General features: G+C 44.6%; 2 protein-coding genes and 1 pseudogene across 4 annotated transcripts; 2 read left to right on the plus strand and 1 right to left on the minus strand.

Annotated features, from left to right (window-relative positions):
- Positions 1-10,404: 10,404 nt before the first annotated feature.
- Positions 10,405-14,166, minus strand: LOC114498648 (T-cell ecto-ADP-ribosyltransferase 2-like). Its single transcript, XM_028514720.2, has 3 exons — positions 13,861-14,166; positions 12,751-13,459; positions 10,405-10,534 (listed from the first exon to the last, which is right to left on the minus strand). Exons 1-3 carry the CDS (start codon positions 13,921-13,923, stop codon positions 10,458-10,460), a joined length of 849 nt encoding a protein of 282 aa, XP_028370521.1. The 5' UTR covers positions 13,924-14,166; the 3' UTR covers positions 10,405-10,457.
- A 48,148-nt stretch (positions 14,167-62,314) lies between these two features.
- On the plus strand, positions 62,315-198,689 carry CLPB (caseinolytic mitochondrial matrix peptidase chaperone subunit B). 3 transcript variants are annotated; one of them, XM_036028858.1, is made up of 17 exons: positions 62,317-62,807; positions 66,522-66,573; positions 89,788-89,874; positions 109,819-109,922; positions 132,056-132,184; positions 159,637-159,734; positions 171,051-171,165; positions 181,013-181,090; positions 182,266-182,321; positions 187,172-187,216; positions 187,588-187,749; positions 192,777-192,933; positions 193,718-193,791; positions 193,940-194,059; positions 194,248-194,352; positions 194,987-195,217; positions 197,303-198,689. In XM_036028858.1, the coding sequence occupies exons 1-17, from the start codon at positions 62,405-62,407 to the stop codon at positions 197,306-197,308; spliced, it is 2,022 nt and encodes a 673-aa protein (XP_035884751.1). In that variant the 5' UTR covers positions 62,317-62,404; the 3' UTR covers positions 197,309-198,689. The 3 variants fall into 3 exon arrangements, with proteins under 3 accessions (XP_028371337.1, XP_035884752.1, XP_035884751.1); XM_028515536.2 differs by having other exon boundaries at positions 62,315-62,807; positions 194,987-197,441; XM_036028859.1 differs by lacking the exons at positions 132,056-132,184; positions 197,303-198,689 and having other exon boundaries at positions 62,316-62,807; positions 194,987-196,813.
- LOC118501271 lies at positions 112,880-116,435 on the plus strand (annotated as a pseudogene).
- Positions 198,690-212,774: the final 14,085 nt, after the last annotated feature.

Raw genomic sequence — 212,774 nt, forward strand, 5'->3', positions numbered from 1 at the left:
AAATGGAAGAGCAAAGCATGAGAAGGGGCTTATTTTTGAAGACATCCTTCAGTTCTCCACCACCCTGGACTGCCTATTTCTAGACTTCATGTTTCCTGAGACAAGTAGTGCTTTTACTGATCACCACGTAATCAGTTTTTCAGTTGTTTGCTGCTTCACGCATTTTTAATGGATGGAGATAGTAAAAGCATGACCAAAAGTTGATGGTGGTTGGTGGTGTAAGGATTCTGAACACTCTTTATAATAAAAAGTTTAAAAGAACTATGAAAGTAAAAAGTACACATACATCATTGTTGCGAATATGATTTCCCAAAAGTTTTGCAAGACATCTGGGCTTTGGAAGTTGTTGATGTGTCTTGTGATGGAACATCTTAACCTCTGAAAACTCTGTGGTTTTGACTGGTTATTTTACCTAATGTTTTACACTCATGATGACATGTAAATGGATGTTTTGGTTTTTAGGGATGTCCAAATATGTGCAAATTTTCTTATTTTCACCAGAATGGCATCATTGGCATGGAAATGCCCTCAAAATACATGAGAGAAATCAAGCTGTTACTGTAAGGTTTTCTTAGACCCCGCCGAGGAAATAAGCAGCCAATTAGCCATGGAAACAGGCAGGTGAGCTTTATTGTGGAAGTTTGTGCTCCCGGGCGACGTTTTCCCCGCCTGGAGAAGGGGCTAAGAAAAGACCGCGTGGGAGAAGGGAAAGGCTGGGAGTTTTATATGGCTGGACTTCCCGCGGGAGCCAAGGATTGGGTCTTGGTGAACAAAGAAGCAACTTAGCATTGGTGGCTCCTGGTCTGATGTCAGTCACCTCTTCTGGGTCAGAGTTCAGTTGCCATATTACTTGTAGTCCAAACGGTGGCCATATTTGTAGTCCAAAATGTTAATTGTAACTAGATGCCCACTTGTCCTACCCTGCCCATCCTGACAGTTACTGCACAGGTGCCTGGGCCTGAGCGGGTCTGCCCAGGGCCAGCTGTGGTGTGTGGGCTCTTGACTACTTGTAGGGAAGATTTCATAACACCAGTTCAGGTAACTAGGAGGGTATGTTTATTAAAGCTGGAGACAGTAAAACAAGGAAGGGCTTAGCACAGAAGAAGCGACAGAAGAGCCTTGGCTGGGCTGCTTTAACTCACTAGGAAGTCTGAGAAAGGGGACCCTTGGGGACATGTTCAAGGGGTTAGCCTGGGACAAGCTGCCAGGTGGCTCTTCGAGTTTAGGGTGTGGGGGAAGAAAAGAGTGGAAGGGGAGGGGAAAGGGAAGGGGAAAGGAGAGGAAGAGCAGGGGCACGCTCCTGGGGGAGAGAGAGAGAGTACGCACTAGGTCCTCCATCATAAGGGCTTTTAAGGGTGGAGATTTTAGGGGAGATCCCAAGAGAGGACCCCCACAGAATGCACCAGCTTTCCAAGTGTGTCCTTTCAGGGTCCTGGCTCCACTGACTGTGGGCACCAGAGCAGGGCATCATTAGTCAGTATAGCTGGTCTTGATGTCAGCCATGGCATTGCTTGTCTGGTGTTGCTGCTTTTATGGGCCTGCAGCTAAAACACACCCGAAGGCTAGATGTATCTGATGCAAGTCAGAACCTCACTGTCCTTAGGGGCTTAGTGCTTAAGGGCTATTGTCTGGCTCCCTTGTTCGTTCCCCCTCTAAGGGGGTCTAATGTGCCTGACATGCTGGGAGAAAGGTCAGGGAAGGGTCCAAAGTGCCTGACCCAAACAGCAAAATGGAAGGTCAGGGGGCTTGGTGGAGCAGATTAGGCTTTGAAATCAGCTTCTGTTTGTGATTTGGAATTGGGGGAGGAAGGGGAAAAAAGGAAGTTGCACTCTTCTTCTTCTTCTTTTTAAGGATTTTATTTATGTATTTTTAGAGAGAGGGAAAGGGAGAGAGATAGAGAGGAAGAGACATCAATGTGTGGTTGCCTCTCGAGAGCCCCCTACTGGAGACCTGGCCCACAACCCAGGCATGTGCCCTGACTGGGAATCAAACTGGTGACCCTTTGGTTCACAGGTTGGCATTCAATCCACTGAGCCACACCAGGCAGAGCAAGTTACACTCTTCTAATCTCGCCTGTGTTCATCCTTTGTCAGATGGACTTCTGCTGCATTTATTCCCCAGATGTTTTGCAACAATATGCCTTTGTTAACCAGGAGTTTTATAGACAAAAGGTCTCAAATAAAGTCATACAAAGGAATGTTTTATTTTCATCAAATTGGTTCTTTTTTTCTTTTTTAAAATATATTTTATTGATTATGCTATTACAGTTGTCCATTTTCTCCCCTTCACTCCCCTCTGCCCTGCACACCCCCTCCCACCCACATTCCCCAACTTTATTTCATGTCCATGGGTCATACATATAAGTTCTTTGGCTTCTGCATTTCCTATATTATTCTTACCCTCCCCCTGTCTATTTTCTACCTACCATCTGTGCTACTTATTCTCTGTACCTTTTCCCCCACTCTCCCCCTCCCATTCCCCTGTTGCTAACCCTCCATGTGATCTCCATTTCTGTGGTTCTGTTCCTGTTCTAGTTGTTTTCTTAGTTTGATTTTGTTTTTGTTTTAGGTGTGGTTGTTCATAATTGTGAGTTTGCTGCCATTTTACTGTTCATTTTTTTAATCCTCTTACATAAATCCTTTTCAACATTTCATACAACAAGGGCTTGGTGATGATGAACTCCTTTAACTTGACCTTATCTGGGAAGCACTTTATCTGCCCTTCCATTCTAAAAGAGAGCTTTGCTGGATAGAGCAATCTTGTATGTAGGTCCTTGCTTTTCATCACTTGGAGTACTTTTTTAAAAATATATTTTATTGATTATGCTATTACAGTTGTCCCATTTCCCCCCTTCTCTCCCCTCCACCCTGTACCCCCTCTCCCACCCACGTTCCCCCCTTTAGTTCATGTCCGTGTGTCATACTTATGAGTTCTTTAGCTTCTACATTTCCCATACTATTCTTGCCCTCCCCCTATCTATTTTCAACCTACATTCTATGCTACTTATTCTCTATACCTTTTCCCCCTCTCTCCTCCTCCCACCCACCTGCTGCTAACCCTCCATGTGCCCTCCATTTCTGTGGTTCTGTTCCTGTTCTAGTTGTTTACTTAGTTCCTTTTGGTTTTGCTTTAGGTGTGGTTGTTAATAATTGTGAGTTTGCTGTCCTTTTACTATACATGTCTTTTCTTTATCTTCTTTTCTTAGATAAGTCCCTTTAGCATTTCATAAAATAAGGGCTTAGTGATGATGAACTCCTTTAACTTGACCTTATCTGAAAAGCACTTTATCTTCCCTTCCATTCTAAATGAGAGCTTTGCTGGATAGAGCAATCTGGGATGTAGATCCTTGTCTTTCATGACTTGGAATATTTCTTTCCAGCCCCTTCTTGCCTGTAAGGTCTCTTTGGAGAAATCAGCTGACAGTCTGATGGGAGCTCCTTTGTAGGTGACTGTCCCCTTATCTCTTGCTGCTTCTAGGATTCTCTCCTTCATTTTTACCTTGGCTAATGTAATTATGATGTGCCTTGGTGTGTTTCTTCTCGGGTCCAACTTCTTTGGGGCTCTCTGAGCTTCTTGGATTTCTTGGAAGACTGTTCCCTTTGCCAGATGGGGGAAGTTCTCCTTTATTATTTGTTCAAATACGTGCTCAATTTGTTGCTTTTCCCCTTCCCATTCTGGTACCCCTATAATTCGGATGTTGAAACGTTTAAAGGTGTCCTGGATGCTCTTAAGCTTTTCCTCATTTTTTTGAATTCTTATTTCATCATGCTTTTCTACTTGGTTGATTCTATCTTTCTTCTGGTCCACTGTATTGTTTTGAGACTCAGATTCCTTCCTTTCACTATTGGCTCTCCTCCGTATATCTTCCTGCATCTCTTTTATGGTAACCTGCATTTTTTTTCATCTAAATTGCGCCCCAAATCAACCAGTTCTGTGAGCTTTCTGATCACCAGTGTTTTGAACAGTGCATCTGATAGATTGGCTATTTCTTGGTCGCTCAAAAGGATGAGTTCTGGGGGATTGATCTGTTCTGTTGGAAACGTATCTTTCCCTGTCTCTCCTTTTTTTTTTCCCGGTCTGGTCACTCTTGTTACAGTGGGGGGCAGAGCCTTAGGTGTTCACCGGGGCTGGGCACCCCAGTCGCTAGAGTGTGACGTTATATGTGGGGGCGGGGGCGGGAGCGGGGATGGGAGGGAACAATGGAGGTAGTTCCGTTCTCCTGGGCTCGGACCCTTCTCTGGGATCCTGGGCTGCGAGCTCTGCCCTGGTCCACAATCGCTGCCTCACTGGGTCCGCCAGCTGCAGCTTGCATTCTCAGGGATCACCGCTGCGTTCTTGTGCCCCGGAGGGCTGTCCCGCCGATTTCGCGCCAAATTTTCCCCGACCTCCACGCACTGCCAACCCTCGCCAGCCCTGTGCCCGCCCGGCTCCTCTTCTCCTAACAGTCTGGATGTACGGGTCTACTTCAACTTCTTGGCTGTCCGACTTCCATTCAGATAAATCCTCTGTCAGTTCTAGGTGTTATTCTGTCTGTAAATTAATGTTGTAAATTATTGTTGTTCTAATCTTGGTTGTGGGAGGAGGTACGGTGCGTCCACCTATTCCTCCATCTTGCCAGAAGTCCTCTCAGATTGGTTCTTTAAAAAAAATATTTTGTACTGGTTGATGTAGCTCAGTGGATGGAGCATGGGCTGCAAACCAAAGGGCCACCGACCGGTTTGATTCCCAGTCAGGGCACATGCCTGGTTGTGGGCCAGGTTGTCAGTGGCAGAGGTGGGGGATGGGCATGTGAGAGGCAACCGCACATTGATATGTCTCTCCCTCTATTTACTTTTTAAAAGATTTTATTTATTTATTTTAGAGAGACAGGAAGAGAGGGAGAGAAACATCAGTCAGTTAGTTGCCTCTTAAACACACCCCCATTGGGGACCAAACCTACAACCCACACATGTGTCCTGCCCTGCCCAGCCAACTGAGCCACATCAGTCAGGGCTCATCAATGTGATGGGGGATTCAAATGTTGGGAAAATTTTGGTTTCAAGTAATAGCTAATAAGTTTTGCAATCAGTGTATGTGAAAAGCTATTGTTTCAGGAACAGAATGTATGACCTACCCTCAGTCCAGGAGACCACAAGCAGTTCCACCTTTGTGCCTCAGGAGGACTGCAAGGAGGACTGCTAGCAATTCAACATGGTGTCTGAGCCATGGTGCTCCTGGGTGAGATGCCCACTGCCCAACACACAGGCAGACACCACCACCTAGGGCACAGATAGAGACCACTGCCCAAGACACAGATAAAGACCACTGCCCAGGACACAAATGAATGAATGCTGCAGCTTTTATCTGATTAACTTTTCCCTGGATTCCAACCCCCTCACCTACACTTTTCTTCTACTTATAAAAAGGGTTGGTTTAAAATGGAATTTAAGATGGGCTATTAGGGTACAAACTTACCATCTTCTCGGATCCTTGACCTTCTGGATAAAGCTCCATAAAGATTCGATCCCTGTCTCTGCTGATTGGGTCTGGTAGGTGACAGGCAGCACAAATGCTGGCTTTTCCATTTACAAAAGTGGTTCTTTCCTCCTGAAGGTGATCGACAATCATGAACTTTATTGACCCCTATGTTAAGCAGGATAGACAGCAAACCAAGGCAGAAAGCAGGAGGGAGACATGTCTCACTCATTAATTCAGCAGTCCTGAGCAGCCTGGTCCAGTACGATTGAGACAGAACAGTGAGAAGGTAAGAAAATGTCTTGGCAAGGGTACTAGGGAAACTGAGTCAGGTAGTTGAACACAATGGCCAAGCAATTTACAACTAGGTGCAAACAGTCACCAGAGTGGAATGCAGCAAGTGCCTGGTGGGGGTGGGAGGGAGCAAAACTTGGAAGACAAGGGCCTCGCTCCCAGGGTAACATCTTCTACTCTGGTCTTTCCTCCCTGGAGATAGCTTCTAGGCTTCAGTTGTGTTCCAGCTCCAGGTCTAGAAAAGCAGCAAAACCAGGTGGGCAACGCCAGAACCAACTGCAATGACTAGAGACACCCTGCCCTGCCACTGACCAATCAGTGGAGACTGTATCAGGTGTGGAATGAGGTCCAGAACCTGGAGTGCAGCCTGAGAAACCCTCAAACCCCCACTACCCTGGCAGTGGGAAGGGGAAGCCAAGCAGGGCCATTGAGGGTTACTTTGCATATCTAAAGAACTTGGCCAGTGTTTAAGTAATGCTAACACTCAGAGCCAGGGAGATCCACCCAAGTCCAATCTGTGATGCTGCCAGGAGGCAGTCCCCTGGCTACAGTGCCTCCAGTGAGAGCAGGAAGCTGGTTCCCCTACATCACGGGGCCAAGCTTGCCCAAACTAAGAATGGCAACTGAGAAAGGCAGAAGTGACCAGAGTACTGGCAGGTGTAACCCTTTGTGGGAGGAGTCGGAAATGGGGTTATGGAGGTGGAGTAGGGCGAGGATTTAAACTCAAGCGTGGGGCAACCATGTTCTGAGCTACCTGTGTATCTTAACCATGCGATTGAGAAGAAGGCTCTTTTGACCTTGTGGCTGGGGAGTGGTCTTGGCCACATAGTTTGAAAAGATGCAGAAGGCCCCCCACCAGCCTACCGTGAGAAGGGCCCATGTGGTTTGGGGATAAGAGCAGGAGCCTATCCAAGCACAGACAAGTGGGAGAAGCCTAATGGGAATCTGCCTCACTGAGCTGCAGACTTCTATCTCCTTCCTGAGAGACGGTACTTCTGACTGCCTAGTTTGGCAAGGGGAGGCAGAACTGTGTGTGTTTAGAGGTTTTTAATTTTAAGGGATTTGGAACCAAAAAAAGAATTTTGCCATTATTATGAACATGTATATCTTTTGAATAAATAGTTCCTATCCTCCTCAGAAGACTCTGGCATTGGGAGTCATGTGTTTTGTTTTGTTTTGTTTTGGGGTTTGTTTGTTTGTTTTTTTTTTTGGCAGTGGGCAAAACCCCCAGGGTTTCTGTTATAAGACCATGACCCTTAAAGGGCACATCTGGATCACTCATGAATATTCTACTACACTCTCCCTGAGACCTCCCCTGAGGTTCCCACCTGCAAGAGAGAGATAAAAGCCTCAAGAAAAAGGACACAGTGTGAGACACGCTCGATCTCCCTCTGGGGAGCAGACCACGCCATTCCCTTTCCCTTCTTCTTCTCTCACTTCTTTTCCCACAGGCAGGTGTCTCCTGAACTCCAAGGCAATGTGCAGCTGGAAGCTTGTCCCAGGCTAATCCTCTGACCTTTCACAAGGTCCCCTTTTCTCTGACTTCCCAGTGAGCTAAGGTGGCCCAGCCTAGGCTCTCTTGTTGCTTCTTCTCTGCTAGGACTTTCCTTCTTTCATTGTCCCCAGTTTTAATAAATGTATCCTCCTAGTCACCTGGACTCGTGTTGTGAAATCTTCCCTACACATAGTCAGGAGCCCACACACTACAACTGGCTCTAGGCAGACCCACTCAGGGACTGGCCCCTGTCTGATAACAAGATGGCCAGGTGTTCTGAAAGATCACAAGTAAATCCATGATAGCTCAGGAAGAAGAAGCCCTTGAAATTCTGTAAGTATGCTTTCCACTATCTGAGAAACAAAGCCTAAAACTGTATATAAACCCCAAGGTCTGGAGAGGGGTGGAGGAGGGGAAAACCTAGAAGCTGGCTATAAGCATAAACCCCTAAAATCTCAATAGTTGGGGCACTCAGACTAGCTGGGTGCCTGCTTGCAACTTAGTGTTCAAGTATATTTCTTGTTTTTCTTTCTTTTTTAAAAAATTTATTTTTAAAGAGAGGAGAAGGGAGGGAGAAAGAGAGGGAAACATCAATGTATAGTCGCCTCTTGCACGCCCCCGACTGGGGACCCGGCCCACAACCCAAGCATGTGCCCCAACTGAGAACCAAACCAACAACCCTTTGGTTGGCAGGCCAGCACTCAATCCACTGAACCACACCAGCCAGGGCTCGAGTATATTTCTGAAGTAACCTTGCTATCTTGTTTCTGCTATACGTGTTGCTCCTGCCTGCATTCATCTCTTGCGAGTGAGACAAGAACTGGGGTGGGGGGAGTCCCCTAATCCAGGTCCCCCAAGTAACACCTGTATGCCAGATTATAACTGGCAAATTAGTTAACATTTGTTGTAGCCAATTATGTGCAGAATGATGGACTCTACCCTGTCAGGAGTGTCAGTTTCTGTAACAGGGTGCAGCCAAGAAGGGAGCCCCAAATAGGGATTTGTAGTGGGGTCCAAAAGTGCTTGGAGATAATTGGCCCCGCACCACAGGGCCACACCTGCCTGGAATGCTGAAAGAGCTATGGACAATTGTGGGAGGAGCCAGAAATGAGGCTGCAGAGGAAGATTGGCACTGGGATTTAAACCCAGGCATGACAGCCATTTGGGGTCTTTTTGAGGCCATGCGTCTTTTTGAGGACCACATGGCTTTGGAAGTGCTCCCTTTTTGCCACATGGATGGTGCTGGGAGCCTGAATCACGGACTTCTACTTCTTTCCTGAGATACGGTACCCCAGACCAGGCAGAGGGAGAAGGAAGGACTGTGTGTGTTTCTGGGTATCCTAAAGAACTTTAGTCTGTATAACTTTTAAATAATAATTCCTTTCCTTTTCACCAGTCTCTGGTATTGAGAGATGTCTTTCCTTTGGCAGCCGGCAAAGCAAACCTAGAATGGGCGAGGAACCCCCAGAGAAAAAGGGGGGTTTTCTGTATCGTTCAGCCCCACCCCACCCCGGGTCTGTTCTGTAATAGTTTTACTGCCAACACTTCACCGCCCCCTTCCCTGTGGTATATTCCCCTCCCTTGCTTCTTCCTTTTTTTTTTTTTACCCCAGTGTGTGGTTGTCTCTCATGCGCTCCCTACTGGAGACCTGGCTGGCAACCCAGGCATGTGCCCAGACAGGGAATTGAATCAGCAACCCTTTGGTTCACAGGCTGGCACTCAGTCCACTGAGCCACATCAGCCAGAGCATCCTTGCTTCTTCTGTTTTTCCTTGACAGTGAATTACAAAACTTCAGTGCCTTAACTGTAAAATTGGAAAATAATAGAACTTACCTCTAAGGTTAATATGAGGACTAAATGACTAAACATGTGAAGTGCTTAGAATAATGAGTGCCTGATACACAGTATGGACAGGATACTAACCCTGACAAGCTCAGGGGAGGCCTGTGTGGCAGCCTTACAAGCTCAGAGACCTAAAGTGACCACATAGGATGGTCTGAATTTAAAACTTTCTAACTAAAACAGGTCAAAGCAGGTAGTCAAGTGTGAGGGTGGTATTTTTCCCCTAACAAAGCTCAATCTTCACCTTACCTGAACCTGTCTGTTGTCTTTTTGTACCTACAGTAGCATACCTGATAACATAACTGTGGAATCGCACAGCAGTTTCTTCTTTTTCCGGACCCCTCAGGGCACAACCACAGCACCAGAGCAGAGACCACAGACCCCTCAATGTTACAGTATCATGTCAGGTGTGAACTGTTAACTGTCCCGTGCCTGCCTATGGAATAGAAGTATGTGTCTATTCCTTTTACTTTGCATCCAGTCCCAGAGGTTTCCCCACTCTGCTTTCTCCCACCTCCCTAATCTACCATCAGTGGATTTCATGTGACCCCGTACGATTTCCCCTCTGATTCTGATGTATAAAGTAAGTGGTAAAACCACCACTTTCCACAGCATTTTCTCAATTGCTGGAGACTTTGCTTCCCAACACTGTCATCAGTTTGGCTCAAATAAACTCATAAAATTCTTACAAGTTTGGACGTTTCTTGCATTGACAACAGTAAGCATCCAATACATTAGAGCTATACTGTTATTACTGTGTCAAAAAAATTTTCTTTATAGTTTATGCCTTTTGGTCAAATTCATAAATACTTCCCCAATCAAGAGGAAGCTATTATTAAAGTGAATTAACAGGGCTTAGTGGGGTGGTGTAGGGAGAAGGATTTCTCTATATAACACCTCATGGCCCTTGTATTTCTGGCTCAGCCAATCAGGGGGCCATGAGGACATTTGTGAGCAGTATAAGACATGGACTTCCTCCACAGTGAAATGTCAGCATCACACCTAAGTCCTTGGGGGAATTTCTTGGGCAAATAATGCAACCTGTAGAAATATCTAGTCACAGAAGAGCATGGTGTGATTATAAATGGTTTATTTCTTTAGATTATAACATCCATCACAATGAAATTGCATTCTAAAGACCGTCACTGCTTATAATGCATAAAAGCTTTGCTTTTTAATCACACAGAAGTATCAAGAAAACAGGGACTTATCTCAAGTAGTAAATTTAGGTCAGAAAGCACCCTTTCATGGTCAGACCCAGTAGATCTGTTAGGCGTCTTGGGAGACACGATCAGTAGTGTAAGCCATACCCCATCCAGCATCCCTCCCTCTCTGGGGCCCCACTCAGAACCAGGCCCCAGGCAGGGGAGAGTTACAGCTCAGCAGGGAGGAGCAGCAGGCCTAGGAGACTGAGCAGCAGCAGACCGAATGCTGGACTTTCTTTCATTCCTGCAGTGGAAGGAAGAGAAGGAAAGGTTTCTTTGGGGTTTTTAAGACTTTAAAACATTTCAAGCTTTACCCAGGGACCAAAACACCAAGAGGGTGGGCTCTAGGGGTTCCTTGGACACGGCCAGCAATTAGACTCCTTTGCCTTACAGAGAGAGAGTGGACTGTGAGGACACATCCTGTTGGGTCTCTGATTTTAAGGTCACCTTGAGTGGACTGAGCTCCCAGGCCTATGGCCTCCTGAGCCCCTTCCATTGACACTCCCCATGCCCCTGTGCTCCCAGCTACAGGTGCCTCAATAAGACAGGCTTCTCCACCTGGGGCCTCAGCTCCCTGGCTACTGTGCTCTTTGTCCACCTAGGACTATGTTTCTGGGTCTGGACCTCACAGGCGTTCATCTTTGCAGCCACACACATACTCTGTTCTCCACCAGCCAGTGTTAACTGCAGTCGTCTCTCTGGGTGGCATCTTGTTCCTCCCTTGGGGTTCTCAGCTCGGCCTGCCTGAGGTGGGCAGCAGCTGTCCTCTGCTGCATTGTTCACCTGGCTACCCTGTTTTTACTAGGCTTGATCCAAATTCAAAATTTCTGTATGTAAAAGCTCAGAGTTCCTGAGAATCACTGGCTGTGGCCCTACTTCTGCCCCAAATATTTCTCTTGTTTCCAGCACCCTTTCAGAGCATAAAGGCTAATTTGGTTGAAGCTGGCTGGACACTCAGTTCCTCTGCCGCTCAGATCCACTTCTGGCTGGGCCCTGGCATCTCAACAAAACTTAACCTCAGCTACAAATGCAGGAGCCCTGATTCAAGCCAGGCATTAATGACAGGGTCTGGGTGCAGAGGGCACAGGAAGACAAAGTGTCTGGCATTAAAGAGATCACCAGAGTATAGACAAACTATTATCATAGAGAGGGTGAGGGTATGTCTTATACTAGATTCTCTATGGGAGAAAAAAGATGGTATTTGCTCAGCAATGTCTATGTGCCAGGCAACAAAAAAAGAACTTTTGGAATTCTCTCGGACATAATACTGAAATAATGTTATTTGTATCCTTATTTTACAAATGAGGCAATTGAGACACAGATTACTCAGGTAAATTTTCCAAATTCTCAGAACTAGTGGTAGGTGAGCCTGGATTAACACTGAGGTCGTCTGACCCAGAACTGGTGGCATGAAGTGTAGTGTTATATTGAATTTTGCCAAAAGTATCAAAGAAGGCTTATGATTAGAAGTGATATTGAGCTGGGTCTTGAAAGATAATTACTTTACCAAATTGATAGTGTCTTAGATTGAATGAAATAGAGCACACAGACAGAGCCTCAGGCCTGAAGGAATGATAGATGTAAATGCACCGAAACCTGAGAGCCAGGACACCTTGGGAAAGGTGAGTAAAGTGGAGGCAGCTCCTGATGGCACTTTCTCACCCACCACAGGGATGGACAGGTCATAGCCTTTCTCCATTGCTATTTCCAGCCATTACTGATATGCCTTCACTGAGGTGTGTGTTCTCTGCTTTTACCATCTCTAGCCTTCATCAGTCTAGGCATCATCCCCGTGCATGTGTTTAATGGGATCCATTTGTACAAAGCCTTTCAGCTCTTTGATCTCCTCAGCTCCAACCCTATTCACCTGCTCTGCAATCTAGCCAATGGCTTCAGTGGAAATGCCCTTCAACCATTTCAGATCCTGTAAACTACCCACACTGGAAACCTCAAGGTCCACCATCTGATTTTCTAGCCACAGTCCCATTGCCCCTGCTTTCCCTCTGTTTCTCCTAGAACAAACACCTCATAGAGAAAGACAGTGCCCTGACCTTTCTTGATCACCATTGTGACCTGCCCAGTTCAGGTGCCCTCACCTCCTGGCAGGATTCCTGCAATGGCCACACTGTTCTGCCTGGACCAGGTCTCCCAACTTCCCTAAACCTTCCCTATAGCTCCGCACATATCAGTAGCTTCCTTAATTCATTTTGTCTGGTGCCCACCTGTTCCTTCTGACGTTTTTACACAGCAGGGAATTTGAGAGCATGGCTGCACTAGAAACTACCTGAGCTTCTCTTTGTTCCAGGATATCAGCCCTATGGTTTTAGGAACCTAATGCTCTTCAGCAGTTAATTGAAGGCCCCATTGTTCTCTGCCCTGTGGCTTCTGGTAGCACAGTGCCCCCTCTTCTATTTCACAAAGGCCCCACCACTCCCACCTGGAAGAGAGTCCCAGACTCACCTGAGCTGTAGGTGCAATTGTAGTTGCTTGCATTTTTCTGGGGGTTGTCAAGTGAAACTTCCTCATATGTTTCATTTATTTTATTTACGGAGACTCGCTCAAATACCTCATAGCCTGGAATTAGCACTTCATTTTCACTTGGCTGGAAAGCAAAGGCTTTAATAGGCACACCCAAGCAGGTCCGGATTGTGAACAGTGTCCCTTTCCCATTTTCAATGTACCCTTTAGCTACATTTATGTCTGTAGATGATGAGGCAAATTGGCCAAAACGTACTTTTCCTTCATTGTATTGACACTTTATTTTAATACCTCTATAAACTGTACGGCAATCGTTTGTCTTCAGAAGCTGAAGAGCTCTTGTCAAATAATAGTGGAATGCTTTAAACTGAAAGTTTTTGGGGTATTGACGGAATTCTCTCACAGCTTTGTTAAAGTCTGTTGCAATTTTCCCAGTATAGGCCACTAGAGCTGTTCCCTCGAAATCACTGAGTTGTTTTGAAGGGTCTGCATGCAACTTTATTTCCTTCCATCTTCTCTGTGCACCTTCCCACTCTTCTTTAAATTCTTTATTCACTTCCAGTTCTTTTTCTAACAGCTGGGGTGCTTTTTTATCCATTAGTTCAGTACACCCCTTATACTGATCATCAAATGCATTGTAAGCCATGTCTAGTTTACAAGAATTACTTCGCCCTGACAGGCCGGCCATCACCTGCAAAGAAGAGAGAGTGTCCCTTGACCCATTCACATGTCCTGGATGCTGCCCAGAGCCCGCACTATGGACTTCCTGCTCAGTGTGAGATTTGACATGTTCCTGTCACAGGACTCATATATGATACACACATTAGACAGTCTTATTATACTATGAACAGTGTAAAAACTAGGTTTTTAAACATATACTAGGTTTAAAAACATAGTATACTAGTGTATACTATGAGAAAACTAGGCTTTGTAACTCTGATTTGTTTCCTGGTATTTAAAAAAATCTTTTCACTTATATTGTCTCTAACCGGCTTTAGTCTCAGACTCCAGTGTGGGAACTCTACAGTTTCAAAGGTGTGAGGGGAAACCAAGATCAACAGGATGTGGGTGGGAGAGTGTGATATACATTACCCATTGTGGTAACCACTGGCTTAAGATTAAAAACCAAGCTGCTGTGGCTAGAAGAGAGGTCATCTCCAAGTTCAAAAGTAACTGCAAACAAATATAAGATAATGAAAGTGAGGTGTGAACATCAGTCTCACTGTGTGTGTGCTGGTAACTTCAAACCCAGAGGTGCAGGCTCCTATGACACTGCTTTCTGCACAGCCACCCAGGATTTCTGTCTGGACCCTACACGCTGACCGCTGGCCTTCAGCAGGGAGCTGGTAAGACAATGACTAATACAGGTCAGAGGCAGAGGTACAGGACACTCAAATGGCCAGTGAGAAAAACAGATCACATTTTGTCAAATTCTTCACAGCCCCTGACATTTTATTCCCCCTTAGAGAAATACAATCAGTCCTTTCACAAATGCTGTTGTTGTTGTTGTTTTCCAAAAAAGTTCTTCTCAAAGTTTTGTTAACCTGGATCTCAAACTGAAGTCAATCCTTCCGAACACCTCTCAACACTGTCAATTTTCACTATGACCAGGGAGAGCTACAATGCCCAGGAGCTTTCGGGGTTTCTTGTTTGGAAGAAGATGTAGAAGTTGGAGTGGGGAGGTGGCCTGAAGATCTAGGCTTGAGGAACCACAGGAAGGGAGAGCGCCCTTTTCCACAGGGACCTTGTGCGGCACAGGCACCAATGGTACTGCCTCCGGATCTAGGGTTATAAATTGCACAATCTACAATTAAGTTCTTAAATTTAAGAAGGATGAAGAGGTGGCATTTCTGTCCCTCAATATGTTTTCCTTTTTGCCATGTCTGACTGCACCTCCCTACCTGGAATATTTCTGACACCGAACTGACTTTGTGGCTTTGGCTCTTGACATAACCCCCACTACAGCGATCACCCCAGGCTTCAGATCCTCTCCCAGTCCCATCCAAACACCAGCCTCTTCTCGGAGCCCTTCCTGGTCCATGCATTCAGAGACCCTTCCCCTTCAGAGATCAGAACTGAGTTATCAGGTACCTGATTTCCTGCAGATCCTTTGTGATTCCGTCCTGGTCCGTCTCTGACAAAAGTGCCTAAGAGGCAGTGCTCTGGCCTTTTTATTTTGGGGAGAGATGTACTTTCAGTTTCAGATCAGATTTGAAAAAAATGGAGGGTAGTTTTTAAACTTCCCCCACAAAAACCTGTCCTTGGATGTTTATAGCAGCTTTATTTATAATAGACATAACTTTATTTATAATTCATTTATAATAGATATAACAACAAAGATGTCCTTCAATAGGTAAATGAAGGAATATATCCAGGGAATGAAATATATTATTCAGCACTAAAAAAAAGAAAAGAAAAGCGCTATCGAGTCATGAAAGATGTGGAGGAAGTTTAAAAGCCTATGACTGATGAAAGAAGCCAATGTGAAGAGTGCTGTATGATATTCTGGAAAAGAAAAAGTGTGAGGACAGTAAAGAGATGAGTGTTTGTTAGAGGTAGGGGTTGTGGGAGGAGAGTTGAATAGGCAGGACACAGAGGATTTTTAGGACAATGAAACAATTTTCTGTGATACTAAATGAAGAATGCATGTCATTATACATTTGTCCAAACCCTTAAAATGTGCAACACCAAGAGAAAACCCGAATGTAAACTATGGACTTTGGGTGATAATGCTGTGCCAATGTAGGTACATCAGTTGTAACCAATGTTCTGCTCTAGTGGGGAATGTTGATAACGGGAACAGCTGTGCAGGTGTGCAGACAGGGAGTATATGGCAATCTCTGTATTTTCTTCTTAATTTTGCTGGGAATTGAAAAAAGCTCTATAAAATGAAAGACTTTTAAAAATTCTTTGTTTCAAGTGAGACAGACTCTTGTTCAAATTCATAGTTTGAATCAGAAATACATCAGAGTCACAAGTATAAATTATTATTTTATGAATGGATGAGGAAGAGGAAAGGTCTATCCTTCTTCTATGAATTAACAAAGATCCCAGAGAGACACTGATATCCAATTCAACACGAGGCACATAAATTTAACAAGCAACTGCAAGGCTTGTCCTCAGTGGACTTGCACTGCTCTGGCACTACCAGCTGTTCACAGTGGCCGGCCGTCCTGACTGGCCAGTGCACATGCCTTATGAGATACTGATCATTTAAATAACACTCATGAATACATGCAATTATGATCAGAACTTTCTAAGATTAATAATCGTGTTTCACAGGAATTATTGTCATTCTCTGAAATCCATATGTCATCTTTTCTTTAAGATTTTATTTTTTTTTTAAGAGAGAGGGGAAAGGAGGGAGAAATAGGGAGAGAAACATTGATATGAGAGACACATTGGTTGTCTGCATTTCACACAGCCCCAACCAGAAGGGTTCTGTCCTTCAACCCAGGTGTATACCCTGACTGGGAATTGAACCTGAGACCTTTTGGTTCACAGGCTGGTGCTCAACCCACTGAAACCATACCAGCCAGGGCTGAAATCTGTATGTCTTTGAAAAACTCATTTGTTAAACAGTATACAGAAGAGAATGATTTTAGTTAAATAACAAAAAAAAAAAAACAAGTCTCTTCACAGTATAAGAGAGTAAGCAGAGAGTTTTATGAATGGTTTCAGTTAAATATGGAAAGGCAAGTCTCTTCACAGGATAAGACAGGAAGACACATAATTTTGTGAATGCTCCCAGCCTTTTCAAAACCGACTTCATGACACAGAACAACATCTGCTTTTCTGCAGCTATAGGGAAGAAGGAACATTTTTCTCCTTACTTTTCTGAGGTTTGTTTCAGTAGTAATTATCACTAGAAAAGCCAGCCTTTTCAAGAACTGAGTATTAGAATTGCAACTTAGCTCCCAAAGTAAAGGACAGACCCAAGAACACTGAAACTTATAGTATAGAAAAGGAAAAGACAAAGGAGACTTTTTAATTCTTGCAATGTTAGGCATGTAATCTTTTGTTTCTACAGTATTGATAAACAGGTTGCTTCTGATTCTTCTCTTATAGAAAACATCTCAATGAAAATACTTGTATATTTGCATTTATGAGAACTTTTTCCTACAGAATGAGTTTATAGGAGTATCAAAGATAGGTCAAGTTATTTTGTACTGAAAATGTTGGTGTATAATACTACGTTGCCTTCCACAAAAGTTGTTCCAATCTGTCTACTTCAGTGTATGTTTCCTTACATTTGGCCGGTACTGAGTACTGCGAAAATTATTAAATTTAGAACATCTGGGTTGAAGGGAAGTGTCATTGTTGTTTTATTTTGTTCCTATTTGCTAATTGGTCGTTAGACTTCAGGCATGTCAGGATCCAGGAACACAAACATCACCCTCAGTGTGTTCTTTCTCTCTCTTGGTTTTGTGTCGTTTTGCATATGGGTTTTGCTTTTTCCTGCCACAAAAGGGCTTTTTCCCAATGATCTTAGCACATGAGCAGTGGCAGCTCCAGATAACACTGACACTGCTTGGTGTCCCAACCTTAACCCTAACCCGAAACCTTAACCCTGGACAGTAGATGGTAATTCTAATCTGAAGGAAGAAATGAGGAGTACTAAAAATGGTAAACATGTAAGTTAACATGTAAATACATTTTCTCATTTTTTAGCATTTCTACAAGTTACAAGATTGTATAAAGCAGTAATTACAACACTGTACTGCTGGGTGTTAATGGAGGTGATGGATATCAATTCTGGCTCAGGGACCAGCTGCGTCAGCAGGAATTGACACTCTTTCACTAATAGCAGCTGCAAAAACCTCTGATGGACTAGTCTTCACAGAGATGATCCAAAGTGCTGTAACAATGGTGTTCAAAGAAACTACTTCTTGTAGCCTCTGATTCCTAGTCCTAACTCAGCTGTGTGGATCTCAACTTCTCTTTTCTAGAGAGAGCTAGAGGAGAAAGATCGGGTCAAAGGGTGACTTCTCCACATGGGATAGTCACATTGGGCCCACACATGACCAGGGCTCAGGTATTTTGGAAGATCCTTTGCATCACCCTTCACTCCCACTGCTCTTGTCCTTTACAGAAGAATCTGTCTCTAGTCTTAGTCCCTCAAAGCTATTCAATCAGAAGAGAGTGCCTCATTAGTCTTTGGCTTATTTTCCTGAAAACTTAGTCTTAGAGATAAGGGTTTATCATTAGCTTAACATACATAATCACAGATAAAAGCTTAGAAAATGCTCTCTACCTTAAGGAATTCATTGGTTTGCCTGGGAGGGGCCCTCTTTAGTGTTTTGCTTGTCACCTGGTTGATGTTCAATATGTATTTGTTTCATCAGTGACTATTGGTCTGGAGATGCCTAAATGACCCCTCTTAATGGTCAGGATTCATTCTAGAGGCTGGAGTTGGACTTATGCAGATGACCTTAAGTAAACTGTAGAGAAATTGAGCGATAGTCAGAGTCTCTTGCCAAAGATTTGGAAGAGAGAAAAGACAGTTACTGGAAACCTCTCATACTTATTCTCTCTAACCTTGGCTCTGAAATGATTAAAAAAAAAAAAAAAAGAAACTACACAAAGTGTTTATAGAGTGTTATTCATAACAGTGAAAAAATCAGGAGCAGCATGAATGTCTAAAGCCAGAGGAATAGTTAGTGGTAAAATGATGACTATGCAAAATAATAATAATAATAATATACTTGGAGAAAAATGAAGAGTATAAGGAAGCATGAGGAAATAAAAATAGTTTCTAGTTTAGGTTGCTTGGCCTCAAGGGTGAAGTTAAATTATTTTCTTCTTTATGATGTTATAAAAACTACCAAGAGCTTAGCCTTTATCTCTTTCCTAAACTTGTACAAAGTTTGTGACAGCCAGCCAGCAAACCTTAACTACATCCCTGGCTGGGTGGCTCGGTTGAAAGGAGCATTGTCCTGTGCAAGAGGTTTCGGGGTCTATTCTTGGGCAGGGCATGTACCTAGGTTTCAGGTTTGATCCTGTGTTGGGTCTCGTACAGGAGGCAACTGCTCAGTGTCTCTCACATTGATGTCTCTCTCTCTCTCTCTCTTCCTCTCTCTCTAAAAGCAATAAATCAATAAACATATCCTCCATGAAGATTAAAGAAAAAATTCTTAATTTCAGAATAGCAGCCAACACAAGCAGGGTGTTTGGGCTCCTTTGAAGTTTGGCTGCATGTGGGTGGAACAACATTTCTTCTGACCTCTTCCTCTCCTTTTCCAACTTCATTCTTAGCATGAAGTGAAATTACAGTTAATGTTTCTACGCCACAAACAGGAATATTATCTTGTTCTCCATCCAGAGTGTGCTCTGGTCAAACTTTGGGCAGCCAACAGGAGCATTCCCTCCATGCTCTGACTAATGGGCATGCTCATGCTCGATGTGCATTTAAAAAGAAGTTCCAATGTCATAACGAGATGCTTACTTGAAAGTGAAGAGAGTAGGATATACATTTTTGTGTACCAAACTGTGGGGGGGGGGGGGGCTCTGCCTGCAGCGCTCCCTGGCTGCCACGGATAAGAATAAGTCTACCAAGACATGATCTGCTTGGGGAGAAAAGGTGACCAATCTCTCAAAGAAGGTCCAAGAGCCTTTTCCTCAATGGGCTTTTATTGGGTTCATTTTGCACAGGAATACAGGTAAAAGTCATCAACCACTGTCAGGCAATAAGGATCAAACAATAGATAACATTTAAAGAACTATGAGAACTTATTCTGAGTGAGGATCTATTAGCTAAAGGGCTACAAAACTCTGGGAAACAAACTGATTTCCTGCTCGGACCTTTATCATTTAATTGAGAGCATTCTAAACAAAGCAGGTTTCACAGGATTTTACACACTCTTTCTTATGCCTGATTCCCCAGGGAACCTGCCCTTTCCAGCACAGGGCTGCACCACCCTCTGTCATTGTTTCAGGCTTAAGTCAGGTGGGGGAAGTAAGGCAGCCAAGAGATTAGGAGGCCTTTCAAAGACTGAATGAGGACTCAGGCTACGTCAAAGCTGAGGAGCCGAGGTCCATCACCCCCTTTTGCTATAGCCCCCCAAGTCCTTCCCTGGTGGCCCCTATGATCATGCCTGTCTTAGGTTGTTCTCCCTTGAGGAATTTTACCCATCATTGGCTAACTGACCAAGCATTGGGGGCCAGAGAGGGTGAAGTAAAAGGGGCAGAGGCGGTGCCCCTACCAGGGAGATAAACTTTGTCTCCTTAGTGACTTGTGTCCCCAAGGTCGCTCACTCAGCCTTAGCCATGGGGGTTTACAGCTTCTGAAACCAGGCAGAGCAGTTCCCAACACCAAACTGCTTGATAATAATAATAGTTAGTAGCACCTGTCACTTACCTGGTGCCCTTCTAATTGCTTTACATGTATCACCTCATCTGATCCTCACACCCCTTAAAGGGTAGGGGCAGTTTTTGCTCCCATTTTCACATGCTAAAACAGAGGAACTGAGAAGGTAAGGGGATGGGGGCTTGTCCATTGTCACACAATCAATACATGGATGTGGGGGCCAGAGTTTAAACCCAGGTTGTCTGGTTCCAGAATCCATACTTGTAACCAAAAACACTTAGGATGAGGCCCATGAAAATTCTGTGGTTACCTCTGTGAGTTAAGGTTTTGTTTTTTATCCTTGTGTTACAACCCTCAGTCTTCTGGCCATTAGTGCCAAGTTCTTTTCCCAAGTTCTAGGCCTTTTCATTCCAACAGACATTGTCCCCTGACTCACTGCTCTACTAACTGCTATGCCGTCTTTAACTCTTACCTAAATGTCCCTTCCCCTGAAGGCACCCTTGGGTTCTTACACAAAACTGGCTTCTTCAGTAATGTCACAACTCCCTGTCTGTGACTCCCTGTCTGCTTTCTTCTAGCATTGTACACCACTGCACTTAATCATTTCTAGAATAAGTGGTTTCAGCACCTGTCTTCCTGATACCCCTTCCTCCTCTGCCATAGGCTCCATGAGAGCAGGTCTGGGTCTGTCTTTTTCACCTGAAGATGCCCAGACAGTGCTTGGCCCACAGGAGATGCATGAAAGGGTCTTATTGTATAGCAGACTGGCAAAGCAGAGAGGTTGGAGGAGGCACAGCCTGGGGGTCCCTCTCTGTGTGTTCTACCATGGATGCAGTGAAGGTGCTGGAATCAGACAGATAGCCCCGAATTAAAATAATTAAGGGAGGGAAGTTAAGATGTGATGCACAGCATGTAACGCAGTGGGATAGAGAGATTAAGATGGGCATCTTGGTGTCAAAAAAACTCAGTTTGTCTTGAGAAATCCTGGATCTACCTCTTGCCAACTATATGACCTTGGGCAAATCACTTAACTTCTTGATGTCTTATGAACATCTGTATATAGAACTTACATCTCTGTCTCCAGAAAGTTGTGTAGATGTAGTGACAGTACATGTGATGCCAATAGCACAGTGCTTTGTACACACAAATGCTTAATAAAATGCTGCTGTGTTGGTTCTCTAGGCAAGACACTGTCATATGTCATTGCATATAACCCTTTCCATGTCACCAGGAGAGAATTATCACTGTACCTCATTTTTTGGATAAGGCAGCCCTGCTGAATGCCTATCCACCAGCTTTCCCCCCTTTTCCTCACTGTAAGAATATAGGTTTTATTTGGGTATTCACCATTCCATATTCAGGAAAGTGGTCCTTCTCTCTTGATTCAGGGTATAAATTCCACACTAGCAATGCTGAGTCCCAGAAAACCTGTCAGTCCTGGGAAGACTGGGATGGTTGGTCATGCTAATAGTCACTGACACCTGGGGAGAAGACTCACACAGGGCTGTCAAGTGGAGATGGGGGTGCACCTGGTAAAATTTTTCCTTGCTAAGGATAAATGGTAAGACATACATACACAAGAGGACATGCCTTTCTTTGCTGGACATCTTTGCCTCTGTGGTGGGCCTGGACCAGCTGCAGCCATCCAGTGCCCCTGAGAGGAGAGGACAACATGCTGAATGAAGATGGCAGGGTGGACACATGAAGGAGACCTGGGTCCCTGAGGACATGGGGATCCCAGAAGTACTCAGCTCAGGAGTCCTTGTGTGTTGCCAGTAATATCTACAGCTTTCTGGTGGCTGCAGCCAGAAGCATCCTGATGCAAAATGGTCCCCAGCTGGAAAGAGGCAGAGCTGGGTGTGAGCCAACTGCATCTGCTGTTCATATCTTCACACTGAAACTAGGACGGAGGTAAGTTTAAGCTTTGGGAACAATTCCATTGGTGTCAGACAGTATTTCTGAAAGTGTGCCTCTTCCATCAGGTGCTCTCTGCTCAAGGATTCCCAGGTATAATGGGCTCAGGAAACCAGCCATGCTCTCCTCTTACCTGTGCATGGCAATGGGGTGTGGGGGGTCCTGCACTAAGGAAATCTGTTTATCTTGGGTTAACTCAGAGATTCTGAAAGTTATTTCAGTGTGGAACCTTTAGTTTCCTTTTGTTTTTGTGAAGCCCTGAAGATGTCTCCCAGGTGTCCCACAGCACACAGTTTGGGAAGTGGTGAGGCAACAGTCGAAGAGGTGGTATGGAGCCTGAGCTGTCAGCACTGGGCTCAGGACAGGAGACCACTTGCCTTGGCCTGTGTATTGTCTGATGTGATGACTGACAGGGCCCCCTTTCCCTCCTCAGAGCATCCCTGTTTGGGATGATCTACTGTGTGATCACTCAGCTCAAGTCAAGGAAGAGGAGGGCTTCAGAGGAAAGAAGGAAATGAGGGACCCTTTAGAGTGAGGGAACAGTGCTTCACCCTGGAAATGAGCAGAATGGTGTGGCCAGAGCATGTGTGCTGGGGTGAGGGTAGCTAGTGTGAAGTGGAAAGGGGGTGGGGGTGGGGATACAGGGATATCAACCTGGGAAGGCAGAAAAGAATGGCAGAAGCTTACAGGCTGCAGGCATGGCCTGGGCGCCAAGGCCACACCCAGCCCCCACAGCAGGTGTCCTCTGAGGTCACTGCTCCTAGGTACTCCAGGCAGCAGGGTTGCCTGTTGGGTTGCTTGCAGCAAGAGTTGGATGTGCAGCCCCTCTGGGGAGGCAGAGGCCTAGAACAAGGGAGGGAGCTGCCCAGTTCTGAGTTTGCTCATCCTGCCTCCTGCATCCCTGTGTTTTTCTTTCTTTGTCATCTGTCTTCCTCATTGGAACAGAAGTTTTTTGAGGCCAGCTACTGAATGTGTTCTGCCCACAGTTGTATCCAAAGTTCTTCCTCATCGACTGTAAAGGCTCAATAAATACAGGTTGAATGAATGAACCTGAGAGGGAGAGAAACATTTTTCTAAACCCCCAGTATGGAGGACCAGAATGGCATCTGATAGTGAGTTCCTGTGAGTGGGAGCTGGTGCTTGGCAGCAGGTGACCTTCTTCAGCTCACTCCCCTCTCAGGACAGGTCTGCATGGGCTCATCAAAGTCCCTTTTCTCTTCTGAGGCCCTGCTCAGGCCCCTCACCTACCAGGAAAGCTTCCCCACAGAGTCACTTCCCCTTGGGGGGCCTCCTCTCCTCTGAGCTGTATGAAATGCAGCTCTCCACCACACACTGTGCAGCGTGGCATTCCATCAGACCACTTCCCACTGCTGGGTGACCACTTTAAGAACAGAGGCTACATTTCTGTTTCCAATATTCCCCCAGCTCCAAAACCAAGAGGTGAGTTTAAAAAGAAAATTCATATCTATTCATAAAATGATGGGCTTATCTCTAATGCTGGTCCTATCACCACCTTGACTTAGAGACGTGTTTTGGAAGCCAGTTCCTGCTGCTCTGCTTGGTCAGCGTCAGCCAGGGCTGCTTTATGCACTGTGACAGCACACCTGACGAGTAGTGTCTCAAACAGTCAGGTCACATAATTAACCTCAGATAAGAAGAGGTCAGGAGGCACTTAGCCCACACTTGGGGCTGTGCTTCTCAGGTGCCATCAGAGGTTCAGAGTCATGGTGGCTCTCTGCTTAGTCACACTATCGTGCTGGCCTGTTGCCTCAGGTACAATCTAGCTGATGAAGTTTCAGGCTTCACATCTGTGTTTCAGGCAGGAACATGGAAGGAATGTGTGTTCTTTGAATCAGAAAAGCAAAACATTCCTAGAAACCTGTAGCAGACTTCTGCCTCACATTACTCGCCACACTAAATATAAGGAAGCCTGAGAAGACAACTCTTTAGCTTTTCTAAAAAGTTATTGGGAAAAGACCATCTATGCTTAAAGGAACAAATGCAAAATGTTTTTAAAATTTTTTTAATTGATTTAGGGACAGAGAGAGGAAGGGTGGGGGGGAATGGAGAGAGAGAGAAATTGATTTGTTGTTTACTTGTTTGTGCATTCATTGGTTGCTCCTTATATATGCCCTGAGCAAAGAATGAACCTGCACACTTGGTGTAGCAAGACAACGCTCTACCCAACTGATCAGCTCAGCCTAATATGGTTTGAGAATGAGTATTGCATTCACCCATCAACAGTGATCGCTATGCATTCTATCAAAGAAGAGAGAAAAATTAATCATACCTGTCATTTAAACTGGCGATTCTGAAATCTTCCCATCCCAAGCTGGACCCTGTTCAGGATTATTTGTTTCCAGGGAGAGACCCTGAGTTCTTGACCACATGCAAGCACACATGCCTACAGACAAAAAGGCACATAAAGGCTGCACCAGGGCCACACACTCATGGGGAGGCTGTGAAGGGCTGACAGAGATAAAATGGTCATCTCAATGATATGTGCCATGAACTGTGTACAGAGAGTTATGGGGGGAAGAAAGTATAACTTCTGGTTAGAGGTGGTCAGGGAAGGCTCCCCAGAAGCAGTGCCATGTGAAGTTGAAATGGCAGTTCAATAGATGAAGAAGGGGTGGAAAAGAGCATTGCAGACAGAGGAAAATGCATGGGCAATGGCATGGTGAGAAGATGAGAGTGTAGCATGTTTGAGAGCATCCGAAAGTCCCCTTTTGCTGGCATCTAGGCTGCCAGAAGGAGAGATGAAGGGCATGATGTGTGCTGCCAAAGGCTCAGGTCTCAGGGCGTGATGTGGTGCCTGGGTGGGTGGCAGTGCCATTTTCTGAGGTAGAATCATTGGACTGAGTGTGGTAATGATGACTCTGGGGGCCTGGTGCTGTACTTATTCTATGTGATTTGCCAGGACAGTCTCATTGATTCCTTTGACTTCAGTTGCCATCATATGATTTCCAAATCCACATGCCCTGTTCAGAGCTCTCTTCTCCATTCCTACCCTGCAAATCTGGTGTAGCTTTTACTACATGACAACCATGCCCAAAATCAAATAGCTTGAAACTAGAGCCACTGTTCAGCTCCTGAATCACTGATGGTTGTTTGTTTGGGCTCTGAAATTACTGTCTCCCTTGAAGACTTAGAGGATACAACAAGGCTGATGGCTCTCATTATATCCCTCACTTAGTTTTCTTATATTATTGTCCAAACAAACTGTTTGGATCACTTTGGACCATGTGGTTATCACGTGGTCCAAGTGGTAGCCTCAATGCAGCTCATCTGCTGGATGTAGTGTCTTTGTTGGGATAGATCAGCACAGCCTCTGGCACTCGACTTTAACTCTGTCAGTGTGTTCTTTCCAATCCCCATTAGTAAGGAGAACCAGAAGCAGTTTACACATATATGGAAAGAGTACTATTTATTCACAATTGTGCCCCAAGGCTCTGATATCTGTTTTGTTCTGTCACTATTTAGTCTACCAAGACCTTGGTCATCTTGACTTTCTGTAGGACTTTACTCTGGTTCACTACACTGATGACATCATGCTAATTTGAACTGGTAAACAGGCATATGTTATTAACCTGATTGTCTGAGTAAGACACATATGTGCCAGAGGATAGGAGATAAACTCTACAAAGAATCAAGAGCCTGCTCATTGGGTGAAGGCTTTAGAGGGTCTAGGTATAAGGCATGCTAGGACATCCATTCTGAAGTAAAGAACAAATTATCATTCTTTATACTCCTTATTGATAAGTAACATATACAGGTTTGATGGGTCCTTTGAGTATTGAAGGCAGGATCTGTTTGGTACTGGCAGGTAGTGAGTGTTAAATAAATACTGTTACATAAAGAAATATCCTGGATGCTCAAGGGAAGGCAGAGAATTGGAAGCAGAGGGAAGATCATTGGCAAAAGGGCAAAGGACCCTTCCTCCTGACTAATAGGACCCTAATCTAGTTCAAATGCCTGCAACTCCCTGGCTACTGTGCTCTTTGTCCACCTAAGACTATGTTTCTGGGTCTGGATCTCATGGACATTCAGCCTTTGCAGCAACACATATACTCTGTTCTCCACCAGCCAGTGTTATCTGCCGTCCTGTCTCTGGGTAGCATCTGATTCCTCCCTTGGGGTTCTCAGCTCAGCCTGCCTGAGGTAGGGGGCAGCAGCTTTCCTCTGCTGCATTGTTCACCTGGCTATCCTGTTTTTACTAGGCTTGATCCAAATTCAAAATTTCTGCATGCAAGAGCTCAGAGTTCCCCAGTAATCACTGGCTGTGGTCCCATTTCTACTCCAAACATTTCTCTTGTTTCCAGCACCCTTTCAGAGCATAAAGACTAATTTGGTTGAAGCTGGCTGCACACTCAGTTCCTCTGCCGCTCAGATCCACTTCTGGCTGGACCCTGGCATCTCAAGAAAACTTAACTTACTTCAGCCACCAATACGGGAGCCCTGATTCAAGCCAGGCATTAATGACAGGGTCTGAGTGTAGAGGGCACAAGAAGACAAAGTGTTTGGCATTAAAGAGATCACCAGAGCATAAACAAATTATTATCGCAGAGATGGTGAGGGTATGACTGAGATATATACAAGGTTCTCCATGGGAAATGAACAAGGAAAGAAAACAAAACACAACATGGTCTATGTGTCAGGCAATAAGTTAAAACATTCTTTAATTCTTACAGACATACTACTGAAGTACTGCTACAATATTTTTATCCTCATTTTACAAATGAGGCAATTGAGACACAGATTACTAAGGTAACTTGACCAAATTCTCAGATAACCACTATTAGATAACCACTGAGGTCGTCTGACCCAAAACTGGTGGCATGAAGCTAGTATAATATCTAATTTTGCCTGGAAGTATCAAAGAAGGCTTATAAGTAATATTGAGCTGGGTCTTGAAAGATAATTACTTTACCAAATTGATAGTGTCTTAGATTGAATGAAATATGGCATGTAGACAGAGACTCAGGCCTGAAGGAATGATAGGTGTAAATGCACAGAAACCTGAGAGCCAGGACACCTTGGGAAAGGTGAGTAAAGTGGAGGCAGCTCCTGATGGCACTTTCTCACCCACCACAGGACTGGACAGGTCATAGCCTTTCTCCATTGCTATTTCTAGCCATTACTGATATGCCTTCACTGAGGTGTGTGTTCTCTGCTTTTACCATCTCTAGCCTTCATCAGTCTAGGCATCATCCCCGTGCGAGTGTCTAATGGGACCCGTTTGTGCAAAGCCTTTCAGCTCTTTGATCTCCTCAGCTCCAACCCTATTCACCTGCTCTGCAATCTAGCCAATGGCTTCAGTGGAAATGCCCTTCAACCATTTCAGATCCTGTAAACTACCCACACTGAAAACCTCAAGGTCCACCATCTGATTTTCTAGCCACAGTCCCATTGCCTCTGCTTTCCCTCTCTTTCTCCCAGAACAAACACCTCATAGAGAAAGACAGTGCCCTGACCTTCCTTGATCACCATGGTGACCTGCCCAGTTCAGGTGCCCTCACCTCCTGGCAGGATTCCTGCAGTGGCCACACTGTTCTGCCTGGACCAGGTCTCCCAGTTCCCCTAAACCTCTCCTGACACATCAGCAGTTTTCATAATTCATATTTCCTGGTTCTCACCTGTTTTTTATGGCCTTTCAGTAGTTCAGGAAATTTGAAAGCATGGCTGCACTAGAAACTGCATGAGCTTCTCTTTATTCCAGAATATCAGCCCTATCTTTTAAGGAATCTAATGCTCTTCAGCAGTTAATTGAAGGCCCCATTGTTCTCTGCCCTGTGGCTTCTGGTAGCAGAGTGCCCCCTCTTCTATTTCACAAAGGCCCCACCACTCCCACCTGGAAGAGAGTCCCAGACTCACCTGAACTATTGAAACTTCTGTCTTTATTCTTGAATTGTTAGTGGAAATATGGAAGCAATTAAAGTTACTCTTAAATTTTCAGGGACTTTCAGACTTCTGGTCAAGATGGTGGCATAGGCAGACATAGCTCGCCTCTTTGTACAACCACATCAAAATTACAATGAAAATATAGAATGACCATCATTCAGAAATGTCAGATATGAGTTGAATGGAAGTCTGACAACTATGGAACTAAAGAAAGCAAATCCATCTAGAAGGGTAGAAGGGGCGCAGATACGGAATTAGCTGGCCTCTCACCATCATGCAGTAGATGAAAATTTGGAAGGAATATCTCAGGAACATGGAGTCCCAACCCTACACCAGACCCCCAGCCCAGGGGTCTAATGCCAGAAAGATAAGACCCCACAATTTCTGGCTGCAAAAACCAGTGTTGATTGAGTCGGTGGAAGCAACTGCTAGAGCCCCAACCAGTTTCTCTTAAAGAAGGCACACTCAGACTCCCTTCTCCTCAGCTCCAGCACTGGGTGGAAGACACCAGTGGCATACAGGGAGGAACCGAAGAGTCTGGCATCAAGGAGGGAGCTGGGGGACAAGTTTTTCCCAGATAGAAAGGCGGTCAAAGGCCATGTCCCTTTTCTAAACCTTCCCCACACAGAACCAGTGAGTAAGTACATTCTGTGAGACTCCATAAACCTGGCTAACACTGTTTGACCTTCCTTGGAGATCTCTAGAATCTCTGCCCCATATAACTCACAGACCCACCCAGGCTGCTTATTCATAGGAATGGCTGGTATTTACTCATGCTTCACAAGTTCTTAAATTCTCTCAAACAAGCAATAGCTGGCCTCAGTGAGCCCAGGCCCAGCACTAATAGCAGCCAGCCTAAATTCACAGTCTGGCTTCATTTGGATATCTCTAAGCCCAGCACAAGAAGCAGTCATCTCAGATTGCTTTATAGTTCAGGCACGGTGGCCTCAGGCAAAACACAGGTGAGGGCTGACCTTGGCCAGCACCACCCAGATAACCCTAGGGCCAGGACACCAAGTGGACAGCTATAGACTATATAGGAATACCACCACCCTGCCCCTGCACAACTGATCCTCCATGGGGATTGGAGGTTGGTGGTAAGTGTTCATAGCCAATCCTTGCAGCTGACTAGCCTAGGTAAAACTCTCCCATTTATGTGCCAACAGCAACAAAGACTCAACAACAAGACGAGAGGTAAGTGAAAGAAGTTAGTTCCTTACAGGGATATTCCCAAAAGACTGTCAGATGATTTTGCAAAAAAAAACTTTGCAGGCTAGAAGGAATTGGCAAGAAATATTCTAAGTCATGAAGAACGGGGACCTACAGTCAAGATTGCTCTACCCAGCAAAACTATCATTTAGAATTGAAGGGCAGATAAAGAGCTTCACAGACAAGGAAAACACTAAAGGAGTTCATCATCATCAAACCATTATTATATGAAATGTTATGGAGATTTATTTAAGAAAAAGAAGAATATGAGAACTATGAAGAATGAAATGGCAAAAAGTACATATCTATCAACAATTGAATCTTAAAAAAAAGCTAAGCAAACAAGAACACAGAATCATGGATTGGAGAGCATTTGATAGTATCCCAATGGGAAGGGGATGAGGAGGAATGAGTGAATGATTTAGGGATTAAGAAGTGCAAAGAGGCGTTACAGAACAGCCACGGGGATGTAAAGTACAGCATAAGAAATGGAGCAGCTAAAGAATTTATGTGCATGACCCGGGGACAATGAACAATGATGGGAGGATTACCTGAGGGAGTAGAGGGTGCTGGATGGAGCATACAAAGGAGGTAAAATTAGAACACCTCTAATAACATAGTCAATAAAATATGATTTAAAAAAAGAATATAAAAATGAATAAGTAAAATATTTTTTAAAAATGTTTGTGGCCTTCAAGTGAAATTTCATTGTTTGTTTTATTTATGTTTGTTATGGTAACTTGCTCAAATACATCATAGTCTGGAAATAGCACTTCCTCTTCAGGTAGATTGAAAGAGAATGGTTTAATACAAACACCCAAGCAGGTTTCGATGGTAAACAGTGTCCCCCTCCCATCTTTAATATATTTTTAGCTTTACTTACAAATATGATGATGAAAATTGGTCAAAACCTACTTTTCCTTTCCCACAGTAATACAACTTTGTCTTACATCCTCTTTAAATTGTAGAACACTTCCCTGCAGTGAAAAGCTGAAGAGCTCTTGCAAAATAATAATGGAAGGCTTTAAATGGAAAGTTATGTGAATTTTGACGAAATGTTCTTACAGCTTTGTTAAATTTTGTTGCAATATCCCCAGCATAGGCCACTAAATCTATTCCATGGAAATCATTGAGTTGTTTTGAAAATCTATTTCATTCTTTATTTCCTTCCATTTTATCAGCGCCTTTTTCTATTCATCTTTTAAAAAAAATTTATTCACTTTCAGCCCCAGCTGGTGTGGCTCGGGGGTCTGACAGCCGCCTGTGAACTGCGCCAGTTGCAGCATTCCCAGGCAGGGCACATGCCTGAGTTGCAGGCCAGGTCCCCAGCATGGGGTATGCTAGAGGCAACCACACATTGATGTTTCTCTCCCACTCTTCCTCCCTTCCCATCTCTAGAAATAAATAAATTAAATATTTACACATTTTTAATTAACTTTTAGTACTTTTTCTAACAGCTGGGGCACTTTTTAAGATCATTTTTCATTAGTACAGCCCTCATACTGTTCATCAGATGCTATGGAAGCCATGTCCAGGTCATGTGAATTATCTGGCTGTGCCAGGCCAGTCACCTATAAAGAAGAGGTAGTGACCCCTGACCCATTTGCATGTAATGAATGCTGCCCAGAGCCCACAGGGTGGACATTTTGCTGAGCATGAGATTTGACATGTTCCTATCATAAGATGCACATATGATACATGCATGAAAACAATCTTATTATACTATGAGTAGTGTAAAAAGAAAAAATCTAGTCTTTGTAACTCTAAATATCTGTTTCCCAATATTTAAAAAAATCTTTTCAGGTACATGGTCTCTAACTGGCTTTAGCATCAGACTCAAGTGTGGGAACTCTACAGTTTCAAAGACGTGAGGGGAAACCAAAGTCAGCAGGATGTGGTGGGAGAGGTTATATGCATTACATGTTGTGTTAGTCATTATGTTAGGATCAAAAGGCAAACTGCTGTGGCTAGAAGAGAGGTCATCTCAAAGCTCAAAAGTAATGGCAAACAAATATGAGATAATGAAAGTGAGGTGTGAACATCAGTCTCACTGCGAGTGCGCTGATGACCTCAAATGCAGAGGTCCAGACTCCTATTACACTGCTTTCTGAACAGCCACCCAGGATTTCTGTCTGGGCCCTGCGTGCAGGGAGGAGGGAACCTGACCTCTGGCCTTCACTAGGGAGCTGGTAAAGAAACAACTGATACTGGTTGAGTTGCGTGTCACTCAGATGGCCAGTGAGAAAACAGATCACATTTTGGCAAACTCTTCACAGTCCCTGACATTTTACTTCCCCTTAGAGAAATACCATGAGTCTTTTCACAAATGCTTAAAAAAATTCTTCTCAAATTTTTGTTTACCCAGATTTCAAACTTAAGTCCAATCTTCTGAATATCTCTCAACATTGCCAACTTTCACCATTATCATGGAGAACTAATATGCATGGAAGCTTTGGGGGTAACTTGGTTGGAAGGAGACATAGAGGTTGAGCCATACCAGTCAGGGCAGATAACATGATCTCATACTGCAACTCAGAGATCCTTTGGATTTCTATGTAGGGGGGAAACATTAAAGCAGTAACTTGTGAACCAAGGAAAGGACTCCACTTATGTCTCCTAATATTTGTCATAACAATGGAAGCAGTCAGACCCCTACGTTTATGTTTTATATCGGCTCTACATGAAGAAAAAGCAAAATCAGGAAGTAGGTGGGGACTATTGTTCAGCAGGAAGCAGCAGCTCCGGGAGCGTGAACCAGGAGGACAGGACCTTCTTGTGTGCCTGCCAAGGGAAGACATTTTTCAGAACATGGGCCTCTTAGACCTTTCCAGCAACACACTCCAATCAATAATTTCAGGCAGAGGCGCTCTTGGGTCCTGTCCTCTGGACTCCCAGCTGGAAATCTCTCTTAATCACCAGGAATTCCTACAACATCCATGAAGATCTCAAGGATGTTGACCTTCAGTCCTTTTCCTCTCTGTTGGAAACTCTATCCCGAGAGTCTCAGATAGTTGCACTGGCAAGCCTGATAGGTGACTTAGTCCCTCCTGCTTCAAGGTTTTGGCTCTTCAGTCTTCAAGTCCTCAGTTCTGAGTACTTGACCCCCTGGGGGATGCAGCTCCCTGTGAGAGAGACCTTTCCTGTGGGGCCTGGAGCGCCTCTGGCCATCATGGGGGTCCCTCTGGGCTCGTCTCTCTCCACCTCTGAACGTATCTCTGGCTCTGACCTCATGGAATTCCTATTATTTGGAATAAATTCTTTCTCTGACTACAGTTGTTGTGAAATATTTGTCCTACCCACGTGTTAATTGTTTTTCTGACTCTTGATGAATCTAGCCTCTTTACCAATATCTGGTGGTAACCATTACATTCAAATGTTGGGTAGCATCTTTGCTTTGCTGACTTATTTACTTGTTTCTGTTAAGGCCTGGTATGAATTTTTAAAATTTTTTTTAAAACTCCTTGTACCCTGACTGGTGTGGCTAAGTGTGTTGGGTATTGTCCTGCAAACTGAAAGGTCGCTGGTTGGATTCACAGTCAGGACACATGCCTGGGCTGTTGTTTGGGTCCCTTGTTCAGGGCATGCAAAATGCAACCGATCGATGTTTCTCTCACACATCAATGTTTCTCTTCCTCTCCTCTCTCTCCCTTCCTTGGAAATAATTAAGTAAATAAATAAATAAATCATAATAAATAAATAAATATAATCTTTGAAAACTCCTTGAAAAAGCTTAAAGACCCCCTAGAACTGAAAACAGTTCTGAAAGTTCTCTGAGGTTTTTGTTTTCCGTCTTTAGAATACTTCTAGTTTTTAGAGATTGCAGAGCACACTTCCATGGAAATATCCTAGAATCTAATCAGATTTTTAAATTACTCCACCTTTGAGATCTTGAGGTCCATGCTCTTGTTTCGTGACCCTACTCGCCTTTTGCCCTTCTTTCAGGTTCTTCCTCCCGGAACAACTCAGAGAGAACACCAGTCCCTGATCTCCTTTGATCACCATGACTACCACCTCAGTCCACGCACCTGAATATCTGCCCAGATTAGTGCAGTGGCCACACCATTCTGCCTGAAACCAGTTCACCTGACTCCCCTCTTTCCATTGTCACACATTCTGGTATTTTCCCAAACTCATTTTCCTGGTGTCCCAGCAGGTCTTTCTGATATTTCTGCACAGCCAGGGGGTTGGGAGCTTGGCTGGAGTAGAAACTGCCTGAGCTGCTCTCTATTCCAGGATATCAGCCCTGTCCTTTTAGAAATCTAACACTCTCCAGCAGTCAGCTGGAGGCCCTGTTGTTCTCTGCTCTGTGGTTTCTGGTTGCAGAGCACTGGCTCCTGTATTTCATGATGGTCCGACCTCCACTCTCAACACAGTCCCAGACTCACCTGAGCCACTGGAGAAGCAGTTGAAATTACTGTCATATAAAAATAATATTCAAGGTTAATTTTTTAATTACATTTTTAAAGTTAATATTTAATAAATTTTTCTTTATCTTTTAAAAAAAATGTTGACACTCCAAAACCTATAGCGTGAAATTCACACTTCATCTTTACATGGATGAAAAGCATATTCTTTAGCAGAAATCCTTAAGGTTCTGAGATCAAAGAGTACATTCTTTCCACTAAAATAAGGTGGGTCTGCAGCTATTTGTTCAGAACAGGTTGTGAGGCAAATTGCCTATTGTAACGAATGTTCAGGCATCTGGTGTGAGAGCCTCTACAAATTGTGTGACACATTCCCTGGGTTGAGAAGCTGAAGAGACTTGTCCAGTGATAATGGAAGGCTTCGAGCTGAAAGTTGAGTGAACCTAGATGGAATTCTCCTAGCTCTGTTGAATTCTGCTGCAGCGTGCCCAGTGTAGGCCACTAGGGCTGCTCCGTGGAAATCACTGAATTGCTCATTCTGTTCTGTTTTTCCTTCCATTTTCCCTCTGCCCTTTTACATTCAGATTAAAAGTTTTCTTTGGCTTCCAGTTCTTCTTTAAATGGCTGGGGTGCCTTTTCCTCCATCTCTTCTGTGCAGCCCACACACTAGTCATCAAGTGTGGTGTCAGCATGTCTACACTCAGAGCTCACAGCATGGGCTTCTCCTCAGAGTGAAATTTCATGCTTTCCTGCCACAGAGTTCATGTGTGAAACATGTATAACAAATCCACGCTAATTCCCTATGAAGAACTACAATGTATGGCTTTTATTTAGCTTTATGTGCTTAAAACAATTCTTCCTATTTAGGACCCATAATCTCTAGTAGACCCTAGTCAGGACTCTCCTCCGAGGTCTTGTTCCAGGAGGATGCAGGGAGCTGTCTGGGGGATGCTGAGAGCTATGGATCTTCTCTGGAGAAAATCCCCACAGACATAAAATACACATTCAATTTTCAGTGCCCCAGAATTTCAGTTATCCTATTTATAAACCCATAGTCAAGGACCCATGCAGTTCTGGACTGATTAAATTTATGAAAAATATCTATAGAAAGTATCCTTCTGAAAATATATTGGTTAGGAATGAGTATAGAAAAAAGAAACCACAAGGCCATTCATATCAGTGTCCATCCAGATATCATGCATGGGAGAGAGGACTCTGGACCAAAAAATCATCAAGTGTTCTGGTCCTGGGAGCAGGATGAGAGTGTCATTCTAACTTAGTGTGAAGCTATTAACCTCTCAAAGTATCGGATTCCCTTTGTTTCAACGTCATGCGTCATGCGTGCCAGACAACCATCTGATTGTAACTTGACTCCTTGGGTAGCCAGCCTATGCCGCAAAAGTGCTCTGACCAGAGAATACAAATACCCATTCCCCTGTGCAGAAACAGTTCCAGTTGAATCAACAAACCTAGTTATCTTGTTTTATAAAGTAAAGCATTCTCTGGGAAACGGATTAAAAAGATTCCACACGGAAAAGATGATTCTAAGTTTCTGAACTTTTGTAACAGAGGGAAATACCTCTACAAAACATCGACCCAGGTTTCTAAACCTGCAAGGCAGAGGGAATGTGATAGATTTGCCAAATTTCTAATTTCAATCTCCCAAATGTGTTGTCTCTGGACAAAGAGTCACTGACTTCATTAATTTTATTCTGGGTCTAAATGAGAAGAGTCAGATATGGAATTTTGAGACTTGTGCACAGCAAAGGGAGTTAGGCTATTATATACCTTTAGGAGGTACAGAAACCAGCTACAGTTATGCAGTTTCTAATGACAAGCAATTATTATGCAATTATAATTTGAGTTTTCCTACTATAGAAAATAATATCAAAAAATTTGAAGACCCAATGTTTTTAAAGAAACTTTTCATATGACCTCACAAAGCTGTAAAATATTGAACAGGATGGCTATAAATAAAAATCTGTCATGAGGGCAATAGTTTTAGGACTACTAATCTCAACCTTCATGGGTCTCTAACAAGGTCCTGAGAATAGCTTCATCACTGTGAATTTCATCTGTCTTACACCTTAATGATGCTCCTCTCTCTACAGTTTCTTTTTAGAAGCAATCAGCACGTAAGAAGGCTGAAATCTCTGACTTCAGCACAATTTTATAAGCCTGAACTCAATGACAAATGCATTGGTTTCTATTTGTAGAAACCTAGGAACTAATACATCAAAGGTGAAAATAGTAAATTGTAAAGAAAATACTCAGATATCACCCAGCACATGAATGGTCTCCTAGGTCGAGTCTAAACTCTCTGTCTGGTATCTAGGTCCTTAAACAAGTTGTCCTCTCCTCTGCTTTTGTATCCACTTTCCTCTCAATCCCAGACCAGAACATACCTGCCAAGCAAAGTGTCCTAGTGTGGGTTTCCTCAAAAGCTGACTGCAACATTCCAATGCAGGTAGTTCATTTGGGAGATGCAGGCGCCCCCTGCAGGGGGGGTTATGGAAGTGACATGGGGATGGGAAGGCAGCCAGAAAATGGTATGTTACTAAGCCAACTGCCACAGAGACCAACAGGAAAAGGTGCAAAGCATACCTCCGAGTCATTTCACCAGAGAGACAGAGGAGCTGGGGTGCTTTATTCCAGGCCTCAGTAGTCATGGGCTGAGGGCTGATCCAGGATGTGTTCATCCCCAAGCACTTCCAGCTGCTGAGTTTAGTGAATGAGACAGCTTTCCCTGGCTCTGGAACAGCCCTCAGGTACAGAGATGGTTGTCTGAGGAAGATATAGGCAGGGCATTGACAGTGTCTGTTTACAATGTGCTAAATAACATCGTGTACAGTGAACTTTTAAATAAATTCAGAACCAGAGTCAGCTTGAAATAGAACTGAATGGTGTATCAACTCTAATGATTGCTCCTTCCCCTTCGCCAAACACTCCACAGCAGGTTTCCCCTATTTCTCAGCCCCTTAGACCTCGTCTCCATGCAGCTGAGAGTACTTAATGCTACCTACGTCGTGAGTAGCCTACAGTGACCTGAGCAAAGGTATTCAAACAGTTCTAGCCCAAAACTTGTCGACACAGCAAACATCTGTCAAGCACCCCATGTGACAGGGAATGGCAGTATAATATACATCAGCAGTTCTCTGTGGCAGCTATCCCCTTCACTCAGGGTAAGAACATTTTTTCATAAATTCTGCCTGCCTGAGAGCTTGCACTTAAAAAGATGAAGCCATTCCTGGCTGGTGTGGCTCAGTGGACTGAGCACAGCCCTGAGAAACTGAAATGTTGCCACTTTGATTCCCAATCAGGGCGCATGCCTGAGTTGCGGGCCAGGTCCCTGGATTGGAGGTGTGTGGGAAGGAACCAATCCATGTATCTTGAGTACACTGATATTTCTCTTCCTCTCTTTCTCCCCCCTTGCCCTCTCTCTAAAGGTAAATAAATAAAATCTTTAAAATATAATTAAAAAAATAAAAAGGCAAAGGCAGTTTCATCCTATGTAAGGAAATTGTTTTTTCAGATAGTTTTCCTCTTCCTTAATATAGAAGCAGTGTCCAGAAACTAAAGGATGATGACTCTTCAATTATGAAAAGTTGTATCTGTCAACATGATACAGTCAGAAGTATATATTAATTTACTAAATTTGTGCCCCTAAGCATAATTCAATCATTCAGACAAAAGAATATCAGGCCACAACTAAATCTTATGAGAAATAAACCAATGAATAATAAGTTCCCCTTTTCTGATGTGAAATCTTTGGATAAAAGAGTCCAAGTAGATTCAACTGGGATGTTCAAGGGTGTTGGGGCAGATCCTGACCGGTGTAGCACAGTTGGTTGTGTATCATCCCGCACAGCGAAAGGTCACCGGTTTGATTCCCAGTCAGGGCATATGCCTGGGTTGTGGGTTCGGTTCTTGGACAGGGAGCTTATAGGAGGCAACCAGTTGATGTTTCCCCTTCTCTTTCTCCCTCCCTTCCTCTTTCTCTAAAAATAAATACATAAAATCTCTATTTGTTTTTAAGAAATAAAAGAGTGTTAGGGTGGGATGCAAAAGTGGCATGGAGTGGGTCAGAGAGGATCCTGTGAAATATCCGAGCCCTGGTCATTCTTGGACCAACGTGACTTGTATTGCATCCACCCCATCAGGAAGACACTTTCATCTCCACCACCTCCTGGGGGTTTCCCCAGGACTCGGGAAACAGAGACCTGCAGAGCTGAGCCATGGCCCAGAGTAGCCTTGACCAGCATGTCCACGGTGAGTCACATCCACTTTGAAGAGAAGCATGCACAGGGTTTCCCTCTAAGAAGCCAGGTGGTACTGAAGCATTGGGTCCTTTTACATTTTTCTCTTGCATAAAACAAAAATATTCTTACCTGACATAGACTCTATATATTTGCTTTTGATTTTTTAATTTTCTGATTGAACAGAATGTATTATGGAAACAGTATAGAAGATACTTTATTTAAAAAATCCTCAATTGAGGATATGCTTATTGAATTGAGAGAGAGAGAGAAACATCAGTGTTAGAGAGAAACATCAATTGGTTTCCTCCCATACACGCCCTGAAAAGGGGTTGAGTGTATAACCTAAGTAAGTATCCTGACCAGTAATCAAAACCACAGCCTTTTGGTATACACAACGATGCTACAACCAACAGAGCCACACAGCCAGGGTGAGAAGATAGATACTTCTGACTGCAACAACATAAAAATAAAAGTACAGATGATAGAAACAGAGATGGAAGGTAGAAGCAAAGTAAAATGAAGAACAGGGGCACCAATTTTAAAATTTATTTTTAATTATATGTTATTGATTATGCTATTACAATTGTCACAATTTTACCCACTTTGCCCCCTCCACCCAGTATTCCCCACTACCTCAGGCAATCCCCACAACTTTGTTCATGTCAATGGGTCATGTATATTAATTCTTTGGCTATTCCATCCCCTATACTGTACTTTACATCCCCATGGCTCTTCTGTAACCATGCATTTGTATTTCTTAATCCCCTCACCTCTTCACACATTCCCCCACACCCTCCTCCCATCTGGCAACCATCAAAATGCTCCTCATATCCATGATTCTGTCCCTGTTCTTCTTGTTTGTTTAGTTTGTTTTTTATATTCAGTTGTTGATAGATATGTATATTTTGCCATTTTATTGTTCATTGTTTTTATCTTCCTCTTTTTCTTAAGTCCCTTTAACATTGCATATAAATGGTTTGGTAATGATGAACTCCTTTAGTTGTTTTTTGTATGGGAAGTTCTTCATCTGTCCTTCAATTTTAAATGATAGCTTTGCTGGATAGAATAATCTTGGCTGTAGGTCCCCACTTTTCAAGACTTTGAATATTTCTTACCAATCCGTTCTAGCCTGCAAAGTCTCTTTTGAGAAATCAGCTGACAGTCTTATGGGAACTCCCCCATAGGTAACTAACTGCTTTTCTCTTTCTGCTTTAAGATTTTCTGTTTAGCTTTAACCTTTGGCATTTTAATTGTGATGTGTCCTGGGGCGGGCCTGTTTGCATCCATCTTGTTTGGGACTCTCTGTACTTCCTGGAATTGAATGTTTATTTCTTTCATCAAATTAGGGAAGTTTTCTTTCATTATTTTTTCAAATAGATTTCCCATTTCTTCCTTTCTCTTCTCCTTCTGGCACCCCATGTGATATGAATATTGGTACACTTGAAGTTGTCCCAGAGGCTCTTTACACTATCCTCATTTTTTTTCTTTTTCCTTCTTGTTCTGATTGGTTGTTTTTTGCTTTGTTATGTTCCAAATCACTGGTTTGATTCTCAGCTTCATCCACTCTACTGTTGTTCCCCTGTAAATTGTTCTTTACTTTAATTAGTGTATGCTTCATTTCTGCCTGGATCTTTTTTACACTGGTGAGGTATTCACTAAGTTCACTGAGCATCCCTATAACCAGTGTTTTGAACTCTGCATCTGATAAATTGCTTATCTCCATTTTATTTAGTTCTTTTTCTGGATTTTGATCTGTCCTTTCATCTGGACCATGTTTCCTTATCTTCTCAATTTGGTGGCCTCCCTGTGTTTGTTTTGATGTATTAGATAGAGCTACTAAAACTTTGTGTCTTGGTAGTGTGTCTAATGTAGTAGGTGTCCTCTAGGTGTCAGTGGCACAACCTCCCTTTCACCCAAGCTGGGTACTAGAGTTGCGCCCACTATGTGTGCTGAGTACAGCCTCTTATAATTGAGCCTTGATTGCTCTTGGCAGTTCAATGGGAAGGATTTACCCAGACCAGTCAGCTGTAAGAATTGGCTGTGACCACTGACCACTAACTTCCATCCTCCATGGAGGATCAGCAGTGCAGGGGCAAGGTGATGGTGCTCCTACGTGGTCTGTGGCTGTGCACTGGATATGCAGGCTCTGGGGTTCCTGGATGGTATATACCAAGGTCAGTCACCACCTGTGTTCTTCCTGAGGCTACCCAGCATGAGCTACTAAGCAATCTGAGATGGCTGCTACTTGTGCTGGGTTGGGAGATTTCCAGGTGAAGCCAAGCTGTTATCCAAGACTGGCTGCTACTAGTGCTGGGCCTGGGACCACTTAGCAAGAGTTATGGGGGCTGGGGATCAGTGAGGGCAGCTGTTGCTTGCTTAAAATAATTTAGGATGTTGTGAAGCATGAGCTAAGACCAGCTGTTCCTATGGAAAAGTCACTGTTAACAAAGTGGGTAGGTCTGGAAGTTGGGCGATGTGGGATCTCAGGGGATCTCCAGGGTGGGCAAACAGTGTTAGCCAGGTTGATGGGGTCTCATATACAGCACCTGCCTGCTGGCCCTGTGACTCTATGGCAGAAGAGTTCAGAAAAGAGACAATGGCCTCTGCCCACCTTTTTGTCTGGGAGAAAGCTGTCCTCCAGCACTCACCTTGATGCCAGACACTTCAGCTCTTCTCTATATGCTGCCAGTACCTTTCAAGCTGTTGTCCTGGTGCTGGAGCTCGGAGGGAGCAAGTCTGAGTAAATATGTGAGTGTGGAACCTTTAAGAAGAAATGTTTGGGACTCCAGTACTTTCTTCTACCAACCCAATCCCCTCTAGTTTTTATAGAAGCAAGGAGTTATGGGAAATTATTTTTCTGACACTGGAACTCTGGGATGGGAGGCTTGCTGTGGGGCTGGGACACTTCAATCCCAAGATATCCCTCTGATTTTTTATCCACCACATGTGGGAGTGGTACCAGCCAGCTTTGTGTCTCCATGTCTGCTTATTTCCACCCCTCTGCTCCTCCTACCAGTCTGGGTGGATGTGGATTCTTCAGTTCCATAGTTGTCAGACTTCCATTCAACTTGATTTCTGATGGTTCTGAATGATGGTTGTTCTATGCAGGTGTGGGCCACATGTGGCTCAGGATGGCTATGAATGCAGCACAACACAAAATCATAAATTTACTTAAAATATTATGAGATTTTTTTGTGATTATATGTTGCAGTGTATTTAAAGTGTGGCCCAAGACAACTCTTCTTTTTCCAGTGTGGCCCAGAGATGCCCAAAGGTTGGACACCCATGTTACTTGTCATTTTGATGTGGTTGTGCAGGAGGATAAACTGTGTTTTCCTATGCCTCCATCTTCAGGACACCAATTTCTTTAAAATCTGGGGTCAAGGGACACAATACAGGGGATAAAATGAGACATGAAGGTATGAGTTAACACTTGAAGTTACAAATATAATAAATAAAGAAGCCAAAAACAATGTTATAAGCACACTGAGAGGATTAGAAAGAGATGTAAAATATGTATTTTAAGACCTGTGAGCAAATGTAGATCAGTTCTAAGACTACTGACAACAACAAAAATCTTTTAGGCACCGAGGAAAAGGGAAAATATAAAGGGGAAAGAAAATAGATTTAAACTGTAGGTCTCAGGTGGAAAAAAGTAAAGGAGAAGTTTAAATGAAACCTGGAGAAATATGTCTCCATTCTACCTTTGTGAAGTGTTGGGTACTCCCTTCGAAGTGGATGTTACTCTAGAAAGACTGGGGTTACTTTTTCTTTGCGAATGATTGGCATGTGAGTGATGCTTATGAGTCAGGTCACCTGGACATGCATACTTTGAGCCCATGGATGCTTCAGCTGGGGGTTAAAAGAGAAAATATTTAAAAATTGGGACTTATAAATTGGAGGGATAAAACTATAATGAAATCATTGGATTTGGTTTGACAATTTTGCACATCACTGTTTGTGGGACAATGGGAAAATTATCAGCTGAAAAGAGGGAGAAGTTGACTAATAATATCTAATATTAGAGAAAAGTAACAAGAGCACTGGTAAAAGTTGAAGTTATTGGAAACATGATGTGATATACTTAAATGCCTTACAAAATAGGGGTGTAGAAAGCCAATAGGAAAAGAAAACTCTTCCTGTGACATCAGTGTGTCCTGAGAACATTCTAGCATCACTTGCCTTGCTCTGGCCAAGGAGGGGCACCAGCTAGTGTGCACCCCCTACTCCCATATTTTTGACTCTAATACTTTTCTCCTGAAAGAAGAACTAAGATTCTGGGAAAGAAACTAATTGCATCTCTTGAAGTAAGAAGCATTTCAGACTGAGCCTGGAAAATCTTGTCATTTATTCAAGAAAGCAAGAATGTGTTCAGAGATACCTGGGCAGAACTGACAAGGTCAGAAAGGTCAGACTAAAAACAGGGCTGTGAGTGGCCAAAGAGTGACCTACGTGAACCTGAGAGAGGGAAGCAATGACCCCAGTGAGTTAGAACTAGTCATTTCTTAAAAGAACTGTGAGCTCTTTTATTAATCCTAAGTAATTAGAGGGAAGATTTCACAAGAGAACTAAAAGTTGGCGGTAAAGGTACACACTATGGCCTTGGTTCTGCTCCCGAGGGAGGAGTTTGTGGCATTAGCAGGTTCTAGGCCATTGGAGCTCCAGACGGGATGATTGACACGTTTGCAACAACAGTGTGGGGAAGAAGATCGGCATGAAGTGCGACACCAATGACACCACTGGCGACCTTCTAAGAAGCTGATCACAGCACAAACTGGTACCTGTTGAAACAAGATCATAGTAAAGAAGTGGTACACAATGTTTAAGGACCAGATTTCCCTGGGAGCTATGAAATCCATGATGGAATGAACCTAACTTTATTACCAGTAGAGTAGAATTCCTTCCTCCTTCCCTGCCCTCCCCTCCCCTTTTCTCCCACCTTCACCCAAAACACTGGTATAAATGCTTGTTTGCAAAAAGTCATGTAACTAAAAACTTACAAGCAGCAAAAACAAAACAAAAAAGTGCACTCTAGTTTGTAATATTACTGCTTTAAAGTTTTACATATTGCCCTGACTGGTTTGTCTCAGCAGATTGGGTATCATCCTGCAAACCCAAAGGTTGCCAGTTCTATTCCCAGTCAGGGCACACACCTGGGTTGTGGGCCAGGTTCTCAGTTGGTGGCACGTGTGAGAGGCAACTGATTGATGTTTCTCTCATACATTCATGTTTCTCTCCCTCTATTGTCCCCTCCTTCCCCTCTCTCTAAAAATAAATAAGATAAAGTTTTACATATTGATCAGCCCAAACTATGTGAGTCAAGCACTGGTATTTTAATAAACCCCAAAATATAAGCTATAAGAGTAGGCTGGGGGGGAAAGGAGTCCTAGAAAGACACAGGGTTAAACATGGGAAATATTTATAAAAGGTAGGTGGATGCTTTTGGAAGGTGGAAATTATTTGTAGAAAGTGAGGATAATTTTGTAGAAGATGAGGGAAGTGCTGTGGAAGATGGAAAACTGTTAAGTGAAAGGTGGAAAAACAGTAGGTGGGCACTACTGAGCAGACAGGAAATCTATATGAGAAGAAGGGGAGGATCCAAGGTTAATAAATAGAAATAAAACACGCAATGTCAGTAAACTCAGGTTATTGTGTACTTATCACCAAGTCTTTCTGAAGAGTGAAAAGGAGAAGTTTGTACACTGCTTGGAAAATGTGGGAACCAGCCTGAACTAGCTGTGTCAGGCTGAACAAGCTCAAAAAAAGTACAAAGTCAGTTAAAGTAAAAGGAGTCAGGGTAACAGAAAAAGAGAACAGTAGGTTATGAGGGACATGTCAGGAAATTAAAAATAGACTCCTTTCAGAAGGAGATAAAGAATCAAAGAGTTATATAAAATAGGTGCAGGGATGAAAATTAAAAGGATATGAAGGTTTGCTTAAGTTTAATGTTGTCTTAGAAATAAGTAGACATACACCAAATGCTAGCAAAGAAAACAGCCCCTTGTCTGAATGCAGAACCAAAGAACAGATAAATCCAGCCCTGGCTGGTATGGCTCAGTGGACTGAGCTGTGGCCAGCGAACTGAAAGATCACCGGTTTGATTCCCAGTCAGGGCACATGCCTGGGTTGTAGGCCAGGTCCCCAACTGGTGGCAGGTGAGAGGCAACTGACTGATGTATTTATAGCACAATGATGTTTCCCTCTCTCTCTTTCTCCCTCACTTCTCCTCTCTTTAAAAATAAATAAATAAGATCTTCAAAAAATTATGAAAGAAACAAAACACAAAACAAACCCAGACAGGTCAGCCTAACATCAGCAGCTGGAAGATCTCACCAGAAGAGAACATCCACTGCTCTTGTCATTGTGACCAGCAGGCGGCTGGTACCCCCACTCAGCTGGGGTAAGAGGACGCTCCTGCTCTCCTAAAGGCCTCCCTGTCCACAGAGAGAGGGGCTTGTGCTTTCAGAGCAGCACTGCAAGCCTCCTTCTGCAGGGCAGGGCTGAGTGGAAGCCCAGATGTGCAAACCCTGGATGGAAGCTCACACTGCTCCTCTCCTGAACACTTGCAGCTGCTCCCTAACTCTCTGCCTTGGGCCTATCAGGAGGAGTCTCCCTGGGCCCTTTAACCCTGTGAATGTAGTAGTTACCTCATTCCCTGGCTCTAATCCCAGTCAGCAGTAATTCACCTTCTCTGACCCCATCTGCCATAACTCCTCATCTCCTGAAACCTTCCCACTGTGCCCTGGAATTCAAGGTCATTCTCTACAGTATTCTGCATCCTCACCCTTTCCCACAAATCTTCTCTTCTTCTTCTTGCTCTCATTGGAACTCTGGTCTGAGATACTGCTTTCTTTGCAGTCCTCTCAAGAGATAGTTGCTTCTTCTCCTGCAGCCCTTGCATCACTGGGCACAGGGGAGAGTTCCATGTTCTCCTTGTTCCTCACTGCTTATCCCAAATGCTCTCGCTTCCATTACATGAAGACAGTATACTGTCTTCCTGCAAACCCACAACCCCTCTGGTAACTTAGGAGTGGCATTTCTTCACCCCACCCCCATGCTTTGAAGATTTTAGCATCTGGATCACTCTCCCCAACACTTTAACATCATTTCTAGGGATTTCCTTATCCACACTGATGACTACTCCAGTGCTCTGGGCTCTAAGTTCCTTGATATTCTCTTCTCAATGAACTTGCTGTCCATTCTCTCTAAGCCATGCCCTTCCATGGTTATATCTGAGACCTTGCCATCACAATAACTTCAATCCCACCACAGTTTCCATTTCTAATATTCCATTCTCTACCACACCTCTTTCCTCACCCAGAATTCCTAGAATGCAGAGCCAGCCTGGGGCAAAGCCTATGTGCCGATGCTTTCCTGGGAAGAAAGCAAGCATGAGGGAAAAGGGGTAGTCAGACAGGGAAGTCAGGGGGACACCTACAAGGTGGTGCTTTACTGAGCTGGCACCATCCTCACAGGAATATTCGATGGAGTTGCTCAGGGGACACCTGCAGAGAAGCCATGTGGAACTTGCACATCTAAAAACACTCCACTGGGGGGAGGAGAAGAAAGCCACTTATCTCTGGGGACCTTTGTCCTGTCTCTCATTGGCCCAAATCCTCTCCATTGGACAGCAATGCCTTACAACCTGCAGTCTGGGTAACTGATGACTCTGGGAAGCCACCGGGGAAGCCAGAACCCCCTGGGTCCAGTCAGGCCAGACCTGGCACTGGAGCTGCTGTGGCTCCTGTGCCAGTGGATGTGATAGAAGCCATGCTGATGCCTGGTCCTGAACCCCGAGCGCAGGCTCAGGTGCTCAGAGCTGGGAGATGTGGTGACCAGGGCTATGACCACCGGAGTGAAATGTTCTGTTCCTGGAGCCAGTCCAGCCAGGAAACAGGGCAAGGAGCTTAGGTCCCTGGGAGAGGACTGGGCAGGTCAGGCTGAGCATATCTGGGGTAAAATTAACTAGATATTGTACAAACATTATACCACTTGGATCTGTTCATACCTATTTACATCTGGATCTTGTGTGAGAAAAAAATATTCTCACTTATTCCTCAAGAGGGGAAGTTTACATCCAATCCTTCAGGCTTTGAGCTAATTCCATATTTTTACAATGGGGCTATAAAATCAAGTTACATCCTCTCATTACAGCTTTGCCCAGAGTCATAATTGATCTTCCTCATCTCTCTGCTCTACGAACCACTCTAGGTTCCCCTCTCCCTCAGTCAGCACTTTGGCTCATCTGGGTTGCTTGCCTGGTGGGGTTCTCCAGACCCTCAGCCCCCTTGCCTTGGTCTTGTCAGGCCATGGCTGCTGCAGTTACCCATTCAAAGTTATCACCGGGCAGAGCAGCACCAAGAGGTGCCCCAGCGAATCCCCTGAATTCCAGGCACACTCTTTATCCATTATGAAATAGCAACCCTTGCTGTTCATGTGAATCAGGGTCTACTACCCTGCCAGGACTGGAACATTTTTTTGTCTGCTGGTCTACTGGCATGAGGATCCCAGAGTGGCCAAACCAAGGTCACAGCCTCCAGGTCCCTAGAGGAAACACACCCTCGCACACACATGTACACCCCCACCCATGTGTGCACATACGAATAGGAACTTGTCAAGGCCTAAGATTATGGGACAGGAAACATGGATGCTGCACTAGGGTCATCGGGAGTAATGGTGATCAGAGAATCCTATTTCTACCACCTTATGGTTGCCCAGATCTATGTACACTAGCTATGGAGGAAACAAAACCATCCTATCCCCCAGTGTTGTGATAGTTAATGCATTCCTGAGGGAATTGCAGTTAGCCTCACCTATGGAGCTTGAAAGATGGGGAACCCTTATTCCTACTACAACCCCATTTAATTTTGTCCTTTTGGCAGATGCAAAAGCTTAATGGGTTTTGGAGAATCACTCTGGATTATTAGAAATATAATCAGGTACTGAATTCAATTACAGCTGCAACCTGGATGTGGTGTGGTTATTGGAGCAAATCAATATGGCTCCTGGCATCTGGAAAATGTCTTCTTTTCAGCACCAAAGCAATCTTTGTGTGGCATGGCAGCTGTATTATGTCACTATTTTTCCTCAGGGCCATGTCAACCTCCTTCCCTGGCATAGTACAGCCATAGAGGGTCTTGGCCATTTTGATAGCCCACAGAACATCGTGCTGGACCATTACACTGATGACATTATGCCAGTGGGACCTCCTGAGCAGGAAGGAGCAAGCAGCCTAGATACCTTGGCAAACACATGCATTCCAGGGGTTGGGACATAAGCCCTGTGAACATTCAGAGACCTGATACACAGATGAAGTTTCTAGGGCTCCAATAGCCTAAGGCATATTGAAATATAGCTTTAAAAGTGAGAGGCAGGTTGCTTCACCTTGCAATGAACATCATGAATATAAGAGGAACAGACGTTGGTAGGCCTGTTTGGATTTTAACATATACTACATTGGAACATGTTGATGAAACCCATTTACCAAATGGTTCCAAGGCTGTGGTTTTGAGTGGGACCCAAAGTTAGGAAAAGCTGTGCAGTGGGTCAAAGTTAGTCAAGTGGCCGTGCCGCTTAGGTCTTGAGATTCAGCAGACTCAACGGTAAGAGGAGTGTCCACAGCAAAAGGGATTTTTTTGGAAGCCTCTGTCACAAACCCCAATAGGAGAATAGTAGTGCAGACCCCTAGGGGTTCAAAGTAAAACTATGACCCTTTCTGCAGGCCAGTCTCCATCTGAAAAGCAAATCTTTGCCACTGGTTTCTGGTAGAACTTAAATATCAAAAAAACAACATATTAAGTGATAATGTAAGCAAGTTCCTGCCTGAGGTGGGATGACCTCAGAGCATTACCTTAAAAGTCCACCTTGTCATCACAAGAGGACTTTGCAGTCACGAAGAACTGCCAACCCCATGACAGCTAAAATCAGAGTTCAATTAAGGAGATGTGACACTGGGCACCATAGGCTCTGGCACCCTCAGTCCTCACACCAAGGAGATCCCCTTGCATCCCACATTAAATTTGCCCTGTTAAAGACAGTAGCCAGTGCAACCTCTATAAACATTTAATAGACCAGGATTATTAAAAAAAAAAAAAAAGCTACAATTCCAACTGTTTCCAGTAGTCCTAAAATGGTAATCAGTATTGTCTTTCTTCTCCATCCACCCCACCCCCGCCCGCATTCTAGAACTTCACCTAATCTAGTTTGCCTGCCTGGTAGGATAACCCAGACCTTCATTCCTCAGGGGTGTGAGCTCTTGGTTGCCTTGCCCTTGTCAGGTGCTGGCTTCTGGAATTGCTCATTCACCAGGCATGGAAGCATCAGGAGACAGCATTAAATCTCAGTATCCCAGATAGTCTCACTGTCCTCATTTTGTGGCAGCTACTCTAGCTCACTAGGATAATTAGGGCCAGTCACTCCTGCCAGTATAGTAGTTTTCAGAGCCATTATTAACATTCGTATAAAGGGCATGTTTTATGTGTATGGGAATGTAACTTTTCATTCTTTTTTTAAAAAGATTTGAATTAATTAATTTTTAGAGAGAGGGAAAGGTAGGAAGTGAGGTTGAGAAACATCAGTGTGCAAGAGAATTATCAATTGGTTGCCTCTCGCGTGCCCCCAACCAGGGACCTGGCCCGCAACCCAGGCATGTGTCCTGACTGGGAACTGAACCTCTAACCTTTCGGTTTGTGGGACTACACCCAATCCACTGAGCCATGATGGTCAGGGCTAACTTTTCATTCTTTTAGCAGTGGAACTGTTAAGTCTTAAATGTATAAGAAACTGCTAAACTGTCTTCCAAAGTATCTGTACCACAGCAAATAAAACATAGTCAATCATATTGTAAAGACTATGTATGGTGTAAGATGAATACTAGACTTATTGGGGTGATCACTTAGTGAGGTATATAAATGTCTAACCACTCTGTTGTACACCTGAAACTAATAGAGTGTTGAATGTCAACTGTAATTAGAAAATAAAATTTTAAAATAGCAGCATTACCGTAAAAGTCCACAAGATGTCAGTGTTTCCATGTGAGAAAAAATAATACAGTGGTTTGAGATTAAAAAAACTCCCACTCTCTGATGCCAAAAATCAGTTTAAAGTGAATTTATAAATTATTGAGATTGGTTGATTTAATTGAATAGGCAGTATATGCACATTATACAAAATTCAAAATTGTGTAGGTTAAAAGAAAAACTTTACCTTCTCCCAACTTCTTTCCTTCATCTCCCAGTCCCATTCTGTCCACCCCAAGGGCAACTATTTTATTATCCTTTCAGAGATATCTGAGGTACACATAGCCACAAAAATATAAATGTGTATATGTCTTTAAATAGCACCAGTGACTACACATAATGCAATGCAAGTGTTCTGTGCTTTGATATTTTTCTACCTGAAATACCTCAAAGTGAGCCCTTCAGTGGCTTGTCTGCTCATTCTCTTTTTTTCTTTTTCTTTTCTTTTTTCTAATTTTATTTTAATCATTGTTCAAGTACAGTTTTCTGTCCTTTACCTCCCATCCCAGCCCTCCCACCCCTCCCTCACCACCTCCCTCCCATTACCACCCCACCCCTAGTTTTTGTCCATGTGTCCTTTATATTTGTTCCTGTAAACCCTTCCCATTCTCCCCTGAAATTCCCTTCCCTCTCCCCTCTGGTCACTGCCAGCCTGTTCTCTATTTCAGTGTCTTTGGCTATATTTTGCTTGTTTGTTTGTTTTGTGGTTTAGGTTCCTGTTAAAGGTGAGATCATATGGTATTTGTCTTTCACTACCAGGCTTATTTCACTTAGCATAATGCTTTCCAGTTTCATCCATGCTGTTGCAAAGGGTAGGAGCTCCTTCTTTCTTTTTGCTGCACAGAATTCCATTGTGTAAATGTGCCACAGTTTTTGAGCCATTCATTACTACTGATGGACACCTGGGTTGCTTTCAGCACTTGGCTATTGTAAATTGTGCTGCTATGAACATTGCGGTGCATAGGTTCTTTTGGATTGGTGTTTCAGGGTTCTTAGGATATAGTCCCAGCAGTGGAATTGCTGGGTCAAAAGGTAGATCCATTTTTAGATTTCTGAGAAAATTCCATACTGTTTTCCATAGTGGTTGTACCAGTCTGCAGTCCCACCAACAGTGCACTAGGGTCCCCTTTTCTCCACAACCTCTCCAACACTTGTTGTTTGTTGCTTTGTTTATCATGGCCATTCTGACTGGTATGAAGCAGTATCTCATTGTGGTTTTAATTTGCATCTCTCTGATACCTAGTGATACTGAGCATCTTTTCATGTGTCTCTGGATCCTCTGTATGTCCTCCTTGGAGAAGTGTCTGTTCAAGTACTTTGCCCATTTTTTAATTGGGTTGCTTGTCTTCTTAGAGTGGAGTCGTGTAAGTTATTTATATATTTTGGAGATTAAACCCTTGTCTGAGGTATCATTGGAAAATATGTTTTCCCATACAGTTGGTTCTCTTTTTATTTTAATACTGTTTTCTTTAGCTGTGCAGAAGCTTTTTATTTTGACAAGGTCCCATTTGTTTATTCTTTCCTTTATGTCCCTTGCTCTAGGGAACACGTCAGTAAAAATGTTGCTGCGTGAAATACCTGAGTTTTCCTGCCTATGTTCTCCTCTAGGACTTTAATGGTGTCACAGTTTATATTTAAATCTTTTATCGACCTTGAATTTATTTTTGTGTATGGCATAAGTTGGTGCTCAAGTTTCACTTTTTTGCATGTAGCTGTCCAGTTCTCCCACCACCACTTGTTGAAGAGGCTATTTTTACTTCATTTTATGTTGCTGCACCCTTTGTCAAATATTAATTGACTGTAGAGACTTGGGTTTATTTCTGGACTCTCTGTTCTGTTCCATTGGTCCATGTCCCTGTTTTTATGCCAATACCAGGCTGTTTGGATTACAGTGGCCTTGTAATACAATTTAGTATCAGGTATTGTGATCCCTCCTACTTTACTCTTCTTTCTCAAAATTGCAGCAGCTATTTGGGGTCATTTATGGTTCCATATAAATTTTTGAAGTGTTTGTTCTATGTCTGTGAAATATGCCATTGGTACTTTAATAGGTATTGCATTGAATGTGTAAATTGCTTTAGTAGTATGGACATTTTAATGATGTTAATTCTTCCAATCCATGAACATAGTATATGTTTTCATTTGTTTGTGTCTTCCTTGATTTCTTTCTTCAGTGTTATGTAGCTTTCTGCATACAGGTCTTTTACCTCCTTGGTTAGATTTATTCCTAGGTATTTTATTTTTCTTTTTGCTATATCGAATGAGATTTTTTTTCTTGATTTCTGCTTCTGCTGTTTCATTGTTGGTATACAAAAATGCCTTTGATTTCTGGATATTGACTTTGTATCCCACTGTTTTGCCAAATTCATTTATTAGGTCAATCAATTTTTTTGGCTGAGTCTATAGGATTTTCTATGTACACTATCATGTCATCTGCAAACAGTGACAGTTTTGTTTCCTCCTTTCTGATTTGGATGCCTTTTATTTCCTTTTCTTGTCTGATCACTGTGGCTAAAACTTCCAATACTATATTGAATAGAAGTGGTGAGAGTGGACAGCCTTCTCTTGTTCCTGATCTTAGTGGAAAAGATTTTAGTTTTTGCCCATTGAGTATGATGTTGGCTATAGGTCTCTCATATATGGCCTTTATTATGTTGAGGAATGCTCCCTCTATCCCACTTTGCTGAGTATTTTTATCTAAATGGGTGCTGTACTTTATCAAATGCTTTTTCTGTATCTATTGATATGATTATGTGATTTTTGTCTTTGATTTTGTTTATGTGATGTATTACATTTACTGATTTGTGAATATTGTACCATCCTTGCATCCCTGGGATGAATCCCATTTGGTCATGGTGTATGATCTTTTTAATGTATTGGTGGATGTGGTTTGCCAATATTTTGTTGAGGATTTTAGCATCTATGTTCATCAGTGATATTGGCCTGAAGTTTTCTTTCTTTGTTGTGTCTTTGTCTGGTTTTGGGATTAGGATGATGCTGGCCTCATAAAAAGAGTTTGGGAGTCTTCCATCATTTTGGATTTTTTGGAATAGTCTGTAAAGGATAGGGGTTAGCTCTTCCTTAAATGCTTTGTAGAATTCTCCTGTGAAACCATCTGGTCCAGGGCTTTTGTGTGTTGGGAGTTTTTTGATTACTGCTTCAATTTCATTTGTTGTTATTGATTTGTTCAGGCTTTCTGCTTCTTCATCATTGAGTTTTGGAAGATTATATTTTTCTAGAAATTTGTCCATTTCACCTAGGTTTTCAAATTTCTTGGCATACAGTTCTTGGTAGTAATTTCTTACAATCCTTTGTATTTCTGTGGTATCAGTTATCCTCTCTCCTCTTTCATTTCTGATTGTGTTTATTTGGGTCTTCTCTCTTTTTTTCTTGATGAGTCTGCTTAAAGGCTTGTCGATTTTGTTTATCTTTTCAAAGAACCATCTCCTGGATTCATTGATCCTTAGAATTGTGCTTTTAGTCTCTATGTCATTTAATTCTGCTCAGATCTTGGTTATTTCCTTTCTTCTGCTTGCTCTGGGCTGTCTTTGTTGTTGTTCTTTGAGTTCTTGTAGACGTAGGGTTAGGTTGTTTGAAATGTTTCTAACTTTTTTAGGTGGGCCTGTATCGCTATGAACTTCCCTCTCAGGATGGCCTCCGCTGTGTCCCACAAGTTTTGGGTTGTTGTGAGTTCATTTTCATTTGTTTCCAGAAAGCTTTTGATTTCTTCCCTAATTTCATTCTTGACCCATTCATTGTTTAATAGCATGCTATTTAATCTCCATTGTTTTGAGTATTTTGAGTTTTTTTCCTTGGGGTTGGTTTCTAGTTTCAGTCCCTTGTGATCCGAGAAAATGCTTGGTATGATTCCAATTTTCTTGAATTTGTTGAGGCTTGTTTTGTGTCCTATCATGTGGTCTGTCTTTGAAAATGTTCCATGTACATTTGAAAAGAATGTGGATTTAGCTTCTTTGAGATGGAGGGCTCTGTAAATATCAGTTAAATCCATTTCATCTAGGGTATTGTTCAATGCCACAATATTTTTGTTGATATTTTGTTCGGAAGATCTGTCCATTTTTGACAGTGGGGCGTTAAAATCCCCCACTATAATTGTGTTGCTGTCAATATCTTTCCTGAAGTCCTCTAAGATTTTCTTTATGTATTTGGGTGCTCCTATGTTGGGTGCATATATACTTACAATGTTTATGTCTTCTTGGTGGATTCTTCCCTTGAGTATTATGAAGTGACCTTTTGGGTCTCTCTTTATGGCCCTTTTTTGGAAATTTATTTTGTCTGATATGAGTATTGCTACCCTGGCTTTTTTTTTCCTGTCCATTTGCTTGAAAATTTTGTTTCCAGCCCTTCACTTTCAGTCTGTGTAGGTCTTTCATCCTGAGGTGGGTCTCTTGTAGGCAGCATATGTATGCTTTCTTATCCATTCAGCTATTCTATGTCTTTTGATTGGAGCATTTAATCCATTTATGTTTAAGGTTATTGCTGATAGGTACTTATTCATTGCCATTTACATATCTCTCTCTCTCTCTCTCTCTCTCTCTCTCTCTCTCTCTCTCTCTTCCTTCCTTTCCTTAAAGCAGTCCCTTTAGCATCTGTTGCAGAGCTGGTTTGGTGGAGGTGTATTCTTTTAGACTTCTTTTGTCTGGGAAGCTTCTTATTTGGTCTCCTATCTTGATTGAGAGCCTTGCTGGGTAAAGTAGCCTTGGTTGCAGACCTCTGGTTCTCATTACTTGGAATATTTCTTGCCATTCTCTTCTGGCTTGGAGCATAGCCTTATTGGGGCTCCCTTGTATGTTACTTCCTGTTTCTCCCTTGCTGCCTTTAAAATTCTCTCTTTGTCTTGAAATTTTGCCATTTGAATTATGATGTGTCTTGAGGTTGGCCTCTTTGGGTTCCTCTTGATTGGGACTCTCTGTGTTTCCTGGATTTGTGTGACTTTTTCTCTCATCAAATTAGGAAAGTTTTCCATCATTACTTTTTCAAATATGTTTTCTATCCCTTGCTCTTCTTCTTCTTCTGGTATCCCTATTATACAGATGTTATTATGTTTCATATTGTCTTGCATTTCTCTTAATCCCTCTTTATTCTTTCTGAGTCTCTTTTCCTTTTCCTGCTCTTTCTGGGTGTTTTTTTCTACTTTGTCCTACAATTCACTGATCTGATCTTCTGCTTCATCAATCCTGCTTTTCATTCCTTCTACTGTGTCCTTCAGTTCAGAAATTGTATTCTTCATTTACTCTTGGCCCTTGTTGATAGTTTCTATTTTCTTTTTCATGTTGATATAGTTTGCAGTGAGTTCGTTGTAGCTTCCCTGTAATTTCTGGTAGCTCATTGTGAGCTCGTTGAGCTTCCTGATAATCATTTCTTTGAACTCAATATATGATAGTTGAGTTGCCTCTATTTCATTTAGCATTCTTTCTGAGGCTTCCTCCTTTCCCTTCATTTGGGGATTGTTTCTTTGTCTTCTCATTGTTGGTGAGACTCTTCTTGTTAGCCTCTGGTTCTTAAATTGATCTGTTCTGGTTCCTTGGGTTTATGGTGTGAACTTCTGTGGTAGAATACCTGTGAAATTCAGTGGTGCAGTCTCCTTCGGGTATCCTGGTGTTCACAGCTTCCCCCTGCTCTTTTTTTGTGTGTGTGACCAGTTGGAGGGGTAAGGCAAAATGTTTTAAGACAGTGAGAGTATTCTATGATATTTACAGTAACAGCCAGTAGAGAAGAGACAGGAGATCCTTTGGCTACATATAGTGTTAACCATGATCTTCCAACCCACTAGCCACTTTTTAGAAAGGATGGAAAGAAGATAAGACTCTTATTGGGGAGGAAAGGATTGTGAGTTGGATCTAGAAAGCAGTGAGGTTGTGAGAGATCAGATTATGAGGTAGGGTGAGAGTAAAGAATAGTAAATAGGTGTAGTGTGTGAGAGAATAGAGTTAGCCACTACAGTAATAGAGTTCGGGAAATTGTGAAGTGGGCTAAAATCTGGGAGGGGTGTTGTGTAGTATTTATAATTGTATGAAATAACTATTATTTACAGTAGTAACAGAGCAACAATCATATGACAGAATCTATGAGATCTAGATAGCAAGAATAGGGAGTATAGAACCTTGAGTAGTGTACTAATGGAACACAAATGAAGGACAGTAAATTAGCAATACAGTATGAATGAGATAACAGGGGAAACCTGTCAAAAGATACAATATAAGCAGCCAAGCAAAGAAGACTATACAGAAAGAAGAGGAATACCAAAATACTATTAAAATAAAAAATGTAAGAATAATGAAAATAATTATAATACAAAATGCAATATCTTGCCAGTTCAAAAGAAACAAAGAGGAAAAAAAGCAGAAGATGAAAGGAAGAAGAGATAAATTTGGAAAGAAAGGAAGAAGGAATAACACTAGAAAGAAAGAGAAGCATAAGGAATTGAGAGGTATAAAAATAATAATAATTAAAAAATTAAAAGTTACTTAAAAAAAAGACAAAATAACAAAAAAACCTCTTGTTGGTTTTCAACTGGCCAAACTGTTTTTTCTGGTCTTGCTGGCTTCAGCAGGCTGATTGGTGATTGGTGTCTCTTTTCTCCCTTTCTGGTCAGCACTCAGTCATTATCTAATGTACTCTCCCCAGGGCTAGCCACACGTTCTCCCCAGGGCCAGTCTGGTGCCTCTCTGCAGGGCCCTGGGTGTCGGATCTGGGTCCTCCTAAGCTCGCTCTCCGAGCTCAAGGCCATTGGCTCCCTGGATCCTACGGAGTGCACTTGCCTTCCCCGTGTTCAGGGCTGTGTACTCTGGAGATCCTGTGGAGCACCTGTGCCTTTTCTGGGTTCACATGTGTGGGCTCAAGGATCCTGAGGGGTGCACTCTTCCCCTGAGTTCACAGCTGTGGGCACCGGAAATCCTGCAGAGTGCCCTCGCCTGTTCCTTGTTCACAGCTGTGGGCTCCGGGTCTTCCACAAAATCACACTCTCTCAGGGCTGCAGGTATGGGCGCGCTCCTCCACCAGGCCACCCTTTGTTCACACAGGCTCTGGTGCACACTCTTCCCAGGGCTATGCGTGGGTGCTCACAGCCGCTGTGTGATTGCCACTCAGTCCTTGCTCCCCTCTCTATGCCTTCAAGCAACCAGGCCTCCCCTGGTGCTGCTCAATGCTTGTTTGGCCAGGGAGGGAGCAGTTGACCCAGCGCCAGAGCGGGGGGCCTGGGGCTACAACCTGCTCCCAGTGCTGATCCCTGGGCCCTTATTATCCTGAAGCACTCTCCTTACTGTCTGGTTTTTCAATGTCCGCTACAATTTTTTATCTCCAATTTTCACGTATGTTGTGATATTGTTGGCTGTTTGCTCTGTTCCTCTGCTGATCAGCTAGGTTTTTCTCCCGTGTGTAATGGAAGTGGAATCTGCTCCCTCGCCACCATCTTCTCTCCTTGTTCATTCTCTTAACAGTGGCTTTTGAGGAGCAAAAGTCCTTAGTTTTGATGAAGTACAATTTATCTCTCTTTTTTTAATGGATTATGTTTCTGGTGTTGTATTTTTGCCTTATAAATGTCACAAAAATTTTCTCCTAGGATTTTAGGTTTTACATTTAGGTCTATAATCCATTTTGAGATCATTTTTGTATATTGTGCAAGATATGGATCATTACAGTTTTAACTTGTGCATTTCTTTTTTTATTGGTTGATTTGAGATAGAGACAGAAAGAGAGAGAAACATTGATTTGGTGTTTCACCCATTTATGCATTCATTGGTTGCTTCTTGTATGTGCCCTGACTGAGATCGAACCTGAAACCTTGGAGTATCAGAACAATGCTCTAACCAAAAGAACTACCCAGCCAGGGCCTCTTCAGGTCTTATCATAGGAGTTGTTGAGCATATATGCCTATGTTACATTTTTTTTTCTTGTGAGCTCTTTGGCCAAGTCCTTTGCTCAGGGCTGCTAAGTTTGGACATGCAGTTTCTGAAAGTAGAAGCTGAAATCTGGCCGCAGAGGGCTCTCCTAGCCATGCATACTTCATGGGGTCCCTTTTTTCTGATCCATACCTTGGGAGCCCCATTCTGCGCTGTGCACAGAGGCATTGCCTTCATCCATTTATTTTCTGCATTGTAGGTGTTTTTCATATTTTACAGGCATTCTCTGTAATATTGCCTTTCACCACTGTGGTTCAAATCTATTTTTTCCCAGATGGTCAATTGTATTTTTAATTGTTTATGGTATTTTCCCATCAGAATTGTTTTATGTAGAGCCAAATACATTAGTCTTTTCTTTTGTGGGCTCTGAGTTTTGTGTTATACCTAGAAAGTTTCCCTACTCCACTTATTCTTAAGAATTTTTTTTCTAGCATTTTTCTGGTCTCTTTTTTTTCACATTTAAATCTTTTGATTTAGTAAGAATTTATTATGGTTGGAGGGGTAAGATATAAATCCAATTTCTTTTTTTCTCCTGGCCACCTAGTTGTCCCAACACCATTTACTAACTAATTCATCTTTTCCTCACTTATGTGATAAATGGCAGATTTATCATAAATGAAATTCTTACTCTTAGTGTGAAAAGTATCTATGTTACTCTGCCCAGAGGCAACATGCTATACTTTGATTCAATGGGAAGAAACAGATGACAAGAAAAGAAGTTGATATAAGAGGTTTATTTAGCAAAATATTTTCTGAGCATAGTTTGGATTAGAGCATAAGACTTCTACATTGATACTGTGGTACAAAAAATATTTGTTACAATAGCAATAACCTCGATCATCAGGAAAAGATTAAACTATATTCACTATGTTCTATTTGTTATACAGAAAAGTGTGCAATGTGTTTGCACACATAGACATAACACACACACACATTTCCTTCCTCAGAAAACAAACTGTTAATAGGTAATAGTTTGAGTTCTGAATCCAACAAAATTGGAATATTAATAGTATGTAACTCATGGGTGTGGGGGAGCTTTTCCCCCAGTCCCCCCGCCCCATTGGGTTCAATTTTCACAGGAATAGCTAGGTGAGGCTCATCAATCATTGTCAGGCAGTAAAGATCAAACAATAGAAAACATTCAAAGAATTATGAGGGTTTATTCTGAGTCAGGGTCAGTTAGCTAAAGGGCTATAAAACTTTGGAGAACAAACACATTTTATGCTTGGACCCTTATCAGTAAACTGAGGACATTCTTAGCAAAGCAGATTTCACGGGATTTTTATGCATTCTTTCATAGGCCTGATCGCCCCTGGCGCCCTTTCCAGCACAGGGCTGCACCCACCTCCCAAATGTTTCAGGTTTAAGTCAGGCAGCTAAGAAATTAGGAGACTTCTGGAAGGCAGAATGAGGACTCAGGCTATGTCAAAGCTGAGGGGTGAGGGTCCATCACCCCCTTTTGCTATAGCCCCCCAAGTCCTTCTCTGGCGGCCCCTATGATCATGCCTGCCTTCGGTCGTCCCTTTCTTGAGGAATCTTACCCATCATTGGCTAGCCAATCATGCATTGGGGGCCAAACAGGGTGAAGTAAAAGGGGTAGAGGCGGTACCCCTGCCAGGAGATAAGCTTTGTCTCCTTAGTGGCTTATGGTCCCAAGGCCACTCACTCAGCCTTAGCCATGGGGGGTTAGAGCTTCTGAAACCAGGTGGGTGGTTCCCAAAGCATGGATTATTGTAGGGATTAAGTGAGCTTGTTCATATAAAGTGATTAAGAATTAATACTCAATGCTACTAGTTAGAAGTTAGCTACTAACTTCTTCTGTTTGAATAACTTGCTTAGATAAGTTCCCCCAACATTTCTCAGATGTGTTTACATGCTAGAATTGCTATCTTTAGTGGCTAGAGACATCATGAAAAAATACCCAGGAAACCTGAGGGAAACTTCTCTGAGCATCTCTGTAAATAATAGGTGCAGGTAGGTTATGTGACACAGTGGCTGAAACATAAAATTTAGCTGTTAGTATTAATAACAAATCCATTCATCTGTGTGGGAAAGTGGGTGTGGAGATAGTAGTATGGAAATATGCAGTCAGATCCACAGCAAGTGAACTCTGTCTTCAAACTCTATGCATTAACCCCTAGGTACAGTGCTAAATATATTAAAAAAGATCTTTGACTCATGAGGGTTAATCAGAATGGATCAAGGGATTCATGATGTCTGCATCTCTTAATACTGGTAACATTTACCTTGATCACTTGGTTAAGTTGGTGTGCACCTGGTTTCTCCACTGTAAAGTGTTTTAGTTGATAAGTATCTTTCAGGAGATGCCTTGAGACTGTACAAATCCTATTCCTCCTCACATTTTACCCACATTTACCATATGTTAGTATCATCTGTGGATCTTGTCTGAAATATTTATTGCTGTGGTACTTGCCTAATGGTGATCTCTATTTCCCTCTTCCTTGTACACTTATTAATTTAATTTCCGCTGTCAGAAAGAGTTATCTCGCCCTGGCTGGCGTAGCTGAGTGGATTGAGCACGGGCTGGGAACCAAAGTGTCCCAGGTTCGATTCCCAGCCAGGGTACATTCCTGGGTTGCAGGCCATAACCCCCAGCAGCCGCACATTGATGTTTCTCTCTCTCTCTCTCTCTCTCTCCCCCTCCCTTCGCTCTCTAAAAAAAATAAATAAAATCTTAAAAAAAAAAGAAAGAGCTATCTCTTTCTCTACTCCTCCCTTATTTATTTATTTATTTAACTATTTATATTAGTAAGACCTCATGGGTATTTGTTTTACTCTGTGGGTAAAAACCACATACCATCATTTTTTTTTTTTGCTTAATTGTTCCTGTGTTGGCATGAGAAACTCCTTCAAATTGGCACCTGTGTTCTTTGACAAGATAGACAATCTATGGACTATCCTAACCCATATGTATGCTTACATATCTATATTTGTGTATTGATCTATCCATACATGTATTTGAAAATCATAAGTTTATACTGATACCCCCGATTCCAATCTGATACCACAAAGTTCATTGTAGCATTCTCTTTCCTTATTTATAACTTCTTCCTCCAATAGAGAAAAACCTACTCTCATTATCTATGACTTATTTACTCATTTAAAAATGGGTGTTACTGCCCTGGCCAGTGTGGCTCAGTTAATGTTTTTCACATCAGTGTTTCTCTCCCTCTCTTTCTGTCTTTCTTCCCTGCTCTCTAAAAACAAACAAACAAACAAATAAATAATATCTTAAAGAAAAAATGTGTGGTATTTTTTGTTTGTTTATTCAGGGAAGTATTTTCTTTAGAAACCTATAGAATGGCCTCTAACTCTAGTCCAGAAGTAGGTAACCACAGAAACTGCATTCACTGATCCTTCACTTTCCGCCTCCTTCTAAACCCCTTGTCACCTCATTATAAACTAAATGAAGCTGGAGGTCTCTGTCCCATACCCCAAGAACTAGAAACTCCCGACCAAGTTAGGTAAACTGGAACCTGATATAAATCCCTGCTAAGTAGATCAAAAGGAAGTCATCCTGAGTTGAAGATTTTTTTAAAAAGTTAGCAATGTAAGCCCTGGCTGGCATAGCTCAGTGGATTGAGTGCGGGCTGTGAACCAAAGCATCACAGGTTTTATTCCCAGTCAGGGCACATGCCTGGGTTGTAGGCCACAGCCCCCAGCAACCGCACATTGATGTTTCTCTCTCTCTCTCTCTCTTTCTCCCTCCCTTCCCTCTCTAAAAATAAATAAATAAAATCTTAAAAAAAAAAAGAAGAATGGAATGAAAAAAAAGTTAGCAATGTGACCTAGAAGATTTTGAATTCGCTATTGAAGATCTAGAATCCATTGTAAGTACCGGCTGATTCTAATAGATAACCCCATGCTCTGCTCCCCTACTACTTCCCACTCAGTCAGACATGATCATTTAACCTCTCAGTTCTACCTACCTAATGCTGATAGCGATTCATCCCTGCCTTGCACCCCTAATGGATGTTATTTGTGAAAATCAAATGACGGAATCAGTGGGTACATACTTTGAAAATTATGCAGTGCTAAGTAAATTGAAGGGCCCTGGAATGTGTCTATAGCAACAGGGTTTGAACTCTGCTTATTACTGGTGATGTTTACCTAAATGTTCAGAAGCACTCTGTCTTGACCCCACCCTAAACTGGGAGGCAGAACTATTCTAAGAATGCAGGGAGGATGGAGCTGCTACAGTGAATTGAGCGGCTAACAAGACGGGATATCCTGGTAATCTATTAAAATAGGAGGTCAAAATGCTTTGACTATTGAGTAATTTTAAATATATACATTCATTTACTGGTATTCAATAGCTATTTGCTGAGTGCCTTACAAAAAGATGAAGAAATGAGAAACTATTGCTGCCCTTAAAAAGTGTAGGGTAGGAAATATGGTAGCCACAATTTCTAGAAGACTACTATAAGCTGGGATGGTGATGGTCTACGTATTATCCCATTTAACACAGGTCTATCTCTTTTAATACAAGCAATTGTCTTGTGATGAGCAAATTAACAATCAGGTAAAGAAATTTGTCCAAGATCACACATGTGGTAAATCCAAGAGTCAAAATTGAAATCCAGGACTGCTTACACTCTAAACCTCATATTCATTCCCCCACACCAATAAGGTGAGAAGAATCCATTCACTGGCAGAATACTGAACATCTCTTTTTGTTCCAGTCATTGTTCTGGATGCTAGTGACATAAAAGTGAAAAAAAGGTTTGTCTCATGGGGGTCACATGGGGGTTTTAGTGGAGAAAGACAATAAAACAACACATATTTAGTATGTCAGCTGGTAAGTGCTGTGAAGAAAAATTAAGCAAGACAAAAAGGATAGGGGAAGGGGGAATTGCTATTTTAAATAGAATCGTCAGGGAAGGTTCTGATAATGGGAAGTTTAAACGGACACCTGCAGGAAGCGCAGGGGCAAGAGAGAGCACTGGCACGAAGAGCTTCCTCCTTCTGTCTGCTTTGTGAATTCAGTCTGGAAAAGGGGTCAGGATGGGTTACAGGTGTTTATGGAGAGGATAGGCTCAGAGTCAGAAGACTTGAGTTTTATTTGATTTATTGACAAATCATTTCACTTTTGAGACTAAATTCCCTTCCCTGTAGATTACAATAGTCCTTATCCAGTTTTCCGCACGCAGCTGCCATTAAGACAAGATGAAATGGCCCACATGAAAGTCCTCTGAAAATAAAACAAGTGAGAAAGCAAGACAAGTTATCAGCTTTTCAGCCAAAAGGAAAGTAGGAAAATAAAAAAAAATTCTTATTTCAGGTGGACCGGTTACCCTAAGCATCTTCGTGAAAAGCTGTCTCAAGCTGAAAAGAGAAATACACTGGAAGAAATAAGCATACATTTCATAACAGGTCTTTGCCGAAGATCCCTATTTAAATCGAGCGCGTGTTTGAGCTGTCTTCTGGTATCCGCATCTTAATCGCCGCGCCCCTCATCCGAACTCCATTTCCCAACATTCCCCGGGGCCCCTGTGAATCGACTTTCATTGTGACACACGTTCAACAGCTTTCTGGAAATTGTAGTTTATTCGCCCTCCAGCTGCGGGAAACTCTAGAGCTGTGGACTACCACTCCCGTGAGGTAGTGCGTAATTCCATTCCATTCGCGGCGTCTTCGAACGCGCCGCGGCAGCCATGTTGGACGTGGCCAGCTCAGTGGCCAGCACAGGGGCCGGCACCAGGTGGTTATCGAACCAGTTGTCAAGATGCTGGGGTCCCTGGTGTTAAAGAGAACAGCGCTGGCGCGGCGGCTCCTACACCAGCTGCTTAGGTCTCCATCGCTCCAGAGATACCGAAGTCCCTCCGGCCGGAATGTGACCACCGAGGGCTGCGGGGAGCCTCAGTGGCTGAGAGCCGCCTTTGGGGGGCGTCCTGGAACATCACTGGCCTTGATCACCCGCAGAGGGGCAGCCACCGGGGGGCACCAGGGAAGACTTCTCGAGACCCAGTGCCTCGCAGCCGCCCCAGGGGGACACCTTCCTAGCTCCAAAGAAACACTCTCCGGACACGACTGCTGGAATGAGCTCCCCAACAGAGTTGGAATGGGCATGTGGGCCCTGGCCACGGCTCTGGTGGTTCACTGTTACAGCAAGACCCCGTCCAGCAAGGGTGATTATTGGGACAGCCTGGGTTCGAGGAAGGGAGAGGCGGGAGGAACGTCCTGATTCTCTTTGGGTGTGGGAGTTGCTTATGGATTTAGAACAGGAGTTTCAGACCTGGAGGGACCCAGACATCATCATGGGGGTAGGGTTTGCACTGGAGAGTTCAGTGCCTAATAGTGCCCATCTTTGGGCATCACTTTGTCCACCTGTACAACGGGAGCATGGTACTAAACATCTATAATTAGAGCATGGTCCTTTAAGCTCTAAAATTCTGCCTGATCCAATTTCTCTTTAAGAGGTCTGCAGGAGACTGCGTGTATTTTGAGGCACCTGCTAAATGGTTTAGAGCTCACCCCCTAAGGTGGCCTAAGAAAGGAAGAAGACTTAGTTTCAATGTTGGCCTCGTCACTCCTCACCCTTTGCTCCACTCTGGCTTCAGTTTCTTCACTTACACAGTGAAAGATGATTTCTCAGTGCTCTTACAGTGCTGTAATTTTGACTTTCTTGGAGTTTAGCAGCCTGGGTCTGCCCATCAGACTCCCAGGGTTTTGCAGTGCCTGGCCTCAGACATGAGTTGATCTTGCCTTGTGGGGCAGTTTGCAGGGGAAGGAAGACTTGGAAGTTGGCTCCCTGGGGACCCAAAGCAACCCTTGGAGGCTGGGTTGGAATTTCACCTGGGGGCATGTTGCTAAACAGGGATTGGGAGAGCAGGCAGAGAGCCAGACTTCTTGCCTTCATTAGTCCAAACAGGTTCTCAAGGGGGGGGGGGGGGGGGGTGCGGGCACTGAGGCATGGTGTTCATAGATTCCATACATCCCCAGCTCTGAGACTTTGGAGCAGGGGGGAGACTGCCTTGAAATTTGCTTATTCGGCAGCTGTGAAGGACGGGCCTTGGAGTGGGTGTAAAGACAACTGGGACCCTGTTTTGGTTCTACCTCTAATTCCCGTTGTGACTTTAGACCCTGGCTTCTTCTCACTGGCCCTCTGTGTCCTCATCTACAAAACAAGGATGTTGAAATAGAGCTCTAAGCTCTCTTGTAGCTTAGGCATTCTATGGATACCCCCTTTCAGCATTTTTAGATAACCCCATGTGCCTAGTTTTGAGCTAGGTGTGGAACTCCTAACGCAACACAAAGTTACTTAAGACAGTATACGCAGTGAGGCCTATGGGTCTGATGAGTGGTCTGATTCTGTGTAGTTTGGGGAATTAGAGGGCCAACAGGGTCAGGAAAGCTTTCCTGGAAGATTGGAGACCCCTGGAGGACGGAGAATTTGAACTTGCCTTCTGAAGGCTGAGGTGAGATGAAAAGGCCTCATTGTGACTTCCATGAAAGCAAGGAATGCATCTTACCTCTTTTTTTTTTCAGGTTGATACCAGCTCTTTTTTTAAATACCTTCATATTGTCCACCATAGTGTTGGAACTTAGTAGGTACTCAGTAAGTGTGTCTTGAGTTGGATTGTATTCCATGCAAAGGCTTCCGGGAACAAAGGTATGGGAGTCACAGATCAGCATGGTGTGTGTAGGAGCTAGTAGAATGGCCAGCCTGACTGGAGATCAGGGGTTCTGTGGGATGAGGTGAGAGCAAATGGAGTGGGGCCTGGATGGTTTGGAATTTCTCCTGGAGGCATCGGAGAGTCACGAGCTCATGATATGTCCTGAGGCCAGAATGTTTAGAAGTATTAGGAGGAGGTATCCAAGGTTTTGCCTTTTAGAGGTTCCTTGGGGGCTCTGGACTGGACTTTGTGGCATGTGAACCCCAGCAAAGAGACCAGAGTTTTATTTACCGAAATAGATGATGACCAAGGCCATGACCATTTCCAACCCTTCTGACTTGCTAGCTACCATATTCCCTGACTCAGAGTTGTAAACTCAGGCCCTGGGTGCTGTGTGGTGGTAACTGTACAGTTTTGGAACCAGGAGGCCTGGGTTTAATCTCGGCTTGTTTTTCTCTTCCTTTATGACCTTGCAGAAGCCACTTTTTTCAGCAGAGTGAGGGAAGAGTGGATATAGCCACCTCTGAGGAAAGCTTGTTTCCCTTCCAGCTGGGGGCTGCCTGGGTATGTGTTTAGGGAGGATAACCAGGAAAGACCTAGCCTTGTAGTCTAGGCTTGGAGGTGGAGTGGAATCATTACTGTCTGAACCACAGAACTGGTTTGCATAGGCTTGATAAGGTGGTATCTTATCCTTAGTGTACAAATAAGGAAACTGAGGCCCAGGAAATTAGGTGAGTTGGCCAGGTGGTACAGCAGGTAAGTGGCAGAGATGGGAGCCTAGGTCTGCCTATCTCTGGATCCTGCTTTCTACCCTGCTCCAGTGCTGCCTCCTGTTTTACTGGGTGAGTCTCTTGGCTGGACTAAGAACTCCCTAAGACAGCACTGGGTGTGAGTCAGTCCAGTGTTCATCATTGAAGCTCAGACCCAGGCTCAAGCTGGGCTCAGAGGTCTCCCGGGTGCTTGGTATTAACTGAAGAAATTGTGCTGCTGTTGTCTTTTGAGATTTTTTTTTTTTGAGTCAGTTTTTCTATGTGGCCACAAGGTGGTGCCAGCATCATGCTAGGTAATTCCTAAGAATTGGAACCCTTTGCTTTGGGGTCTCCCTTTGCTGGGCTTGGCATCAGGGAGTTTGCAGATTTACCAATCATCATTTCATATCCTCAGCATCCTTGTGAGGCCTGGCAGGGCAAGGATTACTGCATCTACTTTAAAGTCAGGGAAGCTGGGGTTGAGAGGGGTTGGGGCTGCCACAGTGCAGGATGAGGAGGGAGCAGTGTGTGTTGGAGTCAGGCCTCCTGACTCCTGGTCAACTCTCTCCTCTCAGAAGGGCCCACACCCCCCTTAGCCTGTCTCTCCCTGTCCTATCCCTACCTCTGGGCTTGTGACCTGTGACATCAAAATTAGGCTGAGAAACAAGCTGGGAGAGAAAGTGGGGCAAACTCAGGAAATGGCTAATAACAATAGTCGTTTAAAACATATCTCAGGGGTGTCAATCTCATTTTCATCGGGGCCACATCAGCCTCACAGTTGCCTTCAAAGGGCCAAATGTAATTCTAGGACTGTGTACATGGAACTACTCCTTAACTAGGGGCAAGGAGCTCAGCACTGCCGCCAGGTAGAAACAAGGTGCCCAGCCAGATTAAACAAGGTGGAGGGCCAGATTTGGCCCGTAAGCCTTGCATTTGCCACCTGTGATAGAGCTTTACAGCTAATGAAGAGCGAAGGAATCCACTCTCTGAACGGTTACCACTGGCAACACTTGGTGTCAGCACTTTACTGGGATCGCCCGTGTGATGAGAGGAGTTAAGAGTTGGGGCTCTATAACAGAAAGATGTGGAAGACAAGTCGTTAACATGTGGGCATGGGATGGTTAGCCTTCTCTTTACCTACAGGCATACCTCTTTCATTTGCACTCACTTTATTATGCTTCACAGATGTTGTGGGTTGTTTTTTCTTTTTCTTTTGTTTTGTTTTTACAAATTGAAGGCAAGACCCTCCACCAGCAAAAAGATTATAGCCCACTTTGTTGCCACACTGACTTTATTGCAGTGGTCCAGAACTGAACACACAGTGTTTCTGAGGCATGCCTGTATCTTGGCATCATTTCTCTTGTTAAAGCCCATGTTTCTGAAGTGCTTTTACTTTCACTGTCTTGCTGGGCCCTCTAAGCTGTCCTGAGGGGTAGGTTCTGGCCAGGGGTGTGACCAGTGCCCTCTCTTTCTTCAGATGCAGCCCTGCTGGAAGCTGCCCGCACCAACAATGTCCAAGAAGTCAGCAGGTGAGTGTTGAGCACCAGGCCTTGCTCTCCCCCACAGGAGGGGCCGAGTGGGGTGGGCTTCTGGTGACAACTGCCTTAGAGGAAATCCTCACACAGAGCTGGGAACTGAACCCTGTAGTTACAGAGCCACCTGGGCTCTTTTGGTGAGCCCTGTGTTTCCTTTTCTTCTGACCTCAAACACCCCTGGATCCTTCCACTGTTTTGTTCTTCACAGGGCATAGTGTGGAGTCCCCTCTGCATCCCTGTGGTTTCTTCCCTGAATCTTCTAACTTGTTCTTGTTTCTTTGTGGGACGGGTCATATGTCATTGCTTGTTGCCTGAATGCGGTACAGGTGGGCACCCGTGGAGAGGTGTGTGGATTTGGGAGGAAGCTGGAAGAGACCTTTCTGCCAGGTCTTCTGGGCTTAGAAAGTCCTGGGGTGTACATGCTGGATCCCTGCCCATGGGCTGATTGCATTCCTCCAGTTTCCCTGGGTCCTTTGTGACCACTGGCTGGTTGGATTTGAGGCTTTTCTTGGACAGGGACAGGACTCAACTCAGGGCCCAGGACAGAGTATGTGTCCATGATGGATGTGCAGATTGGGTCAGCACAGGGCATCGGTATGGGACTGTTGGTTAGGGGCAGAGGTTTTATTCTCAGTGAAACTAGTGGCTCTCATTGGGCCTAATCTTGGCCTTTTTTGGCCTGTTGCATAGATCTAAATGGCCATAAGACACTCCCCCTTCTGAACTACCAAGTCCACATTTCAGACAGGAAGTCTGGTGTTTGGGGGAGCTAGCCCAGCACCCAGGCCTACATACCTTTGGTGCTCTTCCCCACTCCAGCTGCCTGAGCATACCAGAAAGTGTTGGAAGGCAGCCACAGCCCCCACCAAGACTTACTGCTTTGATTCTCTTTCATTTTATCTGCAGCATTATTATTGATTCTCAAGGGTGCTTTTGAGTATTAATGTTCAAGGCTTAGTTTTTAATAAACCACTTTTGGAAGTATGGGCTGGGAGTTGTTTCGTAGACTAATAAATATGATAGAGCAATAGTTTAATAAACATGCGATGATGCATCTTAAAAACCAAGCACAGATGTCAGCTTGTTGTTATAAGAGCCATTCATAACTGCAGGCTGTGTGTGGCATCTTCATTCCCCCAGAAACAGATGAGCCTCGCTTCCTTCTGCAGTGTGAGGAACCGAGCGGGTGAGACTGGCTGGGCCCCCTCCTTCCAGGCCTTTGCTGACCCTGGAATCACCTGTTGGTAACTGCTAAGGGCTGCCAGGCTGCTGCTTTTCTCTGGCAATCCAATGTAGATAGCACATTTGCAGAGCAGCAGTGCTGTGACTCCACCTTTCTCCCACCACCCAGGTAGGCTGCGTTTACCCCATTCCATTGAGCCTCCATCTGTTAATTATTTTAGTTCTTTCAGATACACGTTTTTCTGATAGCAATTAAACACCTGCCCAAAGAACAGAGAACGTGATGGGATTTGTGGCGTATGTGTGACTCAGCCACATTGATACTTGTCTGTGTGGATAGGGTCTGTAGGAGCCTTTCACATGTGTCCCCAGTCTCTAGCTCGATTTTCTCCTGCCTCCTCTTGTCCCATTGCTCTTGGTTGTGATGACTCAGTCAGAATTTTTGCCATTTGTGAGGGCATCAGAGATGGGCAAGGCATAGATCCTGCCCTTTAGCATGACAGTCTCTCCCCTGCTCTCCCCACTACCCCCAGAAGGAAAGAGCAGAGAATAAGGGGGCAGAGGATGCCAGCAGGCTGCTGGGCCCAATGTTGTGTTGATGCTCCTGGCGTGGTACTTGTGCAGAGGTGCAGGGTGGGGAAAGAGGGAGGGTGATTTGAGAGAAGCTGGAATGTGCAAATTCTAGAATGCCCAGAATAAGGAATTTTGAATTCTTATGATCACCGGGAAGACATGGGAAATATTAAAGCAGGAAAATTGCCCAGTTAGAGTTATTCAGAAAGAAAAAGGTTGAACTGAATTGAGGAAAAGCTGAATGCAGATTTATTAAAAGTTTATTTTAGTAACACAAGGTCAAGTTTATAAAGATCTGAATTAGGATTTCATTTTTCTCTCCTTCTCACCCTAAACAGTTCCTGTATATGAGTGAATGAGTGGGCCTCTGCTAGACACTGGAGATGGGGGTATGTGCCTTTGCTGGTCACTGGACTAGGAGGGAATGAGGGTCATCGAGGAAGGGAAATACCAGCCTGTGGGAGGAGAGGAATCCTTTTCTAGAAGCAAAACTGGAGGTCAGGTAAGAGAAGCAGGGCTGAACATCAGGACTGAGGCACTCAGTCCACAAACCAGCAAGGTTCACATGCTGATGTAATCAGTAGCAGATCAGGAATCCTCAGAGTGTGAGTTGATCAAGCCAAGAGCTCTGGATTGATGCCCTGGCGTGTGGGTACTACTGACCTGCTTTATGTGGAGCTGGGTAACTGTGGTTTGAGCCTGCCTGGCTGGTGGGGCAGGGCAGGATCTGCTGTTTCCATACCCTATCTCTATGTGAAGAAGGTTGTGGACCAGTCTTCACCTTAAACCACTAGATTGTGTGCCTCCCCAGGGCAGGAACAGGGTCTAACTCCCCACATCTCTTACCATGTTCTCTAGCATAGCAGAATTTGGGCGAAGTTGTTTTTTTTATGACTTTTTAGCAAACCTGAAACATGCAGCCTAGAGTCTTATTTTCATTGGTTGTATCAGGGAGGCTGCGTCCCTTCCTTTTTCCTTCCTCTTTCTTCCTTTCTCCTTGTGTGGCAACTATTTTCTTCCTTCTCCACAGGGCACTTAAACCTTGTTAGTGCATTCAGCTCTCCAGGAGTGAACATCAGTCCTGGATCCCCTGTCTCACCAGTCAGCAACATGAGCAGGTGGCCCTGCTTCTGGGCTCAGCCCAAACCTGAGCCTGGCTTCTAGACTCGAGACTCATTCACCCAAAACCAGGGCACAACGTAGACTGAAGGCACATCTGTCCAGCTCAGCCTGAGCCATACAAGGAGCTGTCAGGGCTGGGGAAAGTGAGGGCCCCATTCTCCCTGTCCTGAAGGAGATCACATTTCCTTCAGAACAAGCTTGGGTGAAAGACAACACCGATTTCCCTTCTGCCAGCCGGGAGCTGGGCCTCTCTGCTAAGTGCTTAAGTCAGTTTGTCACAACACCCAAACATTTTCTAATGAAGGAATCCTGATGGTGTAGAACCTGGACTTCAGACTGCCTGCCCGTTCTCTCCAGGCTTCATTTGTTCATTTGACAAAAATTCACTGAGCACCTGTCATGCTGGGTCACAGGCTTGGCACTGGGGGCACCTGACCAGGCATGACCTCCGCCCTCGATGAAGGAGACTGGGAAAGATTGTAACAACATGTGTGGTCAGTGCCGAGAGATAGGAGCCCACAACATGCTGCCCCTAACCAACCTGGGGTACCAGAGAAGGAGTCCCAGAGGAAATGGCACCTAATTAGAGTCTTAAAATATCAGTAGGGCACAGCAAATAGAAGGGGAAGGCATTCCAGGCAAAGGCGACAGCCTAAGTGGTAGTACTGAGGCAAGAAACAGCCAAGGGTGTGTGATGGGGAGGGGAATCCGATACTGGCAGTTGCTCTGCCAGAGGGGGAATCTTTCATTGCTCTGTGGAGAAAAGATTGATACAGAGCTGTGGTAGATGCGGGAAGACTGGCTGAGAGTGACTGGAGCCATCAGACTAGTGCATGATGGCAGATGGTGACTTGGATTGAGATGTCAGTAGCAGAGGTGGAGGAAGGAAGCTAGACAGGACTTAGCGATGTGTAGAACTCTGTCAGGGCCTGCTGCATAGTAGGTACTCAATAAATGAATGTTGACTGCTTGAGTAGAATTAGATATGATTGATTAGGGAGAAGAAGGTGTTAAAAATGAATTTCAGTTTTCTGGCTTGATCAGCTGCCTCAGTGCTGTTGCCATTCACTGAAATGAAGATGCTGGAAGACTGGGTTGAGAGAAGATTCTGAGTTCAGTTTTGAACATTCTGAATTTAGTATGCTGGTAAGATATTCAAGTGGAGATGTCAACTAGGAAGTTGAGTGCATGTGTCTTTTTGACTTGTCCCACTGTATGTACCATGCTGCCTTTCAAAATCTCCATCAGTTTAGAGATTGGTTTGATGACCTTAGAAACTAAAGGACTTCATACCAGCTCAAACTTGTTTACTACATGCTCTTAGAAAAAAAGTTTGATTTGGTTTGTACTTCAGGAAAAAAAAAGATCTGGGCTTTGTTGAGGGCTACCCACATTTATTTTAGATTTGCATTCATGGCTTGGTTTGGTTCTTGTCCCCAGATGCCCAGCTTGGGGCTTGAAACACTTGCTGTCCACGTGCCGGGATTAAGGTATCCACAGTGTGTTTAGCTACAGCACAGGTAAATGTTCTGCACATTGATCAAGGGATTTTATCTAATTAACAAAAACCCTGGCTAGTAAATACATTTGGCTGTCTTGGGGCCTCAGAGGGACTGTCTGTTTATCAATTGGCATATCATTTTAGCTGAACGGGAAGATACTAATGATAGCACCAGAGCAACCAAAATACACAGCTCTCTCAACCAATAAATATGTAAATGTTCTTGTTGCTTGCAATAGATTGAAACAAAAGCTTTGTCTTAAATCAGCCATTTTAAGCTTTTTCATCTCATGGCACATATAAACTAATTACTAAAATTCTTTAGCACACTGAGAAATATATTTTTTGCCAATCTGACTGGAAAGAAATGTATAATTTTGATTCATCACACCAGATGGCTACAGTTGTGTTGTTAGCTATTTTTTTTTATTTGACAATCTAAAGGAAAAGAGGTCAGTGTCCCTGACTGTATAGGCAGGTATTGCATGTTTTAAACATTCTTGTGGCACACTGGTTGAAAATCGCTACCCTAGACCAAAGTTCAGGGCCTAACTGGAATCACTCTTATAATTTGATCCTTGTAGTGAGAGTTCTCTTAAAATCATGACACCGTTTTCTGAATGCTAGGGTGTAACCCACACAGCCTTTTTGAACGCTGAGATGCTAGAAGGCAGCATAATGTTACAGAAAGCATACAGGATTTTTAGGATTAGAAGTCCTGGATTCCACTTCTGACACAGTTACTAAATGACTCTATGATCCTTAATAAGTTATAGAAACTCCCTTTCTGAGTCTTAGTTTCCAATCTTGTTAATGGGGTTCCCACTGAGAACTTTGAAATACAGTTCCTAGCGTTAATTAAGCTCTGCATGAAAACTGATTCTCTTTGGAAGGATTCGGCTCACACACTGAATCACCAGGGCTTGCCCCAGTGGGCCCTCACCAGACAGACAGTTCTGTAGTGTGTCCCCGGGCCTTGCTCCTTTTCTGAGTTGTGCAACCTATTGAGGCCCTGCTTGTTTGCTCCCTGGTAGCAGAAGGCAGTTGGGGAAGATGGGATTAGCAGCTTTTTCTGAACTTGATGGGTAGGTGAGCTGTGGAAGCAGCCAGTCAACTGCCTAGAAGCCCAGCAGAGTCAGGTGGTTTGCCTAGTCCGAGAGCAATAAACAGCAGGGCCTCCTGGGTACCTTGGGGGGAAGCATGTCTCTGAAGGGGAGCCCAGCCCTGGGATTGAGTCTGTAGTGGCCCTACTGCCTGTGGACTGTATGGCCTTGAGGTAGTGGTTCTTTAAGTTTTTCAAACATGAAGTATCTTTTTTTTTTTTTAAGATTTTATTTATTTATTTATTTTTAGAGAGGGCGGAAGGGAGGGAGAAAGAGAGGGAGAGAAACATCAGTGTGTGGTTGCCTCTCACGCGCCCCCTACTGGGGACCTGGCCTGCAACCCAGGCATGTGCCCTGACTGGGGATTGCAGTGGTGACCCTTTGGTTCTCAGGCTGGTACTCAGTCCATTGAGCCACACCAGCCAGGGCAAATGTGAAGGAAGTGTCTTTGATGATACCTGTCAGACCACCCTCCTGGGATCTTGTGAGAGTTCCAAGCAGGGGAACTCTTGTTGTCTGGAAAACTATTCTTCCTTTTGGTCATCGGTGTCACATCTTCCAAGAAGCCTTCCCTGAACCTCCAAGTAGCCGCACCCTGTACTTCCTCTGTGATAGCACTTACTACCTTCTCTTGGGATTTGATCATCTGTTTCCTTGTCTCTCTCCCCCTCTCTCTCATAATACTGTGAGTTTTGGGGGTGTCAAGTCATTGCTTTGTTCTTCACTATTTATGTAAATAGTTAAATACTAAATATTGGATAAGTATTTTGTAAATGGTAAGAGTTAGATGATTGTTGGTGGTTACTTACAGTTATAATAAATCTGTAATCAGAGAACTGACTTCCCTTCGAAAATATAATAAAAATGGAGTATTAGTTTAATCATTTATTCATTAAACAAATAGTGCCTACTAGGCGCTGGTATTGTGCTAGGCCCTAATGGATCAGTAGTAAGCCATATATATGTACAGGCCCCTCCTCACGGAGTTTAAAGCCTTGTAGGACATTACCTGTGCACATGTGAAATTACAGCTGCAAAGGGGCAGTACGGAGAATTCCGAGTGTCTCACATAGATTTCCTCTGGTCAGGGAAGGCTCCCCAGAGGGAGCCTGAGCTCTGCAGTAAACAAGGGGCAGTGAACCTAGGTGAAGAAGGTGAGAAGAGCTTTCCCAGAGAAGGAGCTGTTATCTACAGAGACCTTGTGGAAAGAGGAACCATGGCAAACACAAAGAACTGAAGGAGGGTCATGGGCCCCCGCAGCCCAGAGGGCTGGTGCCAGGAGTCCAGAGAATAAGTAGACTTCGCAGGTCTTTAGAGGCCGTCACGAGAAGCTCTATCTTTCTTCTAACAGCAGTGGTAGCTGAGTTGGAGGGGGAGAGGTTGGAAGGGGACTGATGTGATCAGCGAGAGAGACATTAGGAACCAGTCTGAGTGCCTACTCGCCTGTGTGTGCCAGGATCTTCTTGGGCACTGATCCAGCCACAAAGACAGTGTAGGCCGCAGAGCTGCAGTCCCCGGGGCCTCACAGCAGGGCAGCCATCTGACTCCTGTCACCCCACCACCCTTGCTGTGGCCCAGCTACTGCTGCTTGAAAATCCCAGTTCAGTCATGGTTGTAATGCAAATTCTATCAGTATGGCTGGAACCAGTTGGAGTTTTTCCCAAAGAATTTTCCTGGAAACTGAGGAATAGAGAGAGATCCAAGAATATTGAAAACAGTTGTCAGCTTAAGAAACATCCAAGCCTGTAAGAATTTTTATGTGTTTATTTAAGCCAAACTGACAACAGTTGCCGGGAAGAAAAATCTCAACGGATTGAGAAAATGCTCCAAAAATTCTCTGGAACGTGGCAGCTTTACCACTTATTTTATACATCAGAATCAAAGGGGAAGATGTAAGGCGGTTACATGAAATTCATTGGTGACAGATTAGGGAGGCGGGAGAAAGCAAAGTGGGGAAACTTCTGGGATTGGATAAGAAGTAAAACGAATAGGCATGTACTTCTTTTACTTAGGCCAGTTAGAGTATAGGACAGTTAACACAATAACAGCAATAATGAGGGGCTCTCTGGTCACCTGCTATGGTGGGAAGTTGTGCCCTGAGGGGTCTGGAAAAAGGAAATTACCCTGACATTTAAGGCAATAGACAGGCTCAGTTAAGGTAAAGATCTACCTTTGTTAAGAAAGATGTCTGCCTAGGACCTGACTACCCACTGTGACTCACTTTTAGCTAGAAAGTTTTAATTTCAGACCATTCTATGTGGTTACTTTTGGTCTCTTGAGTTTTTAAGGTCCCTATGCAGGCCTCCCCTGAGCGTGTCAGGTTTAGTATGTGGCCCCTTTCTCATCCACACTTTAGCTGCTCACCTCACAGTTCCTGCCTGTTCCTGTCCTGTTTGAAAAGCCTTCTCAGAAAATCTCACGTTTGAACTTTGGAACTTGTCTGCATCCTGCTTTCTTCTCTCTCCTCCCTTCTGAGCAGAGTTTCCAGGCCCAGCGTCCTCCTAAAGTAGTAAGTGGTTCTTTCCTTGTGACTCTGTCAGTGGGTCTGCCCAAGAGGCTTGCGTATCACTGGCAGGAGTCCTGCCCGTAAGGACATTGGAGTCTGAGAAAACAAGGTGTGAATCCCAGCTGTGCCATTTGCTCTCTGCAACCTTGGGAAAGTTGCCCACGCTCTTTAGCCGTAGAGTCTTTATCTGCAAAGTGGGATGTTGGTTGACATATTTTACTATGTTGCTGTGAGTATTAAGTGAAAAAATTAAATGAGAAAATATTTAAGTTATTAAAATATTGCTTTATATTTTATAATATACATATATAAATATATAAAACAATATATTTAAAACAAAAATTATGTTATTAAGGAAATATGCCATAAACATTAAATAAAATTCTTAATATATGTGAGTTCTTTAAAAAAAATAAAACTAAGCATAATAGTGAAAAATCACTTAGTGCTGTACCTAGCACATACAAAATGCTTAGTACATTGTAGGTATTATTGAGAGTTGTTAATTACACAAGGTTCAGGCCCACTAATTACCAAAATAAATTAAGGTAATAGAATTTTCTGAATATTCAAATTTTACCCTCCACATTTTCCTTGAACTCTTATTGTGGGCATTCAGAGATTCTCCAGATTGATGAACTACAAGGTAAGTGTATACTAAAGTAAAGCAAAAAATACACAGCCTATTATGTTTAGTTTTATTATTTTTTTAAAGAACTCATATATTAAGAATTTTATTTAATGTTTATAGCATATTTCTTTAATAACAATTTTTGTTTTAATATATTTTATATATTTTTATATATGCATATTATAAAATATAAAACATTTTAGTAACTTAAATATTGATATTAGTGGCTGATATTTATTGAATGCCACCTTATGTGAGGCTTTAGTCACTAAATCCTCACAACTGTGCAGGTAATGTAGCCCCATTTCACAGATGATGGAGCAGAAATTCTGTTAGTTTAAGTGATTTGCCCACTTGGAAGTGGCCCACCACTTCTTTTTACAGATGAGAAGGCTGTGAGGCTGGAAACACAGAGAGGCTTTCCTGGGTCTCAGTTTCCTCTCAGCTCTCCTCCAGGCTCAGGGAGATGTTTTCTAGCAAAGGGGGAACCCTTTCTGTCTGCCTTACTGGGAGTCCACAAAGTTCCTGAAGACAAACTGTCAAATGCAGACCCCTTCTCTGTCCTCCCCCATCTCTCCTCTTCGCTGACACCCCTGCTCCCACACTCACCAGCCAAGCTTGGCTTTCCCCTCCTTCCCAAGAACCCCCCTTCCTGTCAGACTTGGCTTCCTACTGCCCAGACTTACAGCTTACTAAATCATTCCTGCTCTTCGGCCTTTCTAGTGCTTCCCGCTCCACCCCTGTCCTGTCTGTCTAGATCCTGTTCGTGTTTGATTGCCCTTCCTTTTCCAGAAAGCTCATCCTTCCTAGGAGTAATAGCTGTATTAAATACCCACTCTATGAGAGGCATTATAGTAGATACTGTGTTATCTTTATTGCTTCCTACAGTATTGCAAAGCAGATTGTACTATGTCCATTTTTTAGATGAGACAACTTGAGGTTCAGACAGATTTAGTACTTACTTCCTCACAGCTAGTAAGAGAAGAGCTGTAATTTAAACCAAGGCCCACATGACCCCAAAGTATGTGCTTTTTCTCACTACAGTTCACTGCTTATTCTAGGCCAGGTTGATAGTTCTTACCAAAATACCCACAGCCTTAAAGTCAGAGCTACATAGTATTGTGTTTAATTTTCACCTCCTTGCTTTTCCTTTTGCTTGCTTCATGTCTGTGTCTCCTCACCTAGGCTGTGCTATCACAGCAAGGTGAATGGCACCTCCTCCTGCCTCCACCATAGCTCGTCTCACAAGGCTGAGTGGATACTCAGAAGGCACATAGTTGGAATAGAGTCTGGCTGGTTGATTGTTTTGTTCGGTTGAATGAAACCCTGTTTATTCTCCAGAGGCTACCCAGCAGGAGGGTACAGCAGCTGGGCAGGCTGACTGGTCTCAAGTATCCTCCATTCATGTGGATGGGAGGCCCAGGAAGGCTGCATAAGAATCCTCTCTGAGGCTGATCTGAGGCTTCCATCTCAATGCCTTTTGTTTGGGGGGATAGCACCCAGGCCTCCTGGGAAGTCTGTGTGTTTGACCAGCCTTTGCAGATGGACAGTGAGTAGGAACAGAATATGAAACACAGAGGGAGGCTCCTGGAATTCCCAGGGGTTCAGAGTCCAGCAGGCAGGGCAGGACCCATTGGGGCTCAGTCATAGCCCCAGCCCCCAAGTGTGGGTCAGACAGGATCCGAGGCATTTTTGTCTCTGACCTTACTTCCTCTCCAGTGTTCAAGTCCCCTCTTTAGATTCTCTCATGGGCAGCACATCCTGCCCTCAGTTGGGTGCCTCTAGGTGTAACGTACTTTCTGCCTCCTGAAGATTAGGAATCTCATTGATCAAGCATTCATTCATTTGTTCATTCATTCTTTCTTTTTCTTTTTGAGGATATTTTATGTACCATAAAATTCACTCTTTTAAAATATACAGTCCAGTTTTTAGTTTTTTACAAGATCATGCAACCACTGCCACTAACTCCAGAACATTTTCATCACTCCCGCCCCCCCTCCCCCCGCCAGCCAAATACCCAGTCCCATTAGCAGACCCCTGACAGTCACTGCTGTGAGAATGTAAAATGGTGTGGCCACGTTGGAAAACAGTCTGGCAGTTCCCCAGAATGTTAAATATAGAGTTCCACAGGACCCAGTAGTTACACTCCTAGGCTCTCTGCCCAAAGGATATAGAAACATACATTTACACAAAAACCTGTACGTGAATGTTCATAGGAACACAGGAAATTCCCTCGTTTCCCCCTCCCCAGACCCTGGCAACAACTAAGCAGCTTTCTGTCTCTGGATTTGCCTATCTGAATGTTTCATATAAATGGAATCATCCGATATGTGACCTTCTGTGTCAGGCTTTCACTTAGCATGACGTTTACAAGATTGATGATGTTGCAGTAGGCATCAGTTCCTCGTTCCTTTGTATGGCCAATAACATTCTTTGTATAGATACACCACATATTATTTATAGTACACTCATCAATTGATGCACCTTTGTGTTTTTACTTTTTGGCCATTATTAGTAATACTGTGAACATTCCTGTGTCCTATGAACATTTATGTACAGGTTTTTGTGTGAATGTATGTTTCTATACGTCTTGAAAAGATACCTAGAGATATACCTAGGAGTGGAACTGCTCAATCCTATAGTAACTCTATGTTTAACATTTTGAGGAATTGCCAGACTATTTTCAAAAGTGGCTACACCATTTTATATTCCTACAGCACTGGATGTGAGGGGTCTGATTTCTCCACTTCTTGCCAACATTTGTTATTGTCAGTCTTTTTTATTATAGCCATCCTAGTATATGTGAAGTGGTATCTCATTCTGGTTTAGATTTGCATTTTCCTGATGGCTAATGGTCATCATGGCTATATGGTCTCATGATCACCTTTTTGTATGCTTATTGGCCACTTGTTTATTTTCTGTGGCATTTATCTATCCTTATGGCCCATTATGAGAAGTATGCCCCAGTCGGCATTGAGGAGGAGCCATGTATCATGGTGACCTTTGCCTTTCAAGGAACTTGCTGTCTAGTAAGAAAATTATAACTAATGCATATGAAAAATCAGGTTTCACCCTGACCAGCATGGCTCACTTGGATATTGTCCCACAAAGCAAAAGGTTGCCAGTTTGATTCCTAGTCAGGGCACGTCCCACGTTTGAGAGGCAACCAATCAATGTCTCTCTCACATTAATGTTTCTCTCCCTCTCTTTCTCCTTCCTTTCCTCTATCTAAAAATAAGTAAAATTTTTCAAAAAAAGAAAAGTTAAGGTTTCATCAACAAGGTGGTATTTAGTCTGAGCCTGGAGATAGATGATACAATATTTGGATCCAAGGAGCTTGGTGGAAAGACATTCTGGGCAATTGGAGTAATAGAATCAAAGGCACTTTGTAATTAGAAAAATATTTAATGTTGTGATGAATTTTGAATACAGGGTGGGGCAAAAGTAGGTTTACAGTTCATGTGGAAAGTAACAATAATTAATAAATAATAATATAAGAATAAACTGTTTTGTATACTCAAAACTGCAGGCCTACTTTCCCCCTCCCTGTGGCACCTGGCACAGTATTTGGCATGTGGTGGGCTACTGTCACATAGTCAGTTCCCTCTCCACTTCCTCTTTGGTCCCCACTAGGTCCTTTAGGACCACACTGCTCTCTTTTCTTGTTCCAGACCTTTAAATATCAGGAGACAGAGCTCCAAGTCAAATAAGCCTTGGTAACCTAAATTGTGGTTTCTAGTCTTTTCCCCTTCCTGGTCATTTTCTGATGAAATGGTCACAAAGTTTTTGGTGCCCCTTCTGAATTAGAGTGTGGCATAACCATTATTGTGAGGAGCAGGGCTGTGATCCCCTTTGTTAGAGATTTTATGATTCCATTAATGTGGCCTGAGCTTGCATTAGCTTTCTTAGCAGCTGCATGATGTACTCCTGGATTATGTTAAGCTTGCAGTCAGCCCAGTTTACTGAGAACCAGGGCTTCCTGTACTTCTTTAACCTTTTGTTTGGATTTGTTTGCCAAGCTTGTTTTAACCTAAAGACAAGACCACATTAAAGCATTGTATTGCCAGTGACTCTGAAAGTGGTGGGGGTACTATGGAGACCACCAAAAAGAAGAAAAAGAAGGGATGGATTGGGTCTTCTGCATCTTGAGTCTATGAGAAGAATGTCTCTTCACGGGGAAGGTTCTAGAAAGCAGAACTAATCAAAGAGTATCTCTGTTCCTCAGATAACCTCCTTTCCAGTTAATAATCTTCCTTCTTTATTATTTCCTGTCAGTTGGTTAGTTCCATCAGATACTAGTAGTATGCTAGTCTCAGGCTTACATAGGAAAGAAGGGAAGAAGAAGACAGGATGCGTGCCCTGGACAGTAGTGTGGTTCAGTAGGGGGAGCATGGGCTCCCATTCTAGACTGCCATTTATTGGCCATGTAATCTTAGGCAAATCAGTTACCCTCTGAAAGACTCAGGCTTCTTCTCTAGTCACTAGATTAGATGAGTTCATACACGTCGAGTGCCTGATGCATAGTAAGCTATCCAAGAAATGTGAGCTTTTATAAGCTCCATCATTTAAGAGTTTTGTAAGACAGGAAGAGCCAAGCATATTGTATGGTCACTGACTCTACAAACAGCTCTCAGAGCAACAGTGATACTTAACACACTTATTTTGTGTACTTACTTGTCTCATTTCCCTACCCCTAGTTCAGACTGGGGACTCATTGTGGGCAAGGACCCTGTCCAGTTAATCTCAGTAACCAACACAGAGTCTGGCTTTAATTGAGGCTACTTAACTTTTGTTACTGGAATGGACCTGAAGTGATGAAGGCCAAATCCTTGCCCAGGTATTGTGGTTGGCTTTGGCCAGTCCATTCTTTACTGAAAATCTGAGCGCCCATGGAGCTCGGCTCTGGTGGCTCACATGCCAATGCTATTTGAGAAGTTTGAGCCATCTCTGTCTCATTGCCATGGTGTGTCAAGCTTCCTGGCAACTAGCTAGCTGCCCAGCTGCCCTGTACAGCAGGCTAGTGTCCTGCTGTGGAGCCAGTAGGTGGCGCCCATGGCCCTTTCCCTCACTTGGCTGCATGGATAAGATAGGCCTTTACTTCTTGTCGAGAAGGCAGCTGCTGACTGGGACCTAGCATATAGCCCTGGGCAGAGGTACCCAGATGAGGGTGCTCTGGACCATCCCCTCCCCTTTCTGGCCTTATATTTTTGCCTTTCGTGTTTTATTGACTCTCAGCCATGGCACACACTGCTTGGGGAAGCAGAGATATTTCCCATAGAGGATCCCAGGATCATTAGGGGAATCTGCTTCTGGCCACCCGTTCTGGCACAGCTCAGGTCTCTGACTCCAGGAAGTTGTCCCTGTGGTTCAGTTGCTGTCACCTGCACTCATGTAGCACTTTCCTCCAGGTTCCTTACTTGTATTTTAGCTACTTGCCAGGTATGTAGCTGTCCACTGAACACCTTGAAGTCAAGAGTACTACGGAATTCATCAAAGTGTCCTCAGTAGCCTGATCAGAGTATTATAATAACCAGTCTCATGAAAAGTTTGTGGAATGAATGGATGAATAATAGAAAGTAGTTCCTCAAAAAATTGCTATCCTAATTGAAGGACATTCTACAAACAAACCAACCTTATTCTGCAAAAATATCAACATTATGAAAATCAAAGAAGGGCTGAGAAATTACTTTCAATGAAAAGAAACTGAAGACACATGGAATGCTTTATTCTAATATTGATCCTGGCCTATATCTGGACCATGGGGCGGGGAAGATTGCCATGAAGGATTTTATCGGGATAATTGAAAAAATTGAATATGGGCTGTATATCAGATAAAAGTATTTTAATGTTAAGTGTTCTGAATTTGGTCATTATTGGTTAGTGGTTATACAAGAGAACGTCCTCACACTAGGAAATATGTGCTGAAGTATTCGGAAGTAAAGGCCATAGTGTCTGAAACTAACTCTCATGGGAGTAGTAAGCTCATGAGGCAAAATGTAATGAGAATCTGAGTGAAGGATAAATGAGGGGGTTTGTGTGTGTGTGTGCGTGCATGCTATTTTTGTAACTGTTCTGTATATTTGAAATCATTTTAAAATAAGTTAAGGAAAATAATCTATATACTTTAGTGTGTGCCAGGTTCCTGCTAGAAACTGTAAGGGAGGTAGGCAAAGAATGGTTACCCCAGCATTGGACTGTACTCTGTTTCATTCAGCAGTGTTCATGGAGATTCTGATAATAGCTCCTCCACTCTGTGCCTTTGAGCAAATAGAACAATAAGAACAATGGCAACTTACATTTGGAAAATGTAATTGCTTGCACATGCATTATTTCCTTTGGTCATCTCAGCACCCTTGTTAGGTAGGTCTGGCAGGCTGATGTTAGGTGAGCGAGGTTCAGAGAACTTAGCATGACCTGCCCACAGTCACACAGCCTGGAAGACAGGTGTAGGCTTCTATTCAGATCAGCCTATTCCAAGCCTAAAAGTGTCTTTTTTAAAAAAGATTTTATTTATTTTTAGAGATGGGGAGGGAGAGAAAACGTGAGGGAGAGAAACATCAGTGTGTGGTTGCCTCTCGGGCGCCCCCTACCAGGTACCAGGCCCACAACCCAGGCACGTGCCCTGACTGGGAATCAGACTGGTGGCCCTTCGGTTCACAGGCCTTCGCTCAGTCCACTGAGTCACGCCAGCCAGGGCAGATGATGCATTTTGAATCTCCTCCATATCTGTATTTATAAAAGGAAGGATTGAATTGGATTGATGTCTGCAGATCATTCTTCAGGTCCAGAAAATCTAAAGTATACAGGCACATTATACAGTGTGCCTGCACTTGTAGGTGCTGCATAAATGCTAGTCCCTCTTCCCTCTCACTGCCCGCCCACTTCCCTTTGGAGTAGCCAGGGCATGACAGTGCTGGGATAGGCCATCTCACTGGGAGTGAGAACTTCTGTAGAGCTTCCTAGAGGAAGGGTCTTAAAGGGTCACAAAGGAGAGTGCTAAGTTCAAGCAGCAGATGAACAAGTTGCCTGAGAAGCCTTGTGTCTGTGGGGTTAGAGCCCTAGGACCCTGCCTGAAGTTGCTGGCCCAGGCTGGGGTCTAAAGCAGCCTCTCCTTTGCCCACCCCTCCCAGTCCAGGCTGGCTGGGTAGATAAGGCACAGATGGAGGCTGTGTATGGATTCTAGCCCCAGGCGCCTTGCCTCTGCTCAGACAGCCTGGCCTGGTGCTGTTATTACTGTAAATAGGACCTTCTGCGAGGCTCCAGCCAGGGCCCTGTTGCCCTGATAGTGATCATGATTGAGTCTGCATGGCTCACTGCTTCCAGGCCTCTGATGCAGGTGGGACAGGGCTCCCTACCCGTCAGCCCCCTCCCCAGCTGCAGCTGAGGGCCAGTTCATGCTAAGGATCCGGAAATCATTTGGAACAATGCACAATTGAAGTTCAGGGGCCGCTTGGTATTGATTGGTCATAAAATGAGGAAGAAGAAGAATCAAGTGGTAACTGGTCCTCTCCTGAGTAGGCGAGCTGGTTAGACAGAATACATCAGAACTGCCCCCATTTCCCTGTGTGGGACTCTCTCCCTCTCTCCTACACACAGCAGGCATGAGGAGCTGTCTTTTCTTTGGAAGTCTTGCCGATGCCCATGTCTGCTAGGGATCCACTTCTAAATTTTGGTGCTACACATATTTAGAATCCTAGGATTTTAGAATTGGTACGGACTTGAGAAATCATTTAATTCAGTTCCCTTATTGTACTGAAGAGAAAAGTGAGGTTCAGAGAGTTATCCAGGATCACACAGCTAGTTACTGAGAGAGCTGTGACTGAAATACATGACCTCTAGCCCAAGTCTGTATCTGTGTCCTCAGCCCTGTGTCCTGCACCCATACCCACACCCACACCCACATATGCACAGGAGCCTAAGTACTTTGAAAAAGTCAGGCACGCAGATATAAAACAAGTGACTGTCAGCAGAAGACAGGCATATTGGTCAGAGATTTGTGTAGGAAAGTGCTGTAGACATTCAGTGGTTCAGCCCCAGGGCCCTCTGATGGGTGAGCCCGTCTCTGTGCCAGCACCAGGGGTACAGAGACAAAGCATGTCCTCAGTGTTAAAGGACCGTGCTGCTGCCAGGGGAGTGAGACAAAGAAACTGTGACAACTGTTGGTACTGGTTGGCAGAGGCACTGTGGCAGCATCAGAGCTGTCTCAGGGAAGGCTTCTTGGAGATAAAAATGATATTTTATTTTTTCCTAAGAAAGGTTTTTTTGGAGTAATAGTATGCTCATTGTTATAAAAAACAAAACTTCGGACAATACAGGAGCCTTCAGAGCAGGAAGTAGGGCTCCCTCATCCCCTCTCCCTTCTCCATCAGAGGTAATCACTGTTGCCTGTTTGGTCCATAATCGTCAGAACTCTCTTGGATCCCTAGAGATTGGAGCAGGGATGCTCCAGTCTTTGTTTCTCCCCTTGATTTGTTACTCTTTTGTGGAAATCCTCAACTCTTGGCCTAAGGAGCCCTTATTCTACTGAGGCCCTCACCTGGGAATTTGAGACCATTTATTTATCAATCCACAGAAACTTTTGGGGACTTCCATTCCAAGTGCTACGTATACCTTTCATATATTCTGTATCCTTAAAATGGGGTAGCACTAATTGGAAAATAAGAATGATAATAGCACAGGCTCTTCTATTTATACATTGCCTTGTTGCATACCAAGTATTTTTACATGCTTTGTCTCATTCTCTCTTCATGGCACCCCTGTGTGATATATGGGGTAGGGCTGGCAAGGTGTTCTCCATTTTTTAACAGATGTGGAAACAGGCTCAGAGAGCAGGAATTGTCACTCTGATGAGGGGACTAAGTGAGGGTCAGAGAGGCTAAGCCATTCATTCACGGCTACCCACCCAGTATATGCCGGAGCCTGCATTTGAACTGAGGTCTCTCCTATTATTCTCCTGCCCCGTTCTACTGCTTGCAAGTTGTATAAGAGCTGGAATTCAACTCTGGACTTCTAGTGTGGTCTCCTTTCTATCTTCTATCCCGGGTCACCCCCAGTTAGTGTCACCCACCACTGCCCTGCCAAGCAGGAGACCCAGTTCATTAGGGAAGGACCTTTCACAGTCAGTGAGCCCAGAAAGGCTTGCAGTGCCCACCCCCACTCCCAGCCCCTGGACACAAGCTGCTCTGCCCTGAGTGGCAACCTGCATTAAGCATTCCACTCATCATCTCAGGGATGATGGAATCCTAACCTTTTCGGAGACACCGTGCTCTGTCACAAGCATTGCTCTTTTTAAAAGAGATTAATTCACTTGCCGCATTTTGTCCATTGGTGAAAATCGCAGGGGAGAGCAAGGGTGGCTTTCTTAGGCCTCAGAGGCCCTTTCAGCCACTCTCAGCAGGCAGCCACCGGCCCAGCTGGCCCAGGACTTTGAAATGACTGCCCGCTGGGCATTCACTTGCAAAGCAACAAAATGAAATGGAGGAGACCCGGGTTTGTGAAATCCTAACTTTTGGGGCTGCTGTACACAGAGGGGAAGTGGGGGAAGGGGAAGGGTCCACCCCACTCCTAAAGAGGAAAAGTTTGTATTTGGGCTAGCTTGTGCTGGCGTTTATTTTGTTCTGGTTCTTCCTTAATCTGCTGGGTGCCATCACTCCCAAGAAATTACACCATGTCTGTCTTGTTTCATCCTTACAAACACCTTGCACCATGGGGGATTAACATCCTCCATTTTACAGCTAGCAAGTGAGAACCAGAATCCGAACTCCAGCTTTGGGATTCCAGGGTCATTGCCTTTCCCATTACACCCCACCTCCAAGAGACTGCAAAAAATGATGCTCAGTAGGGAAGCTGGGCAGGGCTCAAGAGCTGGAGTCTCGCTGCCAAACACAGATTTGTCTCCTGGGAGTGATCCTTCAGGTTTGTGGGGCCCTTCCCCTCAGATTACACTGTCACCTCCTAAAACCCTAGTGGGCCTGTGGAGAGTCTGAAACTTAGAGATGATATGCCTTCTCTAGGGTTTAAGAGTGGGAGGTGGCAAAATTGGAACTACGACCCAGGTCTCCTGACTCTGCCCTGTGCTCGTTCTACTCTATGAATTGAAAGGATTAGCAAGGTTGGAGAAGCCCTCTCCCCCAGCAGTCCCTCCTCTTTAAAGAAAGCCCTGCAGTGTACAGGAAAGAGGACCCTAAAATGCTAACGTGCATATAACAAGTAGCTCAAAATTGTTGGTAATCAAAGACATGCAAATTAAAACAGTAGTGTGAGATCCTTTACACTTGGACTTGCACTGGTTAGGAGAGCTGGGTATTGCTAAGTGTTGGCTTGAGAGTGGTACACAGGGAAGTCCCCTGGTCCTCCTGGTGGAGGGCAGGTGGAGCAGCTGCCCTGGAGGGGATCTTGGCACTATTCGTCAAACCAGGTAATGTAAATAGTATAACTGCGTCTCACTCTGAGTACATGGTCCAGGGAAATACTCACACAGGGCCAAAGGGCACACGTAAGAGGATGTTCTTCGAGCACTGCTCTTGTTGGTCAGGAGATGGAGAGTAGAGGGGGAAAGTTTGGTTGGAAGTGTTATGGAGAATTATGCAGCAGATTAAAAAGTGGAATTGTTGTATACTTAACAGTATGGGTGTACTTTAAAGTACAATCATTTGTGGGGGGGAGTAATAAACAAATGTGTATATATATAAAAACCTGGTTGGCTTAGGTCTTGGAAAGTAAGAACCTCTGTCTTGTCAGTAGCTAGCATGTGGCTGGACATGGAGTGTGTGAGTGCACATATGTGTTGAATAAATGAACAAAAGAGCCCCTGGAGCCAGCCTGGCTGAGTTACCCAGGTGGTCCTGTGTGGCCCTGTCTCAGAACCCCTGGGTATTAGCCAACCTGCCATGACCACCTTGAGACCAGAACACTGTGTTCCCTCAGAGGCACAGAAGTAGAGAAGGGTGGCAGGCAGCAGCCACCCTGCATTGAGTACCTACTGTATGCCAGGCATTGGGCTGCTATCACTGTATATTAGAGATTACCGTCCCTATTTGATAGGTGAGAAAACTGAGTCTCATAGAGAATTGATTTGCTTAGGGTTACCCAGCTGGACCAGAATTTGAATTCAGGTCTGACCTTACACCGAAGCCCTTCATTCATCCTTTTTGTTACACTATACTCAACCCTCAGGGAGCAGGAGGGGGAGGCAACTCAATCTTCTTTCTTCCACCCTATCTGTAGAGCAGTGCTGAAATTCTCTGTGCCCAGCCAGGCGGGGGAACACAGGTCACTGACCCAGTGAAAGCATGAGGGGTTCTGGCTGCCCTAGCCGTGCCTTTTCCCAGCCGTGCCCTGCTTGCTTCTGTCTCTGCCCCAGCTCATCTCCTTAGGTCTGTGTTCTAGCAGTCTCCAGACTGGCCTCCTTGTCCCCATTTCCTGCTCTCTCCCCTTTCATGTTCAGCCTGCTTAAGCTCTTAGGTTAATTTTGTAATTTCTTTTGCCCCAAAACTTTCACTGACAACCCCACTGCCTATGGTGTGAGTCTGAGGAGTGGCAAATAGGTTTCCTCTCTGCTGCCAGCTTCAGTTGATTGATGGTGGCTCATTGGAACCAGTGTTGCGGAGGAGGAACCAGTGTTGAGGATTCCGAGGCTCTTTCAGTGGCTCCACAGGAAGGAACTGCGTGGAGAGATTTGTGATTTCTGACTTAGGTGCAGGAGTGCAGGACATTGGCACACATGCCAGGCATTTGTCAACTCTTTATATTGGGTTTGTAACCTAGGGTCCACTGTTAATTTCATGAGGACCTATGAACCCCTGGGCGTTGTATGTAAAAAACAAGACAAGACAAAACAAAATGGGGTGGGGTAGGAATGTGTGCTCCTGTGTACCTTTTTGGAGAGAGTCATCAGTTTTAAGATCATACTCTTAAAGAAACACATGGCTCAAGAAAAGTTTATGCTCACTGTCTTGGCCTCCCAGCCCGGGTGTGAGGCCCTGTTGTAGGCCCTGCATACCTCAGCAGGTGTTCCTCTGCTGCAAACTGTCACCCGGATGGACCTGCCTGGTCTCTGAACATACCTTCCCATTGCTTCCCTGCTTCTGAGGAGTATCCTACTCCTTTTGTCTTCACTGCCTTACATTTCCTCCCTTGTCTCTAAACTGTTCCCCTTCTTCGAGACACAGTTCAAGCCTTTCCCTTCACAAACCTCTTTGATTTTGGTCCTGATATTCCTGTCTTCTGGGTGAGGATCAGAGAAGTGAGACCATCTGTCTGAATCACACTTAGGGTCAGGACTCCAGTCTCTTAGCTCTCAGAACCCTGTGCTTCCCACAGCACCAGTTGGCCTGCAAACAAGGGAAGGTGTGTAAATGAGGGAGGAGATTTTGTGCAAAAAGCGATTTTTTTTTGGTCTCAGAAAATTCATCACCAGGTTTTTTTTAGCCCCTTTAACATTCTTGGCCATACAGAATTGTTCCTCCATACAAGAAGTGTACGTGGTAAGAGGCCCAGAAGAAATCCTCCAGAATAGACACGAGAGATGAGGGTTTCCCAGCCTCCACTCCTGGCGCTCTCCTCTTGCATTTTGTGCCCCAGTCATGCCAAACCTCTTGCAGGTGCTCATATACCCCATGCTGTCTTCTCTGGGAGAGAGGCTTCACCTCTGCCTAGAACACCCCTGCCCCTCCCTCGCACCCTTTTCTTCTGGCTAGCTCTCTGTTGTCACCTTCTCAGAGAGACCTCTGGGTCACTAAGACTGGGTTAGGTTCCCTCGGTGTGCACTCATCCGAGTACAGGTACGCACTTGTTGGCTGTCTCCCCCTCAGGCTTTGGGTCTTTTCACCCTCCCAAACCTCAGTCACCTGCTTACTTATTAAACAGCGCAGAGGTTTTATTTGGCTTGGTCCAGAGGAGCATTTACTACGTAAGAATGGCACTAGGACTCATCCCCAAGCTCTGGGTTTTCTGCCGGTGCCCTTTCACCTAGAACCCACTGAAGACTAGATACCCTCCCAGTTCCCCCAAATACCCCGCGCTCCCGCCATTCCTCATAAGCAGACCTCCTTTGTTCAGACAGATGGCTTCACTTCTGTCTGAACAATCATTCTTGACTTTCAGTCTCCTCCTTTCTTGGCCTTCTATAGCATTTCTGGTGGGAAGCCAAACACCACGGGCTTTGGTTCCTACTCTCCTTAGTCCTTCCCCACAACCAAATTATATACTTTGCTAGGGTAGACCCCATGCGTTCTCCTCACCCCCATCCTAGGATCTAGCCCAGGACCCAGCACATATTGTGGAGTTGCTGAAGTCAATGTAGTCTTTTGTCTTCCATGTGACATGGAACCACGTTTAGCCTCAAGGAAGGATGACAAGGTGAGAAGGATTCAGGCTGTAGAGCTGTTACCCACCTGGGTTCCAGTCACTGAGTTGCCTCTTTACTAGTTTGTGACCTTCAGCACATCATTTCACCTCGCTGAGCCTGTTACCTCATCTGTGAAAAGAAGTGAGTATCAGCTCCTTTAGCCTGTACGAAGAGTAAATGAGAGCACGTATATGAAGTTCTGAGGGTAGTTTCCACTTGTAGTAGGTACTGAGTAAGAACTCGTTCTGTTTACTCCCCTTCTCTCTATTCACCTCCACATTGTCGGGCCCTCTTCCCAGGACCCAGAATTCAGGCTTTCAGTGGTATACTTAAAACCCGGTCATTGTTCGTCTACCCGACAGCTACTATACCCCTATAGTGTGCTAGGTAGTGGCATACAGAGTCAAATAGGCTCATGTGGACTCTTGTAGAGACCCAATTTTGCATTTCTAACATTGTTTCCATCTTTCCCTGTGTTCAAAGATTTCCAGTTTTCAAAGGGCCACCATATGGATAAGCTTGAAGAGTGTGATCCTTTTATAGAGCAGGAACTACCTAGATAAGAAGTTTCCTTGGGCTCTGGCTGGTGTGTGTCAGTGGATTAAGTGCTGGCCAGCAAAATGAAGGGTCACCAGTTCGGTTCCTGGTTGAGGCACACATGCCTGGGTTATGGACCAGGTGCGAGAGGCAACCTAGCAATGTTTCTCTCCCACTCTTCCTCCCTCCCCTCCCTTCTCTCTGAAAATAGATAAATAAAAATCTTTTAAAAAAAGGAAAAAGAAAAAGCGCCCCTGGGCACTTGGTGCTAAGAACAGGGAAATTCTAAGGGAGGAAGAGAGATCTGTGGACTGGGTAAGTCAAGGAAGCCTTGTCAGGGAGACTCCTCAAACCAGGATTGCATCCCATGGCACGAGAGTAGGCTTAGAACAGGGAGCAGAGGCGGGAGCACTCTGGACGGAGGGAGTAGGAGTGTCAGGGTAATTACGTAGGGGAGGCACATTTTTCCTCACACGGCCAGGAGGATAAGAGCAAGGGCAGACTGATTTAGGGTAAGGAGGGAGAGAAGTAGGGGAAGCCTGGGGTTGGGGAGACTGGCCAGAGATGCTGGGATGGGTGTTTAGTTCTCAAAGGCCTTTACCTGTATCCAGGGTCATCCAGCCCCACAGTTTGTTGACTGTCTCATTTCTTCCACTCCTAGGTCCGTGATAAGCTGTACACTGAAAATATTCCTCTCTCTTCTAGGCTGTTGGCGGATGGTGCAGATGTCAATGCAAGGCACAAGCTTGGCTGGACAGCACTTATGGTGGCAGCCATCAGCCGAAACTACAGGTGAGAGATCTCCTTCCACACAGGGCTCCCTTAGCCAGATCTCTTCAGATCGAATTCCTGAATCCTCTCCTGCCCTTGCTGTCACCCTGCTATCTTCTCCAGAAGCAGGGAGATGAACTCAGCCTAAGGTACTGGTCTATACCCAGTGCTGGGGAAAGTATAGGAGATGTGGAAAGGGATGTAGTTGTGGATCTCAGCTCCATCATTCATTGGCTTCGTGACCTGGGCTATTTTTTTTAAGATTTTATTTATTTATTTTTAGAGAGGGAGGGGAGGGAAGAAGAGAGGGAGAGGGAGAGACAGAGACAGAGACAGAGAGACACATCAGTGTGCAGTTGCTGGGGGCCATGGCCTGCAACCCAGGCATGTGCCCTGACTGGCAATCGAATCTGCGACATTTTGGTTCACAGCCCGCGCTCAGTCCACTGAGCTATACCAGCCAGGGCTGGGCTATTTCTTTGGAGGTCCTGATAGGAATAAGGGAAGGTGGGCACATTCCTGCTTTCCCAGTGGAGGCCCTGCTATTTTCCTACCTGCTTGCCCATTCCCTTAGGGTGTAGCTGTTGTGTAATCAAAGTAGTCCACTTTGTGTAAGAGTTATTGCTAATTCTCACAAGCACCCACAACATATATGTTATTATTCTCATTTTGCAAGTGTGAAAACTGACAACCGATGAGATAAAGCAATTTGTCTAAGGTCTCACATACACAGAATTTAGGACCTGGTCTGGCTGCGTACAAAATTTGTGTGTTTTACTGCTGCTTTCCTCTGCTAGATCCCAAGCTAGTGCTGGATGCTATGATTGTGCAAAAGACTTGACTAAATAATAGCAAAAAGATATGCATTCAAAGGAAACAGACTGGCCACTTTAGTAGTAGCCACTGAAATTGATAGCAGGATGTACCAGTTTAAATGTTCCCTTCAAGCAGATTTTCGAAGCTTTTATCTGCCAGTCCTAGCCACCTTTGGAAGGATCATAAATGTGATAGACACCAACATACAGGGATTTTATAATATAGGGGTGGCACTGCCTCAGACTACCTGAGGGACTTAGCTATACTTGAGATAAGTCTCTCTTCTCTGCTCTTCTATCATGAACTTGTTCTCAGCACTCCATTTCCTTATTTGCCTCTTTAGCTCCTAGCACTTAGTTGTTGTTTTTTGTTTGTTTGTTTGTTTATTGATTTTCCAGAGAGAGAGGAAGGGAGAGAGAGAAAACAGAAAGAGAGAAACATCAATCTGTTGTTCTACCTATTTATGCATTCATTGCTTGCTTCTTGTATGTGCCCTGACCAGAGATCACACCTGCAACCTTGATGTATTGGGATGGCATTCTGACCAGCTGAACTACCCAGCCAGGGGCAGGCACTCAGTCTTTGCAAGAAAAAATTGATGTAAATGGACTTTGTAGTTGAGAGACCTGGAGTCTAGTCCTGGTTCTGACCCTTAGTTGAGTTTCAGAATTTTTTGGACACCATTTCTCCACCTGAAATTAGTTTTCTGTAAACATTTGGTAGATATTTATTCTGAACCAGGCTCTGTGCTAAGCATTGGGGAATGAGAGACCTTGGAAGCTTGTGGCCTAATGTGGAAAAGAAAGGCAGGTAGAGAGAGTGTAGTGAAGTCAGCGATGTCAGAGCAGTGTGGACAGGATATTTTCAAAGCAGGGGGTTTAAGAGGATTGAATTTGGCAGCAGAGTGGATTCTCTCTATATGCTTGTAAGAATGAAATGAGATAATACATGTGCTACAGGTTACAAACGGTAAGTTATTCTCTGCTGCTCACGTTAGACCTCTCTGTGCTCAAGTGTACGTGTTTATTCTACCACTGATAATCCACCCACCCCTACTTCCAACCTACCCACCCGTCTCTTTCCCAGCTTACAGATGTCTCCATCTGTAAGAGGCAGACAGTGGTTGAGAAAAGGGGGTGGGGGAAGGTACCCTTATGTGTATTTTCAGTATTGAGACAAGTGGAAATAACACTATACTTAAGAGTCCTGCCAATCAGTGAGCAGATAGCTTTCTGAATCTAATGAGTTGTTGGTTTAACTGATTGCCTGTCTTTATCCAGAGCCATTAGCAAATCAGTGAGGCTTGTTGAGCAAAGTGAGAGTGTTGGCTTGTATTTATTTGCTTTGGTTCCTAGGGCTAATTATTGGTGTATTAAGCATCCATTTTGTGTCCTTCTCTTTCTTTAAGTACCCAGGGAAAACAGGCTTCTAATGAAAATAACATACTCTCATGTTGGTGTATTTATTCACATCACAAATTGTGGGGGGCACCTACTGTTTGCCAGGCACTGTTCTTGACAAAGATCCCCACCCTCATAGAGCTTATTTCTATATAGATGGTAGTCCCTGAGTAGAGAGAGGCAGAGACAGACAATAAACAAATATAGTAAACCACAGACCCTGGCTGGTGTGGTTCAGTGGATTGAGTGCCAGCCTACAAACCAAAGGGTTGTAGGTTCAATTTCTGGTCAGGACACATGCCTGGGTTGCAGGCCAGGTCCCCAGTAGGGGAGCATGCAAGAGGCAACAACACACTGATGTTTCTCTCCCTTTCTTTTTCCTTCCCTTCCCCTCTCTCTCAAAATAAATAAATAAAATCTTCATAAAATATATAGTAAACCACAAACTAAGTAAACTATATAATATATTAGAAGGTAAGACATACTGTGGGGAAAAAAAGGAAAAGTGAATCTGGTAAAAAGGAAATCTACGTAACATAAGAAGGTAAGAAGTGCTATAGAAAAAGGAAAAGTAGAATCTGGTAAAAGGGGATCTCAGGAGTACCTCAGTCAGGGTGAGCAGACCCATGGGTAGGGTGCCCTGGAAGCAATCCCGAAGAGTTACCGCATCCATACCAGCACAGTCTGTTGGGAAGTTTCTCCTTATGAGAAGTGTGCTGCTTCTCATCGTTCACCAAACCCTCTGGTATCGTACTGGCCAGGCCTGAAATGCCACCACCTTTTAATTGGATTTGGATGAAGGGAAGGTAGAGGGATAGCATCACTTGATTCAAGGCTGAAAGCAGAGAACCATCATCTCCCTTAGATGCTGGCAGTCAAAGATCAAAGGAGAGATCCTGAGAGTAGCCCCATCATTTCCCCCTCAACTGCCTTTGGTGAGCACTTGCTTAATGTGTTAGATCCCTGGGGACATAGAACAAAATAGTCTCTGTTCTTAAGGAGACTAACTTCATGTGAACTTTTATTTATGTATGTATTTATTATTTAATTTTGAAGAGTAAAGATAATACTATTTTATTTAATTTTGAATAGGCAATATGGTGCTATAGAACAAAAATTTTTAAAGTCTGTATGAGAGCTTAATTCATAATTTATATCTTCCTTTTATTTCCAAAAAGGATTTGAGGTGACGTAAATTAAAATACAAATATAAATGTACACAGGAGAGTTAAAACTGGATCAAGATCAGAAATCATATTGGTAAAAGGAAAGATAATTATATCAGGATTGAACCAGAGATTTTCTTTTCCAAAAATAGGTTTATTGTTTTTATAAAAATAATATAGAGAAAAAAGTAGCAGGGAACTGAATTCCCTCTATCTAGAGACCAATCCTTGTGTGTGTGTGTGTGTGTGTGTGTGTGTGTAACTTCACATAAATGGGACCATGCTGCACTCACTGTAAATAAGGTAATTAGTAAATGAAGTATTAATTTAGATTGAAATTCCCAGTGAGCATGGCAAACAAGGGATACAGAGTTTCGTTTCTTCAGGAGAGGGGAACTTTGTTCTGACATTCTTTCTATTACCATTTCATATGTCCAGCAAACATTTTTCAAACTGTACTGTGTCAGGTGCTGACGCACCAGGCTATGAGGAGATGCAGATAATAATCATCACAGCCTTTGCCTTAAGAAGCTTACCTAAACTGCTGACATCAAGGACTTGAGTAATGTGATAACCATTGTCTTCAGTAGCCTTTCTGCCAAAGATTAACCAACATTCTACTAGGAAAATTCTTTCACCAGCTCTAGTAACAGCTGGAGTGTAGTCTTGGCTTAAGGACCGGTTACTGAGGGCTGTTGCCCTTTCCACAGTGAGCCCTCCATAAGCCTTATGCCACAGGCACTTGTCTAGCCTGAGTCCGGGTGCCTCAATCTGTGCTGTGCTCTGACCCAGGCCAGCTAAAGGCTGAGGCACAGGGCCCTAGGATGATCACTGTGACTTGGCATAGCCTTCACTGGCTCGTGCAAATAACCCAGCCTTCAGCTAAATTCAATTAGTTTTTCTTCAAGAAGGGAAAGAAATCCAATTTTACCAAACATGGACAGACGGTGGAAGGCACTTTGATGTTACAACCTCTCAGTGATGCTTTACTTAGTCACAAGTTCATAAGCAAGAAGGCTTAATTACTTGGGAAAACACAGGATTAAAACTGGACACAATGGCTAAGTATCCGCTCTTGGGCAACTTGATTCGAACCCATGCACCCAGTTCGTGTGTGGTGCAAACTTTGATGTGTGCTATGACAAGCCGAAAGTCGTGACCCCCCTCAGGGAAGCTCCTTCATATGGCATTTGCAGGATATGTAGGCGGAGAGGCAGGGCCTGCCAGGCCCGTTTGCTCAACTTTGATGTCCAAGCGGCCACAGGCCCCACTGTTTGCTCTTTCACTGAGGGATGGATTTGGAGCCTCCTACCTTTCCCAGTGGACAATGGCCAGCAATGGAGTGTGACGACTGTTGACCATTCCAAGAGCCTGGCAGACCAGAACAGGGCTTTGGGAGGTGCAGAGTCTGGGGGGCCAAAAGCTGTTTATAGGACAACCATTTCTCCAGATGTAGCTTCCCTGAAAGCCTAGTGTTGGTTGGGTGCTTACAGCGGAGGTAAAAATAGTCTCAGGAATTTTAGCAGGTACCAAATACTGCTTGGTCTTCTCTCTAGTCGCACTAAGGTGTTTGTAAATTGAAAATTTAAGTCTTTCATCAGTGTTTGTGTTGGGGATAGTGGTTTAAAAGAAAAACAGTATGATTTAGATGCTTATAATTTCTAATTCCTCAAAAACAAAAAAGCTGTCAAAACACATGTCTGATAAAGGAATAGTATCCAGAAGATCTAAAGAACTCTTATAAATCAATAAGGAGAGGACAAACAACTTAATTTTTTAAAAAATTTTATTTTTAGAGAGGGAAGGGAGGGAGAGAGAGAGAGAGAGAGAGAGAGAGAGAGGGAGAGAGAGAGAGGGAGAGAGAGAGAGAGAGAGAAACAGAAACATCAATGTGCGGTTGCTGGGGGTTATGGCCTGCAACCCAGGCATGTACCCTGGCTGGGAATCAAACCTGCGACACTTTGGTTTGCAGCTCGCGCTCAATCCACTGAGCTATGCCAGCCAGGGCTTTATTTTTAAAAAATGGGCAAAAGATTTGAGCACATAACTACCAAAAAAGAGATGGATAGTAGATAAGCACATGAAAAGATACTCAGCAGTAGTCATTTATCAAAATGTAAATTAAAATCATAATGAGATACCACTGCATATCTATTAACTACAATGGCTACAATTTAGAAAAACTGATAATACAAAGTGCTGACAGAATTACAGAATAATTGTTGTCATTGCCATAGGGGTGCATGTTGGTATAGTTACTTTGGAAAACACTTTGACAGCTTCTTATAAAGATAAAACATATTTACCCAATAATACCAACTCCTAGGTATTTGCCCATAGGAAATAAAAACTTACATCTGCAAAAAGACCTGTACATAAATATTTTAAAAGAGCTTTATTCAAAATCACCAAAAACTAGAAATCACTCAAATGTCCATCAGCTGGCAAGTACACAGATGATGGTACATCCATACAGTGGACCACCACACAGCAATAAAAAAAAGACTACTCATACATTCAACACATGGACAAAGCTTAAAAGCCAGACACAAACAGTTACCTACTATATAATTCCATTTATACGGCAGTCTGGAAAAGGCAGTAGTGTAGGGACAGAAATCAGGTTAGTGGCTGCTAGAGTTTAGGAGTGGGAAGAAGGGCTCAAAGGAGCTTTTGGGGTGATAGAAATATTCTAAATCTTGAGTATGATTTTGGCTATACAATCAAAACTCATCAAATTGTGCACCTTAAAGGGGTGGATTTCACTGTGCATAATTGATACTTAAATGACTTACAAAAAAACCTTTTTAAAAGGTCATCATCCGACTCTAATTTTCATTATTAGCCGCAAGGGATGACATACTGAGAGTTCCTGTCATCGTGACAAAATGAATTCTGTTGTTTAGGATCACCTGGAATGTTTTGAATTCTTATTGTTGATGGTATCTCACATTAGAGCACTGTATATTCTGATCGCTAAGAAAGAATGAAGGTTTGTAAATTCATAATTCTTGGTGTCATGAAGTATAATTACTGATGAGGAACGATAGATTCACTATACATGTGGTATAGAGTAGGCACATATAAATTCACAGTGTCACATGATTCTTTATAGCACGGAGAAAGTGCAGGGTACAGGACTGGGAGTTTGCTTCCCATCCCACGTCATACTTGGGTTCCTTGTCCCGGGTTTGCCAAGCAGGGAGACCACCTAAATAGTGTGGCCACTGTGGTGCTTCAGGAACCAGACGTGCCAAAAGAATGGGGTGGTGATGATAGATTCAGATTTCAGTCCACTTGGTCCGCTCGCTGGTTGCCTTGAAAGCCCTGCCTCAGAGAAAGTGAGACCGTGAGGCAGAGCACAAAGTTCCAGCAGAACTGTTTGAAATTCCCCACAAGAGTCTCCCTCCCTCCTCTGTCGTTTCTCCCGGAGTGCATTTCATCAGCATCGGAAGGACTGCTTCCCGGCACTGCCTTCCCTGCTTGGCCAGGGTCCCTGAGGAGCTGAGCTAATGAGTGGATAACACGCATTTGCCAAGGCCTTCCTGGATGTGGTACCTGGGCTTTGTTAATTTTAAAATGCCGCCATCCTTGGCTGAAGACCATTTAATTCCCTCTCACAGCAGTCATTTATTTTTAGCATTTGCTTATTTTCCCTCCACCTTACTAAGGAGAAGAGAGCATTAAACCTTATCTTTAAGAAACCAGCATTCCAAGCCAGACTGCTGTCCTGCAGAAGAGGTTCTACGGGCCTTTCTTTGTGGGGCTGACAACTCTACAGGTGTTCTTAGAGCAAAGAGCTGATGCTGCTCTTGCAGCTGGAGTGGGGCAACCTCCCTGGGATGCTCTTCTTCCTTGCTGCTAGCCAGAGACAAAGCAGGTGGAGCACCTGTACACCTGTGTTTCAGTGCAGGTTCTTAGGGGCCCTGCCCACATGGGGGTTTCTCCCACCTTAGAGGCCTACAGCCTCTTCCTCGGGTCCCCAGCCTACTTTTGGCCTGGCTGTGTGCTGCAGAGTGGGGCTTCCTTCAGCCTGAGGAGGCTGGGTTTTGTGCTGTCCAACTACCTGATGGTAGTAACGATGATGGCTGTGGTTGATTGGGTGCTTTCTGTGTGCCAGACCCATTGTCAATCACTTCTCATGTTGGCTCTATTCCTCACTGTAATCCTAAAAGGGAGGGATTATGATCCCTATTTTACAGACAGGGAAAATGAAGCTCGGAGATACCCAAGGTTGTCTAGTAAATGAAGGAAGGAGCCTGCATTCGAATCCAGGTCTCTAAACCCCAAGCCCTTATCCTTTTCACTGGCCTACACTGCCTGTAGAGGGAGGGGGCAGGGAGCTAGGCCATGGGATGGACCAAGGGTTGCTGGGACCAGGAGTCAGGTCATCTCAGTCAGAGTTTCTTGGTGAACAGCTATGTGTTGGAAGATTATGAGACATATAAAAGCAGACAAACCTTGTCCCAAAAAGCTGACAGAACAGGGATAAAATGAGTCTCACTTTAAATGAGGCAGAATGTGGTCCATACTGTAGAGAAGACCACTTAGATTACTGGGGGGAGATCATGAAAGGAGGCCCTTTCACATGAGTGGGTCTTTAAAGATGGACACGATTTTGATTGTTAAAGGTGAAGGGTAAGGATAGCATTTCTGGAAGTTGGACCATTGTAAGCGTAGGTTCACAAAGGTAAAAAAGTAGGAATCTGCCAGAGCTAGTAGAAGAACTGGCAGGGTCTGGAGACCAGAGAGTGTGAAGGAAAGGCGTTACCCAACATTAACCACGATCCTCTCAGGCTGTGGCAGTCCAGCATGTGGTGCGCTCTGGAGCCAGATTCCCTGGGTTCAAATCTTCCGCTTACCAGTTCTGTGCCTTGTCATATTCTTTTACTTATCTGTGATTGTTTACTCAGTCATAAAATGGAGATAATAAGCAGATTACCTCAAAAGGCTATTTTGATGGATAAATGTGTAAATATATGTAAAGTGGTCAGAACAATTTTTACCATATAGTAATCACTTGATAAGGGTTTACTACTTTAGTTAGTATAGTAGTACTGGTAGTCCTTCAATAATAGTTATCGCCATTATTATTAATTATTAATATCAATTATTAATATTATCATTATCATCATCATCATCACTGCAGGAAGGCTTTGGAGATTCTTTTTCCAGTCCTCTTTACCTGAGAAGCTGGGCCTAGAACAAGGGACCCAGAGCAGGGCACTTTGATGAGTGCTGGCTCTTGTCCCAGGTGGCCACCTGCCCAGAGCAGGACAGTGCCCACTATTTCCCAGCAAGGAAGGGTGAGTGAGGGTGCTGGCCAGGTGCCCAGAATGCCAGCACCATGCTCCCCCCCCAGAAAAGTGTGCCGAGCTTGACATTTCTCCCACCCACCACTGCTGCTGTGGCTGATTATCTCTGAGTAACAAAGAGTCATTTCTAATCCCATTTGGAATCGTTGCTCAAGATAATCCTGTTTCGTAGTAATGATATTCCAATTCCAGCATGCACCCGATTCTAGTTTGGCAGGCGCATGCCTTGACCTCAGGCAACTCAAGACACTGCTCTCTGGAAAGCAGTGCCAGCTCATTTGCCTAACAGGACAGTCTTGGGGTGCCCCCCCTTCTCCAATGCTGTATCTTGTCTTGAGGTTCTGTGTTCAGTGCTGTCTCCATGGTGAGTATCAGTTGGGACCAGGAGAGCATCCAGTGCTCACCCAGTTCAGTGGCTTGGGGAGGGGTGTTTCATTTCTAGGGACTGTGATGTGGTCCACTCCTATACTTCTTCAAAGACATCAGAGCCACGGGGCTCTGTCCTGTTTAGTAGTTATATCACTGATTCCATGGAGACCATGGTTAAATGCCTATCAAATTGGCAGATTAAATGAAGTTTATGAGGTAGCAATTATCTTAGGTTAAAGAATCAGGGACATCTCAAGAAAAGAAGTCAGTAGACTAGAGCAATGGTTAAATCTGTGGTGATAAAAATGAACAGAGATGAGTGTTTAGTTTACAATTAAAACCAAGAACCAACCCTGAAATTCACATTGAGAGACCCTCCTTAGCAATACTAGCAAATAAAGCCCAAGAGCCGCCAGAAAACTCAGTGTGAATGTTAACAGTGCAGTGTGAAAGCCCCGGCAGTGGACTGATTCAACAAATATTTACTGGCCTGTACTGGACCCTGTGTGTGAGGGAACAGATGATCAGACACAGCCCTGCTTGGGGGACCGCATCATCTAGTTGTGTGTGACATACAGATTTGGCACAAATAACACCCCTTTTTTGTTACATAAAAACCTTTTATTACAAAATCATAAACATAATTCTGTAACAACAATATCACTCAAGCACACCATATGACATTTTAGGTGAAATGTTCAAATGCTGTCCAATCTCGTGTGGGACATTCACGTACCCTACCAACCACATTCAATGGCATTACTTTTGCTGGACCCTGTAGTAAGTAACAAGGGCCCCAAAAGGAGACTGCCTGAGTTTAAAACACTGTTCTACCACTTATTGCTCAGTTTTCTCAACTGCAAAATGTGAATAATGACAGCCCTTATCTCAGCGTAGGGTTGTCGTTTGTTTTTTTTTTTTGTTATTTTTGTTCAAAGTCTTAAGAGACAAACCAGCCCCATTATACTCATGGATCATGTGCCAAGAGAGAGCCTGGTCTGGGCTCATACTGTGGTAAGAATCCCTGACAGTCAGGGCTTAACCATATCGGCCCATAAGTTCAGTGGCCGTATATTATGAACCACAGATGGAAAGACATGGAAAGGTATTTAGGAAGAGGCTAAGGAAGTGGAGGGCACAACTGGGGTAATCCTGTAAATCTTGCGATGGGTGGTCTTGATTCCATGGCCCTCTGCTTACTGTGCCATGCCTTTCTTGCCCCTTTCCCCAAATTATCTAATCCTGTCTGGGCCTACCATTGATGTTGACCCGTCTCCATCTGAACTGGACTTCTCGTTCCAGCTAGCTGCTATGATCTGTTTTACTTTTAACTACCATCTGAAAATATCCCTGTTCCTAGTGCATAGTAGAGGCTCAGTAACTAAGGGATAGCATGGCAGACTAGTGGATGGTTGACTGGATGAGAACCAGTGTTGTTTAGGGAAATGTGCAATAGGTTTGGTCCCAGACAGACTTGAATTTGGATCTTGGTTCCTGTGCTTATTCAATGTCCACACATGGGCAATTCATATTATTTTGCTGAGCCTCAGTTTATTCACTTATAAATGAGACTAGTACCTCATTGCAGCTGGTTCTACGGATCTGAAATAGTGAATGTAAATGCCTAACACACTGTGGCTACTTTATCTACACAGATACTGTGCTTTCCACCTTAATCTTTAGTTGCCTAAGGAAGCTGGCTTTAAGAAGAAAACTGTTTTTCCTTCCCTCTTCACCCCCAGTTCATGCCTGCATGCCACAGGACCTCTAGAGGTAATACATGCCATTTACCTTTGGTCTGGCCCCCCTGCTTTCCTAACAGCCAGTAGACCAAATGAGATACAGCTCATTTGACTTTCCAGCAAACCTCCTGAGCTGTGACCTCTTTGCTTCCTCCCCTCATTGAGGTGTGCATTGGGTTGAGAATACAGAGGTCAGCTCTTTGTCTTCTCTTTGGGACTCATGATACTCATCACAATGACCCTGTGCTTTGGATGTGGGGGGTAGAGGGAGGGGCAGAGCTTCTCCTGAAGCTCAACTTTTTGTGGGGACAACCTGGAGTGGGGATCACTGCCCTTCTTGCTTCACCAACTCCAGCTGCTCATTAGCCGTCTTTGACATGCGCCTCGCCCAGCATAGGCCTCAGCTCACACCACAGATTTCCTTGCTCTTTTACAAACAATGTGACGACCCCAAGCTCCTCTGGCCACTGAGAGCAGAAAACCTTAACATCGTTCAATGTAACTGTCTTCCCGTGCACTGTGATATCCCACTGCCCTAAAAGTGGGAGCTCATCAAGGTCAGTGTGAGCCAACCTTCCTACATGTGCTCCCACCTCTAGTCTAATTAATTATACAGCCTGATGAGCCAGTTAAAACGGGCCTCGTGGGAGCTGTGCCGTCAAAGGGAGTTTTCATGAGTCCTAAGAACTGCCATATAGGGGCCACATCATGTTCGTTTTCTCAGCTTTGTCTGGGAATTGCCTATAGCCCAGGAGTGGGCTGGTGCTCAGGAGAGGAGTACAGAGGCTTTCCACAGCTAAACTGCCTGTGGCCTCTTTTGGTGGGAGAGGACTGGGTAGGGTTGAGACTGTTGCCTTTCACCTTTCTCCCCCATCTCCCACCAAATAAGTTTATGATTTATTTATTCTTTCTTCATTCATTCATTCATGCAGTCATTCAGAAAACATCTTACAGTTGACCCCTTAAAGTGATTCAGGCACTGATCAAGGAGCTGGGGAAGAAGGTTGAGACATGGCCCTTGCCTAGTAGCCTGGCGAGAAAGGCACATAAAAGTAAACAGGCAGTGACGCTACACTGTGATGAGGGTCAGCCGCTGAGGGGGTGCACGCTGGGTTCTGTGCAGACGAAAGAGGAAGGGCATGCGTCCAGGCTGGAAGACCGAAGGTCAGTTGATTTGGTTTCTGGATCACTGAGGAGCCCTGCAGGTCAGTTGAGGACTAGTCAGTTGAAGCAAGGGGGCACTACTAGCAGGAGGAGTGTCGTATTTGGTGACTAGTGCTCAGGTGTTCATTGTTTTTACTGGATCCTTGTCCCCATGATCACTCTGGACATAGGAATCAGGAGTTCTGCCATCATGAGACTCTGAAGGAATAAACTTTTGGAACAAATTGTCAGATTCAATATATGACTAATAGGGGAATCACCCCTTTTTAAAATCATCTGTCCATGTTTTTGCACATGTATCCAGCCTGTTTCTGCACATATATCCAGCTTCATTGTGTTTCACAGTGTGTGTCTACCACATTTAATGTACCCATTCCCCAGTGATGGGGATTGATTGTCTGTAACTCCCCACCACCACAGAACGCTGTGATGACTGCCTGGTGTTGCCCTTCATGGATCTGTGTAAGAATTTCTCTAGGGTATCTGTACTCAGGAGCAGAAGTGCTGGGCTAGAAGGTAAGGTACTTTAATTTGACAAAGTATTATAAGTTTGGCTTCCAGAATGGCTGCACCAGTCTCTCCCTGGACAGTGCATGAAGAGTCGCAGAACCCTGTGTCCTCGCCTACACTTGGCATTTTTCAGCTTTCTAACTTTTGGTAACATGTTGAGTTTAAAGTGATACCATGTTTTAATCTGCATTTCTCTAATAACAAATGAGTCTGAGGATACCTCTTCATATACTTAATAATATTTTTTTATTTGTTTCCTCCTGTAGGAATTGACTATTTATATCCTTGCCTTGTTTTTCTGTTGGGCTGCTAAAAATTGAGTTGAGACAAAGTGCTCCTAGAGATAGTTAACTACTTGGGAGTCAGTATTGGGAAGTGAGGGGCAATAGAGCAGAGTGATAAGGACGTGGACCCTGGAGCCAGGCTGCCCAGGGTGCCTTACAGCTGAATGATCTTGGACAAGTTACGTGACCCCTCAGTGCCTCAGCTTTTTTTATGTGTAACGTACCTGATAGGGTTGTTGCGAAGATTAAATGTGTTAGAATATACATAGTATTTAAAATAACACCTGGCATGAAGAAGTATACACAAATGTTAGCTTTTGTTATTAGACTACTATCTTTCTCTTACTTAGCCAACACTCTGTACCTTGAGAAAATAGGTGCTTGTACTAGCAGGCAGTAGAAACAGGGCAGAGAAAATAGCTCTTAGCCAGAATCAAAGCTTCCTATTCCTATGCACATGTGTAACTTGCCGAGCTCTTGGGCTCTGGACCCGTAGTCTCCTGTCTGCCTCTGGCCAACTTTCAAGACCTGACCATTTCTGATTTGCCAGATTTTCAGGCCTGTCTGCCCCCTAACTAGTGTGGCTAGCTTTGTCCTCTTGCTGCTCCTCTGTCAGCCTGTCGCCTTGATGCTGTCGCTCACAAGCTTCATCTTCAGTGTTTGCAAGGCCTGTCCTTTTGGTGCATCAGTTCACTTGGGGTAGACCTAAGAACAGGATAGAATCTGATGGGCACACAGGAAGGCAAGTCACTAAAGGACAAACCCCATTCACTTGGGCTACAAATGTTTTCTGACTCCCCCAGTTAGTAAGGGAAATAGTGTATCTAAAGATTATCTCTAGCCTTTGAGGTTGATATTTGCATTGGTGGGCATCTTTCTGCAGATCACCAGAGGCTGCATCCTGAGCTGGCTGGGAGAATTGCTGATATTCTTAAGCCTTCGCCCAGTGAATAGGTGTGGAGTAGTCAATGTAGTTACTTTGAGTGGAGATGTTCTTCGTGATGTCTTCTGCCCCACTTTAATCCAGCCGTTAAGACCACAAAGGCCTAACCCATAAACCACAGCCCATTTGATTCCAACTACTTAAATGTAAGGCAGTGATGCCTAAACTACAAAATGGCAGCTAACACGCCCACTAGAGCAGAGGGGAGGCTATAGTTGTAGCCTCTGGTGAATCACCTTGAATAGTAGTGCCTGCTCCCTTTGTGCTGTCAGATTCTGATTTCAGGGCTGACCCTGCACTCCCCTCGTCAGCCAGGTGTACCAACTCACCATCTCCCTGTGGATGTCACCTTCCCCAAAAGCATTTCTAAATTTGGGGATTCGTTTCTACTTCAGCAAAAAATTTAGAGAGTCAGAAATCACTTCATTTTTTAGGCTCTTCACTGCTGTTCCTAGTTACTGTTTCTTTTGCCTAGCCCTCTGCTACCAGTGTATTCCTTGGTTTTTGACTGCTTCATTTGTGGTCTATTGTTATGCCTCACCCTCTAGTCCTTGCCCACTGAGTTAGCTTCTGACTCTGCCTCACAGTCTTAGGCCCCTTTGTTCTGTTTTGATTATGGACTTCTTGGCACTCCCAGCGTTGCCTTAGCTTTCTCACCTGGCTAGTCTCCTACTCTGGTTCCGCCCTACTGCAGCCCACAGGTCCACAAAGTTATCTTGGTCACCAAAGCTAACCATAGTCATGTAGCCCTCCAGCCTGATTGGGCCGGTTTCTCCAAGAAGGGCCTGGTCCTCATGGAGCTCTGGGTTGGATGTGCATGATGGCTGTTAAGTAAAAAGCCTATTAGCTATCTGGCAAGGTGTTTGGTGCCTTTCTTGGCCACTGAGCAGCCACGGTTCCATTAGTCCTAGCTATATCCCAAAGTGGGGCTGCTGCCTTTTGAGTTTTTCTTAAAAGTGGAAGGAGTCTTCTCTGAGGTTGCAGAATGAGTCACTAGCCTTGATGCTTGCCCTCTTTGGCCTTCAAGTTTGTGAAGTGAATTGCCCATTCCCTTTATGGGTTTAGCAGCCCCAGGGCTGAGTCTAGTCACTCTCCTCTCCCCATCCTGCCAGACCACTGTCTGCTCTCTGGGGCCAAGGGCAGCATACTTGGTTGCTTGGACACGTCTTGCAGCCTGCAAATTAGACAGATAGAATCAATACTCATGAACCTAGAGAGGCCCAGGTACCATAGTTAGTGACACTAGTTGCCTGGAGGGACAGCCTGCCATGGAAGGGGACATAATTGAATAGTGATTGGATACAACATCTGAGGATTAACCAAATTATGTCCCTTCGAGTTTAGATCGACAAACCCTTTTCTCTTAGACTTTAAAAACAAGCTAACTTGTTCAGAATATAGAAGAGCTGCCTTCTTAATATAGGAATATGCCAGCATGAGTTCTGGAAGTGATCAAGTACAAATCTGATGTGTACTTTGACCCAGACTCATGTCGTTATTACTAGGATTATATGGACAAAGGGATAAGAGCTCATAGTTGTGGAACTCCTGGGTGTCAGGCACTGTGGAGTTTTACATACTTATCTCATAACCTACAAGGGAGGCATCGTTATCTCCATTATTCTGGTAAGAAAATGGAGTCTCAGAGGTATACTATGCTGTCTAAAACCATAGTCAGTAAATGATAGAGCTTTGATTTGGACCCAGGTCTCACTGTGCTTTTTATAAAATGGCATGCTGTCTTCCCACTTTAAGTGTCTCAGTTCATACTTCTCTTGACTTCCCCACAGCCTAACCACAGGGTCAGTTACATAGAAATAATAACTAATGTTTGTTGAGCACTTGTTATAGGTCAGTCACTGTTCTAAGTACTTTACATACATTAATAGCCATGTGAAGTAGATACTCTTGTTATCCCTGATAATTATGACATTGCAAAATGATGATTTTCTAATTTCATCCTTCCTTCTACATTTATTACTTGTTATTCTACAGTAAGGAAGAGATTCCCCTTCTCCATTTTGACTTAATTTATTTTCAATACAGACTCATGGAATCTTATTTTACTCAATGGTTATAATCCAGAGCTGTCATTATTCACAATGATGCTTAGATTGTCCCAGATTTTAAAACCAATGTACTTAAAGTCTCTACCATGCCACCTTTTTATCAGATATTATTCCCCACTACCTTCAGTTAGTTTGCCCATCTATAATCACCCTTTTGTACCCTCTTTTGAGAACCTGAAAGGCTCTGCATGAATTAAATATATATATGGGTTTTAAACAGGGATTTTAGCTGCTTAGAGGCCCTTTTCATTTCTCTTTGGGATCTTAATCCATATCTTGAATAAGGTACCTGTGACAGCAGTCCACTGCCTGCCAGGAGATACTTTTAGGGAAGGTGAGTAGATACAGGAGACTCACCTGACTGTGTTAGATCAGATGTTAAAGAACTTCAACTATGTAGGAGATGGATTCTGGTTCTCTGACTTACTGGTGAGGACTGTGTGTTTGTGTGTATGGGTATTATTGAAATTCATTCATCCACTCAGCAAATAATTGAGCCAATAATTGAGTTGAAAGAAATGAAATTCAAACCAAGTGGTACAGGGGAAACCATCAACACTGCTGGTTACAAATGTTAAAAAAACTAACAAGAGGAAAACAAAAAGACTAGTGCTTTTTAACAGTTACAATATATTTTTTAAAATTCTTGCCATTTACATCTTCAAAAGCATTAACAGTATTGAAGGTCACTAAGCAAAAGATTAACATATTCAGAGAAAAAAAAAACAGACAAAGGACGTGAGTAAGGGTTTGTGAAAAAACTCAACTGACTGCTAGACATATTTTTTTTTAAAGTCCATCCTCACTAGAGGAGTTCTGGCTAAGATGGAGGTGTAGGTAAATAGACTTTGCCTCCTCCCTCGCACAACCAAAAGAAAGCAACAACCAATTTAAAAACAAAAAACAACCAGAAATGCTAGAAAATCAAACTGTATGGAATTCTGACAACCAAGGAGTAAAAGAAGAAACATTCATCCAGATTGGTAGGAAGGGAGGAGATGGGTAGCCCAGGTGGAGAGGACACATGTCAAGGCAGTGGCTTGCGGACTGGGCAGTCCCACATTTGCATGCTGATAAACCAGGAGGAACAACTAGGGACTGAGACAGACCAAGAAACCCAGGGTTCCACTGTGGGCAAAATAAAGCCTCAGAACCTCTGGCTGTTAAAATCTGTGGGGGTTGTGGCAGCAGGAGAAACTGCCAGTCTCTTGCAAGTGGGACAAGAGCTAAGCAGGTGGCATTGTTCCCCCTCTGACCCCTTTCCTACATGCAGCACCACAGCACAGCAAAGTGGGTTGCCCTGCCCTAGTGAATACATAAGGCTCCTCCCCTTACAATGTAATAGGTGCACCGAGACAAAGAAATATGATCCAAATGAAAGAACAGATCAAAACTCCAGAAAAAGAACTAAGCAGTGAGGAGATAGCTAACCTATCAATGCAGAATTCAAAACACTGGTAATCAGGATGCTCACAGAATTGATTGAGTATGGCCACAAAATAAAGGAAGCAGTGAAGGCCATGCAAAAGATACAGGGAACCAACAGTGAAGGGAAGGAAACCGGCACTCATCAATGATTTGGAACAAAAGGAAGAAATAAACATTCATCTGAAACAGAATGAAGAAACAATTCCAAAAAATGAGGAGAGGCTTAGGAACCTTCAGGACAACTTTAAACATTCCAACATCTTCATCATAGGGGTCCCAGAAGAAAAAGAGGAAGAGCAAGAAATTGAAGTCTTATTTGAAAAAATAATGAAAGAAAACTTAACCCGGTCTGGTGAAGAACATAGACATACAAGTACAGGAAGCTCAGAGAGTCCCAAATAAGAAGTTGGACTCAAAGAGGAACATACCAATGCACATCATAATTAGATTACCCAAGATTAAAGATAAGGAAAGAATCGTAAAAGCAGTAAGAAAGAAGGAGACAGTTACCTACAAAGGAGTTCCAGTAAGACTATCAGCTGATTTCTCAAAAGAAACTTTACAGACAAGAAGGGACTGGAAAGAAGTATTCCAAGTCACGAAAGGCAAAGACCTACATCCAAGACTATTCTATGCAGCAGAGCTATCATTTAGAATGAAAGGGGAGATAAAGTGCTTCCCAGATAAGGTCAAGTTAAAGGAGTTCATCATCACCAAGCCCTTATTATATGAAATGTTAAAGGGACTTATCTAAGGAAAGGAAGATGATCAAAAATATGAACAGTAAAATGACAAACCGAACTATCAACACTGAACCTAAAAAATAAAAACGAACTGAGCAAACAACTAGAACAGGAACAGAATCACAGAAATGAAGACCACGTGGAGGGTTATGCTCGGGGAGGAGGTAGGGGAAGAAGGGGGAAAAGGTACAGGGGATAAGAAGCATAATTCATAGGCACAAAATAGACGGGGATGTTAAGAATAGTATAGGAAAGGGAGGAGCCAAAGAACTTATATGTACAACCCATGGACATGAACTAAGGAGGTGGAATGCTGGAGGAAGTGGGGGTGCAGGGCAGAGGGGGATAAAGGGGAGGGAAAAAAATGGGACAACTGTAAAGCATAATCAATAAAATATACTTTAAAAATGTTTAAAATATAAGTCTGACCTCACTAGAAGTCAGAGAAATGCAGTTTGAAACAGCAGTGTGATTTCATTTTCTGTTTTATCAGCTTAACACATTATGAAAAAGAAAACACTATTTTGGTGAAAGAAAAGCACAGTAGTTACTCTCCTTCATCCTTTGCTAGTGAGACTAAAAATTGGTACAATCTTTCTGGAAGGTAATTTAGTAATATTTATTAAAACTCTTAAAAATGCTTATATTTTTGACCTTGAACTTCATGTCCTAGGAATTTATGCAAAGGAAATAATCAGAGATACTGTGTTATTGAAATATTTAAAAATAATCTAATTGTTTTACAGTACAGGATTGGCTAAGTGAAGAGCAGTCTATAGTGGAATACTGTGCAGTCTTTAAAAATAATGTGATAGACAAATATTTAAAACATGAAAGGTGTGTGTGTATATATGTTTATGTAGGGTTTATGTGTGATCCCATTTTATAAAAAAAAAAAAGAAAATATATATCCATTGGAAAAGCTGGAAGGATGTTTTCTTCTTGATTATGTACATTTCTGAATTTCCTATAGTGAACATGAGCCCTTTTTAGGAAAAAAGAAATCATTAGCAGGAATACTACGTAATAGAAGGGAAGCTAACATATACAGAACACTTCCTGGGTCAGGCACTATGCTCCATGCTTTATAAATTTACTTAATATAACCTCTCAACAACCTGTGGAGGCTCCTGCCTCTGGTCCTACTCCCTCCAGACCATTTTCACACAGTCACTGGAGTGATTCTCCCAAAAGCAAAGGCTTGGAAGGAAACACACCAAACTATAAGTAGTGGTTACCATTGGAATTTAGATTAAGAAGATGGATATAAGGGGAGACTTTCATTTTTAATTTAATATTTTAATATAGTTTCATTTTTTTAAATATGTGCATCTTTTGAAGTAGGGAGGAAAAGCATATGTTGTCATGTCACTGCCCCTTTAAGCCCTTCAGTAGCCTACCTCATCTCCCACTGGTCTCCCCTTACACTCTCTCCTCCAACTCTGCTTTCTTCAGGTACAGCTACACTCTCTTCCCTCTAGGATTTATAAATGCATTGGGTCCTCCCACTTTACCATCCCAGATCTGGCTATTCAGCCTTTAAGTTTTCAGTACCTTAAATACCACTGGAAGGCCCTTCTTGATGTCCTCTCAGTTTCCCATTGAAAATGGTACTTCTTTCATCATAGTCTTTATCACACTTCACTGTAATTTCATGCTAAATTGTTGTCCTTTCCAGAAGACTGTAAACTCCATGAGGACATAGACCCTGGCACCTGCAATAGTGACTAGAGCATAGCACTGGATAAATAATTGTTGAATAAACACTTTGTCTTTTATAGTTGTGGAAACCAAGCCTTAGAGAGGTCTTAGATACTTGTCCAGAGCCTCTCAGCCAGGAAGTTTCAGACCCAGCTTTTCTACTCCTGCCTTTGACTCTTGCAGAGTTAATGTTCTTTCCATGGTACCACCTATGAGTAGAGGCACATCCAGTCCTCAGACGTGCTTCAGAATTTGGGTGTCTACTTCTTGGGCCTCCCCTGCTTCTGACACCTCTGTCTTTCTGATTTCTTCAAGTGTGGTGCAGGTCCTGCTTGCTGCTGGTGCTGACCCAAACCTTGGGGATAATTTCAGCAGTGTTTACAAGACCGCCAAGGAGCAGGGAATCCATTCTTTGGAAGGTAAGTGCGGGCTACCCTGCTGTTCTGAGCACTCTACTCCCTGTGACTTCCAGGTAGCCTTGCTCTGTGCTAGCTCTACCAGCAACTCAGAGAGACCTACAAGTCCCTTGTCTCCCAGAGGACTCATGGAGCAGATGCCCTTCGCAGCCCTTTGGGCTTCTATAATTTATGTCACTTCAGAAGTCTTGGGGAATAGTCCTGGCTGGTGTGGCTCAGTGGATTGAGTGCTGGCCGATGAATCAAAAGGTCCCTGGTTTAATTCCCAGTCAGGGCACATGCCTGGGTTGTGGGCCAGGTCCTCAGTTGGAGGTGTGCGAGAGCCAACTGATTGATGTTTCTCTCGCACATTGGTGTTTCCCTCCCTTCCCTTCTTTCTAAAAATAAATAAATAAAATCTTTTTTTAAGAGGTCTTGGGGAATAAATAAGAGGCCTGACTTCATGAATGGGGTGAGAGCGAGGGGAACCTTCCTACTGGTGTTCTCGCAAAAGCACCTCAGCCTGTGGAGCCACAGATGAGAGGACAGTGGAGCAGGTTTCCATAAAATAATTAAGGCAACTGCATGGAATGTGGATTTGTTCCTTTTCTGCTTGCTGCAAACTTACCCTGTTCCATCTCTGCCCCAGAACTAGAAAGCAGCCTCACTGGTTTCCTCAGCCTCAGAAATTCCTCAGCACTGCTCTGAATACTGCTTTTTTCCTCTTCCTATATGTAAAATGCAATCCTATCTCTGGGACTGGCCCTTCAACTTACGTTGTTACCCAGGACAAATAGTGGACCTTCTCTGTGCCTTGATGTCTATGCTTATAAAATGGGGTGGTCATCAGTGTCTCCCCAGGGTGTTGTGTAGGTGGTTGGTTGGGCTTCTCCAAAAGAAAGTGGCGGCATGCACCTCTGCCAGAGCTTGGTCACATGTCTGTTAGAGGTTATCTGGGCAAGTCAGTCTGTGTTGCCTCTAGTGAGTAGTTCGTCAGAGTGGGGTTGAGAAAAAGGCAGGTTGCTTTGGCTGCAGACAGAAATGAGTATTTTACATTTGAGCTTTGCTTCTCTAGACTGGCCCCCTTCCTGCCCATTATCCTGGAACACTTGCAGAGGCTGAGATTCTTTTCTGTTTCTAGCAACAAAGCAGCCAAGCAGTGTCTGCTTTGGGGTTGGCAGTGAGGCCAGGGGGACCAACAGCTATGCTGACCACCTGAGGGACAGAACATTGACCTGGAGGGAAGTTCAACCAAGGGGAGCAAGAGCTGTCAGGGAAGCTGCCAGACTGATGCAAGTGTGGTAGCCCAGCAGGTGGAGGTGTCATTGCTGCTCCAGCAAGTTTTCTCAAACTGGCAACAGGAGAGGAATGTCAAGAGCATCAGAGCGCTACTGCCCAGATGCAGTGTAAAGTTGCCCTTCCCCTCTTCGCTTCTCTACAGCCACTTCTTTCAGGCTCCATTGCTGCAGCTAATTCCTCCACAAAGCCTGTACTGTCCTTGGCAATAATTACAACATGCTTTCAGCTGCTGTTTTGAATATTCTGTAAATCTTGGCCTTTTTGTGGTTATTTGAACTCTCATCTGCCCACATCTTTTCTTTCCTCCTTAGCTGACAGGTTCATGTGCAGGCCATGACCTATGCCTCCTTGGAGTTCCCACTGAACTGGAGGAATTATGTTAACTTTATGTTTCAAACAGGAGAATTTCATGAGTACCAAACTTGCGCTGTATTTGCAGCCTGATAATGAGGAGACTCAGCTTATAAGCTGTCCTCTCCTTACTCACACATAGCTTTGCTGCGTGCCTCAGCTGTCTTCTGTTCAGATGCTCTTACCAAAAAGCAACGAGGAGCATTTGCTGAGAAGGCAGGGCCAAGAAGGGAAAGGGTTATTTGAGTCCCTTCTCACCTGTTCTCAGGATCCCAGCAGGACTCAGTAAGCATTTTTTATTTCATAGACTCTCAGAGCTGAGAAGCCGTATAGTCCAACCTCTGCTGTTGCCCCACCTCCACCCCTGCATTCAAGTTTTGTACCCTTATGTTCTAATAGTTCTGTCCAGGTTGATGCTTATAGTCAATATTCTAGATCACTGATCAGCAAACTTTTTCTGAAAACAGATAACTAGCATTTTAAGCTTTGTGAGCTCTTCAGTCTCAGTTGTGACTACTAGGCTTGGCCACTGTGACACAGAAGCAGTCATAGACAATGCACAGTTGAATGTGCTTCCAGTAATACTTTGTTTACAAAAACAGATGACAGGCTGGATTTGACCCAGTCTGTAGTGTACTTGTTCTAGATATTTTCTCCTTCACTTCTTCCCTTCATCCCTTCCTTCCCTCCCTTTCTCCCTTCTCTTTCTCCCTTCTCTCCCTTCCTCCCTTTCCTCTTTCCTTCCTCCCATTGGAACTGAAGATTAGCATATAAAGTACACGATGACAGGGATCTTGTGTAACTCAACAGTGCCTAGAATAATGTGTGCTTCATTCCTTCCTTTTCTTTTCTTTTTTTTTGGCTGTCTCCTGAATCTTTCCAACTCTTATGTTGGCCTCATATGTTCTAGGTAAGTAAGCAAGTGTAGGTAGGTAAATAGACAACAAAAATATTGGAAACAGCCATTATATACATAATGAAATAAAGATAAAAATATTAAGAGTCTCTGCTTATTTTGTATGGCCTACAAATTTAGTGAATAGACTTTCTATGGATTCATTTGTTTATTCAAAATTAATAAAATATTCTTACTGATCACATGTCTAGCAGGTATTGTTGTGGACACTTGAGTTAGACAGAATCCCTGCCATCATGTACTTTACATGCCAGTCTTTTTTCTTTCAAGATATTATTTATTTTTAGAGAGAAGGGAAAGGAGGAAGAAAGAAAGGGAGAAAAACATTGATGTGAGAGAGAAACATTGATTGGTTGCCTTGTACGCACCCCAACCAGGGACTGAACCCACAACCTAGGAATGCACCCTGACTGGGAATCAAACTGGCAACCTTTCAGTTTGCAGGACAATGCCCAAACCACCTGAGCCACAGCAGTCAGAGCATATGCTAGTGTTTGATTAAAATGTTTATAAGGATTCTGTGAAAGTGTAGAGCTGCACAGCACATGATCAAGACGATTTTGAAGCATTATTCAACATTCACAACTGTAAATCTGCCAAACTTAATTCTTTTCTATCCTTCATTTCTTTATCATGTCCACAAAATTTTAAGAGCTTTTCTCAGCTTTCTTGCTAAAATAAAACTATGTTTAGCATTTGTCGTACTTTCTTGCCCAGGAACCCTTTCCCAAAAGGATGTTGGGTTATTCTGGCAAGGTCTGGTGTCCTCCTGAGGGAACCCACACTAGTGCCTAAATATTTAAGAATTGTTAAAAAAAAATTCTAGAAATTTTTGTCAGAAATCACTGATAAACTCATTGTTCTGTAGCTTGCAAGATCTTCCTCTCTCTGCAGTTCTTTAAAAGAATTCCAGACTTCCTTTGTGTACCACAGTTTTCTGGCAGCTCATCTGCTTTCCCCTGGTATATCAGTTTGGATGTGTTCTGCTCTCCAAATTCATAGGCTCTATGGCTAGAGAGTGCCAGCCCTTTAGTATCATCTCACTAGAGCTTTCTTCTCCCCTTAGCAGACTAAGCCTTCTGCTCCTTCTTAGCTATATTTTTCTTTTCTTTTTCCATTTATAGATATCCCATCAGTTGATCCATACAACCAATACTTATTGATTGCCTACTGCATTCACAGCACAGTACCCAGCTCTTGATCTTTCTCATGGACGAAGTAGACAGAAACAAGAGAATCCTGTTATTCTCTTTTCTTTGGATTGGACTGGCTTTTTCATGGGAAGTTATCTGATTTATGAGAATGTGTGAGGAGGGTAGAGTAGAACAAGAGGTGCAAGTCCGCTGCCCAGAGTGTGTCTAGGCAAATTCATAGGAAAGTCACATGCTCAGTAAGGTTGGACAGTCCTTCCCCTTTGGAGCATAGAGTCAGTACCAAAGTCCATCAGATTTCTAATAGATATTTTTGTGGGCCTCAGCCTGTGCTAAGTGCTAAAGGGAGGTGGTTACGTTGTAGTTTGTGACCTTGGCAAGATTTCTCTAAAACCCAGTAATGTATATCCCTTGTCTACCTAATTAGTATTGTGCATATCAAGAGATAAAAGTGTGTGATGTGTGAATTGTAAAGTGTTCTACAGTTGTAATTGCATATTAGTTTTACTTATTTGTAATTCAGCATGCATTTACTGAGTATCAGGCACTGTGCCAGATGCTGGAAATACAAAAACGAATTTACATGGTCTAGCCCTTCATCAATGCTCCTAGTCAGGTAAGACAGATCTATGAACAAGGCACCACAGTGCAGAGTGGTAATGCAAAGGTAGGTATACAAAGGGTGTACATAACCCTGATATAGTTAGTGATAAGCTCTTCCTCACAGTAGGCTGGTATCTGGAAAGTATCACAAGATAAGTGACTTTGAATTGAATTTTAAAGATGACTCAGAAGTTACCAAGTAGACTAAGAGAGATGAACCTTCCAGGCAGAAGACGCAACCCATACAAAGACATGGGGTGGGTAGGTGACAGGAGGTAGCATTATCTGCCACAGTACTGAGAAGAATAGCAAGAAATAAGAGTGGAGAGGGAATTGGGGTTCCACATGGGAAGGATTTTGTAAAGCAGTTCTAGGGAAATCACATTGTTTTCTGAAAACCATCAAAGGATTCTAAGTAGGATTATGCTCAGTTTACATTTGCATTTTACATGGACCATTCTGACAAGATGGTAGATGAATTGGAGGAGAGAGATTAGCAGTGACTCTTGACCTTTAGGGGATGATGTGCCCCCTTTGAGAATTGGATGAGAAGCTATGTTTCTCTAACCCAAAATGCACCTATCATTTATGGTGATCTCTGAAGTGGTCTTTGGGAATGGAGAAAATAGATGTTAGAAAAATATTGGGGGGGGGGGGTTCAGTTCTCAGCAGACTGTGCAAATTGATGGAAAAGGAAGCCCCCTTGGAGACACCTCAATTTCCGATTTGGGTGAATAGTGTCTGTATGGTTCTGGAGTTCAAAGGAGAAGTCTGCAGGAGATAGGAATTTAGGAGTCACCGGCATTTGCTTGGAAGTTAAAACTGGGTGTGATTGAACCTGCCTAAGGAAAGAAGTTAAAGTAAGAGGGGGATAAGAGGGTACTTCCCTCACTCATCCTCGTTTAAGGTATGAAGAGGAAAGAGGATTCTGACAAGTAGACCAAGAGGCATTGGAGAAGTTGCCTTGTATTCTCTCAAAGAGGCTGTATATCTGTTCTACCTGCTCAGAACAGTCACTGCCTGGAGAGGGAAGAAACTTATGTGCCCTCTTTGCTGAGACTTTGTAATTGGTTGCCCCATTTCTATTGAAATGCTTCTGTTTTGCATATGGCCATTGCTCCTTATTAATGAGCCTGGTACTGGAGCAGCTGCGGCCAAGTCCAGTTCCAACACCGTGTGCCACCAATGCCTACCAGCCATGCACACCCAATCTCTTTTGGCTCTAAGTCCAATATGGCAACTCTCAAGGATCAGCTGATTGTGAATCTTCTTAAGGAAGAGCAAAGCTCCCAGAATAAGATTACAGTTGGAGTTGATGCTGTTGGCATGGTTTGTGCCATTAGTATCTTAATGAAGGACTTGGCAGATGAACTTGCTCTTGTTGATGTCATGGACAAATTAAAGGGAAAGACGATGGATCTCCAACATGGTAGCCTTTTTTTTTAGAACACCAAAAATTATCTCTGGCAAAGACTGTAATGTGACTGCAAATTCCAAACTGGTTATTACCACATCTGGGGCACGTCAACAACAAGGAGAAAGATGTCTTAATTTGATCCAGTGTGAATATCTTTAAATTCATCGTTCCTAATGTAAAATATAGTCCCAACTGCAAATTGCTTAATGTTGCCAATCCAGTCTATATCTTGACCTACATGGTTTGGAAAATAAGTGGCTTTCCCCAAAACCGTTTTATTGGAAGTGGTTGCAATCTGGGTTCAGCCCAGTTCCATTGCCTAATGGGGGAAAGGCTGGCAATTCACCCATTAAGCTGTCATGGGTGGGTCCTTGGGGAGCATGGAGACTCTCATGTGCATGTGTGGAGTGGCATGAATGTTGCCAGTTTTTCCCTAAAGATTCTGCACCCTGATTTAGGCACTGATGTAGAGTTCACAAACAGGTGGTTGACAGTGCTTATGAGGTGATCAGACTGAAACGCTACACACCCTGGGCCACTGGACTATCCGAGCAGATTGAGCAGAAAGTATAATGAAGAATCTTAGGCGGGTGCATCCAGTTTTCACCACAATCAGGGGTCTCTATGGAATAAAAAAAAAATCATCTGCCTGGTATTCCTTGCATCTTGGGGCAGAATGGAATCTCAGATGTTGTGAAAGTGACTCTGACACCTAAGGGAGAGGCCCGACTGAAGGAGAGTGCAGATACACTGTGGGGATCCAGAAAGAGCTGCAGTTGTGAAGTCTAATGTCGTACCACCTCACTTGTCTAGGCCAAATGGATTTCAGTTAGAGGTTGGCATGTTGTCCCTTTGATCTGATCTGTGGCTAAAACATCAGTTTCCTAAAGATAGAAATAGTGATGACTCATAAACCCCTGCATCTCTGTCCTGATACTGGATGGTACTTACCTTGTGCAGCCCTAACCTGGTTCGTGTGAAGCAGTTCCACCTCTCAAAGGTGCCAGCGTTGAACACACCACAGTTGCCCTTTGAACCAGATGTGTGTTCACTGTGTGTTATGTAACTTGTGGTTCCTTTACCCAACGTGCCTAGTCCAACTTTTTTTCTCCAGTCATTTACATCTTCGGATCCAATGTATAAATACCAGTGTTGCATGTCTTGTGCATAACTGTTCTTAAGGATCTCAATTTGTTTACTGTATGAATCAGATTAGTGTACATTGCCATATAACATAAGAAGAAAAGTCTGCATATAAATAACACAGCCAACTATCCAAGTGTCATACCAACTAAAACACCAAATAAACCTTGAACGGTGGGGGGAAAAAAAGAAAAAGTAAAAGGAGCCTGCTCAGCTCGGCACATCACAGTATCTCCCACTCTTGTCAGTGTTTGTGTTTCTGGGTAGGTTTGCCGGAACAGGCAGTGCAGAAATGTTTGGGGTGGAAACCTGGTTGGCCTGGCTGTTCACTCTGTCCATCCTCTCCAGCCCTCAGAGCGGCACGTTCAGAGGCATGATGGTATCATGGAGAAAGGTCAGGCGTTGGTGCCAGGCAGTCGTGTTCCTCTAAGCTATCACTACCTGTGTGATCTTCAGCAAGTGAATTTCAGTTTTCTCTTGAACATAGCAACCTTTGATGAAGAATTTTTTTTGAAGATTTTATTTATTTTTAGAGGGAAAGGGAGGGAGAAAGAGGGAGAGAAACATCAGTGCGTAGTTGCCTTTTGTGCGACCCCCACTGGGGACCTGGCCTACAACCCAGACATGTGTCCTGACTGAGAATTGAACTGGAGACCCTTTGGTTCGCAGGCTGGCACTCGGTCCACTAAGCCACACTAACCAGGGCTAATGAAGTATTTCTTTATGCAGGTAGGTTTTGACTTAGTGTAAGGCAGTCTCAGTACCTGCTTTAGAAATATTGAGCAACTCACCACTCAAGGGGCACTGAGAGAGGCTAGATGTCTGTCCCTCAGGGATTCTGTAAAGAATATTCTTGCCTTAGGATGTTGGATTATATGGCCTCCAAAGTCCATGTCAGCATGTGATTTTTAAGGTTCTAGAAACTCTGTGCTCACCATCAGAGAAAGTAATATACTTAAGTAGGATTTTACCTGGGCTTTGAAGGGTAAAGAGGAGGGAGGAGAAAAGAAGATTCTAAGCAGGGGACACAGCTTGAGCAAAGGCACACTGAGGGGACACATGTGGAAAGGAGCATGAAGATCACGGCTGCTGCTCTACCAGCTCGTTCCCTGATCCTGCCCACGTCCTACTCAGTGCCTGGAGTCCCGCCCATGCCCACTCCAGGAGAGCTCCACTTGTGGCTGGCTGATGGGTGGCGGGCCCCAGTCCTCAGGTAGAGGTGGCAGTAAATAAGTGGTAACAGAAAACAAGTTGCCCAGCCAGGGATGCCTCTGGCTGCTTATAAGTAACTGTTATAAACATTGGGTGTCTGGGGCTGTCAGAAATGCAAGCGAGCACTCTGAGCGCCTCTCATATGTACAATTAAAACAATAAAACACGGCAGAAACGTGGCCAGAGAAGACTATAAATCAGCTTCTCGTCTCAGCTCCAAATGGCAGCTGAATAAAGATGAGTTGTGCAGAAGCTGGGTTGGCATAGGGCCCTTCTGGGGGAAGAGGCCCTGGCTTTCCAGGCTGGACCTGCCATAGTCATTGCTGTCAGCCCATGTGGCCCCCTTCCTACAGCTCCAGGGGCTGCAGGTCCTCACCTGCTGCAGCTGACCTCCCCATCTCTGTGTCTTCAGATGGGGGACAGGACAGTGCAAGCTGGCGCATCACAAACCAGTGGACAAGTGCCCTAGAATTCAGGAGATGGCTGGGAGTCCCCACTGGTGGTGATGGAACTGCTCTCTCATATTTCTCACCCACCCCAGGACATGCCAAGGAGTGGTCTCATCCTAGCTCATCTATTTGGTATAAGTTAACCACCCAGCACCCACTGTGTGCCCAGCCCTACCCAGTCACAGCAAAGAGGATATATGCCCTGGGAGAGCACAAACTCAGATGGGAGTAATAAGGCTTCTAAGGAAATAAGAGTTGCCTAGAGAGTAAAACAGATTCCTGGGCTCCTCTCCCAGAAATTCTGATTTAGTAGGTCTGGGGTAAGACCTGAGATTTCGCATTACTAACAGACCCTCACTCTTGGAGTAGCATGTGCTAGACTACAGGTGGTAATTGTGGCCTTGTGCTTGAACTGCTTTAAAAGCCTCATCTGGAGCTCCTCCTCCCTGAAAGAGACCTTATTTTGCCACTTCAGCTTCACCCCAGAGAGTCTGTGTGCTTATGCCTTGTACTCTGGGTGTGCAGAGCACAGTAGCCCTGACACCTGGAGCCAGTTCAACACCTCTCAGAGGTTCTGTCTCCTTTTTGTAAAATAAAGATTATTGAGAGAGTTAGAGATAGTATATTTATCCCTAAAACCAGAACACAGAAAGAATCATTAGCGTAAGTTTCTGTTTTTATATCCTCATCATTATCCTCATCATACTGTCATGGAACTTCAGAGTCTTTGGCACAGCCTTCCAAATGCTTTTCAGCGATAGCAAACCATTACCAACAAAGAGCAAAACATTATTTAGAGTCCAAGGCATGGCTGTCTGTGACCTAACTGTGTGACCTTGGACGATTCACTTTATCCATCTGAACCTTGATTATCTCATCTGAGAATATTCCATGTACCATAATACCATATTATGTTTAATATGAACATAAATTGAAGTACTTAACGAAAGAACTAACTTGAGAAAATATAAGGCATCATGCAAATGTAAGGTACTAGCAAAAATAGTAATTAATAATAATTAAGATTGAATACATTACCAAGACAATCTTCAACAAGGATCCAGTCAGAGGTATAGAAAACAAGAACTGTCAGAACTCAGAGAAGACAATCTCTGGCTCAAGCAGTCAAAGAAATAAAATGGTGCTTGAGCCTTGAAGTATAAGAAGGTTTTATGGAGGGCCTGTAGGTGGGTGCATTTGGGTGTGAGCAGAGAAGGGGTGTGTTATGTTCAAAACATTCAGAGATAGCAAACAAAAAAAAATGAACTTTTTAGGGTGAAGCATCTGCATAGCAAAAGATTCATATTAGAGAGTTATGAGCAGTTAATCAACTGGGGTCTATTCAAATGCTTTGACTGTATATGCTTTAGACAGAGAGAAGCTTTGAAGGTCCTAAAGGACAGGGCACCGTGGGAACTGATTCCTTCCAGGGTGGAGAAGCAGGGTGCAGTATAATAAGGTGCTGATGGTGGTGATAGCTGTAGTAGCAGCTGGCAATTTTATTGATACTGTGTGCTACAGCCCTGTGATGCAGGCACTAAAGTTCATTGAGGCAGAGAGATTATGCCAAATACCAGCGGAACTGTCTCCTGCCCTTGTAGAGAACCCAGCAACCATATCAAACCATATCAGTCTCTGTGCTCCCCATGTGTGCTCAGAACCTCCGGCTTGTCCAGAGTCTTAAAAAGCTTGGGAATCTGCCAGGCCAAAAACTGTTCGGGCAAGTTACTATTTTTTATAATGCCCCTTACTCTTCCTCATCATTGTCAGGGCCTTGTTGCACCTCTACGGCCAGTGGTTCTCCTTGTCATTTCTTAGCAGTGCTGGCCACTATGGAGTCATGAGGATGGACAGCATACTGTCAGTCCATCAGGCTTTTTGGTCAACTTCAAGATTAAGTGTATCAGCCAGTAGGTTAATTGTGTTCATCCTTCTAGCCCTCCAAACCTGTATATGTATTTGACTAGGAGAGGGAGATAGACTAGTTGACATGTTTTATTAAAAAGAATAAATTTGATGCATTTATAAAAATAAGAAAACATGGGATGGGTTAGCAAAGAACTAGTCTTGTGATTTTTAACTGATTTACATATTTTGTGTATAAATATTTTTTCATCAAAAGTTCCAAATCAGGGATGGGTCCCACACACCACACAAAATATATTAGAGACATTTATATGGATAGCAGGAAGGGAGACAGAGGGCTGAAATTTTCCAGGCACCCAGTGATTGATGGGGGCTGAGGCTCCCCCTGACGCTTTATTGAGTTTCCGATGATTATCTCTCGCTGAGACATTTTTTACAGATGACGGTCGAGCTGTCACAATGGACCATGGGGGAAAAAAAAACCAACAATAATAACACTTTAATCTTTTTACTGCACTGCTCCCTAGTATCTCAGATTCATCTTCCCTGACGCACGCAGTTCATTATTCTGCCCCTCCCTGGATAGGAAATAAAGGAAAATAAATATATATGTAGACACACTTAGCCACATACATACACACACACGGAGTGTATAAAAGAGACCACCTCAGAACCAGAGAGGGGCAGAATTTATTGTTCTTTTTGCAAGTGTTGAGGTTTATTAGTAGAGATGCTGGGTTGGCTTGGAATTGGCTATTAATTACAGCATTTTGTATTTGTTTTTTATGGCGAATTTTTAACATCTTGAAGGAAAGGCAGAGGAGAGGTAAGCAGGTGTAGGGATGAGAGCACAAAGGGACCAAGTTTGGCCAACCAAGTAGCATAGCTGCCCGAGAGGCAAAAAGAGCAGTTTCCTTCCTCTTGTTGCCAGTCCTGCCTAGAGGATCCCTGGAGCTGGCAGCATACTGCTTTGGTTAGGGCGGGGGCAGGGTAGGGATAGTGGGGAGAGTGTGAGCCTAGAGTAATTGTAGGACATATCAGAGGGACTCTAGGTACCTCCTAGCATGCTACTACTCTGAGAGTTAGGAGAGGAGGGAAGTAGAAGAGGCTCAGACGAAGTGTTGTTGTTGGGTTTATAGAAAGCAGAGTCACCAATTCTGAAAAGTTTGCCTTTGTTTTTTAAAATAGAATGGTATAAAAAACTCCCATGTATCATCATGCCCCCCAACAGTTAACACATGGCTGACATTGTTTTCTCTATACTCCCCATCCACTTCCCCGCCACCTCCCATATTATTTTTACCACGTTTGAGACATATCAGTAGCAATGTGTGAATCTGATTTAGATCCCAATTCAAACAAACTATAAAACTGACATTGATAAAACAATTGGAAATTAGAACATCTTTGAATTGAATGGTGTAAAGGTGAAACATGGGTTCTGAATGCTCCACCTGAGTCTGTGGTCCAAGCAGGGGTCTTGAGTCAAAAGGGATGCCACATTGGTTGTCCAGTAGAGTAAGTGCTGACCCAGTCTTCTTTTTAACTCATCATCAATCTTTTCTGAACTCCTACTATGTGCCAGCTCCAATGCTACACTATGATAAGGTAATAATGAGGTGAGCAGAATCCTGTTTTTAGTTATTGGGCTGGCCAAAAGTTTGTGTGGTTGTTTTTTGTTTGTTTGGTTTTTTCCCATAAGATGGCTCTAGTGGCACTTAGTTGTCTTTAACCTCATTGAAAACCATTTTGTTAGATTGTATTGTGGCAGCTGTCATATCAGCGTGCATTTAGGTAGAAACCTTCCTGTCCATTAGCAGAGAGCATGGCATCTTTGAGAACCATTTTCAAGAAAGGTCTGGTCTTCTAGCCTTAAGCCAGCCTAGATAACCATGAGTGCCTTCTCTGCATGAAGGACAAAGAGATCCATAGGACACAGTATCTCTCCTTCAAGAATCTATTTGCTACTTGGGGAGACAGCCTAACAATGGTTCACTAAAGAAGTATTTGTTGAGTACCTACCATGTTCAAGGGTATACACATGAAGCACTCTAAGAACACGTAATACTACGTGAAAGAAAATGTTGAGTAATTTCATGTAGACTAGATATCACTGGAATGTATAGAGGAAAGGTAGATCAGTGAAAATCAGGATGCTTGAATTGTAGAGGACAGGTAAAACATAGATAAATAAAAGGAAAGAACAGTGAAGCCGTAGAGAGAAAATAGTACAAGCCTTGGGATTGAACAGACGAGCTTAGTCACTGTTGATGTGACCTGAAACTAGCTGCCTAACCTCCTAAGTCCTGGTTTCTCCATTAACAGGAGTAATGACAACAGCCTAGTATGGTTCTTGTGAGGAAAATATCAGTAGTTGTGAGGTTCCTAGCATAATACCTGGCACATAATAAGCATTCAATAAATGTAGACCATTGTTTTCTTATTACTCCACATATTTAAATATCTGAGTACTAGAGGAAGACTCCTAGTGCTGGGATACTAGCCTCCAGGACTCACCTGTGACCCTCCACTGAGCATGAAGTGAGCTCCCTGCGATGAGCCTGCATACTCTGCAGTGTTAGTGTTAGCAGTGGTTCCGGTCAGGGTTCAAGTGGCATCAGGAAGAGGGCAGGGCATAATAATAAATTTATTGCCACTTATTAAGTCCTTACTACATGCCAAGCAGTGTTCTCAGATCCTTAACATACATTTTTTTCATATAACAGCTTTATTGAAATTTAATTCGCATGCTATATAGTGCAGTCATTTGAAGTGTATAATTCAGTGGTTTGTAGTATATTCACAAGAGTTGTGCAGCTGTTACCACAATTAGTTTTAGAACATTTTTATTACCCCATAAAGAAACCCCATACCCATTATCAATCATTCCTCATTTCACCTCAACTCCCCCTAGCCCTAGATAGCCACTAACTGATCCACTTTCTGTCTCTGTAGATTTGCCCATTCTGGACACTCCCTGCAAATGGAACCATGCAACATGTGTCCTTTGTGCCTGGCTTCTTTAACTGAGCACGTGTTCAAGGTCCATTGGTGTTGTAGCAAGAGTCAGGACTTTGTTCCTTTTTCATAGTCAAATAATATTCCGTTAATGGATATGTCACATTTTATTTATCCACTCATCAGTTGAGGGACATTTCAGTTGTTTCTACTTTGGCAATTATGAATAATGCTGCTATGAATGTGCACAAGTTTTTGTGAGGACATAATGTTTTCAGTTTGGGGGGTTATACCTAGGAGTAGAATTGCTGGGTCATATAGTAAGTCCGTATCTAACCTTTTGAGGAACTGTTTTACATTCCCACCAGCCATGTGTGAGGGATCCAGTTCCTCTGTGCCCTTACCAGTACCCATTACTGCCTGTCTGTTTTACTTCACCACCCTACTGGATATGAAGTGGTATGTCGTGGCTTTGATTTGCATTTCCCTGTTGGCTAATGATATTGGGCTTTTGTGTTTTTTGGCCATTTGTATATCTTCTTTGGAAAAATATCTACACCAGATCCTGTGTACATTTTTTAACTGGGTTTGTCATTGAATCTTATTGGGTCGATATTATTTATTTTACTGGTGAGGAAGCAAATTCTCAGGGATGTTAGGATTTTGATTGGAGTCATACAGTTAGTGAGTTTTGCTTCCCAGTCTGACTGGCTCTCACCTGTCTGCTCTTTCTAGTACACAGTGCTGCCCACTAAGATTCATTATAGGATTGCCAGGGTCCTCTTTGGGGGGGCCTCAACCAGCAAGAGGGGAGGAACTGCAAGTCCATTTTGAGAAGTTAACAGAGACCAGGTAGGAGAGGCCTCTTAAAGTCAAACAGAAGATTATGGATGTTACAGGTTCCAGGACAGGAGAAGACATGTTAATTTGAAAATTGCCATTTCCTCGGTGCCAATTATTCCCTGTTCCTTTCACTATACTCCGTCATTTCTAATTTTTATGGCAACCCATTTAATAGATATTAATGTCCCAATTTTACCAACGAGAAATTTGAGGCTCCAAAGCATGGAATAATTTTCCAGAGTCATCAGGATTAGAATCCAGGTCCCTGGCTCAAAATTATGAATATTTTCATTTCAGAGATATTTTATAAAAGAAAGGTTATTTGACATTATTTGCATGCATTTGAGGCCAGAGCCCATGCAAAGTACTTAATAAAATGTTTGGTGGATAAACAAGGACACAGACTAGAGTGTATTGTGTAGAAGGACCTAATTCCAACTGAGAGTTTTGGAGGGAGAGGAGATACAGGTGAGATATTGGAGGTCTCATTGCAAGGCTTGGTGTTCTGGGAGCTTGGCTCTAACTTTCTAAACTTGGGGCTTGGACAGAATGTTCTGGTGCCCAGACATCCTTTCCCTTCTTGGAGCAGGACCAGACAGATGGAGGCAGGGTGGATTTGGCTAGCCTTGCATCATTTTTGTCTTTTTTGCAGAACATTAGAATGGGAAAGACCCCCAGAGGTCATCTAGTCCAGTGCTTCTCAGTCTCTTGGAGGAACAGTACAATGGAGTTTTTAAAATGTGCATTCCCAGGCACCGCCTGCTGAATTTAAATTGCTGAAGTGGCTGCCCCAAAATCAGTGTTTTACAAATTATTCGGGTGATTCTGTTCCCACAAAAGTTTGAGAACCACTAATGGAAAGAAAAACAACTCCCCTCCATTTTAAAAATAGGGAATTCGGGGCACAGAGGGATTGAGACACATATCAAGTTAGTAAAAGAGCCATTTTTAAACCCACTTCTCTCTTGTCTCCTGGCTTATTGTTCTTACTGTTCCCCATGCTGCTTAATTTGTTAACCAAAACAATTAAACACCCATAGCTTTCAGGTTAAAGTCCCAACCCTCTCAAGGTCATGCCTCTGCCTATCTGGGCAACCTCATCTCTGCCCACTGCTCTGCCCACTTTCACTGAGCATTCTGGACTCACTGAAGGACTCCTGCTTTTCTGAATGGAAAGGTAATGCAGACTTTACCCTCTGGCCTTTGCAAATGCCACTTCCTGTCCTGGATTGCCCTTCTTCCCCTCTCCACCTGACAAACTCCCCCTCATCCTTAGGACAGTTCTTCTGGGAGATTCCTCCTGACCCACGTGACATGTGCCCCATCTTTGCTGCTGGCATACCCTGTGCATACATGCCTCTCCTAGCACGTTCTGTACTGAGGTGCTAAGGGATGGTATGCTTGTGGGCAGGTGGATGGATGAAGTTTCAAGCTGCATGAAAAACTGAAGCGATGCTGTATGAAGTACATACAGAAAATGTAACTAGTTACTGTCATCCATGAGGAGCCTATGGGAGTTCTGTTCTAACTGGGGAGTCAGAACAGAATGGAAAATTTTAAGGCACAAAAGTATTACAAGAGGTGTTTTAAGACAATAAATAACTGGTAGGTGGGTACACAAAATCGAAATGACAGATATCTAGGGCAGAGCTTGGGGGAGAAGACTTCCTGAAAGAGGAGGCCTTGGATTGGGCATTAAAGAACAGGTAGGATTTGGAAAGGAAGGCGGGCTGTCTAGGCTGTGGAAGGGTATTAAGGGTTTTGCCCTCTCCAGGGATGGTCTCATGGTGGCCCAGCACAGGAAATCTCCTTCTTGCCCACTCCTCTGGCTGAAGACAAATACAACAGAGCGGACAGCCAGTGCCCTCAGAGGCTGAGGGAGCAGCCTGCGATGCTGTCTATCAGCTTATAGTGAGGATTTAATGTGGTCATAGATACAAAACAACTTGGATGGGAGGAAGCTGAGAGCTCAGAGACTTTTTCCCGGAGACTCTTGATAAAAATTTAGCTTAGTCCCTGAGCTTCAATCCAGGTTAGCTGACCCTGAGTTATGTGAGGCTTGACCTTGTGGACATTGACAGAAACTGTGCAGTATGGAGGGTGGAGCCAGGCAGGCTCAAGGTCTGCTGCTAGTTCACCACCGACTAGCAGTGCAAGTTGGGCAGGCCACCTAACTTCCTTACCTCTATCTCTTCTTCAGTAGAGAGAATAATACAATACTTGACCTGTCTGCCCTAGGTTGTCTTGAGGTTAAGGGAATGATTGCATTGTGCTCACTAAACTGTTACATCTGCACAAATGTAAGGGGTTATTCTCAAGTTTGCCACATTAGTCATAGAGATTCCCTCTCATGAAGACATGCTCACATCTTGAAGGGCAGGGCACTGCTAGATTTCCCATCACATTAGGTTGCATGGCTCCTGGGAGTGGTGGGTGGGTGCTGAGCCGGTGGGAATGGAACTTGTTCCGAGGGTTGCTTTCCTCTGCACAGGGCAGCAGTGATAAAGCTTTTGTTACCTGGAGACCACCCATTTAGCCTCATATACCTTTTAGCAGTCTGAGGACAGGAGCTGTGTCGGATTCATCTCTGTGTCCCTGGTGTCTAACCCAAAGGGGAAAGGAGCGTTAGTAAATGTTTGTGGTAATGTTTTTTTTAAAAAATGTATTATCAGATTTGATTCGCAATATTTAAATATTTACGATTCCCAAAATTATTGTTTATCATACCCATTTTACAGATAGAAGAGCTTATTAGTGAGTGATAGTCTGAAGAGTCAGGACTACATGATTCCTTTACCTTAAATCACTCTTATTGTGGGAGGCAGTGATTTGGGGGGAGGTATTTTGGTTTGGGTTTTTTTGTTTGTTTGTTTGTTTGTTTGTTTGTTTGTTTTTGCAGTTTCAGCAGTGCTCAGTAGCCAGGGCTACATAGCGGGCCTCAGGGACTATTTTCTCCACTGCTGACTCCTTGGCACTGCTGTCCTGCAGAGTGTGTATAAGGTACAAACTTGCCATGGCAGGCAGGCACAGACTTCACAACATCAGAAGTCAGAGGTGAGGGCAGAAGGATGGCAGAATGATGCTTTGCCATCTTCCTGTGCAGGAGGGTGCAGCCTCCATAGAAGATGCAGGAATGGCCGGCTTGGAGGGAAAGCAAGAGCCCGAGCTGCCTCACCCCATGCTGGAGACAGGCTGGTAGATGTCTTTGTTGGGAAGGAGACGGTTCACTGGCTGAGGACCAGCTGTAAACACGGGACCACAAAAGACCACCGTGGTGGCCAGCTGGCGAGCCAGTCTTGGATGAGTCACTTTAGCGCCTGTGGATTTGCATAGTTTTCTTCAGTGGGGTGGGGGGGGTGAGTGTATGAGGGCACATGCTCTTCCTCTCCCCACACTTTTCCACCTTTCTCCACTCTTTTTGAATAGAAAAGAGTATGAAATCTAATGAACTGGGGACTTCAGCAAGATCTGGGACAGAACTTCTAACACTGGGTGATGAGGGGAAAGAGGTTATTGATAAAAGCACGAAATGGGCTAAGCCCCACCACCAGCTGATTGTGGTTCATTCTGAACTTCAGTTCCCTGATCTGTAAAGTGGGGAGAGTAAACTTACACCTCACAGGATTATTCTGAAAGAAGTGAAAATATTTTACAGATAGTAATGCACTACTTAGTTCCAGAGAGTGTTCTGTGGAACACCTGTACTTCAGGATTTTAATAAGGGTTAGGTGGAAAGAGGCTGTCGAACAAGGAACTGCTGAGGAACAATGAATTAAACAGATGGTTCTTAACTAAAAACTGTGCTTTTCTGAGGGGAATAGTGTATACAGGATTCCCCAAATGGACCTCTTTCACAGAGGGAGTATATGTGGAAGCACTAGACTGTAAGGATAATAGCTGACATTTATTGAGAGGTACTGTACACCAGGCACTGTTCCAAGCCCCTTTACTCATAGTGTCTCATTTAATCCTTGCCATACCCCTGAGAGAACACTATTATCATCTCCATTTACAGATAAAGAAACTTGGCACAGCCCTGACCAGTGTGGCTCAGTGGGTTGGGTGTCATCCTGCAAACCAAAAGAAAGGTCACCACTTTGATTCCCAGTCAGGGCACATGCCTGGGTTGTGGGTCAGGTCCCCATTTAGGGGCATGTGAGAGGCGTTCGATCGATGTTTCTCTCCCTCTTTTTCTCCCTCCCTTTCCTTCTCTCTAAAAATAAATCTTTTTGTTGTTGTTTTTTAAAGAGCCCTAGCTGGTGTGGCTCAGTGGATTGAGTGCTGGCCTACAAAGAACCAAAGGGTCACTGGTTCAATTCCCAGTCAGAGCACATGCCTGGGTTGCAGGCCAGGTCCCCATTGGGGGCCACATGAGAGGCAACCACTCATTGATGTTTCTCTCCCTCTCTTTCTCCCTCCCCACTTACCCTTACCCTCCTTACCCTTTCTCTAAAAATAAATAAATAAAATCTTTAAAAAAGAAAGGGAGGGAGGAACAAACAAACAAATGCATGAACAAACCAACTTGGCACAGAGAAAGTAGCTAAGATACCCAAGATTACACGGTCAGTAAATTCAGAATTGATATCCAAACATGGCTGATCCAGCCCCAGAGCTCACTTATTTAACAGCCACACTCCACTGTCTCCACTAAATATGGTAACCATTGGCTGACATTATTATTATTATTGTTCCAAAAACAAGGTAATATCAGAAGCTTTTTTATGAATTATGTATTCACTTGTTAGTTCAACAAATATTTGTCGAGCACATATTTATGGCTAGACACCATTGTGGGCACTGAGGATACAACTGTGGAGAAGGTAGTCACACTTCCTGTCCTCATTGAGCATTTTGCCAAGTGGAGAGCACAGTCAAGTAAACAGGTGATTGCAATAGAATGTAATAAATGCTGTAATCAGAGATGCCTAAGGTACTGGGTTGCTCTTAGGAGCAGTAACTACCTCAAACTTGGGAGGAATCACTGGAAGTGATTTCTAATCCGAGGCCTAAAAATAAATTGGAGTTAGCCGACTGAAGACAAGGAAGAGGGGGAGATGCTGCAGGCAGTGGACTAGTATTTGCAGAAGTTCAGAGGCAAAAGAGAGCATTAGAAAGGAGATGATAAGAGACGAGACCCCAGAGGCGAGCAGGGGCCCTCCTATGGTTTCTTAATAGCTGGTCTATGATGTTGGTACTCTGGTGACATTTGTCTCTGAACTGAATGGCCCCAGCTGTGTTTCTTGACTTCATCTGCTTTTTATGGTAAGCACCCTATATATGACTCTATAACTGCACTTGTGAAACATTATAATTTATTCAGTGGTCTGATTCTTGCATTAGACTCCCTTACTCATTAGTGTATCTCCAGCAACTACCACCAAGCACTGGTTCTCATTAAATGTTGTTTGTTGAATGAATGATTTTTCCTTGTAAAACGGATTACACCCTTACTGCTTTCTTGAGCCAACTATCACTTTTCCTCAGATTCATCATTATATCCAGTAGTTAATGTCCTATGTGGCCATTCAGTGGTGCCCTTAGGGGCTTTTGAGGTGCAGTAGTCTGTGAGTTCCTTTTTAGCTTTTTATTGTGCTGTTCTTTTCCCTCCCTGCCTAGCTGGCACTTGATTGTAATCAATCTGCTTGATTATGAAGCCTCCTCCCCAGCCTTCTAGTTTTCTTCTCCTAATCTGCAGTAGGTTGGAAACAAGATCACTTACAGTGATTTGATAAGACCGAGACTAAGAGTAATCTCTGAGTTGGGCCTTAAAGGGCTTTCTTATGGGAAAAATGCAAATAACTTTGCACATGGGACTTGTATGTTAGCTACTCAGGGGCCTTTTTCCTGTTCTCCCTACTCCAGGAAAGGTCAGATAATACTTCAGGTGTGGAGAGAAGGAGGTTATCAATCTGGAGAGCTTCTGGTGCCAAATTGTACTCCACCAACTTTATTTTGGCCAAACATTTGAAATGCTTCCACCTAAGCTAGTTTATCTGGGTGCTAGCTATAAAGCCTCAGGCCATTCCCTATTAAGGGAAGTTCTGCAGAAAGTATGGCTACACCTTCACCTTGAGTAGGCAAAAAAAAAAAAAAAAAAAAGAATAAGAGCCAATGCTGGGACCAGACATCTTTCTAGGCTCTGAGCTCCTTTCTCTGGGATCCAGTTTGCTTATTTGCAAAATAAGGGTAACAGCATGATGTGCTGGAAAGAAAGATTAAGGACTCAGGTTAGACCTGGGTTCGAATCCTCACTCAACCACTTATGGGTGAGGGGTAGGTTTACAGTTGTAAGTAAGCAAAACACAGCGTTAATTTGTGTATTATTTATTAAATATTGTTTACTTGTATTACAATTGTAAACCTACTTTTGCCGCACCCCCCCCCCCCCGTTTTAGCTGGGTGACTTCTATGCTTCAGTTTCCTTGTCTGTGAAATAAGAGTGATAACCCCTACTATTACAAGGTAGTTACAAGAAGTACATAAGTTGATTGTGTGGAGTGACCAGGCCAGGTACAGAGTAGAAAAAGGTCAGCAAATGAGGTCTGTTAGTATTAGGAGGCATGACAGTCCTCCGGCTTTTTGAACTTTAAATAGGAATTCTAGTTTTGCCAAATGGGAAAATGCATGGATGCTGTTCCAAGACCATGTAACTCGGAAAAGAATGGTTTAGGAATTGTCTGGTGCGTTTGACTACCTAGGCAAGGTTACCTCGAGTGAAATACACACCCTTACCCAGTGGTGAGAGGAGCCTACTCCTTGCAGGCCCAGTGCTGTGGGCCAGGGGAATAGGGGATTCAGGTAGATAGGACCTGAGTTCCACCCACAGTGAACTCAGTTCAGGAGGAAACATAACAGTTACTCTGATAATTGAGGCAGAAAGAAACCCCATCACCTAAGCAGCATAACTGTTATAAGAGGTTTCAGTTTCCAAGGGAGGACCCCAGAGGTGGGGTAACCTTCCAATTTATTGTCCAGACTGGGACTGTCCGGGACAACAGGCATAAACCAGGTTCTTCTTGGATATGTGTGGTCACCCAACCTGTAAGTTCCTATAAAAGCAATAGAACTGGTCTTAGGTTTTTATGTGACGCTTGAGAGGGAGAGTTGTGAATACTAGCGCTAGAGTGAGCCTAGGGGTTTTGGTTCTTTGACCATGTGAAATGCTGTTTGTCTTTGATTTAAGAACATGTTCACAGTGCATTTTTAAGGGTTTAAAAAAAGCATATTACAAAATTGCAATATAGTGAATTTTTGTAGGATATGTGTGCATATATATGAGGATATATACCAACATATTAAGTGCAGTTTCTCATGTTGCTGAAATATTGATTCCTTCTTTGTATTTTTCTGTAGTTTCAAATTTTTAATGGCTTTTATAAATTAAAAAGTTCTTTACAAAGTAGTATTAAATACTCGCTAGACTGTAAACATCTTCAGAGCAGAGGGAAATGTTACTATTCTGCAAAGAACAGCCTCTGTCTCTCTCACCCCACCATTCCCTTCACCTGGATGGCTCCTCTTCACCCTTCAAGACTCTGGGCTTCTGGGATCTTCTCTTCATGCACTAATTGAGCTCAGCTCCTGTCTGGCTTTTTATATCATCCTGTTATACTTCTAACAGTATTTATCTCAAATAATACTGTAAATATGTATTTGTTGTCTATCTCCTTCAAATTAGGCCAGAGACCACATCTGATTCACTTCTGTGTCCCTGTATGAATCCTGATACATAATAGATGTCAGTAAATGTTTGTGGAACTAACTTGGCTCTGGTTTATCTCATCTTGCCCGACACAGATCGCCAGGCACATAATGGATGACATTATATGTTTTGTAAGTAGGTAGATGAGTGAGTGGGTTAATTAAAATGCCAAGAGAAAGAAGGTGAGATTGGTGGACCAGGGCACTTGTTGCTAATAGAAGGGTTTGTGTTACTGTCCCCCTAGTCCTGGTCACCCGAGAAGATGACTTCAACAACCGGCTGAATAACCGAGCCAGCTTCAAGGGCTGCACAGCCCTGCACTATGCTGTCCTTGCTGACGACTACCAAACTGCCAAGGAGCTAATTGATGGAGGTGAGAGTATGGGTGAATGGGGCAGGGGGTGGCAGGGAGAGAGACTTGACACCCTCTCCGCTCTGGAAATGCCGTGTTCCCCGAGAGCCCTGTTACCCTCCCAGAGCTGGAAATGCTTTGAGGGTGGCTATGCTTAATGACAGTGGCAGTATGCACCTGGGATTTGCCCTTATATGGCTGGAACACGTTCCTTTGCTTACCTGTGTGTTATGTACCATGCCATCCTGCATGTCTGCACATGCCCTGAGAGTTTTGTTCGTTGCATTCCCCAAAAGTGTCCTCTCTCTCCACTTTGACCTCTACAGCAGGGCTAGTGGAACAAGGGGAGGCCCTTAAAACCCCTATTAACCCAGGTCTCAAAGACATTCTCCTTGATCTCACCACTACCCCAGCCTAAAGTCACACTTGTCATAGTCTGAAATTGTTTTTGTGTTCAGTAGCCTTCTCCCTAACTTGCATCTGAGCTCCCTGAAGTCGGGAAAATCATTCCCAGCATCTAGCACAGTACCCAGCACACAGTCAGCACTCAGTATTTACTGAGTGATTGAATACCCTCCCTTTGAAGAGTATCAGTTTAAGTGGAGGGTCAGTATGTGCAGGCCCCAGGTTCGGATTGGTTGGGTCCTGTCCAATTCTGGTGCAGAGTCATCCTCCACCCTGCCTGTTACCTCCCGAGCAGTCACTTTTCTTCCTACTGCCTTTATCCCACTCCAGTCTCTCTTTGGATTAAGAGAAGCCTCTTTCTGGGATGTGTGGTGCCCAGGCCCCTTTTTATGCCCTCAGTGCTATTTATCGAAGGACTAGAGACCCTCTTTTGGGGTTGGACACCCTCCCAGGTCCTAGTTGTCAGGAGTCATTCTTCATATAACCTGACAGCTGCAAGGGTCCTCAGAGGTCCTCAGAGGTCATTGCAGCTACCCGCTCTCCTGTCACAAACCTTTCTAACAGCTGGCTGGCATTTCCTTGGACTTTGTCAGGGACTCCCTGGGAGTCCATTCCATTTTAGGTGTCCATTGAGTCCATTTCTTCTTTGACTGCTTGAAATAGCTTTTTTTTAAATGAGCTGTAATTTTCTTCTCTGTAACTTCTACGAACTCTCCTCTTCAGCCTAATCACGTTTTCAAAATCCATTCTTCAAAGACACCTCTTTTCATCCCAGAGCCTTTGCCTCCCTGGCCCTACACCCCCAGATCATCTTCTAACCCTTGTCATGTGATCAGATTAGAGGGATTTCTCATTAACTCCCAAATCCAGCCACACTTGCTTAAGTTCCAGGCCTGGCCCATAGCCCGAGCCCACAAGGGACCTGCTCCAGAGTGTGCTTTGGTCTGGAGCACGCACATTGTGGTAACAGTGCCCAGGATGACTGACACCTTTAGAGCAAGAACTTACTGCTCTCAGAAGCAGAGACTTAAAAAACATCCCCAAGCAGGATGCTACTTACTTTGTCCTTTGCAAAGTTCTCTGGCGAGACATTTTGTAGCTAGGAATTGGAGCATTCACCATGAGGCTTCTCTCTGCCATGCCTTAAAATCAATCAATACCCCCAAGCCATTGTGCAATGGTTTACATTTCCTGCTTCCCCTCAGCCCCCAAACTGACAGGGAATTCACTCTAAAAAGAGACCCTCTCCAGCTTTCCAGATCGAACACCTTTGAAATGAAGAGGCACAGGCCTTTTATGAAATGTCCACCCTCCCCTCCTCCAGGCCAAGACTGGCCCTTTGAACTGTTCCTGGGGCATGGTTCCTGCCTGTTGACTTGGAACAGATGCCCGAAGCCCCCACTTTTACAGTTTGCCCACCTGCCTTTTTATCCAGCATCCATTTACACCCCCTGCCCTAGCCTCCCAGCCTCAAGGGCCAAAACCATTAACCCACTTATTTCTCCCTTCCTGATCTGAACAAGCGGCCGTCACTCAGGGCCTGCAGGCCAGCCTAACTTCTGACCTCCCACCCCCCTTGACCTTTCTTGGTCAGCCTGTGTGTGTGACCAGCCAACCGCGAGGCAGGATCCTACACCCTTGTCCCGGGGGCTGTTGCCAGTAACATTTCCAAAGTCTTTTGACCTCAGTTGACCTAATCCAAGGGTTTCAGGGAAGGCAGGAGGGTCTGCCTTCCTTACTATCCAGCTTTCTTAGCCTTTATGTGCCAGTGGCTTTGCTCCAGCAAATGAGAGGAAAGTGCTCTCTGTGACATCAAGGGGCCAGCCTGTGTTCACGAAGTCTACCCAGAGTCCTTGTCCTTGAAATTGCTTAATCCACAGGGACTTAGGATCCTCACATCCTAGATGTTTAGAGCTGGAGGGGACAGCTATTCTTAGCCCCACTCTGACTAGCAGTCCCCGTGAGAGCTGGGTGGAAGTCCAGGCAGCAGTATCAGTATGATAATGTGGGAAGTTCTGTGACCCCTTAGGAGGCAGTATAGAGTATTAAAGAGGACAGCTTCAGAACCCCAGCTCCCCACCCTACTACTGGTATTGCCTTGGACATGTTACCCTAACTCTCTAAGCCTCAGTTTTCTTCTGAGATGAGATAACATCTGTACAAGCCCCTGTTCCATGCTCCATGGTTGTATAAAGAAATCAAACTTTCACCTGACAGCTAACAATCCTGTTTTCCTTCATGAAACCTGTAATCTTAACTAAAGGCTTCTTAACTCTGTTTCTGCACCCCACCACTTCCACCTAAAACACCGTCACATGCCCTCTGTTCTCATGTAGATCCTCTGACTCTTTAAGGCCTCCCTTTCTCCTCTCAAGGGAGGCTTCTGAGCCTCCCTTTCTCAGAAGGGTCTCAGAAGCCTCTTCTGGTGGTCTGGTCCACTCTGAAAGCACCGTCTCTGAACTCTTACAGTGTTGTGCTGGGTGCTTAGTGCATCTTCAGGAGGCTCCTGAGTCAGTGAAAAGAACACAAGCTTGGGTTTAAATCTCAGTTCCATAATGTGACTCTGACTAAGCCATTTGCAATCTCTGAGACCATGGCCCTCAGGACATCCTAGGTTGGATCAAGCAAACTATCTCTGACCCTGAGAGTCTTGGAGACTGGTGGAGGAGCCAGATACAGAAACAGGCAGTGACCACTGGATAAGTGCTCCAGCAGGGGGCTGGACAAGGGGCTCAGGGGCATGGAGGAGGACATACCTGCTTCTGCCTGGTGAACAGAGAGGGGAGTCAGTCACAGGAAGCTTCCCAGAGTAGAGGATGCCTAGTTTTGTCAGGAAGTGTAATGGGAGTTTGCCAGACAATTTTTATGGAAAGGCTCTGAATTCTCTAGTGCCAATTTTCTACCTCTGACCTCCACAGAACAGTGGGTGCACAGGCCCCTGTGGTTTTCATCTCTGAAAACCTGTGTTGCTGGTTTAGAGTAGGAAGCCTCTTCTTCAGCACTTGCACTGTCAAGTACAAGAAAATATTGGTGGTATGGAGAGAGGAAGAAGCAGGATAGTTGGGAAGATGGGGAGCCTCCTTTTTTAAGCCCCTAGAACTGATTTATCCCAATAGTTCCAGGGCTATTAAGGTGGATGGGATCTCACTGCCAGATCCATTTCCTACAACATATCTCTAATCATGACAGCCTTTCTGACCAGGGTTCCCCAAAGAATTGAGTCCTAATGCTCTAAGGTGTCCATCACACACAAGGAATTAGCTTTTCTCCCAGGTGTCTGAGATGGTACTACATTATTCAAATAATTTCCCATATGTGGTTCAAAGGACAAATCCCAGTTAAGAAAGGCTGCAAGGAAAGAGCATGAACTGTAGAGTCAGGATCTGAATGCCAGCCCTGCCACTTCATAGCTGTGGCCCTGGGCAAGCAGGGACCGCTCTGAGGTTGTCTTTCTTCACCTGGAAATGGAGTGATACCATCTACCTTCTAAGGTTTTGTCAGGATTAGGACGCGTACAGGTACTACAGAGTAAGCACTTTATATATGTAATGTTACTAACTTCAAAAACACTCAGTGCTCATTTGTTAAAAAGTACATAAATAAAAAGAATTCTACTCATCCTAACTTTTTAACCTGGTTTTAGAGTTGTCCTGGTCTGACCCTCAACTAACTGTTTCCCCTAGTGCTGCCCTAACTCCTGCCACACTGTGATGTCAACTCAGGGCTCCCACCTCAGTGCCTTTCCTCTCTCACTCCCCTTTAAGACGTTGTTTCTAAGCCTGGTGGAATTCTTTCTGCCATCAGTCCCCAGTTCTAACACCAGCCTCCTTCTGAAGTCTCCCCTGTTTCCTGGAATTTGGGTCTAGTCCCCTCTACTAGACTGAGGTAAATCGAGGTCCAGGACTGTCTTTTTGTCTCTGCCTCCTTTGCCACAACACCCTGCACATAGTTTAGTTCATGTTTGGATGCACTACTAAATCTCTGTAGCCCCTGGAGATTTGGATGTCACATCTTTGCTTCTCAGCCCACTTGCTCTTAGTGTCCTAGTATCCTATTTTTTAAGAACTTCACCTCTTTGCTGATATCTTCCTTCTCATTATAGTCACAGTGACTCTGCCTTTTCAGCCACCAGTGCTCATCACCTCAGAAACACTTGAGATTTATGGAACCTAATAGCATGTCCCCCAGGGCTTCCCTTATCCTCTTCCCTGCCTACTTTTCATGGATGGCTCTTCCTTGCCCCCCTTGCTTGCACATGGCTCAATTGTCAGTGTTAACCAGCCACCGTTAGATGAGTCTTTAAATTCCCCACCATGCCCGCCTGAGGCAAAGAGCCTTTCCAGTGCTGACCTTCTTTAGCAGCCTGTTAATTTGTTGTCTGAGCTTGAAACTTAGGGTTCCATTTCTTGTTCCACTTCGCTGTCTGTCCATCTGGCTGTAATGCCAGATGTTGAGGGAATCAGCTTTGCCTCCAGCTGTCCTCTGGAAACTTCATCCTCTGATTCCTGCCAGCAAGCAGTGCAGAGAAGAGGAAAGAGTGCTGGGCCCAAAAGCAGAAGTTTTGACCCTGCCACCAACAAATCTTTGTCCTTTAGGCAAATTCTTTCTCTTCATCAGTAATACAGAAGTTATAGTAGCTGATCCCCTTCCAGTTCCAGCATTCAATGTAGCTCCTGGGCATGCCTTTTCATTATCTTTCAAACATTTACTGAGCATCTTTCCTGTCATAGGCCCCACCCTAGGCACTAGGGAAATAGCAATAATCCAGACATGGTCTTTGCCCTTAAGGAACTCATAGCTCAGTGAGGAAATCAGATATTTTAACAAAGAGTTGCTAGCTAGTATGTTAAGGGAGATATATAAAAGGTGCTGAGGGATCCCAAAGATACCCCTTTTAAATCTCTGGAGAAGGCAGGGAAAGCATGATGTAAGAGATGATGTTTGTACTAGGTCTTAAAGAGTGAATGTGAGTTTACCAGGTAAGTGAGGGAGAAAGGCAGGGGACCAGCATGTTCAGAAGCATGGAGTATGAAGCAGCACACTTGATTCACTCCATTACAGGCAGTTCAGAAGAGCTGGTCTATAAGGTTTAGATAGAAGGGCCAGAAAGCAGGAATGGAAAGCAGGAGCCAATAATGAAGGTCTGTAACATAAGCTCTGCTAGGGAAACTGGACATTATCCAGTGGGAACCATTAAAATTTAGGGGAGGGAAGGCTTATAAATGTCAAAATTGTTTATCAGTAATTGAATAGATGATAAATTGTGGAATGTTCACACAATGGAGTAATAGAGTGAATGAGCGAACAAATGAACTCTTGCCCTGAACAACATGATGAATCTCACAAGCCTGATATTCTGGATACAAGCCAGACATGGAAGTATGACTGCGCTTATATGTAAAGTTCAAAATAGATGAAACAAACCGGTGGTTGAAGAAGTCACAGTAGTGGTTACCTTCAAAGGGCCAGGTAATAAGTGACTCAGAGGGTTTCTGGGATGCTTAACTTTCTGTTTCTTTATCTAGGTGCTGGATATGCAAGTGTGTCCACCTTGCCAAAATTCATTGAGCTGTCCCTTTATGCATATTTTGTACTTTTCTGTATATCTGTTATATGTGAAAGAAAATAGAAAAAAATGTATTAGAAGGGGTGTGATTGGAGAAAGGGGAAATATTTCATTTGAAACTATTATAATTGTCTAGGTGAGGCCTAAAATAAGACAGTGGGAAAGGAGAGAAGAATGGTCTCAGAGAGATTTAAGCACAGAATCACTAGGGTGTCAGGTGGTGAAAGAGGAATAGTAGTCAAGATGAGGTCCAGGTTCTGGATTGGATGGCTGAGTAAATGGTATGTACCTGTACCGAGGTAAAGGCTATTAAGAGGAGGTATGGGTGGAATGACACTACAGGGGAATGACCGGTTCTGTTTTGAACATTCTTTCCTTCCCTCCTTCTCTCCCCCCATCTGTTAGAGTCCACGCTCCAGCATTCTACCTACTCCCTTACTTCTCCCTCCTCTGTGCTCACCTGATAAAATGCTAATGCTAGTTAATTGCAATTTCTTTTTTACTTCATTTCTGTATCCGAAAAGCTGAATATTGCTAGAAGAAGAAATCACACAGCCATATAACTAGACTTTACATTTATGACCATGAATCTCAGCACTGTCAGCCATTGCACTATATTTTGTGAGTAAAATCACTGTCTTATTTTAGACCAAGACAGTCTTGTTAACATCTGTCTTCGCCCTCCCCAACTCCTAAGCTAATGATACCACCTCATACCTCATAGAGAAAATAGATTGCAATCAGAAAGGAACTACCTCATCTCCCCACTGTCACATCCACCAGCCCTCAGTGTCTCCTTATCCTGGCTTCCTTCCTCTACAGTAGAAAAAAGTTCCTAAGATCAACCCTGCATTTGGGCTTGAGCTCCTCTTTCCTGTTCCTTCTCAAGAACTTTGCTCCTCCAGTTAGCCCCCATCTCTCTTCTCCCATCTTTGCTGGCTCATTCCTGTCAGCATAAAACATTCTTCAATATCACCCATCTTAAACAACAAGGCAAACTAAAAACTTCCTTCGAACCCATTTCTACTTTCAACTGCTGCCTCATTTCTGCATCCCTTTACGGTAGAAGTCCTCAAAAAGAGCGATTGTTATCTACTTAGTCCATTTCCCCAGCTCCCGTTCTTTCCTTAGTCTCATTGTAAACATGGCCAAAATATGCTTCTGGTTTTCCCCCAAAATTGGCATCTCCCAAGTCTTCTCCATATCAGTAAATGATACTATCATCTACCCAGTTTTTCAGCCCTTGGAGCTTGAGTCACCCTTGAATTTTCTTTTACCCTTGCACTGCCAATGAAGTCCTTCAGTAGGTCTTGTCTATTGTGCTTCTAAAATGCACGTTGGTCCTGGCTGGTGTAGCTCAGTGGATTGAGTGCCGGTCTGCACTCCGAAGGTCACCAGTTCGATTCCCAGTCAGAGTTGTGAGCCAAGTTCCTGACTGGGGGCGTGTGAGAGACAATCAACTGATGTTTCTCTCCCTGTCTTTCTCCCTCCCTACCCATCTCTCTGAAAATAAATAAATAAAATGTTTCAAATAAATAATAAGGTGCATGTCGAACCCATGTCCTTCATGGCATCTCCATTACCCTAACTCTTTTCCACTTCAGGGTGATAATCCAGTTCTCCTGGATGATCACCACAGCCTCCTGACTAGTCTCATCATTTCCACTCTTGTCTGCTTAAATCCATCCTCCAAATAACAGCCAGAGGGGTCTTTTTAAAACATAAATCTTGTCATGCTCCTACTTAAAACCTTCCACGACCTTCCCATAGGAACTAAAATGAAATCCAAACTCCTTACCAGAGCCTACCAGGCCCTCTGTAACCTAGATCTTGCCTGCCTCTGCAGCCTCCCCTCTAGCCACTCTCCCCTTGTTCTCTATTCTCCAGTAACACTGGCCTTCTTTTGTCCCTCAAACACACTGAGCCCCTGACCATCCTAGGGCCTCTGTACCTACCTCTCCCATTGATGGGAGCACTCTCCCCATAGGGAATTTGGGCCTAAACTCAAATGTCCCCTCCTCAGAAAGGCCTTCCCTGACCACCCTCATAAAAGTAGCTCCCCCAGTTAGTTTATATCGTATTACCCCTATTTGTCTTCTTCATGGTACTGATTAGTCCCTAAAATGATTGTGTTTATTTGTTTACATATTTATCGTCTCTCTCTCCCACTAGGACATAAGCCTTGTGATCACAGAGACCTTATGTCTTTATTTTATGGCTATATTTATAGTTCCTAGAACAAAATTCACAACTAGCATATCGTAGTCAATTAATAAATATCTGTTGACTGACCCAACAACCTGTTGGACACTCATGTAAAGAGATGTGTAGCAAGCAGTTAGATAAATGGGTCTGAAGCTCAGGAGAGAAGGGGCTCTAAGTTGGACATGAAAATTTGAGAGTTTTCAGTCTCTTGGGGGTGGTGGAAGCTGGCAGAGTCTGTGAGCTGTGCATAGGAAGGTATAGAGCTCAAGCAGCCCAAGCACACAGTGAGAGAACCTACACTTCAGTTGTGAAAATGAGTAGAGGGACCAGCACAAGAGATGCAATGAAACAAAGGGAAAGGGGGAAGCAGAGGAGAGTGGAGGATGGATTGCTTTAAGGCAGTGCTTCTCAAACAGTCTGTAAAAGACCTGTATCTTTTTGTTCTTGTTGTTTGAATTTGCAGTCTGTCATGAACCAATACTTTTGTAAAATCTGATACAAACTATTAGAAAAATTATACTTTAAAAAGGCATATAAAATACAGGCCCAAATATCTCACTAGGTTCAACAGATATAAAATTACTCTAAGTCACTGTAAAAGCTTCTAGACACTTCTTACTCTCACTTACTGTTTTTAACGCATTGAGAACTGGTAACAAAGTTCACGAAGCACACTTTAAGCATCACTGCTGTGATGGTACTTGCGGGCAGGGAGGGGAGACAAATGAGCAGAATATATCCTCTGTCCTCGAGTTGCTTAAAGTCCAGTGGTAGACAGTTTGGGCACATAGTTGTGCTATATGGCAGAGAGGCCAGAGCATTGCCATCATTGGGGTGCAGGTATTGGGGACTGTGATCTGCCCATCTCTAGCACCACTTTTTTCATCTCTATGATGAAGAGATCATGTCAAATAATTGAACACTAAAGATTTTCTCCTGTTGTTTGGGTACAGAGTTAAAAACTCTCCAAGCCAGTAGTTATTGGAATGATGGGGAGTGACTGCTAAAGGGTACAAGGTTGCTTTGGGGATAATGAAGATGTTGTAAAATTAGATTATGGTGATGATGGTTGTACAACTCTGAAAATATACTAAAATCCATTAGATTGTGTATTTTAAATGGGTGAGCTTTATGGCATGTAAATTATATCAGTAAAATTGTTAAAAGGGAAAAAGAAAAAAATCCTCCTTGCCTCTCAAAACCAGATAAGGCTGGCTTGGAAGGGTGACTGGTTATAAGACAGCCAGGAGGACCTGACTGGCCCCATGAAGTGGCAGGTAAGAGGAGTCCTTCTCTTGTGTACATAATTTTCCATTTAAAGAACACTACTTAAAACTTACCTGTGAAACTTTCTTACCCATATTGGTCTTTTTACTGATTTCCTGTTACTACTTTAGCAAGTATTTATTGTAATCCCTGTCTGTGTGCAGGTTAAAGTCTGTCAGAGTATAAACATTAGGCAAATAATTTAAAAAAATTATTAGCTAATTACCGTTTAGACAAGTATTATTAAGGAAGAGTACAGTCCTCCCTGAGCAGATGGCATATATGTTGAGACCTGTAGATGTTAGCCTGTCACTTGAGAAAATCCCGTGAAGCAGGATGGCCAATAGTCACCTAAAGGGACCCAGCAGTCCAGCTGGGGGCATTGTGGAGAATGGAGAGGTTCTATGGTGTTTAATTGCAGTCCATGTAGTAGGTCAGGGCTAAAAGGGGCCCTAAGTGACCCTGTGTTTTGTCGCCTGCCTTTGGCCTAAGGTAGCCCCTTCCCCAGTGCAAAATGAAGAACTGTCCTTGCTGACCTCCATGGAAAGGCATTTCTGTATCCTAGATCCTGTGGATGTACAGAAGTCGCTGCTTGGTTGAGTTAGAGATGAGTGCCTGCCTGGTCACCAGAACCCAAGCTCTCCAGAGCCACCTGCCATCCAGGCACCCACACTTCATCAACGCTTTAATCGGCTCCAAACAGTCCTCAGATGAGCCTGGCTGGTATCCGGCATGACCTCATCACCGCCAAACAGTGGCAGCTGGAGGCCGAGGCTCCCCTGGGTGAAGAAGAGGTCAGCATCAGCTGGGCCAGGTCTGTTCTGTGTAATGTGCTCTCCTTCACCTGCACTGGGCCTGGAAACAGAGCTGATTAGGATTCACATTTCCCAAGACAGGGCCAACTGCCCTTTGCCAGCTCACTCATGCCCCACCAAGAGCATGTGCTCTTGGGTAGAATGCACACAGAAAAGGCAGCACTGTAGCTTTAAGAAAGGGAAACATCAGTCTGAAGGTCAGGGCTTGTAAATAGCGGCGAAGGCCCATCCCAGGATCAAATGGACTAGAACCCTTCATATAAAGCATTTGCTTCTAGCATAGAGGTGCTCTTGAAGGTTTATGCCACATACTTCTTCCTGAACATCATTTGAGGAATGAATTCTTTTAAATGTAGCAGAAGAAGGGAGCTTGTCGAGACTCCCTCGAAGTAATGAACCCTATGTGCAGGCGACCTGATGCAAACTCGACCTTGCTATTGGAACTTGAGCAAGTCCCTTGCTCCTCACTGAACCTCATTTCCCCATCTGTAAAATTAGATAGTTGGGCTGCAATCCCAAAGCTCCCTTCCATTTCATAGTTTGTGACTTTGACTGAATATTGCCCTCTTGATTTATCTAATTGCAAATTAAGTATTCATATTTGTTCAGCAACTATTAATTATTTTCCTATAGCTGACTGACCATCAGTATCCCCTCTTCTAGGTTCCTCCAATATATGCTCTTAAATCATCCTGTGGAACTTCTCTATCACACTTACCATAGCATGTAGTTATTTGGCTATTTGCTTAATAGTTCTCTCCTTCACCACACAATGCATTCCCTGAAAGTAGGGTCTAGATCTGCAGTGCTTATATTCCCAGCACCTTGCACTCTCCTTAGCATATGATAGGTACTCAGTAAATATTTATTGAATAAGTTATTTTATAAATGGGCAGTAGGCATTATGGGAAAGAAAAAGAAAAAGATACAGGCCCGTCCTTCAGACTGCACCCTGTAGTATGCTCGTTTGGTGGAAAGGCCCATACACAAAGCACACTGAGAAGAGCACCAGTGACAGGATCCTAAATTACACGTAAGCAAAGGCCAGAATAAGTGTAATGAATGAGGAGGAGAAACATCAGTGTTGATGTTGTAGAAGGCTTCATGGAGGAGGAGGGACTGGAGGCAGACCCCGAAGGACGGGGAGAATTCATACAGGCAGAGGGAAGGAGGAAAGCTTTCTAGGTGATCTAGCAACACAAAGGAGCCTTGCACACTAGAGACCTGGTAGGAACTGGCTCCCTGCTGGATTGTGGGTAGTAGGGAGACTTGAATGTGGAGGGCCTTGGGTATGAGCCAGAGGACTTGTACTTAATTTTGAAATCAATAGAGAGCTCCTGAAGTAACTGTTGTTTGTTTAGTGACTTTAGTGATTTTTACTTTAAAAAATGTACAAAATAAAATAATTTTTCAAGCAGTATGGAAGATATAGTGGAAAGGAAGTCTCCCTTCTACATTCCTGGTCCTCTTCCTCAGAGGCAACCACTGTAACTTTTTAAAGATTTTTTATTTACTGATTTGAGAGAGAAACATTGATTTGTTATGCCAGCTTTCCATGCACTCATTGGTTGACTCCTATATGTGCCCTGATTGGGAATCGAACCCACAACCTTGGCATATCGGGACAATACTCTAACCAGCTGAGCTACCTGGCAAGGGCAACCACTGTAACTTTTCTTATATATCCTCCCTTTTGCTGCTGTAAACAGATTATCACAAACTTAGTGGCATAAAACAACCCTGATTTATTATCTTACAGTTCTGGAGATAAGCCTGAAATAGGTCTCACTGGACTAAAATCAAGGTGTCTGCAAAGTTGCGTTCCTTTTTGGAGACTCAGAGAGAGTCTGTTTTCCTGCCTTTTCCAGCTTCTAGAGGCTGCCCACATTCCTTGTCTCCTAGCCCTCTTCCACCTGCAGGCCAGCAATAGGCAGCAGAGTCATATTTCAGCACTGACACAGACTGTTCTTCCTCCCTCTTTCATGTATAAGGGCCCTTGTGATCACATTGGTTCTCCTGAATGCGCCAAGGTAATTTCCCATCGGAGTCAGCTGATGAGCAACCTTAATAGCCCTTTGCTGAGTCATTTAACATGTTCACAGGTTTCAGGACTTAGAAGGTGGACATCACTGAGGGGCCATCATTATGCTTAATACATTCTCAGAGATATTTTATAAATGTTTAATTTTCCTTTGTTTTGAATAGTTAATACTTGCACACGGTACAAAATTCAAAAGGGTTTTCAGTGAAAAGTCTTACTCCCACTTCCTCTAATACCTAGGTTCTCCTAGCATTCCCCCTGTTAGTTTTTAGTTGTTTCTGTAGGGTTAATTTACAAACTAAAACAACATCAGATACAAAATCTATACAATTTTGGAAGAATGGCAGGCTTCTGCCTCAGGCCTTGTCCCCTCTACAACACCAAAAGGATGAACCTGCCACCCTCTCTGCAAGGCAAGCCCAGTCCTAGGCTGTGTCTGTACTTCCTTCCCATCCAAAATACTTTGGGTGGGAAATACTTCCTTTGGGAAATGCAGGCAGCTGCAGGACGATCATCCAGGCATCCTCTAGGGAGAAGAGCCCAAGAGCCAGGGAGAGCCAGTGCCCCTCTGAGAGCCTAAGAGCACCTCTTTTATTTCAGATCTTCTCGCCCATCATTCCATGGGCTTTGGAGACATTCAGCTTCTCAGCCAATCCTTTCCTGGGCTATTTACCTTTGCCTTGGACAACGTCCTCCTACTGTCCTTTCCCACTCCTTCCCAGTGATCTGATCAGATCTCTTACAGCCAGCTACAGAAAAAACTAAACAAACTTTTTGGCCAACACAGTAGTATCTGAGTGTAGTTTTAGTTTGATTCTCTTATTATAAGTGAAGTTGAATATCATTTCATATATTTAAGAGCCAATTTATATCTCCTTTCAAGGTCACGTCTTTTATACATTCTGCTAGAACTTCTGGTCTTAGTTTTTCTTTTGATATGTAAACTTTTTTTACACATTAAGTATATTATATTAGCCCTCTATCTGTCATATATATTGCAAATATTTTCTCCCATTTTGGGTTGATACAGTTTTAACACTTCCCATATAATCCTAACATACTGTTGGGATTGAGAACCACTAGGGTAGTTTAAACTATGCAAATTGGAACTGTTGTTTTTTTTAAAGGAGAACACATCAGAAAGAAAGAGATGGAGCTGAGGACTCAGCTGTGGGTGTCACCCATAACTTGGGACAGAAGAATGAACAGAAACCTACAAAAGAGACCAAGTCATATGTATTGTATATAATGGAAATCAAGGCAGAAAAGAATCAGGAGGAGGCAGGGTCGGTCATCAGCATTGATTGCTGATGCCTCGAGGAAAAGGAAGAAGAGGTTGCTGGGTATGGTAATGAGATCTGTACCCTTACCTCCAAACACCACTTCCTCCCACTTGTTCAGGCCCAGAGAAGATTCTCCTGCTCTCTGAGTGATTTTGTCCAGTAGGATTGCCAGGGATGATAGAAGTCCTCTCCCAACAAATAGACTGAAGGAGCACAACCCAGCTGTATCATAACTGGGGCATGATTATTCAGTTATGAAACTCCTGCGAGTGCCAGGCACTGTTCTGGGCACAGGATGTCACAACAAAGATACCATTTTTAATTTGTGCTTTTGTCTCACCACCTTCTAAAAATATCAGAGCTTTCCTTTATGCAAGTCTATTTATCTGGTTTGTGATGCCAGCCACAACTCTGAGACAAACATGGTAAAGTCCGTAGAATTAATTAGGAAAAACACTCTCGAAAAAGAGTGGAATCGTTAGCACCAGCAGGAAGCTCTGGGTGAAAAATGATACCTTTGGTATAGACTACAAGTCTATTCCCTGCCCTCTACTTCCTCCTAATCTCCCTACCACTCTCTTCCACTTTTATTCTTGGCGACTGTTGCCTGGTCTCTGTGGTTGGGTGTAAAGGAAAAAGCATTAATTGAAGAAGTCCTTGGCAGTGGCCTCTGGTTTTTAAAAAAAGCAACAGTCGTATGAGGGAGATGAACAGTTCCTTCAACCTTGATGGGGGTTGAAAAGAAGTCATCAGCAGATGAACGGTTTCTGTGTCCAGAACTATAGCCTGTGGCATTTAATATCGTAGTAAACAATATTCCCTCCCCACCCCTGATTCTCTCTATACTGCGCAGTGCAATTAGTAAAAGTATGTTATTGGTTTCTCTTTCTGCAAGTGTTCTCAAAGCCATCTGTAAATAAGACCTCCTGTCCTCATTAAGGTGTGAGTATTCCAATGAGCCTGGCTCGACCACCACCTTAATGTACTTCTCATCCAAGCAGAAGGCTTTACCACCTTAATGTACTTCTCATCCAAGCAGAAGGCTTTAGGCAGCTTTGATAATAAACGTGTGAGTGGAATCCTGAGCCAACTCTTGATAACCCCTCTTCCCTGCTATGGACATTAGGCCCGATTGGTCAACAGAAGCTTAAACATCTGGTCAGCTCCGTCCTTTGGGGTGACTGGTGTTTTATAGACAACCCATCAAGATTGATTGGCCTTGTAACTGAATTAGCCAGATGTGTGGGCATTGTGTGCCCTTCCCTCAGCCTCCCTTCAATGCTGTTAGATGGAAGCAGACATGAGATTAGCATGTTTGAAGATGATGTGCATGAACAAAAGCTGTCGCCTTCTGCAGACTGTGGCTCTGCCCCAGACATCAGCAGTATAATTATGACTGCTAAATCCAGCCCAGACCCCAGGTTTGGCTGCCTTGGCCTCAGCTGTCATTTGCAGGAGGGGTGCAGAAGCCCAGGGACCCAGGCTCTTATTATAGTCCACTTTGAACTCTGCTTTATCCAGAGCCTTTCCTTTGCCACTGACAATTGCTCCCAGCTGCCTTCTGGTCACAGGGCCTGCTGCCACCTCTGGGAATAGTCTGTGCTGGATTGTGGGGTGAGCGAGAAATAGGGCTGTCCTCCTGGAAGCCCATGGCTTCCAGGAAACTTGCCCAAAGTGAAAATGAGCTGACGATCCCCATTCTTACAGTGCGTATGTCACATGCTATTTGGAGCATTATCCCTCATCTAGAAAACCCCTACCTTAAGTTTGCATTGAACAGAGATCCTTGGCAGCAGTTTTTGCTTTTGTCCTTTCCCCCACCCAATTTTGAGGTGTCTTTGAACATTCATTTCCATGCTTTGTACCACCTCTTTTCTACCCAGAGTGGCCTGCATATTTGTCTTAGAACAAACCAGGCTTTTTCATGTCTCCAGTCCTCTGCTGATCTTAATATTCAGTCGACATTTTATACTCAGTGTATCCAAAGCCAGCCCTCTTCGTTCCCTGTTTAGTGAATGGAACCATCATCTATGGTCACACAAACAAGGATGTATTATAAGTAAGTCTGTTGACTTTGCCTTTACTTTCCACTAATCCCATCTTTCTTAGAACTTCCTCTCAAGTCCATTCTTTCTCTGTCTCCACTACAGAGGAGACTGAATTCAGACTTTATTTTACTCCTGTCTGGACTAGTGTTAATAGCCTTCTTTTTGGTCCCCTATCACCAGGCTCCCCTTTAAACCAGCCTCTAGCCAACAAACCCCTGTCACTCCTGTTTGAAAACGTTCAGTTCCCAGTGCCTGTAAGATGAGCTCAGATGTCTAACCCAGCATGCAAGGTTCTGCAGCCCACCATGAATCTTCTGCCATCCTTTCGCCAGGTGGGCCTGGAGAGACAAGAGCTGTCTCTGCCATAGGCCCACTCAACTGCTTACTCCCTAGCCTGGAGTTTTTCCTGCCTCCAAACCTTTGCTCATTCACTTTTCGCTACCTGGGATGAGTGTCCTTTCCCCACTTCTCCACTTATCAAACTTTTACTTAGTCTTCAAGAGCCAATTCATTTATGTCTCTTTTATGTAACTTTCCCTGGTTTACCCACATAAAGAATCACTTCTCACTCTGTTCCCCCACAACAATTTAGGGAGGCTATTTTATTGTTTTCAGGATTACAGCTGAAGCTTTGAAAAAAACTGAGCTTAACATGTATCTCTTCTTTACACACCCTCTAGCCCCTGCTCCTCTGATTCTGCTGCCAGTGCCCCTGGCCAGGTCTCTAACCTGTGGAAGCCACCCCAGTCTTTTTTTTTCTGTCTGCTAGACGGGGCATCTGGCTCTCTGCACAATACCCCATTCCTGTACATGTACCACTGGTGAGATACACTGTGGGAAGGAGTGCCTAATAATGGTAAATATAGTAAAAATAACAATAGCTATCATTTATTGAGTTCTTACTGTATGTTTCAAGCTCTGCACTAAGGCTCTTATGTTTTTTAATACTTAAAATAACTCTGAGTTTGATACTCTTATCACCTACATAAATAAATGCACTAGACTGTTAAGTAATTTGCTCAGGTTCCACTACTAGAATTCCAGTTGGAATCCCCAGAGCCTACACAGAGTCTGACGTAAAATAGGTGCTCTGGAATGTTGGTTCGTTGATGGAATGAATGAATGAATCAGTGTTAGTCCCATTGAACTCGCCTTCAGGCTTAGGAGGGACCGGCTGAGCATCTGTAGCTTATGCCAAGAAGAATGGATTTTTGTCTCATCTCCTAATGCCCAGCTGCACACAGACATGTTCCCTCCCACTCAGTAACAAACTGCCTGGAACTCTTTCCTGGCTCATATTTACAAGAGAATGTGATAAATTCCGTATTGATCTCTCCTGTTCCACTGTAAATTTTGCAAAAGATGATTAAATAGAGCAATAGAGTCTGCAGGCATTGTGGCTCAATATGTTGTGGAGTGGCGTATCGACCTCCTCAATCCAAAGGCAGCCAGCGCCTATCCCTGCCGCCCCAGACCAGTAATTAAAATCCTGTGAGACTGGGATTTAAAATCCAATCATATCCCTGAATCAAGCCTTCTAGCCTCCCCATGTGACGAGTGCAATAAGGTAACGGCAGGAGCATGTTTATGTCTGTGCTGAAGCAGTCCCCATAGGGTGGGTAAGAAATGGAGAGTTGGGTAGCCCTGCTGGCTAAATCACTTCACCCTGACACCACAGCCACTTGTTTATGTACCTACAGATTGTCTTACAAGTCCCAGCCAAAGACCAAATTCAGACTGTAAGAGCAAAATATAATGCACAAAAAAATCACAAATTGTGTTTCAGTGTACACTTCCATTTCCACAGCTAACAGTTGGTTTGAGCAAGTAATTTGGCCTTGATTAAACTGTTTATGGCCTTTAGTAACCAAATATGTGTTTGAATTTCCACAGGAACTCTTTGATTTAACCTAAGCTGAAGCCAACCTTCCCTGTGCTGAGGCCTATAATCAAGGTACAAGATACTCTTGAAATAAACTCCTCCCAACAGGATCAGGAGCTCCTTAAGAACAGGGACAGTGTCTTGCTTGCTTTTGAATGCCTAGCACCTAGCATGGTGCCAGATGCATAGAAAGATCTCAAAAAGTATTTTTGAATGAATGAACAGACACAAATTAACAATCTTGAAAAACCTCTGTAAACAGATGTGTAAGTAGCAGGCCTACCAACTGGTTTTCCACTATGTGCTTGAATGTTTCCAGTGCTGGGGAACTCAGTTGTTCCTGAGGTTGCTCAGATTCTATCTTCAGATGTTCTAACGGTTAGGAGTTTCTTATATCCAGCCAAAATCTGCTTCCAAGGGTCTTAATTTTATCACTTAGCTTATGTGGAATGACTCTAATCCCAGTCCCACATGATAGCCGTTCAAGCACCTGAAAATGCAGTTGTATTCTCCTGAGCTACCTTTTCTCCAGCCTAAACCTCCAGGTCCTTAAACCATTCTTCTCACAAGGTTCTAAACTATTTTCTATCGTGATCACTCTTCCCAGAACAATCTTCATTTTGTCTCTTTTCCAAAACCCATGGCTTCCCATTTATCGCCTTTCATTTTCATCTCATTTGTCTCAGCTCTTAATGTCAGCCTTCCACCAGGTGTATTTGGTACCCTTCCCACCTTAACCTGACATCTGCAGATCTGATGAAGAGACCATCACTGTGATAATCTGTGTCAGGGAAAGACAAGCTGAAGAGGACCAGGACTATTTGTTGCCACTGGAAACTTCCTTCCAGGTCACCTCTGGTCTGTCAGTCACTGCACCCTGCCACTCCCCTCACCTACCCCTAGGTCCACTTAGCCTACTAGTCACTTGCTAAACCTCCACACTATCCTGGCATCCAGCTCCCCTTTCTCCGTCGTGTTTTCACGGGTGTCCCGAGACATCCCGTCAAATGTCTGATGAAGTTCACATTTGCCCTAACTGCACCTGATTGAGCAAACAGGTAATCATGATGAACAAAAGCATGTCTTGGTTTCTTTGAACCCAGCCTGACACCTCGCCATCATTACCATTTCTTTTTCTAGGCATTCACAAAGCATCTTTAGTGATGCTGTCTGATTCTGGACACAGATATGTATGTATGAAAAGTGTGTGATCAGATAAGTGGTTTAAGAAGAGTTCAAAGGAGAAAGTGATCCATATAAGCAGGCGTGGTCTAGGAAAACTTAAAAGTAGGAAAATTGGAGCTGGGCTTTGCAGAATGAAGGGTCTGAGTGCTAGACAAAGGGGAATTTGGTACTACTGAAGGGAACAGTACCAGCCCAGGGTAGCAGCCTACACCTTCAGGTCCACCCTGGAACTGAAAACTCAGAAATGGGGCCCAGGACAGTTAAGACAAATGGAAAGAGCCCTGGACGGGACAACCTGGGTTTTAGTTCATGCTCCCCCAAGGTCTCTGTGACCTTGAGCTTTAACCTTCCCTTCCCTGGGCTTCTCTAGTCTTTTTTTTTTTGTCTTAGTACTTGTGTTCTTCTCCAGCTAATGCTGTGATTTCCCATTTCCTCGACTACCCAATGTGTGGCTCCTTTGGGGGAATGGTGGGGGTCATCACCCTCATCTTCTTGTCCTCCTACACCACACTGTATTGTCACTGTTTGTCCCTGTCTGTCTCCCATCAGGCTGGGTTCTACTCAAGGACAAGAACCAGTCTTGTTCCACAGTTTGCCGATCCCTTGGCCTGCCTCAGTGCTTGGTGGGTTTTAATGAAACGACTGAATCCAACCGTGATGCAATAGCTCTCTTTTCTGTGAACTTTATTTATTTATTTATTTTTATTTTAAGAGTATGTTATTAAAGCTAGGGACAGTAAAACAAGGAAGGACTTAGGACAGAAGAAGCAGCAGGAGAGAGCCGAGGCAGGGCTGCTTTGGCTCACTGGAAAGTCAGAGGAAAGGGGACATTGAAGACAGGTTCAGGGAGTTATCCTGGGATGAGCTGCCCTGCCCATTGCTCTCCTGGTTGCAAGTCTCATGGGGTCCCTTAGAGTTTAGGAGATTTCTGCCTGTGGGTGAAGAAGAGTGGGAAGGGAAAGACCCAGATGTGCTCCTAGGAGGGAGAGTGCACCATTCTGTGAACTTTAGAAATCTGCCTACCTAAAGACAATGGATCTTACCTGTAATGTCCATTGGAGAGTTAGGATTCCTGGATGACCTTCTGGGAGGTCAGTATATGTGGGTCACGATTCACCTGGCCCCCAGACAGGGAAACCTTGATGGGAGGAAAAGGATCCCCATTGTATCCCCTTTCCACAAAGCTGTTTATCCCAAACCTACCTGTAGAAACACCCCTATTGTAGCTTTAGAACATCTGAGCACCCTGGAAGGTAAAAGAAAAAATTATTTTTCCCTTTTTGAGTCATTGAGCCTTTGGAAGGTAGCATTATGTAGTAGAAAACAAGGCCTGACTTCTTTGTAAAAAAACAAAAACAAAAAAAATTTTTATTATGTAAAATTTCAATCATTTACAAAAAAGAGAATAGTATTGGGTTGGCCAAAAAGTTTGTTTGTTTGTTTTTTCCATAAGCTGGCTCTAGTAGTGCTTAGTTAGTTGTCTTTAACTTCATTCAAAACAATTTTGTCAGATTGTATTGTAACAGCTGTAATATCAGCATGCATTTAAAAAAATCAAAATTGGTGAATTTTGGGGTAGCCAATTAAATATTAAAGATGGAAGAAAATATGCAACATTTTTGGCATGTTATGCTTTATTACTTCAAGAAGGTAAAAATGCAACTGAAACGGCAAAAGAAGACTTGTGCAGTATATGGAGAAGGTACTGTGACTGATCAAACCTGTCAAAAGTGGATTATGAAGTTTCATGCTGGAGATTCTCTGCCATGATGCTCCACAGTTGGGTAGACCAGTTGAAGTACCTAGTGATAAAATCAAGACATTAATTGAAAACAGTCAACATTATACCACCATATAGGGAGGGATATAACTGACATACCCAAAATATCCAAATCAATAAAGTTATTGGTAAAAATGAAAAGTATGTATTTTATTTTACAAAAAAAAACTTAACAAATTTTTTGGCCAACCCAATATAATAAACCCCTCCTTTAAATTTTAGCATTATTTCTTACTCACTGTGTGACCATGGGCAAATTATTTCAGGTCTCTGAGCCTCTGTATGATGAATAATTCAGACACTGTGTATAAAAGCCTTATGCCCAGCAAATGTTAGCCCATATCCTCTCATCTTACTCTTCCCAGATTCAGTTAAATCATCCGTAAAATGGAAAAAATAATACCTCTCCTGCTTTGTTCACCAAATGAAGAATTAAGTACATGGAAGTAGTTGGCACAGGCTGTGGCATGTAAAGTGCCCAGTAAAGATTCTTAGCTCCATGAAAGCATGACGGTGCAGGTACGCACGTACCTGCGTATACATATGTTGAGAATGATCAGTGGTTTGGTCTCTAGGAAAAGTTCAAAATAAACTGTTAGGACCCCAGGCTGTATTCCCAGTTCTGCTGTGTCGTGTAGCATTGTGGACAGGGCTCTTCTCTCACCTTCATTCAGACTCTGGGAGTACAGAGGGGAATTGGACCATCTCTGAGCTGAGCAGCTACATATAGACTAATAGGGGTGGACTCCCAGGAAAAGGAGTGAGCAGAGAGGACAACAGGAGCCCAGGGACAGGTGAAGAACCTAAAAGGAAGGGGAGGGGAGGGGAGGGGAGGGGAGGGGAGGGGAGGCTTCCCAGAGAAGGGCCTTTGAAGAATAGGGAATCAGGGAGACAAGGGGCGGGGTTCCAGGCGTGAGGAGTGGTCCAAACAACAGTGTGGGGCCAGTGCAGGTGCATGGCTTCTCTGATGTCCTGGGCCATTGCCTCTCTCTGTCTGCTTGACGGGCACTCACAACCAAAAGAAGAGCTCACTCCATATATCTCATCATGGGAAAGATTTTATGTTCAACAAAAACCTGTAGCTGGAGATAGTAAGCAGACTGTTGAAATAATGAAAATCAGGATGAAGGCGGTAAAGGAGCTAGCAGTCAAAATAGAAGGAGTGAGTGAATGTAAAAGTTATTACAGAGAATGTCATACAGCCTGTACAACCCTTTTTTTTTTATCATTTATGTGCTTTTTATCTTATTCAGTCCAAGCAAAACCCCTAGAGAAAGGCAGTGCACAATTATTACCAACAGAGAAGTGAAGCAGAGAAGTGAACCCAGATCACACAGCCAGGGAGTGGTGATCCCCCCACCCCTGCCAGTTCCCTGCCTGGTGCCCTTTTACAGGGGAAGGGTGAGTCATGGAAACTGCAGTGGCTGGAGATGCAGATCCCTGGAAGGCCAGTACGGCTGATAAAACTGTGTTTGGAGGTCAGGGTGGGCAAGGAGCTGACAAAGCTGTGGGAGGTGAGCGTGTCGAAATTATTGATAATAATAACCCAACCATATTTGTTTAGGGCAGTTACTGTTGTGTTTTTTAAAGTCCTCTTACACACATTCTCTTCTCTGATATTCACATAGGTAGACAGAGGGCCTGGACTGAGTAGTGTCAAGGGAGGAGGGAATTACAAGCCTCCTCCCCTACCCTACCCCCAGCTTATAAACTGCTTCTCCTGCACTAGAAGACCTTAATCACATCCCCCACCCTAATTTAATCCCTCTCCCCAGGAAGGGCAAGTGGGCCACTCTGTCCCACCACTTCTTCCCCACTTCCCACCTACAGAGTATCAAGAATGTTAGGTGCTCACCTGACCTAATCTGCCACCCAGGCAGAGAAGTACCTAGAACTAGAAAAGAGACCAGGGACTAAGGTCCCTGGACCTTAAAGGAACTAAGGGCGTGCCCACACACTTGCTGTCAGAAGGCTCTTCTGGGGTATAAAGTACAGCCACGTTGTGTGTGGCCTCAGAAGAGAACACCTATAAAAAGTCCATTGGTTTGGTAAATGTTATTGAATTCTTGTTATATGCCAGGCCCTGTGCTGGGTAACAAGGATGTAGCAGTGGATCAGACATGGTCCCTGGCTTCTAAGACCTCTTCTTTTGTCTTGGTTGGAGACAGACTGTTTTAACGTGACGTGATTAGTGCAGTAAGATAGAAGCTGAAGGGCTATGGGAGCACAAAGAATCGTACCAAACTAGGGTGGGAGGAAAACAAGGAAGCTTTCCTGGAGGAGAAGCCTGAACTGGGTCTTAAAAGATGAACAGGTATTTGCAGGAAGACTAAGGTGGGAGTAGGGTTGGAGAGAGAGGTTGGGGCCCACATGAAAAGGATCTCCCCTTAGTGCAGTGGGGGAAACCCCTTGAAGGGCCATGGGCTTGGAACTGGGTTCTGGGCACATTCAGGGAAGCCAGGGTGACCACCTGTTGTGGATGTAGTAGAGGGTAGTCACTACTTAGGGAGCTGGGAGAGCTCACTGTTAAGGTCTTTTCCTCTCAGAAAGTCTATGAGTGTCAAATCAAAGTTAAGTGCTACTCCAGAGAACAGTGGGCTTCCTGGACCCCAGTGGCCCCGGCCTTCCCTCTCACCAACACCATTTCCACTGTCCTACCCTGCCCTGGGTGATGAGACCCAAACCAGTCACCCTACCAGTTAGGACCAGCCCATGACCACCCACCCCCAACCCTACCTTCCTGGCCCAAGCCCTATTGACAGATCCCCCAGAATCTGAAGGAATTCAAGACAAATGGTTAAGAGGATGGAGTTAATAAAATTTGAAAAATTGAGGCCTGTCACTCCACTAAACTTTTTTCAATACCACTGACAGAAACATATTTCCCCAATGAGTGACCTTCCACAGCTGTAGCGGGCAGGCGCAGCCGCAGCAGTGCTGCCAGGAAGCCAGTCTGCTATTTATCAAATATTATAAGCTGGGACACACTAATCTGGAGCAGAGAGAGGAGGGGAGGGGTCCTGCACTATACTGCCTGCGGTGCTCCAGGTGTTGGCCCCAGCCCCAGACAGCCAGTGGGAGGTGACGGATGGCCTGCGATTAGCACTCCCCACCTCCATCCAGCCCTCTCACTTGCTCCCAGAGGTCTGACCCTCTAGACCAGCTGCTTGGCCTGGAGGGGCCCTGGGTGGGAGGCAAGGGAAGGTCAGGCCGGGGCACAGGCCATCCCGATGCCCCCGGAGAGGGCAGGCGGATGAGGCCCAACGTGGTTATTTATTGGAGTGTAATGGTTTGTGGCCGTTGGTCGTGAAGGTGAAATCGATCAGTTGTAGAAGTCAGGTTCTATCAATTATTACAGCAATTAGTCAAGTCAGAGCATCAGAGCAAGGGTGCGGGGACTGGGGGCTCATATCAAATGGACATTATTCGTGGTGCCCTGCCTCAGCCTTCCTAAAGTGGGAGCAGACGCGCTACCCTGAGGCTCCAGAACCTTGGGGGTCTCTACTGGCTTCCTCCCTCAGAAGCGGCTGGGGTAAGGCCTAAGAGCCCCCTGGGCTGGCAGCAGGCCCGGCACTGCTTTAAAAGGCGTCCCTGTGCTGGCTGGCCCAGGTGCAGAGATGTCCTACCTGTCCCCATCCCATTCTTTATAAGAAGTGACACGACTCCTACCAGAAATTACTCAGTGGCCAATGTTTATGGCACACATTTTTCATTCTGTAAGCAAATATAGATCACTGACAGCCCTTGTTTAAAGTGGTTAGTCTCACTCTCAGTTCTCCTCTGTCCCTCTCTCACCTTGTCTTTCTCTCCTCCCTCCCTTGTCTTTCCCATTTTTACTCTCTTCCTTATTCCATTTCTCTTCTTCTCTTTGTTCCTCTTGTCTTTCCCCTTTAGAGATCTCTCCCTGATCACCCTTCTCCTCCAGCCTATATCTGGACAGAGCTCCCCTTGAGGCTGCTGAAGACACCCTCCTCACTAGGAAGGTTGTACTTCATCCTCTGTGCAATGAAAAGCTACTGAAGGATTTTTCAGCAAGGATGTGTCATGGCCACCCTGATGGGAGTGTAGAAAATTGGGGTTCAGAAAATCTGGGGTGGGTTTGACTCTTGGTCCAAGGAAAGAACCAGCTTTGTGACTTCGGGCTACTTATTTCACTTCTCTGCACCCAATTTCCATGTCTATAGCATGAGAATTTTAATTCCTAGCTCTCAGGACAGTTCTTAGACTTAAATGATGTAATGTATATAAAGTACAGAGCATAGTGCCTGGCACAGAGTAAGTGCTTAGTAAATACCAGTGGGTATTATCAGCACATAAAGACTTGTTTGCAGATGTGCATAGCACTGTTATGGCTACAGGGGAAACAACCCAAATGTCCATCAGCTGATGAATGGAAAAACAATGTGGTATATCCACACAGTGGAATATTATTCAGCAATAAAAAGAAATGAAGTATATGCTACGTTCATGTGGTGGCATGAATAACACATGCTATAATATGGGTGAACCTTGGAAACATTATATTAAGTGAAAGAAGCCAGACACAAAAGGCCGCACATTATGTGATCCCACTCACATGCAATGTCAAGTAGGCAAATCTATAGTAGAAACAGAAAATAGACGATGGTTGCAGGGGTTGGAGGGAACGGGGAGGGGGTGGTCTCAGATAATGGTTGTGGGGTTTCTTTCTTTCTTTCTTTTTTTTTTTTTTTTTTGAGAGAGAGAGAGAAAACATTAATTTGTTGTTCCATTTATTTATGCCTTCACTGGTTAATTCTTGTACGTGCCCTGACCCGGGATCGTACCCGCAACCTGGTATGTCGGGATGACACTCTGATCAGCTGAGCTGCCTGGCCAGGTTTCTTTTTGAGATCATGAACATGATCTGGAATTAGATATGGTAATGGTTTTACAACTTTGTAAAATAACTCTGTTTAAAACCACTGAATTGTATACTTTTATTTGTTTTTAATTTTATTTATTTACTTTTAGAAAGAGGGGAAGGGAGGGAGAGAGGGAGAGAAACATCAATGTGTGAGAGATACATTGATCATGGGGGTTGCCTCTAACATGTCCAAGTGGGGACCTGGCCCCCAACCCAGGCATGTGCCCTGAGGGGGGTATTGAACCAGCGACCTTTCAGTTTGCAGGCCAGCAGTCAATCCCCTAAGCCACACCAGTCAGGGTTGAACTGTGTACTTTAAAAGGTATATGAATTATATCTATTTAAAATTATATATTAATATTTTGTAGGAAATTCCTACTATAAAGTAGGATTGTATATAAAAGTATGATATTTTTCAATTAATAATAAGTTTCCTTGGTCTGGATCCTACTTCTGCTCTCTGCCCCTTTCCCCTCCTCTTCTTGCAACTCTTCCTCCACAGCCCAGGTGGACAACCACATGTAAATGCTTAGTAAATGCTAGCTATTGTTGCTAAGTTTAAAGGCCTTTAAGAAGCAGAGAACTTCTGTAGGAATGGTTTTATATCATGATATAAATGTCTCCACAGTCTGGAATTGAGAAATGCTGAGTTTCACTATCCATCAACAAACAGTGGCTGGACACACTGACGCAGCCCTGACTGTGTGTTTAGTGTCCCCAGCCGGCCAGTTACATCCTTAGGGCAGAGACCGAGCCTTAACCTTTCTTTACTTCTAGACAACACTTCCCTAGCAAGAAAGATCAAGGAATGTTCCATTTAACACATAACTCTTGGCCATCTACTGTGTTCAAGACACAGCTTTCTTCTTATGTTTCTCTCTCTTCCTGCTTTGAGAGGAGTACCTCTGGATCAGGGCCAGGTCCAAGTCTTCTGTGTCCACTCATTTAAGGTTTGCTAAATTGAATGGAATGGACAGTTTTTTTTGGGGGGGGGTTGTTTTTCTTTTTAAAAAACTTTAATTTTAAAGAGATGGGAAGGGAGGGAGAAAGAAAGGAGAAAAACATCAATGTACATGAGAGAAACATTGACCAGTTGCTGCTCACATGCCCCCAACCAAGGACTTGGCCTTCAAACCAGGCATCTGCCCTAACCGGGAATCAGACAGGTGACCTTTCAGTTTTCGGAATGATACCCAACCCACTGAGCCACACCAGTCAGGGCTGAAATGGACAGCTTTTGAAGAGGAGAGTGAAGTACTCAGACCTGGACTTTGGAAAAGAGATTCTGACAGCATAGGGGTCAGAGTAGCCTTTCCTCCATATCTGCCAAGTCGTTGCACACAGTCAGCACTTTATACAGGCTCAGCTGCTGGCACTTAAAAAAGGGAACAAAGTAGATGCATGGCCTCTTTTTGTCATACTTAAAGTTCTTTGTCTTCAAATCACAGGAACTTGTGACTGGAGGAGAGCACACTCACCAACAAGTACCATCAGTAACATCCTCCAGCTGGCACTGGGACAGCCAGGTTGCTGGGGATGGCCACACCCTTCCGGAGGACTCAGCTGACTCTGGCAGGCAGGAAATGCCAGAGAGAAAAAAGCATTTGGAGAGAGGGGCAGAAAGAAGGGGGCATTTACATTGTTATTTGGGACATTCTTTCCTTAGTAAGGAGCCCTTCTATATATGATTTTTATAAAGGAGTGTTCATCTGTACGCAAATGAGTTGGATAATAGGAGTATCTCAATAACTAATGCATTGGTGTTGGGGTATATCAATTTGTGTGTTTGGTACATTTGTTAGCATGTTCAGCTGTGTGTATTTGTGTAGAGCACACCTGTGTGTGTAACACATCTATGTGTATGGTAGTATGCGTAGTGTTTCTGCACATGTGAGAGCCACAGTACTCTGACCTCTGTGTTAGAGAGGACTAAGACCTCTCCTTTCAAGTAGCTAAACATGTTTTTCCTACCATTCTACCGTCTCATAGGTTTTCATTGCTCTACATTTCCATGGGCATTCCTAACACTAAAACCAGGGTTCAAGCCCCTCTGAGGTCCCACTGGTTACTCACAGAGCCTCTGATACCCTCTCTTTCTCCTCCTCCTGCCAGGAGCCAATCCCCTACTGAGGAATGAGATGGGACACAAAGCCTTGGATTATGCCCGAGAAGGGGAAGTGATGAAGCTTCTAAGAACTTCGGAGGCCAAGGTAAGTCTCAGAGAAAGGAAAGGCCTGTGGGCACTCCATGAGGCATTAAATCTTTCATTCATTAAATTATGTCAGGCTTCACACTTCCTCTTAGGTTATTATTGTCTGTTTAAAACAAATCTGACCCCCAGTCTCATCAAGAATAGGAAACTTCCTGTCGTGACCAGGAAGAATTCTGGGTCACTTTTTGCTTCTGAGGATTAACCTTCAAATTTAATTTTTGAGGTAATGGATCTTCTAGCTCCTCTTCGTAGGAGGGAGGCTGGTGAGACAAAATCTTTAGCCCAAATAGTATTTCCTAAAGCCTCGTGAATTCATTCTGTAGCCTCATCAAGTCATCCTTTCCCGTCACCACTCCTCTAGAACCATTCCCTGACCCCTCCTCTCCACACACGCTCCAGAGAACCCAGTATACAGTCTGGGCTGCCCCCACCCCCAGAGTCTTCTTAACTTGATCTTCTCACCCAAACTTTTGAACTCCCTTAAAACAGGACTGCCTCTGGTCCTCCCAGCCACCGAACTGTAACTCGGGAACTACTTGGCAGAATCCAAGAATTATAATCACAAATCTCAGAGCTGGCAGGGACCTCAGAAATCATCAAGTCCAGTGATGGTAAATCATACCGAAGCCAAACCAAATAATCAGAGGAAACTAGAGCTGTTCTGGTTGAAGGAGAGATGGACCTGTTCCTTCCCTGGCTTGTCCGTTCCCTCCTGAACAGCCTCCATGGAGCCTCTGCTGTGGGGCAAACGTTTTAAATTTCTGAAATCAAGTGACTTATTTTACTTCTAGGGAAGTTGGAGCCAGGGGTGTGGTGTGGCTTGCCTTTGGTCCCAGAGTAAGTTAGTATTGAAACTGGAACTAACAGACTTGAGCAAAGTAAGGTTAGACGCAGGACTAGAGTAGAAAACCTGTTTCTGGTGCTGTCTTACGCTCTTTCCTGCGTCGTGGGGTCTTTTATGGGCAGGTTGGCTGAAGTTCCCTGAGATGATTCCGTGTAACAGGGCCCACCTAGTGGCAAATACTCTGTGTCTTGAGTAAGAGCACTGAGGTCGCTGGACTGGGACAGACAGGATGTGGGTTGTGATCCCAGCTCCACCACTGGGTGACTTCAGGCTAGCACTTTCCTTCATCGAAGCTCAGTTTACCTCTGCAGTGAAAACACTGGACTAAACGGTTTCTGAGGTTCCGTTCAGTATACGGTTGTCTGTGTATCAGGATAAACATACTATGCTGTTGTAACAACCCCAAATTTCCGTTGTCCAAAACAACAAAGGTTTATTTTTGCCTCACGCTGCATGTTCCTTGTGGGTCAGTGGCAGGGGGGCGGGGGGGCGGCGGCACAGGGTGCTCTGCTCATCGCAGGCACTCCAGGACCCGAGTGCAGAGCAACCACCCTGTGGCATGTTGCTGATTGCTTGCCAAAGGAAAAGAATTTTCTGGAATACCTTGCATCTGCAGTTAAGTGTTCAGCCTGGAAGTAGAACCCTCCACTTCTGCTCATAACTCATGAACATATTAATCCCATGTTCTTGCCCAATCACAAGGAGACCAAGAGTGAACCTACCATGTATCTAAAAGGGGAAGAACTGGAATTATCTGGGAACCAGTGTTAACTACAATTTGCCTCCTTGGGATCCTCAGTAACCATCTTGCAATGTTTCCCCCAGAGAAGGAGAGGCGTTAGGAAGGTGGACTGGCTTTTATAGCACACTCCAAGGGGCACTTGGGAGCGGCAAAGGGCAACAATTGCACAGAGCAAATGCTTCCCTCTTGTTCAGATTTCCCACCCCTAGAAGCAGCCCTGGAAGTCAGGTCAGCTTTCCCAGGGGCCTTAAGGAAATCCCTAAGCACATTTCAGATAACCTCAGGACTGCATCGCAGTCATCCTTTTGCTTTTCAGGCCTAATTACTGTCTTCTGAAAGCCAGCACTTCAGTTGGCCAAGAGTATAAATGGTCTGTCAGGTAATGTGACTTAGGACTGACTCTTGTCTGGTCATGTAAAGCAAAAAACAGGCCTTTTAGTGCCAGCACAGGGGGAGGGTTAGGGCTGCCGAGGGACCCTTAACAAAATTTGGCTGCCAAAAAAATGGCTTGATGTAGTCCGGAAGGCTTCTGTCCCAAGTTAAGAAATGGCAGTTGCATTCCTCTGTGCCAATCAGACCCTTCTAGACCACAGAGGGCAATTGCGGACACTACCTTCTGAGTAGATTGAGCTCTTAGAATCTGTGCAGAGGGGCGTAGTAAGGGGACAGGAGGAACTGTGCCCTGAGAAGAGGCTGAAGGCAATAGGGTCATCTGGCCCGGAGAGGAGAGATTGCACGTAGGCACAGGAATGGCTGTGAGTGGGAAGGGAGGAGATATCATTCAGTGGCAAAGCTAGGACAGAGCCAAGCTTAAGGGTGGCAGATGCAAGGAGGAGCTCCCTAACAAAGCTGTCGTATAGTACAAGGGGCTGCCTGTAGAGGCTAGACAACCACTTAGAGTTAGCCCAGGGCTCCTGTAACTTCTCAACTGGAAGGCTGTTTCTCTTTTGTCCTTTCATGTGATCTGGATTTCCTACATATGGAATGTCCAGCTGTCCTCTGAGCATCTGCACCTGATCGCTCTGCCATCCCATTGGATTTTAACCAGCTGAACTGCCCCCCAGCTCTCCCTCGATGTCAGCAGTATTGTCTTTCATTTGCTTAGTGTCTGCGTAGTCACCCATTCTTTCTGCTCTGTTATTCCCCTCCAAGCTGCAGAGCTACCTCTTCAAAATTGTGAGGCAGAGTTTCTAAGGAAGAGCACTGCTTTAGACCTGGTTTCTGTCTCCCTCTGCCAGAAAGGAAGCAGCAGCTGCTGTTGCATTCAGGCCCTCTGTTTGTAACAAACATAATGACTCAGGCCTGGAGGGTGCAGAGGCTCCAGCCTGAGACCTCATCTCCTGGCTCTTTGTCTAGACACAGGTTAGCACCACTCTGATCTTATTTTACTCCTCTTCTGTCCGTCCGGCATCCTCTGCCACCCAGCTCAGCCTCTTCCACCTTCACCTATCACTCTGTAGTCAAATATGTGCTCATTACAGAAAATTTTAATTGTAAAAGTCATCTGTCCTATCATAGAAAATTAGGAAAGTAAAAGAAGAGAATTAAATAATTCAGTACATATTTATAAATGACATCTGTGTGTTACACTCTGGGCTGTGTGGGAAGAAGACAGTTGGTGAAACATTGAAGCAGATCAGTCTGACAAGGAGACAGGCAGGTGAACTATGTCACCACTGAGTCATCAGTCCCAGGGAAGCCCTGGAACTGTGAAAACCCTGAGGTGGCTTCTCATCCTGCCTAGATCAAGGAAGGCTTCCTGGAAGAGATGTCAACTAGCAGAATCTCAATTAAAAGCCTTTATACCTATACATATTGATATTTTTAATTATTTATAATAATAGTAGGTGCCATTTATCTAGTGTATTCAGGCACTATACCAGGTGCTTTAATACATATTTTTCTAGTCCTATAACAAATCTATGAAGCAGTTCTTCTGCCATTTTGTAGATGGGAAACTAGAGCTGAAAGAAGTCAGGTGACTTACAGAAATCAAGTTGTTATAAGTAACTATTGAGATATAAATCAGAGATTTCCTCTTATCATCCTGTATTTACCTTTTGTGGATCATACCTATACATATTCACATAGATGACCTTTTTAAAACCTGGTTGATAGTTTACCATATACTTGTACACCAAGGATCTCAAACTGGCAGCCGTGTTTTATTGTGCCAACCCAGAATTTCTAAAAGTATGAGTGTAATGCTTTAGAGGTTAGAGCACGGACTTTCTAGCCGCCCGCCTTCCCATTCCCTATTGTATGTGCTTGCCTATCAGACATCTATATCTCCTACTTGGCTCTCAAGGTTTTTGAATTATGATCCTAGGTCCTTATTTGGAATCTGCTTTTTTTTTCCCTTAATGTTATTTCTTGAGATTTTCCTATTTTAAAATTATCCGTTAGCCTAATTTTTTATTTCATCCTGCCTTTTAAAAGGTGTTATTTATCTAAAATCTCTGTCATTTTAATTGATCTAAATGAGTTTCTCCTCACTGTTGGTTTACTCAGTTCTCTCAGCATTCTGTGTAGAGAAGCCTCCTCGGGGCCCCCAAGAAGATCCAGAGGTGGATGAAGGTCAGCTCCTGTCCCCTGAGCCGGCCATCTGGGAGAGGAGGATGGGGAGAGGCAGATGGGGAAAGGCAGGCACTGCCAGCTTTGATACCCACAGACTGGCTTGTGCTTTAGGGGAGGGGTCTACACGGAGTTTGTGGGGCTCCAAGAAAGCATGATCTCCTCCAGGCAGAATGACCAGGTCAGGCTTCATAGAGAAGGTAGCCTGTGGTCTCACTTTGCAGGATTTCCCTAGGTGGAGAGTTTAATACTTAAAGCTTAGACCGTTTTCCTGTCTTAACTAAGTGACGAAGGAGAAGTAGAAATATATCTCTGTGCACATGATGGCAGATAAAACAAAAATATGGAGAGCTATTCCATGATGAATATTCAGCTGAGGGGGACGTGCTGGTGCCAACCCACATCTCCACTCCCAGATCCTCACTCCACCGAGACTCACGAGGAATTTATTGCTCATTTTAATCACACCCAGAGAATGAATTGGCAGGAATATTAGGCAGATAGACCTATCATATATATTTTATTTGCATATCCCAGTGACAGAATCACAAGCACATTTCCTATCTCTATATTTTTTCATTTGCTTCAGGGGTAGCTGGGGATGCAATACTCCCCTGGGCCCCCATTCAAGGCTGCAAGCCTGGGTGCTCCCACCAGAGCTAAAGGAAGGTTTCCAGGAGGGAAGGGGTGAGGCTTGCAGGAGGGTAGGATGGTTATGTTCCTTGTGGTTTAGGGTAAGGAGAGACCCCTCCCTTTCCCTGCCTAGCCTCTCCCCTGCTGCACGTCTCGTCGTCTCGTCTCGTTGTGAGTGTCGGTGCCGAGCCCTGTGCTTGGCCCTGGGGGGGTGAAAACACTGTCTGCCCTTCATCACAGTGCTCTGTGCTTTATGGGGACAGTTTTTTGCATTGTCTTTTGTTTTAACTTCTTGAAAACTTTTTATTGAAATATATTTGTACAAGGTGCACACATTATAGGTGCACTTCTCAGGGTAGTTTCACAAACTAAATACACCTCCCCGAGAAAGAGGCAATTACACGCTCTCAGAAGCCACTGCATCCTCCCTTCCAGTCACTCCCCATCCCCCAAGGACAAGATTTATTTTGACTCATTTTAATTTTTTTTTTACATAATTTCAACAAATAGTACACTGAATTCTTATAAACCCTTCATCCAGATCACCAGTCGTTAACATTTATCACACTTGTTTTATCACTTACATATGCACAAATTCTGTATATAAAGATACACTTTTTCTGAATCATTTGAAGGTAAGTTATACCCATTATGCCCCTTCGTCTCTCAATATTTATATGAATTTCCCACAAAACAAGAACATTTTCTTATATAACCTCAATACAGTCCTCAAAATCAGAGCATTGTATTAATACTGCCTTGACATCCTAATGAGTACAAACTGGTTATTTTGTGGACTATCCCTCAATTTGGGTTTGTCTAATGTTTCCTAAAAACTCAACTCAGATTATGCATTTCTGGCAAGAACACCCTCTGGTGTTTATTTTCATAAATTCATTAGGTAGTCCTGTGCTAAAAGTAAAGATAGGAAATTTGTGTTTTAAGTCTCATCTCCCTAAATAGACTCTGAACTCCCTGAAGGCAGAGAGCAGGTCTTATTTCCAGGGTGGAAAGTGCAGGCCCTGGAGCCAAACTATAAGGATTAGTGTCTGTCTCTATTACCTGCTACCAGTAGAACCTTGCTTTAATTTACTTTATCTCTTGTATATTGAGGGATGAGATACTCTGAACTTCATAAGGTTGTGAGGATTAGAACAGCTGGTCCCAAATCAAGCAAGACTCACCGATGGATACTAAAAACAGTGAGTGGAAGTTTGAGGAATAACAGGATATTCACATAGTCTGAGTCTCACCCCACAAGATACTTAATAATTACAAAGGGAAAAATGATAGTGGAGAAACCTGGCCCAGACCACCTTGACCAAGTGATCAAAGGTAACGTCACCAGTTACAACACACAGTAGCATCAGGTGCCTTCTGATCTCACTGAGAACACAACTCATTTCCGCACTCCAGCCTCTGCTTGCCCCTCTTAGCCATCTCTCAGCAGTCTTGTCTCTGGATCAGCCCAGCTCTTTGCAGAGGGGTGACATGACCTGGTTTACGTGGAATCCAGGATGCTGACATAGTGGTCACTGGGCTGATGGGACAGATGCCTGTCCTGTGCCCAGCTTTCCTCTACAGAAATGTGTACTTTATGAGCTTGTTCAAGAGACTTCCTTTCTTTCTTTTTTAAAGAGAGGGGAAGGGAGGGCAAAAGAGGGGAGAAAAACATCAGTGTGAGAGAGAAACATCGGCCGGTTCCCTCTCATATGCACCCTCAACCAGGGACTGAACTCCCAACCCAGGCATATGCCCTGACTAGGAATCAAATCGGTGACCTTTCAGTTTGTGGGACGATGCCCAACCAACTGAGCCACACCAGCCCGTGGCTCAAGAGACTTTCAAGCCTGTCTCATCACCTGGTCTCTCACATCTGGTCTGCATCCCCTGGGCTCCTCTTGTCATCATTCCCCCCACTCAGGTTTCTTCTCATCACATCCCCTGCATCTCATCTGTTGCCCCCTGGTCCCCTTTGTTGGCCTCCCTACCCAGCTCTCTCTCTGTCACCCCCAGCTTCAGGCCTGGTAGAAGCCCTGCCTATGATGTGAGTTGGGGTTGGAATCAGAAGAGTGGGGCATGTCTGTCTGTCTGTGAGCAGCCAGTGGGCTCTGTGGCCCTGAACTCCCACAAGAGGCAAACTGCAGCTTGGCCTCTTCTCTTCCTCCTCGTACCTATCCCATTCCTGCCCAGAGTCTCATTACGCCTGCCACCCCTGCCCCAGCCACCCTCTCAGTGAACACACTGCCAAGTTCATTATCAGACCTGCTCCCTGAGAAATACCCAACGGTAATGGTGGCTGACCTAATCCTTCTCCCTATAACCCTCCCCTGCAGACACACTCAGTCCAGCTACCCACCTCTAAGCGAGCCCAACTAGGCTTTGCCTTGGCCTCCCAGCCCTTTCCTGTAAATGCACTCACAGCCAGGAGGGGTGCCATATTAAATCAAGAGTGATGGAAACCAGTGGCCGCGATTATCCAGCCAAGATGTAGCGTAGGGAGCTGGTTGCTGCTGGCTCCAGGTGAGGGCTCCTGAAGCTAATTGCATATGGCTTTTATTAAGAAGATGATCACTCCCCCCCTCCTGCTGTCCTGGGTGGCTTCTTCCTAGTGTCTCTCAGGCCAGCACCCTCTGCTTCTGTAGGCTGGGTTACCTGCTTATCTTCTCTAGTGGAACCCTGTAAAGGCACAGGCTTGACCTTAGTCCCTGTAGCCTTCCTTCCCATCTCCTCAAAAAGCCAGGAACAATAGTAACCCACATCTGTGGAGTCCTTCCCAAGTGTCTTCTCCCATTCTCCTCTCTCTTCTTTCCCAAGAAGAGTATATACAGACCAAGTACTTTCCTTTCCTAGGTTCTTCCACTGGCTAGCGTTTCACAGGCCTGGGCTCATAGTTCATGCCTTAAAAAGTAATTAATTCAACACTTTTTTTTTTTACAAAGTCTGCTAAGCATTAGAGAAAGAGCATGAAGCAGTACTCTTCTACATGGTTTAATTCCAGCATCCTGTACATTTTTGTCTAAAATTCTGATGCATTTTCAGGAGTTTTTCTGAATAGATATTCAGTGCTCCAAGCCAATAGAGAATCAGGACATGCTCAGATTTAGGCCATGGGTTAAATCTTTCCTGGGACCATCTAGAAAGTCCTGAGAAACCAGCCAGGTCATGATGTAACCTTTCCCTACCCTCGCCCCCATAGAACTCAAGGACCCTTTCCCCTTGTCCAAGAAAATAGCAGGAATTGTAAGATACCCTAAAACCATGACACTGAAGAAGAGTTACAGGACATAGAAATGTTTCCCTGGAGAAAACAAGGAGGTCATGGTGATCGTACCCAAATCAGTAAAGGGTGAGGAAAGTCATGTTAGGCTTGGCCCGCAGCAAAGGAAAAAGATGTGTTGTGTTCTGTTCTGTGAGGCCGCACGGAACAGTGGGTAGAAAGTACCTAGAGGCAGAATTCTGTACCATGCAAGGACACACAGTGGAGCCCAGTCGGTGTTGGGACTGTACCCCGCTGGGTTCCTCGGGGGAAGGAGTCGGGGGCCACTTCTGGGGCAGTGGGGGCATCCAAGTGGACTTGGCTTCTGGCTTCTGCTTGAGCCAGAGTACCTCTTCTTTTTATGCACAGAGCTTCATGCAGATTAAATTAGCATAGAGGCCTCCCGAGGGCCAGGTACTGTGCTTTCCCCTGGAGTCTCTCACGTACCACTCGTACGTACACATTCATTGCGCCAGAGACTCTGCTGCACGCTTTGTATGCGTTTTCTCATCTAATCCCCACCAGTGTCCCACAGGGATCCTGCAAGGTAGCTACCAGAGCCATCCTCATGTTAGAGGTGAGGAAACTGAAATTCAAGGAGGTGAATTAAATTCCTCAGGGTCAGCTAGCTAATAGGTAGATGAGGGGAGGTTTGAATTCAGGTCTGTTGGAGCAAAGCTGCTTCTTTTTGCCACTCGCCCTGCCCTAAACTTCAGATGGGGACAACTGTGAGAATCAAATATGATGCTCTGTACCAAATGCTGAGTACAGTGCCTGGAGCACAGCCTAGGGTCCACAGATAGTAGTTACCTCCTTCGGCTGACAGCATGTGTTGACTCCTTCCACAAGCAGGCCCTGCTGGGTGCTGGAGCTGTAGAGGTGAAAAACATACAGCCTTTGTCACTAAGGACTTTATGGACCAGTAAGGAGAGATAAACAGGCAGTCAAGTAAGTGCTCCACAGGTCCTGGCGCAGGCACAAAGCCTTACAGCAGGCTTCTTAGACAATGTAGTATTAAAGCAGAGATCACCGAGGCACTAGGGATGAGTGGGAATGGGGGCAACTTCTGTGGTGAGGGAGCAGTGTGAGCAAAAGGCCTAGAGGTGGGAATGCCCGTCACTGAGGGGAAGTGAGGAAAGAGGCCCAGCACACGGTGGAGGACAGCCTCCACCGCTTCGAGCCCCTCCGTGGTCCGCCTGACTGCAGGCTGGCCACGCCGCCAGCCAGGGCTGTACCAGCCGGTCTGTGTGCATCTCACTGTCAGCCTTCCAGCAGAGTGGACCCAAGTGCTGAGAGGGGCCGGGTGGGCAGGGAGGAGGAGGAGGCAGATATATGACTGGAGTCGTCAGAGCCAGGTGATGTATGTGGCGCCTGAGGGAGCTGCACAGTGACACTCTGGATTCCAGCCGGCAAGCGTCGCTCCGCTGGGATTGGCGCCGAATTATTGCTCCATATGAAACCCCAGGACTGATGGGAGCTTTCAGTTACAGACTGATAGCAACAACCAAAATTGGATTGTTTGCTATTTATTTTTTTTAACTTCTGTCAAGGTCACTACTGTAACAGGAAAACACTGCCCAACCAGCAGGTATTTTTCATCCACTCGCCCACAAGAGCAATCTGCAGCCACAACTTTTGTGACAGGGCCTTACCTTGGCAGCTTGCTTTCTGGAAATCTGTCAGTACTTCAGGGGTCTGAGGGGAAAGGAGCCTGCATCCTCCACCCCAGCACCTGCTCTCTGCCCCTCTCCCCTGGCTTCAGTTAAGTGCTTTCTCACGGGGCCCATGCATTCACCCCTCCCTGCCTGCTCTACAAATAGTCCCACGACTTCCACCTGGTCCAGTATTCCAGCTTCTTTTAGCCTCCTGTCTCCCAGAAAGCACCCCCAACATGTTCCACACATTATGCACCCTTTCCTTCTCTGGACTCCGGCACCGCCCAGTCTAGCTGTTAATTCCTTTTTCTGTCCGTCGTCACATTCATTTTTGCAGACATTTTCACTGATGCCTCTACCGTGCCAAGACTTGTGCTAGAAATAGCAGCGAGGAAAAAACAGTGCCTGCCCTCAAGGAGCTCATCATTGATTTAGAGTAGAGTACACTTTCATAAACATGCAACAAAATTGTTTTCAAGGGGTTCAGGATTTTAGGGGGTGGGTGGGTAGTGATAGGCACAGGGTTAGAAATGGACGTGATGCTTTGGAACTGAGGAGAATGGTCGATTCTGCCTGAAAAATATTTGTGCACAGACCCTGCCTCACTTCCCCTGCCTGACTTTGACCTTCCTGACGGCAGGGCCTGGCTCTCTCTCTCCTTCCTCACAGTGCGAGCAAGCTCGGGGGCTTCTGCCTTTACAAAGCGGACCACACGCAGGGCCAGCACATGCCAGGCACTCAGCATCACTGGGACCTCCCAGGAGGTGGAGCACAGTTCTCCTCCTTCTCCCCGCCCCACCTTTCCACCATGGTGTGCACAGGGCTTAGCACATAGCAATTGAGGAATAATTGTGTTTAATTGAAATGCAGTATCATTGAAGTGGAGGGTGTTCATAACTCTGGTTGAAAGCCAAGAGGTTTTACCCTGGCTGGCATAGCTCTGTGGATTGAGTGCGGGCTACGAACTAAAGTGTCGCAGGTTCGATTCCCAGTCAGGGCACATGCCTGGGTTGTAGGCCATGACCCCCAGCAACTGCACATTGATGTTTCTCTCTCTCTCTCTGTCTCCCTCCCCTCCCTCTCTAAAAATAAATTAAAATAAAATCTTTTAAAAACAAAAAAAAAGAAGAAGGTTTTCAAGAGGATAAGTGGAAAGGGAAAAGCACCTGTATTTGTTAAGCACTTACTGCATGCCGGCCACGATGCTGGGTGCATTATATAGATCATCATATTTAATCCCTAATTAATAGATAAAATTGAGGTGAAGTAACTTCCTCAAGGTAATAAGTACATTTTGTAAGTGATATAACTGGGATTCAAACCCAGGTCTTCTGTCAGACTTTAGAGTCAAGGGTTAATTTAACAGCCATACTTACTTAACTAGCAGGATGAGCCGGGACCCCTGGACAGTGGCCAGCTGAGGTAAGGAGATGGGGTGAAGGGTAGATGAGAGGACAGGGGAAGGACTAGGCCTGCAGCGATCATGAGCCAGAGCTGTGCATCCTGGCCCTGGAGAGCCAAGTCTCTGTTTTGAGATGGGGGATAGAATGGAACTAGGATCCTGCTGGGCCCGGCACTCCTGAGCCACCTTTGCTCTCTCCCCACAGTACCAGGAGAAACAGCGGAAGCGTGAAGCTGAGGAGCGGCGCCGATTTCCACTGGAGCAGCGGCTGAAGGAGCACATCATTGGCCAGGAGAATGCCATCGCCACCGTGGGTGCAGGTGAGTGTGTGAGATGCTAGCCCACACTGAAAAGGGCAGGGGAGCGCACAGTCTGCTGCAACAAACTGTACATCCTGCTGTCACCATGCTGGGGAGGGAGCTAAAAATATTACAACATCTGTTGAGTACTTTCTATTAGGCATTAGGAAAAGCTCTTCGCATATGTTCTATCATTTAATCTTTGTAGCAACCCTGTGAGTTTGGTACCGTTAAACCCCCATTTTACAGATGAGGAAGCTGAGTCACAGAGCACTTAATTACTTGCTGAAGGCTTCTTTTCCTATATTTACACTTTAACTCTGGCCTTTAGCTGGTCCACTGTTTTCCATATCCCCACTTTTCAGGTAGGGAAACTGAGACCCAGAGAGAAATAGGAGCTTGTCCATAACAAGTAGTGTAGCAGCTCCTGTCTTCTGCCACTGACTCAATTTTAGGTAAAATGTCCTGAACCAGTTTTGAGTGCCTTCTTCTCCACCCCAGAAGCTCCTATGTCCCATACTTTGACCCCTGGGAGGCATACTACCTGCTGGTATAACCAGTAGCCTAATGCCCCTCCTACCCATGCCAACCCCACTGACCCAGGCACATGACTCCCTCGGGGTGACCTCAGACAGACACTGCAAGGGCGGAGGAACTCATGCCTGGTTTGGAGAAGGGGATGTCCCCAAGGCAGTGGTTCTCAAAGCATGGTCCGTGGACCAGTCTTGTCACCGTCCTCTGCAGCCTCGTTAGACATGCAGAGCTCAGGCCACACCCCAGACCTGTGGAATCAGAAACTGGGGATGGAGCCAAACAACCCATGTTTTAACAGGCCCTGCAGGCGATGTGGCTGCTCAGCTGAAGTCTAAAAACCTCCGTCTTGTCTTGGTCAGTCCCCTTCACGTGCGGCCTACCTCTCCTCTCCAAACATTTGGTCGCACCACATGCAGTTCAGCAACTGCCAAGGACAACACCAGGTTCTGCTCATGGATGAAGGAGGCATCAGGCTGAAATTGTGCCCCTCTGGGATATTCTGGGGTGGCATTTTCAGCCCTAGGAAACCAATTAGAGGAATAATTGGAAAATGAAGTTGGTTGTCCCTGTGATATACAGAACCCAGCCTGATCTTCATCATCCTCACATACACCAGTGGGACTCATGTGACAGCTGTGGGCCCCTCATCAAGGGCTTGACCCCATCAACAGATAACAGTAGCCCAGTGACCAGAGCTGTCTCACCAGCAAGAGGTCAGCCAGCTGCCTCCTGGCACACACAGGAGCCAGGGAAAGCTTTTTTTAATGTATAAGGCCTGACTGCTCAGACCCAAACCACACCAAGCTGCCCTTTCAGGTCTAGATACAGATACCCACCCTCAGCCACCCCCTTGGAGGTGGAAACCTCCCACTTATTTGCCAACATCGTGTGTGAAGTAGAGGGAGGAGAGACCCTGGGAGCTCTCAGGGGTTGGAGAGAGAAGGAGTAGCCTGTGGGAGAGAGAGATTACCTGGGCAGAGACCTAAGATAGCATCTCTCTGGAGTCTCCTGTCCATTTGGGCCAGAACTGCCTCTGCCATCATAGTCTTTTCCCCCTGCTTCTTACACAGCCTTTTCCCAGCAGGCTGCCTGCTCCTCTGACCTCCTGCTTCTCACCAGCTTCTCAAGCCCATACGATATGTAGCTCCCAGAAGTAGGAGTTGGGGGAGTGGGGAACACTGAGATGGAAAGAATTTGACCAGCCTGGGCTTAAATAGCAGTTCAGCACTTACCAGTTGTGCCATTCAGGCTGTTCACTTAGCTTCTCTGAGCATCAGGGTCCTCCCCTGTGTACTGGGGGGCCAGATCCAGATGGCCTGACTATAGAGCACATGCTCTTCCCAGTGTGTGCTGGGCAGCCCTGAATAAAACCTAGTCCCTGTCCTTAAGATGTTTACTGTCTAGGGCTGGCCGCTGTGCTCTTTCGGCCAGGCCCACAGCTGTTTCCTTCAAGCTGGGACTGATCCTTAGTCCTAGCCCCAGGCTGGCCTGTCTTCCTAGTCCTACAGTTCTCCGCTGCCCCACCCATCTGTGTCCCCTGGTCATGGACCCAAGCAGGAGTAGATGATTCAGCTCCCCATCTCCTAAGGGCTTTCAGAATGCCTACCCTGAGTGCTTCTGTCCAAAGCTCCATTCTGTCACCTAGACTGTGCCTCGGATCAGGAAGGCCCTACTCCTTGTCCTGTGGTATGTAGGTTGACCCTGCCGTGGCTCCAGCAACCCCAGAAGAGACAGAGGCTATTGGAGCCTGGGCTGTGTGTGGGGTTGTTAAGTTAGCACCTTCATTTACAAGGCAATAACTATGTGCCCACCTGCTAGAAGCCCCTCAGCTAGGGACCACAGTTAAAATGGTCAGATAATATTCGGCCGCCTATCCAGGTGAAACCTGAGACACTCTCTGGGTCAGCAGCCTCCCTGGGTTCCCTAGACTAGTGTCACATGTGCGCTAGGAACTGGCTGGGTGGCCCTTGCCACCCCAGGGGTACCATGATGATGGGCAGCCAGAGAAGTGCCGCAGAATGAATTGATTTGATAAATGGCCATTTATTACCCTCTCGAATTGGCTGAAACCAATTTCGGTCACATCAAACCCTGGTAAGTGCTGGGATATTGATTTGTGCAAAGTAATACAGTGAATTTATCAGTGTGATCCCCAGCTGCAGGGCTTCTAGCAGGCCTGGTACACAGTTACCACCTTACAAATGGAGGAGATAACACACCAACCCCTCGTCCTGGGCCTCTGGTCTTCTAGCATTATTGGAGCCAAAGCAGAACCAACCTACATACCATAATCCAGAGTCTTGGCATTGAAAACAAGGCTTTCCTTCCAGAATCCAGAGCTGTTCTTGGTCAGGGGTAAAAGTGGATGCCTGCCTCATGGGGCAGATCTGGGAGTTCAGAGCCTCTGTTTCCCACCATCCTCCTCAGAAAGGCAACCAGCTGTCTATCCAGCACATTCACAGCTAGACTCCGCCCCCCATCTCCAACCTGTTCACTTCGTGTTCCTGTCTCTATAAAAGTACCACCATTCCTGGATTCCTAAACAGAAACTTAGATTTTTTTTTGTCCCCTCCCTCCCCCCTCACCCCTTAAAGCCCATTAAGTATCAGTTCCTGTCATTCTACCTCTTGAATGTGTCTGAAACCTGGCCTTTCCTCTCTGTTCTTAATAACCACTGCTCCACCTCAGGCCCTTTGAAGCACACAGTCGCCTCCTCACTGGTCTCTCTACCTCCTTTCCTTCCAGTATAATCACTTTTCCCCAGACGGAGTGCGCTTTGTAAAACCCCCCTGTTTAAAATCCTTGAGTGGCCGTTGCTACTGTAGCCCAGCATGCAGGGCCCACCCCTGCTGTCCCCCCTACTTTGCACTGTGCCCACCAGGGGTGCTACCAGCCACACCAGCTGCCTCTGCTTCCCTGCACGTGCTCTGTTGGTCTCCTGCCTGCATTTGTTGATGTTACCCCTCTGCGCGGAATTCCGTTTCTTCTGGCCCATTCCCCATCCCAGCCATGTCTATCTCCCACACTCTGGCTGGCTTTTACTCAGCTTGACTCAGACCAGGAACAATAATAGACTGTAGACTTCTGAAGGCAGAGACCATGACTGAAATGTTTCTGTTTTCCCGATTCCTGGCATAGCACTCTGCTCAAAGTAGGTGCTTAGAGGAGTTTGTTGAATTAATTGAATGTGGCCCCTTGTCCATCTCTGTGATGTGCTCTGAGAAAAGAGAAGCTGTAAGCCTGCTTCCTAGCAGTCCACAAGCATACTGGGAATGTGACTGTAGCTAAATGTTCATTATAACACCCATACTACTTCACCTTCAACCCCTGGGGCGGACAGGATATTCCCCAAACTTGGTTTGAGCAGCCTCCTCAGGGCAGGTCAGCTAAACACCTGGAAACTTCCCTGTGGCTCCCTCTGACTGGGGGCCTGTCCCCAACACCCGTTGCACCTGGCCCCAGTTGACTTCGAAGCCCTCGAACTCCCTTAGGGAAGCTCTGCCACCCGAGCACTCTTCCTTGCTGCGGTTGGGCCCGAACTCAGAATCTCAGCATCAACCATGTGGCGCACAGTGGGCACACACTTCTCTCTCATGCATCACTTCTCTCTTTGACTAATCTGAAACTCTAAACTTCCCAGGTCCTGTATCTTCCTGCACCCTCTCTTGGAGTCCTGTTTCCAAGTCACTTCTGAGTTGTGGAGTGGCAGTAATTAATTTAGAAAAGTGCTTGTAGTTCCACCTCCATACCTCACCACTTCAGATGTCTCTCCTGTGCCCCTGCTGTTCTCCTTATCTGGACGGCCCCACCCTTCCACTGGCCTGCTGAGACACTCGAGACCCAGAGCTTCCTGTGGACACCGTTTATCACTGCACTTACCACAGGGCATGAGTTTGTATGTCTTTCTCCCCCCAAAGGTCAGCAGCAACCTCACATTCAGCTCTTTCCCCAGGATTGGGCACACAGGTGTGTAAAACATTGTTGAACTCCAATGAAGGAAGTCTTAGTCCATTTGATACTCTGCTTCTCCCCAACACAGCTTCTCATCTCAACCTCTTTCTGGAAGTGTCGCTCTTCCCTCCAGCAGTGCCTGACCGCAGTATGCGTGCACAGACGCAGTGTGTAGGCTCAGCAAAAGCCATCCTTTGCATTTTTAATATATTGGCTCCTCAGTGAGTAGCAACAGTCTGCCTTTAGAAAAATAAGTCCTTCAAGGCTGACTGTTCTCTTGTCATCCTCCACTCTCGAGGCTCCCGTGTCCACTCAGTCAGCAGGTACTTTGGGAGCACTTGCTGTGCCTCTGGAACCCACGAGCTGTAGACAGGAAATTGCTAATGGACATTCAGGTGACTCTCAACCAGGAAAGTCCCTCTGAAGAACTGGTTCCCCTAGGAGACGCCACAAGCATGGAACACCAGGTTAGGTTTAAAAAATGCCCCACACTAGATTGCTTAGAACATATCAGGAAGGAAGAGTCAGACTGCCCCAGACTCTTGAATTGATGGACGCAAAGCCTGGGACAGCAGGAGGAAGCAGCTCTTCCCCCCCTCCCTTTGGTTCTGCACACGCTGGGTCTTCCCTTCTGGAATGACTGCCTGGCTCTCTCCCCCTCGTTATCCAGGCAGGCGTCGGTCAGGCACAAATGGCCCTTCGCACGCTTCTCCCAGTGCTCCCGTCCCATTTGCAGCCCCTAGTTTTCATGGCCACATTCATCAAAAAGATACAGACCTTATTTTAGGGTTTTTTTGTAGGTGCCCGAGTACCTAGCACAGAGCTTATTTGCTGAACAAATAGGCTCCCTGGAGAAGGGTTAAGAAGAGAAGAGAAACCTTTTCACCCAAGGGTAGTTGTAACCATTGGGAGCCATAAAAAGACTCTTAGGTTCAGGCCTCACTTTCTCTGTAAAATGGGAGTTAAGTATCTGTTCTTTCCCCCCCCATGATTCCAGAAGGACTGAGAATTAATTCATTTAGTCAGCCAGCATTATACCACTGTCAGGCTATTCCCAAAGGCCCCTCTGAAAACAACTCCTGGCACCTGCTCCCACAGAATGCACAGTGAGATTGGAGCACACCCTCCCCGGACACAAAGGCCCAGGCAGATGAAACCCCTTGTGCTGCCCCTCTCTGAGCCTCATTCCCCTTGTCTGTAAGGTGGAGATAATACCTACTGCTCAGGATTATTCCCAGGAGGACAGAGATACCCGTAAAATACCAGAGCTGGTGGCTGTGGCCACTGCTGCTGCTATGGCTACCATTATTTTTACTCTTATTATTATTTCACTTCTTGCAACTTACAGAATGCTTTTGTAAACATTAACTCATTTAATCTCATGTGGGGCTAATTCAGGATGTATTGTATTACCACTTTCTAGGTGAAGAAACCAAGGCCCTAAAGAAATAGAAGTCAATCAGTTAGTAAGTGGCAGGGTTGAGGCTCCAACCTAAACTCTGTAACTCCTACCCTCTCCACCCTGCCACCCCACCGATGAATACAACCAGAGCAAACAGACCGTGAGAGTAATGGGCAAGCGTGGGATGGTGAGGTTCACCAAGCAGGGTTGTTGTGGGTCCTGACCAGTGTGTCTCAGTTGGTTGAGTGTCATTCCACAAAGCGATAGGTCCCCAGCTGGATTCCTAGTCAGGGCATATGCCTGAGTTGCGAGCCTGGACCCCAATTAGGGAGCATGTTTCTCTCACACACCAATGTTTTTGTCCCTCTCTTTCTCCCTCCTTTCCTCTCTCTCTAAATATAAATAAAAATCTTAAAAAATAGTTGTGGCAGGCAAGTTTTGGGATAGTCCATTAGTGGTAGACATGGCCAGGTGCTCTGGTAAGGGGAGGACCCAGCAAGGAGGCAGTGGATCGGGCCCCACACGTGGAGAGACGGCCAGGCCTGCTGGGAGCTTGCAGGGATGAGACCAGCCAGTAAAGGAGACACTGGCATCATCTCAAGCCCAAGAGCACAGTTCAGGGAACAGGGTTCTTGAGACCCTGTGTTGGACGGCTGCTTGAGCCAGACAGTTTTCAAGGTGAGGCCAGGGTATGAGGAGGGGCTGGGGTATGAGGAGGGGTTGGGGCTGGGACAGGCAGACCCCTTTCCTTTAACTCCTCAAAAGCCAGCCATAGCTGAGGGGTAAAGCCCAGGGCCTTTATTTCTTTACCTGTGTAACCTTGAGCACGTTACCTAACTTCTTTGTACATCCTGCCTCTGGAAGTTCTTAGGAAGTTCTTTAGAGGTCGTGAAGTGTTAGCAGAGTAAGATGCTGCCTTTGCTGGTTCACAGCGAGAGCACTGGTACCTGTGGCCACATCCCGTGTGGGGCTGTTTAGGTCTCTGTCTGTCCAACACCCTGCCCTGGCCTGACAGGACCCTCCAGGTTCCCAGCTTTGGTCCTCCGCCACCCTGCCAACCGCACCCCCTGGCGCCCACCGTCCCCAGTCCTTCCTAGCTGCTTCCATTTTTCATTCTGTCGGACACCATCTGCTTGGCCGTTTTTCTCTTCAGATATTATTAGAAATATCCAGAGTTGTAATTGTTTAATGGTTGGCATTTTGCCTGTTTCACAGGGGGCCGAGATCAAACCCACCCCAGACTTATGCCCTGGGTCTGGCAGAATTGACCAGGGACAGCTGTGCAGTGGAGTCTGCCTAGCATTATAAAGAGCTTTCTCCCAGGTGCATTATTAGAAAATAAGGAGAAAAAGATGGCCCCAGGCATAATCCAATTCCACACTCTCCATGGTGTGTTTGAACTGCATCGCCCGGCAGTGTGCAGCTCTTGGGGGCTGGGTAGCTTCCCTGTAAGAGAAGTCCAGATCGGCACCTCAGGTGCATGACACCTGGGGAGCCCTGTCCCCCACCCCTGAACTCAGACCCCTTATCTAAATGATACCTGGGCATTTCTCCCTTTCCGGATACCCCATAAAGCCTGAACCCAGTTTATGCTCAGCTTCTTTCAACCTAGATTCTCAGTTTCACCAACTTCTGGAAGAATTGGACTTTCAGATGACCCCTCTCACCACTGCCCAACAGACATCCATACATAGTGTTCACAAAAGTCTACCAGGGGTGTCGAACTCATTTTCACAGCAGCCTCACGGTTGCCTTCAAAGGGCCAAATGTCATTGTTAGGACTGTATAAATGTAACTACTCCTGAACTACGGGCAAGGAGCTCTACATTCAGCCCTTTGAAGGCAACCGTGAGGCTAATGTGGCCCCCTGGTAGCCTCTGCCTTTATAATATCTCCACCTCCCCAAATACCCCCACCCCTGGGTTCTTATTTGTCTCTGAACGCTGCAGGCTCCCTCTCAGCAGGCTTGGACTTCTCCCCTTCATCAGCAGCCTTCAGGTACTTATGAGGCCTCTGGGTTCCCTGTGGAGCCAGGCCTTCCAGAGGACCAGGCCAGTTGGTGCAGAGATGCCTTGGACCCAGCCCAGGGGAAAGGGTGGACTGCGTGTTCTGAGGCCCCTGCTGGGATTCTCAGGGAGCGTCTTCCAGGCAGGCAGAGTGGCTACTCTGATGTCCATGAGGTTGCACAGTTTCCATCTATTTCTGCTGAGGCCAGAACTAGAAAGTACTTAAGTTAGCAGCATTAGAGATTAAGGTGAGATCACAGCATGGACCTAAACTCCTAGTGTTAGAGACCTTTGTAGTCTGATCCCACCCACCACTGCTCTGGTCATTCCTGTCCTTCCAAATCTGTCCTCTGGCCACCTTTGCCTCTCCAGATCCTACCCAGCCTCCATGATGCATCAATCCTGTTTCTCCCAACAAAGCATCCTTGGCTTCTATAGCCTCTTCTTTTTTAAAAAAATATTTTTATTTATTTAATTTTTATTTTATTTATTGATTTTTGAGAGAGAGAAAAACACTGACTTGTTGTTTCACTTATTTATGCATTCATTGGTTGATTCTTGTATATGCTTTGACCAGGGATCAAACCCGCAACCCTGGCACATTGGAACAACGCTCCAACCAACTGAGCTACCCAGTCACCCAACCACATGGGTCATACCACACAGCATAGTATTTAGGAACTTTATACCTCAAGACTGCAGACACGTCCCTAAGACCATCAACTCTCTCTCAGTTGACTTGATTTCCAGGCCTTGTCCTCTGATGTATATCCCTTTACTAATCTTCCCCTGACTCTCTGGGGACCAGACCATACATGCTGTTTCATCTGCAAACTAACCTTGACATTGCACAGCGCTCTGTCCCCCTCCCACTTCTGTAACCATTAACACAACCCAAAGGGATACTCGCTTTTTTAAGCAGCCATATGCAACACAAAAGACCAGTTTAGAGAGAGAAGCAATTGTACCGCCTCTACCGGTCAGCTAGTCAGCTAGCTTTGTGACTTGGGCAGACCTCTTTATCTCTTGCCTCAGTTTCCTGTTCAGAATAATGAAGCCAAGAATTTCTTCTTGGGGTGTTTGTGTAGGTCTTAAGTAATAAAATGTTGGTGATTTTTCCAACTGTTGCCCAGTAGATAGCATGCAGTAAATGGTTCATTTTCTCATGGCTGTGCCTCATTCTGTCTCCTGCTTTTATACTTGAGTAATGCTTCTGAGTCTGGTTCTCCCACTCTACTTGGGCATGTAATTTCCTTACCTGAATGCACAGCCCTTGATTATGTACTTCCTCCTGAAGAGCAGAGGTCAGCTCTCGTCCCAGCAGAGCTGCGCCCCTAGGGGACCCTGTCCAGATCTATCCCATCCCCCCCACACCCAGAAGCCATGGTTAGTGGAGATGCTAACCAGATGGCTCACTCTTCCATGCCTTGAGCTCCACACTACCTTTGACCGGCTTCCAGAAAGCATGTTTGACTATATTTCCAGACCAGACCTTGGTTTCCCCACATAGTGAAGAGTCTAGAGCTTACACTCCATATCCCCAGGGGCCTGCTGTGGGCTTCTGCCTCTCCCATTGGCATAGGAGACAGGCTGAGTCCCCCGCCAGTGGTAAGTAGATGGGTGACCAGCTGAGAGCTAAAGTTCCTCTCGAATTCTCCTTCACCAACCCCCCACTGCCTTCACCTCCATTCACCATCCACCCGCCTTTCAGTTTCCCTGGCAACGCTGAGTGCTCATCCTGGAAAACTTTATCCGAAATCTGCTCTGGGCAGCTTTCCAAATCCATGCTAACCTGATTAGGTATCTCTAGGGGCCTTGCCAGCTAATCAGATTAGGCAGCACTAATGGTAGTGAGGACTTTGAGTGGGCGCAGAGCAGTAAAACATATTGTATACTTAGTGATAATTATCCTGCCTTTTGTGTCATTGATTTATCTGCCTCCCTCCCCGTCCCCTGTCCTGTGTGTTGGCCATAGCAATCCGGAGGAAGGAGAATGGCTGGTATGATGAAGAACATCCTCTGGTCTTCCTCTTCTTAGGATCATCTGGAATAGGTAAGGGGAGCAGATCGGTCAGTGGGGAAGAAGAGCTGGGGGCGTCCCAGCCGCTATGGGCCATGGTCAGGCTCCCCACCTCTAGTTCAACTCCAGCTCCTAGTACAACTGCCTCCAAATTATGGAGCCAGCAAAAGGATCATCTGTCATATTAGAAATAGCTGGAAGGATGCCCCTCCCTCTGGAAGCTGGGGTGCAATTCACCTGGAGGATGAGCCTTTGGGGCCTGGTAGCCCTGCTCCAGCCACTCTGCATCCCCCAAGGCTGCCCTTTGCATACAATTGAATCAGTTCCACTGCCCAGACAGAGCAGCCTTACTCAGTACAACCTGAGACATAACCTGCTAGGAAGCCAGAGAAAGTACCTGATGGCAAATCAGTGGGTGCATAGCAAAACTAATTATAGTAAAAAGGGCTGGGCATCTTTCTAGCCAGTTGGACTGAGACATTCTCACCCCCTTAAGCTCCCCCAGCTCCACCACCTCCTGCTGTTGTCTTGATGGGGAGTTTCATGCATTCTGTTACCTCCTCTTCTCCTTTCTGCACTTTTATGGGTTTAGCTCTCCCTCAGGTATAGGGTCCAAAAAAGTTACCACCACCTCGCCATGATACTGTAGGACTTGACTTCCTGTACTAGGTAGTGACTTCTAAAGGCTTCATACCAGTGACCCTTCAGAGCCACCACTTTAGTTTTGACATTCCCTCTTTAAATTACAAAGAAAGTCCATGAAGCCTAGAACAGGTACCCTCCCCACCTGTAATTGGTCTGTGGCTCCAGGCCTGGCTGGATGGCAAGATCACAGGTACCTAGAGGCATGCGGCGCAGTGCGCCACGGGGTCAGGGTGCTCCTAGAGAGGCAAGGTTTGTGCTGAGCTTCAGAGGACAAGTTGGCTCTAGATTTTGAGCCAACCTCCCACTCTTAGGATGCTGCTATAGAGAAAAAGCCTCAATCCCTGTCCACAAAATAATCGAGATGCAATTCAGACTTTGATTCTGGTCCCCACTTCACCCTTAATTCCCTTAATGAGTTTGGGAGAGCCACTGACCCACTCCAAGACTCAGCATTTCCATCCATAAAACTTTATTTTCACTGTCCATGCATTTCTAATATTCTTTCATTCCAGGAGGTAGTTACCTGGTCCTAACGCAATTCCTCTCCCTTTTTTTTTTACTAGGCAAAACAGAGCTGGCGAAGCAGACAGCCAAATATATGCACAAAGATGCCAAAAAGGTAAGGGCTGGGACGTTGGGCCTGACCTTCAGGCCACTGAGACCTTGACACTCCTGCTAACCCAAAAACCCTAGGCTCCCTGAATCTGGCGATAGCCATTCAAAGAGATAGGCCCAGAACCATGAAGCAGGCCTCACCTCTGGCCTCAACTTGGCCACCAGTTGCTCCAGGAATTTGGGCAAGTTATCCAACCTCTGTGTACCTTCGTTTCTTCATCATTGACATAGGAAAAATACACCCTTCCTGCCCTGACTCTTGGGGCACTTGGGAGAACCCAGTAAGGTTCATCTGTACGATATTTTCAGGCATCTACTCTGTGCCTGGTATTATACTAGTTCCTAAAAAAAAAATAGTGTTTATTCAGACATTCTCTCTGCCCTGAGGAACTCAGTCTGGAGAAGGAAACAGCTTAAAAAAGTGCCATTTCTGTGCCTCAAGGCAGTACCAAAGGGAGTCTTGGGGCCTGTAGGAGAAAACAAGTAGGAATAAGAGGATGTCTTACTGCTTCTTTCCATCCCACATAAGCTTTAAAACAGGATTTCTTTTAAGATGTGGGGTGGTCACAGCCCCCTTTTCCCCAGACGCAGAGCCCTGTATTCTCCATAGGAGAGGACTGGCCCTGTCTCTCACTTGTTTAAACCCTGGTTTTCCAAGGCTTGCTCAGTTTAACTTCCTAGGCTGCCAGGCAGTGCTTTCCTGCAGAGAGAAATGTCAGAGAGAACAATCCTTGGAGACTGCAGAAACATTTTGTCGAAGGCCAAACACTCTTCTTTCTACCAGCTTTCCGCTATGGAGGCCGAGGTGCCCCTGCTCCCACCACCAGAGGTTGCCTACGACCCCAGGTGCCCTTGCCTCATTTCTGTGGAAAACCTCCCCATCTGAGGTGACAAGAACTGTGCAGGCCTCACCAGCCAAACTATCCCAGCAGCAGACCCCTGAGCACCTCCTGTCCTGCTTCCAGCCTAGCTACCCCTTTCCCACCTTCCTGAGGGCCTGGCAGCCACAGAAACAAGGTTGCTCAAGCTGTGTCCTCCTGAGCTGCATCCATAGCCTCCTCTGCCTAATAAGTAGCTGAAGCCTTCTAAGCCTCCCTGGCTCTGTCAGTAGCTGTGCTTTACCTCAACCAAACCTGGAGCAGACCCACTTGACAGGCAGGCAGACAGGCAAGAAGCAGCACGTGACATGCTAATATGCCCCAACTGAAACAGCATTTTTAAGACAATTCATCAGGTTGACAGCAATTGAAACAATTAGCACTCTGGAAAGGGCCATAAACTAACAAGACTATTAGGGAAGATGCAGTTACGGGCAGGAACCACCTGATTAGGGATGAAGAATTCTGAGTGTTTTAATTTTAATACTGTCAGAAAGGTTAATATTTAATTACAAATTATAATCTCCTTATCCGAGCTCTCCTAATGTGTCTTCATACGACTGGTACACAGTGGAAGCAGGAGGAAAGTATCTGCTGACTTGCTGGTACAGAAAGGAGAGGGGCTTGTGAAAAGCCTAGCAGTGCGAGCCGCCTTTCAGCGGGAGCACCAGTCCCGTTGGAGGCACACGCGCACTGGTGCAGGGCGTGCTGATGGCATCTTCCACCACCTGGCCCACTGAGCAGAAGGGAGTAATGCCGTCGCCGCTTAGAGGTGATGGGCTAGGAGGTGCAGGCTCTGAAGTCAGCCATCCCTTGACACAGGCTCCAACTGTACCTTCACTGACCCTGAGCAGGTTCCTCACCCCTCTCCATTTCAGCTCTCTTCTCAGAGCAAGGTTGTCCGTCACTGTGCTTGTGGTGGTTATGAGTGTCAGATGAGCTCAGGCTCTAGCACGTAGTCAGTGCCTGTCCCCTTGTGTCATATTGGCACATCACCTCATACTTACCACAGCAGTACCCCATCGACTGTCTTATTTCATCTTTGAGGAAAAGAGCGTAGATGCTAAAGTAGATCTACTTTTCAGATGAGAAAACAGACCTACAGCATTAAGGGATCTGTCCAAGGTCAGTTGTTAAAGGGAAAAGTAAAATCAGAATCTAGTCACTCAACTCTTCTCTCAAATATTATTGTTCTCAGATGCAATAGACTAGATTGTAAACTTGTCAGTTTGTCCCCCTGTCACATCAGGAGATGAGAGGCATGAGAAGCCCTATATAACCATTCATGTATTGTAAAGTCATAGGTAGTGATTCCACAGAACTCCTGATTACTGAATCTGTTTTAGCATAGACATCTGTTGGCCATGTAATAGGCATATTTGAGGCCTTCCAAATCCAAGAGTCCTGTATGTAGGCTATCTAACCGGATGCCTGACAGCGCCAGGACCCAAGGAGTGCTGTGTGAGAAGTGTCATGTACAGGGCTCAGTGTTAAAGTGGCCTGTGTGCTAAAAGGAGCACCAGCTTGGGAGTCAGTGACTTGAATTTGAGTCTGACCCTCTGATCTTTAGTTGCCTCATTTGTAAAGAGTCAGTGGGACCTCCAGACCTGGCTGCTTCACAAGACATTGTTTGCACGTTTCTATAATTTTCTTATCAGATCTATGAGCTTATTTTTTTCCCTGATTAGCCCTTCCCTTACTTCTCCCAAATTGAGTAGCTTTATCAACACCTATTATTAGAGTTAATAATCCTTGAGAAAGAACCTTAATGCTATTCTGTATCTCATCCTGAAATAGGGTGGTGGAACCATAAAGGCTTGGAGTTACAGGGCAGTACGATGGAGGGGGGTCAGGGCAGGGATCCCCACGCTGCACTACTCCGTGGGGTTGGCTGGGATCTCTGTTTATATCAGTTTTCTCATCTGTAAAATGGGTCTATCAGTAATGGTGCCTATCTCATTGATTATGAAGGTTAACAAGATTATGATATAAAATGCTAAACAGCATTCTTGGTACATTGTAAGCAATCAGTACCTATTGGAAATTACTGTCATTATCATTGCCTCACCTCTAGATAACCCTAAGCTAAAATCATATGAAACTTAGGGAAATTATCCCAGTCAAGAAAATCAAACCCTGAGACGTGTTTAAACTTAACAATTTAGCAAAGCAGCTAGGGCAAGAACCCAGGTCACTTGACATAAGCAAGCCCTAGTCTACACTGCCTGTGTCCTGGGACTGTGACATCTGGGCACCACACTCAGAACCCTTCTGAGGAAGACTGCCCAGAGCCCAGCTGATGGATAGAGCAGCAAACGTGAGGCAGTAGAGTAAATGGCTCAGAGCATAAACTTGGAGCCAGATTGTCAAGCTTGAGTGGCCTTGGGCAAGTTCCTTTAATCTGTGACTCAGTTTTCTCATCTGTGGGGTAGGGATGATATTAGTGCTGACCTCATAGACTTGTACATGTTCTGAGCCCTTTGTAGCTTGCTTAGACATTGCCAGGCACATGGTAAGCAGCCAGTGACTGTCAGCTCTTACCAGATACCCACCTCGTGGCTTCCAGCCCACCGCTCCCTCTGGGTAGCACTCCCAGCTTCCCCGTGTCCATCCTCCCAACCTTCTGAAGCCTGTGTTTCTCTTGGCTAAGCTGCCTGGGTTCCTCTGAAAATGCTTACTGGCTAATGCCACATGTGCTCAGATGGCAGGGCTCTCCCCCACGTGACCTCAGTAACTCTCCCAAGCCCTTTCCCACTTCCCGGTTAGGTCCTCTCCTCAGGTCTCTGGTGAAAGTAGGAAGGGAAATTAGGGCCTGTGTTACACAGGGAAAACTACAGCTCAAAAAGGGGGAGCAGCATACCCAAGGCCACACAGAGAGTGACAGAACTGAGACTAGGAGCCGAGGCCCCTGTCTGCCAGCCTGGGTTCTGCCACTCTGTACCTCAGGTTCAGAGTGACAGAACAGAGAGAAAAAACTAGAAGTACATCACTGAGTGAATTTCAGACCAGAGGCTGAGCTAGACTAGGCCTCCATTTCAGATATCCCATCCTCTCAGGATCTCGGCACCACGTTATCCCCAGCTCCACCGAGACACGCAGTCAGTGAGTGTGCTGTCTGGGAAGTGTGTGCCAGTGGGAGAGCAGCCTGAGGAGGGTGCAGGGATCCCTGACCTGGGTGGAAAGACAGGGCGCCTGTGAGTGCCCTAAAGTCTTCACAGAAAGAAGCGAGCCCTTTGCCTGTGTTGACTGACAAATGCCACACTACCCAGTGTTCTCTCTACCTGGGGCTGGCCATGGTCAGGCCTCACCCCTGGGGACCATTTCCTTGGAAATCACTCGTAGGCCCAGCAGTGGTGAGAGAAAGGCTGCAAGCTATGTTATGGATGACTTCTAGATGAAACAAAAAGGTTTAGCTGTTCATAAGGAAAGTAAACTGAAAGGGGCCTGTGCCCACACAAACCTGCAAAGGTGAGGGCACCATGGAGCTCTCTGGGTATTTGTTGCTCCCTCCACATCATCACGATCCACGCTGACTGTGACTGACTTGTCCAGGTCTGCCTGCCCCACTCGGTGGGTGCCCCTCAAGGACAGAGACCAAGTCTTGTTTGCTGTTGTGGCTCCAGCGCGGAGCACACCCAGGATGCCCTCAGGAAATGTGGAATGGATGGGAGGATGGGCACTTGGGCCGATGATGTAGTAATCAGACCAAAAGAAGCCTGCCTGAAAAAAGAGACATTCTGGGCCAGATTTAGAAGGGCAGGTACCTAACTTGGGTTCATGAAGGTAGGGAATGGAGTCAGGTAGACAGTGAGTGAGCAGAAAAGGAGACAAGGAGCCAGAAATAATGTATCGTAAGAATAAGGTAGAAGATCTTGAGTTGGTGTGGTCCGAAAGCTTAGAGGGTATCTGAGATGCTGCCCTCCTTAACCCTTCCTCTGCCTTCCCACCGATTAGACTCCTGCTTCTTTCCACACAGGGCTTCATTAGGCTGGACATGTCTGAGTTCCAGGAGCGGCATGAGGTGAGTAAACGTCCTTGGTGAAGCGTGGTTTGGGGGGCCTGTCAACATGACTACCTGGGCATTTTGATGTGGCTTGTCATTCAGGCCTGACATAATTCCAGCAGCCTTGGGATTTGGCCTTCAGGGGCATGTGTGTGCAGGAGGGTCACTGATCTGTTTGCATAGGAGTTGCTCTGAAGAATAAATACAGAAAAGATCTATCTGCTGTCCCATCGTGGCCAGGTTCCTGCCACTTCAGGAGACAGCCGGACACTCCTTGTTGAGACAGGCAGTTTTAACAGTGTATATAAAGCCATCTTCCCATGCGTGCCCCAAATTGGAAACTAAAAGCATGGAAAGGCCATTATAACATGTTTCCTTCCTTCCCCCAGGTGGCCAAGTTCATTGGGTCCCCACCAGGCTACGTCGGCCACGAGGAGGGTGGTCAGCTGACCAAGAAGCTGAAACAGTGTCCCAATGCCGTGGTGCTCTTTGATGAGGTGGACAAGGCCCATCCAGATGTGCTTACCATCATGCTACAGCTGTTTGATGAGGTGAAAGTCAGCTTGGGCTGGAATGGAGGCCAGGACACCTAGGGGTGTGGAGGTCTGTGGACAGTGGGAACCAAGAACCCAGAGGCCTGTCAGGTCATTTCTCAACTTGCTGCTCCCCCGTGTGTGCGTTCGGGCACTTAGCAGATGTGGTTTCACACCTCTCTGGACCAGGCCCAGGCTGGGCACTAAGGGAAGACCAGCACTGCCCAAGAGTTGAAATTTTGTCACTGCCCAAGCTACCTTCTGGAAAGACCGAGTAGGACACAGGTGCCAGGAGAGAGAGGCCTGAACTTGTAGTTCTAGTTCTGCTTCATCTTTAGGAATGAGGTACCTCATGCGGCAAACAAGAAGGCTGGATCCAAGATAAGCTACAAGAACCTTTCTGGCTCATGGAGCTCTTCTGAGGGTCTCCAGGCTCATCACAAATGAGACAGCCCCTTCCCCCACCCCCCACCCCCCCACACACATACACACAGGTGAAGTAAGTTCTAAATAAGGAAGAGAACCCCTTTTATTCAGTGCATTCTATGTACTAGGCTGTGCTAAGGACTGTACAGACACTATCACTAAGCATTACAATAGCTGGGCAAGGGAGAAACGATCTCATTTTTTACAGATGAAGAAATAAAGGTTCAGAGGTTATAAATGACTTGTCCAAGGCCACAGAGCTATTATATGGAGTGGTCAGGATCGGGCTGCAAATACATCTGACCCCAGAGCCCCAGTTCTCCCCTTTGTATGATCATGGAGGGGTTGACCCCCACCCATCCCAGTGGCTGCAGAACCGGGATGAGGCTTTTCTGCTCCCATGCAGGACCTATATTAGCCAGCATGTTGTCAGGTAGAGTCTGGCCCACCTTTTCCACTTAGTCCTGCCAGCTCTTGGGAAGCAGGAATGAGTTTCGCTTCCCATGTCACAGGTGCACTAGATGAGGTGCATGAAGAAACTCCCCCTGGACCAGATAGCAGACCAGGCACCACACCAAGAAGACATGCATTCACATGTCCCCACAGCTTCCCACCACCTTCCCCACCTGAGCCGGGATTCTTTCCCCTGCCTGAATTTTGTTGCTGTCTTCCTAGCTCCTCAGCTACTCCCTGTGCCCAGACACTCTGCGGTGACATGAAGACCAGTCCTTCAAATGTCTCCTGTTTAGTTACACCTGTTCTCTGAGGCCTCCTGCTTTGTTCCAGGCTCTTGATGGGACTCAGATGTTCAGCTCTGCACCAGACCCAAACCTGCCTGCCCTTCAGGGGCTCTCTGCCTAATGACAGCTGGAAAGGAGACATGATAATAGTTGACAAGTTTGTACTTCATGTGCCAGACACTGTTCTGAAAATGTACACATATCAGTTCCTTTAGTCCTCCCAACAACCCTAGGAAGATAGTATTATTACTGCCTCCTTGTAACAAATGGGGAAACTCAAATAAAGCACAATAAGTAGTTCACCTGTGGTCACGCAGCTGGAAAGGGGGAATCCGGGTATGAACCCAGGCAGCCCAGTTCCAGAGCCTACCACTTCAATAATAAATAATAACATGCAGCTAGGGCCCAAAGAAAGAGGTAGGTCTGCAGTGAAGAATTCACTGGAAGGGAAAGTCCAATAGCCTGTTTGGCCTCTGGCATCCAGAGGTACCTGGAGAGGTACCCCTGATGGCCCCCTGGCCCAGAAGGACAGAAAGCACCTGCTGACTGAAAGACAGGTGGCCCCACGTGGAAGCCCTATGCACCCCTCCCCTGCTATTGCCACTTCACAGCTGCCTTTTGGTAGTTGATAGCAACTTCTTTCTGCAGGCCCCACAAGCCTACTGCTGTTTCTGATGCCTATGCCCTTGGCTCCATTGACCAAGACTGCCATCCAAGCTTACTTAGCCAGATTTATGCATATGTCCCCTTGAGGACAGGGACCTCGTCCTATTGCAACCATTGCCAGAGCCCACAGCATCAGGGGATATGCTCTGTTGACCAGCATAATTCAGTGGTAATTCAGCAAACCTAAGGGTGAGTGTTTGCCAGGTGAACCAAGTAGAGAAGGATCAGCAGTAGACACTGAGTATGCAGAAGCATGGGGCGCATGAGGTAGCTGTGCCTTGGAACAGTAGCTGTTCAGTACTGCTCACCTGCAGAGGAAAGTGAGACCAGAATGGTGGGGATGAGGTGGGTAAGATAGACTGGGGCCAGTTAAAATGCCAGGTAAAGGAGCATAGATTTATTTGGTGGATCATAAGGAACCTTTAAAGACTTTAAGCAAGAGAGAAACATGGCCAGGTTTGCACTTAATATAAAATCCTTGTCTGCAACTGTGAGAGGATGGAAGGGAGAAGGGGATATCAAGGAGACTATTGAAGAATTCAGCCTGGAGATGGGAGGCCTGTCTAAAGCAGGGCAGTGGGGTGGGGAGAATTACCAAGAGGTTAACTGTGCAGGGCTCAGTGATTGGATGGGAAGAGAGGGAGGGCCAGGGATGACGAGGGGCAGAATCTCTGGCCTGGGTGACAGGACTGCTGCTGCTACCATCAGTGAGGCCGGGAATGCAGGAGGATGAGCAACAAATTGATGATGAAGGTGAGGAGCTTGACGAGCTGAGGTTCGGAATTGTTGAAAGGTAATGCCTGAGGGACAGCCAAATGGAGATGTCTGAGCGGTCCTTCATCAGCTGGAGAAGTCTGGATCGTAGGAGAGGTGTGGGCTGGAAGTAGAGTTGGGAATGCTCCAGCACAGAGAGTGTCATGGAAGCCACAGGAAGGGATGGAATCTCAACAAGGGAGAGTACACTGTGCAGAGAAAAGGCGAGGTCTACAACAACCTGCCGCCCATCAGGAAAGAGTCAGAGAGCGAGTAGGCAAAGCAAGAGACTGATTCAGTGCGAGCAGAGGGGAGACACAACAGAAAGCAGCTCAGCCCACTGTGGTGAGTGCTGCATTAGGAGAAGTAAGCACTGGGAGTTCTAAAGTCTCCTAATCCAGCCTGGGGACTTGAGGGAAGCCCCGCATTCCCACCCAGTCAGCTCTCCCAAGCCTAGGCCCAGAAAAGCAGTTTTACTGCTCTCACCAAAGCACCAAACAGGACTAATGCCAGTCACATCCCAGATGAGCCCAGAGCCTATGGCACAGAACCAAAGTCCCAGGAAGAGACTGGGCCCCAAGGAACCCACCTTCTTCCTCCTTCAAGGACAGAAGCAATGGGAAAACAGCCCCTAGAGCCTGGCGTGAGCACTCATGCCCCACCCAAAACGTATGCACTCCAGTTATTGCTGCAAGGTAGGACAGTGACAGCTTCCTCTTTGGGACATATCTTTATTGCCAGGGACTCAGAGGACAACAAGACATGAAGTCACCCTTGGGTCAGTCATGCATGCACCTGCTCCCCTCACCCACCTGGGACCCATCCTCAGGCCCAGTTATGAACAGAGCTTTGATCTCTCAGAATGAAATTGCCACCGGTTATTGCTCCTGCCAGTATAGCAGCGTGTGCACTCCATCCTCCTGAATGAACTCTGCAAACACAGTGTCATATGCATGCACTTGGGTACATCACACACTCATGCAGACCTGGTCTATACTAAGGAGTGGATTAAGTTGTGTTGTAACCCATAAGTGAGAAAGCTAATGGCAAAAGCTCAAGAACATTCATTTGTGCTCTTCCCCTTGTCCCACCCCAAGGCAGGGACGGGAGAGTAACCAGGGACCTGGATCAGGAGGCCCTTTTGGTTAGATCCCCTTGGAAATATCACTTCCTAAGAGGCCTGTGCCAAGGGCCAGTGTAAAGTGAGGCTGAAAAGCACCCACTACCATACCCAGGATGCAGCAGGAGCTCAAATAATACACATTCCTTCCCATGCTGCCTGTGAGGGCCAAGGCTGGCCTTTGCGTTGGTTTTGGAAGTAAGGGCTAACTGCGACTCGGGCCAACAGGGAAGGGGAAACACTTGAGGACTGGTTACCAGCCGAGGCTGGGGCAGGCAGAAGCCAACAGCTGAGGTCAGTGACCTGCCCCCCAGAGTCATGTTACCTGGCCAGGCAGGAGCCATGCTTTGTCTGAAACCCAGAGGATGTCCCAGGCAGGCCTACCTCTCCCTGCACTTGTCCCAGTTGCTTCTCTCCAGCAAGGATCAAAGGATGGAAACTAAATTTGGCAGGGTTCTGAGAATTTTTTTCAGGGAAGAAAAGTTTCGTGGAGCGTTGATACAGCACTGTTGGTATGATCTGGTGCAGAGGGAAGGGCATGGGCTCTGTGATCAGATGGTGTGAGCCTCAGCTCTAGAATTTACTAGCCATGAGACCTTGAATGGGTTAGTTAACCTCTGAGCCTTGGTTTCTCTGTAGGAGTTGTAAGGATTTAGGCATTCAGCAGGCAGCTACTGAGCACTTACTGTGTGCCAGACACTGTTCTAGGACTCGGGGGAAACAAGATCCAGCCTCTGCCTTCCTGGGGCTTCTAACGGGTAGAGTGCAAAGAACATTAAGCAGGTCCCTGTGATGGAAGTGCTCATCATTTGCACAGCTTGGTTACCTAAGGAGCTTTCTCTGGTATGACCATATCTAGTCCTCACACTGGCCTGGTGAAAGACTCTCCTCTGAACTCCTACAGCAACCTGGGCATCCCCTGTCATAATGCTCAATGCACTGTCTTATCGTTGCTGGTTTCTTGAGGGTTACTCCTCTAGACTGGGAGCATGTTAAAGGCTCTGTGCATCTTCCAGTGCCCCAACACAGAGCTTGGACTAGAGTGGGCTTCCAGGAAAGTGTGTTGGGTGGATGTGTGTGAAATCAGGCTCACTTCTGGGTACCAGGGATGATTGGTGCTGTGATTCATAACTCGGCAGATGCAGTCTCACCTGGAGGTGCTCACTCTGTGGAACAGTGGCCGCCCAGGGCAGTGAGCACTGCAACCAAGGTGTGGGAACAATGCTCAGGGAACCCAGGGAGCAAGCAAGTAGCTGACTCTGCCAGGCATGGGGGAGACCTCCTGGAAGAGGCACTCAGTCATACAACTCCCTGACTGTGTAGTCACTGTTCTTTCCCAGGGCCGGCTGACAGATGGAAAAGGGAAAACCATTGACTGTAAGGATGCCATCTTCATTATGACCTCCAACGTGGCCAGCGACGAGATTGCACAGCACGCACTGCAGCTGAGGCAGGAAGCTTTTGAGATGAGCCATAACCGTATCGCCGAAAACCTTGGTACGGCACATGGCAGAGCTGTCTAGGCAACTGGGCAAGTGCCCAGGTGACCAGCACATCTCTTGAGGGCAAAGATGGCATTGGTGTCCTGGGCCTTGGTGAGGGTCTTAGTAAGAAGTTTTGTCCGTAGCTGGCAATGACCAGATACTAAGCATTGTACCAGACAAAGACAATACCCTCATTTCCTCAATAAAGCCCCAAGTCTCAGGTGACAGGAGAGTTCCAGACAGAGGAATGGACAGAGCCACCTCAGGGTGAGGGGCCAGGAAGAGGCCGGGGTCTTAAGGGGTTGAAGAGATCCACACTTCACAGATGGAGATGCTTCGGCATGACACTGGGACAGCAGCCCAGGAACTTTGCGGAGAGGGAGCCTTCCCGTGCAGGTGGGCAGGAGAGTGCTGGAGAGGAAGAGGGCATCAGACGGAAGGCCACGCCTGTCACCCTTCCATTTGGAATTGAATGAACCCTCCAGCCCCCTTCTTCCATCTCAGAACTCAAGTCTTAGTCGTCACTGTCCTCTCCCTCACACAACTTGCACCCTAAGGAAGCCCAGGCTTTGTAGCACACGACAGTTGGAAGAGCCTTAGAAAGTACCCAGTCCTGCCCTGTCATTGTTCAGGTAAGACCAGGTTAAGGTCCAGATGGCCTGACATGTTGACCAGGAGCACACAGATCATCAGGGACAGGACCAGGGCTCTTTTCAGGGATGGGGTCAAGGGGCAGGCATCTCTCCCAAAGCCCCCTGGGTATGAGAAATAGGCAGTTTATGCTTCTTTTTCTACAGAGGATGTCCAGATCAATGACAAGATCACCATATCAAAGAATTTCAAGGAGAAAGTGATTCGCCCTATCCTGAAAGTAAGATTTTTGTCCTTCCTGCTGGGGGGATCCCCTTAGCCATCCTAAAGCTATGGAAGCCCCCATGCCTTCCCCACTGGGGTCCAATAATTGCCTTTACTCCCATCTGGGTCACTGAGCTCACCCTACCCTTTACCTGGCCCTGCAGGCTCACTTCCGGAGGGATGAATTTTTGGGACGAATCAATGAGATCGTCTACTTTCTCCCCTTCTGCCACTCGGAGCTCATCCAGCTGGTCAACAAGGAACTGAACTTCTGGGCCAAGAGAGTAAGAGTGGGGACTGCCCATGGCTGGGGATGGGATATCTGCTCTGGGAGCACCATCTCCCAAAAGATGGAGCACAGTGTACAGGGCCAGTGCCCTGAGCACACAGTCCCTCACAGGCCCAGGCCTCAGGCATGAGTGATGAGAGCTGGAAAGCACTGGGCCACACGCTCCTTTCTGACCTTTCTTAGGCCAAGCAACGGCACAACATCACACTGCTCTGGGACCGCGAGGTGGCGGACGTGCTGGTCGACGGCTACAATGTGCACTATGGTGCCCGCTCCATCAAGCATGAGGTGAGCACAGGAGCCTAGAGGAGTGAGCACCTCCATGCCTCCCTCCTTGTGGCCCCAGACATAGGCCCTGGGCTCCCCACCTGGAGTTGTTCATGCCCAGTGCAGATGCCCCTATAGAAGCAAAAGCACAGGATGATCAAGTTAAACCCCTGTTCTGGAGGGTAACCAAGTATGAATCCCTACCAGGATGGGGAACTGAGTTGGGAACCTCAGAAACTGCTATCTTTGGGGTATTTTATTGTTGTTATTTTTAAGATTTTACTTATTTTTAGAGAGAGAGGAAAAGAAGGAGAAAGAGAGGGAGAGAAATCTCAATGCGTAGTTGTCTTTCACACACCCCATTCCAGGGACCTGGCTTGCAACCCAGGCTTGTGCCCTGACTGGGAATTGAACCTGTGACCCTTTGGTTTGCAGTCTGGTGCTCAATCCACTGAGCCACACCAGTCAGGGCTGACATCATTGAGTTTTTAGCACAGTCCTGCAAGTTGTGTGTTGTTAGTCCTTTGCAGGTGAGAAAACTAAAGCTCTTAGTAAGTACTTGTCCTAGCAGTAAATCATAGAGCCTGGCCTTCAGGCTCAGGTCACAGGCTGGCCCTGGCCTCAGCAGTGACACTACTTCACCTGTCACCTGCAGGTAGAACGGCGTGTAGTGAACCAGCTGGCAGCCGCCTACGAACAAGACCTGCTGCCAGGGGGCTGTACTCTGCGTATCACTGTGGAGGACTCAGACAAGCAACTGCTCAAGGGCCCTGACCTGCCCTCATCCCAGACTGAGAAGCGGTCACCCAAGCTGCGGCTGGAGATTATCGATGAGGACAGCAAGACCCACAAACTGGACATCCGGGCACCACTACACCCTGAGAAGGTGTGCCATTTCCTCTAGCGTCTACCTACCTGCCCAGTGCCCTCGACATCCAATAAAGGCCCCACGGCTGTGGCATGGCAACTGACCTACCTTTCCCTCATACCTCTCACTCCTCTCCGCCCAGCCTAAGGCCCCTTACCTTCTCACAGTCCCTGCAAGATCCCTCCTCAGCCCCACAGTCCAAAGCAGGAATTTTGCACTTTCCTGCCCCCTTTGTTTTGGGGCCAAAACTTGCTAACAAGTGTCCAGGAGGGAAACTGTGCCTGTACCCTCTTCAAGGCAGAGAGCAGAAGGAGGGCCCCCTCTTCTCCCACCCCCCTCAACATGATCCCCGTGCCCCATAGTCTCTGGAACTTCATCGTGTTCCCTGGAAGCACAGAAGTACGGCAGCTAAGAGCAGATCTGGCTGGAAGAAGATGGGCCAGACTGACCTGCAGCTCTCTGCTAGCCCTCAGAGAGTGAAGGCAGAGTAGAGAAGCTCTGCAGTTTAGGCTGGAGCTACTTTCCCATGCCCTAAAATTCCAAGGGGAAGGGACCCAGAGAACCCTTCCCCCTTCCACTGCCACATCATACTCCTCCTCACCCCACATTCTGGGGTCAGGCCAGACCAGGCTTCTCCAGCCTTGGGACTAGGCCAGTGTAGAGCACCTCTAGGAGGAAGGCTGGCTGGGTCACCACCCTGGCCTACTCTGGGACTGGACAATAGCACCAAATGACCAAGTAAGCTCAGCTCTCTGGGGCCTCCTTCAGGAGACTAATAACATAGACCTGGGAAGCTCTAGGGAAAAGACAGAGATCATGGCATCTGCCCCAGCCACTGTCCCATCTAAGTTCACCTGGAATGAACAGCCCCCTGTGCACTGTCCGTGGCAGTTGCTAAGCAGAAGGTCCGCACACCATCCCATGTTTCAGCCTCAGTTCAGCTGGGCACAGAAAGGCCTGGTGTGTCCTTGGGCATCATCTGCAGTAGCCCCCATTCATGATCGCCCCATCACCCTCACCCTGTGGGGCGTTTTTGGAATCCTCCTTTGGTGTTAGCTCATCTCTTTCAAGAAGCAAAAAATGGGGGCAGGAATCAAAGTCCCATGGGGGATGGAAGAATGTCAGAACAACATGGCGGGTATAAGGCAGTCGTAAGGCAGGACTTGGGCTCTGGCAGTCACCATCTCCCAGAGGAGCTGTGTCTGGTGTTCCCTACCTCAATGACTGCTATTCTTTTTTTTTTCTTTTGTTTTTGTCTTAAAATAATTTTAGACTTACAGAAAGTTGCAAAACTAGTAGAGTTCCCTTATACCCTCACCTAGCTTCTCCTAATAGTAACAGCTTATAAAACCATGGTATAACTATTAAAATCAGGAAATTAACATTGGTACAGTTCTTCTAACTAACCTGTGGACATTCAGATTTGGCCGCCGTTCTGCCACTGATGTTCCGTTTCCAGTTCAGGGCCCAAGTCAGGTTCGTGATCCCGCCTTGCATTTTGTCGTGTGTTTCCTTCATCTCCTTCAGCCTGACAGTCCCTCTGTCCTTCTTTGCCTTTCATGGCTTTGACACTTTTGAAATGTCCAGGCTGGTCATTTTGAGGAATGTCCCTCAGTTTAGGTTAGCCTCCTGTTTTCACATGATTAAGTTGAGAGTCTGCATTTTTGGCAAGATGACCCCAGAAGCAATGCTGTGCCCTTCTCAGGGCCTCCTGGCAGGGGGTCAACGGAACTCTGGTCACACAGCTGGGGTGGTATGTGCCGGGTTTCTCCACTATGAAATTAGTAAGAATCTTGTGAGTAGAGTCTTTGAAGCTGTGCAAATGTCTTATTTCCCCTTAGAATTTTGCCCACTGATTTTAGCATCCATTAATTGTTCTTGCTTACAGCAAGTATTAATGTTTATTTGCCTAATGATGACTTTCTGTTCCCTTATTCCACCTATATTTATTAATTGGTATTCTACTGTAAGGAAGGGCTGTCTCTTTTCCCCCATCTATTTATTCAATAATTTATTTATATGAGCATAAACTAATGGATATTTGTTTTCTTCTATGGGTTATAATCTAATACTAACACAGTTTTTTTTTTTTTCCTCTCTCAGGCCTAGATTTGGCCATTGGGAACCCTTTCCAGTCAGCTCCTGTGTTGTTTCAGCATTGCCCCTGTTATTTTTTTAGCACTTCCTTACTTTCTTGCACCACAGGGTGTTCCAAAGTCACTCATATTTTTCTTGCCCCAGCCCTGACATTAGCCATTTCACCACGCAGCACCTGGTTTCTGTTACTTGAAAATGACACTTAGAAACCAAGATCTGGGCACCAGGTATATTCATTGCTACTGGAGTGTCATTGCATCTCGGCCCTTTCAGGTCACAAAACAAGAAAATATGTATATGTATGTTAACACACATGTCACATGTCTGAATTTATTATTGTGTGTCTCTCTCTGTATATTATTAAAAGCCATACATTCATATTGATACCTAGAGTTCCAATCCAATATCCCAGAGTCATGTGACTGCCAATATTATGACTTTACCATTGTTGTTCTGCTTTTCTTCTCCTTTCATTCTGTTTGGCGTTCGAGTTTCCCTTAGTGGCTCTAATTAAGTCAGTGAGTGACCATCCTCAATGGCAGGGGTTCCCAACCTCCAGGTCATGGACTGGTACCAGTCCGGGCCTGTTAGGAACTGGGCCGCACAGCAGGAGGTGAGCTTGAATGCAGTGTATTTGAATCATCCCGAAACTGTCCCCCGACCCCCAGTCTGTGGAAAAATTATCTTCCATGAAACCAGTCCCCAGTACCAAACAGGTTGGGGACCACTGCTCTGTGGAACATTACTATTGAATAAATTTCTATTGCCTGGCTATGTTAGTTCCTTGGTTCAATCAACAGTGGCCAGGAGCAGCAGACATATCACTCAAAACCAGATGACTTTTATACAAGAAAACCCAATGGCCCCCTTAATGAAAGGAGAGTAGGAGACAGAGTAGACCCTCAGATTCTGAGGAACTTAAGTATCACTTTTCTAAGGGTCCTCATTTAGACCTCAGTGGTGTTGGAGCCCTATCTTATACTTTCTTAGCATCCAGGCAGTACTCAGCTCAGTTACCTTACTTGTTTTACATCTGTTTTTGTCACTAGAACATGAGTTCCAAAAGGGCAGACACCCAGTTGTTCGTCTCACTGTCCCAGTTGTAGAAGCTGGCACAGTGCCAGCACATAATGGCTGCTCCAGGTATTCTGATGAATGGCGGGCCCTTGCAGCAAGCACAGGTCTTCACAGTAGGTCCCAGGACAGAACAGTGTTACTTGTTCACTGAGCACACATTTAGTTGTCATGTGCTTGTGGCCAGGCAGTAGGACCTGCCAGGATGGACCCCTGAGTGGATGGGGCAAAGTAAGACCCGGGTACCTTACTGAGTATCCTGAAAAGCATAAGGCTGGACCAGGAGGTGGAAATGTAACACTAACACCTTTACTGTTCAGAAGGAAAAACTCAAAGCTGTGTAGTGATTGTCTTAGAAATCTAGGGGAAAAAAAAACATTTAAACCAGTATAATACAGGAAATGGACTAATACAGATAAAACCTCAAGTTATGAAGTAGGATACTAAAAAAAAGCATAAATAGAAAAATGATTCTTTGAAAACACCAATAAAATAGATAAAACTTTCTTAGCCTAAAAGAGGGGAAAAGAGCAAAAAAATAAAATAGGACCAGATTACGAAGGAAAACTCAGAAGTTTTAAATGTGAAAACATATATATAGGAGAATTTTAAATAATTTTGGGAGTAATCCATGGCAACAAATGTGAAAACCAGGCAAACAGATAATTTCCTAGCAAACACTGATCCAACATTATTGTTTGAATAGACAAATTAATTACCAAAGAAGAAATTGGAAAAGTGATTTATCCAAATATTTATCCTTTTGGAAGATTCTATTTTTTTATTTAAACTTTTTTATTGATATATATGGAAAAGTACAAAAATCACAAGTATATAGTTCAACTGGTTATCACAAAGTGAACACCAAAAAAAAAGATGAGTTGTCATTTTTAATTACTATATAAACTGCATCAAACCATGGGAAAAGATGAAAAAATGCTCAGATTTTTAAAGGCCAGCGTAAGAGATTAATACTAAAACCTGATAAAGTGCCGTAAAGAATGCCATAGCCTAATCTCACCTATGACTATAGATGCAAAAATTCCAAATAAAATAATGTTGAGCTCTACACCATAATAACCCAAGCTCTTTTCAGCCTCCGTATCAGGACATTTATGAATGTGTTTTACTACATCAATATTTGAAGATTATTTAACACTTCTAGCTAAGATGGTGGTATAGGCAGAAACACTTGACCTCCTCACACAACCAAAAGAAGGATAACAACCAAATTAAAAACCAAGAACAACCAGAACTGCCAGAAAATCATTTCTGTGTAAGTCCGACAACCAAGGAGTTAAAGAAACATTCACCCAGACCGGTAGGAGGGGTGGAGACAGGCAGCCGGGGTGTAGAGGGCACATGGCAACACAGCAGCTGGCGGACCATGCAGGAGATCCCACTTTCGAGCACAGATAGCCGGAAGAAACAACGGGGGAGTGAGACAGACCTTGAAACCCAGGTTTCAGCACGGGAAACTGAAGACTCAAAACCCCTGTCTGTAAAAAAAAAACAAACCTGTGGAGGTTGCAGTGGCAGGAGAGATTCCCAGTCTCGCAGGAGAGTTTGCAATCTGCTTGTTGGGAAGTGAGGGAAGTGACGGAAAGTGGGACAAGAGCACAGCAAGTGGCATTGTTCCCTCTGACCCTTCCGCCACAGGCAGCACCACAGCGCAGCCAAGAGGGTTGCCCCGCCCTGGCAAATACCTAAGGCATTGCCCCTTACCACGTAACACGTGCCCCAAGACAAAGAAATACGGCCCAAATGAAAGAACAGATCAAAACTCCAGAAAAAGAACTAAGTGACAAGGAGATAGCCAACCTATCTGATGCAGAGTTAAACTTAACCAAGATGCTCACAGAATTGATTGAGCTTGGTTGCAAAATGAAGGAAGAAATGAAGGCTACACAAAATGAAATAAAGGAAAACATACAGGGAATCAACAGTGAAGGGAAGGAAACTGGGACTCTAATCAACAATTTGGAACAGAAGGAAGAAATAAACATTGAAACAGAATGAGGATACAAGAATGCAAAAAAAATGAGAGGCTTAGGGACTTATGGGACAACTTTAAACATTACAATATTTGAATTAAAGAGGTGCCAGAAGGAGAAGAGGAAGACCAAGAAATTGAAAACTTATTTGAATAAATAATGGAGGAAAACTTACCCAATCTGGTGAAGGACACTGACTTCCAGAAAGTCCAGGAAGCCCAGAGAGTCCCAAGGAAGTTGGACCCAAAGAGGAACACACGAAGGCACATCATCATTAAGTTACCCAGGATTAAAGATAAGGAGAAAATCTTAAAAGCAGCAAGAGGGAAGGAGAGAGTTACCCCCAAAAGAGTTCCCATTAGACTATCAGCTGATTTCTCAAAAGAAACCTTATAGGCAAGAAGGGGCTGCAAGGTATTCAAAGTCATGAAAGGCAAGGACCTACATCCAAGATTACTCTATCCAGCAAAGCTATCATTTATAATGGAAGGGCAGATAAAGTGCTTCCCAGATAAAGTAAAGTTAAAGGAGTTCATCATCACCAAGCCCTTATTATATGAAATGTTAAAGGGACTTATCTAAGAAATAGAAGATCAAAAACTATCAACAGGCCCTGGCTGGTGTGGCTCAGTGGATTGAGTGCCAACCTGCGAACCAAAGGGTTGCTGGTTTGATTTTCAGGGCACATGCCTGGGTTGCAGGCCAGGTCCCCAGTAGGGGGCACACAAGAGGCAACCACACATTGATGTTTCTCTCCCTCTTTCTCTTTTCCCTTCCCCTCTCTCTAAATGTAAATAAATAAAATCTTTAAAAAAAAAACTATGAACAGTAAAATGACAACAAACTCAACATTGATCAACAACCAAATCAATAAAACAAAAAGTAAGCAAACAACTAGAACAGGAACAGAATCACAGAAATGGAAATCACATGGTGGGTTATCATGGGAAGGGGGAAGGAGAGGAGGGGAAAGGTACAGGGAATAAGAAGCATAATTGGTAGGCACAAAATAGACGGGAGGTTAAGAATAGGAAATGGAGAAGTCAAGGAACTTATATGTACAATCCAGGGACATGAGCTAAGGAGGAGGGTGGGAAGCAGGGAGGAGGAGGATAAAGGGGAGAAAAAAATGGGACAACTGTAATAGCATAATCAATAAAATAAACTTTAAAAAGAATTTAAAGATTATTTAAATGTCTATAGACATTCAATGTTAATTTTCTTATTTTTTTAATGTTCAAACATAGTTGTTTCCATTTTCCCACCACCCCTTTCCCCCCACCCCCACCTCCCACTCTCAATCCTACCCCACTTTGGCTCTGTTCATGGGTCCTTTATACATGTTCTTTGACAACCCTTTCCTTTCTCTCTCCCGTTATTTCCCTCCCCTTTTCTCTCTGGTTACGGTCAGTTTGTGTCTCTGGTTATCTTTTGCTTGCTTGTTTGTTGATTAGATTCCACTTATAGGTGAGATCATGTGGTATTTGTGTTTCACCACCTGGCTTCCTTCACTTGGCATAATTCTCCCCAGTTGCATCCATGCTGTCATAAAAGGTAGGAGCTCCTTTCTGCTGCATAGTCTTCTATTGTAAATGTTCCAGTTTTTTGATCCACTCATTTACTGATGGGCATTTATGTTGCTTCTAGCACTTGGTTATTGTAAATTGTGCTGCTGTGAACATTGAGGTGCATAGGTTCTTTTGAATTAGTGTTTCAGGATTCTTAGGGTATAATTTCAGCAGTTGAATTGCTGGATCAAAAGGCAGTTCCATTTTTAGTTTTTTGAGGAAATTCCATACAGATTTTCATGGTGGCTGCACCAGTCTGCATTTCCATCAACAGTGTACTAGGGTTCCCTTTTCCCCACAACTTCTCCAGCACTTATTGTTTGTTGATCCAGTTATGATGGCCATTCTGACTAGTGTGAAGTGGTATCACTGTGGTTTTAATTTGCATCTCCCTGGTGGCTAGTGATGCTGAGCATCTTTTCATATGTCTCTGAGCCATCTGTATGTCCTCCTTGGAGAAGCTTTTGTTCAGGTCCTTTGCCCCTTTTTTAATTGGATAGTTTGTCTTCCTGGTGTGGAGTCATGTGAGTTCTTTATATATTTTAGAGATCAAACCCTTGTCCAGGATATCATTGGCAAATATATTTTCCCATACAGTTGGTTCCCTTAATATTCTTATTTTGATAATATTTCTTATATGATTATGTAAGAGAATGTTACTGTTTTTAGAAAATGTGCACTGACATTTAGAGGTTAAAGATAAGGACAGTTTGCAAATATTTCAGGAAACTACACACACATACATATGTACACACACAGAACAGTAAATAAACATAGAGCACCACATTTGGGAACTGAGTAAAGGCTATACAGGAATCTTTGTATTGTTTTTGCAACTTTTCTGTAAGTAAAATTATTTCAAAATAAAGATTGTTTTAAATGAAAGGAGATAAAACATTTTATCAGTATATGCTGAAAAAGTATTTGCTAAAGTCTTACAGCTTTAAGTATAATTTGATAAAATTAAAGCTGTCAGTAAAAGGAAGAAAAACTGCATGAAAACCAATTGTAAACATCATTTTTAATTACAAATGCTAAAGCTCTTTCTGTTAAAGTCTGAAGATTCAACATTGCTTTGAAAATTCAGGTGAAAGCAATTAGGCAAGAGACTAATTGACATAAATATTGGAGAATAATAAATTCTTGTTTTGCTGATACAAGACTGTATTTGGGAAATCCAAAAGGCTACAGTAAAACCTATTAGCATTAATAAGGAAATTTGGTAAGTATCTAAATAAATGTACAAAAATCAATAGCATTTTTCTGTTTTAGCAATAAACCAGAAACAATAACAAAGGGAAAACATTCCATTCATAATTGCAACAAACAGGTGTGTATGTTTGTTCGTATGTACATAAAATACCTCTGGAAGAGGGGGGAGTTGGTAGAGAGTGGGAATAGCAATGGACAAGAAAATTAACTAAATTCATTTTTACACTTTTATATTAAATTTTCAGTGTATTACCTATTCAAAATTGCATAGTACTTAATAAATTTAACAAAAAAAATCATATTGAAAGGCATAAGACAAGATCTTGCAAATTAAAAGGCATACCAAGTTTATGGAAAAGATGACAATATTATCATTACCATATCCTTAAATTAATATATAACCCAATGCAAACCCAACGAGACTCAACAGCATTTTTTTTTATTTCATTTATTTATTGTTAGAGAAAGGGATAGGGAAGGAGAAAGAGAGGGAGAGAAACATCAGTGTGTGTTTGCCTCTCACGCACCCCTTACTGGGGACCTGGCCTGCAACCCAGGCATGTGCTCTGATTGGGAATCAAACCAGCGACACTTTGGTTCACAGGCCTGCACCCAATCCACTGAGCTATACGAGCTGGGACGCAACAACATTTTTTGAAAGGTTGTATCTATTTATTTAATTTTTGAGAGGGGAAGGGAGAAAGGGAGGGAGAGAAACATTGATGTGCTACCGAAACATCAGTAAGTTGTCTCTCACACCCTCATCCTAGAGCCTGGCCTGCAACCCACACCTGTGCCCTGACCAGGAATCGAACCAGTGACCTATTGGTTTGAGAGATGGTGCCCAACCCACTGAGCTACACTAGCCAAGGCCTGAACAGCATTTTTAATTTAGTAATATTGTACATGACTTTAATGTTAGTCACGTGAAGGTATTGTTTTTTGGATCTACACTCTCAGAATATACATTTCTACTCCTGTCAGTAACTACAATCCCATCTTGATAGTATACAAACTAGAGAAGTAATAAATTTAGCTACTGTCAGCACACACCCTAACTTGGGTTCGCATATTTTGGTTTCAGGCTGAGCTGTGTTGAACTTTTTTCCTGGTTGCATATTCAGTATTCCCATGTTTGAGGTGGGAAGGCAGTTTACCTGGAGTAACTACCAGTCTGTTGTGCATTAGTCAGGTGTCACCCCAAACCATGGTGCATAATGCAGTGAAAGGGTCTTAGGTGGATGCTACTTTTATTGTCAGACCCCAAAGTGAATCCCCACTGCTTCTCTGTGACTACTCATCCTTCCCACTAAAAATTCAGCAGTTTGACCCTTCAGCCCTTCTGTCGCTCTCTCAATGACTTTTACTGATTCAAGGAAGATTTTAGCTCTTGTTTCACTTGCTCTCTTCCCCAACACATGCCATCATTCTTGGTGGCTCTGCTTACCACAAATGACTTATCCAACACCCTGCTTTCCTCACATTTAGTGATCTTTTTCTGCTCCTGCCCAAGTCAGTCACCTGTGTCAGGGTCACATCCTAAATTTTATCAATGGTAAGTGTTCTTCCTCCAAAACCCCCATCCTCCTCTGGCCAGTCTAGTATCCAGAGTAAATAAAGAACTTTCACAACTTGACAATAAAAAGACAATCTAATTTGAAAATGGGAAAAAGGTCTGAATAGATTTCTCCAAAGAAGATATACAAATGTCCAGTAAGCCATCATTTAGTGATCAGGAAATGCAAATCAAAACCACAATGAGATATCACTACACAATGACTAGAATGGCTGGTAAGCAAAAAGGTAGATGCCCTGGCTAGTGTGGCTCAGTGGATTGAGTGCAGGCCTGTGAACCAAAGGATCAATTGCAGGTTTGATTCCCAGTCAGGGGACATGCCTGGGTTATAGGCCAGGCCCCCAGTAGGGAGTACGTGAGAGGCAACCACACACTGATGTTTCTCTCCCTCTTTCTCCTTCCTTATCTCTTCCTCTAAAAATAAATAAATAAAAACTTCTTTTTTAAGATAGACATTAAGTGTTGGTGTGGATGTGAAGAAAGTGGGACTGTGAAATGATGCAACCACTTTGGAAAAGCATCTAGCAGTCCCTCAAAAGATTAAACATGGAGTTTCCATATGTCCCAGCAGTGGACATATAATTTCACTCCTAAGTGTATACCTAAGAGACAGGAAAACATATAGCTGCACAAATGGTTTTAAAAAAAAAAAAGTGGAAACAACCCAAACATTCATCAGACATGAATGAATAGACAAAGTGTGGTATATCTAGACAATGAAATATTACTCAGCCATACAAATAATGAAATGCTGATTTATGCTACAACATGGATGAACCTTGAAAATATGCCATATGAAAGAAGTCAGTTACAAAAGAGTTACCTACTATGATTCATTTGCATGAAAATGTCCAGGTAGGCAAATCCATAGAGACAGAAAGTAGATTAGTGGTTGCCGCAGGCTGAAGGGAGTGGGAAAGACATAATGGGTGGGGTGGAGGGCTCTTTCTGGAGTAATGAAAATGTTCTGGAGTTGCATAGTGGACATGGTTACACAACTTTGTGCAGCCACTGAATTGTACACTTTTATATCAAAAATATACATATCTCAATTTAAAGAACATCCTTTAGAAAGTAGGGGTTTTTTTTAATCTATCAAAGTTAAATGTCAAAGAGAATGAGAAGTCAAGCCATATATGAGAAAAAATATTTGCAAAACACATGTCTGATAAAAGACTAGTGTCCAAAATAATATACAGAACTCTTAAAACTCAACAAGGAAATGAACAGCCAGATTACAAAATGGGCAAAAGACCTGAACAGACACCTTTTTAAAGAAGAGATGCAGAGACTTCTGGCCAAGATGGAGGCATACATAGACACACTGTGCCTCCTCACACAACCAAATTAAGGACAACAAAAACTTAGAAACAAACAAACAAAAAAAAACAGCCAGAACTGACAGAAAATTGAACTGTATGGAAGTCCGACAACCAAGGAGTTAGACACATTCATCCAGCTCAGTAGGAGGGGCAGAGTCTAGCACAGGCAGAGAGGCATTGCAGGAAAAAAAAAAGCGGTGGCTTGCAGACCCGGGCACACAGGCAGCAGCTGGCAGACCCAGTGAGGCATGCAGGGTGGCTGGCTGACCCGGTGGTCCCCCATTCGTGCACAGACAAACCAAGCGAAGCTGGGGAGTGAGACAGACCACGCAGCCCAGGGCCCCAGCTCAGGGAAATAAACCCTCAAATCACTGATTGAAAACACCTGTGCGGGTTGAGGCACAGGGAGAGACTCCCAGCCTCATGAGAGAGCTCATTGGAAAGACCCACAGGGCCCTAGAACATACACAAGCCCACCCACCGGGATTCAGTACCAAAAGGTACCAATTTGCTTGTGGGAAGCAACGGAAGGGACTGAAATCTGAGAGAGAGCAGAGCAAGCGCCATTGTTCCCTCTCAGACCCCACCCCCACAGACAGCGTCACAACCCAGTGACTGGGCTGACCCGCACTGGTGAACACCTAAGGCTCTGCCCCTCACTATATGTAGTATAAAGGTGCGACCAGACCCAAAAAAAAAAAAAAAAATGGAAGAACAGATCAAAACCCTCAGAGCAAATACTTTTAAGCGACAAAGAGATAGTCAACCTATCAGATGTACAGTTCAAAGCACTGGTGATCAGCATGCTCACAGAATTGGTTGATTTTGGTCATAAATTACATGAAAAAAATGGAGGTTACACTAAGTGAAATGAAGGAAAACCCACAGGGAACCAATAGTCATGGGAAGAAAACAGACTCAAATCAATGGAGTGTAGCAAAAGGAAGAAAGAAACAACCAAACAGAAAAGAATGAAGACACAAGAATTCAAATAAATGAGGAGAGGCTTAGGAACCTTCAGAACATCTTTAAACATTCCAACATCCGAATTATAGGGATACCAAAAAGGGAAGAGGAAGAGCAACAAGTGGAAAAGTTATTTGAACAAATAATAAAGGAGAACTTCCCCAATCTGGCAAAGGAAATAGACTTCCAGGAAGTCCAGGAAGCTCAGCGTCCCAAAGAAGTTGGACCCAAGGAGGAACACACCAAATCACACCATAATTATATTAGTCAAGATTAAAATGAAGGAGAGAATTCTAGAAGCAGCAAGAGATAAGGGAACAGTCACCTACAAAGGAGTTCCCATCAAAATGTCAGCTGATTTCTCAAAAGAGACCTTACGAGCAAGGCAGCAGAAAGAAAGAAGGAGCTCCTACCCTTTGCAACAGCATGGATGGAGGTGGAAAGCATCATACTAAGTGAAATAAGCCAGGCAGTGAAAGACAAATACCATATGATCTCACCTTTAACAGGAACCTAAACAACAAAAACAAACAAGCAAAATATAGCCAAAGACACTGAAATAGAGAACAGGCTGACAATGACCAGAGCAGAGAGAGGAGGGAATTTCAGGGGAAAATGGGAAGGGTTTACAGGAACAAATATAAAGGACACATGGACAAAAACTAGGGGGGATGGGAATGGGAGGGAGGTGGGGAGGAATGGGTGGGTGGGCTGGGATGGGAGTAAAGGACCAAAAACTGTACTTGAACAACTATTAAAATTTTTTTAAAGTCAAAAAAAGATACAGATGGTAAGTAATATGAAAAGATGCTTAACATCATATGTCATTAGGCAATTGCAAATTAAAACAGCAATGAGATACCCCTATACACGTACTGGAAATACTGATTATTTGGGAAGGTCAAATAATCAGTACTGGGAAGGTCAAATAATCAGTACTGGAAAGGCCAAAACTAACCACACAAATGCTGAAGAGGATATGGAACAACAGGAGCTCTCATTCATTCTGGTGGGAATGCAAAATAATACAGCACTTTGGAAAACAGTTTGACAGTTTCCTAAAAAACTAAACATATGTTTACCATCTGATCCTATAAGCATGTTCCATGGTATTTACCCAAATTGTTGCAAATTTATGTCCACACAAAAACCTGCATGCAAATATTTATAGAGCAGTTTTGTTCACAATTGCCAAAACCTGGAAACAACCTAATATTCTTCAGTAGGCAGATGGATAATCAAACTTTGGTATATCCAGAATGGAATATTATTCAATGCTATAAAGAAATGAGCTATCAAACCTTGAGAAGACATGGAGAAACTGTAAATTCATATTACTAAGTGAAAGAAGTAAACTGAAAAGGCTACATATTATAGGATTCCAACCATATGATTCTGGAAAGGCAAAACTATGAAGACAGTGAAAAGTGTCATTGGTTGCCAGGAACTGGATGGGGTGCAGGTGAATAAGTGGAGCACAGAGGATTTGGGGGGCAGTGAAACTAGTCTGTGCAATAGCTAATGGTGGGCACGTACCATTATACCTTTGTCAAAATCCATGGAATGTACAACACAGAGAGGAAGCCTAATGTAAATTATGGGCTTTGGTTGACAATGACATGTCCATATGGTTCATCAGTTGTAATGAATGTACCATTTTGATGCTGGTGTTGATATTAGGACAGCTTTCAGGAGGCATAAGATGATTTATGGGAACTCGATGCTTTCCACTTAGTTTTGCTGTGAACCTAAAGCTGCTTTAAAAAAAAGAAGAAGAAGAAGAAGGAGAAGAAGGAGAAGAAGGAGAAGGAGAAGAAGGAGAAGAAGGAGAAGAAGGAGAAGAAGGAGAAGAAGTTGTTAAATTGTCCTGGCCAGTGTGAGTCAGTTGGTTGGAGGTTATTTTTTTTTTTAAGTTAAACTAATTACATTCTAATAGAGCTGTACTAAAGAAGTCAAGGTTTGTATTTTAACGGTTACAATTACATAACTGTGGCTTATCTGGGCAGTCTCAGACACAGAATAGGTGCTAACAAAGCCCTTGCTGGAAGAAGAAATCACTCAATAAGCTTCTTATGCCATAATTTTACAATTTGGATTTTTATCTTTGATATTGGTTTGGCCAAGAAGTCTGTTTCATTTTTTTCCATAAAATAAAAGACATATTTTTCATTTTCACTAATAACTTCATTAATTTGGATATTTTGAGTATGTCGGCTATCTCCCATGTGGTGAGATAACCACATTTGATTGTTCTAAATTAATGTCTTAATTTGATCACTATCAACTTCAACTGGTCTACTTGACCATGGAGCATCGTCCAGCAAGAAATCTCTACACAAAATCTTGCAAACACTTTTGACACATTCAATCAGTCAGAGCACCTTCTCCCTACACTGCAGAAATCTTTTTTCACATTTCAGTTGTGTTTTTACTTTTTTTTTTTTTTAAATATATTTTATTGATTATGCTATTACAGTTGTCCCATTTCCCCCCTTCTCTCCCCTCCACCCTGTACCCCCCTCCCACCCACATTTCCCCCTTTAGTTCATGTCCATGTGTCATACTTATGAGTTCTTTAGTTTCTACATTTCCCGTACTATTCTTGCCCTCCCCCTATCTATTTTCAACCTACATTCTATGCTACTTATTCTCTATACCTTTTCCCCCTCTCTCCTCCTCCCAACCCCCTGCTGCTAACCCTCCATGTGCCCTCCATTTCTGTGGTTCTGTTCCTGTTCTAATTGTTTACTTAGTTTCTTTTGGTTTTGCTTTAGGTGTGGTTGTTAATATTTGTGAGTTTGCTGTCCTTTTACTATACATGTCTTTTCTTTATCTTCTTTTCTTAGATAAGTCCCTTTAGCATTTCATAAAATAAGGGCTTGGTGATGATGAACTCCTTTAACTTGACCTTATCTGAGAAGCACTTTATCTGCTCTTCCATTCTAAATGAGAGCTTTGCTGGATAGAGCAATCTGGGATGTAGGTCCTTGTCTTTCATGACTTGGAATATTTCTTTCCAGCCCCTTCTTGCCTGTAAGGTCTCTTTGGAGAAATCAGCTGACAGTCTGATGGGAACTCCTTTGTAGGTTACTGTCCCCTTACCTCTTGCTGCTTCTAGGATTCTCTCCTTCGTTTTTACCTTGGCTAATGTAATTATGATGTGCCTTGGTGTGTTTCTTCTTGGGTCCAGCTTCTTTGGGGCTCTCTGAGCTTCTTGGATTTCTTGGAAGACTGTTCCCTTTGCCAGATTGGGGAAGTTCTCCTTTATTATTTGTTCAAATACGTGCTCAATCTGTTGCTTTTCCCCTTCCGATTCTGGTACCCCTATAATTCGGATATTGGAACGTTTAAAGGTGTCTTGGATGCTCTTAATCTTTTCCTCAATTTTTTGAATTCTTATTTCATCATGCTTTCCTGCTTGGTTGATTCTATCTTCCTTCTGGTCCACTGTATTGTTTTGAGACTCATATTCCTTCCTTTCACTATTGGCTCTCCTCCGCGTGTCTTCCTGCATCTGTTTTATGGTAACCTGCATTCTTTCATCTAAATTTCGTCCAAAATCAACCAACTCCGTGAGCTTTCTGATCACCGGTGTTTTGAACTGCACATCTGATAGATTGGCTAATTCTTGGTCGCTCAAAAGGATGAGTCCTGGGGGACTGATCTGCTCTGTTGAAAACATATTTTTTTTCCCCTCCTCCTTTTTTTTTTTTCCGGTCTGGTCGCTCTTGTTACGGTGGGGGGCGGAGCCTTAGGTGCTAACCGGGGCTGGGCACCCCGGTCACTAGATTGTGACGTTATATGTGGGGGTGGGGCGGGAGTGGGAGCGGGACCGGAGAAAACAATGGCGGTAGTTCCGTTCCCCTGGACTCAGACCCTTGTCTGGGCTTCTGGGCCGCGAGCTCTGCCCTGGTCCACAATCGCTGCCCCTCTGGGTCTGCCAGCCGCAGCTTGCGTACTCAGGGATCCCCGCTGCCTTCTTGCGCGCCGGATGGCTTTTGCGCCGATTTCTCGCCAAACCTTCCCCCGACCTCCGCGCGCCGCCGACCCGAGCCAGCCCCGCGCCCGCCGGCTCGTCTTCTCCTACCAGTCCGGATGAACGCGTCTACTTCAACTTCTTGGCTGCCCGACTTCCATTCAGATAAATCCTCTGCCGGATCTGGGCGTTATTCTGATAGTAAATTATTGTTGTAAATTATTGGTTTTCTAATCTTGGTTGTACGAGGAGATACGGTGCGTCCACCTATTCCTCCATCTTGCCGGAAGTCGTGTTTTTACTTTTCTTGAAATAATTAAGCATAATATGCCAAAAATGTCACTTATTTTCATCCATCTTCAATATTAAAATGGCTACACAAAAATTCACCAATTTTGATTTTTTAAATGCACACTGATATGACAGTTGTCACAATACAATCTAATGAAATTATTTTGAATGAAGTTAAAGACAAACACTAATAGAGCCATTTTATGGGAAAAAAATAACTTTTTGGCCAACCCAATAGTTTCTTTCCATTACAGTAATTTCTCATCCAGCTGGCTTTTCACAGCAATTAAATATATAAAATAATTGTAATTTCCTGATGACTAAAGCAGCTTAGAGTCCTCACAGAGTGGCAGTTAGCATCCCAGAGCAGTCTGAGTCAGGCAGAACAGCAGTGTCTTGTATGATCTCAATCTCAGAAATAGCATACCATTATCCCCACCGTGTTCTCTTCATTAAAAGTCCCCTGTGGAAAACAGTACAGGGGTTTCTCAAAAAATTAAAATAGAAGTACCATATGATCCAGTAATTCCTCTACTGGATATTTATCTGAAAAAAATGAAAACGCTAAACTCAAACACACACACACACGGTGCATCCAGAAAGTATCCAGTCATATACTGTGACAAACAGAGACATGTACTGAAGAAGATACAAGAAACATTGTACACAGGACAATGACGCTTCAGTCCCCTTCAAAGTATGTACTGTGGGACTTCACACAGTTCTCCCAATCACCATCAGCTGCCCCGTTATATTTTCCTGAATTTCAGTGATGGTCTGAAATCTCTTCCTTCTCAAAGGTGATTTTAGTTTGGGAAAAGCCAAAAGTCTCAGGGTGCCCAATCTGGGCTGTAGGGGGGCTGAGTCACCTGGGTGATTTGATATTTTGTCAAAAACCTCTGCACAAGACATGATGCATGAGCGGGTGTATTATCATAATGAAACTGCCAATCACCAGTGCCCATAGCTGTGGACTTTTCAATCCTCCTAATAGTTTTTGTGGAGGAATGTTCAAGCTCAACACAAAATTTCTTGCGCATTTGTTGCTCTACTTGCTCAGTCATTTTGAATGTGATGGCCACACAGTACACATGCTCACTCAATGGCATCTACTGTCCCCACTGACTAGCACAGTGAAGTCATTGTTCACGCATGTGCATTCCAGTCCACTCTCCTTAGCTGCCTGGTTACATCGATGTTGTTCAAACTGTTTCCATTAAATTAACAATGGCTGAACTTTTTCCAGGCAGACCTTGTATAAGCACCCCATATTTTTTGCAGCATTATTTACAATAGTCAATATATGGAAAAAAACTTAAGTGCCCATTGATGGATGAATAAAGAAAATAGGGCAGGTATATATTCAATAGAATATTATTCAGCCATTTAAAAAAAAAGAATGAAATCTTGCTATTTACAACCACATGGGTGGACCTTGAGGACATTATGCTAGGGGAAATAAGGCAGGGGAAAACAAATACATGTGAGGCTGTATAGTC

This window comes from Phyllostomus discolor, chromosome 6, assembly GCF_004126475.2.
Source record: "Phyllostomus discolor isolate MPI-MPIP mPhyDis1 chromosome 6, mPhyDis1.pri.v3, whole genome shotgun sequence".
NCBI classification, from domain to species: Eukaryota; Metazoa; Chordata; class Mammalia; order Chiroptera; family Phyllostomidae; genus Phyllostomus; species Phyllostomus discolor.

What these genes read in the sequence shown, in the direction of transcription:
- LOC114498648 (XM_028514720.2), bottom strand. Translation starts at nt 13,923, where the DNA reads ATGACCTCTCTTCTAGCCACAGCAGCTTGGTTTTTAATCTTAAGCCAG. An exon ending in GCCAGTGGTTACCACAATGG is followed by an intron (nt 13,460 to 13,860) that starts GTAATGTATATC and finishes TCTTCTTTGCAG; the next exon opens with GTGATGGCCGGCCTGTCAGG. An exon ending in CAATTGCACCTACAGCTCAG is followed by an intron (nt 10,535 to 12,750) that starts GTGAGTCTGGGA and finishes CTTCCACTGCAG; the next exon opens with GAATGAAAGAAAGTCCAGCA.
- CLPB (XM_028515536.2), top strand. Translation starts at nt 62,405, where the DNA reads ATGCTGGGGTCCCTGGTGTTAAAGAGAACAGCGCTGGCGCGGCGGCTC. An exon ending in GGGAATCCATTCTTTGGAAG is followed by an intron (nt 109,923 to 132,055) that starts GTAAGTGCGGGC and finishes CTGTCCCCCTAG; the next exon opens with TCCTGGTCACCCGAGAAGAT. An exon ending in CAAGGAGCTAATTGATGGAG is followed by an intron (nt 132,185 to 159,636) that starts GTGAGAGTATGG and finishes TCCTCCTGCCAG; the next exon opens with GAGCCAATCCCCTACTGAGG.